Consider the following 288,358-nt stretch of genomic DNA (forward strand, 5'->3'; position numbering starts at 1 on the left):
TGGTTAGGCCATGATTCCCAGTATTGTGTGGTTGTCCTCCATTTTGTGATTGTAATTTTATGTTAAGAAGATTAGGGTGGGAATGTAACACACTTACTAAGGTGACATCCCTGATCCAATGTAAAGGGAGTTTCCCTGGGATGTGGCCTGTACCACCTTTTATCTCTAAAGAGGTATAAGGAAAGGGAAGCAAGCAGAGAGTTGGGGACCTCATACGACCAGGAAAGCAGCACCAGGAGCAGAGCACGTCCTTTGGACACGGGGTCCCTACGCCTGAGAAGCTCCTCGACCAGGGGAAGATTGAGGACAAAGACCTTCCTCCAGAGCAGACAGAGAGAGAAAGCCTTCCCCTGGAGCCAAAGCCCTGAATTTGGACTTGTAACCTACTAGACTGTGAGAAAATAAATTTTTCTTTGTTAAAGCCATCCACTTGTGGTATTTCTGTTATGGCAGCACTAGAAAACTAAGACATTCGCCCATAACCGGACCTCCTCTTGGGTCCCATATTTCAGTGAATGGCACCACTATGCAGTTGCTGAAGCCAGAACCCTAAAATAGGGTTTTGTCTTCTCCCTTCCCCTCACCCACCACAACAAATTCAACACCATGTCCTGTCAATACTAATTCCAAAATATCTCTTGAATCTATTCACCTTTCTATTCCCACAACCACTGTCCTTATAAAGATTCACCACTTCCTCCATGATGCTTCTGAACTGGGCTACCTGCCATCATACTTACCCTCCTCCCATCTATTCTCCACTTAACAACCAACAAAATCAAAAAGCAAATTGGACTAGGTTAGACTACCACTTACAGCACATTCAACTACTCTTCAATTTCTATAAGACAGGGTTCATGGTATACAAGGTACCTCATGATTTGTCTTCTGCTTAACTTCTTTACCTAGGATACCTTCACCTCTCAATAAAGTCATACTCAACAGTTTGCATTTCCAGAAATTGCTCTCCTACAATTGGAGGGAGCTTCCGGACCAAATAGGATGGAGGTTCCAGACCAAAGGAAATCAAGCATTATCTACCCATACCTTCCCATCCTAAGTTTTAGGATCTCATTTCGTCCCAATCAATGGCTTCACTTTAACTTCAAACACCATTCAAGGTTGGAAGTTCAATTGGTGGTGTAATTCATCCACTCTTATGATAAGACTCGGGGTTTGGTTTTTGGACAATATCAGCTTTGTTACTGCAAGAAATAAGGTGTTCTTTCAGGGTACAAGCAACAACTTTGAGGCCTTTTATGTGGCACTTGAGTTGTGAGCCTGAAGCCCTGGTTCAATCAATACAGTTTCTTTAACATTTCCCTAAGAGGCCACTCTTACACACTGGGGCCCGTCTTTTGCTTCTCTAGGTAAAAACCTTTCTTCAGGACTCTAGTAAGGTCTGCCTGGATTTAAGTTGTTCTTTCTATGTTTTGCACTCTAACCTTGGGATTTAGAATTTTGATGGAGTTTATAGAATCTGCTTCTTTCCTAAAATTTTTATCTCCCAGAATCATATTTAGCAATATTGCTCAGCTTTTCCAAAATACAGCTGCATTACCACAGTGTGAAAAAAATACAAATTAAAAAATTAAAAATTCTTGACTTCAACTACCAAAAGAAAAAAATGGCCATGTAGCTCTAGCTTTGTGGTATCCTGTTCAGAGGCCAAGAATTATTCAAGTGGTATTTCTCAGGAAACAAATGTTTAGACTCCTGGGAAGAAGCCAGAAAGCTAGAGTAATGATGAAGTTTTTGGCTTCCCAGTTCTTATGTCGCCAGAGAAATATTTTGGCTGAGTACTAGATGCTACTCCTCATCCCAGACCATTTCAGTTTGTGAGATTAGATTCTTTGGCAGGTTACACAGTGCATCCCAAGGTACATTTTTATAGTCTAATTATTAAGTCATATATTTGAAATGTGAATTTTTGGGATTTGTGAATGTATTGCCAATATAAAAGCTGTCTTCCTATGTATTGCACAATAGCATGAGAATTAATAATGCCTTTCTAAGGCTTCTGGCTTCCATCCCTGAATCAGACTCTCAGTAAGAGAAAGGAGTGGTGCCTTCTGAATTTAACCCTGATGTGGCTTACAATGGGGGCCAACTCTGTACACAGGCGGAATAGGCATCTCCTGAGGGGCCCTAGAAGATGAGTCTGCTTCAGGACTTGACTTACTCCTTTAGGTTCTCAAATGTCTCCTCAATAAGACCTATACTGTGACCACCCTATTTAAAATTACAACTTGTCCTCCTCCCCCTGACAGTACCTAAACCCCATTACTATTTCTGTTTTTTCTCTGAAACATGAATTACTTTCAACATACTACATAATTTGTTTAATTATGTTTGTTGTTTATTGTCTGTCTCCTCTAGACAAAACACCCTATGCATCAGGTATTTTTATTCACTGGTTAATCCCGATTACCTAAAACAGTGCCTGACATACATTAAGTGCTTAATAAATATATTCTAAACTGGTGAATGAGTTGAACAATCCCTATGGGGAATATCCATTGTGTCAGTTTGGCACTATATGATATACGAGCGAAGGGAACAATCATCAGTGAAATCATTGAGAACAGAAATAAAAAGAATTATTCATTCAATTACAAATTATTATTGGATGTTGCTTTCATTTGTTTATTTCAAAACGTGTATTCAGTGCTTACAAGTTTCACTTCATCATCATTTATATAGATATATCTATTTATATATGCAACCACATATATATTATTTATAAACATTTAGACAAATAAAGGCACACATGCAAGAAGCAAAAGGGTTTTATAGATGATAATAGTCAAAGGAATATGAAAAATAAAATGGAGATAGCCACAGGCTGGTCTGTGAAATGATAGGACAGCAAGTGGTGTGTGGGAAGCTGAAGAGAGTATAATTAAAAATGTTGAGGAGAAAGAGAGAGGGGGGAAGAAAGTGTATGTAAGAGCATAATAAGGAAATATCTCACCTGGGTCCCTCATGAACCTTAAATTTGATCAGGTAGGATAGGCCAGCTCACGGCATGTATACTCAAGTTCATTTTATTCTTGGTTCTGGGATCCCCACCTAGAGAACCTATGAGATTTTAACACCACCTCCTTTCTCACAAGGCCCCAGCTATCTCTGGCTTCTTTAAACTGCTGCTAAGTCCATTCCTGCCACCCAACAACACAAAGGTATAAAGTCACCTTAGTTAACAAAATAGAAATGAATTATGAAGTCTATCTTCTCATGTGACTGTAAGCCGTCACATCCTCAATGAGTTCCCAAACAGATCAGAAAACCTTCCCATTGGTTTCCCTTCAGTGCTTTCCACTTTTCTTTCTTTTCTCTGAGTTCTTTTTATGTAGAACTGACTGGCTCAAGAACAAAGAGAATGCTGACCGGCGCATGAACTACAGGAGGTATTGGGAAATGATAAGCAATGTCTACATCTCGCTCCCTTTCTTAAAAATCTTGTAACATTTACAAAATGTTTGTTGAAACAGTACATTTGTTTGAACAGTTGGAGAAAAGTTTCAGCGTTCCAAAGACTGAACACACCAAAAGTCATTTATTTTAATGTTCAGGACACAGGTAACATTTCTCTCCTCTGTAATTTCCTTTTCTTAGTTTTTCATTAGACTAAACTTCCACAGGAGTTTAAATTTGAAAAATAATATGAACACAACAGAGTTGTGCATGACTTCACAATTTATGTGTATTTTTTCAGGTGGGTTTCATAAGAAACTATTGGGATAGCTAGAACAGGAATTATTAACCTCATTTTCTAGATGAGGAAGCTAAAAGTGCATTTTTCAAGGTCACACAACCAAAAATTATCCGTTTGGTAATAGAAGTATTCTTACGCCACCTTATTCATTGCTGCATTTTAGCGTTGGTTATGTGCTTGTATTTCCGTTCAAAAAAAACCCGCTGCCGTCAAGTCAGCTCCAACTCATAGCAACCCTATAGGACACAGTAGAACTGTCCTATAGAGTTTCCAAGGAGTGCCTGGTGGATTTAAACTGCCAACCTTTCGGTTAGCGGCCGTAGCTTTTAACCACTATGCCACCAAGGTTTCCTATTTCCGTTCAGCAGATAGTAATTGAGCACCTACCACTGCAAAACCAAGAGCTACATACTCAAGATACAAACATGAATAAAACACAGACCCTTTCCCCTCACGGAAATCAGTGTTGAGTACAGAAAACTGACATGTAAGCGAATATTGCCAATACAGTAAGATAAGGGGCTCTATTAAGACAGTGAGCTCCTAATGTTTTAGATAATATACCTTGTTTTATGTGTTTCCTTTTTTAGAAAACATACCCTCAATAAGTGTACATTTATTTATAAGTTATATACATGCACTGTTATAATTAACTAGCATATCTAGGCAAACACATATTTAGGGTAAAGTTTACTGCTATTCTAGTGGATATAAATTCCTATTTCAATATCTTATTAATTTTGGACTTTATTTAAAAAAAAAAAAAAAACCAAACCCATTGCCATCAAGTCGATTCTGACTTATAGCCACCCTACAGGGAAAAGTAGAACTTGCCATAGCATTTCCAAGGACCACCTGGTCAGCAGTCATAGTGCTTAACCACTGCACCACCAGGGCTCCCTTTGAACTTTACTGGCTAACATTTTATCAGTTCTGACTAGATCATCCTGGTTTGGGGGTTTGTTTTCGTTTTGTTTTGTATTTAACCTAATAATGTGGCTGACAAAGAATGCTGCCAAATTCTTGTTCACTCATACTTGCACTAATAGTATCTTCAATATTTTTGCAGGAATCCTTTAGAACAATTTTATGAGGGATAGTTTATTTAGAACTGGATAATATGATTGGAGCGCTGGTAACACAGTGGTTAAGAGCTACGGCTGCTAACCAAAAGGTCAACAGTTTCAATTCACCAGCCACTCCTTGGACCTGTCCTACAGGGTCGCTATAAATCAGTAAACATAACTGGGAATGCGTAAACTGCAATATCTTGCAATGTGGAGAAAGTAAACTAATAAATAAGTGTGTCCCTGTCTACCACTCCACACTATTTCTCCAGGGTAACTCATAAATATTATATGACAAGGCATGTGATTCTCTGTTGTAAGACCAAGTGAAGTTACCATTGTAAAGCACAGATTCATTATTTTTGATAAAAACAAATATAAATAGGCATTCTTATATTTCTACCCACAATCCAATGGTCTATCTAAAACCCAATCCCTAGAATGTACTTGCCTAATTTTGGATACCACTGCCACAAGCCTATTCTATGGACAGAAAGTGAACTTCAGAATTTTGAAAGATTTTCCCCAAAAAATAAGAGCTAAAAAAAGAAGAAAACAAACTTTTTTTTTGATGTTTTTTGATCCTGAACCAGAAAATCATCTAGCTGTGAGTTCTCAAATTCAATCCCCAAGCTGTCTAACTGAGTTTTTATTACATTTAGTCTCTAATTTTAAAGATCACTTAAGAAGAAGGAGTGTGAGGAAAGGTCACAATTTGATGTGCCAGACTGATTAAATGGTTCTATTAATCCTCTAAAACCACATAATAACTTCAATGAGAGATGTGCTAAGCTCGAAGAGGTTATACTTTGCTCTGAGTTATATCTCAAGGCTACAAATCCAAACAATTAGAAAAGAAGAAAACTTTCAAGAATATTTCTAAAGTTAGATCAATAACTTAACCTTTTCATTTCACCATAAAATTCAGTTTCTCCAAGGCAGTGAACAACAAATAGGGTATACCGAAAAAAAAAAAAAACAAAAAAACCCAGTGCCGTCGAGTCGATTCCGACTCATAGCGACCCTATAGGACAGAGTAGAACTTCCCCATAGAGTTTCCAAGGAGCACCTGGTAGATTCGAACTGCCGATCTTTGGTTAGCAGCCATAGCACTTAACCACTATGCCACCAGGGTTTCCAGTAAATCAAAAAATCTTTAGGGAAGCATGATGTATTAGAAAGAGTCTTGAAGTCATATAGACTTGAATTTGAATCCTGGCTCAGATATTTAGGAGTTGTGTGGCCTTCGGAAAGTGGCTTAGTACTTTGAACCTCAGTTTCCTCATATGTTAAATGGAGGTGATATCTACTTCCTCATCAGGATTTTTGTGAGTAAAACAGTACCATATTTTTATGCAAATAATGCACGTGTCCTACGTTTGTTTCCAGTCTTGCCCTCCTCTCTGGAGGTATTTTTGTAAGCGTGCTATGCTGATTTTTCTCTACAGCAACATGTAAAAAAAATTGGCATAGTGCCCTTATGAAAAGATTTTGCAGGGGAGGAAGGGGGCACAGTTGGCCAAAAAAAAAGTAGAATGTGTGCATTATTTGCATAAAAATATGGTCATTATTGTAGCACATAGCATTCCATTGGTGTTCAATATCTGAATATCAATTATCCTTTAAAATAAATAAAATTACGGGGAAATTTGGCAGCTTAGCTTTCCATAAAAATTACATCTTCTGGGAGAACTTTCATGAATAGGCTAGCGTAGTGGCTCATTCAATGAACAATTATTTAGTGAGCACTACTCTATGTTGAGCCCTGTAATGCATACTGTGGGGGATACAGTGCTCTCAAAGAATATAGTGGTGTAGACTAAACTGCTGTAACCAAAAAGCTCAAACATGTAGTGCTTCAAACTCAATTGACCGACTAACCTGTTGCAGTCAAGTTGATTCTGACTCATGGAGACCCCACGTGTGCAGTGTAGAACTGTGCTCCATAGGGCTTTCAAGGCTGTGACCTTTCAGAAGCAGATTGCCAGGCCCTTCTTCTGAGGCTGCTCTTGGTAGGTTTGAACTACCCGTCTTTTGTTTAGTAGTTGTCTTAGTTATCTAGTGTCGTTATAGCAGAAATACCACAAGTGGATGGCTTTAATAAAGGCAAATTTATTCTCTCACAGTTTAGGAAGTTGGAAGTCCAAATTCAGGGCACCAGCACCAAGAGAAGGCTTTCTCTGTCAGCTCTGGGGGGAAGGCCCCTGTCATCAATCTTCCTCTGGGAACTAGGAGTTCCTCAGAGCAGGGAACCTGGGTCCAAAGGACACACTTCGCTCCTGGCTCTTCTTGCCTGGTGGTAATGACATCCCTTTTCTCTGCTTGCTTCTCTCTTTTATATCTCAAAAGAGTTTGACTCAAGATACAACCTAATCCTGTACATTGTGTCCTGCCTCATTAACATAACTGCCTCTAATCCTACCTCATTAACATCATAGAGGTTAGGATTTACAACACATAGGAAAATTACATCAGATACAAAATGGAGGGCAACTACACAATACTGGGAATCATGGCCTAGCCAAGTTGACACACATTTTGGGAGGCACAATTCAACCTATAACAGTGGTCAACCACTTAACCATTTGTGCCACCCAGGGTCTCCTGTTTCAAACACAACAGAGGGTTAATTCTTGTTTATGTAACAATCCAGAGTGGGGATTCAGATCAACAGAACACCTTTCTAAGACTTTACCACAGAATCTCCACACAGGCTCTTCCAAGCTTTTTTGTCTCCCCACAGGAAGCAGACAACTATAGCAACCTTGTGTGAAAAGGTTTATGGCAAAGTCTTGGAAGTGGCACATGTTAACTTCTGCTTCCATTCTGTTGGAGAGAACGTAATCAGATGGCTTAACCTAAACGCAAGAGAGGCTGGAAACGCAGTCTACAGTAATTGGTCTGCGGCGGATTTTTGGAGAAGAGACATAAGAGATTTAGACAACAATTGACATATGCTTAGGGAACCAGAGTTTTACATAAAGGCTAGAGTGATTTGAGTATGACAACACATGACACAGGAGAGCATATTCACACTCTTGCTATTGGAGAAAAGTATCACAGCACAGATCACTGTGTTTACATATCTTCTAGTTAATTATGGGTCTATCTGTACCTTTATTCATTCAAATTTTTCTTTTCCAAAGGGACTTTAGAAGAACCTCACTTTAAAACAGATGATTTCTTCATAGTCTGGCAAGGTTTATATATTTTCTTTTTTTCAGTCCATCTTTAACATCAGGGTGGCCTGGAAAATAATTCATCCTCAAAAGTATTCTCTCTCTCCTCCCATATTTCCCAAGGCCATTTAGGCGGCCTCCTATATAATTCCCTAGAGCAACAGAACCAAAGTATCTGCCCTGCAAATACTTTCTGTTTCCCTGAAAAGATGGACTCTGGAGAAAAGCTAATGCAAAGGGAACACACACACACTATTACTAAAGAGGCAGTTTCCATGCAACTAAAAAAGCTTATTTTCAAGCCTATGTTACAGATCTGATAATCATATGTCGATAATTATCAAACAATCAAGGAATGAGTTATAAACCAGTAGATCATAGATACAAAAAGATTTTTCTGAAATATATAGAAATTATCTTTTCCTGAATATAGTGGTCAGGCAGATGTTCCCAAGGAGAGGTTCTTTTGTTGTTGTTTGTGCCTGGAGAGATTGGAAGAGTCTTCATTCCTCTGACACTGGGAGTATAACTCTCGGTAAATTTTGAAAACGGTCCCCACATTTGTTTGTATCATTTAACTATTTCCCTCAACATCCCCCTCCACACACACACACACATATACACCACACACACACCACTTTACTTTGACTATCCTGGTGGGAGTACTAACATCTTTTGAAAACTGAACATGTACAAAGCTTAATCAGACTGGAGTAGCTGGCAGAGTGAGGTCAGGGAAGGAAACATATGGAAGTGAGAAGTATAGAAATAGGACATAAAGAATACCCTTATCCAAATGGTGAAGCATTCCATTAGACCATTAAGAATGCATTCCTTTGGGCCTAGAAAACATTCTAGTATATAATCATCTTTTAGTAAAATGCAAGTGCCTCCGAGAAAGATAATATTTTTAGATGTGTCCATTAATACCTTAGAAGAAACAGCTGACAAGATAGCAAAAAGTAGGGCTCTATAGGAAAGTAGGAAACCCTGGTGGCGTAGTGGTTAAGGGCTACCACTGCTAACCAAGAAGTTCAGCAGTTTGAATCCACCAGGCGCTCCTTGGAAACCCTATGGGGCAGTTCTACTCTGTCCTTTAGGGTCGCTATGAGTCGGAATCGACTCAACGGCACTGGGTTTTCTTTTTTTTTTTTTATAGGCTACTCTTCAGGATAGGCATGAAGAGTGGGAAAAAGCACAAGTAGTATGGTGGGAGGTGGGGAGAGAGGCTGAACAAGGAGATGGGAAGGCACCAAAAATAAAAGTTTGTCTACTTCATAAATTTGATTGTGTCCATCCCCAGCTCTTCTGGTTCCCTCTTGTTTTTTTTTTTTTTTCTCCCTGCAGCCTACTCATGCTGTTTTATACCTCATTTCCAATCACTCTTCTTAAGGCCTAAACCAGATAGGTTTGACCTAGCAGAAAGGAAGATACAGAATCAGCGTGAAATTTCTGGGTACGAATGGAAGAAGCATCCAAGGATAGAAAGCCAAGTTATAAGAAAGAAAAATATGAGGTACAGGCAAATAGGTATCATGGCTCTTTCTCTTTTTCCTATTACAGTGCTCAAACCTCAGTTTGTTTTCTCAAAATTACATTAGAAAATCAGACACTAGGGAGAACATTAGAGGGTTAAAAAAAAGTATCTGGGAAGACCAAGTTATAAAACCTGATTGCCACAAAATATGACCTAAATCAAACAAAGAGGAAACTGGCAATGGAATTTACAAAAGGGAACTTGTTTGAGATTAGAGGTTAAAAAAAAAAAACAAGCATCACCCTTTGAAATTCCTAAACATCCTAGGAAACATGAGGTTTTATTTAAAGTTTCATAAATGTATCACTTCCATTAAAATATTTTCAAAATGATCAACATCTTAAACTCAAATATTTCTTTTCTTACTTTCCCAGGAATATATGACAGGTACCTTTGTTTACGTGCATGACCTGAAAAACCCTAATGCAAATAGCAATCTTGTTACCCGTGTCTTCTCTACCCTTGCTAACATAAAAAAAAAAAAATTTTTTTTAACATACATCATATGTTATTCTTGGAAGGCACATATCATGACCAAAAAGAACCAAAATGTTCTTAAGAATTCAGAATCTTCTTGGATGTCGTTTATTAGCACATAGCCAACTGTGCATGCAACACCACGTCATATTGTTGGTTTATGTTCTTTGTTGATTATTTTTTCTCCCTTAGGGGATTTATTTTTAGAATCTATTAAAATCAGAGAGTTCAGTGGAATTGAGTATAATAAATAAAAACAGCTTTGACAGAAAAACAAAGAAATTCATGAAAAGGGAATAACTGATTTGTCTTTGTTGAAAGAAATATAACCCTTGGCACCTAAGGAAAGAAAATCTTTCATGTAATAAACCCTTGTAAATTCTTAAAAATTCAGTGTCGATCTGTGGATCGACTATTCCAACTTGACTAAGAAATTAAATGGCTTAAGTCATATCAGGGTAGTTACACAAATCTTTTGAAATCAGGTCTTCCTTAAAGATTTAACCCAAGTTTGATCAGATATGGCAAAGTCCAACTACCAATGTATAGAGTATAGCATAGTGAATTATTAATTTCGCATTATCTCTATGTCCAAGAACATACTTTGCTCTGTCACGCCCACCTGGAACTTGAGTTGTTTGTATCACTCCAGTTTACACTTTGTGATCGAAATACGAAAAAATCAAATAAGACAATAGAAAATTGTACCTTTTAAAAACCAGTTGCTGGAGCGGGGGCCAAGATGGCGGACTAGGTGGACGCTACCGCGGATCCCTCTTGCAACAAAGACTCGGATAAACAAGGGAATCGATCACATACATAACAATCTACGAACTCTGAACAACAAGCACAGACTTAGAGACGGAAAACAAACAAATACGGGCAGACAGCGACTGTTTTCAGAACTAGGAGCCAGCGCACCAGGCAGGTGACCTTCGGAACTCGATCGGGGGCAGAGCCCAGGGGGGCAGACGGCACAGAAAGGGGGCCAACCCCTTCCCCCCCGAACCCATCCCGGGAGGAAGCCTAGCAGGTTGGCGCGGGCGGCGTAGGGGTGAAACCATGCAGGCAAGAAGGGAATGGGACGACATATACAGAGCACTAAACGAGAAAAACTGCCAACCAAGGATCATATATCCAGCAAAACTCTCTCTGAAATATGAAGGAGAAATTAAGATATTTACAGATAAACACAAGTTTAGAGAATTTGCAAAAACTAAACCAAGACTGCAAGAAATGCTAAAGGAGATTGTTTGGCCGGATGACCAATAATATCAGGTACCAGCACAATACAAGGTCACAAAACAGAACGTCCTGATATCAACGCAACTCAAACAGGGAAAGCACAAAAACAAACAAATTAAGACTAATTCCAAAAAATAAATAAATAAACAAAATAATACACACAACAGGAAATCATGGAAATCAATAGATAAACGATCAAAATAATCAAAAAGAGGGACTAAATATAGGAGGCATTGAACTGCCAGATGGAGAGTGATACAAGGCGAAATAGAAGGATACAAGTTAGGTTTTTACTTAGAAAAATAGGGGTAAATAAAAAGGTAACCACAAAAAGGAATATCAATCCCATAACTCAAGAAAAAAGCCAAGAAAAACGTAATGACTCAATAAACACAAAGTTAAACATTATGAAAATGAGGATCTCACAAGCTACTAAGAAAAACGTCTCAGCACAAAAAAGCATGTGGAAAAATGAAATGGCCAACAACACACATGAAAAGGCATCAAAATGACAGCACTAAAAACTTACTTATCTATAATTACGCTAAATGTACATGGACCAAATGCACCAATAAAGAGACAGAGAGTCACGGACTGGATAAAAAAACACGATCCATCTATATGCTGCCTACAAGAGACACACCTTAGACTTAGAGACACAAACAAACTAAAACTCAAAGGATGGAAAAAAATATATCAAGCAAACAATAAGCAAAAAAGAAGAGGAGTAGCAATATTAATTTCTGACAAAATAGACTTTTTAGACTTAAATCCTCCACAAAGGATAAAGAAGGACACTATATAATGATAAAAGGGACAATTGATCAGGAAGACATAACCATATTAAATATTTACGCACCTAATGACAGGGCTGCAAGATACATAAATCAAATTTTAACAGAATTGAAAAGTGAGATAGACACCTCCACAATTATAGTAGGAGACTTCAACACACCACTTTCGGAGAAGGACAGGACATCCAGTAAGAAGCTCAATAGAGACACGGAAGACCTACTTACAACAATCAACCAACTTGACCTCATTGACTTATACAGAACTCTCCACCCAACTGCTGCAAAATATACTTTTTTTTCTGGCGCACATGGAACATTCTCTAGAATAGACCACATATTAGGGCATAAAACAAATCTTTCCAGAATCCAAAACATCGAAATATTACAAAGCATCTTCTCAGACCACAAGGCAATGAAGCTAGAAATCAATAACAGAAAAACTAGGGAAAAGAAATCAAATACTTGGAAAATGAACAATACCCTCCTGAAAAAAGACTGGGTTATAGAAGACATCAAGGAGGGAATAAGGAAATTCTTAGAAAGCAACGAGAATGAAAATACTTCCTATCAAAACCTCTGGGACACAGCAAAAGCAGTGCTCAGAGGCCAATTTATATCGATAAATGCACACATACAAAAAGAAGAAAGAGACAAAATCAGAGAACTGTCCCGACAACTTGAGCAAATAGAAAGTGAGCAACAAAAGAATCCATCAGGCACCAGAAGAAAACAAATAATAAAAATTAGAGCTGAACTAAATGAATTAGAGAACAGAAAAACAATTGAAAGAATTAACAAAGCCAAAAGCTGGTTCTTTGAAAAAATTAACAAAATTGATAAACCATTGGCTAGACTGACTAAAGAAAAACAGGAAAGGAAACAAATAACCCGAATAAGAAACGAGAAGGACCACATCACAACAGAACCAAATGAAATCAAAACAATCATATCAGATTACTACATAAAATTGTACTCTAACAAATTTGAAAACCTAGAAGAAATGGATAAATTCTTGGAACAATACTACTTACCTAAACTAACACATTCAGAAGTAGAACAACTAAATAGACCCATAACAAAAAAAGAGATTGAAACGGTAATCAAAAAACTCCCAACAAAAAAAAGTCCTGGCCCAGATGGCTTCACTGCAGAGTTCTACCAAACCTTCAGGGAAGACTTAACACCATTACTATTGAAGGTATTTCAAAGTATAGAAAAAGACGGAATACTACCCAACTCATTCTATGAAGCTACCATCTCCCTGATACCAAAACCAGGTAAAGACATTACAAAAAAAGAAAATTTTAGACCTATATCCCTCATGAACATAGATGCAAAAATCCTTAATAAAATTCTAGCCAATAGAATCCAACAACACATCAAAAAAATAATTCACCCTGATCAAGTGGGATTTATACCAGGTATGCAAGGCTGGTTTAATATCAGAAAAACCATTAATGTAATCCATCACATAAATAAAACAAAAGACAAAAACCACATGATCTTATCAATTGATGCAGAAAAGGCATTTGACAAAGTCCAACACCCATTTATGATAAAAACTCTCACCAAAATAGGAATTGAAGGAAAATTCCTCAACATAATAAAGGGCATATATGCAAAGCCGACGGCCAATATCACTCTAAATGGAGAGAACCTGAAAGCATTTCCCTTGAGAACGGGAACCAGACAAGGATGCCCTTTATCACCACTCTTATTCAACATCGTACTTGAAGTCCTAGCCAGAGCAATTAGGCTAGACAAAGAAATAAAGGGTATCCAGATTGGTAAGAGGAAGTAAAGCTATCACTATTTGCAGATGACATGATCGTATACACGGAAAACCCTAAGAAATCCTCCAGAAAACTACTGAAACTAATAGAAGAGTTTGGAAGAGTCTCAGGATATAAAATAAACATACAAAAATCACTTGGATTCCTCTACATCAACAAAAAGAACACCGAAGAGGAAATAACCAAATCAATACCATTCACAGTAGCCCCCAAGAAGATAAAATACTTAGGAATAAATCTTACCAAGGATGTAAAAGACCTATACAAAGAAAACTATAAAACTCTGCTACAAGAAATTCAAAAGGACACACTTAAATGGAAAAACATACCCTGCTCATGGATAGGAAGACTTAACATAGTAAAAATGTCTATTCTACCAAAAGCCATTTATACATACAACGCACTTCCAATCCAAATACCAATGTCATACTTTAAGGGAATAGAGAAACAAATCACTAAATTCATATGGAAAGGAAAGAACCCCCGGATAAGCAAAACATTACTGAAAAAGAAGAAGAAAGTGGGAGGCCTCACCCTACCTGATTTCAGAACCTATTATATAGCTACAGTAGTCAAAACAGCCTGGTACTGGTACAACAACAGGCACATAGACCAATGGAACAGAATTGAGAATCCAGATATAAATCCATCCATTTATGAGCAGCTGATATTTGACAAAGGACCAGTGTCAGTCAATTGGGGAAGTAATAGTCTTTTTAACAAATGGTGCTGGCATACCTGGATATCCATTTGCAAAAGAATGAAACAGGACCCATACCTCACACCATGCACAAAAACTAACTCCAAGTGGATCAAAGACCTAAACATAAAGACTAAAACGATAAAAATCATGGAAGAAAAAATAGGATCTACCCTAGGAGCCCTAATACAGGGCATAAACAGAATACAAAACATTGCCAAAAATGATGAAGAGAAACCAGATAACTGGGAGCTCCTAAAAATCAAACACCTATGCTCATCTAAAGACTTCACCAAAAGAGTAAAAAGACCACCTACAGACTGGGAAAGAATATTCAGCTATGACATCTCAGACCAGCGCCTGATCTCTAAAATCTACATGATTCTGTCAAAACTCAACCACAAAAAGACAAACAACCCAATCAAGAAGTGGGCAAAGGATATGAACACACATTTCACTAAGGAAGATATTCAGGCAGCCAACAGATACATGAGAAAATGCTCTCGATCATTAGTCATTAGAGAAATGCAAATTAAAACTACGATGAGATTCCATCTGACACCAACTAGACTGGCATTAATTCAAAAAACACAAAATAATAAATGTTGGAGAGGCTGCGGAGAGACTGGAACTCTCATACACTGCTGGTGGGGCTGTAAAATGGTACAACCACTTTGGAAATCCATCTGGCGTTATCTTAAACAGTTAGAAATAGAACTACCATACAACCCAGAAATCCCACTCCTCGGAATATACCCTAAAAATACAAGACCCTTCACACAAACAGATATATGCACACCCATGTTTATTGCAGCTCTGTTTACAATAGCAAAAAGCTGGAAGCAAACAAGATGTCCATCAACGGACGAATGGGTAAATAAATTGTAGTATATTCACACAATGGAATACTACGCATCGATAAAGAACAGTGACGAATCTCTGAAACACTTCATAACATGGACGAATCTGGAAGGCATTATGCTGAACGAAATGAGTCAGTTGCAAAAGGACAAATATTGTATAAGACCACTATTATAAGATCTTGAGAAATAGAAAAAACGGAAAAGAACACATACTTTTGTGGTTACAAAGGGGGGAGGGAGGGAGGGAGGGAGGGAGAGGGCTTTTTATTGATCAATCTGTAGATGGGAACTGCTTTGGGTGAAGGGAAAGACAACACTCAAAACATGGAAGGTCAGCCTAATTGGACAGGATTAAAAGTAAAGAGGTTTCCGAGATAAAATGAAAGCTTCAAAGGATAGCGAAGCAGGGGCTGGGGACTGGGGAACTTGGTTTGAGAGGACTTCTAAATCAATGGGCAAAACAATTCTATTATGAAAACACTCTGCATCCCACTTTGAATTGTGGCACCTGGGGTCCTAAATGCCAACAAGCAGCCATCTAAAATACATTAATTGGTCTCAACCCACCGGGAGCAAAGGCAAAGGAAGAACACCAAGGTCACACGACAACTAAGAACCCAAGAGACAGAAAGGGCCACTTGAACCAGAGACCTACAATATCCTGAGACCAGAAGAACTAGTTGGTGCCTGGCCACAATCGATGTCTGCCCTGTCAGGGAACACAACAGACAACTCCTGAGGGAGCAGGAGACCAATGGGATGCAGACCCCAAATTCTCATTAAAAGACCACACCTAATGGTATGATTGCGACTAGAGGAATCCCAGAGACAATGCTCCCCAGAACTTCTGATGGCACAGGACAGGAACCATCCCTGAAGACAAATCATCAGGCATGAAAAGGACTGGTCAGTGGCGGGGAGAGAGATACTGATGAAGAGTGAGCTAATTAAATCAGGTGGACACAGGAGAGTGTGTTGGCAACTCTTGACTGGAGGGGGGATGGGAAGATAGAGAGAGAGGGAAGAAGGTAAAATTGGCACGAAACGAGAGACTGTAAGGGCTGACTCAATAGGGGGAGAGCAAGTGGGAGAAGGGAGTAAGATGTATGTAAACCTACATGTGACAGACTGATTGGAATGGTAAATGTTCACTTGAAGCTTAATAAAAATTAAAAAAAAAAAAAAAAACCGGTTGCTGTGGAGTAAATTCTGACTCATGGAGACCTCACCTCTGCCAGAATAGAACTCTGCAACCACACGGTTTTCAATCACTGATTTTTTGGAAGTTGAGTGCCAGGCCTTTCTTCTGAGAGGCCTCTCATTGGACTCAAACTTCCAACCATATGGTTAGTTAGCAACCAAGTACATTAACCATTTGCACCACGCTGTTGTTGTTAGCTACTGTGGAGTCAGCCCCTGACTCTTGGCAACTCCATGCACAAAAGGATCAGACCGTTGTGATCCATAGGGTTTTCACTGACTGATTTTTCATAAATAGATTGCCAGGCCTTTCTTCCTAGTCTTAGTCTGGAAGCTCTACTGAAACCCATTCAGCATCACAGCGACACATAAGCCTTCACTGACAGACAGGTTGTGCCTGCAATTGAGGTGTGCTGGGTGAGAATCGAACCTCGGTCTCCTACATGGAAGGCGAGAATTCTACCATGGACCCACCACTGTCCCCTTGTACACTTTAGGCAATTCAAAATCAATCCATGTAGAACTTATCAACCTTATTCCAAATCTGCTTCTTCTACTACTTTCCTTATTTTGGTAAATGACATCGCCATTAACATGGTTCAAATCATAAAGCTTAGAATACACTTTTTTTTTGAGAGTTCCAAATTCTCCACATTCTCACCAACACTTATTATTTTCTCTTTTTTTATTGTGAGGAAAAATATAGACAACAAAATGCACAGTGATTAACAATTTTTACATGTCTAGTTCAATGAAACTGATTACATTCTTCAAGATGTGCAACCATTTGCGCTGTCCTTTTCTAAATTATTCCACCACCATTAAAATAAACTCACTATAAAGCTTAGAAAATTCTTGACTTCCCTTTCAGTGCTCACATGGAGTCACATCAAATCCTGTTGATTTTCACCTCTAAAAAAATTTCCTGTCAGTTCCTTCCTCTCCTGCCCTACTGCCAGTGGCCTAATCCAAGCCCTCACTGTTTCTCAGACTTCCTCTCTGCTAGTCTTCCCTATTTATCTGCCACACTGCCATCCACACATCTTTCTAAAAGCCCAGTCTGAATGTTGCCTTGCTTAGGAACCTTCATTAGAGCTCATTACTTACAAAATTGTGTCTAAAGTCGTGAGCATAAAATTCAGGGTTTTTCGTAACCCATCCTAGTCTATCGTTCCAGCCTCATCTCCACGCATCTAATATTCTAGTACCCAGAGCTTATTTTTCTCACAGCTGAACCATGCAGTTTCAGTTCTCATTTTAGTTTGTTTTCTTTTTTGTTCATGTTTTGTCTCTCCACCTGGCATACCCTCACCACTTTCAACCACTAATAAACTCTAACTCATCCTTAAAGATCCAACTCCCAAATATTACTTTTGCTGTACAGCGTTCTGCCTTAGTGATCTAGGGCTGCTGTAACAGAAATACCACAAGTGGGTGGCTTTTACAAACAGAAATTTATTTCCTCACAGTTTAGGAGGATCAAACCACCCACTGCCATCAAGTCGATTAGGAGGATAGAAGTCTAAATTCAGGGTGCCAGGTATACACGAAGATTTTCTCTCTCTGTTGGCTCTGGAGGAAGTCTTTGTCTGTTCTGAGCTTCTACTCCTGGGCAACCATCATGTGGCTTGGTCTGTGTCTTCCCCGTCTTTGCTTGCTTCTTTCTCCTTTTATCCCTTCTAAGATAAAAGATGTGATTCAAGCAAGGGTGATTCAACAATTTCTACATGTCTGTGGCTCAAAATATACCCCACAGAAGCCAAGATGGCGGAAGAGACAGACGCGTCCGGCAAGCCCTCTTTACAACAAAGACCCGAAAAAACAAGTGGAACGAGTATATTTGTGACAAGCTGGGAGCCCTGAGCATCAAAGGGAAGCTTAGACAATGAACTGAGAGGCAAGGGGAGGAAGAGACCGCTCAGAAGTGGAGAGGGGTTACCGGACCTGAATTGCATGGAGTCCTCAGGCACCATTCCTGGAGCGGTGGCGGCACCAGCAGGGGTGGGCTGCTACTAGCGTTCAGCCGCAGTTTCCTCAGGGAGAAGCAGCCAGCCACACAGCCTACTCACACCTCCGGAACCTGAGGAGAACGGCGCTCTCGGCAAAAGCTAAGTACTTGCATATATTTTACCGCACCCCCCCACCCCCAAACCGGCTTCAGTGGCTGAATCCCTGGGCCTGAGATACACCCTAGTGAGCACCTACAGCCATCCTCCAGGACTTGATAAAGGAAAAAATTTGCAATTGGAAGGAAAAGATAATTTGCCAGCTCCATTAACCAGGAGGGCTCAGGATAGAAATGGCTCCTGTCCAGGAATAAACTGACCATGGACCTTGAGCATCTTTCCCTTCTGCATGGACTTGTGTGGGCCTATTTTGGGAGACTAGGCCCTTGTTGTCAAACTCCAACCATTTCAGCTGTGCGGTGGAGAGGAGTGTGTTCGACATTGCTTTGCCTATTAAACAAGATCCTCACCTACCCACATCAGGGACCTAAGGACTGGTAGCTCCACTCGGGTCACCCAGCCACCCACGACAGGGGTCCAAAGATAACTGGTACCTCCCAGTCCTTACAACCAAAAACGTTAGGTGCCTATGGTCCCTCGGAAAAACCCACCCACCAGCATGCTGTAGGGAAAAGAGACACATTTTCCTCAGACACGTGGGGGTCAGTTCTCAGCCCCCTGCCTTGTTCAGAGCGTGACCCCCCTGCTGCAATTAGATACCGGTATATACGCCAATCACCCCTGCCCCTCTAAGACTGTAGGACAAAGCCTGTACCACACACTTGATGATCAGCTACCTGGAAACCTTACCTGAATTCATGCAAGAAAACTGAATGGACTCCTACACTGATATACCTGATAACAGTTCTAGCCAGCTGGGGACAGGACACCAGAGCTCCAAAGGTGAAAATAATCAAGCTGGCTCACTCAAGCAACCCATAGGGGTATACCAAAAACAAAACAAAGCAATCAGCTACAACACAGTAAGCAAGCATAAACTAATACGAAAACTTCTAGATGGCTCAGAGACAACAGTCAATATTAAGTCACATAAAGAAACAGACCATGAACACCTCAAAGGGCTCACAAAACAAAGAATCCAGGGATATTCTAGATGAAATTGCATTGCTGGAATTACCAGATGCAGTATACAAAAGTTTAATATATACAACCCTTAAAGACATCAGGAAGGAAATGAGGCAATACGCAGAACAAGCCAAGGAACACACAGATAAAGCAACTGAAGAAATTAGAAAGATTATTCAGGAACATAACAAAAAGTTTAATGAGCTGGAAAAATCCAAAGACAGAGCAATCAGAAATTCAGAAGATTAACAATAAAACTACACAATTAGACAACTCAGTAGAAAGTCAGAGGGGCAGAATTGAGCAAGTAGGAGCTAGAATTTCTGAACTCGAAGATAAATCACTTGGCACTAATATTTTTGAAGAAAAATCAGATAAAAGAATTTAAAAAAATGAAGAAACCTTACGAATCATGTGGGACTCTATCCAGAGAAATAACCTACGAGTGATTGGAGTACCAGAACAGGGAGGGATAACAAAAAAATACAGAGAAAATTGTTGAAGATTTGTTGGCAGAAAACTTCCCTGATATTGTGAATGATGAGAAGATATCTATCCAAGATGCTCATCGAACTCCACATAAGGTAGATGTTAAAAGAAACTCACCAAGGCATACTATAATCAAACTTGCCAAAACCAAAGATAAACAGAGAATTTTCAGAGCAGAGAGGGAATAAGAGAAAAGTCACCTACAAAGGAGAGCCAAAAAGAATAAGCTCAGACTACTTGGCGGAAACCATGAAGGCAAGAAGGCAATGGGATAACATATTTAAAAAATTGAAGGAAAAAAATTGCCTGCCAAGAATCATATATCCAGCAAAACTGTCTCTTAAACATGAACATGAAATTAAGACATTTTCAGATAAACACAAGTTTGGGAAATTCGTAAAAACCAAACCAAAACTACAAGAAATACTAAAGGGAGTTCTTTGTTGAGAAAATCAATAATATCAGGTATCGACCCAAGACTAGAACACTGGGCAGAGCAACCAGAAGTCAACCCAGACAGGGAAATCCAAAAAAAAAAAAAAAAAAAGCAAGATTATAAAAAAAAAAAATGCCCCAAACAGGGTAACAGTGATGTTATTATATAAAAAAAGACAATATTAAAATAATAAAGAGAGACAAAGAAATGTAAACATACACCTTCCATATGGAGAGGAAGATACAGCAATACAAAGAAATAAAAGTTAGGTTTTTTTTTTTAATTTAGAAAAATAGGGGTAAATAATAAGGTAATCACAAAGGAGACAAACTATCCTACTCATCAAAATAAAATACAAGGGAAAAATAGACACTCAGCAGAAACAAAATCAACAACAACGAATATGAGGAAAGGACAATATATAAAGAAAATCTACTCAGCACAAAATCAAGTGGGAAAAAGAAACTGTCAACAACATACACACAAAAAAAAACATCAAAATGAGAGCACTAAATTCATACCTATCCATAATTACCCTTAATGTAAATGGACTAAATGCACCAATAAAGAGACAGAGAGTGGCAGAATGGATGATATGCTACCTACAAGAGACAAACCGTAGACTTGGAGACACAAACAAACTAAAATGATGAAAAAAAATATCAAGCAAACAACAATCAAAAAAGCAGGAGTGGCAATATTAATTTCTGACAAAATAGACTTGAAGGTTAAATCCATCAGAAAGGATAAGGAAGGGCACTATATAATGATTAAAGAGACATTACACCAAGAAGATATAACCATATTAAACATTTATGCACCCAATGACAGGGCTGCAAGATACATAAAACAAACTCTATCGGCATTGAAAAGTGAGATAGATAGCTCCACAATAATAGTAGGAGACCACAACACACCACTTTTGGTGAAGGACAGGACATCCAGAAAGAAGCTCAATAAAGACACTGAAGTTCTAAATGCCACAATCAACCAACTTGACCTCATAGACATATACAAAACAGTCTACCCAACAGCAACCAAGTATACTTTCTTTTCTAGTGCACATGGAACATTCTCTAGAATACACCACATATTAGGTCATAAAGCAAGCCTTAGCAGAATCCAAAACATTGAAATATTACAAAGCATCTTCTCTGACCATAAGGCCATAAAAGTGGAAATCAATAACAGGAAAAGCAGGGAAAAGAAGTCAAACACTTGGAAACTGAAAAATACCCTGCTCAAAAAAGGCTGGATTATAGAAGACATTAAGGATGGAATAAAGAAATTCAGAGAATCCAATGAGAATGAAAACGCTTCTTATCAGAACCTTTGGCACACAGCAAAAGCGGTGCTCAGACACCAATTTATATCAATAAATTCACACATCCAAAAAGAAGAAAGGGCCAAAATCAAAGAATTATCCCTACAACTTGAACTAATAGAAAGAGAGCAACAAAAGAGACCCACAGGCACCGAAAGAAAACAAATAATAAAAATTAGAGCTAAACTAAAAAAAAAAAAAAAATGATATAGAAAACAGAAAAACAATTGAAAGAATTAACAAGACCAAAAGCTGGTTTTTTGAAAAAATCAACAAAATTCATAAACCACTGGCCAAACTGACAAAAGAAAAACAGGAGAGGAAGGAAATAACCCAAATAAGAAATGAGATGGGCACTATTACAACAGACCCAACAGAAATTAAAAGAATCATATCAGATTACTAGGAAAAATTGTACTCTAACACATTTGAAAACCTAGAAGAAATGGATGAATTCCTAGGAACATACTATCTACCTAAACTAACACAAACAGAGGTAGAACAACTAAACAGACCCAGAACAAAAGAAGAGATTGAAAAGGTAATCAAAAAACTCCCAACAAAAAAAAAACCCTGGTCCGGACGGCTTCACTGCAGAGTTCTACCAACCTTTCAGAGAGAAGTTAACACCGCTACTACTAAAGGTGTTTCAGAGCATAGAAAAGGATGGAATACTACCAAACTCATTCTATGAATCCACGATATCCCTGATACCAAAACCAGGTAAAGACACCACAAGAAAAGAAAATTACAGACCTATATCCATCATGAATGTAGATGCAAAAATTCTCAATGAAATTCTAGCCAACAGAATTCAACAACATATCAAAAAAATAATTCATCATTACCAAGTGGGATTCATACCAGGTATGCAGGGATGGTTCAACATTAGAAAAACAATTAATGTAATCCACCACATAAATAAAACAAAAGACAAGAATCACATGATTTTATCAATTGATGCAGAAAAGGCATTTGACAAAGTTCAAAACTCATTCATGATAAAAATTCTCAGCAAAATAGGAATAGAAGGAAAATTCCTCAACATAATAAAGGGCATTTATACAAAGCCAACAGCCAACATCACCCTAAATGGAGAGAGCCTGAAAATATTCCCACTGAGATGGGGAACCAGAAAAGGATGCCCTTTATCACCACTCTTATTCAACATTGTGCTGGAAGTCCTAGCCAGAGCAATTAGGCTAGATAAAGAAATAAAGGGCATCCAGATTGGCAAGGAAGAGGCAAAATTATCTCTATTTGCAGATGACATGATCCTATACACAGAAAACCCTAAGGAATCCTCCAGAAAACTACTGAAACTAATAGAAGAGTTCAGCAGAGTATCGGGATACAAGATAAACATACAAAAATCAGTTGGATTCCTCTACACCAACAAAAAGAACATCAAAGAGGAAATCAACAAATCAATGCCATTTACAGTAACCCTGAAGAAGATAAAATACTTAGGAATAAATCTTACCAGTGATGTAAAAGACTTATACAAAGAAAACTACAGTACACTTCTGCAAGAAACCAAACGAGACTTACGTAAATGAAAGAACATACCTTGCTCGTGGGTAGGAAGACTTAACATTATAAAAATGTCTATTCTACCAAAAGCAATCTATATATTTAATGCAATTCCGATCCAAATCCCAAAGACATTCTTTAAGGAGATGGAGAAACAAATCACCAACTTCATATGGAAGGGAAAGAGGCCCCGGAAAAATAAGGCGTTACTGAAAAAGAACAAAGTGGGAGGCCTCACTCTACCTGATTTTAGAACCTGTTATACTGCCACAGTAGTCAAAACAGCCTGGTACTGGTACCACAACAGATACATGGACCAATGGAACAGAATTGAGAATCCAGACATAAATCCATCCACATAGGAGCACTTGATATTTGACAAAGACCCCAAAACAGTTAAATGGGGTAAAAGACCGTCTTTTTAACAACTGGTGCTGGCATAACTGGATATCCATCTGCAAAAAAAATGAAACAAGACCCATACCTCACTCCATGCACAAAAACTAACTCAAAATGGACCAAAGACCTAAATATAAAATCTAAAACAATAAAGATCATGGAAGAAAAAGTAGGCACAATGTTAGGAGCCCTAATACATGGCATAAACAGTATACAAAACATTATAAGAAATGTAGAAGAAAAATGTAGAGGAATGTAGATAACTGGAAGCTCCTAAAAATCAAGCACCTATGCTCATCCAAAGACTTCACCAAAAGAGTAAAAGGATTACCTACAGACTGGGAAAAAGTTTTCAGCTATGACATTTCTGATCAGCACCTGATCTCTAAAATCTACATGATACTGCAAAAACTCAACTGCAAAAAGACAAATAACCCAATTAAAAAATGGGCAAAAGAAATGAATAGACACTTCACTAAAGAAGACATTCAGGTAGCTAACAGATATATGAGGAAATGTTCACGATCATTAGCCATTAGAGAAATGCAGATCAAAACTACAATGAGATTTCATCTCACTCCAAAAAGGCTGGCATTAATCCAAAAAACACCAAATAATAAATGTTGGAGAGGCTGTGGAGAGATTGGAACACTTCTACCTGCTGGTGGGGATGTCAAATGGTACAACCACTTTGGAAATCGATTTGGCCCTTCCTTAAAAAACTAGAAATAGAACTACCATATGATCCAGCAATCCCACTCCTTATTTCTCCTAGAGAAATAAGACCCTTTACAGGAACAGATATATGCACACCCACGTTTATTGCAGCTCTGTTTACAATAGCAAAAAGTTGGAAGCAACCAAGGTGCCCGTCAATGGATGAATGGATAAATAAATTATGGTATATTCACACGATGGAATACTACGCATCGATAAAGAACAGTGAGGAATCTGTGAAACATTTCATAACATGGAGGAACCTGGAAGCCAGTATGCTGAGTGAAATTAGTCAGTTGCAAAAGGACAAATATTGCATAATACTACTATTATAAGAACTTCAAAAATAGTTTAAACTGAGAAGAAAACATTCTTTGATGGTTACGAGAGGGGGGAAGGGAGGGAAGGTGGGAGAGGGGCATCCACTAATTAAATAGTAGATAAGAACTACTTTAGGTGAAGGGAAAGACAGCACACAATACAGGGGAGGTCAGCACAATTGGACTAAACCAAAAGCAAAGAAGCTTCCTGAATTAACTGAATGCTTTGAAGGCCAGTGTAGCAGGATCAGGGGTCTGGGGACCATGTTTTCAGGGGACATCTAAGTCAATTCGCATAATAAAATCTTAAGAAAACATTCTGCATCCCACATTGAAGAGTGGCGTCTAGGGTCTTAAACGCTAGCAAGCAGCCATGTAAGATGCATCAATTGGTCTCAACCCCCCTGGATCAAAGGAGAATGAAGAACACCAAGGACACAAGGTGATTACGAGCCCAAGAGACAGACAGGGCCACATGAACCAGAGACTCCACCATCCTGAGACCAGAAGAACTAGATGGTGCCCGGATACAACCCATGACTGCCCTGACAGGGAACACAACAGAGAACCCCTGAGGGAGCAGGAGAGCAGTGGGATCCAGACCCCAAATTCTCATAAGACCATACTTAATGGTCTGACTGAGACTAGAAGGACCCTGGTGGTCATGGCCCCCAGACCTTCTGTTGGCCCAGGACAGGAACCATTCCCAAAGCCAACTCTTTAGACATGGATTGAACTGGAAAATGGGTTGGAGAGGGATGCTGGTGAGGAGTGAGCTTCTTGGAGCAGGTAGACCCTTGAGACTATGTTGGCATCTCCTGCCTGGAGGGGAGATGAGAGGGTGGAGGGGGTTAGAAGCTGGTGAAATGGACACGAAAAGAGAGAGTGGAGGGAGAGCGGGCTGTCTCATTAGGGGAAGAGTAATTGGGAGTGTGTAGCAAGGTGTATATGGGTTTTTGTGTGAGAGACTGACTTGATTCATAAACTTTCATTTAAAGCAGAATAAAAATTACAAAAAATATATATATACCCCACATTGCTCATACCTCATTAACATATAGAAGTTAGAATTTGCCATACATCATAAAATGGAGGATAATTACATCTAAAAAAAATTACATCGGATTACAAAAATGGAGGACAACCACACAATACTGGGAATCATGACCTAGCCATGTTGACACATATTTTGGGGGGTCACAATTCAATACATGACACTTTTCCTTCATTTCTTCCATAATAAGCACACCCTAGGCATACCAAAATAATCGCCTCTTTGTGTATGTTCCTATAGAACACTTAAGTGAATGCTTCTCACAATGCTGATCAATTTACATCATATATGGATTATATGTGTATGTTACCAGTAACCACTTCCTGTTGAGTCCATTCCTACTCATGTTGATCCCACGTGTTGCAGAGTACAACTGCATTCCATAGAGTTTTCATGGCTGTGACCTCTCAGAAGCAGATTGCCAAGCACCTCTAGGGAGGTTCAAACTGTCAACTTTGTGATTAGTACCTGAGTGCTGAACTGTTTGTGCCACCCAGGAATGCTTGTGATGTGGGAAGTTATGCCACTGGTATTTCAAACACCAGTAGTGTCACCCATGGTGGACAGGTTTCAGCTGAGCTTCCAGACTAAAATACAAACTAGGAAGAAGGATCTGGAGGTCTAGCTCTGAAAAATTAGCAAGTGAAAACCTTATGAATGGCAGCAGAACACTGTCTGGTATAGTGCCAGAAGATGAGACCCTCGGGTTGGAAGGCACTCAAAAGGTTACTGGGGAAGAGCTGCCTCCTCAAAGTAGGGTCGATCCTAATGATATGGCGGAGTCAAGTTTTCAGGACCTTCATTTGCTGATGTGACATGACTCAGAATGAGAAGAAACAGCTGAAAACATCAATTAATAATTAGAACATGGACTGTACAAAGTATGAATCTAGGAAAATTGAAGGTTGCCAAAAATGAAATGGAGCACATAAAGATTGATATCCTAGGCATTAATGAGCTAAAATGGACTGCTACTGGCCATTTTGAATTTCACAGACTTATGGTCTACTATGCTGGGAATGACAAATTGAAGTGGAATGGTGTTGTAATCAACATCAAAAAAAAATTTCAAGACCTATCCTGAAGTACAACTCTGTCAGTGATAGGATAATATCATACACCTAAAAGGAAGACCAGTTAATGCAACTATCATTCATATTTACATACCAACCACTAAAGCCAAAGATGAGGAAATTGAAGATTTTTAACAATGTCTCCAACCTAAAATTGGTCAAACATGCAATCAATATGCATTCATGATTACTGGTGATCAGAATGAGAAAGTTGGAAACAAAAAGAAGGAAGAGTAGTTGGAAAATATGGCCTTGGTGATAGAAACAATGCTGGAAACTGCATGACAGAATTTTCCAAGACCAATGACTTCTTCATTGCAAGTACATTTTTTCACTAACAAAAATAGCAACTATACACATGGACCTCGCCAGATGGAATGCACAGGAATCAAATTGATTACATCTGTGGAAAGAGACAATAGAAAAGCTCAATATCATCATTCAGAAAAAGGCCAGGGGCCGACTGTGGAACAGACCACCAATTGCTCCTATGTAAATTCAAGTTGGAGCTGAAGAAAATAAGAACAAGTCTAGGAGAGACAAAGTACGACCTTGAGTATACACCTGAATTTAGAGACGATCTCAAGAATAGATTTAACTCATTAAACACTAGTGACAAAAGACCAGATGACTTGTGAAATGACATCAAAGATATTGTACATGAAGAAAGCAAGTGGTCATTAAAAAGACGGGAAACAAAGAAAAGACCAAAATGCATGTCAGAAGAGACTCTGAAACTTGCTCTTTAACACAGAGCAGCTAAAGTGAAAGGGAGAAATGATGAAGCAAAAGAGCTGAACAGAAGATTTCAAAGGGCAGCTCAAGAAGACAAAGTAAAGTAGTATAATGAAATGTGCAAAGACCTAGAGCTGGAAAACCAAAAGGGAAGAACACACTCTGCATTTCTCAACCTAAAAGAACTGAACAGAAAATCCAAGCCTCAAGTTGCAATATTGAAGGGTTCTATGGGCAAAATGTTGAGCAATGCAGGAAGCATCAAAAGGAGATGGAAGGAATACACAGAGTCACTATACCCAAAAGAATTGGTTGACATTCATCCTTTTCAAGAGGTAGTGTATGATCAAGAACCAGTGGTTCCAAAGGAAGAAGTCCAAGCTGCACTGAAGACATTGGCGAAAAATAAGGCTCCAGGAATGGATGGAATACAAATTGAAATGTTTCAACAAATGCATGCAGAGCTGGAAGTGCTCACTGGTCTATGCCAAGAAATTTGGAAGACAGCTACCTGGCCAACCTACTGGAAGAGATCCATATTTGGAGCCATTCCAAAGAACGGTGATCCAACAGAATGCACAAATTATCGAACAATATCATTATTATATACTACACACAAGTAAAATTTTGCTGAAGATGTTTCAAAAGTGGTTGTGTCAGTACATCGACAGGGAACTGCCAGAAATTCAAGCTGAATTCAGAAGAGAATGTAGAACGAGGGAGATCATTGCTGATGTCAGATGGATCTTGGCTGAAAGCAGAGAATACCAGAAAGATGTTTACCTGTGTTTTATTGACAATGCAAAGGCATTCGACTGTGTGGGTCATAAGAAATTATGGATAATATTGCAAAGAACGGGAATTCCAGAACACTTAATTGTGCTCATGAGGAAACTGTACATAGACCAAGAGGCAGTTGTTTGAACAGAACAAGGGGATACTGTGTGGTTTAAAATTAGGAAAGGTGTGCATCATGGTTGTTTCCTTTCACCATATTATACAGTCTGTACCTTAAGCAAATAATCAGAAAAGATGGACTGTATGAAAAGAAGGGCATCAAGATTGGAAGAAGACTCATAAATAATCTGTGATATGCAGATGACATAACCTTGCTTGCTGAAAGTAAAGATAACTTGAAGCACTTATTGATGAAGATCAATGACTACAGCCTTCAGTTTGGATTAAACCTTAACATAAAGAAAACAAAAATCCTCACAACTGGACCAATAATAAACATCATGCTAAATAGAGAAAAGACTGACGTTGTCAAGGATTTCATTTTACTTGGATCTGTAATCAACGCCCACAGAGGCAGCAGTAAAGAAATCAAATCACACATTGTTTTGGGTAAATCTGCTGCAAAATACTTCTTTTAAAGTGTTCAAAAGCAAAGAAGTCACTTTAAGGACTAAGTCTTGCCCAACCCAAGGCATTATGTTTTCAATCGCCTCATATGAATGCAAAAGCTGGACAATGAAAAAAGAAGACAGAAGAAGAATTGATGCCTTTGAATTATGCTGTTGGCACAGAATACTGAATGTAGCATGGACTGCCAGAAACAAACCTGTTTTGGAAGAAGTACAGCCAGAATGCTTCTTAGAAGCAAGGATGACAAAACTTTGACTCATGTATTTTGGACATGCTATCAAGAGGGACCAGTCCCTGGAGAAGGACATCATGCTTGATAAAATAGAGGGTCAGCAAAAACGAGGAGGAAGACCCTTAACAAGATAGACTGACACAGTGGCTGCAACAATGGGCTCAAGTATAACAACAATAGTGAGGATGGCGTGGTACCAGGCAATGTTTCATTCTGTTGTATATAGGATCGCTATCAGTTGGAACTGTCTCAATGGCACCTAACAACAACAACAGGGGCATTTACGTGTATACTGTTTTTGTTAGGTGCTGTCAAGTCAATTTCGACTCATAGCGGCCCTATGTGACAGAGTAGAACTTCCCCATAGGGTTTTCTAGGCTCTAATCTTTACAGGTGCAGATCACTAGGTCCTTCTCCTGTGGAGCCTTTGCATGGGTTTGAGCTGCCAAGCTTTCGGTTAGCAGCTAAATGCTTAACTATTGCACTACCAGGACTTCTGTGTGTATGCTAAAAAAAAAATGCTAGTTATGTCTTTTTGACTGCTTCTCATATCCCTGATGAGAATGTATCACCAGGGTCTATACCAAATGAACCTGTTCATGCATAGGCTATGGCGGACTGGAACACAGGGGGAAAAAGTACTTTACAACGGACTGATATGGTGGTCACCACACTAACCATGTGGTGAAGCTTGCTGTCACCCATATTGAAACAGTTTAATATGATGTTCCTCCTCATATGATGCTGTGGGAAGGGCGCACACCACCCACATAATCTTCTTGCTAGATATGCTTAACCTGAAGCCAGTCACAAGGAAGCATTCAAATAAATCCAAAATGTGGGACATTCTGCACAACATCTGGCCTGGACTCTTCAAATGTCAATAAAATGAAAACCAGAGGGCAACGATGGGAACTTCATATCTACTCTGAATCATTAGAGCTATGAGATGGAGCCCTTGAATTCAAGCCAGATAATAACTCACTCCCCTACGTCCACCAGACTGAAATTCTCTCAAAAGTGTAATTGACCTACAACTAACTGCTCGCTGCCATCCACAAGGGAAAGGCCAGGATTCTCTTGTAATTGTCAAGCAGATAAATCCATATATCCCTGTCGGACTTAATCACATCCCAAAACATAAGTTTATTCAGTTGTCTATTCTCTAACAATTGTTTCTTTTCCCCTAACTGAACTAAGCACTGATCTCTTTATTCCTTACCTCTCCATTGTGCCTTTTAAAACCTCTATTACATTTTAACAAACTGTCCTACAATTTAAGCTCCTTCACTATTACTTTCTTCTCTGTTCTGAATTTAAAAAGCTTTATCTCAAGAGCATTTCTTTTGCCTTACCATCAAGTAGAGACTGCTATTTCTCCCACATGCAATTTGACTCTGGGTCAGGCGATGATATCAGTATTCTAATTTCATACTACTACTACCAGATCATTACACATCTACTTGCCTGTGAAAACCTCAGTTTATGCCATCCAGCTCTAACCACACCTTCCTTGGTTGTAAAATCTATCAATTCTGATAATATTCCTTCATTCAATGAAGATTTCGACTAAAGAGATTAAGTTTCTTAATCTCTTTTCTCTCCCATGACTTCTACTTCACTTCAGCCACCCACATCCATAGCAACATTCTGGACCCAGAACAATTACCTCAGAAAAAATAAATTAGGCCACTATACCATTTGACAATATTTTCTGAATTCTCACTCAGCTAATCTCAAGACATCAGTTTTTCAAACACTAGCTCACAGATTCATCTACTTTACCCATATCAACCTTCTTCTTTCTTTGCTTTCTTTCCTACTGTCTTATTATTCTAAGGAGCACCTAGTGTATTTGAACTGCCGACCTTTTGGTTAGCAGCCATAGCACTTAACCACTACGCCACTAGGGTTTCCTTAGTTATCCAGTGCTGCTATAACAGAGATATCACAACTGGGTGGATTTAACAAACAGAAACTTATTTTCTCACAGTTTAGGAGGCTAGAAGTCCAAATTCAGGGTGCCAGCTCTAGGGGAAGGCTTTCTCTGTCAGCTCTGGAGAAATGTCCTTGTCTCTTCTGAGCTCCTGTTCCTGGACAATCCTCATGTGGCTTGACATCTATGTTCCCCCACCTTGGCTTGATTACTTAATCTGCTCTTTTATATCTCAAAAGAGATTGATTTAAGACACAGCCTAAGCTAATACTGCCTCATTAACATAACAAAGAAAACCCATTTCCAAATGGGATAATAACCACAGGTATAGGGGTTAGGATCCACAACACATAATTTTGGGGGAAACAATTCAATCCATAACACCTATCAGACTTAGATTTTGTATTCCAAACCTTCAACCCTCTGTTGCCCGTACCCTCAACTCCAATGTTTTTTGGACTAACAGTTGCTTGGTGAATTTTCTACATAAGTCTATTTAATCAGATGTGATAATCATGCTGTCAGAATCGTCTTTATCATTACTGATTTTTTTGATTGCTTGATGTATCAAACACTGAGAAAGATATGTTAAAATATATATTGATTTGTCAGTTTTTCCTTTCTATAAATTTTGCTGTATATATTTTAAGACTAAGACATTGGGTTCACACAAGTTTGGGCTTGTCCCTTCATGACGAATTAAAACTTTTGTTATGTGTTAACTTTATTTCTGGTTATGCTTCATACTTATTATATATTTGCCTCATACATAACAGTCTAAACTCTTCATTGTTAAAATTTGCCTGCTTTTAATGTAGAAATTGTTAAAGCGGTGTATGTTTCACTGTGTATATTTGCACCAAAAAAAAAAAAATTCCTGTTGTCTTAGGCTGGGTTCTCTAGAGAAGCAAAACCAGTAAAGTGTATATTTATAGAGATTTACATCAAGGAAATAGCTCACGCGGTTGTAGAGGCTGGAACATCCCAATTCCATGGGTCAGGATAAGGGCTTCTCCGCATTCATGTAGCCACAGGGGTTGGCGAACCCAAAATCAGCAGGTCACAGAGCAGGGCTGTTGCTCATAGGCTGCAAAAATTGACAAAATCCCAAGATCAGCAGGCAAGACCGCAGGTAAGCTGCTAGTTCAAGTACTAAGAGCCAGAAGTCAGATGAACAGGAGCCAGCTTCAAGATCCAGAGTGAGCAAAAGCACATGAGCCTTACCAGAATGTCCACTTATATTTGATGCAAGTCACACACCCAAGGAAACTCCCTTTCAAGGGATTGTCTACTTACAGCAGATCCCATCATGGAGGTGATCACATTATATAAAATCTCATCGTGGAAGTGTTCACAACATCATATGACTGACAAATCACTGAGAATCATGGCTCAGCCAAGTTGACACACAACCTTAACCAGAGTCCACCTCTTGTCAACTTGGCACCTGTACATATCTCCTTACACCATACATAATCTCTGAATAGACAATTATAAAGTCATAGTTGCACCTAATGTGATACCATGAACACATATACAACATCTTATATTTTATAAGTGAAGAAAACAAAAATATTTGATGCACACAAAAAAAAGCAAAAATAGGCATAACAATTACAGTCTTCATTTCTGCAACTGGTCACATGGCTGTAATTGGTATTTAGATCTACCTTCTTCCACCATCCATTCCATATTCCCTTTGCCTTCAGCAAGCGCCTCAGCTGGTGATGGTTCGTTGCCTGGTGGGGTGACTCAAACCTTCATTCCTGAAGGGTCTGAGTCATTAGTAGTCATGTCAGAATTGGGTTGCTGTAGCTTTCCATTGACTTTAATCACAGGGAATGGTAGTACTAAGAGATGCCCAAAGGGATCTCCTGCATTCCAGACATAATCCTCTTCACCTGTATTATGTAATATCAACCCGATTTCCTCTTAGTAATCAGGATCAGTCACAACAGTCAATATGGTAACTTCCTTCTTTGCCTGTTGATCCAGAGGCATAAGGAGCCCAAAGTGGCCAGGTAGCATTCTTAGCTTCCAATTCAATGGAATCAATGATGTGTCTCCAGGTGGGAGCATTCCTCCCTTTGGAACTAAGACCTTTAGACACATAGAGCATAAGGTCATGGGGACAGGAAGCAAAAATCTTTTGAGCAGGTCACTAGAGTTAATAGAGAGTGGTGTCACCCCCATTTGCACCCCTTGATTCCCAGAACCATGAATCCTGGCTATGGGAGAAAAAAGAGCACCATATATTGGGCACTGGTTCAGAGCATGTACAGCCCCCTGGAGCACATTGGCCCAATGCTGCAAGGTATTGCTGCCTCGCTGGCACCATAATTGTGCCTTTACAAGGCCATTCCATCGTTCTATCAAGCCAGCTGCTTCAGGATGATGGGGAACATGGTAAGACCAGTGAATTCCATGAGCAGGGGCCCATTGTCACACTTCATTTGCTGTAAAGTGAGTCCCTTGATCCAAGGTGATGCTGTGTGGGATGCCATGGTGGTGGATAAAGCATTCTGTAAGTCCACGGATGGTAGTATTGGCAGAAGCATTGCATTCAGGGAAGGCAAATCCATATCCAGCATAAGTGTCTGTTCCAGTAAGAATAAAACATTGCCCTTTCCATGACAGAAGTGGTTCAATGTAGTCAAATTGCCACTAGGTTTCTGGGTGATCACCACAAGGGATGGTGCTATACTGGGGACTCAGTGTTGTTCTCTGCTGCTGGCAAATTGGTCACTCAGCAGTGGCTGTAGCCAAGTCAGCATTGGTGGGTGGAAGTCCATATTGCTGAGCCTATGCATAACCTCCACCCGCCGCTACTCAGACTGGTAGGCCACAGTGACATTTTGGGTCTTCTTGAATTTGTGTAAATTCAGAACCAGTACCCAGTAATCCCTGAAAAGTCTGATTATTTTCTTTGCCCCAGTGAACAGTCATGCTCTTAAAAGGTTGAAGATCCCCTTGGGGAAGGCTGGGAGAAAGATTAACAGTATAAGTTTGGGGCAGTGTATTTGAGTCCTTCCTCCAAGGGACCCAGCCTCCCCTTCATTCAAGGGGTTGTGGGTCCTTAAACTTGCTCGTCTGGGAATTGATTAAGGGACCATGACTGTCTATTCTGGTGATTCAAGTTAGATTGCTGTTCACTTGTCCTAGAATTGATCTGCTTGTACAGATCAATATTCAGTAAGTTTCATACCTATTTCACTCCTAGGGACACCGTGACTAAGTAGCCAATGCCATAAGTGAGGCTATCTGATCACTGCTTTGACTCCTTTGTCCATAATGGTAACCATGCCCACCTTGTCTTTGTCGATTGAGTACTGACACTTGGCCCCTACCACCACGGGGTCCAGTCAACCCCATTGTAGTTAGGTATCTTAATCCAGTTGGGGCAGTTCCCACTGTCAAATCTGACTTACATAAAATAGCAATCACAGCAGTTTTCAAGGATGCTAGGGCTCTCTTCCCAAATTTGTTCCTCACTGTTGTGGTAAAACATGTGTCCTCTGGGTACTCCATGTGTGGGTCTGTGGGTCTAACCTGAAAAATCCACTCTAGCATGCCAATTTCCCTAAGCCTTTGGATACGTTCTTCTACAGTATACTAAGGAAGGTCTGGTACTTCACCTTTAGTGTAGGCCACCATGTACTCCCTGCTTCAGTGACCCAACCAAATAAACTATTAGATCCTTTCCTAACTTCTCCAGCTGAAACATTGAATGAAAAATCTGTGCTTAGTGGGCCCATATCAAAAAACTCAGAATGATCTATTTTTATCTTCCTTGCACCAATATTCCACACCCTTAATAGCCATTCCACACATATTCCCCAGGTTTCAGTTTGTACATATTAGAAAAGTCAAGCAGTTCTTTCAGAGTGCAGCATACCTCCTCCTGGGTCACACTTTGTACTTCAAATTTTGGGACTTGCTGGGACTTAAGCCTAGTCATAGGTCTAGAAGCCAAAATCGATGGTGGGGAAATGTTTGAAGAACATTCAGCATTGTCTTGTAAAGCATCTGCCTTAGGCGATACCCTAGGCAATGACTCACAGAAAGGCTTTTTAGAGGCAGCTGGGTTAATCTCATTAGATGGGGGAGGAGTAGTAATGGTTTTACTGGGGAGGGTGGTTTAGCAAACGAACATGGAGTAATCTCTTCAGATGGGAGTGAGAAGGCTGGTTCTGTTGGCAGGAGTGATTCAACGGAATTTAGGGGCTCAGTGTCTCCAGCTTCCTGATTATCTGCCCATATGTCCCTATCCCAAGTTTTGGGATCCTGTTTCTTCCCAATCAATGCCCTCACTTTAACTTCAGACACCTCTCAAGATTGGCAGTTGAGTTGGCATTGTAATTCAGTCACTCTTATGTTAAGAATCTGGATTTGGTTTTCTGCAACATCAGCTCCGTTACTACTGTTCTTTCAAGGCACAAGTGGAAATTTTGAGGTCGTTTATGTGGTACTTGAGCTTTGACTCTGAAGCCTGAGCTCATATCTTTCTTTCACCAGTTTGTCCAATGAAACTAGGACCAACCAACCAGTTTCCTTATACTTCTCATTATGACAAAACTGTAGAAAGCTATCACATGTGCAATCACCCAGAGCCTTACCTTTCACCAATACTTTATCTATTGGTGGTGATATTTTGCATATTTGTATTGTCACCTCACCCCATGGATTAGCAGTGTCCTCTTTACTACTGGAAGCAGAGTCATAAACATCTTTAAGACTGACCAGACTTGAGAACCAATTTAGGTAATTCATGTTTATAATTTTGTTTCTCCAGAACAACTCCTGGTACCAAATGTCTTAGGCTGGGTTCTCTGAAGGAGCAAAATTAGTAAAGTGTATAAGTATATATAGAGATTTATATCAAAGAAATGGCTCATGTGGTTGTAGAGGTTGAAATGTCCCAAGTCCATGCATCAGGATAGAGGCTTCTCCGGATTCACATAGCCACAGGGGCTGGTGAACCCAAGATCAGCAGGTCAGAGAGCAGGGCTCTTGCTCATAGGCTGCAAAGATTGATTAATTCCCAAGATCAGTGAGAAAGACCACAAGTAAGCTACTAGCTCAAGTACTGAGAACCAGATGTCTGAACAAGAGCCAGCTGCTGGATCCAGAGTGAGCAAAAATCCACAAGCCTTCCAGAATATCCACTTATATTTGATGCAGGCCACATGCTCAAGAAGAATCCCTTTCAACTAACTGGCTACTCACAGCAGATACAACATGGAGGTGATCACATTATATCAAATCTAGTCATGGAAGTGATCACAGTATCATACGACTGACAAATCACTGAGAATCATGGCCCAGCCAAGTTGACACACAACCTTAACCATTACACCTGTTAACTTTTCCATTTCACTTTCAACCTTTCAGTGTATCTTTCAAACAGCAATACTTGGATATTTTTGTCTCTTACATTTTTAATTCAGTCTGACAATCTAACCAGAACATTAAATCCTTTTACATTCATTGACTAAAGTTATTTTATATTTTTTGTGCATCTTTTTTCCAGATTTTATCACTTCTTAAATAACACCTTCATTAAGATTTAACTCATGCATCATAAATTCCACCCTTTTAAAGTGTACAATTCAGCAGTTTTTCAGTATGGAGTTTCAGTGATTAAGAGCTATGGCTGCTAACCAAAAGGAAGACAGTTCAAATTCACCAGCCACTCCTTGGAAACCTTATGGGACAGTTCTACTCTGTCTTATAGAGTCACTAGGAGTCAGAATCGACTCAACGGCAATGGGTTTGGGGTTTTTTGGTGTCATTTATTTTATTTTCTTAGTGGCTGCATTGGGAGTTAAAATTAACACTTTACCTTAAAACAATCTAATGTGGATGCATACCAACTTAATTTGAACAGTATAAAAAACTTTGCTCCAATATAGTTCTGTTCCTCTCTTAGTCATCTAGTGCTGCTGTAACAGAAATGCCACAAGTGGATGGCTTTAACAAACACAAGTTTATTCTCTCACAGTCTAGTAGGCTAGAAGTCCAAAATCAGGGCATCAGCTCCAGGGAAAGACTTTCTCTGTAGGCTCTGGAGGAAGGTCCTTGTCACCAATCTTCCCCTGGACTAGATGCTTCTCTGTGCAGGAACCCCGGGCCCAAAGGACGTGCTCTGCTCCCAGTGCTGCTTTTTTGGTGGTATGATGTCCATACATCTCTCTGCTCACTTCTCTTTTATATCTCAAAAGAGATTGGCTTAAGACACAATCTAATCTTGTAGATCCTATCAACTTAACTCTCCTTAATCCATCTCATTAACATCATAGTGATAGGATTTACAACACAAAGGAAAATAACACCAGATGACAAAACAGTGGATAATCACGCAATACTGGGAGTCATGACCTAGCCGGTTGACAGATATTTTGGAGGGACACAATTCAACCCATGACAGTTCCCTTTCTCATACTTTGCACTATTCCTGCCATACAAGCCTATCAGCATAGTTTTATGATTATTTCTTTATGCAGTTGTCTTTTAAATCAGACAGGATAAGAAGTTACAAAAATACAAATACACTGACCTTTATGTTTGCCTATGTAGTTACCTTCACCAGTGCTCTTTATTTACTCACATGGATTCAAATTGCTGTCTAGTGTCCCTTCATTTCAGGTTAAAGGACTCTTTATTATTTCTTGTAGGGCAGGTCTGCTCGTGATGAATTTTCAGTTTGCTTGCTTTAATCTGGGAATACTTTAATTTCTCATTCATTTTTGAAGAATAGTTTTACCAGTTATAGAATTCTTGGTTAACAGTATTTTCCCGTCAGAAATTTGAATATGCCATCTCACTGCCTTCTGGCATTCATGCTTTCTGATGAAAAATCATCTGTTAATCTTATTGAGGACCTCTTGTACATAATCATTTTTCTCTTATTGATTTCAAGATTCTTTGTCTTTTGACAGTTTGACTATGATTTATCTAGGTGTGGACCTCTTTGAGTTTATCCTACTTGGAGCTTAGAGGATCCTGGATTTGGAGATGGATGCTTTTTTATCAAATTTGGGGAGTTTTCTGCTAGTTTGTTCAAATATTGTATCTTTTCCTTCTTGGACACTCTTTATGTGTAAGTTGGTATCCCTGATGGTGTCCCACAGATCTCTGAGAGTCTGTTCATTTTTCTTTTTACTTTCTGTTCCTTAGGCTGGATACTCTCAATTGACCTGCCTTCCTTTTTACTAATTATTTCTTCTGCCAGCTCTAATCTGCTATTGAGACCCTCTAGCGGACTGCATTTTCAACTGAAATTCTTCTATTTGCTTCTTTTTAAAATAATTTTTCTTACGATAATCCCCTATTTGGTGAGACATCTTATGTTTTCCATTAATTCTTGAGACATCATTTCCTTTAGTTCTTTGCATATTATTTATAATTGCTTATTTAAAGTCTTTGTCCAGTATGGCAAACATCTGAGCTTCACCAGGGAGTTTCGATTCACTATTTTTTCCTGTGTATGGCCTGTATTTTGCAGTCTCTTTGTGTGTTATAATTTTCTTGTTGAAAACTGGGCTTTTGAATTAATATAATGTAATAACTCTGGAAATCAGGCCCCCCCGGGTATCTTGTTGTCACAGTTTGTATGTTGATGCTGCTTGTTTAGTGATTGTTTAGTAACTTCCCTGTATTAATTGGACCCAGTTCTTCCACATGGAAGGTGAGAATTCTATCACTGAACTGCCACTCCCCCTCAAAATACTTTAAAGAAAATAAAAATACAAAATACTATTAATCAGAGCATAAAGCACACTTCTTAAAACCATGAAGAAAATCCTCAATCCCTTAATAAAGCAGGACACTGAATCAATCTATATTTTGTATTAAGATCCCCAGGTGATACATATGCATATTAAAGTTTGAGAGTACTGTCCTAAGATATAATTTTAACTACTACTTTATAAATTATACAGCATTGCTTTTTATCTCTTTATATTATAAATGACTGAGATATTTGAACAAAGTTTCAGAAAATTTAATTTGCTCTCTGAAAAACCAATTTCTATTTATGTATTTACATATGTACATACCTAATATATTTCTCACCTTCAGGTAGATATTTGAACATTTCTAAAATACTTATTAATGGAGTAAACATGAATTTTTTTCCTAACCTGAATAAGGCAATCAAAATTACATATTTGAGAAACCAAGATAATATTAGGTAATTTTTTTTTTAATTTAAAAACTATCAGATTTTGAAGAATCTTTTCTCTCTTCATTCTAGTAACATTCAAAGGATTCAACCAGCAAATTTCCATCCTAAACAACTTATGTCAGAAATCTCCTAACTTCTAGTTTTCCAGTGCAGTAAGACTCTCAAATCTCTTTGGTTTGCCAAAACAGTTGCAGCCTTGCATTAAAACACGCATACACACACACAACTGGAGCTATTTAATCACTATAAGCATAGGGATATTTTCATGTTTTAAAATGCAGGAATAGGAAAGTTTATACATTAATAAGCAGATGGCTTTTAATGTTTCCCAATTCCAAAAGATATGGGAAAATTTCCAAATTATTCTAATACACTGTAGTTTATCAAAGGGAACCCAATACTTGGGAGTTTCAGGACTCTGGGATAGGTTCCTGAGTACTCTTAGACCATTTCAAGCAGAATATCAAACTTGTGGGTAATTACTAAAGTGGAGAACAAGCTTAGTACAATTACCAAAAGGCAGTTCAAAACTCTGTGATACAAAGTAGCTTTCAAACAATTCATGCCAAGTATTTTCCTTACTTAAGTATATCTTTAAATATGATACTTTAGGGTGATTAACTATCAAACAGGGAGCAATGTTATCTTATTAACATTTATCTAAATGACTTTGTACATTTAGGATGTATCACAGTCATGAATATATTAATAGCTATCTAAATAAAATATGTGGACTTTTAAAAAATTAGACTTGAAAATGAATGACCAAAATCTTTATCAAAAAGCTTGTCAATTCAATATCTTGCACTAAAATCTACAATAAAAAATACTCACCATTTGACTTATCCTACCCTGTATTTTGTGTAAGATTTAGCTTACATTTATATAGTTTGTATCATATACAAGTGACATCATTTCGTGACACCTAGGAAATTACTGGAGCCCTGGTGGCACAATGGTTAAGAGCTCGGCTGCTGACCAAAAGGTCAGCAGTTCGAATGCACCAGCTGCTCCTTGGAAAGAAATCCTATGGGGCAGTTCTAACCTCCTATAGGGTCTCTATGAGTCGGAACCGACTCAATGGCAATGGGTTTGGTTTAGTCTTGGGTTTAGGAAATTATTGGTTTTTAGGGGAAGCATTATCTACTGAAAATAACAGGGTATAAAGAGAACCGGATTCAAAACTACTTACTTTGAATATTCTCTGGCAATTTGACTATTTTTCCACACTAGGAAACCCTGGTGGCGTAGTGGTTAAGTGCTACAGCTGCTAACCAAAGGGTTGGCAGTTCAAATCCGCCAGGCACTCCATGGAAACTCTATGGGGAAGTTCTATTCTGTTTTATAGGGTCGCTATGAGTCGGAATCAACTCGACGGCACTGAGTTTGGTTTTTTTGTTTTGGTTTTAGGGAACAGATGGAAACCCTGATAGCATAGTGGTTAAGTGCTACGGCTGCTAACCAGAAGGTTGGCATTCGAATTCACCAGGTACTCCTTGAAAAGTCTATGGGGCAGATCTACTCTGTCCTATAGGGTTGCTATGAGTGGGAATCGACTTGATGGCAATGGGTTTGGGTTTGCTTTGGTATAGGGAATAGACACAGGCTATCACATACCAGTGGAAACCTTGGTGGTGTAGTGGTTAAGTGCTATAGCTCCTAACCAAGAGTTCAGCAGTTCAAATCTGCCAGGCACTCCTTGGAAACTCTATGGGGCAATTCTACTCTGTTCTCTAGGGTCGCTATGAGTCGGAATCGACTCGACGGCAGTGGGTTTGGTTTGGTTATCACATACCAGCAAAGAACCAATGGTGTGATGTTGAGAGAGGAAGAGGAGAGGAAGAAAAGAAACCCAACACTTTAATTTTTTTGTTCAATTTTATCCACAGTTTCCATCGGTAATATACATTTAGTGTTCCATTTCTTTTTAGATGCATCAGAAAATCAATTATGATAGATCTGTGACCAATACAAACATTTCTGAATTCTTAAAAAAATTCAGTTAGAAAAGTCATTAAACTAGCATTCTGTAAAGATAATTATTAAGCAAACAGTAATGCATTTTTACTCCTTATTTCAACTCGAACATATCCAGAATCACTTATTCTGTCTTGTGCCATACAGTGATAAAATTGAACAGAATTAGCTATTTACTGTATATTTTAGGGCCTAATAAAATATTTTAGTTCAATTATTCAACCCTCAATAAATCACAAATCCAATTCAAGTAATGATAATCATTCTTAATTCAATAATTGATGAAGTAAATATAAAATAACCAAAAAACACTTTATACTGAAAAACTACTAAAAGAAATACATCAGAGCCTTGGTATAACATTGTCATTGGGGACTAAGCTGTGAAACTGCCTTAGAGGTGATGTTGCACTATATAGTAAGTAAACAGCAACAGTATGCATCTCAGATGAACCCATCTTAAATGAAAATTTGTTTTGCAGTAAAGAATGCTACAAGTGAGGTTCTGGTGTATTTTCTCCTTAAAGTAATAATTAACTGACTATTAATTGAAATGCAATAAGGAAATGGCCTACAAATTCACCAATATTTCAATGACATAAAAGACTTGTAAAATATTTAACATCTAGATTGATTAACAAGAGGACTTTTATAGTATAACTATGAAAGCAGGATGAATGATTGCTATAGCTTTAATGGTCACTTTATTTGTAACACTGTCAAGTTTCTACATTAAAAACTAATTGAAGTATTTAGTTGCCATTTCTTACCTATATTACCCAAGTTTTCACAAGGAATATTGATTATGTCAATGAGGTTTTCTCAGATCCAACTTAAAAATAACCAATTAGTTAAAAATATTTAAATTAACAAATTTCTAAAAATTTAATTTTTAAACCTTACAATCATAAGAAGCTTTTATTCTTTAGAAACTCCAATTTGACCTTTGGGGAATATAAGGAACACTCCTGTATTCCAAAGCCAGAATTCAATTAGATGGCTTCATGCCAATTAACCAAAAAAAGTAAGAGTTGTTCCTAAACCAACCCTTACTATACCATTTGGCACACCAGTTTCTGCCTTTTATATATACCCTTTGAAATACTCAGGTCAACAATTTTAATAAGTTGCATTCATATTAAGAGGTAATAAGTGCAAATGATCACATATTTAAGATATGATACTTGTTTGGCTACAAAAGTATTAAGGTTCTTCTATAGGAAACTGAGTTATTCATTGTAGTAATGGTTTTGAAAAATTCCAGCACTACTACCAACTTAAATTTATCCATGTCTAAATTAAAACAAGGACTTTACCTAACATAATGTAGTTACGAATATACTTATAGAATGGTCTGTGTCTAATTCAACATTAAGTTAATTAAGGATCATGAAATTTACAGGATCCACAAATGGCCAAAATTGAAATAAACACATATTCCTCAATTGCTGCTCTCTGAATGTAGCTAAAAACAGGACTGTTGTGTCATTCCTGAAAGTCAACATATAAACCCAGACTTTGGCAGTTTTATCAAAATGTCCTTGATAATGAGTACCTAGTTCTCAAAAACCTTACTGCTTTCTGTAAGGTTCTCAATACAGAAATAAAATACTCTTCAAATAATACATTTTAAAAGAAGATTAAATTTTGCAAAATTAAATAGCATAAATAAAGCATATTAACATTGTTTTGTTGACAACATGAAATAACCAATTTAAGAAAAATTGCAATGGACTAAATTAAAACAAAACCATAAGTGTCACAATGTGAGACGTATTTAATTCCTCACATATTACTGACCTTATAAAATCTACTAAAGTATTTTAAAGTTACATTTAGAAAAAGAAATTGCAAAAATGCTTAAGACTATATAAGAGTCATCAGTTACACAGGCACTTCACATGTAAACAATCTACAGTACAACTGAAAAGATTTTGGCACCAACCTATAATACTAAAAGAATTTAATATAAAGCCAGAGTTCTGCTTTTTTTTTTCTAGAAAACTAAGACCAAAGATTGAAGAAACTGTGTCTAAACTAGCAGTGTATTAAAGAATTCAAACATAGAATTGATTTAAATCAGTAAAAAATGTATTTCCTTATCCAGATATTTACTGGTATGATGTAAAAAAAGAAAAAGTAAACCTAATATGATTATTAAATTGAAATCACTTTTTCAATTTAGTATCATTCTGCTTTTTAAAAAATAATCAATGTTATCAACTGATTCCAGAAAAAGAGAATTTGAATATATCAAAAACTCTTATTAAATTAATCCAGTTTCCCTCTCAAAAACAATTGGGGCAATTCAAAGTTTAATTTTGATGTTTTACATATAATTGTTTATACCCTATGGCTTGATTTTAAAATTATTTTTGATTGGACATTCTTATTCATGAAGTTGAGATATTTGAAATCACTTCAGATAAATGAAACTATACACTCTTGATTTTAAAATGTTATATCAAGCCGTAGATAGCTGAGATGCCTTGGTTGTAGGTAATTCAAGAAGAGCCTGAACTGTGACACCAACTTTCACCAGACCTCGTTCTTCCAAAATATGATGAGGTAAACAGAGTCTTTCCTGAAAAACAAAACATGATGCAGGAGCATTCATTTTTCAATTGCACAGTAAAAAACCTAAATGCAGCAAAAGTCCAGTATGAATAAATAGGTCAGAACCAGATTTTGAAAATATAGTTTTGGTAAAACTTCAAGTAAAAATGACATAATTCTGTATTTTCTCTGATAAATATTCTAATTTAAAATGTGTTTAGATTCTTAGTTTAAGTTAAGAAAAGGATTATAGAGATTGGCCTTGTCCGAAATGCTGCCGCTTCCATCCCCTCCTCACTTTACGTCTAACCATAGCAAATCTTGAGGATGTGGAGGATCTAGAACTTTCCTACACTGCTGGTGAGATGTACAATGGCACAATGGTTTGGAAACCACTTTTACACTGTCTTAAAAAAGTTAAACATACATCTACCGTAAATTCCAGCCATTCAGCTGCTAGTTATCTACCCAAGATTAACAAAAGCATATATAGCCATACAAAGACTTGCACACAAATGTTCACAGCAGCTTTATCTGAAGTAGTCCCCAGTAATGGAAACAGGTCAATGGACCAACTAACAGATTTATACATAAGAATAAACTATTTATACATGCAACAACATGGATGACTCTTGAAGTAACCACGCTGAGTGAAAGAAGCCACAAAAATTGTATATATTGTATGATTCTATTTATACAAAACTCTAGAAAATGCAAACTAATTCAGAATGACAGGAAACAGATTAGTGATTGCCTGGGGAGGAAAGGACTACAATGTGACAGGATGAAACTTTTAGGGATAATGGACATGTTCACTACCCTGACTGCTGTGATTATTTCACGGTGTATACGTATGTCCAAACATATCAAATTGTACACTTTATGTGCACTTTATTGTGTGTCAATTATAGCTCAATAAAGCTGTTAAAAAAAAGAAAAAAAAAATCCTAAAAGGAACAAAAAAAAAAATTAAATAAGAGAAAATTGACTAACTTTTACCAGTTCTGAATTCTGGAAAACACTGAATCTAAAAACAAAATTCTAAAAACAAAAATGGGAAAACATATAAAGTGGTAATAGCAAAAAAACCTTCCTCATTCTTCTATTTTCTAAGAGAGTAAGAGTATAAAAAAGAACATACGATTTTTAAGGATTAAACTTTTAAAACATCATATTGTCAAGCATGTTGTTGTGTGTCATGGAGCCGATTGTGACTCATGGTGACCCGCAGAGCAGCTGGTAGGTTCAAACTGCCAACCTTTTGATTAGCAGCCAAGCACTTAACCATTGCACCACCAGGGCTCTTCTTGTCAAGCACAGAGAAGAGAGAGAACAGCATGTAGTTTCCAAAATTACGCAGTAATTCATCAGATTCAAAATACAATAAATTATATGTAATCACTGAGGAAAGAGGTGAAAGTGGAATCTAGAGGCCATATTATTATACTCTTCAAAAGAGAGCCTAATAAGCACAACTTAACTGTAATCTGCTAACAGTTAAGTGTCCTCTCAATAGTCTGACATGTTGAGGTTAGGTTTATAGTGATTTCAAAAAGAGCAATATTTTGATTACACATGTTCATTATACATTTATCATATTGCTTGAATCCTTAATTTTATAGTACTGCAATTATTACATGAAACATAAGCCAATTCCTACAAATTTCTAACTTTGTCCCATGTAGATATTATAATATGTTACTAAAATTTCCACTTTGACATTGTAAGTAAAGTTTAAATCACTGTTTGAACTGAATACAAATCTTTCAATCGCAATCTCTTCATGCATTTACAGAAGAGTAGAAATATCATCCAGCAGGAAAAATGACAGTAACAATGGCATCAGAACCAAGTTGTAATATGGTCACTAAGCTATGTTTAATCAATGATGTGCATGATTAGAAAGAAATATAACTGTTTGATAAAAGCAGCTTAATATTACACAGCCACTGCAGTTAAAGCTAGAATTTAGTAGAAGGTACCAAGGGAAGGTATTCATTTCCATGTTCAGAAAACATTACCCATTCCTATTGTGAAAAAGAAGAATCCCAGTTTGCATGCATTAAGTTAATATTTTAATGACCATTTTATGAGATAAATCACAATTACCTGTGAGACGCCCAACTTTTTGCAAGCATCAAGGAAATTTTCTACATTTCTTCGACATTTTGCCATGCTCAGTTTAGGCTATAAAGTAAGGGAAAAAATATATTTTCAGGCATTTATATATAGATACCATTTGAAACTGAAAGTTGAATTTATTGAGTTTACTATTTAAAAACAGCTCTAAGAAGCTGTATCTTCCTTTAGAAAACTTATGAATTGTACAGAAAACTTACCACTGCTGGTGATGGTACATGAATACTAGCTACAGATCGTGGCCTTATATGATTGGCTAAATGGCAAAGAACAACCCCATCCATCAGTGCAGCTCCAATGTCATCAGGCAAAATTACTTTTAACCTGGACTCAAGATTCTATAAAGAAAATGGGCATAAATCACAGATTTTCTATCTAAACACGTATATTTATATTATTAACTAGGATATCATCCAAAAATATTAAAGAACATTGAAAATAAAACCCATACACCTTATTAATTTTCCAAGTTAAACTCATTTCTGGCAAAGCAAACAGGTAAGGTCAAACTGACTTACATTTCGAAGTTGTCGTATTTGCTCTCGTTCTTCCCGTAAATGCTCCATCTTTCTTCTCATTGTAAATCCAGGATCTGATGCCCCATATTCCTGGCGGGATGAGCGACTAAAAGCTATAAAAACAGACATTTCCTAACTTATTACAAAGCTACTCATGGAGCAACCATCAATGGGGAAAGAAGCACGATAAAAAGAAGCAGTAGAAACTACATAAAACACTATTACTTACTGAGGCATTCTAAAATATTTTTACAAGAATATATTTGAACTCATCTGAATAACTGAAAGCAATAGGGAAGAAAAGCCGTAACAGTTTCCACCACCTATATATGTTCTTAAACATATACTATTAGAAAATTATGACCTAGATTAAAAATGATTATTGAACATAACTCAGCCTTTTATTATCTTTAATGAAAAAGGAAATTATTCTTTTTTTATTGTGCTTTAAACGGAAGTTTACAAACCAAGTCAGTCTCTCATACAAAAATTTATATACACCTTGCTATATACTACTAATTGCTCTCTCCCTAATGAGACAGCACACTCCTTCCCTCCACTCTCTCTAAGAAAAAGGAAATTATTCTTGAAGGTCAATACAGTTATTCAGGAATAAAAACTATAATTCAATACTTTGCCAAGTAACATGGATCCATTTTCCTTTGGGCTCGCCGAATGCAAAAAGATCCCTTTTTAAAACCACAATATAATGGAGTGTTATAATTTCAAACAGTATTTGGTCTGCTGGCAGGGTGGTCACTCTAAGAGCAGTCACGATACAGTAGAAATAAGACTGCTGTAATATCTAAACAAAAACCTGAGGTTTCAGGAGCTTGAAGGTAAAGAGGAAGAAAGAAATGGGGAATGGGAATTGGAAAGACAAATCGGGTTAAGAGAAAATTATTTTTTTCGAGAGGGGAAAGAATCCTTGTGTACTTAAAACTATGAAATCAATCCCATTTAACTGGGAAACAGGTTTCATTACCTAAACAAAAAGTTTTATTTAGAGAATATATATTTACCTGATCTAGGCTTCAAGCCAAAGGGACCGTGTGAGAAACTGTCAGTTCTGTCATACTCCTAAAAACAGAAAATAAAATCTCTTTTTATTTTCAAATCAATCAAGGAAGTTATTCTTTATTCACTTCAATTTTGAGAAGTACTTATATTTCCATGATTAGGAGAAAAAGGTAGCTTGCATTTTGATTCAAGTTGACACATTTCTATCTTAAATAAAATAGTCAATAAATATTTGTTAATTCACTTGACTACAGGTCTCTCTTAGTATACCCACCCACTGCCATCGAGCATAGTATAAGGAACATGAAAAAGAAAGGACTACTGAAGTATATAAAATACGCTTTTCTGAAAGACAAACGGAAGTCTCCCAAAAAATTAAGTAAGCTTCAATGAAAAATGAATTCAGCAACATTTATGCGCCACTTAGTGGATAATTTGAGGCAAATCTACATATTCATAGTAGTAACACAGGCTGCAGAGTGACAGATGACAAATTATTCTCTTCTATTTGAATGCATTTTGCTTCGAAGTGTTTTCACACTGAATGATGGGCTGTGGCAAGAATGGTGATATATTAAAAAAAAAAACTGAACTTGGAGACAGAAAGTTTAGGTTTAAGTCTTGGGCAAAATATTTAATTTCTGTGTGACTGTTTTTTTCATCTTTAAAATGGGGTTGTTGCGAAGCTTAAAGAGAAAACTAAATGAAAGCACTTTGTAAACAGCAAGGCGGTAAAATGATGCAATCTCAGGAGCATCTTATTTAAACTGTGCAACAACTCAGTGAAATAGGTAGGGCCTGAAGGAGCTCTGGTGCCGCAGTGGTTAAGTGCTTAGCTGTTAACTGAAAGGTCAGAGGTTCAAAGCCACCAGCCGCTCCACAGAGAGAGATGTGGTAGTCTGTTTCCATCAAGATTACAGCCTTGGAAACCCTATGGGGCAGTTCTACTCTGTCCTATAGGGTCACTATGAATCGAAAATTGACTCGATGGCAATGGGTTTGGTTTTGGGTTTTGGTTAGGCTTCAGTCACTTCTCTGCTATTTCCTGACTAGGGTCTTTGGGAAAGTTAACAGTCTCTTTAGCTACAAAATGATGAGGAACTAGTTTTAGGTTCAAGTGTGCAGGCAAGCACTTTGTTAATTGCAAAGCACCATACTAATTGTTTTTACCAGTTTCCTCTTCCAGATGAAACTGAAGTAATCAAATTTCTGTTGATTTTCTGATTCTTCTGTTAATTAATATGTGATATGCAGTTCAAGTTGACCAGCTACCAAAACACATGCTCACTACCCTATCCAACTACACGATTCACAGTATGTCTTCATTATTTTGGTTCAAGTATTATCAGTTCCTAGACTAAAATTTCACTTATGCCAAATGCCAAGCAAAATGTATTATAAAACCAATATTTACTTAATAAAACTGGCATTAGTACTCTCAGCTGTGAGCATAATTAAATCATAAAGCAACTAGGCAAATAAATAATTGTTATAACTGAAAGTAAAATTAAGGATTTATAAAAGCATGTGACAGATTAATCTTTAATATCCTAATTTAAATTATTTTCTACAAGAACTTAAAAAGTTTTATTAATGACATTAACCAAAGCAATTCACCCAAAACAATATAAAATAATCCTGGCTTTTTAAAAAAGTAACAACCCCCAGATATAATCAAATACTATCTATTTAACCAAAGTTATAAAGCGAATTTTGATCAACCAAACATTTAAACAAAGACCTGAATTCACTAAATAAATGCATAATCATTTATTTACTAATGCCAAATACACTTCAGAATACTAAATAATCTAAAGTAGTAACAATACTGTTTAGAATATTTTAAATTTATCTCTTATTGTAAAGCAGTACGTTCGTTAACTAAATTAGAGCTACTAGCCATTCAAAGCACTGGACCTTTTGGTTGAGATGTCACAAAACGTAGCTTTCATATACTACCTTCTCCCCATGCTCCCCCCAAAGCCAAAAATCCATAAAATGTGTACCCTCTTGTCGATAGGAACAACCCACCACAGGGATGTTTCTCGTGGAAAAAGGAAATTTCTTTTGCATTGCTTTCATGCCGAATTGGTTACAAGAAAAACCAAAGGCCATTGCACAATGCTGAATTACATTTTTTGAATGAAAATTTAACAGTTGTTCTTAAAATCTATCATTTATTTCAAAATATGGATGAATCAGAAAACATGCATTTTATAAAGGGAACTCTCTTTTTCTGTGATCAATATGCATTTTCTAATGAGTAATTCCTAAAGAAACGAGTAGTATTTAATTTATTACGCATATTTGTACAAAAAGATTGTGTCCTTAGGATTTTTATAAACTAGAAGGTTTGTACAAACTAACATACCATGATTTTACAAATATGGGTAAATGAATTACATTGTCCAAAACAAAAACAAACCAAAAAAAAGATGAGGTTAGAGAGGAGACAAGGAAGAAGAAACCCACATACACGTACATATAAAAACAGAACTTGTACCTCAGATGATACTGGAGATTGTGGTGACATATTAGCATTATCACTGTCATGCTAAAATATAAAGATAAAAAGATGAAAGATGAAATTAAAATATGAATGATGATTTAAACATAGAAAATTGAAAATTGTTTTGATCAATTATTCAAGGAAGAATCTGAAATACACCACCACCACCTTGCTACTCAACCTGTGATCTGTGAACCATCGGTATCAGCACTTCCTGAGCACTTGTTAGGAATGCAGAATCTCAGGCCCCACCCAAGACCTACAGAATCAGAATCTGTGTTTCAAGAAGATCCCCATGTGGTTTAAGTACTTTAAAGTTTGAGAAGTGCTGATCTACTCACATCAAATATTTTCCCGTATATGTATTTCTTTTAAATATTACAAATGAAAAACTTTTTCAATTTTCTTTAAAAAGGATCCATGGGTTTAGATTAATCGTGATGAGAAATAGCAATGATGTGTCAAAATCTGAGACATGTTTATGGACGCATGCAAAAACTCCATCACCGCAGATAAGAAATTCACCTGGAAAATTCTGTGTATCTAATATAGGCTTCGATATAATTGCAAAGAATTTCATTGCATAAAACAATGCTACATGGTCCATGATTTTTAAATGACTGTTCTACTGACAGAAACCCTGGTGGCGCAGTGCTTAAGAGCTACGGCTGCTAACCAAAAGGTCGGCAGTTCCAATCCACCAGGTGCTCCTTGGAAACCCTATGGGGCAGTTCTACTCTGTCCTTTAGGATCACTTTGAGTCGCAATTGACTCGATGGCAATGGGTTTTTCAGTTTCGGGTTCTGACTACCAAATACAAACATCTTATCATTTAACCTTGCGTATACACACACCATTTTTTAATACACACACCATATGTGTGTATACGCAAGGTTAAATGTGAAAGATGGTATTTTCCATGTATAATGAATGGATTAAAAACAAATTATACACATAAGATGGTATGTATAATAAACAAGTGTTTATTGAATAGCTATTATATGTCAGGCACTGTGCTAGACATTCAAAGTACTGAAGTTTGGTAAAATATGCACCCCAGGATCTCTCAGTCTAGACGGAAAATAGATACATATATACAGGTAATATAACATTCTCAGTATGACATAGAGCTATGCATAGCATATCACAAGCACAGATAAGGGGCGCTTAGGGGAACGGGAGCTGGTGGTAGAGAAAGGCAATTAAGGATGATTTCCTGAGAAAGTAAAAACTGAGTCAACTAATAAAGGTTCAGTAAATGTTTACCAGAAGAAAAAGGAAAGGAATTACACTCCCAGATGAGAGTACAACAGGAACAAAGTCATAGAAACAATAAACAGAAGGATGAGTACAGAAAACCTTTGACCACTTCCGTAAAGGATGGTCAAGTTGTGAGATGAGGCTGATATGGTTACGCAGGGGCTTCATCAAGAAGAATCTAGGATTTACCCACTAAGTGATGGGGAGACACTGAGGGTTTCTAAACAAGGAAATGGCCTGATCTTATCTGTGTCCTCTGAAACAATCATTTCGGCTGCAATGAGAATAGACTGAAGACAGAGAGAGAAGCAAGGAAGCTACAGCAGTAGGTCAGGCAAGAAATGATCAGGGTCTGTGCCAGTCAGAAATAGTAGAAATGAAAGTGGGGAATGGATTTAAAATATTTCGGTACCTACCAGTAGATTTTGGTGACTTATTAGATTTTGAGTCCAACAGTAATAAAATGGGAATGGGGTGGGGGAGGGCAGAGAGGTCAAGCTGAACCTCTAGCTCAGAAGTTGGCAAAACTTTTCTGTAAAAGGCCAGACCGTAAATATTTTAAGCTTTGTGGGTGATAAAAGGTCACTGTGGCAACTACTCAATTCTGCCACTGCAGCACAAAAGCAGCCATAGACAAATGGGTGTGGCCGCTTTCCAATAAAACTTTACAAACCCAGGTGATGGATCACACTTGGCCCATGAACTGTAGTTTGTCAACCCCTGCTCTAGCTGAATGGTGGATGATGATACCACTAATTCAGTAGTTCTCAACCTTGGCTGCACATTAAACTTACATGGGAAACTTCTAAAAATTTCGCCGCCCAGGCCATTAAATTAGAATATCTGGGAGTGAGACCCAGGCAACACTATTTTTTAAAGCTCACCAGTTAATTTTAATGTGCAGGCAAGATTGAGAATCTGCACCAACCATTAGATACCAACAATGGATATATTCAGTAAGAGATTCTAAGCAGGTAGGAAAATGGATACAAGATTACAAGAGTCTGAAGCTCAGGGGAAAATTCTGGACTATACGCATTAATTTAAGAGGCATCGGCAAGTACAAAGGTGTTATTCTTTGAAGCCTGAAGAGCTGATACAGTCACCCGAGAAGCCATAAAATGGACCATGCCCTAGGGAACAACAATAAAAAAAAAAAAAAAAACACAATATTAAGGGATAAATTGAGATTTGGGAATTGATTATGTTCATTTACATGTGTAAATACTACCAAATGTACCCACACAAAACAATGGCATTCAGGCATAATCATAGATATTAACAGCGAATAGATAAGGTTAACTGTTGGCATAACTGCCTATTATTTATCCCAGTAAGTACTACTAGACAGGCCATGGAGAGAAGAATGGTCATCTAGGCTGGGGAAGAAATTGTTTGGCTCTATTCATTATTATTCCCTGTGTGATTCCACGTCCTAAAAATAAAGGAGTTTTCAGAAGCACTGCCTAATACGCAACATCAAATTAATACCCCCAACCAAATATACATAAATCTAATTATTCATGGTGAAAAGAATGTTATCATCTCAATAATGCTAGTATGCAGCATGAAATGGTGTGGTAGGAAAAGTTAGAAATCTAACTTTAAATTTTAAAATAGTACACAGAGTTTATGGAAAGAGATTAATAAATTCCTAGAAAAATTCTCACTGGCCACCAAGTTGCGTCAAGAAGATAAAAGATGGTCAAATAAAACAAATTCATATTAATGGATTACAGGACTAAGATGAATGATAATAAAATTCCAAAACTATTAAAAATTTTGCTCTTAAGGACATATTTAAGGGACATGATTAAATTGAAAATTATATGATGATGCTCAAAGTTTTTATTAGAGAAACCTCATGCATTAAACAAATGGCAAAGAAACTGAAATATGGATTGCATTTTCTACTGATTAATTCAGTTACACATGAAAAGGAAACATTTCAAGTAATTGCCATTACCCTCTTTTCTCACCTCATCATTTTCATTGCCACTTGAACTCTTCCTTGATGATTTATACTGAAAAATATTTCAAACACATGTTTAGTTTTCCTTGAACATATAAAATCTCTACTAGTAAAGTATAAAAAAATATGTGCTGTTTATTCATATTTTGATACTTTTATTAAATTGCTGGAAACAAAATTTAATCACCATTTTAACTAGAACTACTACTACTAACTATTAGTATAGTGCTATCTAGGTGCAAGATATTATTCTAAGTGTATGTATCAAGTAACATGTCTCCCCATTTCCCATTTATTGAGGTTAGAAATCTGCAGGCTGTCTTAAGCTTCTCCTTTTCTTTATTTCAGTATATCCATTATGTCATCAGGTCAATTCTTTTGCAATCTCTCTCACACTTCTTCTGAATTCCAGGGCTTTGAACTGGTTTCCTTCTGGCTCTGAGCCCCTGCTGAGAATGTGCTTTTCTAACAAGTTCCCAGGAAGTTATGTAAGAATCATCTGAGGATCTTGGTTAAAGTGTATATTCAGATTCAGTATATCTGGGGAGGAAATACAAAATCTCAGTAGGGAACTTTTTAGAAATGCATATTCTCAGCAGGGGGTTCGAACTGGACAAACAGGTTTGAACCCCTGCTGAATTCTCACAATTATCACACTATCTTAACCCAGTGCTGTCAAGTCAAACACTATCTTAGGCCCTCATTATCTCACACCTAGTCTATACTCTGGAGCATTGGTTGTGCAACAGTTAAGAACTCGGCTGCTAACCAAAAGGATAGCAGTTCAAATCCACCGGCTCTCCTTGGAAACCCTAGGGGGCTGCAGTTCCACCCTGTCCTATAGGGTCACTATGAGTCAGAACTGACTCAATGGCAGTGGGTTTGGTTTTTTTTTTTCCTGTCTATACTCTCATCATCTAAGATGTCAAAAACTATTCCAAGATTGTTATGAAACCTATTAATTTTAGGTGAAAAAAAGAAATACTGCATTAAATACTTATACTGACTGTACAATAATATTCATACTGATAATAGCTAACACTTATACCATTGTTGTTGTGTTAGGTGCCATCAAGTCAGTTGCGTCATAGTGATCCCATGCACAACAGAACAAAACACTGCCCAATCCTGAGCCATTCTCACAATTGTTGCCATGTCTGAGCCCACTGTCGCACCCACTGCGTCAATCCATATAGTGTTTACTATGTGTCAGGCACTGATTGAAGTACCTTACATATTTTAACTCATTTAATCTTTATAACAACCTTATGAAGTAAATACTATTATCATCCCTATTTTACACCGAGGCACAGAACATTAGTATCAAAAATGTTAATATCTGAGAAAAAAATTTCTTAGAATAAAGGAAATACGGTATGAAGCTGCTAGAGTTCTTTATTCTGATTTCTCCGCACTCTATGCAATCCTGCAAATCAGTGGCCAATTGAAACTCATGACTCTCCTATTGAAAAATCTATCTTTTAAAAATTATGTCCAAACTTCTCTGCCTGGCATTCAAGGTTCTATTTAATGGTCCCCTTAAAAAAAAAAAAATTTTTTTTTTTTTTTTTTTTTTACTATGTAGCTTTATCTTCTGTAAACCATGAAAATACATAACCTACTTGATATCTCAACCGCAAACTAAGGGTTGCCTTGCTGTTGTTGCTAAGTACTGTTGAGTCAGCTCCAACTCCTAGCAACTGCATGTACAACAGAACAAAACACTGCCCAGTCCTGCACCATCCTCACAATCGTTGCTATGTTTGAGCCCATTGTTGCAGCCACTGTGTCAATCCATCTCGTTGAAGGTCTTCCTCTTTTTTGCTGACCCTCTACTCTACTTTATTGAAGCTATGCCGGGGATCAGCTAGAAAGAGCTCCCTGGTAGATTAATGACAGTGGTCATCATTTGTAAGAGAGACAACAGAGGACTGTATTCCTTACATTTGCAACCCATAAGGGTTCCCTTGAAGAACCCCTGGTGGTGCAGTGGTTAAAACAATGGACCGTCAACCAAAAGGTCAGCAGTTTGAAACCACCAGTGGTTCCGCAGGAGAAAAATGTGGCAGTCTGCTTCTGTAGAGATTTACAGCCTTGGAAACCCTATGGGGTCGCTGTAAGTCAGAACTGACTTGACAGCAGTGAGTTTTTTGGGTAAGGGTTGCCTTGTTAGGAATTACAAATACAAGGAATACATTCCTCCATTGTCTCTCCTGTGAATTATAACGACTATCATTAATCTACCAAGGAACTCTTTTCCAGCTGATCCCAGACATAGCCTCAATATGCTTTGAACCCAGTGTTCCAGATAGCCACTGACTGGAGTTGGCATGTGAGAAGAAACCTATTTGCCATCCCTAGGCAAGATGCTCACCAAAGTCACATATTCTTAGTTCCATTCTATTTCAATCAAAGAGTGATATTTGAGTGAATAATAAACTACTATTTATTAAGCACTTACTTTGTGGCAAGCACTGTTCTAAGCACTTTATATTATTAAATAATTTAAAAATTGTAACAACTCTCTGAAGGAGTGTACTACTAGAATCATTTGTAGACAAAATAAAAAATAAGCTCAACAAGATTTAGCAACTTGCCAAAGTCACACAGTTAATAGGTATCCAAGTAAGGATTAGAACTCAAGTGGCTTGATTCTACAAGTCCATGCTCTTAACTACTATGCTATATATACTTCTATCTCTAAATCCTGAATGATTAATAGGAATTTGCTAGGAATAAAATGGCTAATGGGCATTCCCAGAGAGGAGAAGCACAAAGGATTAAAAAAGTATAGCCTGTGCAGAAAACAAAGTGAAGTTCAATGTGGCTAGCAGAGAGAGTGAATATGTGGCAGGCGACTAAACAAAAATAAGGGATGGCCCATGATGTTTTAATCATGAAAATACTGTCAGTTCTAAATAATAGCACTGACTTAATTTAGGGTGTAGTATCTTACTTTTATAATGTTTTTGAAATCTCAGGGAAAAATTGTTGACATATTTTGCAGTATCCTAACACTGACATCTTGTGACTACTGAGGAGAACTACATATCTCCTTGAAACATTTCCCACCCAAAAATATTCAACTTCAGTGACTGAAGCTTATCTTTGCAACTACTTTGTTAAATAAGGAAGAAATTATTATTTGTTGATGGTGGTTATATAATGGACACTTCAATTATCTCATTCTATCTCTTGGCAACTTCATAACCTAACCATCAATATACAAGGTGTGTTTAAGCCAGAAAAACAAAGCACTATTATCAAGGAATGACGCTATGCAACCAAGTAATTGTTTCTTTTAAAGGTTTGCCAAGATCTCTATTAAAACTTTTTTGAGCAATTCACTTGGGTGACTATAAATATTTAAAAAACAATAATACTGTATTTATTTGAAAGTTACTTTAATACGAGGCTAAAGAGGTAGCATATCACAAGTTCTAGGTCCAAATTTTGGATCTGCTGCTTATTAGCTATGTGACCTGAAGCACACTACTTAACCTCTCTGTGCCTTAATTTCCCCCATTTGTAAAACAGGAATAACAGTAACTGTGCTTATTTCATGAGGTCGTTATGAAGATTAAATGAGTTCATATCTGTAAAGCTCTAGGAAAGGTGCATGGCACTTAGTAAGTGCTATGCAAATATTTTTGATAGTCAGAATTTGTGTGGTTTTACTATACTATGATAAAGAAGATGAACAACAATATCAAATTTCTCGTATGACTTAAAAATACTAAAATTTCCTTCATATCATCAGGTATTCATCAAAAAATATCTATTAAAAATTCTTAGTGAGTGCCTTTAAGGTCTCACGCAGCAAAAAAGAAAGACTTTCACATTAAATGCTAGATTGTAAATATAACTGCAAATCTGTAAAGGATTTGGATAAACAGATTTTTACCATTACCGACTAGGGTTCTGCTTAGAATATCCTTCCCTTTTCCCCCATCTCTTACTTCTTCATTATCTCTCATATTGACCAGATAATACGAGGCTCATTAAAAGAATTCAGTAATTATTTGTTGAAGGATTAAAATTATCCTAAACCTACTAAGAGATACAATATTTTTGCTTTGGTCACATTATAGGCTACTTCCAAATACATGTTCCAATTTCATATATGGAAACAAATCAATGTGCACAGAAATCCACTTCTACGAAACAAACAGGACATATAATCCTATTTATTAGTAATTTAAACTTCGAATTACCTGAAATTCAGGTACACAAAATATTCTTTAAAACCCTAGAACTATGTATTTAGATAAATTTAGACTTTAGGAAACAGAAAAGGTACATAAAGACAACAGAATCTGGTATTCATGGAGCAAGGAGTCTTGTTCTGACTGCTCATTTCAGTCAGAAATACCAATAATGGGTTATGAAAAGTACTGAAGATCACACCAGGTTCTGATGATTGGACTCTGCAAATTTAGCAGACTACCAGACAACAACCTTAACCACAACAAATAAAAATACAATATTTAGGAAGGTATACACAGTAAAATTTCATTAAAACCCCACTAATTTCAGATGAGTCAGAAATTTTAGTTACGATAAAAGAGCTTTTTTTTTTTTTTTTTAGGATATCTACTAAGGTAGCAGGAAGAAAAGGAAACATTTGGACATAAGGAAAAAATCACTTTCAAGAATTTTTAGATTAACTTAAACAGTATTTACATAAAATGCAAATTGAAAATATGTGTCAACTATTTAAAAAGTCCAATAAAAGACATTTTCTGGGCAATTTTAAAACATTACTATATATCAGTACAACTGGCAGTGTACAATATATTCATCTCTCTTACAAAGTATTTAGTAACACAATTCAGATTGATCTACTCATTCTTAATTATTTTGATTTACTGCAATTCTGTACATTTAATTTGAATGTACATCTATACCACATAAGTGTAGAAAATCAAGATAAAATAACATATTTACCGTTTTAATCAGAAAGTTATATTCTATACCTTATTAACACAAAACTGATAAAATCAAAACCAGTAATCACAAAGTGCATATTTAAAATTTAATAAAATACCTTGAAATATTCTTTTCTAATCTGTTTGCTCCGCCTCCTTTCCTCACTCTGCCAGATTATAGGTTGAGATTCTGGCCATTGTTGCTCATCTATTTGATCCTTCTGATTTTCTAAGGGCTGTAATGAGACAATTTCTCTTAATTAAATAAATGAGAACAAAATAATAGATATAATAGTAAGTTAATTGCCTTTTTACCTGCCATGTGAGGGATGATAATGGTGAATTCACTTCATCTGCTGAGACACTAAAAAATTAAGATGCTTTAATAAGTTAAAATCTTTACAAATATCCTTAGGTATAGATTATGAACATTACAAAGTTATCAATTTTTACCAGGAATCTAAAGAATTTACCCAAGCCTATGTTTTGAACTAATAACATAAAACTTAAAGTTGACAAAGCATATTTAAGTTCCCAATAACTGATGCTCCTCAGAAAACATCAAAATGGCATCATGTAATATCAACTCTATATACAGAACTACTATAAGGACTTTGTAGAGGCCAAAAGAAATGTAATACTTAGACTCATATAATCATAGAAAAGACAGAATATTATATAAAAATCATTACCTACAAAAGAAAATCAAGTAATAATTTCTTTTGACTAAAGTACAAAGAGCTCAAGGGAGTAATTCTTTTTCACCAACTGAATTACTAATTATGATCCTCAACCCTTTCATTCTGACATAAGACGAGCTGAGAGAAAAAGTTTTTCTTTCTTTTTTTGTTGGGATGAGGCAGACTGCACCTATTGTGAGGTAGAAGATTTGAACAAAAAGATCACTTGGAAAAATATATAAACAAAATACCCACTAGAGCTGCTATTACTCAAGACTGTTGTGGAATGTCTCCATGATACAATAAGAAAAGAAAACAACAAAATTTAGAGAAAGAATATAAATTTTTCAAAATTTATAAAACACATGATTACCCAAGGGAGAAAAAAAAAAAACTAAAAACTCTATTATCATTATTAAGAAAGGTAATGTTAAAACCAACACCAAATTCATTGCCATCAAGTCGATTCCAGCTATAGCAACCCTATAGGGCAGAGAAGAACTGCCCCATAGGGTTTCCAAGGAGCGGATGGTGAATTCAAGCTGCGGACTCTCTAATTAGCAGCTGTAGCTCTTAACCACTGCACCACCAGAGCTCCAGAGTTAATGTTACCAGTTAAAAATATATAGAGAATAATTTATATATATATATATTACAAAATATATTAGGAAAAATCTCATTCATAAAAGGAAGGAAAAGTATATAATACCAAGGAAGTAATTTAACAAGACATGTACAAGACTTATATGAAAAACTAAAAATATCTAGTGAAGGATTTAAATAAATGGAAAGTTCTTGGAAAGAAAGACTAAATATTACCGGTATAATTTATCCTTCAAATTAATTCATAAGTGAAATAAACTAAAATATAAAAACCAAAAAAAGTATTTTTTGGCTTGTTTTAGAAATTTGATTTAAAAAGATTCAAAGTTAATTTGGAACAATGGATGATCAAGAAGAGAACATTTACATAATAAAGGGACTTCCCAACCAGGTAATAAAATATATTATATAAAATCAGAATAACGAAACAGTACTAGCTGCTGAAACTACAGATTTTCAAAACGAAGAGGAGTGCAGGATCAAAACTATGTTAATATATGATAAAAATGACATTTAAAAATCATTGTGAGAATGATGATGTATTTAACAAATAGTGTTGAAACAACTGGTTAGCCTCTTGTAAAATACAGAAAAAAAGAAAAAGAGAGGAAGGAACAAAGTGAGGGAGGAAAATAACTAGATTCTTTACCTCATACCAAATACAGAAATAAATGAAAGATTTAAATATAAAGAAAGATGAAATCACATAAGTACTAGAAAAATATAGGCAGTAATTTTAAAAATGTCGGGGTGGAAAGAGCCTAAGAAGGAAGAATCAAAACTCACAAATCTGGGTACATAAAAAGTGAAAATTGGACTTTGCTTCTGGCAAAGATAGAAAAACAGTGACCTGCTTTACCACCTGATTGAAATAAATAAAAGAACAGACAAAATACATAAAATGACAATTTTTAAGACATTGACTTTCAGGCAAAAAAGGACATTTATCCCTTATAAATGAGTAACAAACAAGATGAACCCTATGACTGAGCCAGTTTGCAGCATGGACAGAGTTTGCAGGCCTCAGCACAGGGAAGGAAAACCAAGGTAAGTCCAGCAGACTCCCTGAATTTAGGAGACAAAGCTGGGAGTCCAGGGAGCAAAATGTAGACAGAATTCATAAGGCAGAGTAACAAAAAAGAACACTGTACAGAGAAAAGGGATCCCTGGTGGTGCAGTTCTTAAGCACTCACCTGCTAATCAAAAGGTCAGCAGTTTGAAACCACCAGCAGCTCTGCAGGAGAAACATGTAGCAGTCTGCTTCCATAAAGATTACATCCATAGAAACCTTATGGAGCAGTTCTACTCTGTCCTATAGGGTCACTATGATTTGGAATTGACTTGATGGAAGTGGGGTGTTTTTGGTACACAGAAAGAACTTAAGAGATCTACAGAGGCACACATCCTGTGTGAGAACACTACCCTAGGTGAAGGAATGAATCACTGAAAAGATTAAAGGGAGCAATTACAATATTCACAGAGGACCAGGAATAACACCAGTTCCCAGTAGCCAGACTGGAAAACTTTATAAGTCACATGGCATCAGAGACGGTACTAACAATGGTCTTGCCTGAGTAGCAGGGAAATTTAGTTCTAGGCTAAATACTACTCTGGTCCCATGTAACAAATCAAAAAACTGAGTCCTGAAAATATCAAATTGTTCCCAATTAACATAACAACATCCCAGAACAAAGCTCAAGAATATCTATAGGAATACTAAAATATCCAGCACCCAAGAAGGTAAAATTCACAACGTTTGGCATTCAATCAAAAAGAACCAGGTAAGCAAACGTGCAGGAAAATTTGACCTATAATGAGGAGAAAAAAAAAATCTATCAATTGAAAATGAACCAAAAATAAAATTTATAGGCAAGGATATTAAAACATTTATTATAACTGTAATCCATATGCTGATGAAGCTAAAGAAAAAGACTAAACATATTTAGAGACATGATAGACATAAAAGATGAAAATCGAAGTTTAAGAGGTAAAAACTACATCTTAAAAATAAACTGAACTGTATAACTATAGATTATGTATTTCATAGAAATGATTAGTGAACTTAAAGACACAGCAAAATAACTAGCCAAAATCAAACACAGAAAGAAAAAAAATATTGAAGAATGAACAGAAGACATCCAGTATCTCTGGGATAACTCTGAGTGCCCAATATATGTATAATTGGAGTTCCACATGGAGAGAAATGGTCGGGAACAGGAAATATTTAAAGAAATAATGGTCCCAATATATCCAGTTTCATGAAAACAAAACCTCTACAAATCTAAGAAACTCAATGAGCTCTAAGCAAAAGAAACATGAAGCAAACTACACCAAGATACATCATAATCAAATTACTAAAAACCACTAATGAAAATTTTAAAAGCAGCTAGAGAAAAAAGACTCATTAAGTTAAATGAACAAAAACAAGGATGACAGCAGACATGTCACAGGAACCAATTCAATCCAGGGAACAGAGTAGAAACCTCTTTAAGGTACTAAAAGGAAAATAAGAAAAACAAAAAAAGATCAACCCAGAATTTTATACTACCAGAGGTATCTATCAAAGATGAAAGCAAAATAAAAATTTTTTCTGACATAAAAAAGCTGAAAGAATTCAACACCAGCAGATCTGCAGTAAAAGTAGTGTCAAAGTATATCTTTCAAGTAGTAGAAAAATTGTATATATGGGGAAATACGAAATTTTAATATAGTGTATCTGCAATCTATTAAGATTGGAAAGATTTCCCAGTAAAGATATTACCAAGGATTTTTTTTTTAATTTCATAATGACAAAGGTGTCAATTCACTAAGAAGACCAATCCCATTGCCACTGAATAGATTCTGACTCATAGCGACCATATAAGACACAGTATAACAGCCCCATAAGGCTTCCAAGGAGCAGCTGGTGGATTTGAACTGCCAGGTAAAGATATGCACACATTACTTTTGAGAATGTAAACTGATACAAACTTCTGGATGGAAAGTCTATCGATAAAGCTAAAATGTGTACTCATGTTTAACCCATCAATAACACACCTAAACATTTAAAGAAAAAATACAAATGCACAGAACACATAAGAAAGTTCACCCCAATGTACATTTATAATTAGTTACTGTTGTAAGGTGTCACTGAGTTGGTTCTGACTCATAGTGAAATTTTGTACAACCGAACGAAACACTGCCCAGTCCTGTGCCGGATACGTAAAAATCATCACAATATATTAAGTGAAAAAGTCAAGTTACTAAACAGTGTATCTAGTACGATCTCATTTTTGTTAAGAAAAAAGTGTGTGTGAGATTTTCCATGTGTGGATGTAGTCCACGCAACACTGGAAAAAAAAAATCAGAACTTATTTTGAAAACAGGTGTGTTTTCTGTGTTTGTAGTAAATACATATATAACAAAATATTTGCCAATTCAACAATTTTTACATGTACAATTCAGTGACACTGATTACATTCTTCAAGTTGTCCAACTATTACCACTACCATTTTCCAAATTACACCACCACCATTAAAAGAAACTCAAACCAAAAAAAAAAAAAAAAATCCATTGGCCATTGGCATTGAGTTGATTCCTACTCATAGTGATCCTCTAGGACAGAGTAGAACTGCCCCACAAGGTTTCCAAGGAGCAGCTGCTAGATTCAAACTGCTGACCTTTTGGTTAGCAGCCAAGCTCTTAACCACTGTGCCACCAAGGTTTCATACCTGTTGCCGTCAAGTTGATTCTATCTCATAGTGACCCTACAGGACAGACAGGAACTGCCCCACAGGGTTTCTGAGGAGCAGCTGGTGGATTCAAACTGCCAACCTTCTGGTTAGCAGCCCAGATCTTTAACCACTGAGCCCCCAGGGCCCCCAGGGCTCCATAAGTGCCCCCTAATCAATGACTTCCCTTTTTTCCCTCCCTCCTCCTGATAACCATTAATAAGCTTTGGTCTCTATACATTTGCCTGTTTCATGTAAGTGGGGTCATACAATATTTGTCCTTTTGTGAATGACTTATTTACTCAGCATAATGGTTTCGAGGTTCATCCATATCGTAGCATGTATCAGGACTTCATTTCCTTTATGGCTGAGTGATATTCCATAGTATATATATAGTCATTTTATTTATCTGTTCATCTGTTGATGGACACTCCAATTGTTTCCACCTTTTAGCTATTATGAACCACCCCCCCACCCTCACTGCTGTTGAGTCGATTTCAACTTATAGTGACCCTATAGGACAGAGCGGAAATGCCGCATAGGGTTTCCAGGCGGTGGCTGGTAGACTTGAACTGCCGACTTTTTGGTTAGCAGTTGTAGCTCTTAACGACTGTGCCACCAGGGCTCCACTATTACGAATAGTGCTGCAATTAACACTGGTGTACAGGTGTCTGTTTGTGCCCCTGCTTTCAATTCTCTTCAGTATACAGCTAGGATTAGGGTTGCAGGATCATACAGTAGTTTTATGTTTAACTTATTTTCTTAATTTTATCGTGTTTTAGGTGGAAGTTTACAGCACAAATTAGTTTTTCATTCAAAAATTTTATACACAAATTGTTTTGTGACATGAGTTGCAATCGCCGCAATGTGTCACCACTCTTCCCCTTTCCCTTTCCACCCTGGGGTTCTCAGCGTCCATTCATCCAGTTCTCCTGTCCCTTTCTGACTTCTTGCCTTTGCTTTTGGCTAAGTGTTGCCCATATGGTCTTGTATATTTGATTGAACTAAGAAGCAGTCCCTCACATGTGTTACTGTTTGTTTTACAGGCCCGTCTAATCTGGCTAAAAAGGTGGACTTCTGGAGTAGCTTCAGTTCTGAGTTAGCAGGGTATCCAGGGGCCACAGTCTCAAGGGTTCCTCCAGTCAACACCAGACCAATAAGTCTGGTCTTTTTTTGTGAATCTGAATTTTGCTCCACATTTTTCCCCTGCTCTGCCTAGGACCCACTATTGTGATCCCCATCAGAGCTGTTGGTGGTGGTAACCGGGTACCACCTAGTTCTGGGTTCAGGCTGGTGGAGGCTGTGGTTCATGTGGTTCTTTAGTCCTTTGGAACAATATTTTCCTTGTGTCTTTGGTTTTCTTCATTCTCCTTTGCTCCAGCTGGAACAGGACCACTAGGTGTATCATAGATGCCCACTCACTGGCTTTTAAGGCCCCAGTTGCTACTCACCACAGTCGCAGGTAGAACATTTCTCCACATCCTTGCTAATACAAACAAGTACTTTTTATATTATTATCTTCTCTATAATTTTCTGCATTGAAAATGTAGGAGACCATGTAACATTTTTTAATATGAAGAAAAAATACAGAACTATTTCTCTTTTGAATAAAAAAGATGAGAACTGGAAAATGTAGAATGATTAGTAACAGGTGTAACAAAAATTAAGAAAAAGAAAGTTAACAAAAATAATGCTTCAACAAATAATAACTGTGAAACAATTTTTATTTGCTAAGCATTGTTCTAAGCATATTATATATATTAGCCTGCTTAATCTTCACAGCAACCCTGAGGTAGGTACTGTTATTGTTCATGTTTTACAGATGGGATAAATGAGGCTCAACAGGAACTACTGAACTTTTTCAAGAGACAGCTCCAGGAGCCATACTGAGACAGTATGATCTCAAAAACCTATACTGTTAACCACTATGCTATTCTATCTCACTATAAGAAGAAAGACAAACTGAAAGAAATAATAAGATAACTAACATTTACTAAGCATTTAGGTGTCAGGCACTCTGGCTGATTTAAAAAGTCGTCCAAAAAGACCTATACAAAGAAAACTACAAAGTACTATTACAAGAAACTAAAAAGGACCCATTTAAGTGCAAAAACATACCTTGCTCATGGATAGGAAGACTTAACATAGTAAAAATGTCTATTCTATCAAAAGCCATCTATACATACAATGCACTTCCCATCAAAATTCCAATGTCATTTTTTAATGTGATGGAGAAACAAATCACCAACTTCATATGGAAGGGAAAGAAGCCTTGGATAAGCAAAGCATTACTGAAAAAGAAGAAGAAAGTGGGAGGCCTCACTCTACCTGATTTCAGAAGCTATTATACAGCCACAGTAGTCAAAACAGCCTGGTACTGGTACAACAACAGGCACATAGACCAGGGGAACAGAACTGAGAACCCAGATATAAATCCATCCACATATGAGCAGCTGATATTTGACAAAGGCCCAGTGTCAGTTAAATGGGGAAAAGATAGTCTTTTTAACAAATGGTGCTGGCATAACTGGATATCCATTTGGAAAAAAATGAAACAGGACCCATACCTCACACCATGCACAAAAACTAACTCCAAGTGGATCAAAGACCTAAACATAAAGACTAAAACGATAAAGATCATGGAAGAAAAAATAGGGACAACCCTAGGAGCCCTAATACAAGGCATAAACAGAATACAAAACATTACCAAAAATGATGAAGAGAAACCAGATAACTGGGAGCTCCTAAAAATCAAACACCTATGCTCATCTAAAGACTTCACCAAAAGAGTAAAAAGACCACCTACAGACTGGGAAAGGATTTTCAGCTATGACATCTCCGACCAGCGCCTGATCTCTAAAATCTGTATGATTCTGGCAAAACTCAACCACAAAAAGACAAACAACCCAATCAAGAAGTAGGCAAAGGATATGAACACACACTTCACTAAAGAAGATATTCAGGCAGCTAACAGATACATGAGAAAATGCTCTCGATCATTAGCCATTAGAGAAATGCAGATTAAGACCACGATGAGAGTCCATTTCACTCCGACAAGGCTGGCATTAATCCAAAAAACACAAAAGAATAAATGTTGGAGAGGCTGCAGAGAGATCGGAACTCTCATACACTGCTGGTGGGATTGTAAAATGGTACAACCACTTTGGAAATCCATCTGGCGTTATCTTAAACAGTTAGAAATAGAACTACCATACAACCCAGAAATCCCACTCCTCGGAATATACCCTAGAGAAATAAGAGCCTTCACACGAACAGATATATGCACACCCATGTTTATCGCAGCTCTGTTTAAAATAGCAAAAAGCTGGAAGCAACCAAGGTGTCCATCAACGGATGAATGGGTAAATAAATTGTGGTATATTCACACAATGGAATACGACGCATCGATAAAGAACAGTGACGAATCTGTGAAACATTTCATAACATGGAGGAATCTGGAAGGCATTATGCTGAGTGAAATTAGTCAGAGGCAAAAGGACAATATTGTATAAGACCACTATTATAAGATCTTGAGAAACAGTATAAACTGAGAAGAACACATACTTTTGTGGTTACGAGCGGGGGAGAGAGGGAGGGTGGGAGAGGAGTTTTTTACTGATTAGTTAGTAGATAATAACTACTTTAGGTGAAGGGAAGGACAATACTCAATACATGGAAGGTCAGCTCAACTGGACTGGACCAAAAGCAAAGAAGTTTCCAGGATAAACTGAATGCTTCAAAGGTCAGTGGAGCAAGGGCGGGGGTTTGGGGACTATGGTTTAAGGGGACTTCTAAGACAATTGGCAAAATAATTCTATTATGAAAACATTCTGCATCCCACTTTGAAATCTGGCGTCTGGGGTCTTAAATGCTACCAAGCAGCCATCTAAGATGCATCAATTGGTCTCAACCCACCTGGATCAAAGGAGAATAAAGAACATCAAGGTCACACGATAACTATGAGCCCAACAGACAGAAAGGGCCACATGAACCAGAGACTATGTCATTCTGAGACCAGAAGAACTAGCTGGTGCCCGGCCACAGCCGATGACTGCCCTGACAGGGAGCACAACAGAGAACCCCTGAGGGAGCTGGAGATCAGTGGGATGCAGACCCCAAATTCTCACAAGAAGACCAGACTTAATGGTCTGATTGAGACTAGAGGAATCCCGGCGGTCATGGTCCCCAAACCTTCTGTTGGCCCAGGACAGGAACCATTCCCAAAGACAACTCATCAGACATGGAAGGGCCTGGACAGTGGGTAGGAGAGAGATGCTGATGAAGAGCGAGCTACTTGCATCAGGTGGACACTTGAGACTGTGTTGGCATCTCCTGTCTGGAGGGGGGATGGGAGGATAGAGAGAGTTGGAAGCTGGCAAAATTGTCACGAAAGGAGAGACTGGAAGGGCTGACTCATTAGGGGGAGGGCAAGTGGGAGTATGGAGTAAGGTGTATATAAACTTATATGTGACAGACTGACTTGATTTGTAAACGTTCACTTGAAGCTCAATAAAAATAAAAAATAAAAAAAAAGTCGTCCATATCCTTATTGCTATTAAGTGCTAAAGGTGGGACTCTGACCCAAATCTGTCTGACTTCAAGGACCATGTTCTTTCAACTATGCCCTATCATGCCAAACAATTAATTTCTCAATTTCTCAGTATGTTTATCGCAACTGCTGATTGCTGGAGGTGGCTAGGTATCTTGGAGAGTAACTCACTGAGATCACTACTATTACAAAGTTGCCCAGACTTCTCAAGGAAGACTGCTTACTTACTTAAAACCTAAGTATCCAGAATCTTCAGGTGTCTCCTACAAGCCTATGTGCTACCTAATGCCCCAACAAAGAATCATTCATACTAGTTGTGGATTTACAGATTTCAAAATCGTATTTAAAAAAAAAAAAAAAGAAACACCTAAAACAGCAATATAATAAGACCACACCAATCATTAACTTCATCAGGGCTGGGTCCACGTCTGTCTTCATCACTGTTGTATCTCCCAGCACACAATACAGGTCCTGGCATTCATCACTTCAACCTATTTCCCCAACTCATTAACTTGACGGATATTTATTGAGGATCTACTATGTCCATGTATTGTGTCAGGTGGAAGGATACAGCAGAATACAAAATAAAGTTTTGATCTTATGAAATTTACATTGTAGTTTGTACAAGGGTGGTAGGATGGTGATGACAAAAAACAAGCAAATAAAGTAGTAAATATTCAGAATTTCAGATGATGCTAAGTTCTACAGAGAAAAATAGAGCCTCTACAGAGAAAAATAGAGCAGAGTATGGGAAACAGGGAGAAAGGCGTGGGAAAGGCATGCTTTTTTATATAAGTTGGTCAGGGAAAACCTTGCTAATTAAGCGACATTTGAGCAGCAACCTGAAGGCAAAGGAATATGTTATATGGTTATGTGGGTGAAAACCATTTCAGGCAGAGGCAAAAGCCTTGAAAACAGAAAGTGCCTGGTCTATTGAGATTCAGCAAAGAAGCCAGCATAGCTAAAGGAGAACTAATTAGGAAGAGAGAAGGAAGAAAGGATGACAACAAGAAGTCAGATAAAGACTTACAGGGCCTTAAAGGACTGTGGCTTTTTTCTAAATGAGATGGGAATTCATTAGAGAATTCTGAAAAGGAATAACATGATCTGACTTTTAAAAAAAATGATATTTAAAAAAAATACCAATCTGATGCTTTCTGAAAATAGACTAAAGGAAAATAAGGACAGAAAGGAGACCCATTAGGAAGTTGTGAAAGTAGTACAAGAAAAAGATGGCTAGGACTAGAATGGCAGGAGTGGAGGTGGTGATCAAATTCTGGATATATCTTAAAGGCAAACAAGATCTGCTAATGGATTAGATATGGAGTGTGAGAGAAAGTGACAAGGATAAACCAAAAAACCAAACCCAGTGCCGTTGAGTCGATTCTGACTCATAGCGATCCTATAGGACAGAGTAGAACTGCCCCACAGAGTTTTCAAGAGGAGCCTGGTGGATTCGAACTGCCGACCCTTTGGTTAGCAGCTGTAGCACTTAACCAGTACGCCACCAGGGTTTCCATAAGTTAAGGATGACTCTGAGTTTTTTGACCTGAGCAACTAGATGAAGGAGTTGACATTTTCTGAAATGACAAAGACTGTAGAAGGAACAGGTTGGAGGATGCAAGGAGGGAGATAAAAAGATTCATTTTGGAAAGTTAACTTTGATATGCCTATTATACACTCACGTGGAGGCGTTGAGTAGGCAATGAGTTATATATTTCTGGAGTGCATATGTATGTGCACACATACACATGCAAATTTTCATGCACAGAAAACATACCAAAAATCTATGACTCATCATCTCTGAAGAGTGGAATAATGGGTGATATTTGAATGTTTAGTTTCTTCTTTGTGTTTGCTAAATTTTCCAGTTGTTCAACAATAAAACTACATTGCTCTTTTAATCAGGAAAAAAATAAAACAATTTCTTTGTTTTGTTTTTAAAGAAGGAATTGGGTACATGTTTTGAAAATTAGTAATGTAGAAGACAGTTCTGGGAAGGAAAGGCCAGGACTGGGTATAAGAGTTTTGAAGTTTGGGTAGTTGTTGCTTTCTCAAGAGAATGTTAGGTACCCAGGGAGGATTCTTAAGAGGGAAATGAAAACAACTGAGAGGGAACGTAAATAACAGAAACAATAAAGAAAACAAATATGTAAGAGAACAGAATCATCATTCAAAAACAGAGACTGGGTTAAATCCAATTAAATAAAATTCCAGATAGATGAAAGTTCTTAGACTTGGATATGAAAAGGCCATCTCATGCTTGAACTGAATTCTGAAAAGACTAAGTAAAGAAAGGAAAAGGGAAGGGCAATCCCAGTAGGGAGGCCAGCATGTAGAACAGAGATGTAAAACCATGCTGAACTAAAGAAGTATTGTTCCTACCTACAAGGGGTGCCAAGAGGGGGAATGGCATGAGATGAGGCTCCTGAGGTAGACAGAAACTCACTTCAACTTTGCGTTAAGCTAAACATTTTAAGTTTTATCTAAAAGTTATAAAGAGCATCCAGAAGATAATAAACACCGTCAGATTTGCATTTTATAACAATCACTCTTAGAAAAAAAAAATCACTCTTAGAGAAGACATATTTGAAGGTAGGCAAAACTGAAGAAAGAAGACACGTTTGAGGACTACTGAATTAATCCAGGTGGAAAAATGTGGGACCCGAACCAAAACAACTGAAACAGGAATGAAGAGGCTGAAATAGATGCAATAAATGTTAAGATGCTATAATTTTTTGTAATTGACTGGATTGGGAGGGGTGCATGAGGGAGAGGAGATTCTAAAGTTGATGACTTGGGTGACTATATAAATAGTGGCACATTCACTCCAAGAATATATACGAAAACCAAAACCAAACCCATTGCCACTGAGTCTATTCCAACTCATAGTGACCCTATAGGACACAGCTGAACTGCCTGATAGGGTTTCCAAGGAAAAGAAATATGTTTGGGGAAAAAATAAGTTTACATTGGATTGTAGAATATCTAGGAGAAGATGCCCAGTGGGATATGTGGATCTAGAGGGTGCAAAGTGTAGTTGTTAGCATATGGTAAGACTTGGGGTTCTGGAGCCAGACAACCTGAGTTTGAATCCTGACTCTACCACTTTCAAGCTGTGTGGCCTTCAGCAAGTTATGGTAACTTGTGTGCCTCAGTTTTCTCATCTGTAAGCTGGAGATAACAACAGTAACAACTTCATAGGGTAATTGTGAGGATTACGTGAGTAAATACATTTAAAGAATTTAGAACAGTACACATACAAGCATTAAACAAAAATGTACTTCTGCATGGCCCTAAGCTCGGAGCTTTACACACCTCTAGAGGTGACTCAAGGGTTAAGCCTGATGCAAATTTTCAAATCACCAAAAAGAATAAAAAGAAAACTTCAGGGTCTTTTAGTTCAACTTTGGAATTCATATATGTGCACTTAGACCATGTATTCATATAGGAGAATTTAGTAAAACCCAATTGAAAAGAAATAAAAATGTGAACAATAGCACAGAGAAAGAACACATTCGATAATGAAGAAACACATTATTCCTGGAAAGCAATAAAGCAATAAATGTTTGCTGAATGAATGAATGGTCCTATTATCAGGGCAAAATGTAGGTATGCACAAAAAAAGATCAAATAAGCATTTTTAGTGTTGTTCATATCAAAAATAAATTTAACTTGTGCTGCAACACATTTCCTCTTTAAATTATAGCTGTATTAAATTTACATGATTTATAAAATAAAACCCTTATTTCATTATCAAGGATCAAGTCTTATCATATAAGACTAAATATAAGGACTAAGATACTTTTTATACCTCTTTTCGCCTTCCACAGTTTGTTTTGGCTTGCTTCTTGTGACAGAAGTTGAATGATTAAGAATCCTAGAAGTAAATCAACACATTAATTTTCAAATATATTAAAGAGAATAATGTCTACAACACATGAGATATAATAGCTCCAAAATAAACTGCATCTGGTCCATGAAGATCTTTGCTAGAAAACAATATTTAAATATTATTTAGATAAGATGCCCATAAGCACGCTGGCTCTTTAAAAGGAATGAAGCTCAACAGTCTTCCACACATCTTCTTTCATAAACCCTTTCTCAGAGTTTGGGTATTGTCTATTACCCTGTGCATATCTAACTTTTGGTTGAGACAGAAGATTAAAAAGATAAAGATTTTTTTACATACAACCATGACTGACGGAGTTTTCCCATTATAATAAATGATATGAGAGGTATACTGACATTTCAAGGAATTAATATGTAATCATTTCACCAAGAGCCAAATAATAAACCTGAATTCTAAATGCAAAACCAAATAATTAATATTTAATTATTAAAAAAAAAAACTCAAGCTTATCAAACTTTTAATGACCAAATGAAACCATATTTGAAGAAAACGAAAAAAAGAACTATGAACCACTGTAAGAGAGAGCTATTAGTTCATCATTTTATATGGTTCTAAATATTAACCTCAAAGTCAAAAGTAATGAATTATTAAGTATTTTTCTTTAACATAAGTAACTGACATATTTAAGAGTTCTTCATTTAGTATTAATATGGATTATAAATGTAGCCTGATTTTCAATTTTAAAGTTCAGTGTTATAAAGAGTATTCATTTTTATTTAAAATCTTCAGATGCCAACTACCAAAAGAATATACAGGATATGAGAACTTTAAATTAACACTACCAAACAACTAATAAATTTTAGCGTATGCCCATACAAAGAAGAATAACGGTGTCATCAATCCTGCAACTGTCTGGTGTAAAGTTACACTGATTTGTGTCTACATTGGATACCTGTCCTTTACACTTCACTGTACCTTCCCCTGGAGCCCTGGTGGTGCCGTGGTTAAGTGCTCAGCTGCTAACTGAAAGATCAGCAGATCAGCAGTTCAAACCTACCAGCTGCTCTTTGGGAGAAAGATGTGGCAGTCTACTTCCGTAAAGATTCACAGCCTTGGAAACCCTATGGGGCAGTTCTACTCTGCCCTACAGGGTCACTGTGACAGCAGTGGCTTGTTTTTTGTTTTTGTTTTTTCCCCTGGTGTCTCTAGGTGAGGTGCAAAGGACAACTATCCAATGCAGATGCAAATCAGTGTAGCTTTACATCAAACAGCTTCAGGATTAATGACGCCTTTATTCTTCTTTGTCTGTATACACTAAGACTGCACTGACTCTCCAAATGCAAAATAATTAAGATAATGAAATGCCTAAGATTATCGGGAAAAGAATGTTTTGTAAAGAGTAATTATTTTAAAAAAATGAGAAGCAGCAGTGAATACTTCCATAAGAGAGAATATCAGAATTATTGGGGGAGAGAGAAAGAGAATATCAAACTATACATGCTATTCCCTATAGTTACTTGATTCCCTCCCTCAACCACCACATTCAGACTACTGTTGATTACTGACGTGGATAGGTCATACTGGAGCAGAAAGAAAAAAAAAGGTTGAGACTAGCTTACCGATAAAATAATACATTTTATGTACGTGAAAATTCATCTATGTAAAATTTTGCTATGAATATTTATATTTATGAAGTTATATTTATATTATATTTTATGTTTTACTCTGAGATACTATTTTATCTAACAACTATTCTAGATTATGAACACATTTCCCAAATCAAGTTACCAGTATTATATTTTAAGTAAAAGACTACACAGTTCAGCTGCATCAACCTGACCCCTTAATTCTTAAGGCTTCCACAAACTCTAGATACCTTGATGCACGTCCTGCTGCTCTGGTCCTCTGGAACAGTTTTTCACTGAATGATGCTCTATAACATAAAGGCCTCCGTCTGTATTCACATGTCACGTACATCAACCAAACCAAAAGATGGGAGAAGTAAGAAAATGTTTTGGGAAAGGACAGGGAAGTCATTAGTAAAGCAAGCAGAAAAGAAAGAATGGATAGACTTCAAGGACTGAGAGAACTATCTAAATAGTTTTACCGAGCTAGAAGTCAACACGATGCTCCTCAAACTGAAATGCTCGTATAATCAGGTAAAAATCACAAGAAACAGGTACTGTATAAAATGTCTAATTCTAAATCAAAACAATAAACTTCTCAAAATCTGATTTTGCTTTCCATGGTCCATAATTATACCTCAATTATAACTTCTCATCATTACTTTTTCTTCTTGAGCTATATTACATAGTACCCAGTAGCACATCTTTCCATGATAAATAAAAACTTTCAGGGCACATGTAAAAGCAAGTAATTATTAAAAGGAAAGACAACAGAAAATACTACCAAGTTAGCAGGAATGAATATGCAATGCCAACCAGTCATTGAAGCTATTTATTGCAAAAGCCCACATGTAATCTTTTCTTTAAGACAGTCAAACAAATTTTAAGAAATCAGCTAAATACCTACTTATTAAGCTGCATAGTAAAAATACCAGTATAAGAAAAAGAGTGATAGCCCCTTCTCTGATACTAACATATATGAGTACAGTTGATGAAAATTTGAAGAATTGCCTAAGTAATGTATAGAGCAACATTATTTTTAAAATACTGATTTATAAGACTACTTTTTTAATTTCCCAAATTATAATGAAGATAAAATTAAGCCTTCCTGAATAACTATTTAATATAGTCAAAGTAACTGACTGAGGGACTTCGATACACTCAAACACAAGTAGAAACAGTAATCCAATTTTGAGCAGGAGTGATAAAGATTACTTTTTAAAAACTGTTAATATAAAGTAGCTTGATCTATGCATCTCAGTTAGAGGAGGGTCAGTCTTCTAAATAATTAGACTTCAGACTTTGAACACTAGTTATTTATGTGATGGTTTATTTTCTGGTCCCTTCTCACACCCTTTTGGTGTTTAATTCTTTGCCAATGTCCTCTTGTTAACTTCCTAGGATAGTTTCATCCATCAAGTATTAGTACTTCCTAAAAAATTAGAGATATTTCTAAAAAACAGTATGAACTAAACAAGTGGCAAAGCTGCTAGAAGGAAATCATCACTGAATTCAACAGAAGCTTTTTTTTTTTTAATTACCTCCAGTTTTAGAGTACACACATGGCTTCTTTGAGCAGAGAGTTGACTTTGTGTCTACCTTACACTAGTAGCTAGCTAAAGGACAGTTAAATAGTATACACTCAAAGTAGGAGGCCTAGATGGTACTCCCTGGTATACAAGAGTAATCTTAACCCAGATAAGTTATTTTTAATCAAGACTAACAACAACAACAAAATTTACATTGATTGTGTTGAAGCCTAAAAAAGAAATGTTACAATTTCTGATAGGCCTGTGATTTTAAATAACGTTTCAGATCCTTCATTAACAAAGTTGGAATCTAAACACACAATAATACAGTGTGAAATGGAAAATCTACAACCGTAGAAGGTACAAATTCCATCAAATCCTTTGTACGACATATCCTCTATAAGATTAACTGTAGATCCTTAAGGTTTCGTTCAAGTATTGTGACAGTAAACAAGAAAATTTAATTAATCTACATCTAAGAGATCTGAGCAAGAGTAACATAATTTAAAGGGGGAAAAATCATTTAATGGAAAGAATACTGGATTTGTCATAAAAAAAAAATATGAGATTCAATTTAAATTCAGCCATTAACAGAACTGGGTAGAGATTTAAGTTCTCTAAAGATAATAAAATTTAAAAGAATAACGTGCTCCTTACTTTATGACTAGGCTAATATAAGTCTCTTTCAACACTTTCAAAAATTAGACATAATTATTAAAACATTAATGTCACCACATCTTAATATTTAATCTAAAAAGATCTTATGTTCTTATCCACTAACATCTGAAAAGAGTCTCTGGGTAGCAGAAACAGTTAAGCACTAGGCTCCTAACCAAAACGTTGGCAGTTTGAGTCTACCCAGAGGCCCCTCAGAAGAAAGGCCTAGCAATCTACTTTCAAAAAATCAGCCACTGGAAACCCTATGGAGCATATTTCTACTCTGGCACACATGGGACTGCGCTGAGTCAGGACTGACTCCATGGCAGCTAACAGCAACAACATCTGAAAGGAGGATGAAGTAGAGAAATATCACAGAAAGACAGAAATTACTTTTCCAAATATAACAGATGTAATTTAGGGAAAACATAATTTTTAACTAAATTAATGGTTCAAAGAAATCAGTTAACCAATATCAGTATTACTGAGTGCCGATGGTGGCGTAGTGGTTAAGTGCTACTGCTGCTAACCAAGAAGTCGGCAGTTTGAATCCACCAGGCGCTCCTTGGAAACTCTATGGGGCAGTTCTACTCTGTCCTATAGGGTAGCTATGTGTCGGAATCGACTTGATGGCAGTGGGCGGGTTATCAGGGTATATACAAGGCACAGTGCTAGGTACTATTTTGTACTGATAACGAAACTGCCACAAAAACAAAACCTATAGAAAGATAACTATTCTTTGGATGTTGTACCTACGCTAAAAAGAATAGTTTAGGTCATAGGCATAGATAAAAAACTAATATGATAATAGGAGAAAATGGAAAAAACAAATTATATGTATACATATATATGTGTGTGTGTGTGTATATATATATATATAAAATAGGAAATCCTGGTGGTATAGTGGTAAAGTGCTACAGTTGCTAACCAAAAGTTCAGCAGTTCAAATCCACCAGGCACTCCTTGGAAATTCTATGGGGCAGTTCTACTCTGTCCTATGGGGTCACTATGAGTTGCAACTGACTCGATGGCAACAGGTTTGGTTTTGGTGTGTGTGTCTATGTGACAATGTTAAAATCTAAAAATATGTACTCAAATGCTATTTTTAGCACAATGAGACAAATGGATATTGTGTGGGTGTTACATACTTCTAATACATCCTTAAAGTTAGAAAATCTTGCCTCTTCTGTCACCCAAAGTTCTTATAAAATCAATATTCTCTGCTTGTAATGTTTAACACAATTCTTTTGCCTGCTAAGTAGAGGAAATAGAAACTCAACTAATTTTTAAGCTCCACAGGACAGGTGGTGGCTTGCTTCATCAAACCTCTGAAACCACGGGGACTAGCAACACTTTAATTATACTGCAGGGGTAAAAACACACAGCTTCTTAAGTAGTTTATTACAAAAGGTCCATCAGGAATGAATCATCAGAAAAGACTGGAAGACAAATAATAAAGAAAATGGTGACAGAAAGTTATGGCAGAAGGAAGATGTGAACTGGGGACAGGTATACATTAGATGTACAAGGAACGAAGATCAGTGATAATTCATAATGTGGTTTTTTAATGTTATTATCTAGAAGCAATGCAAAAAAATACCTAGTGGCTATTAAGTTTATTACAGTCCTAGCCATTATCCAGATTGTCCCTAAAAAAAAAAAAAGGTGGCCCCTAAAAACCACACACTTATCATTCATTAAATTTCAATAGTCATTATTTTTAAACGCATGATATTTAAACAAATACCAGTATACTTAAATTTTAAACTTTCCAAAACATGATCATATGACCAATTAACATCTAGAGTTTTGAATAAGTGAAATAAAATACTTACTAGGTACTCATATTAAATGTACCAAGGCTATTCTCTTAATGTTCTCAAAACAAAAAATATCTGACATATTTTTTATTAATTAAAAGCTATAAATCCAATACACACAATACATGAAGATGCCAATAACATCCCACCCTCAGCAGCACATGGAACTTTTCCTGTGTTAAACATGGATTTGCTTTGATTTAATACTCATTCACACAATGTCTTTCTCATTGTCAACAACATACATTTGGGGAAAGCCTAGCCAGAGACAGAAATGGTGTTTGACTAAGAAATAGAACAAGGCAAGCCTTTAACCTTCCAATCAATACATTGATTTAAACAGCCACGACATAATTCAAACAGGTTCTAAGATGTTCACAAATATCCCAAGTAATATGGAACTGATAAAAAGCACACTATACACATATGACAAGTACTTAGAAAAAATTGTTTAAAATGGATCTACTGCTATCAAACTAAAAAGAATTATCAGCAATCAGACACATAGTTAATACTTAAGAATAAAAAAGAGATACCTAAGGAATATTAAGTATGATGAGTATATGCTTATAAAATATCCTGTTAAGTGAATTTAATTTTGCATTTTCCTCCCAAGTATTTCTTATTGTCGGTTAATGGTCCCTTGAAACAGATCTTAAGAGGGTCCTGCTGCTTACTCGAAACGTCATATATTTGACAATCTTTAAATAACTGGATTTGACGATGATAAAATTTGCCTACGTAAATCTCATTACTGAAAAGAATACCTGTTCTTCTGCTCTTGCTGCAATAACTGAGCGGCTATTTTCCTCAAATCAGTTACTTCCTTCAAATCATCATCCTCTTCCTCTGCAAGAAGCTGTTCTTTCTCACGTCTGAAAGGCGACATAAATGTGGTTATCCAAAAATTAAGGCGGGCTATATTTTATGCCGGCTTCCAGAACTCGAAACCATTTTTTTTTTCACTTTGTTCCTTTTTATTTTTTAAGCAGTTAACTCCCCATTCTCCCCTCCTCCAAGCTTGATAACAACTAATCTACTTTTGTTTCTATGCACTTGCCTATTCTAGATATTTCATGTAAGTAGGGTTATACAATATTTGTCCCTTTGTGTCTGGCTTATTTCACTTAATATAATGTTTTCAAGGTTCAACCATGTTGTGTAGTTGTTGTTGTAGTTGTTTAGGTGCCGTCAAATCAGTTTTGATTCATAGCAATCCTGCAGGACAGAGTAGAACTGCCCCATAGGGTTTCCAAGGAGTGAGCAGCTGGTGGATTTGAACTGCCAACCTTTTGGTTAGCAGCCCAGCACTTAACCACTACGCCACCAGTGCTCCCATCCACGTTGTAGCATGTATTTCTCTTTTTGACTGAACAATATTCCATTGTATGGATATACCACATTTTGTTTAGCCATCCATCTGCTGATGGTGATTTAGGTTGTTTCTGCCTTTTGGCAAATGTGAATAGTGCAGCTATGAACGTTAGTGTCCAAGTATCTGTTTGAGTCCGTGCATTCGATTCTTTCAGGTGTATATCCAGGTGTGTAATTTGGCAAGTCATATGGTAATTCTATGTTTAACTTTTTAAGGAACAACTACAATTGTTTTCCACAGCAGTAGTATCATTTTGGAAACCCTGGTGGCGTAGTGGTTAAGTGCTACGGCTGCTAACCAAAAGGTCGGCAGTTCAAATCTGCCAGGCGCTCCTTGGAAACTCTATGGGGCAGTTCTACCCTGTCCTGTAGGGTCGCTATGAGTCGGAATCGACTCGACAGCAGTGGGTTAGTATCATTGTACATTCCCACCAGCAATGGATGATGATCCCATATTCTCCACATCCTTGCTAATACTTATTTCCATTTTTGTAATAAGGGAGTCCCTGGGAGGTAAAAACTTTTAATGTGCTTGACTGCTAACTGAAGGTTAGAGATCCAAGTCTACCCAGAGGTGCCTTAGAAGAAAGGTCTGGCAATCTACTTCTGAAAAATCAGCCATTAAAAACCCTATGGAGCACTACTCTCTGTTTATTCTGACACATGCAGGGCTCCCATTAGTTGGGACTGACTATGGAAGCTTTTAGTGGGTATGAAGTAGTATCTCATTGTGATTTTGATTTGCATTTCCCTTTTTAATGACAATGACTAGTGATATTAAGCATCCTTTCATGTGCTTGCTGGCCATTTGCATATCTTCTTTGGAGAACTGTTTATTCATACCCTTTGCTCATTTAATTGGGTTGCCTTTTTGCTGTTGAGTTGGAGTTCTTTATACACACGGTTTCCAAATATTTTCTACAATTCTGTAGGTTGCCTTTTCACTTTCCTAATAGTGCCCTTAGATACACAAAAGTTTTTAATTTTGATGAAGTCCAATTTATCTATTGTTTATTTTGTTGCTGGTGCCCTTAGTGTCATATCTAAGAATCCATTGCCAAAAGCAAGAACCTAAAGCTTTACCCCTATGTTTTTTGTCTAAGAGTGTTACTGTTTCAGCTCTTACACTTAGGCTATCAATCCATTTTGAGTTAATTTTCATACATGGTATCAGGTATGGGTCCAATTTCATTCTTTGGCATGTAAAGATTGACTTGTCCCAGCACCATTTGTTGAAGAGATTATTCTTTTCACATTGAACTGTCTTGGCATCCTTCATCAAAAATGAATTAGCGACACATGCACAAGTTTATTTCTAGACTCTCAAATCTATTCCACTGGCCAACTTGTCTATCCTTAATAGCCACAAAAACGGATTCAAACAGATCAACAATCAAGAAGATGACACAGGGCCAGGCAACATATTGTTCTGTTATACATAAAGGTTGTCATGAGTAGGAGCCAACTCAGCAGCAACTAACACATATATCTATCCTTACACTGCAACCACGCTGGTTTTGATTATCATAGCTCTATAGTAAGTTTTTAAAATAGGGAAGTGTGAATCCTCCTACTTTATTCTTCTTTTTCAAGATTCTTTTGGCTGTTTGGGGCTCCTTCGATAGAGATTGTGTTGAAAATGTAGACCACTTTGGGCAGTAAATGACATCTTAACAATATTAAATCTTCCAATCTATGAACACTGGATGTCTTTCAATTTATTTAGGTCTTATTTGATTTCTCTCAGCAATGATTTATAGTTTTCAGTGTACAAATCTTTCACCTTCCTGGTTAAGTTTATTCTTGTGTCATTCTTAGATGCTCTTGTAAATGGAACTGTTTTTCTTTATTACCTGTTCGTATCATTCATAGCTGGTGTTAGAAACACAACTAATTTTTTTAGCATATTTTTATAATTTATTTCACTTTTGTTGTTGTTGAGAATATACACAGCAGAACATACACGAATTCAACAATTTCAACAGGTAAAATTCAGTGGCACTGATTACATTCTTTGAGTTGTGTAACCATTCTCATCCTCCTTTTCTGAGTGGTTCCTCCCCAATTAACATAAACTCACTACCACCTAAGTTTCATATATAATCTTTCAAGTTGCTATTGTCAATTTGATCCCATATAGATAGATCATAAGAAAGAACAATGCTCAAGGCAGATATTCTTTACTAGTTAAGCTAAACAATTGTTTAGTTTTTTAAGAAGACTTCAGGGGATATTTTTGGTTTAAGGTTTAAAGATTATCTCAGGGCAACAGTTTCAGGGGTTCATCCAGCCTCCATGGCTCCAGAAAATCTAGATTCAAGGAGAATTTGAAATTCTGCTCTGAATACTCCCCCCTCTGATCAGTATTCTTCTATAGGATCTTTGATCAAAATGTTCGGTAGTGGTAGCCAGGCACCATCCAGTTCTTCTGGTTTAATGGCAAAAGGGGCAATTGTTCAAGGAGGTAATTAGTCACACATTCCATTTCCTCCTCCTATTCCTGAATCTGCTTCTTCCTCTGTTGCTCCAGGTGAATAGAGACAAACTGTTGTGCTTTAGATGGTCACTTGAAAGCCTTTAAGACTGCAGGTACTACAAAGTAGAAGGTAGAATAGAAGCACTGAACATGTTATTAGGCCAATTAACTGGGATGTCTCATGAAACTATGACCCTAAACCTCAAAACCAAGGAACCAAAACCCGTAAGTTGTTCGTTTGTATATAAGCAGCCTCAGCAGCTATCTATCTTATCCATCTATTTATTTATGTCATTGTTGTAAATATACCTAGAAACACAACTGATTTTTTGAGTGTTGATCTTGTACCCTGCGACTCAGTTAGTTTTTTTATTAGCTCTAGTAGCTTGTGGATTTTGGGGGGATTTTCTATATATAGGATGGATCTCTGGTGGCACAGTGGTTAAGAGGTTGGCTGCTAACTAAAAGGTGTACAGTTCGAATCTACCAGCCATTCCTTGGAAACCCTGTAGTGTCACTATGAGTTGGAACTGACTCGACAGCAATGGGTTTGGTTTTTATATAGATATATACACACATACACACACACACACACACACACATATATATATATATATATATATATATATATAAATAGTTTAACTTCTTCCTTTCCAATATGGATACTTTTTCTTTTTTTTTAACTAACTATTCCAGCTAGAATTTCCAGTAGAATGTTGAATAACAGTGGTAAATATGGGCATCTTTGTCTTATTACTGATCTTAGGGGGAAAATATTAGTCTTTCACCATTGAGTATGATGTTAGCTGTGTGTTTTTCATAAATTCCCTTTATTATGTTGAGGAGTTTCCATTCTATTCCTAGTTTTCCGAGTGTTTTCATCATGAAAGAGTGCTGGATTCTGTGAAAAGCTTTTTCTGCACCAATTGAGATGATCATGTGATTCTTTTTCATCATTCTATTAATGTGGTGTATTACACTAAATTTCTTATGCTGAACTACCCTTGCATTCCTGGTAAATCCCACTTGATCATGGTGTGTGATGATTTTAATATGCTATTGGATTCAGTTTTCTAGCATTTTGTTGAGAAATTCTGCATCTATATTCATACGGGATATTGGTCTCTAAGTCTTCTTTATCTAGCTTTAGTATCAAGGTAATACTGGCTTCACAGAATGAGTTAGGGAAATGTTCCCTCCTCTTGTATTTTTCAGAAGAGTTCAAGAAGGATTGGTGTTAATTCTCCTTTGAATGTTTTCTAGAATTCACCAGTGAAGCCATCTGGTCCTGGACTATTCTTTGTTGGGAGGTTTTTTAATTATTGAGTCAATCTCTTCACTTGTTATTTGTCTGCTGAGATTTTCTATTTCTTCCTGAATCAATTAGGTACTCTGCATGTTTCTAAGAACTTTCCTATTTTATCTAATTTGTTGGTGTACAACTGTTCCTAGTATTCTATTATAATCCTTTTTATCTCTGTGTGATCAGTAGTAATATCTCTACCTTCATTTCTAATTTTAGTTATTGCCTTCTCTCTCTCTCTTTTTTTTTTTTTTGGTCATTCTAGCTAAAGGTTTGTCAATTTTGTCAATCTTTTCAAATAACCAACTTTTGGTTTTGTTGATTCCACTGTTTTTCTATTCTAAATTTCATTTATCTTTAATCTTTATTATTTCCTTCCTTCTGGTAGCTTTGGGCTTCATTTTCTAGTTTCTCAAGGATCATATTCAATACCATGTGCAAGCTAAAATCCTATTAAGTTTTAAAACACTAAAATAATAAACAGGAAATTGTCCAATAATTAAAACGCATATCTATTTTTGGGTTATCCTCTCAATATGAAATGTGGCACACTAACAACATAGTTAACAGTTATCAAAGCAAAGCATATTACTAGTCTATAATTTCTGAAATGTGTAATGGTCATAGTAATTTAACAATACTTATCGCTGACTCTTGACTACCATAAGCATTGCAGAGCTCTATATGGCATCTCTTTGTAAATAAATTAAAAATGTTATGAAGCTTTGGTGAGCAACATTTGGGATCCTAAAAGCTTGTGAGTGGCCATCTAAAATACGCCACTGGTCCCACCCCGTAGGGAGCAAGGAAGAATGAAGAAAATCAAAGCTATAAGGGAAAGATTAGTCCAAAGGACTAATAGATCATAACTACCACAACCTCCATCAAACTGAGTTCAGCACAACTAGATGGTGCCCGGCTACTACCACTGACTACTCTGACAGGGATCACAATAGAGGGTCCTGGACAGAGTTGGAGAAAAATGTAGAACAAAATTTTAGCTCACAAAAAAAGACCAGACTTACTGGTCTGACAGAGACTGGAGAAACCCTGAGAATATGGCCCCTGGACACCCTTTTAACTCAGTACTGAAGTCACTCCTGAGGTTCACCCTTCAGCCAAAGATTAGACAGGCCCATAAAACAAAACGAGACTAAATGGGCAAACCAGCCCATGGGCAAGAATAAGAAGGCAGGAGGGGACAGGAAAGCTGGTACTGGGGAACCCAAGGTCGGGCAGGGGAGAATGTTGGCATGTTGTGGGGTTGGCAACCAATGTCACAAAACAATATATGTACTGTTTAATGAGAAACTAATTTGCCCTGTAAGCCTTAATCTAAAGCATTATATATATATATAAAAAAAAATTATAAAAAGTTCTCATTTTATTGACCCACCCTGACTTCATCGGTTTATCCATTTTGATTTTTAAAATATCTATTTAAAATATTTAAATAAATGAAATGCAAAATGAGCTCAAATAAGATTGTCAAATTGTCAGAAATGACTAAAATATCACTTTTGTCATTCAAAGAGAACAAAGAAATTTTAAAATAAGTTATTCTCCAAATTCAGTAATTTTATCCCTAAGCATTTCATTTAAAAACAAGACATTTATACCTTAGTATCAAACCACAAGTCTATCTATACTACATCTTACATACCACTTGTGACTTTCAAGTCTATGCAACAGTCTTCATGAGATGAGAAAGTAAGAGAAGAATAAAGTAGAAAGAATACAAGACAAAGCAATGTACCTTCTTATAGGGTACCAGAGGTTAATGAATGACTGCTTAAAAAGTTACCAATGAAATAATTTGGAGGAAACATAAAACCAACACCAGTTGTCGTCAAGGGTGATTCCGACTCATGGTGTAGAGAAAAGAGAAGAGTTTGAGGATCACAGAGAGCTATGTGGTTTTAGGCAAGAAACTTAAGAGTCTCTAAGCTTCATCTTCCTCATCTGTAAAAATGGAGACAGTATCTACCCTGCAGGGTTTTAAATGAGAAACACAGGAAAGTATTTAGCACAGATCTTGGTACATGGTAGGTATTCAGCAAATGTTCCTCCCTTCTTGCAGCTATGAAGCAACCTGAAGGAGTGACTGAAAAAATGAGGTAGATCACAGTTCAACATTTCCTAAGATGAATGATATAGAAAAGATCCAAAGTACAATAATTTTTAATAAATTATGAAAGTAAGTACACTAAAGATTATCATAACCAGAGTGGCATAACAGAACATGTATTAGACCAAGAATCAGAAGACCTGAGTTTCAGACATTTGAAAACCCGGTTCTCAGTTTCCTTATTGGCAAAAAGATGTCAATGCTATCTATTCATTAAAAAAATAGTAATGTGCATGAATGTACAGTCCTCCTCGATGTCTGTATAAATAGGAGATGTTACTGTTGCATTTCAAGGGAGGAAAATAGTGCATATTCCACACAACTTAAATGCTAACTATAATTTTCAATTTAACTGAGGAATACAGATGAAGTATTTACAAGTTAACTATCAAAAAAGGAGCAGTAAATGAACAAAATATTATTTTCTTTCAATACTTATTTAAGTAGAAATATCAAATAATTATTTCAAGTATATATAAGTCACATTTCAAATTGAGAATTCTTAAGTGCTTACCTTTTTTCATTTCCCAGTTCTTCATTTTGCTGAGATTTTTCAGGACATTTTTCTTTTCCCTTATAAAAGAGAAAGTTTTCATTTTAAATTGTATGATCCATTTTTGTGAGATCAAAGAGAACATATAATTATTTAAAGTTTTTTTGTTTTGTTTTGTTTTTACCTTAAAAAAAGATACAAATGATCCTATATGCGCATCTCCTTGTTCAGGAACTGCTACATCTTCTGTGTTGGGGTCAATAAAATCATACACCTCCTGGTCTAAGTATAGATTAATATTTATTAGAAAATAAATATAGTAATCTGTATGCTCTGACACTGTAATGGTCAGAATAAAAGTGTATTCTCTTGATACAAGTTGGCTAAAGATACAATAACTATAGGCCTTTTTCAAGGCCCATTTTTTAAAATTTAAAAACCCATTTCTAATGAGAGCTAGGTATATGAAATAGAAATCGAAGACACCATATGAATTACCTTTCTGAGAGTCAGGTTTACTTCCTATTGAATGACTGTCATGTCTTGATGTCTGCTCTCTATTTGATTCTGAGACTTGAGAGTGAAGGCTGATCGTGTCGTCATCTGATGGCTGAAAGGAACAATCATAAAGTACAAACAAGGCATTTTAAACATATGGTAAGGATGAAGTTGCTCTAATTTAACATGTGAAGTACAGAATATCTGTTTTACATCTTCAATTTCAAAACCAAAAATTAATGTCAAAGTTTACTGTTCTGCTTAAAAAGTCTGCATGTCCTTTACTCATTTGAAGTCATAAAATACACTGCTGCTATTTTTAAACAAAATAAAAACTCGAGTATGTGCATGTGTCTATCTCTTTATTTCAAAACCCGAATAAAATTTCACAAGGAAATGCATTGGCAATAGAAAAGACTCACTTCCGTGGTAGATAAACGTTTCTCTCCATTATCACTTCCAATTCCAGAGTCAGGACCATGATTTTTATTTGGATAAAAATCTTCCATACTATGGAAACAGAAATTCTAAGGGCAGTTACAATTTTTTCTTAAAGTAATAATACCCACGTGACCTAAAACTGCTTTAGATAATATAGAATATATAATTTTGGTGTCTAAGATACTTAAGAACAAAAAATAAATAAATATATAACCATTGAAGTTGGGCCGATTCTGACTCATGGCAACCCCATGCATTACAGAGTAGAACTGAACATCATAGTGTCTTCTTAGCTGTAATCTTTATGGAAGCAGATCATCAGGCCTTTTTCCTGTGGTGCCACTGGATGAGCTCAAACTGCCAACCTTCTGGTTAGTAGCCCAGTGTAAAGCATTTGTGCCACCCACTGCTAAGATCCGCAAGTACACGAAGGGGTAAATTTCACAAAACACTTTACATGTCCCTCACACAATTATTTTTTTTCCTCCATGTGCTCTGTTGTAAAGTGTCAATTATTAACAATAACCTATTATTTTTCCTGAAAGATTCAGAAAAGCAGACTGTTTGGAAATCATATTTTTTCTCACTTATTTGGCAAATTTCATCACAGCACTTTGGAATATTTTTTAACTTTAATTTATACAGTTTCTTTTTCATAACCTCTAAAAAGCTGCCTTAGTTTTATAAATAATGCCCATCTAATAATTAAGAAAACAAAGAATTAAAAAATAAAAAAGTCTGCCAAACATTGAATGCACAATTGTTTTGATGCGAGGAAAGAGCTATCCTTGCAAATTTCTGTATTATACAGTATGCCATCCAGAATGCAATGTATTTTTCACTTTAATTTACAAATTTACCATGTACTCTACATTACCTGCTTATTATGTGCCAGGAACTGGGCTATGTGCTTTAACGATAAATACCTTGTGTATTCCTTGTGAAAACTCTAAGAGGCCAGTGGCATTTTACTGATGAGTAAACTGAGGCTCAGAGGGGTTGAGCCATTGAGCTACTTATTCAAGAACACACAACTTAGAAATGGCAGTCTAAATCTGATCCCAAGGCTACTGAATACTAAAGTCCTTAATCTTATTCACTGCGCTGTATTTCCTCTCCCAAATGGTTTCATTATAAAAAATTTACCTTTTTTACTCTTGGGGATTGTATCAATAAACTTAGAGAAATGCCTACCATGGGTCAGGTGCTGTGGTAAACACTTGACATGAGATTAGATTAAAAAAAAAAATCCTTCAAAGTGCTCTCAGTCCAAAGGGGAAGCAAGTGTGTTTATATGTTTTCAAGATTATGACAAAGGTCTGTATAAAGTACTGTGAGAAAAGAGAGATAAACTAATTCTCCTTGGGAAGGTTAGTCAGGAAAGGCCTCATCCAAGAAAGCGGCATTTGAACTTAGTCTTGAAGGATGAAGAGAGGCAATAACTGCTAGCATTTGTTGAGCGTCTACACTGTGTTAGATGTGCTCTGTATTTTATTCAGATTCCTTACAGTCTGCAATGTATGCATTATTATTTCTTTTTACAAATGAAGGTGATAAAGTTTATAAAAGTTAACATTCCAAAGGGAAAGAGTACAACATTTGCTGAATAACATTCATTCAACTAGTTGCCTAAAACACAACAACATTATTCTCACAACAACCTGTGTTTAGGATATTGTTAATAACACTTCAGATAAAATGTAGGCTCAGAGATGTTAAATAATTTACACAAGGCCACAGAGGAATTTAGAGGTTAAATCACGATTAGAGCTGAAGTCCACCTGACTCCACTGAACAACAATACACCCATGTACTAAAATTTATCTGTGTACTTGTTATAGATGATAATGGTAATAATAAGGTATCTGAACAATCTGTATGGGTCAGGCATTGTTCTAAGTACTCTACATACATTATTTTCTTTAATCCTGACAGCATCCGTGTTATCTTACTTTTTATATACAAAAAACTGAAGGTCCAAGACATTAAGAATGAACAAAGACATACAGTTACTAAGAGGTAGAGAAGGGCATCAAAGTCATATCAAATCTGACTCCAAAAGCTGATATACTTAACTACTATAATGCCTATCTATATAGACTGAAGAATTTACAAAATAGACAAAGCACAGAAGTGTACTTTAGGCAGAACCATATAGCCAAGAGTCCCAGATGTCAAAGTAGAAAGCAATTACAAGCATTTTCTAAGTCATTCAATATGTGCTATGAGTGGGAGATTAGCACCCCCTACAGCTAACCCATGAGCTCTGTCCTATACAGTAGCCACTACCCATACGTGGCTATTAAGCACTTGAAATGTGCTCATCCAAACTGAGAAGTGCTGTAAGTGTAAAATATATAACGGAGTTCGAAGATTTAATGCAAAAAAGGTAATATATCTCATTAATATTTATATGAATTTCATGTTGAAATGCTATTTTAGGTATCTTGCTAAATAAAATATTAAAATTAATTTCACCTGCTTTTGACTTTTTTAAAGGTTACTGGAAAATTATAAATTACATATATGGCTTGCATTATATTTCTATTGGACAGCACTGTTATAAACCATTTCAAAAACACATCTCAATTCTATCCACTTCTTTTATCTCCATTGCAACCACCCTATTCAAGACCCCTTGATCTCTTGACAGTGCTACGGTAGCCTAACTAGTCCCTGTGTTTCTACTTTGCTTGCTCCCAATCTATTCTCCCTATTAGAGCCAAAACTGCTTTCTTAAACATAAATCATATCATGTCATTTTCCTGCTTAATACTTTCCAATGACTTCCCACTGCAATTTGAGTAAAATTCAAACTCCTTATCACAGCCTACAAAGCCCCATATGACTTGAGCCTTGACTATCTCTCCAAAATCAACTTGTACCACTCTCCCCCTCAGCTACTATACTTCAGCCGAGCTGGCCTCTTTTCAGTTCCTTGAACTTGCCAATTTCCTTCCTGCCTTAAGGCCTTTGCATAGGTCATTCTTTCTGCTTGAGTTGAACTTCCCCTGGGCTCTTCACATGGCTGGCTTTTCTACTTTAAGGTCTTGACTGAAGATTTCACCTTCCCTAAGAGACATTCCCTGAGCATCCTCTTGAAATGCATTCCTTCACTTCATAGCACTCAGCATGATCTGACATTACACATCTGCTTCCCTGCAGATGTATGTGCTATTCAATAAAGCATAAGAACTTATCACACTAGGCATTCAACTAATATTTGTAAAATAAATAAAAGAACAGTGAATGCCATTACTAAAGCAAATTAATTTCAATTAAATAATATAAAGCAGACTAATAGTAGAATACATAATAATTAGAATTTTTATAGAATTATTTAGCCTACTACTGCTCATAATACCAAACAAAATAAGCTTTATAAACTGAATTTAATGTTTAGATATTTAATTCTATGTAGGCAATACAAATATTCAAGGAAATGTCCTATTTGGAAATTCAACAACTTGCACTGTTAAAATAGTACTTACTATACTGCCGTTTCAAGTAATCTAAATTTAATCATATATGCAGTGACAAATCTTTAAATATTTAGAAAGTGGTATAGTCTCTCTGTCTCCTAAGTTATTTTCCATATTAAAACAAAACCAAAACCTAACCCGTTGCCATCGAGTCGATTTCAACTCATAGAGACCCTATAGGACAGAGTAGAACTGCCCCACAGGGTTTCCAAGAAGCACCTGGTGGATTCCAACTTCTCACCTTTTGGTTAGCAGTCAAGCTCTTAACTACTGCGATTATGTTTTCACAAAATCCTTCAGACCAATCTATATTTTTAAAAGATGAATTCAAAAGAGAATATTAAATCTACCTTGTTAAAATGTCATGAGGAAGAAAAATACCAAAATCAGTGATAAACCATCTCTGATCCCGACATAAAGAATATGAAGAAAGGTACCCACTAAATGTCTTGCCCTTTCACCAACCTCCTCAGTTCAAAGTGAAATTCCACTTGTTGCTACAAATGTACCATACATAGAGTGATGACAGGGGTAAGTTAACAGTTGTCAAGTGCAGAGAAATTGGTGTTTCTGTGCTACAATTTCAAATGTTCAAATTTTTTAGTACTAAAACTTTAATAATGATTAATTTTCTTAGGAAATTCTAAATTCATTCTCATATCCCAGAAGTCCATTCTGAGATGGTGATATTCAGCTTTAGTCAATTGTTGATTTTAACACAGGGCGAGTCAACCAAAATATATCCAGTGCACACAAAATCAATAAATACCGTTTGTATAGAGGGAGGATACCAAACATTGTCGAATGAAACTAGGAGAATATTATATTACCTGTCTGTGAGAGGCTGGGAGGGCATTCTTTTACTCAGTGATGGAAGATCCAGGGAATCTGGTTTCTTATCCATTCTGCAACATGCTTGGATATTTAAGTACTTAAATATGTGTACTTTACCCTTTAAACAGATCTGTTAACAAATAATGGAGAAAACAGACTTAATTACGTAGTTTCAATATAAATACCATCGACCAATTATTTATACATTTTAATAATCTGAAATTATGTTGCGACATCACAGTCTTGCTAGTTTGCATATTTAAATCGTTTATACATCTGACACTAGGTAAAAAAATATGAAAACACTGATACCAACTAAAATTCTATTGCCATCTCTGTTCTTATTAGAAAAAATAAGTTAAACAATTTTTCTATACTTCACTAAAGTTTCCTGGATAAAAGAAAACTGTACAAACTACTAAACAACATAAAATTTGACAATCAAGAAAGTTCCCTTTATTACAGAACACTGAAAGGAAAATACTCACTGTAGTGCTGAGAACAGAACAAATAATATATGAAATTCTTTAGTGTAATCTCATCAGAACCACTAAAGCATTTGGTATAAATATTAGAAGGGTAATGCAAAATATGTAAAAATAGGAAAAATGAATTTATTGGATGGTGTGAGCATAGGTCAGTTAGAATAAAATGATAAAAGAAAATATTGGTTGATTCAACTAGGACAATATGCTGACAAACTATTTTCACCGGTGAAGAAAAAAAGGAATAATGCGAGGTAAAACACTACATGAAAGAAAGTATTCCTCTGTATAAGAAAGATGGAAAATGACACATAAGGAAAAAGCAAGTCACCTTTATCAAGGTTAATTACAGTCATGTGAGTGATAATGAAATCAATCTTCCTCGAAATTTTTAATTAAAATGTTTTGTTTTATGGGCTCACAGTACAAACTTATAACATATGCAAAAATAATCAAATTCAAGAGAGTTTATTGATTACTATTAACAAAGAGAACAGTAAGACACAACTACACTAAAAAGCGATTATGATTCCAGGTGAAAAATAATGTTTCTTAGGTCTGATCTGACCACTGAAAAATTTCAGTTAAAAGGAAAAGAAGAACCTTCAAGCTACTAGAGTATAAATACATTAATTACCAATTAAAATGTGCTAAATGGTATCCTATCCAAACTAAATAAAACTTTGTCACAATAGTCCAATCTGCAAGCAATCATCGGGATGGTGCGTATCTTCTACTTATCTAGTGCTGCTATAACAGAAATACCACAAGTGGATGGCTTTAACAAACAGAATTTATTCCCTCACAGCCTATGAGGCTAGAAGTCTAAATTCAGGGTACCAGCTCCAGGGAAAGGCTTTTTCTCTCTCTCTGATCTTGGGGAAGGTCCTTGTCACCAGTCTTCCCCTGGGTCTAAGAGCTTCTCAGTGCAGGGACCCCATATACAAAAGATGCGCTATACTCCTGCTCTGCTTTCTTGGTAGTAGGAGGTCCCTATCCGCTCTGCTTGATTCTCTCTTTTATAACTCAAAAGAGACTGACTCAAGATACAGCTTAATCCTGTAGATTGAGTCCTTCCTCATTAATATAACTGCCTCCAATCCTGCCTCATTAACATCATAGAGGTTAGGATTTACTACACATAGGATAATCAATCACATCAGATCACAAAATGGTGGGCAACCACACAATACTGGGAATCATGGCCTAGCCAAGTTGACACATATTTTTTGGAAACATGATTCAATCCATAACATTCTACACTTTGGCCCCCAAAAATTCATGTCCTTGCCACATGTAAAATACATTCACCCCATCATATCATCCCAAAAGTCTTAAATCAACTCCAAGACCAAATTTCATCCTCGGGAAAAATTCCTCTTCCTCTGTGAAATCTAGAAGACAAGTTATCTACTTCCAAAGTACAATGGTACAAAGTACAACAGGAACAAGCTAAACTTTTCCATTAAAAGTGGGAGAAATTGGAGGGAAAGAAGAGATAACAGGCACCAAGCAAATCAGCAGAACATATTATATTAGCTCTCAAGTCTTGAAAAAATCCTCTGTTCTTTGAGACCATTTAGGCAATGGCCTGCCCTCCAGAGTCTGGGTATTGGCCTCACTCTCCGGATTTTAGGCACAGGACCATTGGCTCTGGGCTCCAGCTCCACCTTCCGGGCCCACTGGATCGCAACTCTGCTCCCTTGGCTTTGGGCTGCCCCGTATTTTATTATCCTAGTCCCGCTAAGTGGCAACCCTACCCCCTTGGCCCTGGCAGGTCCTGTTCTTCGGCCCCTTTGGCAAGGCAGTCCTACCCCCTCAGCTTTTGCAGTGGATACGGTCCCATCCTACTGGCACTCATGAAAGGCAATCCCACACTCTGGAACCGAGTTGGTGAAGATCTGACACTTTGAAACCTAGGAGGCTATGGTTCCACCTTTTGAGACCCAGCAGACCGCCATTTCAGCCTTTGAGACCCCAGAGGTTATGGCCCTACCCTTTGAGACCAAGGCAGCTCTGCCTCCTGTGCTCCTTGTCTGTTCAGCTTCTGCTTCCCAGTTTCTTGGCCTCTTGTCCCCTTGGGCCCCTTAGGCCAGCCCTTTGTCTGCCTTGCTTGGGCAAATATTCCAAAGCTCTTTAGCTCTACCAATAAGTGCCTGGGAACACCCTACTCTGCCACTAAACCTCGGCAAGAAGGCACTCTTGCTCCATGGGTCTGCAAGCCTAGCTCCATCAATAAGTGCTCCGAGGCATAACACTATGCCAGGAAGCCTCCTGCCTGAAAGCACTCAGCTCTCTTGCTCCATGAGGCAGCTCCTGCACCATCTCACGCCAGTCTCCTGGTTCTGCTGCTGCCTGGTTCTCTGTTGTTGCTTCTTGCTGTCTGGACTGTCTCTGGTGTTACAGCTCTCCCCACTTTCTTCTGAGCCTTCACCAGAATTGTCTTTGCTGTCCATAATTCCACCAACAGTCTCTTCAAAGTGATCTAAGCATTTACTATTAGGCACTTGAAAACTCTTCCAGCCTTTACCCATTACTCAATTCCAAAACACATCCACATAGGAGGTATCTGTTGGAGCTGTACACCACTCCCAGTACCAAATTCTACTTTAGTTATCTAGTGATGCTGTAACACAAATACCACAAGTGAATGGCTTTAACAAACAGAAATTTATTTTTTCACAATCGTGGAGGCTAGAAGTCGAAATTCAGGGTGCCAGGTCCAGGGGAAGGCTTTCTCTCTCTGTTAGCTTTGGGGGAAGGTCCTATTTATCAACCTTCCCCTGTGTCTAGGAGATTCTCAGCATGAGGACCCCAAGTCCAAAGGACATACTCCACTACTGGCTCCTCTTTCTTGGTGGTAGGAGGTCCCTCTCCTTTCTGCTTGATTCTCTCTTTTACAAGTCAAAAGAGATTGACTCAAGACACAGCTAATCCTGTAGATTGAGTCCTGCCTCATTAACATAACTGCCTGTAATCCTGCCTCATTAACATTGTAGAGGTTAAGATTTACAACACATAGGATATTCCATCAGATCACAAAATGGTGCACAACCACACAGTACTGGTAATCATGGCCCAGCCAAGATGACACATATTTTGGGGGGACACAATTCAATTCATTTTAGTGCAAGACCAGGCAACATTTCATTACATTGTGAATGGGGTCACCTTGAGTCGGGCGCCTAACAACAACCTAACAATATCAGCTGACAAAAATCACCACCAAATTAAATGCTGGTGAATTATTTTCTTTTGTAAATTTAATTTTTATTTACATCATAATAATAATTCATTTACATGGTTTTAAAAATCAAACAGGGTTACAAAACTAATGACAAAAAAACCTATAATTCCCCTTTTCATCCCTTTCAATCCCCAAGATCCAATCTCTACTTTCAACTCTTATAGCTGTTTGTTTTACTATTTCCAATATTTATAAATAACATGCTTTTTAATTTTTCAATTATAGATCTTATTTACTGAAATGTTATGAAGGGAGATGAGAACTTAGATTTCTTACATTACCACTACCACCACCACCATCATATACCACCACTGCTGCCACTATGACCCGTACCCCTACTACCCACCCACTCACATAAACACCACTTCTTTTCTCAGTATCATAGCATAGTGGTTAAAGAGCATGGACTCTGGATTCAGAATGCCTGCGTTGGAATCCTGACTCTACCACACAGTAGACATGTGAGTGACTTCGGACAAGTCATTTAACTTCTTTGTCTACTTCACCATACGTAATATGAGGATAACGATATTGTTAGCTGCCATAGTGTCTGCCTCCAACTCATGGTGACCTCATGCACAACGGAACAAAACGCTATCCGGCCCTGCATCATCCCCATGATCAGTTGCGGATCACATTACTGTCATTGGTAGAATTTTTATTGGCTGACTTTTGAGAGTAGATCTCCAGGCCTTTCTTCCTAATCCATCTTAGTCTGGAAGCGCTGCTGAAACGTATTCATTGTCATAGCAACACACAAGCCTCCGCTGACAGATAGGTGGTAGCTGTGCCTGAGATGTTCTGGCTGGGAATGGAACTGGGTTTCTCACATAGAAGGGCAAGAATTCTACCACTGAACCCCCAATGTCTCCAAGGATAATGACAGTACCTATCTTACAGGGTTGCTGTAAAGATTAAATGAGTTAATACATGCAAAGCGCTGTCAACAGTGCCTGGAGCACAGTAAGTATTATTATCGCTATGTCACAATTTCTCATTAAATCAAAATCCAGTATTTACATTATGACCAAGAAAATATTCACAGATGAGCCATATAGAATAGTAAGATTGTATTTCATTTCTTCTGTACTTTTGTTTTTACTAAGGTGATTAACTGCTCCCTTTTTTTCTTTCACATAATTTTCTATATGCTTATTATTAATTCATTCCCAAACTTTCTGAAAGAACTGTAAAACATCTCTCCATACATATTAAGTCATCTATCAGTTTCTTTCTTTCATTTTTAGAGAAACTCCCCTATTCCAAACCAACTAGTTGCTCTCTAATGCCCTCGACACCTATGTATATCTGTCAAACGCGGATATTAAGACTTTCTCTTAGTTTATTCCATTTTGATGTACTACATTCTCTGCTGCCTTCCTAAGACATGGTACATGGGATTTAATATTTCTGAGAACTTATATGTTTGAAACTGTCTTGTTTTCTACTTCACACTTAACAGATACTTTGAGTGTAGAAAGTTGGAAATATTCTCTCAGTCTTTAAAGGCATCATTTTAACATCTTCTAGCTTCCAGTGCTGCTGATAAGAAGTCATTCTGATTACCACAGCTATGAATGTGACTCATTTTGTTCCAACAGAAGCCTTTAAATGTTTTGGTCTTTGTGTTTCATATTAGAGATTATTCCTGCAATACCTAGTGATTCTTGGTTGTCTGCTCATTTTCAAGAGTGAGTCAATAAAAAGCCATCTGGAAGCTCTGTGTATGGGGGAAATTTACTGACAGTAGGCCTTACTGGTGATCAGACAAGGCCTAGTCATTTCCATAAAAAAAAAAAATTTTTTTTTTACCACTAAATACGTGTGTGTGTGTGTGTGTGTGTGTGTGTGTGCCTTTTCTCCTGGTTCAACTATTTTACCAAGAGAGAAATCCAACAATATCTTGCCTGAGATATATAAGACAGGCTGCAAGCCTTCCAGAAGCCAAGCAGGAAAAGTGGACTGGAAGGTATCAACATTCAGTATGCAGGCATTCACTATTTTCAGTATAGAGTTTCATTCCTGTCAATACCTGTGCATGAAGCCTCTCAAGTTCAGTATTTGTACAGATGCACTGTCCAATATGGTAGCCACTAGCTACATGAGGCTATTTAAACTTAAATTAACTAAACCTAAATAAAATAAAAAATCTAATTCTACTGTTATATTGCCCATTTTCAAGTGCTCAATAGCTCCTTGTGGCCGGCAAATTGGACAGTGCAGATATAGAATATTTCCATTATCCCCAGAAAGTTCTAATGGAGAGGGTTGCTGTAAAGAGTAAACTCCAGTATTCTGCTGAGACATGGAAGGACAGTAATTTGGCTACTGAGAGAGAATCGGAGGTTCTACGTATCCTTAATGTAAATTCCAGTCTTCTACTCAGCCAAGGGAGGGACAATCACTTGGCTGCGGGTAATGGCAAGGCTCTGAGGATATAAATGTTCCTCAGATCTGTGCTGTCCAATATGGTAGCCATTAGTCACATATTACCTATTTAAATTTAAATTAATCAAAGTAAAATAAAACAAAACAGTTACTCCCTCAGTTGCACTAGCCATATTTCAAGCACTCAATTGCCACATGTGGCAAGTGGCTACGATACTGGACAGCACAAATTAGAGAACATTTCCAGCACCACAAAAAGTTCTACTGGACAATACTTGAACATTTGACAATCTTCCTATTTTCAGCCCCTCAACCCTCTGTTCAGTGTTACCCGGTCCTTCCAATTCCCAAGCCATTTCCAGGTTTGACAGAGTAAACTGAATTGCTGATTGCTGCTTTCTCCCACAACAGATAAAAATGTCAACTTTCCTCATTCTGCTAAGGCAGCTATTACTAGGATCCGTGATGGTTAGATTTTTGTGTCAACTTGGCTAGGCTATGTTCCTAGTGGTACTGCCAAATACTAGACTAGTTGTATTTCTGTGATGTGGTGGGGTGAGGTGGCGTGGCATGACGTGGTGAGGCGTGATGTGGTATAATCAATCAATCAGCTGAAAAGGTAGTTTTCTTAGGCTATGTTCTGCCCCTAGACTATAAATAAATATTTTGGCAGAGCTTACTCTCTCCACTCAGCACACTTTCTGTCACCTGACCTATAAATTTTGGGACACAAGCTTGAAAAAGTCTCTAGCCTGCTGCTTGACCTACAGATTTTGGACTTATCAACCCTCACAATTGCATGAGCCAATCCCTTGAAGTAAATCAATGTCAATCTTAATCTCTCTCTTACCCTATGTGTGTGTGTGTGTGTGTGTGTGTGTCAGTCATTGGTTCTGCTTTTCTAGAGGACCCTAAGACAGGATCCCATTCAGCCTTTGTATGAATCAGAATAAGCACCTCTTTTAGAATGAGCAGGCTATAACTTTGCAGGAAGAAAAGGGTAACCTTTTCTTCTGGATATAAATAACCCCTGTGCCATGGCACATAGCTTAGAAGTAAAATGTAGGCTTAGATTTCGCTCTTGTGCATTGTAAGCAGATGGCCTGGTTACCACTATTCCATCTATCTTCCATTTTCCAAAATTCTGCTGACGTCTCTCCCATGTTATTCTCTTCTCTCTCATTCTTTTTTCCTTATGGGTTTGTATCTTAGTTTATTCTTTTACCATCACTTGAGTGGATTTTGCATGGATTTGCTGTTAGTTGCTGTCAATTCCTACTCATGGTGACACGGCGTGTGCAGAATAGAACTGCTCTACAGGGTTTTCAAGGCTGTGATCTTTTGAAAGCAGATCACCAGCCTTGCTTCCGAGGCACCTCTAGGTGGGTTTGAAGCACCAACTTTTCAGTTAGTAGTCCAGCGCTTAATTATTTGTGCCACCCAGAGACATGGATTTAACCTTCATTAAACCAAAAAAACTTATTTTTGTATCTTGTCCTTTCTGTTATAGTTCCATCTATCAGGACCAAGAATGTGCTCCAATCAACCACATAATAAATTCCACGCAGATAGATACATACTTGAGTGGGAGATGGGTAAAAAGTGAGACTTCCTTGCCTAGCCTAAAATAACACTGACAATCAGAATTATCAGTTCAGAAACAAAAAGCTAATATGTGTTTTCCAAATCCTATTATAGATCTTAAGCTAAAACTCCTACCAAAGGGAAAATTTCACTTCTAAGAAAAACTCCTTTAGACAATAGTACCTAAAAAACAAATTAACTCCTAGTCTTGGTGTTTTTTTTTTATTTACCAGTAACGAAGAGATATAATTATGAATGGAAATAAGAAGAAATAAGTATCATATTTTTATTACAAACCTGTGCCGGTGGTACCTGCAATGGATTGTTATCCAAAATTATTACTTGTAAATGATGCAACTTCCTGTAACAAACTGGAATCTCAGTCACTTTGTTACAAGAGAAATCCAGCTTGACTAGGGGAAGATCTCCTAATTCTGTTGAAAAAAGAAAAATAATTAAATTAAATTTCATACAGTCACTCTTATTCATGTCAGTAAAAACAGCAAACATCTTACCATCTGGCAACACGCGAAGATTATTTCTCCTTATATTTAGCTCTCTAAGTGAATGTAATTTCCCCATTTGTTGGGGAAGGACCTGAATCTCATTGCAGCTAATATCCTAAGGAAAACAAGAAAAAAAAAATTATAACAAACCAACTGAGAAATACGGATATATTCCAATGTTTAAATTAAAGCACATTGTTAATAGCTAGTAAAAGTTACCTACAGTGTCATTTCTCTAAAGATAGATTATCTGGCAGATTTCTATTTCTATTACATCATGAAGTAACCCAGCACCCAAAAAAAAAAAAACAAAACCCACTGCCATCGAGTTGATTCCAACTCCTAGTGACCCTATAAGACAGACCAGAACCGACCATAGAGTTTTCAGGGAGCGCCTGGTGGACTTGAACTGCTGACCTCTTGGTTAGTAGCTGTAGCACTTAACTACACCACCAGGATTTCCAACCCAGCACAGTCGACATAAATTTTTCTGTACAAAAGTTTGAGGTTATAACTTATTGACTACATAAGTCAGCCTCTCAAAAATCTCAACTAAAGGCCAACTCTCACCAACTAAAACCAGAAGTAGCGATGATCCAGGTGCTTTTCATGCAGAAGCTAAATAAAAGGCTAACAATTATCAATCACTGTGACAATCTGTCAATTACAATCATTATTTCGAGAGACCTGATTGGGCAGAAAGCTGAAAAATTCAAGAATTTACAGATGTGAGTTGGGGAACCAAAGACTATGATAGAGGTAGATTTAACTAAACTTCCTTCTCCAAAGTGATACAAAATATGAGGGATTACAAGCTCAAAGATCTGATTTGTGGCTTACATCAAAACCCAAAGACATTCTAAGATATCTGAACGGGAAATCCCTCTGGGTTAAGTTAAAATGCAAAGTCCTGCTTTAAAGGTAAACAATATCAAGCTTCCGTAATACCAGAATAAAGAATAGCTTGTGTTAACTATGTTCTCCTCCTACCCCCTTTCCTGTAACCACATCAACAAAAAGGGAAAAAAAATTTGCAACATGATCTCAGACAGCAGACATTCTAGACACGCTGCAAATGAAATTCTTATTCTACTGCAAAAGCCTCAATTTCCAGCTTTCACTGAAAATGATATTAGCTTGGAGACAGGGGAGTGGAGCATACATTCAGTTTTTATTGAAAGTAAAGAAAGGTGCCCGCTACCACTACCAAACATTCTAATCAGGGTCACAACAGATGGACCCTGATACAAAGGGATAAAAATGTGGAAAAGGACTTCAAATTCTCAAAATTTCCAGACTTAGTAGACCCACTGAGACTAGAGGAACCCCCAAGTCTATTGCCCTGAGATAGTCTTCAAATCTTGAACCAAAGCTATCCCCTGAAGTCACCTTTTAACTAGACAGCAGGTTAGCTCAAAAAGTACAGAATGTCACCCTTGAGTACTGCACTTTGTAAAAAAAATTACATGAGACCAAGCGGTCAACAAGTTAGTTACTCTAAAGCATGGATAAAAAAGTTGGTGGGCAGTGAGACTAAGTTAACAGGAATGGAGAAACTAAAACAAAAATAATGAGAATGTTGACACAATGTGAACAGTGTAACCAATATCACTGAACAATATGTGTAGAAACTGTTGAATGGAAACCTGTTTTGCTGTGTATATTTTCATCAAAAATACAACAAAATGTTAAACAATAAAAAAGGTTAAAGAAAACCAAGAAGGGTCTTGAATAGGAAAATTAATAACAGACATCTTACTTTGATTTTAAGGTTTTTCTTATTCATGAAACCAAATATTAACCATAAAAAGCCTGACCCAAACTGCAAATGCCTGCCATAAACTGTTCTACAGCAACGTATATTTGTCTTATCCTGTTAGAAAAGGATGGTTGTCAAACCATTACCTTCTAATTTAAATTTCAAAATGTCTCCTGGCTATAGGTGGGTCCATCAAAAAAAGGTCAAATTAGTAGCAGCCAGGCCAGAAATAACCTCCTATCAGTGTGGTCTCAGTAAAAAGGGGAAGGCAGGGTTCAATCAATCACGTTAAGATTTGCCAACAGTTGACTTTCTATATTTCTCTCTCCTTTTTTCTTTATAAGCCTCATTGTACCTATATTCTTGAAGCCATTTGCTTTTTCTGAAATCAAAATGGTCTCCCTATATGCATATACAGTAACAGTTCAGAATAAACCTTACGTTCAAATTTCCGTGAGTTTTTATTATTTTTAACAAGAGCAAATTCAAAAGAATATTAAAGCCATGTAAGAAAGAATTCAACAAAGCTACAAATGTGTAGAAAATGCATCCTACATATTTCTTTCAAAGGATATCTAACGTATCTTCATTCAACAAATATTTATCCTATTTGCTAGGCACTGTTCTTGGTACTGGGGATACATCAAGGAACAAAACAAAAATTCCTGTCCTCATCCCTCCTCATAGAGCTTACATTCTAGAAAAAGGAGTAGATTAAATAACATGCAAGAGGGTGATACGTGCTATGAAAAATAAAAACAGCAGGGTAAAGGAAAATGGCAGTGCTGTATGTAGTGGCAGCGGCGGCGGGGGGGACAGCAGCAGTTTCTATTGTCTGATGGAGGTGATATTTATCTTGGGGAGAAGGTGATATTTCAGCACAGTGTTGTGAGAGCTGAAGAGTGTGAGCCATGCTAATGTGTAAGAAAGGAGTATTCCAGACAGAAGGAACAATAAATGTAAAAGCCCTTAAGCAGTGCATGCCTGGTGTATACAGAAAACAGCAAGAAATCCAGTAAGAAAAGAGGGCCTAAGGGGAAAGAGTAGGATGACTGGCTTTTTTTTTTTTTTTGGAGACAAAGGCAGGAACCAGAGACTTCTGAACAGAGTAATGACATGCTATAACTTTTGTTTCAACAAAATCACATTAGCTGCTATGTTGAAAATAGACTATTATCCAAATAATCAATAATAAAACTATGAAAAAACGCTCTTTGAAGTAAATACTATTGCTTCTTCCCAAAGATGCCTAATACTAAAGATTTCCATAGAAATCTGATAATTAACTGCCATTTACTTTTTCCCAAAAGGTATCAAATGCAGTCATAGGAAACTGACCCACTCACCAATAGACACTCTACAAAATATTCTGCTAAGGATTGGAGGCCAGAGAGTTTTTCCTAGGTTTCTAATGACAGAACTGCATGGTAATTGGCTGCCACATTCTTGTTGAAGAGTGTCATGGGAAAATATCTCAATGACAGGGTATACCCACAAATTCATTATATGATTTATAGCTGTCAATTAGCCATCCTAATGGTACCTACCCATCCACTGTCACTAATTTCAAGAGCTTAAAGCATAATAATTTTATAGTGCATAGTAAAATAATGGTATTGAATGTTTTTTAATATTCTAGTTAAATAAAAACATTAGAATAAATTTTGAGACCCTAAATATTATGAACATTTCATTTATCCAAAAACTATCTCAATATAATTTAGAACATGGGGCCAAAAACTGAATTTAAAAAAAAAGAAAAGAAAAAGAAATCATAGAGCCACAAAATCTTAAGGTATAATATCTATAAAATCTTCAAAAACACTAAGCATCCAGGATAAAGAAGGTAATGGTTCCCCATTTATTATGAACTTTTTAGATCACATCTGGAATCTTCTGTTCAACTGCAAGTACAACGGTAAAAGAGACCTTAACAAAGGGCACATTTTTAGGATACCCATTGCCATCGACTCATAGCGACCCTATAGGACAGAGCAGAACTACCCCATAGGGTTTCCAAGGAGCACCTGGTAGATTTGAACTGCCAACCTTTTGGTTGGCAGCCAAGCTCTTAACCACTACGCCCCCAGGGTTTCCAATTTTTAGGATAGAAGCAACTAAATAAAAAGTCATAGAAATAAATTAAGGTAATAAGGATGTTTAAGCTGGGAAGAAAAAAAAAACAGGTTGTAGACGCATGGCAGATTACAAATATCTGAAGGGAAGAGAGGTTGTCATTATCTTTTTTTTCACATGGAAGGGCCAGGATCTTTGGATAGAAGTGAGGTATTTTGGTTCAAAGTAATAAAGATAACTAACAAACAGAGTTTTGCAAAAAAGAATTAGCGTTGCCTCTCACACACACACACAGAGTTGTCCGTGACTGAAAACATGCAGGTAGATGTGTTAGGGATTCCTATGTTAGGAAGGGGTTACATCCAATCACTTCTAAGATCTCTTGTGATCTCAAAATGCTATGGCAAAGTTCAAGGAAAGGTTCCTTATGTTATAACTGCACATATACAGATATTCCTTAATGATTACTAATGCATAACTGTACAAGCATTTGTTAACGAATAGAAAGTCATTCCTAAAATTTGTTCATTACATTTTATTTGCACATTAATTCCCCATTAGAAAATGATACATACATTCCTCAGGAAAACTTCTGGCTCTCAAGACAATAAAGTCATACTTAAGAATGCTTTTAAGCAGCAAAAGACAAAATAGATAAATGAAATCTTGTAAAAATTTAATATTTTTATCAAAAAAATGAAAAGAAAACCTACAGATAGGGAAAAAAAATTCAGGAACCATATATCCAATAAGGGTCTAATATCCTATATATATACACACACATATATATAAAAAAATACACACATATATATAAACTTCTACGACAACCCAATCAAAAAATGGGCAGATGATCTGAAGAGACATTTCGCAAAGAGAACCTTAACCACAGCGCCACCAGTTTCCTCATTAGCTATTAAACCCAAACCAAACCCGTTGCCGTCAAGTCAATTCCGACTAACAGAGACCCTATAGGACAAAGCAGAATTGCCCCACACATATTCCAAGGAGTGTATGGTGGATTCAAACTGCGAACTTTTTGGTTAGCAGCTGTAGCTCTTAACCACTGTGCACCAGGGCTCTCGTTAGCCTTTAAAAAAAAATGCTGTCAAGTGGATTCCAACCCATAGTGACCCTACAGGACACAGCAGAACTGCCCCACAGGGTTTCCAAGGAGCGGCTGGTGGATCTGAACTGCCGTTATTTCAAAGCCCCCAAGGGATACCATTGGCTGTATAGACCTTTTCAAAGTTGCCAGTGTTACTTTAACTGGGCTGCCTTCATAATTCATTGCTTCTGCTTCAATAACGTGTAATTCATTCTTTGTACCAGCACCTAAACTGATGGTTCTTAATGATAACTGGTGCTCATTTTCATCACTATCTACCTGAAAGTGATAATCTTTGTCGGCCTTTAGTTTACATCTGAAAAGATAGTTTTGGGGCTTCAGGGGGCTCATGTTCATGTCCATCAAATCTTCCATGAGGTGGTGGCATGCACTTAGGTGGGAGAAGAGGACAGAGAGAAACCACTACAGCTGCTGAAAATAGCTGCACAGGACGGAATCAAATGAGGGCTGAACTGCGGACCTTTTGGTTAGTACCCGAGCTCCTAATCACTATGCCACCAGGGCTCCATTAGCCATTAGAAGTTGCAAATCAAAACCACAATGCGTAAACCACCTCACTCCTATTAGAACGGCAATGATGTGGAGGGGGAAAATAGATGGTAGTGAATTTGTGGAGAAACTGGAACCCTCATCCATTGCTGGTGGGAATGTAAAATGGTACAGCCACTGTAGAAAACAACTTGGTGGTTCCTCAAAAAGTTGAACATAGAATTACCGTATGATCCAGGCATCCCACTCTTAGTACATATCTAGAAGAAGTGAAAGCAGGAACACAAACAGAAACCTGCAAGCAATGTTCACTGCAGCACTCTTCACAATAGCCAAAAGGTAGAAACAGCTGAAATGCCCATCAACAGATGAATGGATAAACACAATGAAATACTATTCAGCCATAAAGAGAAATGAAGTCCTGATGCATTCTACAACATGGATGAACCTTGAAAATATTAGGCTGAGTGAAAAAAGTCAGTCGCAAAAGGACAAATATATGATCTCACTTACATGAAATAAGCAAATATATAAAAACCAAAGATTATTAGTGATGGAAGGGAGGGGGCTATGCCATGCTCCCTAAGCAAAAACTCCCCCTCATCTCCTCCCTTGGAAGAATTTGGAGGATAGCAAGAATTGTTGCACAACCTGAAGAATGTAATCAATGTTACTGAATTGTACACATAGAAATTGCTGAGCTGTGTATGTTTTGTTATGAATATTTTCACTGTAATAAAAAAAATTTTAATATATTTTAAAGATACCTATTTATTGTGAAAGTATTATCCAAGATAAATCAGAAAATGAAAAATAAACAGTGTGGTATATTCCAACTCATAGTGACCCTACAGGACAGCGTAAAACTGCCCCATAGGGTTTTCAAGGAGTGGCTGGTGGATTCGAACTGCCGACTTTCTGATTAGCAGCTGAACGCTTAACCACTTCACCACCAGGGCTCCGATAGGTTGGATAAGTTGGTGATAACTCAAAGATGTGAAAATAGCTCAGTGCTTTGAGAATCCAGTTAACATCTCTCTCAGAGTTCGATGTCCTTTAATACCTCTAATGTTATGGTCAAGGTAATTAAATTATTCCTATATTTCTACAATCTACTGCCTATCAATCAACTGTCTCCATTTTTCTTGGTTTCAACATGTTACAAAATCCCATGAGGATATAGGGGAGTAAAGGTTATTTTGTTTATTATTTTTCCATGCTTCTACTCTTTTTTAATTCCCTTTATGTGTTTTCACTCCACTTTTATGTGAGGCTCTCACAATAGACCTGTAATTCCTTTAAATAAACAAACACTTTCTCCCTAAGACCTCTCCTGTCCACAAAATGGATAAACAAATGTTTATTAGTTTGAAAAGCATTTCTTACAGCTTGTAAGCAAGTCTTCTGACCTCACTAGGACTGAGGAACAACCAGGCTTTACTTGTGACCAAGAGAAAAAATGAGACATAATAATGGTATCTCGAAATTTTACTAATGTGAAATTAGACATATACCAAGTTATTATTACTTTTTTTAATTACAATGAAATTCCATAGAGGAGTAATATTCTTCATGTAAGGTAGTATAAAATGTAATATACAATTAATACAACCATTTTACTCACCAATTCCATTAAATCTTTTAACTTTCCAATTTCTTCTGGAATGGATACCAGTTTATTATTACTGACAACCAAAACTTTAAGGGGGAGATCAAACAGGTATTTTGGCAGTGTTGATAAAAGATTTCGACTGAAAAGAAGAAAAGTCTTATTATAAATATACATCTGAAACCTCACGTTATGTTGAAAAAAACCAAATCGTCTGGAAAGTAAATAATAGTTTTCACTAAATAACTATAATTTAATGAGTGCTTACTTTGTCTCAGATATGGTATTATATTCCTTACATGTGCTACCTCAATCCTCACATTCGTAGTATTATTATCTCCATTATACACATAAGAAAACAAAGGATAAAACTGGGTGATTTGCCCAGGCACAACAGAGATTTAAGTGTAAGTCTGACTGCAAAGCCTGTGCTATTACCTATGAGACTATCTGACACACCACCAGTTCTCAAAAATCCAGAGTGATTCTTCTGGGCTGGAAAACGACAGAGCCTTTCTCTCTGGTATAATTTCATTATATTCAATACTTCCATGTCACTTACTGGGAACAGTCTCCAAGGAAAAAACTGTATGTGCTACCTTGACGTTTATAAAAGAATAAATAAGATTATGTGCTCAGAAGCATGAGGTGACCATAATTCATTTGCTTTTGGTATGGTTTATGGTAGAAAAGCCTACTAGCACTTCTATCACTGCTCTAAGTTGATGCAACATTCCTATCTTCATGTTTACATTTAAAGATAATAGCTAACATTTATTGAGTACTTACCATGTGCCAGACCATATCCAGAGCATCTCACATGAATTAGTTCAACTAACCCTCACAACAAGGTCATTGGTGGTTCAGTGGTAGAATTCTCACCTTCCATACAGAGATTTCTCAACCCATACACAGCCACCACCTGTCCGACCGTTGACACTTGTAGTGTTGCTATGATGCTGAACAGGTTTCAGGGGAACTTTCACACTAAGACCAACTAGGAAGAAAGGCCTGGCAGTCTACTTCCAAAAATTAGCCAACGAAAACCCTAAGGATCATCACAACAGTCTGCCCATAACCAATCATGGGGATGGTGCAGGAATGGGCAGCATTTTGATCCATTGTACATGGGGTCATCATGATTTGGGGGCTTATTCAAGGGTGGCTAACAACAACAATCCTTTTTATGAAGATATACTAGTTGCCAATGAGCTGATCCCAACTCATGGCAACCCTATGTGTGTCAGAGAAGAACTGTGCTCCATAGGGTTTACAATGGCACCTCTGGACGGACTCAAACCTACAGCCTTTCGGTTAGCAGTCAAGCACATAAACCACTGCACCACCCGGGGACTCCTGTATGAAAATAGATACTATCATGACACCCCATTTTACAGATGAGGAAACAGCCACAGAAAGATTAAGTAACCTGCTCAAAGTCACACAGCTGATAAGCGGAGAGCCAGGATTCAAACCCAGGAAATCGGGCTCTAGGGCCCTTGCGCTCAACTACTACGGTCAAATTCATATGCCAATGCACAGACTGCCCCAAATGATCCCACTACTGTAAATACAAAGTGTTTTCATACCAACGAGCATTGATAAGCAATGAGCTATTATTATCTTTCCTGTTTTTCAAAGTGACACAGACCTGTGCCCATCATCTTGTGCAAAATGCACAGGAACAAAAGCCCAGTGTTTCTCCAAGAGGGGGAAGGCTTCAATGCCCTTCATTCCATTCTATCCCTGCAGAGAACATCCACAAATACCAGGCTGGCTCTACATGGCACAAACTGACTTCTTTTTTTTTTTTTTTTTTTTTTGTTAAAGCAATGCCTCTAGACTAGCAATCCTGGCCAAGCTGCTGGAATGTCAAATATGCTAGAGGCCTGTCACAACCCCTTGATACTTTCAGGGTGAAGTGGGCTCCTTAGGCAAGTGTCCTGCATAGGCCTGGAGGATTATTCTACTGAAAAAGGAAAGAGCATGCAGGAAGGGAGAAACGACTGAAAAGCATCTTACAGATTTATCAAGACGTTTTCACTAAAATAAAAATAATTAAATGGGAAAAATAATGGCACACACAAACTCATTCTAATCTGCCCTCAGCCCCCAAAAAGTAAAAAAGTGACTCATCGTCTTTCCTTAGTAAACAGGTTCACAGAGTAAGATGTCAGCTCTCTCTAGAATCTGGCTTCTTCATATATAGCTGATAACTCAATAATTTCCACTTTTTTTTCTACATGTTCAGAGACAGCCAAAAGAAGTCACTCACTAAAACAAATGTTATTTCAACATGATTTGTTAACAAAATGTTATGACTGAAATGAAAATCAGAAGTCCACTTTTAGAGATCAAAACAGGAAAGCTTCAAAGAAAGTTTTAGTAAAACTATTCTAAAAAATACCTTACATGTTAATATAGAAATGTAATTCAGTTTTTGACAAATCGGATTTTCCCATCTAACTTTTTCTATAAAACAACAAAATGTAACAAAAACAAAGACAAAATTAAAAATACCTCACTTGCCTCAATACTCTCCCGAGCCAGGCCAATGAGCCACATACCCATTTACAGGAAAGAGCAGCCCAAATGACTAACTCCTGCTGAAGGAAATTTCTCTCACATGTTTTAAGGTGTAAGGTGCTTTCAATTACAATAGTATATACTGCAGATGACACCACTGGGGGAGACATATCTAAGAATTAACATATCATAGTGAGAAAGGAGCATTATTATTTACGTATATTAATTACACTTATTACTTTCCTATATGGGAATTCGGACAAGCAATTTGGTTAATTAGGGGGAAGAAATTACTTCTTCCAACTCAAACATACAAACACACACACACACAAGAAAATAATTCTAAATTCAAGTTACAACCTATCAGTTTCCGTTTAATGTCCCTCATTTGGCAGGGCAATTTTGTTCTTATGCTTACTGAATATTCGTTCTGTTATAAATATAGGATAATAGTTAAGAACGAGAGCTCTAAAGCCAAACTGCTTGGATTTGAATCTTGGCTCCACCACTTCCTATATAAAAAACCAAAAAACCCACTGCCGTCGAGTCGATTCCGACTCACGGCGACCCTATAGGTCAGGGTAGAACTGCCCCATAGAGTTTCCAAGGAGTGCCTGGCGGATTTGAACTGCCAACCTCTTGGTTAGCAGCTGTAGCACTTAACCACTACGCCACCAGGGTTCCCACTTGCTATATATATATATATATATATATATATATACACACACACACATGTATATACATACATACTTATGTATATACACACATATATATGACTTTGGGCAAACTGCTTAATCTCTTGGTGCTTCAGTTTTCTCATCTATAATGCAGAGGTAATAATAGCAAAAAAAAAAAAAATAATAATAGTACCTACCACAAAATGTTGTGAATTCAATGAGATGGTATGTGTAAATCGTTTGGAACATTGCTTGGCACATGGTAATAAAAACAACTGTCATCCACTTCCTAACTCTTTAACATTCCCCTGTCAATCTACCCATTCTTGAAGTAGCAAAAGTACGAAAAATATAACTCAAGCACTGTTTCTTTATGTTTCACTTTAACTGAAGATGCATACAATTAAATCTGTATTGTGGTGCTATGATTTCAGGAAAATATTTATAGTTTAAAGGCTTGCTGCTCAAAGTGAGGTCTTAGGATCAACAAGCATGGGTATCACCCGGGGGCCTGTTAGAAAGGCAGGCTGCCCACTCCAGACCTATTGAATCAAAATCTACATTTTGACAAGATCCCCAGGTGATTTCAGGTGCACATAAAAGTTTGAGAAAAACTACTTTGAAGAACGAGACAAAAAACCCCATAAAGTTAATACGAACATATAAAAAATCCAAATAAGATACTGTTGAGATAAATGTCGGCTACCTAGCCAAAATGAACACATTTTTTATCTAGTTAAAATGATTAGAACTGTAATAAAAAAACAAAATTTTACCAAAGAAAACTGTTTCCTTACCTAATGTTAAGGTATGTTAACATCTGCAGGTTTTTAATAGCTTCAGGAATGATTTTGATACAATTATGATACAAATTTAATGTTTCAAGTGGTGCGAACGACCAGACATCAGAAGGAATTTCTGTAAAACGATTTCTTGAGAGATCTGAAAAATAAAAATAGTGTTTGAGTGTCAAACATAAACCTACGTCTATGTTAATTAACAGAATTATTTTTATACTTGCTGAATCTGAATCTAAGCAACTACATAATATTATGAAATATCATCCGCCTGAACCTTGAAAGAAAATAAATATTATTTGGAAACAAACTCATGGAAAGCATGTTTATTAGTAATTTTTACTTATGTGCTTCAATTATCTGTAAAATTCAAATATATTATTTTTTTAAATACCAATGAGGAATTCTCTCTGATCTTTATAAACACACACACACACACACACAACCTCCCAATACCACATCTTTCCCGATCACAGTCAAATTTACATAAGGAATTATCCACCGTACATCTAAATTTCTTATTTAGCATGAACTTCTCAACCCACTGCAATTTAGTTTCTATTCACTCTAATGCCCACCAAGGTCAATAGCCTGCATATCAATAACCACTCCTTCCATCTGGAAACATTCTCTTCCTTTGTCTTGGAAGACTACACTTCTGGATTTCGTCCTGTTACCTATCTGGCCACTTCTGTCTCCTTGGCTGGATTGTCCTCTACTTGTGTCTTTAATGTTGGTGTTTCAAATGCTGGTGTTCCTAAGGGCTGTGACATGACATAAGGTACTCCTTTCTTCTCAAGATATGCACTCTACTGGATGATTTCATCCACTCCCACGCCTGACAAATCTCAAATCCAGGATATTTCTAAACACCTATTTCTGGCCTTCAAGCCTTCCCCTTGATATCTCTCAAGCCTCTCCAACTCTACAAGTATAAAATCTTTACTGAACATCTTCTACACACCCATTTCTCTCGCCAGTGTTGTCTATCTTGGACAATGTCACCAACATTCTCCTAGTGAGCTGCTCAAACCAAAAACCTGGTGATCATCCTTGCTTCCTTCCAAGTACACAGGAATATACATCTATTCAAGTTTTCAGAAAATAAAAGCATGAGATTATTATGATTACTCCTCTGTAAAGCATCTTTGTAGTTGTTAAATGAATTTCTGAAAAATATTTAGAAAATCATGTGGCAGGATGACAAAAAAAAACATACCCTAAAAGAGAGTTTCTTAACCTCAGCATCATTTAGCTTTTAGACTAGATAATTCTTTATTGTATGGAGCTGTCCTGGCATTGTAAGATGTGTAGCAGCATCCCTGCCCTCTATCTGACAGACGCCAGTACCACTTCTTAATTGTGACAATCAAAAATGTCCCTTGGCCCACAAAATCTCTCTAACCCTGTTGAGAACCACTGCTTTAAACAATTATTAAATTGGCTACCTTATCATAGATATATACTTTGTTTATACTAATTCATTATACTTATTTGCTTAAAAACATAAGAATGTTAATCTGTCAGGGAAAACATCTATGATCTAGTTTTAGCCTACTATACTTTATACTCGTATCTTATTTAGCATCCAGTATTCCCTCCAGAACACCAGCAGGCTTAATAGAAGTCTCCCACTAATGCTCAACTTCCCACCCCATGGGATGCGGCCTTTGGTCAAATATATTGAATTCCCTAATCAAAACATTAAAATAAACGTGTGTGTGTATACACACACACGTGTATATATATGTATACATATACAGGTACACACACATATATATATAAATTCTCACCTAATGTAAAATTTTATAGTTGGTAAAAGAAAACATTAGCTATGATCATATAAGCTGGATTCTTCTTCCTCCCACCATAAGATTCTGGATGACTTAATAAAAGGATAGCCAGAATACTAGAAACTAAAACTGAACTTGGAATAAGATGTTTCTCACTATTCTGGCTCACCTCCTCTGGGCACCCAAGCATCATACAGTTCTACTGAGGGAAAACAAAATGAAGTCACTGTTTTAGTTCAGGATATGTTTCCTTCACATATAGGGTTTTATCTCTTATTCCTACAACTTCAAAATCCTGGGAGTTAAAAAATTACTGTTTACAATTAATTTGAAATCCTAAGAACAAAATTATGCCCAGTTTGTTATTCTGAATATTAAGTAACCATAAAAAATACAGTGGTCCCAGAGATATATTACGGTAGCCTGAATTAAGAGTGTGAGAATAGGAATAAGAGAAAGTGGATAGAATTTGAAATATATATTGGAATTAGTACTGGCAGAGCTTGACAAGGGACTGGCTATGCAGGATAAATAAGAGTTAAGAATCAAGGATGGTACGCAGGCATAAAATGGTGCTATTTAATGAAAGAACGGGGATGAACAGGGCTTTTTTGTTGATGGTAGGGCATTTATTTTTTTAAGCCAAAGTTTGAATCAAGCATTCGATTTTGTATTTGTACAAATTGAGACATCTGAAAGAGACCCAAGGGGATTGTTAAATGGGCAATTAGACGATTTGGGATTTCAGGAGTGAGGTCTGGGATGGATATGTAAATGTGGAATACAGTCCGTATTATAAAATCATAGAAATGGAGATCACCTAAGATTAGAGAATAAAGTTAAGAAAGAGGGTTCAAGTATGGGCTATAATGAAGGCCAAAATTTAAAAGCTGAGTAGAGAAAGAATAGTTAACAGAGAATTAAAATGGCCAGGAGAAAAAATAGTAACCAAATAAAGGGAGTGGTCAAAGAAGTGGCAGTTAGGAGAAAAAGGTTAAATATCAGTATTAACAACAACAACAACAAAAAACCCCAAAGTCATTGCCATCGAGTCAATTCTCACTCATACCAACCCTACAGGACAGAGTAGAACTGGCCCATAGGGTTTTCAAAGAGTGCCTGGTGGATTCAAACCGCTGAGCTCTTTGGTTAGCAGCCGTAGCTCTTAACCACTGTGCCACTGGTGCTCCAATAATAACAAGAATGACTTAATAAAGTCATTTATATAATAAGGAAACTATTTTAATAACTTACATATTTTAGTGTGATGCTTTGTTATTTCCTCTCCAGGAAAAAAAAAAAAAAAGATTTTTTTAGTCAAATTACCAAGTAATACTACAAGTTCTTTTAGGGAATTTAATTAAATTTGTATTCATAAACTATTTTCTGGATCAGTCATATTTATTTAGAAAACAGCACTTAAAATTTACAGTAATTATTATCCTAATTTAATGGAGTTAAATAAAGCATGATAAAGTCAAAATTAAAACTCAAGCTATTATAAAGCCTCTAAGGAAATCTAGTTCTAGTGTTTCAGATTTTAAATTTGTATAAGCATTCTCCGAATTGGGTAAACAGAATAACAATGCCAAAAGAAAAATACAACCATACATGGAAAGATGAGAAAGAACACAAAATGATTAGTATCTTTAAATTTATAAAAGTAACTCATGCTAACAACATCCCATATTTTCCGTCAAACAAAGTAAGATTAGGTTTCATATAGATATAATGAATAAAATTTAAACTCAGATTTTAAAAAACTGATCTTGTGATATACAATTAAATCATACTGGTAAACCAAACCCATTGTCATCAAGTCAATTTTGACTCATAGCGACCTTAGAGCACAGAGTAGAACTGCCCCATAGGATTTCCAGCAGCAGCTGGTGGATCTGAACTGCCAATGTTTCAGTTAGCAGCCAGGCTCTTAACCACTGTGCCACCAGGGCTCCAATTAAGTCATAAGGGAGCTTTTATTACATTAAAAATAATTTAGTTAACATCTGCAGTAGGACGAGAATACTATGACTAATAATACTTAACAAACATCCAAAATGGGTATTTTAATACAATTCTGCTAAGAAAATGTTTCCATCTAAAGAGGGGAAAACACTATAATTTATTCCTATTGGGAAATTCATTTCACAAAAGCTGCAAAGTCAACCTTCTTATGCAACAAGTAGGACTTAGGAAAAGACAATTACAAGGACGGTTCATCTTTCCTGCACACACAAAAAAACAGAAGATTAAAATGTGTTACTTTTCTTACTGGAGGGGGCTGAATGGTGGCCCTCAAAAATATCAAGTCCTAATCTCTTGAAGGAAACCCTGGTGGCATAGTGATGAAGCGCTATGGCTGCTAACCAAAAGGTCGGCAGTTCGAATCCACCAGGCACTCCTTGGAAACTCTATGGGGCAGTTCTACTCTGTCCTATAGGGTCGCTATCAGTCAGAACTGACTCGACGACAATGGGTTTTTTGTGTTTAATCTCTTGAACCTGTAAATATTACCTTACATGGTAAAATTTTTGCAGATACAATTAAGGATTTTGAGATGAAGAGATTATTTTGTAATATCCTGGTGTGCCCTAAATACCATCACATGTATTCTTTACGAAAGGAAGGCAGAGGGAGATCAGACAGACACACAAAGGAGGTGATATGAAGGTGGAGGCAAAGATGAGTGACTCAGACAAGGAATGCCAGCAGCCACCAGAAGCTCCAAGAGGCAAGGAAGAGCCCCCAGAGGGGGTGTAGCCCTGCGGACACCTTGATTTTAGCCTCGTAAAACTCATATCAGATTCCTGGCCGCCAGAATTGTAAGAGAATAAATTTCTGTTGTTCTAAGCCACCAAGGTTGTGGTGATTCATTTCAGCAACCACAGGAAACTAGTACACTTCCAAAAAATAGTTTATCAGAATTAATGACAGAATGACTACAAAACATTTTAAAAATTAAATGATTGTATTTTGTTTCTTGAGCAGTAAGGTGATACCTCAGTTAATTAGTATCTTTGGAGATAAACACCTTTATACCCACCAAACTGTTTTTCTTTAGTTTTGTCTTGTTTTTCATCACAAATCATATCAAGCGATATTGGCAGTAACTCAGCCACAAACAGGCTGCTGTGTACTGTTTCCTACCTTCCTTCAGGAAACTCCATGTAAACTTCTGGGGGGCATATTGGAGACATTAATAGATAATCTTGAATAATCTAATCTAAATTATATTCTGCATCATTCTTGAGCTTCAGAGGCCAAAGAAACTAGAGAAGAGAGGAGAAGAATCAGATAGATTGGAAATCTGTTTACTGCCTCCCAAGCTGCAGTCACAAGAGTCACAGACAGGCCCATCTGCTGCCCGGTGCAATTTCTGGCCCACTGATAAGCACTTGTGCCAAGCTGTAAGAAATGACTTTCAGAAATTATGCTATGGATATGTTGTTTCTATTTTATTCAATGTACAAAAGGGTGTGATTTTTTGCACAAATAGTTAAAACTTGAACCAAGACACATGAGTCTTCTTTTAAGTGGTTTTTAGTAATATAAGTTACCATGGTCTCTCTTATAAAAAGTTCCCAGATAATATTTGAAAGTCTGACACATTTTTACCTGTTGTAAAATTTCTAATAATGAATCATACTGTTAGAACGCACCCTCACTGGTAACAGAAATATCACCATAGAATTTTCTGCTTACAGGAACATGGCAGGGAGGAGTTTAAGAGGAGAAATAATTTGAAATCAGAACTTTAAATTCACATTAAGAATAACTTAAATGCACCTGAAGTGGCTATAATACATATATATACACACACACACCACCTGCTAAAGCAAGAGTGCCTGGCATTTTGCAAATTATTTTTAATCCTTCTAAGAACCTTGTGAGGTAGCTACTATTTCTCATTTTACATATGAAGTTAAACAGATTGAATGACATGCCCAATGTTACAAAACTAGCAATGACTAACAGCTCTGTGGTTCAAACTCAGATGTGACTTCAAAGCCCATGTTCTATGTGTGATTTTCCATCCTTCAACATGCTATTGTGACCTCCTGTCCCGGATCCAAATATTCTGCCCCACTGGAACTACAAAACAGGGTCAGGGAAATTCTGAATCTCCTAACCTCATACATAACCTAAATTGCTTCTTGCAATAGGAAGCAGAACAAATATCTTACTTCAAGTGCAATTTTCAATTCAGAAAAGAGTAAGAGCCATTAATGTCTTCTGTACCAACAGCTCCCATCTGGTCATCCGCGGCACCTGATTAAGGCCTTGCAAGAAGACCTCAGTTTCATGCATGAATAACTGAGAGAATAAGAGATATAATGTTCAATAGACTGTATAATGCCTTCCTCCCCCCTAAAAAATTCTACATATCATTTAACTTCACTTTCTCCATATAATTCATGAACTATCATTTGGAAAAAATGATATGATAAAACTTCCTAGTTACAATCAGACCCCTTTTAACCTAACTATATCTTTTTTTCTTACACCTATCTGATGACCTACCTGATAATGCTCCCCTTCACAACCCCTAGTCTATTCCAGCTAATACACAGCTATTCTTTACAATTAAAGATAAATTACCTTCTTACTCCTTTTGCAATTCATTCTAAGATCATAAGGCCCACAGGGGGCTTCAGTTCTCTCAGCCTTGTATCCATCATCTTTATACCCATCCGGAGACTTAAGTCTGCAACTTAAGCTTCCCTTCTCTTTCAGGAGGTATCTAAACTGACATTTAAAAGAGTTCATATGGTGGCTGTGATGGTTAAGATTGTGTGTCAATTTGGCTGGGCCATAATTCTCAGTGTTTTGGCAGCTGTACAATGTTGTGATCACTTTCCTGTCAAAATTTGATATGTGATCACCACCACGATGGAATCTGCTGAGTGGTACTGGCAGGGGTGGGGCCCATGGCAGCTCACCACCCCCTCAGCCTTCATCTCTCTGCCTTCCGCCACCTACTTCCTTCCTGCTTACCTTGCAAAAGTTGTCGGCTTGTTCTAGATCCAACAGCTGTCTCTTGTTCTCTGGTTTTTGGGACTTGAGCTAGCAGCTTACCTGTCCATCTTGAGATTCATGGCCTACGAGCAAGAGTCCTGCTCCCTGACCTGGCTACCTTGGGTTCGCCAGCCCCTGCAGCTAAGTGACTCAGGAGAAACCTTGCGGTCCTGCCTGCCGACCTCGGGGATTCCTCGACCATCACAAACTGTGAGCAGGATCCCTGCTCTCCAACCTGCTCATCTTGGGTTCACCAGCTTCTGCGCCTCCATGAATTGGGAAAGGACTCTATCCTGATCCAGGGACTTGGGATGTTCCATCCCCTACAACTGCATGAGCTGTTTCCTTGATATAAATCTCTCTACATACATTTATACGCATTACTGGTTTTGCTTCTCTAGAGAACCCAGCCTAAGATAGTGGCCATACAAACCAAAACAACAAACAAGATACATAGCCTGACAAAAGAAAACACTTTTTGAAATCAGGCCTGCCTAGCAAAATTCAAGAAGACAGACCCTTTAGGTATATACAATATATATAAGATACTTAAGTCCAGGTAAGAGCAGTGTTTAAAGCCCTCAGCTGTTCCTACTTTACTAATTCACAACTGTTTTATTTGATGCAACCAACACATAACTTTCTTGGCTCTTTAAAGATGTACCCTTACTAATTTTTAACATTTTTTAACTAATTCTAACAAGAATTACAGATAATTGATTGAAGAAGTTTCTTCAAAAGGATGATAACATCTAGTAGGCGAAGCCACTGCCACTGTGCTGAATATCTGTAAAGAACTGTTAAGGGCCTGAGATTTACCCTACTCATAAACTAACAAGTTAGCCTAACACAGTTGTATGGATGCTAGAAGAAAAAAAGAGACTCCTGGGTGAGAGACAAAGGACTTTATTACTCACCACAGCAAGCAGCAAAAGCCTCATATTTGAATTAATTTCTCTTGCCTAGAAAGTCCCACAGGGACAACGTACGGGCCCAGATGGATACCTAAATGCATCCATTACGGGAGAGAAACTCTGATCTTAGGGAACCAAAATCTTGTGTAATGGACAATAAGCACACTTGCCCTATGTTCTGGAGAGAGATATTATCTTTATTTCACTGGACAGTAAGCATGACTGCGTTCAAGAGAGAGAAACCATCTCTTTCAAGACTGCAAGCAAACCTGTACCTTTCTTTGAAGGGTGTTTCTCGCAAAGCTGTTCACTATACAACCAAACCCACTGCCATCCGGTCAATTCTGACTCATAGCAACCCAATAAACCAAACTAAACCTGTTGCCGTCGAGTCGATTCTGACTCATAGCGACCCTATAGGACAGAGTAGAATTGCCCCATAGGGTTTCCAAGGAGCACCCAGTGGATTTGAACTACCAACCTTTTGGATAGCTGCTGAACTCTTAACCACTACACCACATGCAACCCAACCTTTTGGATAGCTGCTGAACTCTTAACCACTACACCACATGCAACCCAATAGGATAGGGTAAAATTCCCCCATAGCAATTTCAAGGCTGTAACCTTTACTGAAGCAGACTGCCACATCTTTCTCTCAAGGAGTGGCTGGTGGGTTTGATCTGCCGACCTTTCGGTTATCAGCCGAGAGCCTTAACCACTATGCAACCAGGGTTCCACTCATTACACAAAGAACCTTGAAAAGATAGTGCCTCACTCACAAGGTGTGCAGAAACATGACAAAAAACCAAACCCATTGCCACTGAGTCGATTTAGACTTATATCGATTCTGTAGCCCAGGGGGAACTGCTTCCCAATACTACCATGTACATACCTTTTAAAACAAGACTTACAAGTTGCAGCCTAACCACAGAACAAACGCAAGGTGAAATATTTAAGTATCTTAAGTATCAAATTCTATGTGGTACTACACTTACACTGGAATAGAGGCAGGAAAATCTTGATCCTAGCCTTCTAGTCCTCATGCTCCTTATTTTCCAATGTGGCATCCTGACTTAATTCAAAGCCTTTCATCATTCAACAAAATAGCATTAAGTATTTACTATGAACAAGGAACTACATGATAGGATAGATTTTTTTAAAAAAGCCCACATTGCACCGTTGCTGCTGTTGTTAGGTACCGTTGAGTCGGTTCTGACTCATAGCTACCCTATGTACTACAGAACGAAACACTGCCTGGTCCTGCACCATGCTCACAATCATGTTATGCTTGAGCCCACTGTTGCAGCACTGTGTCAATCCATCTCGTTGAGGTTCTTCCTCTTCTTCACTGACCCTGTACTTTACCAAGCATGATGTCCTCCTCCAGGGACTGATCCCTCCTGAAAACACATCCAAAGTATGTAAGACATAGTAAATTTTACTTGCATGTGATATGAATGATATTGTTCAATAATTTCCACATTCGGTTGGGTCATCTTTCTTGGGAATAGGCATAAATACGGATCTCTTCCAGTCAGTTGGCCAGGAAGCTGTCTTCCAAATTTCTTGGCATAGACATTTGAGGATCTCCGGAGCTGCATCTGTTTGTTGAAACATCTCAATTGATATTCCATCAATTCCTGGAGCCTTGTTTTTCACCAATGCCTTCAGTGCAGCTAGGACTTCTTCCTTCAGTACCATCAGTTCCTGATCATATGCTACACCTCTTGAAATGGCTAGATGCCGACCAATTCCATTTTGGTATAATGACTGCGTATTCCTTCCATCTTCTTTTGATGCTTCCTGCATTGTTTAATATTTTCCCAATGGAATCCTTCACTATTGCAACTTGGGGCTTGAATTTTTTCTTCAGTTCTTTCTGCTGGAGAAATGCCGAGCACGTTCTTCACTTTTGGTTTTCTATCTCCAGCTCTTTGTGCATATCATTATAATACTTTGTTTTCTCAAGCCACCCTTTGAAATCTTCTGTTCACTTCATCATTTCTTCATTTTGCTTTAGCTAGTCGATGTTCAAGAGCAAGTTTCAGAGTCTCTTCTGACATCCATTTTGGTCTTTTCTTTCTTTCTTGCCTTTTTAATGACCTCTTGCTTTCTTCATGGATGATGTCCTTGATGTCATTCCACAACTCATCTGGTCTTCATTCATCAGTGTTCAATGCGTCAAATCTATTCTTTAGACGGTCTCTAAGTTCAGGTGGGATATACTCAAGGTCATACTTTGGCTCTCATGGACTTGTTCTAATTTTCTTCAGTTTCAACTTGAACTCACATATGAGCAATTGAGGGTCTGTTCTGCAGTCAGCCCCTGGCCTTGTTCTGACTGATAATATCGACCTTTTCCATCATCTCTTTCCACAGATGTAGTCAATTTGACTCCTGTGTATTCCATCTGACGAGGTCCATGTGTATAGTCGCCATTTATGTTGATGAAAAAAGGTATTTGCAATGAAGAAGTTGTTGGTTTTGCAAAATTCTATCATGCAATCTCCGGCATCGTTTCTATTCCCAAGGCTATATTTTCCAACTACTGATCCTTCTTCGTTTCCAACTTTCGCATTCCAATCACCAGTAATTATCAATGCATCCTAATTGAATGTTTGATCAATTTCAGAATGCAGTAGCTGGTAAAAATCTTCAATTTCTTCATCTGTGGCCTTAGTGGTTGGTGCGTAAATTTGACTAATGGTCTATTACCTGGTCTTCCTTGTAGGTGTATGGATATTATCCTATCATTGACACCATTGTACTTCAGGATGGATCTTGAAATGTTTTCCTTGATGATGAATGTAACACCATTCCTCTTCAAGTCGTTATTTCTGGCATAGTAGACCATATGACTGTCCGATTCAAAATGGCCAATGCCAGTCCATTTCAGCTCTCCTAGGAGATTGATCTTTATGCGTTGCATTTCATTTTTGGCAATTTCCAATTTTCCTAGATTCATATTTCATATATTCCATGTTCCAATTATTAATGGATATTTGCAGCTGTTTCCCCTCATTTTGAGCCATGCCACATCAGCAAATGAAGGTCCAAAAAGCTTGGCTACATCCACATTATTAAGGTTGATTCTACTTTGAGGAAGCAGCTCTTCCCCAGTCGTCTTTTGAGTACCTTCCAACCTGGGGGGCTCATCTTCCAGCACTATATCAGACAATATTCTGCTGCTATTCATAAGGTTTTCATTGGCTAATTCCTTTCAGAAGTAGACTGCCGGGTCCTTCTTCCTAGTCTGTCTTAGTCTGGAAGCTCGGCTGAAACCCACCCTCCATGGGCGACCCTGCTGGTGTCTGAATACTGGCGGCACTGCTTCCAGCATCACAGCAACACGCAAGCCCCCAGAGTACGACAAACTGACAGACAAGTAGGGGCAGACTATACCAACCCCTCAAAATTCACGTCCATCTAAAATCTGTGAATGTGACCTTATGTGGAAATAGGGTCTCTGCAGATATAACTAAGATATAAGTTAAGATGAGGTCATGCTGGATTAGGGTGGGACCTATATACAATTACTGATGTACTTATCAAAAGAGGACAGTCACACAGGGAAGATCACGTAATGATGGAGGTAGAGATTGGCGCAATGCAGGCACAAGCCAAGGAACCCCAACCACTGCTGTCAACCACCAGCAACTAGGAGTGAGGCATAGAATAAATTCTTCTTCAGTGCCTCCAGAAGGAACCAACCTTGCCAAGACCTTATTTCTGACTTCTAGCCTCCAGAATTATGAGAGAATTTTTTTAAGCCACCCAGTTTGTGGTGGAGCCCTGGGGGTGTAGTGCTTAAGAGCTCAGCTGCTAAACAAAAGGTCAGCAATTGAAATCCACCAGCCACTCCTTGGAAACCCTATGGGGCAGTTCTACTCTGTCCTATAGGGTCGCTATGAGTTGGAACCAACTCCACAGCACCTAAAAACAACAGCTTATAGTAATTTGTTACAGCATCCATTGGAAACTAATACAAGCACCAACCCTAAGTAGTCCTTTGTTCTACTCCAGTATCAAAAAATATCTGCTTAGATAACAGCCTGCGTTATGCAGATGACACGACCTTGCCTGCTGAAACTGAAGAGGACTTGAAGCACTTACTGTTGAAAATCAAAGACCACAGCCTTCAGTATGGATTATATCTCAACATCAAGAAAACAAAAATCCTCACAACTGGACCAGTAAGCAACATCATGATAAATGGAGAAAAAGAATGAAGTTGTCAAGATTTCTTTTACTTGGATTCACAATCGACACCCATGGAATCAGCAGTCAAGAAATCAAATGATGTATTGTACTGGGCAAATCTGCTGCAAAAGACCTCTTTAACATGTTAAAAAGGAAAGATGTCACTTGAGGACCAAAGTGCGCCTGGCCCAAGCCATGATGTTTTCAGTTGTCTCATATGCATACAAAAGCTGGACAATGAATAAGGAAGACCAAAGAAGAATTGATGCCTTTAAATTATGGTGTTGGTGAAGAATCTTGAATATGCCATGGATTGCCAAAAGAAAGAACAAATCTGTCTTGGAGGAAGTACAGCCAGAATGGTCCTTAGAAGCAAGGAGGACATGTTATCAGGAGGGAACAGTCCCTGGAGAAGGACATCATGCTTGGTAGAATAGAGGGTGAGCAAAAAAGAGGACAACCCTCAACAAGATGGATTGACACAGTGGCTGCAACAATGGGCTCAAGCATGTAACAACTATAGTTAGGATGGCGCAGGACCAGGCAGTGTTTCGTTCTGTTGTACATAGGGTTGCTATGAGTTGGAACTGACTCAGTGACACCTAACAGCAACAATGGATAATAATACTTCAGTGAAAGAACTATGTAAAAAGAATTATCCTACTTAATTCTACTAAAATTGTGATTTAAAAAAAAAACTGTTGTGGTTAAGCCAATAGTGCATCAGCCTTGGGGTATATCTCAAAGTTCACTGAAGTCTTACAGAGTAAAAAGGTGGGGTAACTGTTTTTTAACAGGTGGACACTAGTCTGGATCTGAACTGCATTTCTGATTCCACTGATCGCTACCCATGAAGCAATGCCAAAACGTCTTAATTACTATTCCTCACTATGTCCCAATCAATTAATACCTATCTCAGAGTTACTGGAAATGTGTCAATATTCTACAAGAACCTAAACTCCTGAAAAGAAATATGCCATAGAAATGGCAAAAAAAAAAAAGACACCTTGTACATAAAGATGCATAGTGTTCAAAAAGAACCAATAGGAAATTATGGAAATTTGACCATTATAATCAGTTCTTATGACACAGAATTATATGTCCTTTAGGAAAGTGCATAAAATCAGCCAACTTCCTTTCTAACAAGAAAATGGCAAAATTAAATTTTCTGTGCTCCTTAGTAATTGCCAATTTCTCAAATGTGAGCAGAGTCACTGTACTTAAAATCTGTAATAGGCCCTCAAATATTAATATTTCCCATATGAAAAGACTGTCAAGACTAGAAGACACAAGCACTAAGAAAACAGGAGGCACCACAGCTGTTCTGTCCATGCAAAAAAGTAGCGTGTCTTTGAAGTATTAGAGACTCTGATGTTGGAACCTGATGGGAAATGACAACCCCATGGCTGTGGCATCTGCTTGCAACAGATGCCTTCTGCAAAGACAGGTGATTTCTTGATTCGGTATTCCCTAGAAGGGTGTTGTGCTGTCATTCAGGACAAGATAATGAACGGTTAAGTCTGTATGTAACACTGAAGTCTTGTTGAATGAATAAGACATACAGGTCATAGAATTTCTAAGCTACTCCAAATAATTTAAAATATCAACCGTAAGAACAGTGGAGCCGAGGGGGGAAAAAAACGTGTAAAGTAGATATTACAGAAAAATACTTTAAAGCCAACAATTATGAGAAACAACAACAAGCAGACCTCACTGACCTGCAGCAACTAATAATCAAAGACTCGTTTTGAGCACAGGCACTTTGAGAAGCAAGGGTGCAAACAAAAACAGACACTGCAAGAAAAAAACCACAGCTGCTAACCAGAAGGCTGATTATATGTATGCTCAGTGAGAAAAGGACTGTGAGTCATGCAACTATTCAGCCATATGTAAGAACATGGCTTTATTAAAAACAAACAAACAAAAAGAGCTCTATTCATTGTTGTCTGCAGGAAATACTACAACGTTCTTCAGTTTCACCAAGAAATACTGACAAATCAGTGTGATTACATTCAAACATCAAAGTGACAGTTAAGAATGACACTACGTTTCAACCCCTATAAAATTTTAGCATTGCAAATTTGGCATTTCAAATCCATGTTGTATTATTTATTAAATGTTTCTTGAATAACTTTTTATTTGCAGAAGAATATGTTATATCCTCATCACCTTTACTAAAAAAAAATTCCAGATGGAGAAAAAAGATAAATATGAAAATGGGCCATAAAAACACTAGAAAAATATTTTAGCGAATAGGATTTTCAAAATATAAAAGTAAGAGAAGAACTGCCAAGTGAAAAGATTTCTATATTTAGCTATATTTAAAAAAAAGAACTTCAGTCTATCAAAACCAACAAATCATGGATAAAACCTGGACCAAGGACACAGATTAAAAAATGAGAATTATCAATTAGTAAAATGCTGCAGTTGTGAGGTGCCATCAAGTGGCTTCTGATTCACAGCAACCCTATGTACAACAACAGAAGGAAACATCACCGGGTCCTACACCACCCTCTCACAATTGTTATGCTTGAGGCTATCGTTGCAGCCACCGTGTCAATCCATCTCACTAAGGGTCTTCCTTTTTTTTTGCTGACCCTCTACTTTACCAAGCATGATGTCCTTCTCCAAAGACTGATCCCTCCTGACAACATGTCCAAAGTATGTGAAACATAGTCTCACCATCCTTGCTTCTAAGGAGCATTCTGGCTGTACTTCTTCCAAGACAGATTTGTTCATTCTTCTGGGGTTCCATGGTATATTCAATATTCTTCGCCAAGACCACAATTCAAAGGCGTCAACTCTTCTTCGGTCTTCCTTATTCATTGTCCGGCTTTCACATGCATATGATGCAATTGAAAATACCATGGCTTGGGTCAGGCCCACCTTAGTCTTCAAGGTGACATCTTTGCTCTTCAACACTTTAAAGAGGTCCTTTGCAGCAGATTTGCCCAATGCAATGTGTCTCTTGATTTCCTGACTGCTGCTTCCATGGCTGTTGATTGTAGATCCAAGTAAAATGAAATCCTTGACAACTTCAATCTTTTCTCCGTTCATCATGATGTTGCTCATTGGTCCAGTTGTGAGGATTTTTGTTTTCTTTATGTTTAGGTGCAATCGATACCAAAGGCTGTGTGGTCTTTGATTTTCATTAGTAAGTGCTTCAAGTCCTCTTCCATTTCAGCAAGCAAGGTTGTGTCATCTGCATAACACAGTTTGTTAATTAGTCTTCCTCCAATCCTGGCTTGATTGTGGATCCAAGTAAAATGAAATCCTTGACAACTTCAATATTTTCTCCATTTATCATAATGTTACTTATTGGCGCAGTTTTAAGGATTTTTTTTTTTTTTTAATAATAAGATATCATAATTCTCCCACTTAATTTAAAGCTTTTTAAAGATACTGAATCGACTCAATGGCAGTGGTGGACTCAGTGTTGGCAAGGCTGCTTTAAATTGAGCACTTCCATACACCACTGGTGGTAATGCAAAATGAGGTAACTTTTCTGCAGAGCAAATTGGCAATAGGAATCAAGGTCCTTAAAAATGTCCATACTCATTAATCCAAGGATTAACACCAGCCATTTTTCCAAACAAATAGAGATGCATACGAAGTTATTTACATTGATATTCAATGCAGGGCTATTTAAAATGGTAAAAAAGTAGAAACAACTTCAATGTTCAACAATAGGGTACAGGCTAACTAAAATATGATATATCCTTACAACAGAACATCTTGCAGCCTTTAGAAGTATTATAGACTTGATTCCTTAATTTGGAAACATGCTCAAATAACTAAAACCCTTAAAATATAAACCTATATACACAGTGTGAACCAACTTTGTGTTCTTTAAAAATACACATTTCATATACTCACACATAAACATATACACACCTATTAGGTATGTATGAAGGGATGAGTGTGGGAGTTGAAACAAATATACCAAAATGTTAACAATATTTATTCAGAGTTGGTGGAATGAGGGGTGATTTGTATTTTGTTTTCTATACTTTTATTTTCCAAATTTTCTACAATTAAGTAAGCAGTGCATTTGTTATGAGAAAAACACAATTAATATTGATTTAGGAAATAATATTGGAGTCATTATTCCCTGTCGTTGAGCATAGAGAATGTGACCCAGCTGGAGCTGGGCTCACAAGGACTCACAAGGACACATTACCTGGGCCCTGAGGTAAAAAGACAATAGCTAGAATAATCTTGGAAAATATCTCTTAGGGAAACTTTTACAGAAGCTAGAACACAAAAGACTTTCCACTCTTATCTTTTTCTACTAACATACAGTGAATAGAAATTTGTTGGACCAATGAAGTCCCTCCTGACTGTCGTTACTGAAACCTGTACCAATGATCATTAAGAAAGACAATTCAGGCTACAACCGATGACTGCCCTGGCAGGGAGCACAACAGAGAACCCCTGAGGGAGCAGGAGATCAGTGGGATGCAGACCCCAAATTCTCACAAAAAGACCAGACTTAATGGTCTGACTGAGACTAGAGGAATCCCAGCAGTCATGGTCCCCAAACCTTCTGTTGGCACAGGACAGGAACCATTCCCGAAGACAACTCATGAGACATGAAAGGGACTGGAGAGTGGGTAGGAGAGAGAAGCTGATGAAGAGCGAGCTATTTGTATCAGGTGGACACTTGAGACTGTGTTGGCATCTCCTGTCTGGAGGGGAGATGGGAGGGCAGAGGGGGTTAGAAACTGGCAAAATTGTCACGAAAAGAGAGACTGGAAGGGCTGACTCATTAGGGGGAGAGCAAGTGGGAGTATGGAGTAAGATGTATATAAACTTATATGTGACAGTCTGACTTGATTTGTAAACGGTCACTTGAAGCTCAATAAAAGTTAATTAAAAGAAAAGAAAAAGATGAGGAGAAAGTAGTGCCTACCCACAGTCTCTCTGCCAACTCTGATATTCACAATCTCCCTCCTATTATATACCATTTTCCTGCTTTGTAGTTCATATCAGGATTTTTGTTTTTTAATAAATACTAATCAGCATCTAAAAAAAAAATGTAATGGCTGTTCTTTCCTATAATATTAAAGCAGTTCATGAAAATTTGAAAAATTCAAAGTACATGCATTATAGGTCACATTATCTTAAATTATAAATCAAAAAGCTGAAATTATGTTAATTATATAAATAAAAAGTTCTTGCTTAAAAAAAAAAAAAAGAAAGAATTCAAAATTTAAGATGACGATTTCTAGCCAATCTGTGAAAAGGTGAAGCTTTCAAAGGTTTTGCCCATTTGTAATGTTAATATATACTGATGACTCTGTAACCCTCCTTGGACTTGGGCAGACAGGGCTGTGGCAGCAAGCTTGTCTGTTTTCCCACTTCTGTCTGTTCTGTAATATTTCTTTGGATTCGGGCAGACATGGCTCTAGCAGCATGCTTGTCCACTTCCCACTTTTGTCTGTTTGAATATATGCTGAATAAAACTTTCTTTTTGCTTTACTAATCTTTGTGATGTTTTTCCCCTACAACAATATTATACTATTTTATAGATATTATATTTCACAAGGTAAATTCAATTCTAACCATAAAACTCACATTTATAAAAATGATAATATGAAGGCAGTTATAGGCTAACTGTAAATTGGTGTTATATATAATCATTTTATTTTTGTGGGGGCACAACTTGGCCCACTACCAAACATCTATCCTGTGCTGTCAAGTTATATTGGCATTCTATTATATGTCCAATCAATGCCCATGGAAGCAGCAGCCAGGAAATCAAACAATATATTGTATTAGGCAAATCTGCAGCAAAAGAACTTTTTAAAATGTTAAAAAGGAAAGATCACTTTGAGTATTAAGGTGTGCCTGACCCAAGCCATGGTATTCTCAACCACCTCATATGCATATGAAAGCTGGATGATGAATAAGGAAGACCAAAGAATCGATGTATTTGAATTATGATGTTGGTTAAGAACATTGAATACACCATGGACTGCCAAAAGAAGGAAGAAATCTGTCTCGCGGAAAGTACAGCCAGAATGTTCCTTAGAAGCAAGGATGGCGAGACTGCGTCTCATATACTTTGGACATGTTATCAGGAGGGAACTGTCTCTGGAGAAGGACACCATGCTTGGTAAAACAGAGGGTCAGTGAAAAAGGGGAAGGCCCTCAATGAGATGGACTGACACAGTGGCTGCAACAATGGGCTCAAGCATAGCGCCAACTGTGAGGATGGCCCGGGACCAGGCGGTTTCGTTCTGCTGTATACAGGGTCGCTGTGAGTCAGACCCGACTCAATGGCCGGTAACAACAGCAACAACAGTACTTTAGTACCGCATGAAAAAAGGAAGTATGATGTAGTAGGGCAACCAGCTACATCAAACTGACCCCCTAGAATAACTCCAGTAGGCTTTGGATTCAAAACCAATAGTAGTCCTTCGGGAAGGCACCAAAATCCCAAGTGCATGCTGTGTTGCTCAATAAAACTATCTGCTCCGCCTTTGGTTTATCCAAATTAAGACTAATTTTACAGCCATCATATTGTGCCCCTAAAAAAAGGCTGTATTTAGAGAGCAGGGACCATCCTTACTTGACCTATTTTACAACAAAGCACTAAATACTGGATGCTGAAATTAAAAGCATTTTACAGTAAATTGACTAACTTCAAAGTAATGACAAATTTCATAAACCAGGCCAAAAAAATCCCGTTAGTTTATGTTCCGTGGTCAAGCAGTCCCTACACAACAGCAGCTGGTGGGTAGGCTTCCATCACTTTGGACAGTAAGGAGACAGCAGGACGAAACGGATTCAGTTCATCAACAATACACACAGAGAAAGCATGATCACATGGTATCACCTCCCCACGTATCTAGTCCCAGAGGACAAAATCAAACTGGAAGGACAAAATGACAGAAGCCACAAGCAGTAGGTCACTCTGTTGTTGAGGAACCAACTGTAGACCACAGCTACGGAATTTTATAATAGCAGCTGTACCCAAAGAAATGTCTCATGCCTCACCAGAACAGGGAAAGACATGAGAAATGGCCTTTAGGCAGCCCCCCCACAGAATGGGGAACCTCCTGCAAGATAAGGAGGTGGCCCTCCATAAACAACTGCCTCCTTTGCCATGAGACCAGAGGAACTGGAAGGTACCTGGCTAACACTACTGAGCATTTTAATCAAAGATTCAATAGAAGAATCCTGATCAAAAAGAGGGAAATGTAAAACAGAATTTCAAATTCTCATGGAATCCAGATTTTCTGGAACCACTGAGGCTGGATGAACCCCTGAAATTATTGCCCTGAGATAATCTTTAAACCTTAAACCAAAAATATCCCCTGAAGTGTTCTTAAAACCAAATAATAGCTTAACTAGCAAAGAATGCCTGCTTTGAGCAGATCTATCTGCGTGGGATCAAACTGACAACAGCAATTTGAAAGATTAGACAGGAAATTTAAGGGGCAGTGAGTTTATGTTAATGGGAGAGGAACAACTCGAAAAAGAGGGTACGAATCATTGCACAACTCGAAGAATATAATCAATGTTAACCAAACCATACATGTAGGAATTGTTGAATTGGTGTGTATGTTCTAATATGTATATTCTCAACAAGGACAACAATAACAAAAAAAGATAAGGAGGTGGATAAGAAATGGCCTTGTGACAGCTCCTCACAAAACTGCTTATCTTGCCATGTGCCAGGGAGTATCACAGTGTGTTCTGCCAAGGCTTGGAACAGACTGTGGTTGAGTCTATGTGGCCTATGTGGACAGTGCAAGGTCAAAAGGGAGCGATGGTGGAGCCATTTTTCTGCAGTTTATTTTAAAAAAAGCTGTTGCCCTCAAGTTAATTCCAACTCATGGTAACCCATGTGCTTCTGGGTAGAGCTGTGCTTCAAAGGGTTTAAAAGGCTGATTTTTCAGAAGCAGATCACCAAGTCTTGCTTTTGAGATGTCTCAATAGACTTGAACCTCCAACCTTTCAATCAGCAGTTGAGTGTGTTAACCGTACGCATGGCACAGGGGTAATCACATGAATAGTGTATATAAAAATGTCAGGTCCCTTCCATTTTAATATTCAAGTGGTTATAATTTTAAGTATACAAATTTGAAAAGCATTTACTATCAACTGTTACAAAGAGGCACAGCATTGAACCAAACACCATAGGGAATTTATAAACAAAATATATTATCTGCCTTCAAGGAGTTTCAATTCCTCTTGGGGGAAACAATGTGAAGTCAAAGCACAATTGCACATGGCTGGGTACTGACTTTAAAGAATAAATTAAACATCTAACAATAGGGGAATAGTTATGTAAATTATGGTATCATCTATAAAATAAACTGTTTAAAAAAAAAAAAAAAAACAAACGCTGCCATCCAGTCAATTCCGACTCATGGCGACCCAACTGTGTTATAGAGTAGAACTGAGCTCCACAGCTGTCTTGTCTGTAATCTTTACAGAAGCAGATCACCAGGCCACAATTTTAAAGATTAAAAATTTGACAAGCATTTTCTATCAACTGTTATTTAGAGGCACAGCACTGAATCAAACACCAAAAGGAATTTATAAATAGAATACATTAACTGCCCTCAAGGATTTTAAATTCCTCTTGGGGTAAACAATGTAAAGCCAAGCCACCATTGTCCACGGCTGTCTACTGACATTGCCCACGGCTGCCTACTGACATTGCCCAATAACTTAAGTATCTAACAATAGGGGAATGGTTAAATAGATTATCCACACAATGGGCTGTTAGGCAGCCATTAAAACCATGTTATAAAATGTTTTTCTTCGGTAGAATAGTGCCATAAGGAAAACTCAGGAAAAACTACGAAGCTGTTAACACTTAGATCTGTAGAACAGTTTGTGAGAGCCATTAAGCTCTCATCTTACTAAAGATGAAAAATTTTGCAAGCCCAAGGTACTAAATTAATGATCTTAACTTTGCCAGTGGCAAATGGAGGACAATATGCCAAAGTAAGAACAGAAAATCATAGCAAGACACTCTGAAACACAAATGTAAACAATTTAGAACCACACTACTGGAAAAACTGTTAAACCTAGTAACAAAATGTACATTTATCTCCCAATTATTCCTGGATTTCAGCTATAGATACATGACTTATGAGATAAAATTTGTTAAAATAAAATATATTAATCCCCCAAACATTTTTTTATTCCTGGATTTCAGCTATAGATACATGACTTATGAGATAAAATTTGTTAAAATAAAATATATTAATCCCCCAAACATTTTATAACTTAGTATTTTCAATGCCAAACTTATTATTTAATGTAATAAACATTACATAAAAAAAAATTTTTTTTTTAACGTTAATATTAAAAAGCAGCCACTGCTCTAAAACAAAAACATGCAATGGTGCAATATAATGATATATAAGAATTACAGCTAATTACCAAACTCTTAAAGTTTAATAATCATTATCTCTGCATATGAAGCAATGTTATCTTTCTTCTAATACTTTTTTCCATTTTTTAAAATAATATAACAAACAGTAATAAAAACAAAAATCAGGAAGATGATAAGAGGTTCAATTTGGCCAAAGAACAGGGTACACCTAAGAGAAGTAGTGGAAAACATAAAGGAAAAGGAAAGAGACAAATTGTGGAGGAACCTGAAAAGGCAGCCAGGGTAAGAAGCATGCTTAATTGAAGGAAATGTGCTCAACACCTGCTATATATCACACATTGTACTAGCTGCTGGAGTGGCAACAAAGTCACTACACTCAAGGAACTCTAAAAACAATAAAAAGAGAAATGTAAACAAATAACGTATTTCTTTTATTTTACGAAGCACATTTTCTTCTAATGCTAACAATTCTGAAAACCATGCATGCATTTATTTTAGCACTGTTTATTTTTTTTCCAGAAAAGTTATTAAATTGATGGCGCATGCTACAATGGAGGAAATACATTAAATGCAATAAAGGATCACAGCTGCTATCAGAGCATGAGGGGAAAGGGGGAAGATAATAAAGATTAAAAAAAAGCCTCATCTGGGACGTAAAGGATCAGTAGGGGTTCACAAGGTAGAAAAAAAAAGAGTGACGAGGACATTAACAACAGTGGAAAAAAACACAGACATGGAATAGCATATTATTTTTAAGGAACAGCATGTAGTCTGGTAGGCAGGCATGTGGAGGCTGGAGGCAGAATGAGACTGAATTGAAGAAGTAGGCAGACCAGGAAGGCAAGGTGGGTATATCATCCAAAGAACAATGTAATATACCAAATAAATACAATAAAGTACAAAAACCATACGATCATCTCAGTAGCCCTTTCGGACTGAATTATTTTATGTTTGTAATTTTTTGATGATTTCATATCTTTTTACTAATTGAATGCATGTTGAATCGTTGAGTGCTGGTAATTTTTTGTTATGAATGATGGATTTTTATAAATATTATGTAGGAAACATATCTCCCAGTGGACTCAGAGATCGGATAGGTGGAATGCGGCAGTACCTCAAGAACGATTTAATGCATGCATACACTGTAAATGGCACTTATCTGTACCAAAGGGCATGAAATATGTCAAGGACACAGGCTTCCACTGTTTCTGAGCCTGAAAATAACTTACGCACCTGAATATTACCTAATCCTGAAGAGTGCACCTTCCAACACACACACAGGAAACAGCAAATAAACTTACAAGCTTATCTCCCTGTTTAGAATGCTGAGACGCGAAAAGTGAAAAATGGCACTTATCTGTACCACTGGGCACAAAATATATCCAGAATGTGTGCTTACACTGTTTGCGCCTGGAAATAACTCATTCCCTTGAATGTTACCAAATTATAGAAACCGTACCTTCCCATTAGCACACAGGAGATAGGAAATGTACTTACAAGCCTTATCTCACTGTACAGAAGCCCAAAGTCACAAGTTTCACAAAATCACTCTTCTAGGATGCATCTCTTCATACGAATGGCTCTCAACACTTAAATGTGATGCCGACCAACTTCCTGATTTTTTATGTGGTTACGTAAGCCCCAGGCCCTATGCCAGCATGTACTGAGGAGGTACTAACACCTGCCAGGAAACCTCCAAAGATGGAAAATGTACATGGTATTGATATGTACCCTCAGTCATGAAAGAGAGAGAGAAAAAGCATTTGTCAAAATCCAACACCCTTTCATAATAAAACTATTCAACAACTAGGTATAAAAGGAAACTTCCGCAACCTGATAAAGGGCATCTATGAAAAACCCACAGCTAACAATACCAGCTGTCTCAGCCAACAAGCCACCACCCATCTGTCAGTGTACGGTACCGTGGGGGCTTATGTGTTGCTATGATGCTGGAAGCTATGCTACCAACACTTCAAATACCAGCAGGGTCACCCATGGTGGACAGGTTTCAGCAGAGCTTCCACACTAAGACAGGCTAGGAAGAAAGACCTGGTGATCCACTTTCAAAAATTAGCCAGTGAAAACCTATGGATCACGATACAATATTGTCCAATGTAGTGCTGGAAGATGAAGTCTGTAGGTTGGAAAAAAGGCACTCAAAATACACAGTGACTGCAACAATAGACTCGAGCTTATCAACTATCGTGAAGATGGCACAGGATCAGGCAACATTTCACCCTGCATTCTGTTGTACGTGGAGTCACCATGAGTTGGAGCTGACAACTAACAACATGAGTCAACAGCAACTAACAACTACAACATTATGTTTAATGCAAAAAGACTGAACACACCCCCCCCAAGTTTAGAAACAAGACAATGATGTCCACTCTTACCATTTCTATTCAACATTTTACTAGAGGTTCTAGCCAGGTGCATTAGGTAAGAAAAAAATAAACAAAAGGTATCTAGTTGGAAAGGAGGAAGTAAAAACTATATTCACAGATGACATGATCTTGTACACAGAAAATTGTAAGGAATCCCCTAAAGAACTATTAGAACTAAAAACGAGTTCAGCAAGGGTGCAGGATACAAGATCGACATTCAAAAATCAATTTTATTTCTATATCAGCTTTATGGACTGAATTGTGTCTCCCTAAAATATGTGTTGAATTCCTGGCCCTTGTACCTGTGGATGTGATCCTGTTTGAAAATAGGGTTTTTATTTTGTTATGTTAATTAGATCATGGCAGTGTAGGGTGGATTCTACACCTAGTCACTTCTGAGTTATAAAAAGACCTGAATAAACACAGAGACATACCCAGAGGGGAAGATAGACGCCATGCAAGGATCCTGCAGAAGCCAAGGAATGCCTGGGGCTACCCACAAGGAAGGAATCAACACGGCCAAGACATTTAACTATTAGCCCCTGGAACTGTAAGAAAATAAATTTCTGTTCTTTAAAGCCACCCACTTGTGCTATTTGTATTATATCAGCATTAGGTAACTAAGACAAACAGTAATGAAAAATCCAAAAATAAATTTTTTTTTAATTCCATTTATAATAACATTTAAAAAAAAACTTAGGAAAACTTCAAAATACTGTTGAAAGAAATTTAAAAACACCTAAATAAATAAAAATACAATCCATGTTCATGAATTTGGAAGATTTAATATTGCTAAGATGTCAATACTCTCCAAATTGACCTACAGATTCAACACAATTCCTATCAAAACCCAGCTTGCTTTTCTGCAAACACGGACATCGCTGGCTCATCCTAAAATTCATATGTAAATGCAATGGTCCCAGAATAACCAAAAACACTCTTAAAAGGAAGGCCAAAGTTAAAGGGCTCTCACTTTTCTCAATCTCAAAACTTACTAACGGTAAACAGTGTGGTAGTGGCATAGGGATAAATATATAGATCAATGAAAAGAACTGAGAGCCCAGAAATAAACCTTACATTTATGCAAAACTGATTTTCAACAAGGGTGCCAAGACAAATGAATGAGAGGAACAGTCTTTTCAGCAAATAGTACTGAGAAACTGGATCTTCGCATGCAAGAGAATGAAGCTGGATCCTGTCTCAGTTATCTAGTGTTGCTATAACAGAAATTCCACAGGTGGATGGCTTTAACAAACAGAAATTTATTCTCTCAGAGTTTATGAGGCTAGAAATCCGAATTCAGGGTGCCGGCTCTCGGGGAAGGCTTTCTTTCTTTATCAGCTCTGTAGGAAGTTCCTTGTCTCTTCTGAGCTTCTGCTCTTGGGAAATCTTCATGTGGCTTGGCATCTCTCTTCCTCCATCTCTGCTTCTTTTGCTTGCTTGTTTAATCTCTTTTACATCTCAGAAGAGATTAATTTAAGACACACCCTACACTAATCCACTAACATAACAAAGACATCCCATTCCCAAATGGGATTATAACAGGCATAGAAGTTAGGATTCACGTAACACATATTTTGGGGGGATACAATTCAATCCATAACAGACCCATACCTCACACATATACAAAAATTAATTCGAAATGGATCAATGACCTAAATATATGAGCAAAAACCATAAAATTCTTAGAAGAAAACATAGGGGTAAAACTTCAAGACCTAGTTTTTAAAAATGGATTGTTCGATATGACGCCAAAAGCTCACGCAACAAAAGACAAAATAGTAAATTGGATTTCATCAAATTTAAATATTTTGTGCATCTAAAGGACTTTATGAAGAAAGTAAGGAGACAACCTATAGAATGAGAGGAAATATTTGGTAACTATACATCTGATAAAGGTTTAATATCCAGAATATATAAAGGATTCCTGCAACTCAACAACAAAAAGAGAAACCACCCAATTTAAAAATGGGCAAAGGACTTAAATAGACATTTCTCCAAAGAAGATATAGAAGTTGCCAACTTCCACATGAAAAGATGCTCCACATTATTAACGATCAGAAAAATACAAATCAAAACCACAATGATACCACTCCACACCCACTAAAAACCCAAACCAAACCTGTTGCCGTCAAGTAGATTCTGACTCATAGCGACCCTATAGAACAGAGTAGAGCTGCCCCATGGAGTTTCCAAGGAGCACCTGGTAGATCTGAACTGCCGGCCTTTTGGTTAGCAGCCGTAGCTCTTAACCACTGGGCCACCAGGGTTTCCAACTGTATGGTTAAAATCAAAAAGGCAGTTAAAAACAAGTGTCAGAGAGGACACGGAGAAACTGGAACTCTAATTCACTGCCGGCAGGAATGTAAAACAGTACATCAACTGTAGAAAAGAGTTCGGTATTTCTGCAAAATGTTAAACACAGAGTTACCATATGACCAAGCAATTCCACTTTTATGTATATACCCAAGAGAAATGAAGACATATGTCTAAGCAAAACCTTGTACAAAAATGTTCATAGCAGTATTATTCAGAATAGCTAAAATGTGGGAAACAACAAAAATGTCCATCAACTGATGAATGGATATCAAAATGTATGATGGAATATTATTCAGAAATAAAAAGGAATAAAGTAGTTTTATATGTTACAGCACAGATAAACCTTGAAATCTTTATGGTCACAAAAGACCACATTTTGTATAGTTCCATTTATATGAAATGTCCTTAATAGGCCAATCTAGAGACAGAATCTGGATTAGCAACTGCCTAGAGCTAGATGGGAGCCCTGGTGGCGCAGTGGTTCAGAACTTGGCTGGTTGCTAACCAAAAGACCAGCAGTTCAAATCCATCAGCAGCTCCTTGGAAATCCTATGGGGCAGCTCTCCTCTGCCCTATAGGGTCACTATGAGTTGGAATCAACTTCAGGGCAATACTTCAGTTTTGTTTTTTGGTTTTTTGTTTGTTTTGGGGCTAGATGATGGTGGCGGAAAACAGTGAGTGGCTGCTAACGGGCATGGGATTTCTTTCTGGGGTGATGAAAATGTGCTAAAACTAGATTGTTATGAAGGCTGCACGACTAAAAACCAATGAACTCTACACTTTAAATGGGTAAATGGTATGTGGAGCGTCTCTCAGTAAACTGTTAAAAAAGTAGGCAGGATGGTTCCGGAAACAGATGATCCATATGTTAAAAGATGTAATTAGATTTGTTTCACCCTTTATATAAAAATAAATTCCAGATTTATTAAGAATTTCAGACATCAAAAACAAAATTTTAAGTCATAAAAAAAGTAAATGAATATATTTTACATATTGGAATAGGGCAATATCTTTTACATAAGACACAAAATGCATTAACTCTAAAATACTGATAAATACTACTGTATTAAAATTTAGAACATTTTAAAAGCAAACTGGTTGCCTTCGAGTCAATTCTAACTCACGGCTACCCCATGTGTGTCAGGGTTAAACTGTGCTCCATGCGGTTTTCAATGACTGATTTTTCAACAGTAGATCATCAAGCCTTTCCGCCAAGAACATTTTAAGGCCTTATATAAAGCTCAAAGAGAAATTATAAACTAGGAGAAGGTATCTGCAATATACAAAACTGACAAAGGATTAGTATAAGAAATATTTTTTTTAACTCATAGAATTTTATGAGTAGAAGAAAAAAAACCAATAGAAAAATGGGCAAAATACATGAAAAGTCTTCTCATAGCACAGGAAAACACATATAGCCAAAAGACCACTTGAAGAAATGTTAGTTAGCATCATTAGCAATCAGGGAAATGCAAATTAAGACATAACTGAAATTATTTTAAACTCAATTGGCAATTTTTTTTTTAATCTGATGATACTAAGTGTTGGAGAGAATATGGGTTCATAGGATCTCTTTACACATTATTGGTGGAAATGTAAACTGTATTACCAGTTAGGCATTATCTCCTTAGTTTGAACATTCATATACCGTATTGCCCAGCAATTCCACTCCCAAGAGAAATTTTTGCATGTATGTAAGAGACATGTATAACAATGTTTATAGCAGCAGTATTCACGAGAGCATAAATGCAGAAACAACCCACAATGTTGGCCACCAAATGGCCATCAGTGAGCAAGTGGATAAAGTATGGCATATTCACATAATGAAATATAATGCAGCCTTCAAAAAGAATAAACTACTGCTTCATATAATTTAGATAAATCTTATCAATATAATCTTAAGTAACATAAAGATTAACAAAACTACATAAAGCATGGTGTGTATATTATGTTTTTTACCTTTCTTAATTTTTAAAACAATCCTAAAAGGAAGTAGGACTTTGGAAATTTATTGTTAGGGAGCTAACTACTGACTTGAAGCATGCTTTAGCAGCAAGTGACAATCAGATTTGCGTGTTAGAAAGATTACGGACTACAGTGTGAAGGACTAACTGGAGTTGAAGCAAACTTGAGGCGGGAAGATCATTCAAGAAATTGTTGATGAGTCCAGTCAAAACGTGAGGAAAGAAGGTCCTTAACAATAACAATGGCAGTGAGAATGGAAAGGAAGGAATTAGATGTGAAAGCTATTCAAAGAGCTATGACCAACAGATATAGAGGGTGAGGAAAGTAGAAGAGTCAAGGATGACTCCCAAGATTCTGGTCTGGGTAACCAGGTGGCCTATGGTCAATAATAAGAGTTAATTTATTTGATATACTGAGTTTGAAGGGACTATGGCTTACTAGTATTTATGTAGGTTCCTCCTACTCATAACTATAAAATATAATCCATCCCTTTTCAAGGCTCATTCTCCTTCTTTACGAAGACCTTTCTGATGTTTCACCAACCAAATCAGATGTCACCTTTTCCTCTTTGAACCCACATAGTACTTTGTTATCACTTACAACATTTATCTTACTCTAGTTTCTAAACCTCAGTCTCATTAAGATTTTAGATCAGATAATTCTTTACCTGTCCTGTGCATTGTAGGATGCTTAGCAGTATCCCTGGTCTCTACCCACTAGATGTTAATAACAACCCACCTCCCAAAACTTGTGACAATCAAAAATGTGTCCAGACAGTACCAAATGTCCCCTGGGAGGAAGAAACTGTCCACTGATCTAGTCTATATAACAGGTACGTTAGTATTTATTTTATATAAATTCCTTGAAGGCAGAGGCTTTGCAACCTTGTCCATTTACATAAAATCAATGTGACAAATCCATTCTTACATATTCATTAAGGTAGATTAAGACACAGTTTTCTATTTTCAATTTACCATTTTTCATTCTACATATTTATTTTTACTAATTTTTACATCTTTAAATGTAATTGATTTTTCTTTGACATGGACACACATCCTGAACCAATTTTCTCAAAGTGTTGAGGGTTTACATATTGTAATTATTTTTGAATGAAGGAAACTTCTGGGCTGCTCATGCTAGAGTCTCTCGGGGATATGATCATTTAGCAAAGGCATTTTTTGTGTGAAATCCAAATTCACAAATGTTCTGGAATCAAACTAAAAAAGTTATTTTATTTCTGTCTCTTGTCATCTTGAATCCCTAATATTATACATAAAATTCTACTGAAAAAGACTGGAGCAATTAATATAAGAATAAAATCAAGACACTATGCAACCATAAAGACCGACGAGTCCATGAAACATAACATGGATGAACCTAGAGGACATAATGCTAAGTGAAATAAGTCAATCATGTAAGGACAAATATTGTATGAGCCTACTTTTATAAGAGGACAAGAACAGATATATATAGAGAGAGACTAATGTTCAGGAATGTTCAGTACTCACTGGAGCCCTGGTCATGCAGTGGTTAAGAAGTACAGCTGCTAACCAAAAGGTCAGCAGTTCGAATCCACCAGGCGCTCCTTGGAAACCTTCTTGGGGCAATTCTACGCTGTCCTACAGGGTCACTACAAGTCAGATTCAACTAAAAGGCAATGCATAATGTTCACTGTTGGTTACCAGGGAGGGGGGTAAAGGGAATAATGCTCTAGATCGCAGACACTTGTTATTTTTGGTAATGGGGAATGTAGCACCAAATGTGGGTGTAGCGAGCCACTAAGAAGCATTCAAGGTAAAAAGAATGTTTGTGCTAAAGAATTTGGCATATATCATTTGGCAGCAACACCAACAATAACCAAAAAAATGAGCGTGTGGTCACATATGTATGTGCATAATCATATATGTGTTTGGGTAGGTACAGGTATGTACATATGCGTGCACAGACAGAAGTATCTATATGTACAGATATGTGTGTGCAGGCACATATATTCATAGACTACACAGATACTTCTCAGACATAACCAAACACCTTGTGAGATTGGTTTTCTGGGTTTGAAGGCTTAGGACTTTAGTCTCAGGACAACTCAGTTAATTGGCATAATATAGTTCACAAAGTTCATGCTCTGCATCCTAGCGAGGTGAATAGCATCTGGGGTCTTAAAAGCTTACAAGCAGCCATCTAAGATACAACTACTAGTCTCCGCTCATCAGGAGCAAAAGAGGAAGAGGGAAACCAAAGTCTCAGAGAAGAAACTAGTCTACAGGGCTAATAGCCTACATAAGCCATGGCCTCATCTACCCTGAGGCCAGAAGAACTAGATGGTGCCTGGTTACCACTACCAGCCATTCTGATCAGGGACACAATATATGGACCCTGATAGAACGGGAGAAAAATGGTGGAGCAGAACTCAAAATCTTAAAAAGTCAGACTCACTAGAGGATCCCCGAGGCTATCACCCTGAGACACTCTTTAAACCTTGAACTGAAACTATCCTGAGGTCACCTTTTAGCAAAATAACAGTGGCACACAAAACAAAGGATATTACCTGTGAGTACAGTGCTCCATTAAAAAATCACCTACATGAGACCAAAAGGTCAACAATTACTCAAAAGCAAGGATGAGAAGATAAGGGGGCAGGGAATCCAGAGTAATGGAAACAGAATAATCAGAACGCAATTAAAGAGGATGTTAACACATTGCAAAAAATTGTAACTAATATCATTGAACAATTTGTATAGAAATTATCAAATGGGAATCTGATTTACTACGCAAAATTTCACCAGAAACACAATAAAGTATTATTTAAAAAAAAAAAGATAAAGTGAAAACAATTGCTGTCGCAAGTTATAAAAGAATACAAAGAATTAACAATGACTAATGAGTCAAAGGACTGATTTTTGTTCAAAAAAGCTTTCTTTAAAAGATTCCATATCAAAACATGAACTAGAAAATAGCCATCATTCCATTATATTTTACTGAAAGCTGATATTCTATAATTGGAATGCTATCAATTTATAATTTATTAGAAACAGAACAAACGTAAAGACTAAAAGTTAGTTTAACTTTTAGCAGATTATATGCACTAGTTTACCCTGAGACTAAACACAAACTTAAATTATGTATAAACCTGACTTCGTACAGTTTGCTCTTATTACACTAAGCAGTTCTCAGGAGTATATTTTTTCCCTACAAAATTAAAGTTGACAAACCTTTCTGAAGTTTTTCGGGGAACTGGTTATCGGAGTATTACAATGCTTCAAGAAGTACCTGAATACACCCACAGTATGGAGAAAAAGAGAAAACTAAAAGATTTTCCCTTCTAGGTCATGATGAGTTTAGCCAGCCTCTGTAATATGGAGGGTGGCGGACGTTCCAGGATTTAAGGATTCCTTAAAGTGGGCTGCAAGGCTGGGGAGAAAAACAATATGTCCTTTTGTAAAGTTCCACTGTGTGCCTTGGAATTTAAACAAATACCACCTCCCAGCAAATCAATATGCTGTAAGTCTTCAAATAGTTTTATTTGTGAAAAGTATCCCTAGCATCACCTCTAAGGTTGCCAATGAGGTTTTAAATCTTGTCCTCCTTTGTGCTTCTGATGCCCAATAAATGCTTCAGAGTTTCTATGAAAAATAATCTAAGTTTAAAATTTTACATTTCAAACTTGAAGCAAAGTGTGCCACTAACTCCAGTTCTAAAAGGTCCCAATTAATCATTTTGGTCCTTAGGCCAGTTGTGCAGTATATGAATTTTTTTTTAAAACATGATAAGCTCATATTTTCCAAAAGCAACTAATTTAGCTGCTACCACATAGTCCTACTTCTAAACTGTGGCTTATGCTCCATATTGATTCCTTAAAACTTTTTACTCTGTTGAGAATCTGGCTCCTATGCTCACCAACTTTCTTTTCTTGATGATACTGCCTCAGTTCATTAAGATCAAAATTTAAGACCGTAATTCCCCTAGACATCTACCTTCACAGTCACCCTAGCAAGTCCGGTTTCTCCTCCTTTACAAGGCTAAAAGCTGCCCCACCACCATCCTACCTGCCTTTCCCTCAAATGGAGGTACTCCCTAGTCCTCTTACTTAATTTTAACACTGAACTCTTCACAGGTTCCATCCTTTCAGCCTGTCAGCGTGTCTGAGAAAATACTGAGTAAACCTTCAGTTAACATCTGCCTCAAACACACACTGCTAATTCCCAACTCTTATTCATGTCATTTACTCTCGTGAAATTACGCAAATGTTCCTCCTGCCTAATCATAAGCTGAACCCACACCTCAAATTCAGCAAATACCTCATGTTCCAGGAAGTTTTCCCAAACTAACTTAAGCCATAAGAAAAGTAAAATTAAACTTTATGCCACAGTTCCATACCACTTATATATATATTTTATAGACGTATACTATTTAGAACATTGTTAATATATTATAACGTAATCATTTTCTACTTGTTACACATTATTACCATACATATTCAACTATTTTAGAAACCCTTCAAGGGCAAGAATCATTTCTCTTTTTTTTCTCTTAGCAACAATCATGTTTCCAAAGTTGAAGTACAATAAATGCTTGCTTAATGAATCTACTTTAAAACCATCAGAAAGAGTGCCATGAAAACAAGTTATGCAAATATAGGCTCACCATCAACAAAAAATATATAACCTCTTAAGTTAAATTGGCATTTTCAGAAAAACATAACCTATTTATAGTATAATGTTTATTTTAATAATAGCTTTGTAATAAACAGAAAATGTGTTACAGTGGAAATGACACTGGAATAGTACTAGAGTAGGAAAACCTAGGTTCTGACCCACACTTTGCCATACACTGGCCATTTAACTTTGGGCAAACCACTTAAGGTCTCTCAACCACAAAAATTACTATGTACTCTGCCAAACTCTCGGAGTCATTATTCAGATACAATAGGATAATATAGATGAAAGTAGTTAGAAATTCATAAAGAGCTGTATAAATGGTATTATTTAATGAGGAACATACCCTCCAATTTAAAAGAATATTTTATTTTAAAATTTGAACTTGCAAAAGAAAAAAATTCAGGGGCAACTATTTGTGTTATAGAAGAATGCCTCCTGAATAAATCACTGTGAGGTTCACCAATACAAATTCAACTACGACAATTAAAATGTGATTCAACTATCAAAAATTGCTTCACACTTAATTTTTCAGGAAGATATTTATTGCACAAAGTAAGGCTGATGTTTCAATCAGGCCACAAAATCACAATCAAATAGCTCATTCCACTGAATGCATTGAGAGGCTTTCCACTTATGTAACATAATCAGAAGTTGCCTTTATCTGGCTCTATTTTACAACCTGATACAACGTACCATGACCCAGGATTGAAGTGGTAAACCTGCACATGTAGGAAATACTAGAGTCAACTCCCTGTTTACAGGAAAATATGGGATTAACCAGGGCACAGCACAATCTGATGTATTTACAAATTCCTAAACCTGTTTCACAGACCTATTGCTTCTGGTCATGAAGAGATGTAAAGAAGCAAAGGCAACAGCTACAAGGAGGCTGAGAGACACATCCACATATTTGTAGCACTGGTCACAGATTCAGTTATGAAAAGGTTCAGAATTTATTTGGGTAACCACTAAATTCATTTTCAAGCCCTTTTAAGGTCAACAATTTATCAGCATATCCAGACAGAGTAAAAAGTTCTGGTCAATTTTCCTTTGTCCTGCCAAGTCTACCTACTTATCATCTCAAAACAATCCATTACAACAGAAGTCAGCTACCTTCCTGAAACAGGTTACCAACTTTCTGATCCCTGTTATGTCTTTATGTGGGTGAGAATTTTAGTCAAGGAGTATGTGAAAGCAGATGTACTCAAAGTTACTGAGCACATACTACCAACTAGAGGGTCACGAAAATTAACAAACACCCCTTTTAAATGTAAAATTTCTGGAAGGGCTGCCATAATCAGTTAGCTTTAAGCACCATTCTAGTGAAGGAATGTTAGTGTTGCTGAAGAAGGAAGGAGCTACCATGAGGGCAGCATGATGGGAACAGGAGGAAAAACAGACACCAGTAGCAAAACGAGAGGTAGAAAGGTGGCAAAGATAAACCTTGCCAACAGTTGCCTACTACCCATTTTCCCTCACAGCAAGGTGAGTAGCTAACAGAGAAAACAAGATTCAGCTGCACATATTTGGGAGGGAAGCACTATTGGTGGCGCTGTGGTTATAGGGCTCGGCTGCTAACCAAAAGGTCGGTGGTTCAAACCCACCAGCCACTCCGCGGGAGAAAGATCTGGCAGTGTGCTTCTGTAAAGTTCTACTCCATCCTTCAGGATCGCTATGAGTCGGAATTGACTCCACAGAAGTGAGTTATTAAGGCAAATTTGTCAAATACTATTAAATGTAAACCAGACTTATGCATGGGAACTGAAGACACTATAGCTTCCTAACAAATTTTTATTCATTGTAGACACAACATGATGAAAACAAAATGAGTCCCTGCTTCACACAAGTCAACTGAAAAGAACATTGAGCTAGAACTTGAACACTTAGTTCCTGGTTTTGGCTTTGACCCTCTTGACAAGTGACTCTGAATTAGTCACTAGATTTTTATCAATGTTCTCATTCCCTCAAACAAATATTTTTGAGTGCCTTAAAAAACAAACTATTCTAGGGTTTCTCAGCCCTAGCTGCATACTAGAATCACCTCGGAAGATTGTTTTTTAAGGTATCAAGTCTCCAGGCCTCAGAGATTCTGATTCAATTGGTCTTGGGTGAGGCCCAGTAATAGGTTTTTTAAAAAAAAAGAAAAATTCCATGCGTTTTTAATGTGCATCCAGGGTGGAGAACCATCAGTCTATTTCATCTTACGCATATGTGAGGGACAGCAAAATAATGCAAAAAGCCCTTTCTCCTTCTTTCGAAATTTATTTATTTTCCCTTTATTATCCAACCTTCTTTTGACTACCCTTGCCAAAACTCTCGTCACTTCTCATCTAGATTTTAACAGAATAAAGTCCTATGGAGCAGTTTTACTCTGTCCTATAGGATTACCATGAGTCAGTGGGTTTGGATTTGGTTTTTTTGGTATATATATGCATATGTATGCATACATATAATCTCAAACATGCTCTTTTTTTTTTTTAATTCTAGTGTATCTACATTCTGTTTATATGTAATGGATACTGGTATCTTTAGAAAACATCAACTCTAAACACTTCATGGTTGAATTTGGTCAAAAATGAATGGCCAAATAAGTCACCCAGAGAGTTCTCTTTTAAAGGGCAAAAAGAACAACACAACATTTGCTTTATGCTATTTGAGTCTGAAATGCTCCCACAAGGAACATACATTCAACTGAAAAAAATAAATGAGGTGGTGTTATTTCAATAAGTCCTGTGTTTTTATAGATACTGATAAAGGTTATGATGAATGTTTACCAAGAACAAAGATGGTTCTGGTTTGTACTGAAGCTTTCTTCAGAAAACCAACTAAAGGCTTAAAAGCCAAAGGTTATAACCACAATTCATCATATTCTTATTCATAAAAAATATTATCAAATACAATATAAACGATACATTATGAGGAGACTGAACAAGTATGTGACTTTATTCCCTGCCAGTAAGGGGCTCACCATCTTCTCAGAAACAGCAAGACACAAATACAAAAGGAAAATAAAGCCAGCACTGCTAAGTAAGTGGTAAAGACAATAAGTAACATGGGAATTCAAAGAAATAGGAGCCCGATGTACACTAAGCGTTGGGAGACAGCTTCTTGAAGAAGTAGGGGCTTGAACAAAATTAACAGGTGGAGAAAATAAGGAAATTCCAAACATGCAGATCACTTTGTACAAAGATGAGACAGAAATTCACAAAATATATTTGAGGGGCAGGGAGCTGACCTAGCTGGAACAGAGGGTTCCATGAAAGAGCATTTGGGGAGACAAGGCTGCAATAATAAACTGGAGCTGGACAGTGAAGGGACCTGGATGGCAAGCTAGGATACTTACACTTTGTTCTATAGAAAAAGTCTTTAAAGGTTATAAAGAACAATAAGCAAAACAATATATCCCTTTAATAAATGATGCCATCTAGGACCATTTTTCTTGAAACCCTTGAAGAAATTATCAAGTAGTATAATATGTTGCTGATACATTCATGAATATGTGAACATATTATTTAGGAAATCTGCTCAGAGTAAAGGAGTAGATACTCCAATACGCTTCTCAAAAAACAGAATTAGTGACCAATTGCACATTCATAGCTCTTAGAATAATCCCTAAGAGAATCACTGGGTAGAGGGGTTCAATTTAGGTTTTCCTCCTCCTCCACTGTCCTCCAACCCACACACCTTGATTTAATATCCAGAAACTGAATACACACAGAATCTCTTATTCTGAAAATAAGAGGTATTTTATTAGTTCCCATTATGGATGAATTCACGTACTATATTGTTTCGTAATTACTACATCTATTAAAATAATTTTCTCCACGATTTATTTCAGTAAAGCAGATGAAAACAGACACAGGAATTACAAATTAAAAATTGTGAACAGCATAAAACCCTTCCATCAAATCAAAAACACAGCTAAAATAATCGGCATTGGTTTATGAAGCAGAGGGGAAAGAGTGTGTGTTCATAACAACAAAAAACAAGGCAACCACAACAAAGACTAGCAGAGGGTATTTGAAGAACATTACAATAGCCAATTTCTCATTCAAAATGATGAGCCATTAATCCACAACTCTATAAAGAATGGAGTTTTTTTTTTCCAAAAATGCCCTTAAGTTTTTAGCTTTTTCTGTTATAAAAATTAAGATTATAACATAACTCAAAACAAGGATTATCTTTCCCCCAATAACCAGACCCGTAAGTGATTGATGATTTAATTTGCTAGTGCAGCAAATACCAATTTAACCACCACTACGGGAGTACCTTCTCAACACCAGGAAAATGAAAAATCTCAGTCTTCAAAGGCATACAGGACAATAAAGAAGCCAAGACTATTTTAGGACAATTTAAAAAACACACAGTGAAAGTAAGAACATAGAAAAATCCCGCTGCTGTACTATGAAAAGGGATATGCCATTCTTGTAGGCATGTACGCCTTTAAGGAATATGTATAGATTAGGATTTTATGTATCGTCTTTTGTTGTTGTTGTTGTTGTTGTTGTTCTGGTAAACAGGGGAATACCCAGGAGTTGGAAGAAGTGCCCGAAGGCAGGTATCAATATCTCCCTCCCCCTTACTGGGGAAACTCGCTTCAACAATAATGCTTTTCCACCCCTAACATCTCAGCCAGTTTCCAGGCATCCTGCAGTTAGCATTTTCCCTCTGCCCTATTCCCTTCCTCGCCCCTCACATTCAGGAGCAACTGGCAGCTCCGACTTTGTCAGTCTCGCCGCCCCCGCGCACCCGCCCAGACCGGCGGAGTCCAACGACGCAGCCACGCAGCCACCCACTCCCCCCACCTTTCTCTCCTTCGCCCGGCTTCCCCTCCCCCCGTCCTGTCACCTGCTTGGGTGGTGTCCGTCAGGTCGTAGCCGCTGCCCGGGAACTCTCGGAGTTTCCTGCCACTGAGGCTCAGGATGCCAGAGTTGCCCGCCTCCTCCAGGGCCCGGTCCAGGCTCCTCACGGTGTGTTGAGGCTGCAGGCCCCCCGGGTTCCACTGCGGCCCGTTGGGGAACGGCTGACCGAAAAGGGTCGCTACCGGGATGGGCACCGCCAGGGTCCCGCCGCCGCCGCCGCCGCCGCCGCCGCCGCCCCCTCCAGCCGCACCACCGCCACCGCTACTTCCACCTCCCCCACAACCGCCGCCCCCACTGTTACCACCACCTCCCTGACTCGCCGCCATGTTCCTGAGAGAGAGAATAGCCCCCGACAATACTCGCAGCCTGTGCCGCGAGTGTAGGGGCTGCTTAGGACGCATGCGCAGGCTGGGAGGGGGCGAGGTAGAGGGTGGGAAGGAACGAGGGAGCGAGAAGGGAGGAGGTGTTGGATCGAGAAGAGATGCTGTTCAGAAGTGTAGAACGCTGGCTTTAAGAAATGTATGATTAGAGGAGGGATGCGAAATCCCGAGTCCACTGCTTTGGGTACCAAAATCTTGCGAAGCAACACCAGCTTAACTATAGGTCACTTGGCGATATGTCTCCAAATCTGTAACTTGCTTCACCTTTCCCGTTCTGCAAAATAAATACAAATATATTGAGTGAGGATTAAAGAGATTCGTTTCAGAGAATATAGAAATATTATTTAAATGAACTATCAAGCTTACTGCAAATGCCTCACGAATCATTTACCAGTGTTAGCACGAGGATAAACGCTAGGGAGTCATTTGGGAAGGAAAATCGGTGCAGTATTGAGTTTTAGGCATATATGAATTTTGCCATAGCTTAGAATCCCAAAATGTGAGACTTCTAGAATGTTTTCCAAGGGCGCCTCACGTTCCAGTGTGTATGGGTCTCGGCCAAACTCCTGCCTTCCAACACTTGGAAGAGTTCTCTGTGTTCTGGTCTATCACTCTTTGAAGTGGTGCCAAGATCTCCCAAATATATCCTCCTTTTTCTCATCATTTCAGTATTGGCTGATGGAAAACTCTTTGATCATCTAACAGCCTTAAAGTTTATCTTTGAAATGCGGGTTTTCATTTTGGATAGAATTCGTAAGGTTTAACACTGGGGATATGAAGCTAATCAATCTTGCATTTTAGGAGTTTATACTTAGAACCCGAAGACGTTTTCAATATAGAGGACACAGAGAAGAAATTTCAAACTCCTTTATTGAGCATTTGAGGTCTCTATAGTCTGACCTCAACCTACCTATTCAGGTTTATCACCCAAGCATTAAGATTACGATCACCTCTCCCTTCCCTAACCTCCTCATCCCCACTTGGTGTTATTCAAATCTTTTTCACTAATATTCATTAATGTTATTGAAGAAACATATCAGAATGCTTGGGCATATGCTGTTATTAATTTGAATGTCCTATGTGTCTCTTTTACATCTATTTCAATTTGAGCAATATATCAACAGTCTCATTTTTGTTAGAGAAATCTCCACTTGACTAAAGTTTAACTGGCATTAGCTCTGCTTTGAAAAAAATACAGGAAAAAATTACAACTTATATAAATTGCTCGGGACGATAGAGGTTAATTTATTTTATTTTTGTAAAAATATATATAGCACAACATTTACCAATTAAACATTTCTCAGGTGTACAATTTAGTGATATCAATTGCATTACTCATGTTGTGCAACCATCATCCATAAGTGTTGCCAGATTTTCCATCACCATAAACAGAAAGTCACTGCGTCCCAAACAGTGCCTCCCTTTTCCCCCGTCCCTCCCACTCCTGGTAATCACTAATAAACTTCGGTCTCTATAATGTGCCTATTCTTGTTATTGTATATGAGTGAGATCATACAATATTTGTCCTTTTGTGATTGACTTATTTCGCTCAGCATAATGTTTTCAAGGTTCATCCATGTTATTGCATGTATCAGGACTTCATTTCTCTATATGGCAGAGTGATACTCCATTGTATTTATGTATCACAATTTGTTTATCCATTCCTCCACTGATGAACATTTCAGTAGTTTCCACCTTCTGGCTATTGTGAGTAGTGCTGCAATGAACATTCGTACACATGTGTCTCACAGAGGTTAATTTAAATGATTATGTTGTGAGAAATTACATTATCTATCTGCATGACCCACAGAGGGAACAGAACAGAGAATCTGGCTCTCTACAGTGAAGCAACAAGTGAAAATGAAATAAAATAAAAATTAAACTCACTGGTGCCAGAAAGGAATGTTGTACTTTATATATCATCCTTCTTATATCTCAAATCAAATCAAATATTCATTAAGAGCTTCCAAAATTAAGAAGGCCAAGAAGAGAAACTACATTCACTAGGAAAAAGACTGGGAAAGGAAATATTGTAATCATTAACAATGAGAAGTTTTTCAACTATTGAAAACAATGTGTTGATTGGACTACAGGAAAAAAAAAATATGTGCTGAGGACCACCATACCTACCAAGTGAAAAAGGCCATGTACAACCAAATCTAACAAAGGAAAAAAAAATCTTCCAAAGATTTAAAAGATAATCTAAGTAAGAAAAATGGGAAACCTACAAAGTGTCTAGATATACGTGACAATCAGGCAAAATAACATTTCGTAGAGCTCCTGGACAGAAACACCAAGTCCAAAGAAAGTAAAAGGTTTAAAATAAAGATCACAAAGTTTAGAAATTTGTTTCAATCCCTTAACTGACTGTGTAACACTTGAAAAAGTGAATTAACTGCTTTAGCTTCCTCACTGATAACACTGTAAAAATAATACTTAGTGGTTACTATTTGCCAAATACTGTTCCAGTTGCTTTGCATATATAAGTCATTCAATCATCGTAACGATCCTTTAAAATAGGAAAAATGCAGAAAAAATTCAAATTCTTATGGGATCTAGACTTTCTGGAGCCATTGAGGCTGGATGAACTCCCAAAACTATTGCCCTGAGATCATCTTTAAACCTTAAATCTTAACCAAAAATATTTCCTGCAGTCTTCTTTAAACTAAACAATAGTTTTGCTTAACTAGTAAAGAATGTTTGCCTTGAGAATTGTGTTTTTTTAGAGAATAATCTATCTAGGATCAAATTGACAGCACCAACTCAAAGGTCAGATAGTAATCTTAGGAGGCAGTGAGTTTATGTTCATGGGGGGGGCAATTCGGAGAAGGAGAGTGAGAATGGTTAAAGAATGTAATCAACGTCACTGAATTATACATGTAGAGATTGTTGAATTGGTGTATGTTTGGCTGTGTATTTTCAACAACAATTAAAAAATAGGTATTATTCTTCCTTTTTATAGATGAGGAAAAATAGTACACACCTCACATAGGATCGTTTAAGAATAAATAAGATCACATATGTAAAATGACAAGCAAAATATCTGGTATGCATGCATTCATTATGTGAATATTTACTGAGCAATTATTCTATTCCAGCAACTTCTCTCCATGCAGATAATACTACGGCATTACGTGCTCAACAAACCTTTATCTCTTCGCTATACCCCTAGCCTCAAAAAAGAAACACATAATTTTTTAAAAACACAAAGTGGAAGAAGCCAGGAGAAAATTCAGTAAATGAATTGGTAATGGGCAAAGAGATGTCTGACTTATTTGATGAATTTTTTGCTTTGGTTTATACTAGAGGATATTTTACAGTGATTACCACTTTGAAGTTATACCTGAAATGGTCATGTTGGTCATTGGTTAAATTATGGTCAATACTCATTATTATCTGAGCCAAATTTACAAAATGAATATTAGTAAATCACTAGGACTAAATAGCATATATTGGGAAGATTATAGAAAAAAACAAAGGGAAAGTAGGGGAGTTTAGACCAACACATGCAGCCTCTGTTAAAGCACAAGCAGGCTGCAAATGTAATTTCTGTTCAAAAGAACTCCAGAGGGGACTCCTGAAATCCCACAGCAGTTTATAGTCATCACCATTCCAAACAAAATGGTAGTTATCCAACATTTATAAATAATATACAATAGGAAAGGCACGGTGAAATTTCCAAAGCTCCAGATTCTTCTATAAAAGACCAAGATCAATGCGCTGGACTACATGGCCTTCTTACCAGTCTGTAAATAACCAAAAATGAGGTATCTTTTACCCCAGCATCCAGTACAAGGCATTACATTTGGGGACTGAATAGCTCAAACTATAATTTGAAATTTAAAAAATATTGGGGCCGAGGTAAGGACCATGAAGATCTTTGTAGTTTATTCACCAAAAACCTCAGCTCAATTAATTGTTAAATCCAGAAGAAAAAAGAAGACAATGTTGGGTATTATCAAGAAATGTATCAGAAACCCTACAGAGCGTATTATTTTACCCACACTGAACTATTTTCCAGAGGCAAAAGCGATGTAAAGTCCTGCCTACTCCAATCTCAACACAAGTTCCGAAGTGGAGAAGGCCCTGAGAAATACACTTAAAATGATTATGAACACGGGGGAGGGGGAAAATCACTAGGCCCTTCTCTGTCTAGTAGTTGGATATTTAGTCTCTTCCAAAATCCCTGTGCCTGCATGGGGCCTTCAGAGGACTGAACTGCACATTAATCTATTTTAGCACGATTTATAGGGTTTATGAGTTTGGAATCAACTCAACAGCAACGGGTTTTTGTGTAGTACATTTCTCCTTCACCTGTCTGTCTGTCCTTTGTTCTGCTGTTGCAAATAACCCTTTGCCACTGCTTTAACCAATCCTAACAAACTCATCAACACCAAAGTTAATATATATTAATTCGAAAGGGATTTAAACAAATGTATAAATGACTACTGTTACTTAAAAAAAGCTATTAACATACATACCTACTCTTCAATGTTGATGTCACCAAGCAATGTTATGGACTATCTTAGTAAGAGACCCTGCTCTAACACAAGATCTGAGAAGTTGGATAAATCCCTTGACCTCTTAAAGTCTCAGATTCCTCATCTATAAACCAGGGATCATAACATTAAGAGCTGTCTCATAAGTGTGTAGTTAGGATTAATGAGATAATAACATAAAGTACCTAGCATATCAAAATGATGATTCTTATTACCATTAGTATCATTTTGTCTAGGTTCTCTTTGCGAATAAAATACTGAGCTGGGTGATTCGTGAACTATCAGATGGCAATTATTAAATTCTTCTGTATTATAAGGAGCCCTGGTGGGGCACTGGTTAAGAGCTATGGCTGCTAACCAAAAAGTGGGCAATTCAAATCCACCAGGTGCTCCTTGGAAACCCTATGGGGCAGTTCTACTCTGTACTACAGGGTCACTATGAGTCAGAATCAACTAGATGGCAGTGGGTTTGGTTTTGGGTTATTGTATTGTCAGCACCAGTAGGCCCTTTGCTGCTGTTGGAGTTACATCCTTGTTAACTTACCCCAAGTTTCTGCCTCCCTTTTCACTACGAACCAGTAATCTGAATTCAATTCCTATTTACTGCCTCTAATTCAATCCCAGATTTTAACCTCTGTGTTTCTGGTACGTTAGCCTGATATCATGAAAGCCATTTAAGTAACTGTTCCAAATCCTTCTTTAAAATACACCTGTGTACGAAATGTATTTGTCAGAAAAAATATATATCTGAAGAGCATTCTCTTAAGAGTAGCATGTAAAAGATGCAGATTGCTACATTTTGCTAGTTTAGCTTGGCCAAGAGAATATAAATAAAATACCACATATTAATTCAAACATGTTATGTCCAATTAGAAAACATAAGGTTGAGGAAGATGTTCAGTCTTTTTTGGATTGTATTGGAAGGTTTCCTCTTTATATATAAACATGGAAACGCAGCATATGCCCTTTTGGGCAAGCTTGTTTTGCACAACTATCTTCCACTTACTGCAGTATATTAGAGAGTAAGAAGAAATAGGGTCTTTTCAAGCAAAATTCAAACTCCTATAAAGAAAACCAAGACAACTCTCTTGCTACCTATAAGCAGGATATACCTGTACGAGAGAAAAAGAGAAGTTAATGGCAGTTTAGTAAAGTGTATTAGAGGAATTATGAGATCAAGCTAGATTAAAACCCCAGAAGAAAATATAGGTCCCAGGATTTGGATTCTGCATTTACTTAAGCAGAATGAGTTATAAACATTTTGACCAAAATCTGTGTATAAAATGAAGTTTGGAATAAAATGATGATAAAATAAGTTGGACATCTACCAAAGTCTAATTATATTTCTTTACTTTTAACGTTGCTCCAAGCAGCCATCTAAGATGCATCAATTGGTCTCAACCCACCTGGAGCAAAGGAGAATGAAGAACACCAAGGACACAAGATGATTACGAGCCCAAGAGACAGAAAGGGCCACATGAACCAGAGACTCCATCATCCTGAGACCAGAAGAACTACATGGTGCCCGGCTACAGCCCATGACTGCCCTGACAGGGAACACAACAGAGAACCCATGAGGGAGCAGGAGAACAGTGGGATGCAGACCTCAAATTCTCATAAGACCAGACTTAATGGTCTGACTGAGACTGGAAGGACCCCGGTGGTCATGGCCTCGAGACCTTCTGTTGGCCCAGGACAGGAACCATTCCCGAGGCCAACTCTTCAGACATGGATTGGACTGGACAAGGGGTTGGAGAGGGATGCTAGTGAGGAGTGAGCTTCTTGGATCAGGTGGACACTTGAGACTAGGTTGGCATCTCCTGCCTGGAGAGGAGATGAGAGGGTGGAGGGGGTTAGAAGCTGGCGAAAAGGACACAAAAAGAGAGAGTGAAGGGAGAGAGCAGGCTGTCTCATTGGGGAGAGAGTAATTGGGAGTGTGTAGCAAGGTGTACATGGGTTTTTGTGAGAGAGACTGACTTGATTTGTAAACTTTTTTTTTACTTAAAGCACAATAAAAATTATTTAAGAAAAAAAAAGTTGCTCCAAATCTTCATCATTTTATATACAGCATTTATTTCATGTAAAGTGTAACTGGTTGTCATGGACTGAATTGTGTCCCCCAAAAAATGTGTGTATCAAGTTGGTTCGGCCGTGATTCCCAGTATTGTGCGGTTGTCCTCCATTTTGTGATTGTAATTTTATGTTGAGAGTATTAGGGTGGGATTGTAACACCACCCTTACTCAGGTCACCTCCCTGATCCAAGGTCAAGGGAGTTTCCCTGGGGTGGGACCTGTACCACCTTTTATCTCTCAAGAGATAAAAGGAAAGGGAAGCAAGCAGAGAGTTGGGGACCTCATACCACCAAGAAAGCAGCACTAGGAACAGAGCACGTCCTTTGGACCTGGGGTCCCTGCACCTGAGAAGCTCCTGGACTATGGGAAGATTGAGGGCAAAGACCTTCTTACAGAGCCGACAGAGAGAGAAAGCCTTCCTCTGGAGGTGACACCTTGAATTTAGACTTTCAGCCTACTTACAATGAGGAAATAAATTTCTCTTTGTTAAAGCCATCCGCTTGTGGTATTTCTGTTATGGCAGCACTAGATGACTAAGATACTGGTTTACAGGTTTAAGTTTTTTGGTTTATCTCTCTTAATCAAATAAACTTAACATATAAATCTCTGTGGGACTGTGACTGAGGCTTCACCTGATGGCGGTGTACCCAAATTACAAAGATTTTTGAGGAACATTTAAATTGTTTTAAAAGGCGGAATCTGCAAACCTAAAGCTCTAACATGATAAGAGAGTCATACACGACCCTGAAATCTAATCTTTCCATCTGTTTTGCAACAAGACTTGTTCGTTCTTGGCCATGGACAATAGCCTATCTATAGTTTGTCAGAAGGAAGGCTCAAAGCTCTGTCCCTTAACAATGAAAATATATGATCAAGTAATGCAGGATATTTTAGGTGTGTTTTGTTTTGGTTAAAAAAAAAAATTTCAACTTTCACTTACATTATAGGTTTAAGTTGGGAACGCTAGCCCTCAAGAGGGTATTTCTGCTTAAGGACTTTGTCTACAATTATGGTATGATTCCACAAAGTAGGAGAAAATATATTGGTTGTGGTGACCTCATATTGCACAGTGCCAGGCTCTAACGGGGTAGTTAGCATAGTGAACAAAGATATTTTCCCACTCTCTTGTGCTTTTAAAAGGACTCTCTATTTAAACACCTAATCATAGTCATTAAATAAAAAAAAATAGATGTAGATAATTCTAAGGTGCTAATTAGTAAACAAGGTTCTCCTTAATTACTTCTTCCGTTTTATATATCTTAACCAAAACAAACCCGTTGCCGCTGAGTCGATTCCAACTCATAGCAACCCTATAGGACAGAGTAAAACTGCCACAGAGGGTTTCCAAGGAGCAGCTGGTGGATTCGAACTGCCAACCTTTTGGTTAGCAGCGAAGCTCCTAACCACTGTGCCATCAGGGCTCCTTTGTATATCTTATTCTTTAATAAAACCTTTAGATTAAATACCTTTACTAGAGTAAATCCTTTTTTTTTTTTCCCTAGGACAAATAAATAAGATTCCTAAAAAAAAAAAGGAACGTAAAATCAAATATGCTTACAACTGGCTTTTCTTATCTGCCAATGGCCTCTGCTACTGGTCGTAAGCAATAGTCTTTTGATAGTTTGGCAAAACTAAAGACATAAAAGCACCATACTGTTGGACTACTAATATCCTCTCCATTGCTACAATCTTAATTCAAGTCACTATTTCCTCTGAACTACTACAATAAACAATAGCATCTATGAAAAATCTACAGCTAACAATGGTAAAAGACCAACTTCTTTCTCTCTAAGGTCTGGAACCAGACAAGAATGTCCACTCTCACCAGTTCACTTAACATTTTACTGGAGGTTCCAGACAGTGTAAGAAGGCAAAGGAAATGAGAGAGACAGAAGTGGAGGAGAAGGAAGAAAGGAAGGAAGAGAGGAAAGGAGAGAGAAATAAAGAGTATCCAGATTGGAAAGAAGGGGTAAAACTGTCTTTATTCACTGATGATTACACATGATCATCTATGCAGAAAATCCAGTGGAATGGACAAAAAAAAAAAGCTACAACACATAACTGAGTTTAGCCAAGTTGCAGCATACAAAATCAGTATACATAAATCAATTTTATATTATATACTAGCAGCAGGCAATTAGAAATTGAAATGAAAATAGCTATGTTTTACCATAGCATCAAAAAATATTAAATACTTGGGGATAAATCTGGCAAAGATGTGAAAGACTACCCGCATACTGAAAACTACAAACCACTGTGGAGAAAAATTAAATAAATGGAGAGATATCATCTTCATGGTTTGAAAGACTCAGTACTGTTATATGTCAGTTTTTCCCAAGTCAATCTACAGATGCAATGCAACTCCAATCAAAACCACAGAAGGCATTTTTAGAGAAATTGACAAAATAATTTTCAAATTCACAAGGAAATGCAAAGGCTCTAGACTAGGTAAAACAAGAACGAAGTTAGAAGATTAACACTACTTGAAATCAAGACTAGCTACAAAACTACTTGATATCGTTAATCTTTTTAATTTTAGCCATTCTAATAATAGGTGTGGGGTGATATCTCATTCTGGTTTTATTTTTCATATTTAATAACTAATGATGGTGAGCATCTTTTCATATGCTTAATGGCCATCCATATATATTCTTTGGTGAAGTTTTAAAATCTTTTGCTCATTTTTTAATAAGTTGTTTATTTTCTTGTTAGTATTGTTTATGACTGTTATTACCTTAGAGAATTCTTTGCAAGTCTAGATACAAGTCCTTATCAGATATAGGATTTGCAAATATTTTCTCAAATTCTATGGTTTGTCTTCTTATTCTCTTAACTGTGTCTTTCAAAGACCAGAGATTTATAATTTTGATGAAGTGTAATTTTTTTTTTTCTCTTAAGTGTCATGCTATTGGTGTCATGTTTAAGAAATTTTTCCCTAAATCAAGGTCACAAAGATTTTCTCCGATGTTTTAATTTAGGTTTTAGGTTTTACATTTAATCTATGATGCCTTAAATCTTACATGGTGTAAGATATAGATTGAGGTTCATCTTTTTATGCGTATGGATATCCAATTGCTCTAGCACCATTTCTTTAAACTATTATGTTTTCTCCACTGACTTGTCTTTGCACTTTTGTCCAAAATCAGTTATTCATATTTGTATGGGTCTATTTCTGGACTTTATTCTGTTCATCGATCTATTTATCTTTATACCAAAGGTTGAAGAGGATGTGGAGAGTCGGAACTCTTATATACCCCTATTGGGAATGTAAAATGGTAAAAATTACTTTGGAAAACAGTATGGCAGTTTCTTAAGTTGTTAAACATATACCCAGCATGTTATTCATTCGTTCCAGGAATTAAGAGTGTAAGTACATACAAAGACTTATACATGAATGGTCATAGCAACTTTATTTGGAATAGACAAAAACTGAAAACAACCTAAATACCCATCAACAAGTAAATGAATAAATAAATTGTGGTATATCCATACAATCGAAATACTTTCATCAATAAGAGGAATGACTATTGATATGTGTAACTATGTGGATGAATCTCAAAATAATTATGCTGAGTGAGAATGTATGAATTTTTTGCATAAAAAAGATTTTTTTTGCATAAAACTGTTAAATGCAAACTAATATATACTGACAGAAAGTAGATTAGTGGTTTCCTGGGGAACGTGTATTGATGAGAAGGCAGGGAGAGGGATTACAAAGAGGCAGGAGGAAATTTTGGGGGGGATGGGTATATTCAATGTCTTAATAATTGTGATGGTTTCATGGGTATACACATATGCCAAAACTCGTCAAACTGTACACTTTCAATATGTGCAGTTTATTGTATGTCAATCTACCTCAATAAAAATGTTAAAATTAATAAATATTGTGAAATTAACATGGAAGAGTGTTAAAGATTAAACATTCAGTAAAATGAAAAATATGGAAAATGTTAAAATGTTTACTATCACTTAATAGAAAATTAACCAAATAATTAAATTGGGTGAACTGAGTTCATTCCTAATATACTTTCTCAACAAAAATAGTGATATGCAATTCTGAATCAAATGTTTGTACTTATAAGCAAGAGGTCAAGGCGTCCTTAGGGTTCAAATATCATGGTCCAAATATCCATCAGACCAAAATGAGTCAAAATGTTAGACTTAAAATTGCCTAAAACCAAGTGGCATGATTGAGGTAACATTAAATTCTATCTCCTCAGTTGGTTTACAATGTAGTTCAAGAGGTTAGACTTGCGTGTATTAAATAGTTCAATCATTAAATGATAACAGCATGTGATTCAGTCTGTAAGTAGATTAAGAAACCAGAGAAGAAAAAGAATTAAGGAAGTCTTTTATGGAGAGGCTGGAACTTGATCCATCAGCCTTGATGGATGATGGAGCAAACAGAGCAGAAAGCACATGACACTTTAGGAAGGGACAAAGAAAAGAGCATCTAGACTTCAGGCCAACATGGTGCCATAGGCAGAAGCACTATGCCGTCTCTTCAAAAAAAAAAAATTTTTTTTTTTTTTGGACCCGAAAAACTAAGTAAAACAGAGACAAATGTCATTCCTGGAACGTGAAGTGTCAAATGAAGAGATAAAGAACTCAGTAAAGCACTGAATGGAATGAGAAACTGACAGAGGACAGAGGGCCAGGAGAGAGAACGTGCAGACAGCCCCTTCACCTAACGCAGCACGGATCCGCTATCTTGGACTCCTGTTGGGGATGGCAGACAGGGAACAAGGAAAGCACCTTTACGAAACTCCCAGCAGGAGACAGAGCACCCAGTAATGAGCGATACACGCTTTTCCACCACCACCACCTTCCCCCCTCCCCCCCATTCTCTCCCTACTGCTCTACCTCTGAGCTTCCTGACTGGCTGTGGTGACTTGGCCTGCCGGGAAGCGCAGCGTCCAGGCCGCTTGGATTCTAGGATTCGCCCCAACCACATCAGAGATCAGCTGACAGGGAGTAGGGAAAGCAGCTTCAGGAAGTTCCCAGCGGGAGACAGAGCACCAGGTAAGGAGGGATATACGCTTTCCTAACCCCCTCCTCCCCCCACCCCTTCAGCCTCCTCTGCTTCCCGCCAGCGGCCAGCCGCAGTCTCTTGGCCAGGAGGCAACTGCTTTGGCCTCAGGCTGCTTGGATTCGCCCTGCCCACACTGGCCGGGACCCTGAGCTGGTGTTGGTTCTTTCCATCTTCTGGGGTTTCTTCTGTGCCTCCTACAACCTCCCCCTCCGTTCTCCGGAACACCTGGCTCCGTGTCCCAACTTTGCTTCTTCTTGAAAGGCTGTGAAGCCACATTCAACTGCGGAAACACTTCCCCAACCCACTACACCACGCTGGTGGGATCCCTGGGGCTTTTTTCCCCCCCCTTGTCTGTTTAGCTGTTTTGTTTTGTTTGTTTTCTTTTTCTTTTTGCAGCTGAGGAGCCCCTTCTAGCTGGGCTTAGGAGCCACTCCCCCAATCTGCACAGCTGCGTAGATGGGATCCCTGGGGGCATTTTTTTCCTTTTCTTCTTTCTTTCTTTTCTCTTTTTCCCTTTCTGTCTTTCTTTATTTCTCAGTTCTCATCTCTCTACATTTATCTTCTTTTCCTGTCTCCTGAATACCTGGTGCTGTGTGACATCTATACCCCCTTAAGCCAGGCTATACTGTGCAGCCTGTGAACCACTTCCCTGGTCTTAGCAGCCCCACTGATGGGACGCTGGGACTCCTGGGGGCTTTTCTTTTCTTATTTTCTTTCCAAATTTTTATCTAGTTATTTTTTTCTTTCTTTTTTTCTTTGTGCTTTTCTCCATTTCTCAGTTTCCCATATCTCCACTCCAATGGTAAGCTCCCTTAGCACTCTTATTTATTTTTTTCTTCGTTTACGGCTCCTGTTTCTCTCTCCTCTTTCCCATACCCCTATTAGCTCCACACATCACAACTTCCCCCCTTTCCTGCCTACCTTCACCATGCACTGAACATCACACCCCCGAGCAGCACAGTCACAGCCTATTGGAACCTGCCCAACACTGATTCCTGCCCACCTTGTCGGCCCTAGTATGTGCCACAAACAACCCATCCCAGACCCTCCCCTTCATCTAGGTGTGCCCTGCTGCACCATAGCTGAATGACTGGCCATACCCATTAAACAAGGAGGTGAAAAGTATCATGACTATAGATGAGCAAAAAACAAAGAACGCACAGCCCGCCTGCTCAGACATAACCAAATAAAACAAAGAAGCAGGACAAAACAAACAAACCTACAATCAAGAAACAAAGAAAATAACTACTGAATGTCCTGAACACAGCAGACAATATCAAAACATATTTTTTTTTTAAAAAAAGGACAGGATGGTTCCAGTAAGTGTCCAGAATAAAACACCAGATGACTTTGTAGTAGAAGAAAAGGCACTAGAACAACCTGACAGGGAATCCACATCTCTAATACTCAGAGCAATCAAAGAGTTGAAGCAAAAAGCAAACAAAAACGAGGAAAAAATAGGCAAATTTATAGAAAAGGCAGACAAATTCCTGAAAAATACAAACAGAAAAATGGAACAATTTAGGAAAGTAATACAAGAACAAAATGCCAAAATAAATTGACAACTATAAATCATACAAAGACAACAATTAGAAATCCAAAAGATAAACAACAAGATTTCAGAAATGGACAGTGTCATGGAAGGGATGAGGAGCGGGTTTGAAATGATGGGAGACAGAATCAGGGAAATTGAAGACAAACGCGTGGCTGCAACTCTTAGGAAAAATCAGAAAAAAGAACAAGGAAAAATGAAGAAACCCTGAGAAATATGTGGGATACAATCAAAAGCAAAAATTTGAGCGTGATCGGAGCTCAAGAACAGGGAGAGAAAAAGGAAAACACAGAGAGGATCATTGAAGAGTTGCTGACAGAAAACCTTCCTAATATCATGAATGATGAAAAGCTGACCATCCAAGAAGCTCAATGAACCCAATATAGGCTAGACCCCAAAAGAAAGGCACCAAGGCATATCATAATCACACTCGCTAAAACCAAAGACAAAGAAAAAATCCTGCGAGCAACTCGATAAAAACAAAAAAGTCACACACAGAGGAGAAACCATGCAGGCAAAAGGCAAAGGGGTGACATATATAAAACCTTGAAAGAAAAAAATTGTCAACCAAGAATAATATATCCCACAAAACTTTCATTCAAATATGATAGTGAAATTAGGACATTTCCAGATAAACAGAAATTAAGGGAATATGTTAAAACCAAACCAAACGTACGAAAATTATTAAAGGGAGTCCTTCAGTCTGAGAACAAACATCAGACCACAGCCTGAATCTAGGATGCAAGACTGTACCAGCCAGATAACAGCCTAGGAAATGAACTCTCCAAAGACTATCCAAAACCAAAACAATTGCAACAGGGAACCAGAGAGGCTAATTTGTAAATAACATTAGTGTCAGAACAATGAAAGAAGGAATAAATGGTATAGGTATAGAACTTTCTAATGGAGAAGAAGGCAAGGTGATACCAAGTAATAATAGATTGGTTCAAACCTAGGAAGGTAAGAGTAGATTTCAAAGTAACCACAAAGAAAGTTAACACACCTACTCATCAAAATAAAGAAGAAAAACATAAAGTCTCAATAAAAACAAAATCTACAAAAACAAAAGAAATGAAAAAGAAATCCATAAACAAAAGGAACTACTCAGCACAGGAGAGCAAGAGGAACAAAGAAAATATCAGCATCACAAAAAAAGCACTACAAAATGACAGCAATAAACTCACACCTATCAATAATTACACTCAATGTAAATGGTCTAAATGCACCCATAAAGAGACACAGAGCGACAGAATGGATTAAAAAACAGGATCCATCAATATGCTGTCCACAAGAGACACACCTTAAAAACAAAGATGTAAGTTTATCAAAAATCAAAGGATGGAAAAAATATATCAAGCAAATAACTACCAAAAAAGAGTAGGAGTAGCAATACTAATCTCAGATAAGACAGACCTTAAAACAAAATCCACCTTAAAACCATCTGGAGAACATTATGCTGAGTGAAATAAGTCAATCACAAAAGGACAAATATTGTATAAGACCACTACTGTAAAAACTCATGAAAAGGTTTACAAACAAAAAGAAACAATCTTTGATGGTTAAGAGGGAGGGGACGGATGGGGATGGCAAAACACTTAATAGACAATAGAAAAGCAGTAACTTTGGTGAAGGGTAAGACAGTACATAATACTGGGGAAGCCAGCACAACCTGTACAAGGCAAGGCCATGGTAGCTCCATAAAACCAAAAAAAACAAACCCAATGCCATGGAGTTGATTCAGACTCATAGCGATCCTACAGGACAGAGTAGAACTGCCCCATAGAGTTTCCAAGGAGCACCTGGCGGATTCGAACTGCAGACCCTTTGGTTAGCATCTGAAGCACTTAACTACTACACCACCAGGGTTTCCGGTAGACACATCCAAACTCCCTGAGGGACCGAACTGCTGGGCAGAGGACTGTGGGGATCATGATCTTGGGGAATATTTAGCTCAACTGGCATAACATAGTTTATAAAGAAAATGTTCTACATTCTACTTTGGTGAGTAGCACCTGGGGCCTTAAAAGCCTGTGAGTGGCAATCTAAGATACTCCACTGGTCTCACCCCTTCGGGAGCAAGGAAGAACGAAGAAAACTAAAGATACAAGGGAAAGATTAGTCCAAAGGACTAATGGACCACATCTACCACGGCCTCCACCAGACTGATTCCAGTACAACGAGATGGTGCCCGGCTACAACCACTGACTGCTTTGACAGGGATCACAATAGAGGGTCCTGGACAGAGCTGGAGAAAAATGTAGAACAAAATTCTAATTAAAAAAGGAAGACCAGACCTGCTGACCTGACAGAGACTGGAGAAACCCTGAAAGTATGACCCCCCCCTTTCAGCTCAGTAATGAGGCCACTCCTGAGGGTCACCCTTCAGCCAAAGATTGAAAAGACCCATGGAAAAAAAAACAAGACTAAAGGGGCACACCAGCCCTGGGGCACGGACTGGAAGGCAGGAGAGAACAGGAGGGCCGGTAATAGGGAACCCAGGGTTGAGAAGGGCGAGTGTTGACATGTCATGGGGTTGTTAACCAATGCCATACAACAATGTGTGTACTAACTGATAAGAAACTAGTTTGTTCTGTGAACCTTCATCTAAAGTTCAATTAAAAAAAGAATTAAAAAAAATTTCGGATGGCAACATTCAGCATACTTAAATCCAATTGTTACAGCTATCACCCACAAAGAGCTGACATTAGGGTTAAGATGTCAAAAAAAATAATCCCCAATAGAAAAGAAAAAGAAATGAGCATCTAGAGTTTTGGGGACAGTATGCAGCATGGCCTGACTACAGCAAGAGTGGTAGTTGCGGAGAATGGAAAGTAAGTATGGATGGGTAGGGTGGAACTGAATTATGTAAAGTATTGATGTCACAAAGAGATTAGATAGGGTTCATTAGGCAAATTTTTCAAAGATGATCTGGCATCAGTACGTTCGATGTGTTAAACAGGAAAACTGGAGTGGGTGAGATTAACTTTTGTGGTAGACTAAAGTACTTGTACTGGAAATGTTTAGGAGAAAAATTTAAGAGATATTTTATGGGAGGAATCAACAGGACATGGAAACACACTGGACAATTATTTCCTTTATATCACTAGTTCTAGTTCTTGTTTCCTTGATATTTGATTGATATCTAATGCTAATTGAACATTTAACTTTTTTATATCTATATTTAAGAATATTCAATTAGCTGCATTTATGTAATGTAAGCCTGGAATTATTCTACTCTTACTCAAGCATAATATACCATGAAATTCTTCCTGATTTACTTACTCAGTATTAATAATTCTGAGTTCAGTTTCATTAATCTGCATGCTATGATTATATTCTATTATAATGTCATTTCATAATCTGATACACTGTTTATTCATGTTTTCTTTTTATACAAGATTTTTAAATGAATATATCAATCAGTAATTTTTAAACTTTTAGTATTTTAAACTGAATTCTCTGTGATCCTTTATCACACTCTAATAATTTAACACATTTATTCTAGTTATTTATTCTTATTGATATTAGATATTCTGAACTGAATATCATCATCAATTCCATATGGTCTTCTGGACTCTTCCTTTGAAAAATAATTGATTTCTGGCACAAAAAGCCTCTTCTTTTTTTGGAATTGCTTAGAGGGTATTATGCTTTTAGAGAGAGGAAAAAGAGACAGCTGGCATAGCTGTCTTCCCTCACTCCGGCCCTAACTTTCTTTATACCTATTGCATTATTTCCTAGAGCAGGCTAACCCACATGAGTTATTAACCCTCAACACACTAAGCAACCAATCTTCAGCAAATGGCTACTCTTGCATGTTGAGTTGAAAAGATAATTTTCAGACTTAACTTTCTGCAAATATGTAGAAAATTATCTGAAATAAACTTTTATCATGTTGTATCACACAATCCTATTACCCTCTTCATGCTGCTACCGCCACCACATCGACCATTTTGACCTCAAGGTCAAAGTAAGTTAAAGAATCAAAATAAAACAAAGCAAGGATAATAACAAAATTCTTCCTCAATAGTCTCAAACCAACCTCCTTCCTGCCATTCCCAATGCTACTACCTTTGTTCAGACCCTGGTCATCTCTCTCCTTAAATATTACAGCAGCCTCCTAACTACTCTCCCACCTTCTGGTCTTGCCTCTCTGGTCCTTTTCATTCTCCACATCACTGTCAGAGTGACTTATCAAAAGTGGTCAATTATCAGTTACCCTATTGTTTACAAAACAAAGCCCAGTTGTCTTACATGGCACACTGGGCCTTTTGTGATTTGGCCTCTGACTACTTCTTCAGTCACATCTCTCACCACTCACCTGTTTTGTGCTCTATACTTTAGTCTTAAAAAAAAAAAAAACTAAACCTTTTGCCGTCAAGTCGATTCTGACTCATAGCGACCCTATAGGTCAGAGTAGGACTGCCCCCATAGGGTTTCCAATGCTGTAAATCTTTACGTAAGCAGACTGCCACATCTTTTTCCTGCAGGGTGGCTGGTGGGCTGGAACCACCAGTCTTCTGGTCAGAGGTTAACCACTGTACCACCAAAGCTCCAATCTTATTTACATTTTCTCCCCCTCCTTCCACCTCCCCCCTGCCACCCCACCAAACACAGATATCATGCTGTTCCTTTGCCTGAAATGACCTCAAACTCTTCCCTCTGGGCAACACCTATGTATCCTCAGGATTCAGTTCAGATATCACTTCTTCAAAAAGCCTTTCTTCAACTTCTTGCCAGTCTATTTCCCTTCTGGTCAGGAGTGGTGCTCTTCCACTGTGCTCTCTATCATCATAGTTATTACAGTATATTTTTATCATCACCTTTCTATTTGTCTCATTTACTCTCACTTGGATGTGAACTTTTTAAAGTCAGAGACTATGTCATACTCATAGTTAATGTCATAAAAAATTTTTTTATGATGGACTGATATTAATGAGGGAGGATGGGTGGCAGTTGTGTTAGTGAGGCAGGACTCAATCTACAAGAAATGGCAATCTTTTGCTATATAAAAGAAAGAAGCTTTGAATTTGGACTTTTAGCCTACTTTACTATGCGGAAATAAATTTCTCTTCGTTAAAACCATCCACTTGTGGTATTTGTTACGTCTGCACTAGATGACTAAGACAGAATTTGGTACCGAGAGTGGGGTGCTGCTCTAACAGATACCTAAAATGTGGAAGCGGTTTTGAAACTGTGAATGGATAGAGTTGCGACAGTCGCAGAGGACCAGTGCAGCAGAGAACCTGCAGTGGCAGAGAAGAGGCAACGGCAGAGAAACAACAGCAGTAGAAACAGGAGACCAGCGTGAGATGGCGCTGGAGCCGACTCGCAGAGCTAGAGAGCTGAGTGCCTGTGTGCCTGAGGCTTCCTGGTGAAGTGGGGTGCCTGTGGGCACTTATCGGTGGAGCTAGGCTTACCGACCCATGGAGCCAGAGAGCTGAGTGCCTGTGTGCAGGAGGCTTTCTGGCAGAGTGGGGTGCCAACGGGCACTTATCAATAGAGCTACAGAGCTTCAGAACACTTGCCCCAGCAGGGCAGGTGCAGTTGTGAGGTCCGAGGAGCCTAGAGGGCCAAGAAACCAGGAAGCAGAGGCTGAAGAGGCAACACAAGAAGCCGAGCTGCATCAGTCTCAAAAGGTATGGTCATGACCTCGGGGGTTTGAAAGGGTAAAGCCTTAAAAAAAAAAAAAAAAAACCATGGCCTCTGATATTTCTAAGGGTGGGGTTGCCACTCAGATGGACAAAGAAAATGGTGCATCTAAAGCCAAGGGAGCAGAGCTACTGTCCCAGTGGGCCTGGAAGGCAGAGTTGAAGCCTGCGGCCTAGGAGCCTCCACTCAAAATCTGGAGAGTGTGGCCAACACCTAGAGTCTGGAGGTCAGGGATAGTGTGTAAACTGTCTCAGAAAACAAAGGATTATTTTCAAAGCTTTGAGGGCTAGTGTTATAAATTGAATTGTGTCCCCTCAAAATGTGTATCAACCTGGATAGGCCACGATCCCCATTATTATGTAGTTGTCCACCATTTTATGATCTGATGTGATTATCCTACGTGTTGTAAATCCTAACTTCAAGATGTTAATGAGGCAGGATTAGAGGCAGTTATGTTAATGAAGCAGGACTCAATATACAGGATTAGGTTGTCTCTTGAGTTAATCTCTTTTGAGGTATAAAAGAGGGACCTCTTTTATATCTCAAAAGCATAAAGGACAGGGACTTTCTACCACCAAGAGCAGAGCCAGCAGTGGAGCATGTCCTTTGGACTCAGGGCTCCTGTGCCACTGAGAAGCTCCTTGACCAGGGGAAGATTAATGACAAGAGCCTTCCCCCAGAGCCGACAGAGAGAGAAAGCCTTCCCCTGAAGCTGGCACCCTGAATTCAGACTTCTAGCCTCCTGTACTGTGAGAGAATAAATTTCTCTTGGTTAAAGGTATCCACTTGCAGTATTTCTATTATAGCAGCACTAGATAACTAAGACATCTAGTAATCTTTTTTTCTCAGGGTCATATTCTAAACTCTTCTTTTTCCAAATTATAGTCAGAATTGTCTATCCTTGCATTCAACATAAAGGTGGAATGTTTCAAATTTCTGTTATTTGCAGCCCTTTCTCCCTTCTGAGACTTACAGTTCCATCTGAAAGCACTAACGACTAATTTCACTCACTGTTCCCTCATTCACTGTGACTGACCCCCGATCCCTGGGAGCCTCAGACTCCAGCCTTGTGAGCAACCAAATTCCACTGCTTACTGCCCTAAGGCCAATCCAAGAAAGTTTTTCTGGCTCATAAATTTTTCCTGCTGTTTGGAGTAGAGGGTGCAGAGCCTGGGTGTCATAACAGAAAGTACTAATCTGTACACCGGGTGTACTGAGGCATGTAGAGCCAATTCATAACATTCCATGACACTTTTATGAGCTAAAAAGCATCTTGCCAGACCCAGTCAAATTGTATGCATGTGGGAGAATTTTGCTCATAGTTATTTTTAGAGTTTTAGATCATCTTCCACAAAAAATGCCAAGGTACCCTCAGTTGTCTGGTAGAGATCAAAAATGTTTTCTAAGCAATGTGTCAAAGTTCCAATTCCTTCTAATGTGGCAAGGGTTAGGGTGGAGAGGACTAGACGCCAAAAGCCGGCTCTCAGTTTGGACTAGGAGAATGGACAGCAGGTCCATCAGCTTCCTAACATGAGGTAAAGCATTTTGTTACTCTGCTGACTTCAGAGAGAGGATCAGTAGGTGATGGGGAGTAGCACTTCTTGCAAATGGTTGGCAGTGGAAAATCTCATGAGTTGTGAGAAAGGGACGCTGGAGTTATTGAGAAGTCTGTGTGTCACCTTTGGTGAAAATACTATATATATTGTTATCTTTCTTCAAGATAATCCTTCATCTGCTGTCATCTCATCCCATTTTCTCTTTCTTGCTTGCTTAACTGTAAGCTTTGGGTCATCCATTCCCTGTAACTCATTCTTGCCCTAACAGGTTTTAGATGACAACAAAATCACACAGTCAATAATGTGGCTCCTATACTAAAAACTCACAACGTCACTATAGGGTTGCTATGAGTCGGAATCGACTCGACGACACTGGGTTTGGTTTGGTTTTGGTATACTAAAAACTCGTGGCAGAACTGTGAACCATTTTAGTAGAAGTACATAAGTCTGGTTAAAGGAGATAATATCCTGACTATACTATTTATTAGTCAGAACACGCCTAAATATTTGGTTCCATTATGGAGACTACACTTGACGAGGACATAGATAAGTATATGCAGCAACTTTGAAGGTAAAATCATACAAAAATTATTTATTGAGGGAAATTTTAACATATTTGCCTAGACAGTATTTCTTTTTTTTTTTTGAAATGACATTTGTTTATTGTGCTTTAGACGAAGGTTTACAGAACAAATTAGTTTCTCATTAAACAATTAATACACATATTGTTTTGTGACATTGGTTGCCAACTTGACAACATGTCAACACTGTTTCTCAACTTTGATCCCCCATTACCGGCTTTCCTGTCCGCTCCTGCCCTCTCATCCTTGACCCTGGGCCCCATTTAGTCTTTTTTGTTTTATGGGCCTGTTTAATCTTGGGCTGAAGGGTGAACCTCAAGAGTGACTTCAGTGCTGAGTTAAAACGGTGTCCAGGGGGCATACTCTTGGGTTTTCTCCAATCTCTGTCAGACCAGTAAGTCTGATTTTTTTTTCTTTGTGAGTTAGTATTTTGCTCTTCCTTTTTCTCCAGCTCTGTCCAGGACCCTCTGTTGTGAACTCGGTCAGAGCAGTCAGTAGTGGTAGCCGAACACTGTCTAGTTGTGCTGGACTCAGTCAGTGTGGTGGAGGCTGTAGTAGTTGTGGTGCAGTAGTCCTTTGAACTAATCTTTCCCTTGTGTCTTTGGTTTTCTTCATTCTCCCTTGCTCTGGACAGGGTGGGACTCGTGGAGTATCTTAGATGGCCACTCACAAGCTTTTGAGATCACCCCTAGACAGTATTTCTTGATACGGACTACCTGCATCAGAATTATCTGGGGTGCTTTACATAATTGCAGATTCCTGGAATACACCACAGAGCAGTTGAATCAGAATCTCTAGGGTTGGGACCAGGAAATCTACTTTTTTAACATATTACCTAAGCAATTCTGTTACGCCTTAAAGCTTGAGGACTACTGATTTTGGAAGTACGCAATAATGGCCTTCAAATATTTTGAAAGAATCTTGTACAGAGAATGGAAAAGATTAGCTCTGTGTTGCTCAAGAAGGCAGAACTTGGAAAAATGAAGTTCCATTTAATAGGAAGGAGTTCAAATATGAAGATCTTTTTTTTTTTTTTAACAATTAGATCTAGCTATCAATAGGATGAATTGTCTTGCAAAATAGTGAACTCCCTACCCCTGGAAATGTACATATAGAGAAGATAGAGGGCTCAGTTTAAGAGATGGTTTAATAGGGAGTCTTGTATTTGGTGGGAGGTTGAATAAAATGATTTTTTGAGTCCCTTCTAGCTCCTACATTTGATGAGTTTATACAAGAAGCTTCACACAAGTAAGAGAGAAGGAAGAGCCTGAAAAGAATAGGAGAGTATCCAGACTTTTTATTCATTTGCTTGTATTGCCTTTTATATGTCATTTTCTGAGCCACTGAACTCTAAAAATCGTATGATTTGGTTTTCTGATGATTTTCTTAGCGCACGTCATAGTCTCTTGCTGTGACTTTCAGCAGCAATGTTCTGGAATCCTATTTGCCTACCTAGTGTCCAACTGGCTTTAATCTCCCGTACAAAATTTCTTGAGACTACCACCTCCTTCCTGGTTACTACCTTATAACCTTTATTAGTATAATGTAGAAGATAAATATGTGGACATGGATCCACAGACTGATCTTCAGGTAGGGATACAACTTTTCTAAGACTCATTGAGTGGCTCATCACCACTGGATTGTAAGCTCCATGAGGACAGAGTCTTATTCACTATGATATAGGACCGTGGCACATTGTTAGTACTCAGTTAATATTTGTTGATTGAACAAACGAATTCATAAAATGGCACATACCTACTCCCCTGTTGTTGTTAGTACTAAAATACATAATTAAGTGAAATGTCTAGTACAATGTCTGGAACATAGTAAGCATCTACAAATACTGATCACCACTATTATTGTATCATAGTGTCTTATTGCTCTTGGTTCTGGACCATCATTTTATCTCCCTACCCTGATGTAATTTACAGTCCTGGCTGGACACCACTGGCCTTGGCTTTTCTGTTCCTTTGTATAATGAGATTACCATTTACCTCCACACTTGGTAATGGTTTCAACATTTTATGTATTTCTACAACTATGATTCAGATTTTATCCAAACCAAGATTAATAAAAGTGTCTTTTTAAAAATTCTAAAATTTTATTGAGATTAAATGCTTAAAATGTATAATTCAGAATATTAGGAAATACATAATTTACAACTTTAATGATGATAATCTTTGAAACTGGAGTTCTAAGATAAAATTAAAAATAAAAGGAAGATCTATTTCAGACCCTACTTTCAACTATTTTGGGTATATACCCAGAAGAATTGAGAACAGAGACCTACAGATGCTTGCACACCAATGTTCATTGTAGTACTACTCACAATAGCAAAAAGGTGGAAACAACCCAAGAGTCCATCAACAGATGAATGGGTAAAGAAATGCAGTATATATGTTTAATGGCATATTATTCAGCCATAAAGAGAAATGAAGTTCTGATACATGCTATATTGCAGATGAACCTGGAAAACATTACACTGATGAAATAAGTCAGACACAAAAGACAAACATTATATGACCCCGCTTATATTAAATCTCTAGAACAGGCAAATGAATAGAGACAAAAGTAGATTAGTGGTTACCAGGAGGGGCTAGAGGGAACGGGGAGTGGGGAGTTATTGTTTAATGGATGCTGAATTTCTGTTTGGGGTAATGACAATATTTTGGAAACAGTAGTGATGGTTGCATAATACTGTGAATGGGATTAAAGTCACTAAATTATACATTGTATGTCATATATGTTTTACCACACAAAAAAATTATCTAACACAAAGCTACGTCAAAAAAAAAATAACAAGATATCAGTTGGAAAAACTAAATGAAAGGAAGATGAACCAATCAAAAACAAGAACTCATGCTACAGAGTTTAGTAAAAGAAAATCCTGTTAATTAATATCTAAACCAATGATGAGTCCTTCATGTAATGTACAAGTTTGGTTTTAGCTTCTTTTATATACCAAACATGCTCACATCCTTAGAAGCCAAAAGTAGAAAATTTGGAAATCTTGATGATGTGAAATTAAATAGGGAAAGATGGCTTTGGTGAATGCTTCGTATAGCCCCTAAGGCAGGCAATGAGTCTGTTTACCAGCTGTCTGCCTATTTTCCTAATGTAGCTGTTGGGCATTTGCTGTAGAGATGGAAACAAACGGTCTTGCCAATATAGGTGATATTCTGAACAAGTGGCCTAAATAAAGGTAACTGATGTCATAAGACAATAATGTTATAGAATGTTTTCTTAAGTTATGTATATTTAATGGGTTAATCCCTAAAAAGAGACATAGAGCAATTCATAGAAAGGGGATTTTAATTGGTGTAGGCCTAATAGTAACAAAAAGTTTAGTTTGTGCAAAGGTAAAAATAATTAAAAAACCACGATGAGGAAAAGACAAGTTTTTGACAGTACCTTGGTTAGTTCAGTATCATAGATCAGATTTAGAACACCATTACCCTCCCTCTACCATCAAGCCGATTCCAACTCATAGTGACCCTACAGGACAGGGTAGAACTGCCCCATAGGATTTCAAAGGAGTGCCTGGTAGATCTGAACTGCTGGCCTTTGGGTTAACAGCCATAGCTCTTAACCACTATGCAACCAGGGTTTCCAGCAACCCTATACAAATTCAAAATTGTAATGCATGAATATAAACTTATTTAAATATTTGAGAATGTATTTGCTAATACATGAAAATGTCTAATTATTGTATAATAAGTAGAGAGCCAATCCTGTTTCCCCTCTACTTAAAAACGGAATTTAATCCATAATCTTTAATTAGATAGAGATTTTGGAAGGCAAAAGGCATGCTATGGTAAAAACAATAGCATATTTATATTCCCTTAAGATATCAAACCTCTTCATCTAGGAAGAATAGGTTTCATAACTCTATCAACTAGATTATATAACAAGTCCCTAAAAAAGAAGATCCTCCCAAGAATATAAATAGGTTTTAAATTCACTATTTTAGAGTATGAATAGCAACAATCGCGATATACAAAAACAAGAATGCATGCAGAATTACACTTACCAAACGAAAGGGTGTAGGCAGAAATAGGCCTTTCCCCCCAAGATTTAATAGGTCTCCCTATGGAGGAGACACGTTGAGCAAATCTTCCCTTTCCTTATCTGCCAGTTCAATCCTGAATACAGACCTTATTGTCAGAGCTAACTAACATTTAGGAAATTATCATGTGTCTGCACTGTAAGGTCTTTCACAAAGATGAAATGTGGACTGAGGCAGAGTGCATAAGAGAATAAAACAAAAATGTGTAGCTAAAAAGCTGTCATAAAATCTTTGATAAATTAAGGCTAAGTCCCATTTATCTGTGACAGAACCAGTTCTGGAAATCTGCAGATACCTGAAATATATGAAAAGAACCATGTTTTTCATCCATCTGATTTGGCAGTGGAGTGCCTCTTAGTGTCCATGGTAACTCCCACGGAGTGCTTTGGAAATTCATCATTTAAAAGGTTGTACATTAAAATATAATGGTAGGCCAGTCACAGTACTTAGGTAATGTTGAGTTTCTGAAATTCAAAATGAGTTTAAATCATTCTACACCTTTAGGAACACCTCATCAGAGGAATCTACATATAAAAAGTAGCCAAAAATATTTTTTTAATCCACAGCAATATAATTTGCCAAGTAATTACAAAGTATAGCTAGCGGTTATGGTATAGAAAAGGTAATAACATGAAAGCATTTGGAAATCTAAGATAGTCTCACAAAATGTAAGTAGTATCTATGGTATTGCAATCACAGGAACAAATAAAGAAAATTGGGAAAGAATTTTTATTGGTGTCTGAAAACGGTAGTATTTTCATTCTTAATTTTAATGGAATATAATTATAGTTGCGTTTTTAACTTAAGAACTTCTAATTTCTCTGTTGTTGTTGTTATCTTCTCAGCATTGAGAAGCTAACTAAATTGAGGCAAAACAAGATTTACTATAGTGGGTTAAAACTAAGGAAATCTCTCCTGGCCCCCACTTATAATCCTTCCTTGGCAGGTTTCACATTACAGTTTGACAAATTAGTCAAATGCACGGAAATACCTCATTGGTCTGCTTGAAAGCAACTGACCTTTACTTAGACCGTTAATCAGTAAGTGAAGTCAGTGAGACGTGACTAATCCCAGAGGAACAGCTTTTGAATATACCTTAGCGTGGGTGAGACCTGGCAGAAACTCAGAATGCATTTAGCTAAAATTCAGAATATGAAAATCTTAATCCTTCAGTGGTTTGAAATGCATTACATACATTTTAAAAGAATAGATGTGTCCATGTGAATTGTGCTAAGTCAACAGAACTATAGGCCCCAAATACAATACACACCAGAATTTTTAGATAAGGTCAGGAAATATTACTGTCTGGACAGCTAAATTAAAAGAATCAAAATCAAATGAATAAAATTAACCACATGGGCAAGTATTCTTAAGAAAACAGTTCACGTAAGAGATAATTTCTGAGTATGTCGTCTGAACATGTTGTCAATCGGACTTCCTGTTGTGTGCCGTCCGGTCAATTTCGACTCAGTCTGACCCTATAAGACAGAGTATAACTACCCCATAGGTTTTCCAAGCTTGTAATCTTCACGGGAGCAGATTGCCAAGTCTCTTCTCCTGTGGAGCCACTGGTTGGGTTTGAATCGCCAGCCATTCTGTTAGCAGCCAAGCACCTGCCACAAGGGCTCCTTTCAGTTGGACTTAAGGCTCCCTAAGTCAAAATCACCTCTTTTAAAAGGTGTCAGTTTTAAACGTAAAAATAAATTATAATCAAGGCCATTTAAATATGTTTATCATGAGGAAGAACTGAAATGAAAAAAAAAAGTTTGATGACTGGTAAAAAGATGTGTTAAAGTAAGGAACTCAGAGGAAAACAATTAGTCAATTTCTCCAGTGCCATGCAAAAGAGGGGATTGAAGAAGGATTCCATTCTGCTTGGCAGATCCATGCCTATAATGGCAATGGGAGCATAGGATTATTATACAGTGAAATCTGTGAGAGCCGGAGCTTGATGGGACTACCTTATTTTTTTGGATCTTGCACGTTTTCTGCCTTTGACAGGATGCAGTCTTACCACTTTTCTATTGCTCAGTTTAGTGGAAAATATTTGAGTTTTCCTTCGGTGACAGGTTGCCACTTTACACAGTTTCCGGATTTCACAGGTTTCACTGTAGTTGGATTACACTAGCCCATTAAGATATGCCTCTTCATGCTGCCTCTATACCAAAACCAAACATATATATATATATATGCTGCTCTCCCTCTCTCTCTATATATATATATGCCCCTATACCAGATGAGGTTTTTATCTGGCAGTCATATTTTTCATTGTTAATGCTGCCTCTAAAATTCCTTAGAAATATATTCCGTATACATAATGATGCCCTCCAAAGTAGTCCTAAGCAGCCACGTAGGCTCTTTTTATGCTATGTAAAGCATGAATATACTTCAATTTCATACTATTCCGTTGAAGATAGACTTCTATAACTCTATTCAAGAAAAATGTTCCTGGTCTACAAGGGATAATTAAGAAATTAAAAGAAGTCTAAACATTTGACAAAGCTCAACACCCATTCATGATAAAAACTCTCAGCAAAATAGGAATAGAAGGAAAATTCCTCAACATAATAAAGGTGTTTGTACAAAGCCAACAGCCAACATCCTCCTAAATGGAGAGAGTCTGAAAGCATTCCCCTTTACATCAGGAACCAGACAACGATGCCCTTTATCACCGCTCTTATTCAACATTGTGCTGGAGGTCCTAGCCAGAGCAATTAGACTAGATAAAGAAATAAAGGGCATCCAGATTGGTAAGGAAGAAGTAAAAGCATCTCTATTTGCAGATGAACCCTCAAGAAAACTACTGAAACTAATAGAAGAGTTCAGCAAAGTATCGAGATACAAGATAAACATACAAATATTAGTTGAATTCCTCTACACCAACAAAAAGAACACTGAAGAGGGAATCACCAAATCAATACCATTTACAATAGCCCCCAAGAAGATAAAATACTTATGAATAAATCTTACAAGAGACATAAAAGACCTACACAAAGAAAACTACAAGACTCTACTGCAAAAAACCAAAAGAGACCTACAGAAGTGGAAAAACATACCTTGCTCATGGATAGGAAGACTTAACCTAGTAAAAATGTCTGTTCTACCAAAAGCCATCTATAGATGCAATTCCGATCCAAATTCCAAAGACATTTCCTAATGAGATGGAGAAACAAATCACCAACTTCATATCAAAAGGAAAGAGGCCCCAGATAAGGCACGCATTACTGAAAAAGAAGAACAAAGTGAGAGGCCTCGCTCTACCTGATTTTAGAACCTATTATACCACCACAGTAGTCAAAACAGCCTGGTGCTGGTACAACAACAGATACATAGACCAATGGAACAGAATTGAGAATCCAGACATAAATCCATCCATATATTAAAAAAAATAAGCAGCTGATATCTGACAAAGGTCCAAAGGCAGTTAAAAGGGGAAAAGACAGTCTTTTCAACAAATGGTGCTGGCATAACGGGATATCCATCTGCAAAAAAAAGAAACAAGACCCATACCTCACACCATGCACAAAAACGAACTCAAAATGGATCAAAGACCTACATATAAAATCTAAAACAATAAAAATCATGGAAGAAAAAATAGGGACAACACTAGGAGCCCTAATATATGGCATAAACAGTATACAAAACATTACTAACAATGCAAAAGAGAAACTAGATAACTGGGAGCTATCCTACAGACTGGGGAAAAAGTTTTTGGCTATGACATTTCCGACCAGCGTCTGATCTCTAAAATCTACGTGATACTACAAAAATTCAATTACAAAAAGACAAATAACTCAATTAAAAAATGGGCAAAGAACGTAAACAGGTAATTCAGTAAAGAAGACACTCAGGTAGCTAACAGATACATGAGGAAATGCTCACAGACATTAGCCATTACCCAACCCAAAAACAAAAATGCAAATCAAAACTACAGTGAGATTCCATCTCACTCCAACGAGGCTGGAATTAATCCAAAAAACACAAAGTAAATTTTGGAGAGGTCATGGAGAGACTGCAACAGTTATACACTGCTGGTGAGAATGTAATACGGTACAATCACTTTGGAAATAGATTTAGCACTTCCTTAAAAAGCTTCTTTTTAAAAAAAAAAACTAGAAATAGAACTACCATATGATCCAGTGATCCCACTCCTTGGAATATATCCTAGAGAAATAAGAGCCTTTACACAAACAGATACATGCACACCCATGTTTATCACAGCACTGTTTACAATAGCAAAAACATGGAAGCAACCAAGGTGCCCATCAACGGATGAATGGATAAATAAATTATGGTATATTCACACAATGGGATACTACGCATTGATAAAGAACAACAATGAATCTATGAAACATTTCATAACATGGAGAAATGTGGAAGACATTATGCTGAGTGAAATCAGTCAGCTGAAAAGGACACATATTGTAAAAGACCACTATTACAAGAACTGGAGAAATAGTTTAAACAGAGAAGAAAATATTCTTTGATGGTTAGTAGAGGGGGAAGGGAGGCAGGGAGGGAGAGGGGTTTTCACCAATTAGATAGTAGATAAGTTTTATTTTAGGTGAAGGGAAAGACAACACACAATACAGGAGAGGTCAGCACAACTGGACTAAACCAAAAGCCAAGAAGTTTCCTGAATAAACTGAACGCTTCGAAGGCCAGTGTAAAGCAGGGGTGGGGGTTTGGGGACCATGGTTTCAGGGGACATCTAAGTTAATTGGCATAATAGAATCTATCAAGAAAATATTCTGCAACCCACTTTGGAGAGTGGCATCTGGGGTCTAAAATGCTAGTGAGCGGCCATCTAAGATGCATCAATTAGTCTCAACCCACCTGGAGCAAAGGAGAATGAAGAACACCAAAAACACAAGGTAATTTTGAGCCCAAGAGACAGAAAGGGCCACATAAACCAGAGACTACATCAGCCTGAGACCAGAAGAGCTAGACGGTGCCCGGCTACAACTGATGACTGTCCTGACAGGGAACACAACAGAGAACCCCTGAGGGAGCAGGAGAGCAGTGGGATGCAGACCTCAAATTCTCGTAAATAGACCAGACGGAATGGTCTAACTGAGACTAGAAGGACCCTGGAGGTCATGGTCCCCAGACCTTCTTTTAGCCCAAGACAGGAACCATTCCCAAAGCCAACTCTTCAGACAGGGATTGGACTAGACTATGGGATAGAAAATGATACTGGTGAAGAGTGAGCTTCTTGGATCAAGTAGACACATGAGAATATGTGGGCATCTCCTGTCTGGATGGGAGATGAGAGGGCAGAGAGGGTCAGAAGCTGGCGGAACGGACATGAAAATAGAGAGTGGAAAGAAGGAATGTGCTGTCTCACTAGGGGAAGTGCAAGGTATATATAAATTTTTGTATGAGAGACTGACTTGGTTTTTAAACTTTCACTTAAAGCACAATAAAAATTAAAAAAAAGAAGAAGAAGCCTACATTTTATGGGAGGAGCCCTGATGCTGCAACAGTTAAGCTCTCAGCTGCTAACGTAAAGACTGGCTGTTTGGACCACCACCCCGCCACCAGCTGCTCTACAGGAGAAAGACCTAGCAATCTGCTCCGGTAAAGAATACAGCCAAGAAAATGCTATGAGCAGTTCTATTCTGACACATGGGGTCACTAATTCAGAATTGACTCAACAGCATACAATAGTGATGTTTTATATAAATTCAAGTATAACCAACTTTTAGAAAACTCAATAACATATATAAACAATGACACCAAAAACAGAACCCTTTTGTGCCTGGTGGTACATATAGCAACTGTGAACTTTTTCAGCCTCTGGGGTTTATTGGGAAGCTGCTGTACCACTGACAGTGCGTGCTGCCGAAAGGCAGGGGCCTTTATGACTGAAATTGAAGAAATGGGCATGTGTTTCAAATTACTGTTTTTACAGGGTATTGTATGAGGTGTCTGAATTTTTGGTAGAAAAAATAGACATTTTCAAAATTTTTATTTGTTACACATATGTATCAATAGACTTTGGTGGAGATTCTGGGTATAATTAGTGATACTTGTTATGTACCACTAAACACTTAGGGTAGGCTTGTAGCAGGGGGCAAGAAAAAAAAATCCATACTACCTGCCAAAAAGTCAGACATACTCAATGATTCAGCATGCTTCCATTAATAAAAACACATGGTATCAACAAAAAGTTCAAAGCAGAAAATAACTGGGTCACCAAAGGGTTAAGAAGTAGGTTAATATTGGAATTACTCAAAGATTCATTTTCATTTGGATTCACTGTGTGTTTCTCTTAAACAGTAAACTGCTCTGATAGGTGTCAAATGTGAATCAGTTATATACACAAACTCTTAAGAATGTTTCTAGTATTTATAGTGAGAATTACTTTAAAATACGTAAAACATTTGACAATTTTTAAAAGAATTTCGACACCTCTATTTCTCTCACAAATAAAATTGTGCCCCTTCAAAATACACTCCAAATCTGAAACTTCTGCACTGCTGTTGTTATTAGTTGCCATTGAGTCTATTCCAACTCATGGAGACCTTATGTACAACAGAACCAAATTTTGCCCAGTGCTGTGCCACTATTCTTGAATCATTGGTATGTTTGAGTCCGTTGTTGCAGCTATTGTGTCTAATCCATCTCCTTGAGGGTTTCCCTCATTTTTGCTGACACTCCAATTTACCAAGCATTATGTCCTTTTCTAGTTATTGGTCTTTCCTGATCCAAGCCACCATCATACCTTGACAGGATTATTGCAATAAATCCTAACTGGTCACCCTATTTCCTGATCGTCCTGTTGCTCCCTACAATCTATTCTCAATGCAGCAGCCAGAGTGATTCTTATTTGAAAAATAAGGCAAATCATGTCACTCCTCTGTTCAAAACCCTACAATGGCTTCCCATCTCAATCAGATTAAAATCTAAAAACTTTATGGTGGGTCCTTGCTCCCCTGACTAACCTCATCTCCCTCTACCTGCCCTTCTCTATCACTCTATTCAGGCTACTCTAAGGTTCCCCTAACACACCAGCCACTTCCACCCTCAGGGTATTTGCATTTGGATATTATGTCTGCCTGCAACACTGTTCCACCAGATTTCTCTAACATCCTTATCTCCTTCAGGCCTTTGCTCAAATGTTACTTCTCATCAAAGCCTTTCCTGATCGTCCTGTTTTAATATTGCAACCCCCAACACGCAACTCCCTATCCTTGTTTTCCGCTTTGTTTTGTTTTCACCATGGCACTTATAACTGCCTAATATACTATGTATTTTACTTATTTATTTAGTTTATAGTCTGTCTCCCCTTTCTAGAACATAAGCTCCACAAGGGCAAGGATTTTTGTATTTTATTCATTGTTGTATCCACAGGACCTAGAACCGGATCTGGCACAAAATAGGCATTCAATAAATATTTGCTGAATGAGTCGTATCAGCTGATGCTTCCGGCTGAGAGATCTCCTTTCCATATATATATATAAATACGGAGATAACATTCTCTAGATTCCTCTTTCCCTCTACCTCTAGACATTATTCTTAAATATATTCCTGATAATTATCCAAAATTTTCCCATATTACCTGGCATAGTAGCTTGATTGCTTTTAGGCATTGACCATGTGGAGCATTTAACAATGTACCCAGTTTACACATTTGCTTTTGCTGGCAATCCAAGGTGCAAACTCCTTATCTATATAGAACTAAAAACCAAACTGAACTCGTTGTCAAGTCGATGCTGACTCCTGTCACTAATTTTCTTTTTTCACTGAAAAACCCAGTATACATGTACTCGTTGCCGTTGAGTCAATTCCAACTCACAGCAACCCTAGAGGACAGAGTAGAACTGCCCCATAGGGTTTCCAAGGAGCACCTGGTGGATTCAACTGCTGACCTTTGGGTTAGGAGCTGAGCTCTCAACCACTGTGCAACCAGGGCTCCGTTGGTATGCATATAGTGACTATGTAAGTATATACAGGGTAGAGACTTTTCATCTGAATACAAAATGTTCAAATGAACACTTACAGTGAAACACATATATTTAAACAAGCATATGGTGCACAAAGAGGAATCAAACTCGTGTAGAGTCAAATATACTCCCACTTTCCCACGCGCATTCAACTAAGGTATTTGTAAAGAATCCACCAGTCTTTAAAGAAAAAGCAGAGCCTGTAGGAAACCTGTGCAGGTGGTAACAACTAGTAACCGTTTCCTGTGTCCTAGTGACAGTATCCTTACTTGCTAGGTAGCTGGTACTATTACTAAAGTACGTGCACAGATAGCGTTATACATGCTACCGCAGAAATTATTCGTCACGAAAGTAAAGCAATAGGAACATCAGAAAAGCAAGCATTGGTTTTTATCAGAACCAAATAATAAGAAGCCCAAGGGAGTTCAAAACTGAATTCAAAAGCTAAAGTCGAAGGTATTTATTTGATATCTTTTAAAGATGTTTTAGTACATTTGTTTTTTACTTGTTTCTGTGTTTTGAAATATGAAAATCAGCAGGTCCCTCACCCGTTTTAAAGCATCAGCTCAGTATAAAAAAAAAAAAAGAGTCTGCAATTATGGCAAATCCTTTTTGTATTAAGATCAGAACAAATGGCGAGTGTTCCTTAACCAAGGCACTTAAACGTGACTAGATTTTCAGTGGAATGTTTAATGAAAAAAGAAGATAACTGTTATTTTTATTGGCTATTTTGTATAATAGTAGAGAAACCGCAAAATGTCCCTTCTTAGTCCTTTCCAGAAAGCTCTGGAAAAGAGCTCATATGTTCCTAAGAAAATTTCGAACTCGCTGAATATGCTTAAATATACTGGTGGAAGTAGATAATGTATGTGAGTAACTGAATTCAGAAGAGCAACGGGCTGGATTCAGTCCAGAAAATGAAGCAGGCACATTAGCTCTCTTCCTGAACCATATATTTTTAATTGATAAACATATGATATTTGATATCGCAGTGAGAAACACGGCAGAACTAAAGAATATTTTTTAACATTTCAGAAAAATAGAAGTTTCCTTGAATTTTATAGGAATGAAGTTTTTAAGTACCATGTCTGTAATGTATCTTCAAGGACAAATACTAGATTATGAACCCTGGATCAAAACGCTCAGGGAGAAAGGTTTTGACCAGGTAGATTTTGACTAAATATAAGGCTGAGCTAAAGTCATTTGTGCTCAACTCTTAGTTAAATAAACATATTCAAAAAATATTGATTTTCTTTGTTGAATTAATATGTGCACCAAAGCATAAGCTTTTGTCTATGACTGAACATGTGGTACATTTTTGGATCATCATTTTGAACAGTAATAATCTCTCTCCAACAGTCTAGATATAGACAGTGAAAAAGAATTTGTGTTTTTTGGTGTGATTGCTTTTCAACAAATAGGAAAGAAAATGACAAAAGGTTTATTGTGATGTTTCACTTTCTCTTCCAAATGAGAGGGGGCAAAACACCTCAATTACCTGTTTGGAAATTCTAGTTAAAGGAATGATGTAAATAAGTTTTTCTACCTGTATATAAAAGAGGATTGACAGAAAGGAATCAGAATATTTGATACTTAGGGATTTTTATCCTTTTTCTCACTGTTCATCGAATTCAGCTTTGTGAGTTTTCTGCACCCAGCTGTGACAATCTATGTGCCTTGGGCCCAGCTCTGGGTGTTGGTGCAGGTCAGGCTACATGCCAAGTGCTAAACAATTCACCTGCTGTGTATCAGTGTACTAGCACAGAGAGATCTGCTGCTAACTGTTCTATTCATGGCTTGGAAAAGATGAGGGACCAAAAAAAGGAAACACATTATTTTCTGGGCTCTACTCTTTACGAAGGGCCTCAATTACATCTCTTTTCCTAGCTTAAATAATGGAACCCATGAACCTGGTAACCCTAATTAAAAAAAGGAGAGGGAGGGGAGGAGAGGCACCATGTGCGAAGAGAAAAGAAGCAAAGACAATAGCTGTAAACAGATGAGAACGGTATGAACCGTTAACGTCTAAAGTTACCCATGAAATACCTGCAAAGATTTGTGAACTCATTTAATAAATATAATTATGAAATGTATATGTCTAATACCATAGAATAAGATACAATGGATAATAAAAAGAACAAGCTTAGGTGATTGCTTACCCATTTTCCTGTTTTTTAATGCATTTCTTTTCACCTTCCATTTATTTGAGGGTAGATATTTCAAAACGGTAGCGAAATTGTTATCCCAAATTGAAACGTCTTAGCTACTAAACTGTCTAAATTTTAAGATAATTCAGGTATGTTTTGGTAATTAAAAATGAAGATAAAATATCTCAATCACTAACTATCCTACTCTCCCATAGTTGCCTTGATAAGCAATATAATGTGACTCAGTAAACATGTGCTTAGCCATTTTTGTATCTTTTTTGGAGCATTTTCTCCTCATCCTTTGTACATTTTTTAATTTGGGTTTTTTGTGTTTTGATTGATGCATTGTAAGGGTTGTTTACATATTCTGGACACTTGACACTTAACAGGTACTTGATTTTCAAATATTTTCTCCCATTCTGTGAGTTGTCTCTTTACTTCCTGAATGATGTCTTTTGAAGCACAAAAGTCTTTAAAGTCCAAATTACTTATTTTTTTCTTCTGTTTCTTGTGCATTCAGTGTCATATATAAGAAACCATGGCCACTCCCAAAAGCCCAAAGATTTGCCCCTATGTTTTCTTCTAAGCAATTTATAGTATTGGCTCTTACATTTAGGTCTTTGATCCATTTCTGTAGGGGTCTAATATTATTCTTTTGCATGTAGAAACCCAATTGTTCCAGCACCATTCCTTGAAAAGGCTATTCTTTTCTCAATGAATTGTCTTGACACCTTTGTTGAAAATCAATTGAACATAAATGTAACGGCTTACTTCTGGACTCTAAATCCAATTCCACTGATCTATGTCTGTCTTTATGCCAGTACCACATTGTTTTGATTGCCATCTCTTTGTACGAAATCAGGAAGTGTGAGTACTCCAACTCTGTTCATCTTTTTGTGTTTTTCGGCTGTTCTGGAGTCCTGTATTTCCATGTGAATTTCAGAATCAGATTGTCAATTTCTGCAACAGAGGCCACTGGGATTTTGATAGAGATTGCATTGAATCTATAGATCTGTTACAGTAGGATTTTGAACATTTTCTAAGTATTTTATTCTTTTTGATGCTGCTGTAAATAGAATTGTTTTCTTAATTTCATTTTTTAATTGTTCGTGTCTCGGGTATAGAAATACTATGGATTTTTTTAATAGCGATGTATCTTGTAAACCTTACTGAATGCATTTATTTGTTCTAATAGCTTTTAAATGGATTCCTTAGGATTTCCTGTATACAAGATCATGTCATCCGGGATTTTGATAAAAATTGCATGAAATCTGTATATTTATTTGGGGAGTAATTGCCATCTTAACAATATTAAGTTTTCCAATCCATGAACATGAAATGTCTTTCTATTTATATAAATCTTACTTAATTTCTTTCAACAATGTTTTGAAGTTTTCAGTGTACAAGTCTTTCACTTATTTTATTAATAAATTAATACTTATTGCCTTAATTTCACTTTCAGATTGTTCACTGCTAATGTATGGAATTCCAATTTGTTTTTATATAGTGATCTTGTACTCTGTAATTTTGCTGAATTCATTAGTCCTAGCAGTTTTTTTAGTGCATTCCTTAGAATTTTATATAGACAACATCATGAGATGGTTTTACTTCTTCCTTCCCACTTTTGGGTGTCTTTTATTTCTATTTATTGCCTAATCATCATGGCTGAAACCTCCAATACAATGTTAAATAAAAATGTTGAGAACAGACATCCTTGTCTTGTTTCTGATTTCCTGATCTTATGGGAAAAACATTCAATCTTTCAGCATTAAATGATTAAATTATGTTAACCGAGGGTTTCCATAAATGCGCTTATCAGGTTGGGGAAATTCCCTTCTGTTCCTAGTCCATTGAGTGTTTGTACCACGAAAGTGTGTTGGATTTTGTAAAATGGTTTTTCCGGGTCTATTGAAAAGATTCTGTGGTTTTTGTCCTTTAGTCTACTGATCTAGTACATTACATTAACTGACTTCATATGTGAAAACAACCTTACATTCCTGGGATAAGTCCTACTTGATATGTATCATACTTTTTAATATGTTGCTAGATTCAGTTTGCTAGTATTTTGTTCAAGTTTTTTGCATCTATAGCTATAGCCATAGATTTACAGGTCTGTAATTTTCTTTTCTTGTGATGTCTTGCCTGGTTTTAGTATCAGGGTAATAGTGACCCTGTAGAATGAATAGGGAAGTGTTATTTCTTTTATTTTTTGGAAGAGTTTGTGAGGAATTGTTTTAAGCCATTCTCTTTTTTTTGTGTGTGTGCAAGAGTCTCATTTATTTCTGATAACTTATGATTAAGGTGTTATCCTTTTCTGGTGATGGAGGAACTAAGGAATACAGATTGATTAACTTGCCAGGACCTCATAACCAATAAGTGCTGGAAACAGGCTTCCAACCTAGATCTGTCCGATGTCAGAGTCTGTACTCTGGCCAAGGCACTCCACTTGTCGGGGTCAGCCCAGACCCATTACTGGAAGAGCTGATGGAGATGTGTGTGGGCCTGGAAGCTTGTGGTGGTTCTGGACGCCCAGTCTGGGAGGCTGCAGAGGAGGAGGTTTCTGCTCTGGGAGAGACTAGGCCTGAGGACCTCTAAGTGGGCTGACCATATCCTTCAAACAGGAATTCTTTTGATACTAAAAAGGGGTGGTTGTTGTTGTCACATGCTGTCAAGTCAATTTTCAACTCAGAGTGACCCCACGTTACAGAGTAGAGCTGCACCATAGGGTTTTCAGACTGTAATCATTACAGGAGCTGATCACCAGCTCTTTCTCCTGTGGAGCTGCTGCATGGGCAGCTGGGCACTTAATCGTTGCCAGCAGAGCTCCTAAAAAGGGGGTACTTTCACTAATTAAGCTTAGACCAGAGCACTAAATTGGGGCTTTACCTCTGTCAAGTTTGGGAGTCTGGGAGGCAGGACTTCATGGGGGTCAGGATATTTTCTATACATAAACCCCCCCCAAAAAAAACAAAAACCCAAAGACCTTTTGCTGTCATGTCGATTCTGACTCATAGTGACCCTATAGGACAGAGTGGAACTGCCCCATAGGGTTTCCAAGGAGTGGCTGGTGGTTTTGAACTGCTGATCTTCTGGTTAGCAGCCGAGCTCTTAACCACTGTGCCACTAGGGCCCCCTTTCTATATTTGGCATCCATCAATCTCCCAATTCCTCACAAGCCATTCTCTTTTGTGATATGAAAGAGAGAAGTGAGCAGAGAGACAGGGGGACCTCATACTACCAAGAAAACAGTGCCAGGATCAGAGCGCATCCTTTGGGCCCAGAGTCCCTGTGCAGAGAAGCTCCTAGTGTGGGAGAAGATTGATGAGAAGGCTGACAGAGAAATACAGACTTTCCCTGGAGTTGACACCCTGAATTTGGACTTTTAGCCTACTTCACTGTGAGGAAATAAACTTCTCTTTGTTAAAGCCATCCGCTGGTGGTATTTCTGTTATAGCAGCACTAGATGACTAAGACAGAAGCCATCTGAGCCTGAGCTTGTTTTCATGATTAGTTTTTAAAATATGAATTCAGTTTTTTGGTTGAACCTAGATGCTGGAGTAGTAAGACACTTCCTGTCATCCCTCTTACACAAAGACCAGAAAAAACAAGTGAAATCAATTACATATGACAATCTAAGAGCCCTGATCATCAAAGTGAAAGCTGACAAGTCAGACTGAGCAGCAGGGGAAGGAGAGAAAGTCCAAAAGCAGCAAAGAAGGGCCCGTTGCAAGGTTACCGATGCCCTGCTGGCTGAAATGGCCAGTGCACTTGGGTTGAGGTGAGCAGTAGCATTTGGGATGCATCTCACCATGTCAGGGGAGGCCAGGTATTGGTGAGTCTGCACAAGCCTCTGGAGCTGGGTGTAAATGGCACTGGACCCTCAAAAGTTAGGTGCAAGTGTCTAACATACTGTTCAGGTCAAAAAACCACTCCTCCACAGAGTTTCACAGTGGATAAGTGCTTTCTTCTCCTGCTCACCCCTGACCCCACTCCACTCTGACACCAGTCTGGCAATATTCAACAACTGCCATGACCCCTAAGCCAGTGACTCAGGGTGGGTTGGGAGGCCCTACCCTTTTGTCCAGCCACTGGCAAAACGGGTTCACAGAATTGCAGCACCCTTCACCCCCGCCTAGACCTGTGTGGGCCGATTCAATACCGCATGCACTCATTAGCATAAAACACCTGGGTATACACCTGAAGCTCATCTTCAACTGCAGCAGCCAAGGCAAAGCTGCAGATTTATGACATTTGACACCACCATGCCCCTTAAGCAGGGGCCTCACCCACTCACATCAGGGGCCTGAGGGATGACGACACCACCCACTCCATCTGGAAGCCCATGACAGGGGGCAGAGAAGAAGTGGTGCCTGCCAGTCCCACAAGCCAATTGCATTGGGTGCCAAGGACCAGCTGTAATACCCCACCTCGCTATACTCTCTAGGAGATAGGGACATGCCTGCCACCTAGGCAACCGGGGGCAGCAGTCAGCCCCCTGCTTTGCTCTACACATAGCCCCATACTGCAGCCAGATACCTGTGCCTGCTCCAAACACGCCTACACAACCCTGTACATCTAGTACTGTAGGTGTCAGTTTGCACCGCACACTCATGAACAATGACCTGGGCACCTGTGCCGCACGTGCACAAGAAAAATGAACAGACTCTTGAGCTTACACACCTAGTAGCTGCTCTAACCACCTGAAGACAGGACATGAGAGCTTCAAAGATGTCAATAACCAAGAAGCTCACACTCCCAGCCTACTTGGGCACATCAAATCAAATCAAAACAAGAAGCTAGGACACAGTAAACAAACATACAATAAATAAATAACTTATTGACAGCTCAGAGACAACACTCAATATCAAATCACATAAAAAAGTGGTCAAGATGGCTCCAGCAAGTGGCCAAAATAAAGAACACGGATACCTTCTGGAGGAAGAAAAGCTCATAGAATTACCTGAGATAGAATTCAAACGTACAGAGCTCTCCAAGAGATCAGGAAGGAGACCAGGTAAAACTCAGACCAAGCCAAGGAACACACAAAGAAATAGCAGAATTCAGGAAAGCAATACAAGAAAAAAATGACAAATTTAATAGGCTACTGGAAACCATAGAGAGCAACTAGAAATCCAAAAGATTAACAATAAAATTTCACAACTAGAAAACTCAACATAAGGTCATAGGAGCGGAATTAAGGCAACAGAAGTCAGAATGAGTGAGATTAAGGATAAATCCCTTGACACCAATTTATTTGAGGAAAAACCAGATAAAATAATTTTTTAAAAATGAAGAAAGCCTAAGAATTGTGTGGGACACTGTCTTAGTCATCTAGTGCTGCCATAACAGAAATACCACAAGTGGATGGCTTTAACAAAGAGAAATTTATTTCCTCACAGTAAAGTAGGCTAAAAGTCCAAATTCAAGGTGTCAGCTCGAGGGGAAAGCTTTCTCACTGTGTCGGCTCTGGAAGAAGGTCCTTGCCCTCAATCTTCCCATGGTCGAGGAGCTTCTCAGGCACAGGGACCCCAGGTCCAAAGGACATGCTCTGCTCCTGGTGCTGCTCTCTTGGTGGTATGAGGTTCCCAGCTCTCTGCTTGCTTCTTTTTCCTTTTATCTCTTGAGAGATAAAAGATGGCGCAGGCCACACCCTGGGGAAACTCTCTTTACCTTGGATCAGGGAGGTGACCTGAGTAAGAGTGGTGTTACAGTCCCACCCTAATCCTCTCAACATAAAATTGCAATCACAAAATGGAGAAGAGCCACACACAGCCTAACCAAGTTGATACACACATTTTTGGGGAGACATAATTCAATCCATGAGAGACATTATCAGGATGAAAAACCTACGACTGACCAGAGTACAAGAACAGGGAGAGTAACAGAAAACACAGAGAGGATTGTTGAGGATTTACTGGCAGAAAACTTCCCTGATATGATGAAAATCGAGAAGATAATGATCCAAGAAGCTCAATGAACCCCACACAGGGTAGAGATCCCAAATGAAACTCACCAACATATGTCATAATGAAACTTGCCAAAACCAAGGACAAAGATAGAATCTTGAGAGTGGCTAGGGATAAATAAAAAGTCACCTACAAAGAAGAACCAATAAGTCTAAGCTCTGATTACTCAGCAGAAGCCGTGCAGGCAAAAAGGCAATGGGGTTACATATATAAAGGTTTGAAGGGGAAAAAAATGGCAGCCAAGAATTATATATCCTATAAAACTGCCTGTCAATACAATGGTGAAATTAGGTCATTTTCAGATAAACAGAAGTTAAGGGAATTTGTAAAAAGCAAACAAATTATAAGAAATATTAAAGGGAGTCCTGGGGTTAGAGAACCAACAATATCCAACAATCCAACACTAGAACAAAGTAGAGATCAACTGGTTATCAAACCATGTAGGGAAGTTGAAAAAAAAAAGGTCAAAGCTAAAAGACTGGAAATAGAGAACCACAGACGTCAATATTTAAATGATGATAATGTCAAAACGATGAAGAGAGAATAAACAGTGTAGTCATAAAAGTTCCATATGGAGAGGAAGTTAGGGTGATAGCAAGAAATACAAGGTCAGTTTAAACAGAAAATAAAGGTAAATTTCAAGGTAACCACAAAGGAAGCTAACCTACCCATCAAAATAAAAAAGAAGAAAAACATGAAGACTGAGCAAACACAAAATCAACAATAATAAAAAACATGAAATCAAAATAGATAAAGAAAAATGACTCAACACAGAAAATTAAGTGGAACAAAGAAATTGTTCACACCACAAAAAAAAAAAAATACCTCATATCTATCAACTATTACACTGAATGTAAATGGACTAAATGCATCAATAAAGAGACAGAGAGTGGCAGAATGGATTAAAAAAACAATCTGTCTATATACTGCTGTCTTGATCATCTAGTGCTGCTATAACAGAACTACCACAAATTGATGGCTTTAACAAAGAGAAGTTTATTCTCTCACAGTCCAGTAGGCTAGAAGTCTGAATTCAGGACACCAGCTCCAGGAGAAGGCTTTCTCGCTGTTGGCTCTGGAGTAAGGTCCTCATCATCAGTCTTCCCTTGATCTGGGAGCATCTCAGTGCAGAAACCTCAGGTTCAAAGGACGCACTCTGCTCTCGACACTGCTTTCTTGGTGGTATGAAGTCCCCAACTCTCTGTTCTCTTCTCTTTCCTTTTTATGTCTTGAGAGATAAAAGGTGGTGCAGGCCACACAACAGGGAAACTCCCTTTATCTTGGATCAAGGATGTGACCCGGGTAAGGGTGGTGTTACAATCCCACCCTAATCCTCTTTAACATAAAATTGCAATCACAAAATGGAGGACAACCATAGAGCCCTGGGAATCATGACCTAACCAAGTTGATATTCACATATTTGGGAGGACATAATTCAATCCATGACTGTTGCTTACAAGAGACACACCTCAGACTCAAAGACACAAACAAACTGAAACTCAAAGGATGGAAAAAATATGTCAAGCAAACAACAACCAAAAAAAAGAGTAGGACTGTCAATATTAATCTCTGACAAAAGAGACTTTAAAGCAAAATCCACCACAAAGGATAAAGAAGGGCACTATATAATGATTAAGGGGTCAGTATACCGGGAGGATATAACCACACTAAGTGTATACGCACCCAAAGACAGAGCTCCAGAATACATAAAACAAACTCTAACAGCACTGAAAAGAGAGATGGACAGCCCCACAATAATAGAAGAAGACTTCAACATACCACTTTTGGTGAAGTACAGAACATGTAGAAACTCGATAAAGATAAGAAAGATCACAATCAATCAACTTGACCTCATAGACATAAACAGAACACTCCACCCAACAGCAGCCAAGTATACATTCTTTTCCAACACACATTGAACATTCTCCGGAATAGAACACATATTAGTCCATACAACAAGCCTTAACAGAATCCAAAGCACAAAAATATTACAATGCATCTTTTCTGACCATAATGCCATAAAATAGAAATCAATAACAGAAACAGCAAGGAAAAAGAATCAAATACATGGAAACTGAACAAAATCTTGCACAAAAACTACTAGGTTATAGAAAAAAATCAAGAATGGAATAAAGAAATTCATAGTATCAAATGAGAATGAAAACACATCTTACCAGAACATTTGGGACACAGCAAAAGCAGCACTTAGAGGTCAATTTATAGCAATAAATGCACACATGCAAAAAAAAAAAGAAAGCACCAAAATCAATACATTAAACCTACAACTCGAACAACTAGAAAGAGAGCATCCAAAGTAGCCTCAGGCACCATAAGAAAGGAAATATTAAAGATTAGAGCAGAAGTAAATGAAATAGAGAATAGAAAAAATAATTGAAAGAGTCAACAAGACCAAAAGCTGGTTCTTTGAAAAGATCAACAAAATCGACAAACTATTGGCCAAACTAACAAAAGAAAAACAAGAGAAGAAGCAAATAATCCCAATTAGAAATGAGATGGGTACTATCACAGCAGACCCAACTGAAATTGAAAGAATCATAACTGAATACTAGGAAAAATTGTACTCCAACAAATTTGAACACCTAGAGGAAACGGACAAATTTCTAGAAACACACTACCTACGTAAACTAACACAAACCTAAGGGAGAAAAACTAAATAAACCCATAACAAAAGAAGAGATTGAAGAAGTAATTTTAAAAAACTCCCAACAAAAAAAGCCCTGGACCAGGCAGCTTCACTAGATAATTCTATCAAACTTTCAGAAAAGACTTAACACCAGAACTACTAAAGGTATTTTAGAGCATAGAAAAGGAAGGAATACTCCCAAAATAATTCTACGAAGCCAGCATAACCCTGATACCAAAGCCAGATAAGAAAACCAAACCAAAGCCATTGCTGTGACCACACAAAAAAAGAAAACTGCAGACCAATATCCCTCATGAACATAGATGCAAAACTTTTCACAAAATTCTAGCCAATAGAATTCAACAGCATAACAAAAAAATAATTCAGAAAATGGCTAACTAGTCAGAAGCTCCCGCTGAACCCTCTGGCAACAAAGACCTGAAAAAACAAGTGAATCAATTACATATATGACAATCTATGAACCCTGAGCATAAAACACAGAACTAAGGAATCGATGTGAGTGACAGGTGAGCCAGAGACAGTGCAGAAGCAGTGAAGAGTTGCCGAGCCCATACCGCACCTCAACTCCGATTCCTTGGTGCCATTCTTTAGCAAAAATACAGAAGGGCGGATGGTAGTTTCCTGAGGCATGGCAGATTCAACAAAAGAAGGCAAGCAAAGTGGCGCACCCCTGCCCCACTTGGCATGTCTACACCATGGCTGGCCCTGGAGTTCAGGAAGCAACTGCTTCAGTGAAAAATGCCAAAAGAAGTGATGGCCTCCCGACCCCCTGGTGTGATGGCCGCCGGTCTGGATGTGGGGTTTAGGACAAAGCTGCTTCAGCTAAAGAAAGCAATTATGGGACACAGCCCCAACCCCTTGGGGAAATCTCGGCAAGGACCCAACCAGCGCACACAGGCTACACATGCCCCTGGAACCTGAGATGAAACAGGGCTCTCCACACAAGAGAAGTGATTTGGTCTAACTTACCAAGCTGATCTAATAGTTCCTTCTTCTGAAAGTACTCTCTCCTATCTATCTGTTCTCTCTCCCCTCTACCCCAGCCACCTTCATTGTTATTGTTGTAGTTGTTGTTAGGTGCCATCCAGCCAGTTCCAACTCATAGAAACCCTATGCACAACAGAAGGAAACACTGCCCTGTCCTGAGCCATCCTTACAATCGTTGTCATGCATGAGCTCATCGTTGCAGCCACTGGGTCAATCCACCACATTGACAGTCTTCCTCTTTTCTGCTGACCCTGTACTCTGCCAAGCATGATGTCCCTCTCTAGGGACTGATCCCTCCTGACAAATGACCAAAGTATGCAAGACGCAGTCTCACCATCCTTGCTTCTAAGGAGCATTCTGGCTGCACTTCTTCTAAGACAAATTTGTTCGTTCTTTAGGCAGTCCATGGTATATTCAATATTCTTTGCCAACACCACAATTCAAAGGCATCAATTCTTCTTCGGTCTTCCTTATTCATTGTCCAGCTTTCACACGCATACGATGTGACTCGAAATATCATGGCTTGGGTCAGGCGCACCTTAGTCTTCAAGGTGACATCTTTGCTCCTCAACACTTTAAAGAGGTCCTTTGCAGCAAATTTGCCCAATGCAATGCGTCTTTTGATTTCTTGACTGCTGCTTCCATGGCTGTTGATTGTGGATCCAAGTAAAATGAAACCCTTGACAACTTCAATCTTTTCTCCGTTTATCATGATGTTGCCCATTGGTCCAGTTGTGAGGATTTTTGTTTTCTTTATGTTGAAGTGCAATCTATACTGAAGGCTGTGGTCTTTGATCTTCATCAGTAAGTGCTTCAAGTCCTCCACACTTTCAGCAAGCAAGGTTGTGTGATCTGCATAATGCAGGTTGTTAACGAGTCTTCCTCCAATCCCGATGCCCTGTTCTTCTTCGTATAGTCCAGCTTCTCAGATTATTTGCTCAGCATACAGATTGAATAGGTATGGTGAAAGAATCCAACCCTGACGCACACCTTTCCTGACTTTAAACCAATCAGTAACCCCTTGTTCTGTCCGAACAACTGCCTCTTGATCTATGTAAAGGTTCCTCATGAGCACAATTAAGAGTTCTGGAATTCCCACTTTTCACAACGTTATCCATAATTTGTTACGATCCACACAGTCGACTGCCTTTGCAGTCAAAAAAACACAGGTAAACATCCCTCTGGTATTCTCTGCTTTCAACCAGGGTCTACCTGACATCAGCAATGATATCCCTGATTCTACGTCCTCTTCTGAAACGGGACTGAATTTCTCGCAGTTCCCTCTCGATATACTGCTGCAACCATTTTTGAATGTTCTTCAGCAAAATTTTGCTTGCATGTGATATTAATGATACTGTTCTATAATTTCCACATTCGGTTGGATCACCTTTCTTGGAAATAGGCATAAAAATGGATCTCTTCCAGTCAGTTGGCCAGGAAGCTGACTTCCATATTTCTTGGCATAGAGGAGTGAGCACCTCCAGCGCTGCATCTGTTTATTGAAACATCTCAATTGATATTCCATCAATTCCTGGGGCCTTGTTTTTCACCAATGCCCTCAGAGCAGCTTGGACTTCCTCCTTCAGTACCATTGGTTCCTGATCATATGCCACCTCTTGAAATGGTTGAACATTGACTAATCCTTTTTGGTATAACGACTCTGTGTACTCCTTCCATCTTCTTTTGATGCTTCCTGCATCGCTTAATATTTTCCCTACAGAATCCTTCACTATTGCAACTTGGGGCTTGAAGTTTTTCTTCAGTTCTCTCAGTTTGAGAAACACCGAGCACGTTCTTCCCTTTTGGTTTTCCATCTCTAGCTCTTTGCACATGTCATTATAATACTTTACTTTGTCTTCTCGAGACGCCCTTTGAAATCTTCTGGTCAATTCTTTTACTTCATCAATTCTTCCTTTTGCTTTAGCTGCTCAATGTTCGAGAGCAAGTTTCAGAGTCTCCCCTGACATCCATCTTGGTCTTTTCATTCTTTCCTGTCTTTTCAATGACCTCTTGCTTTCTTCATGGATGATGTCCTGGATGTCATTCCACAACTCATCTGGTCTTCGGTCACTAGTGTTCAATGTGTGTCTGTCAGTTTGTCGTACTGTGGGGGCTTGCATGTTGCTGTGATGCTGGAAGCTATGCCACCGGTATTCTGATACCACCAGGGTCACCCATGGAGGACAGGTTTCAGCTGAACTTCTAGACTAAGACAGACTAGGAAGAAGGACCCGGCAGTCTACTTCTGAAAAGCGTTAGCCAATGAAAACCTTATGAATAACAATGGAATATTGTCTGATATAGTGTGGGAAGATGAGCTCCCCAGGTTGGAATGCACTCAAAAGATGACTGGGGAAGAGCTGCCTCCTCAAAGTAGAGTCAATCTTATTGGCCATTTTGAATCAGACAATCATATAGTCTACTATGCTGGGAATGACAACTTGAAGAGGAATGGTGTTGCATTCATTGTCAAAAAGAATGTTTCAAGATCTATCCTGAAGTACAACGCTGTCAGTGATAGGATGATATCCACACGCCTACAAGGAAGACCAGTTAATAGGACTATTATTCAAATTTACGCGCCAACCACTGGGGCCAAAGATGAAGATATAGAAGATTTTTATCAGCTGCTGCAGTCTGAAATTGATCGAACATGCAATCGAGATGCATTGATAATTACTGGCAATTGGAACGTGAAAGTTGGAAACAAAGAAGGATCAGTAATTGGAAAATATGGCCTTGGTGATGGAAACAATGCTGGAGATCGAATGATAGAATTTTGCAAGACCAACGACTTCCTCATTGCTAATACCTTCTTTCACCAACACAAACAGTGACTATACACATGGACCTTGCCAGATGGAACACACAGAAATCAAATTGACTACATCTGTGGAAAGAGACGAAGGAAAAGCTCAATATCATCAGTCAGAACATGGCCAGGGGCCGACTGTGGAACAGACCATCAATTGCTCACATGCAAGTTCAAGCTGAAACTGAAGAAAATCAGAGCAAGTCCACAGGAGCCAAAATATGACCTTGACTATATCCCACCTGAATTTAGAGACCAATTCAAGAATAGATTTGACGTCACCTTCATTAGCAGTTGAATTCCCTGGGCCTGAGATACAACATGCTGTACTTTCTCTAACCCATTCTCCTGGCCTGGGAGAAGGAGCAAACTAGTAAACGGGGGAAAATACTTTCCCAGCTCCCCTAAACTGGATGCACAGAGCAGAAATGGCTCCAGTGTAGGCATAAGTGATCCACAGACTTTAGCTTTCACCCCTACATGGAACCAGGTGGCTATTATAACGCAAGGGCAAATCTGTTAGATGTCTGACCGTAATTGTTTCAGCAGTGCAGTGGAGAGGAAGGTTTTGGAGGTCTGATACCACTCCGCCTGTTAAACAGAGCCCTCACCCACCCACAGCAAAGACCTGAGGGCTGAGGTTCCATCCACACCACTAGCCACCTGCAAAAGAGGTCTGAGGATAGTGATGCCTACCAGTCTTTACAGGTATAAGCATTGGGCCCCCAAGGTACAGCTACAGAGCCTACCCACCAGAGCACTCTAGAGAACAGAAATGCTCATTCCTTACTGACTCTTGGGGGAAGGCTGTCAGCAGCCTGACCTCCTCAGACTGTGACCCCCTTCCACTACCAGAAACCAGAGCATACAACCATCACCACTACTCCTCTGAGATAGCCGGTGAGAGCCTACACCCCAGAATAGGTAACCGGCTAACAGGACACCTGAGCTGAATCTATACAAGAATAGTGAATGGACTCATAGGCTTATATATCTGGTAACAGTTCTAACCATCTGGTAACAGGACATTAGTGCTTCAAAAAAAAAGGCTCCAATAATCAAGTTAGCACACTCTAGTAGCTTATTTGGCTACGTTGAAACAAAACTAAGCAAGAAGACAGGACACAGTGAGCAAACATAAAATAAATTATTACAATAAGTTATAGATGGCTTGGAGACAGCATGCGATAACAAATCACATAAAGAAGCAGACCATGTTTGCTTCAACACACTCCCAAAACAGAGACTCAAGGACTCTCCTGGATGAAGATGTATTCCTGGAATTTCCAGACACAGAATACAAAAGATTAATATACAGAAAGCTTCAAGACATCAGGAACGACAAGACCAGGCAATATACAGTAAAAGTCAAGGAACACACAGATAAAGCAGTTGAAGAAATTAAAAAGATCATTCAAGAGCATAATAAAAAATTTAATAAGCTGCAAGGATCCATAGATAGACAGCATTCAGAAATTCAAAAGATTAACAATAAAATTACAGAATTAGACAACTCAATAGGAAGTCAGAAGAGCAGAATTGAGGATCTGGAATGCAGAATGCAGCACTGTTTACAATAGCAAAAAGTTGGAAGCAACCAACGTGCCCATCAACAGACGAATGGATAAATAAATTATGCTATATTCACACATTGGAATACTACTCATCGATAAGGAACAATGATGAATCTGCGAAACATTTCATAACAGGGAGAAATGTGGAAGACATTATGCTGAGTGAAATTAGTCAGTTGAAAAGGACACATATTGTATAAGACCACTATTACAAGAACTGGAGAAATAGTTTAAACAGAGAAGAAAATATTCTTTGATGGTTAGTAGAGGGGAAAGGGAGGCAGGGAGGGAGAGGGGTTTTCACCAATTAGATAGTAGATAAGTTTTATTTTAGGTGAAGGGAAAGACACCACACAATACAGGAGACTTCAACACAACTGGACTAAACCAAAAGCCAAGAAGTTTCCTGAATAAACTGAATGCTTCAAAGACCAGCATAGCAAGAGTGGGGTTTGGGGACCATGTCTTCAGGGGACATCTAAGTGACATAATAAAATCTATTAAGAAAACATTCTGCATCCCACTTTGGGGAGTGGCATCTGGGGTCTTAAACACTAGCAAGTGGCCATCGAAGATGCATCAATGGGTCTCAACCCACCTGGAGCAAGGAAGAATGGAGAAAACCAAAGACACAAGATACTATGAGCCTAAGAGACAGAAAGGACCACATAAACCAGAGGCTACATCAGCCTGAGACCAGAGAACTAGATGGCGCCTGGCCACAACCAATGACTCTCCTGACAGGGAACACAACAGAGAACCCCCGAGGGAGCAGGAGAGCAGTAGGATGGAGACCCCAAATTCTCGTAAAAACACCAGACTTAATGGTCCGACTGAGACTAGAAGGACCCCAGAGGTCATGGTCCCCAGACCTTCTGTTAGCCCAAGATATGAACCATTCCCAAAGCCAACTCTTCAGACAGGGCTTGGACTTGGCTATAGGATAGAAAATGATACTGGTGAGGAGTAAGCTTCTTGAATCAAGTAGACACATGAGACTGTTTTGGCATCTCCTGTCTGGAGGGACATGAGAGGGCAGAGGGGGCCAGAAGCTGCCCAAATCAACATGAGGCAAGAGAGTGGAGGGAAGGAATGTACTGTCTCATTAGAGGGTGAGCAATTAGGAGTGTATAGCAAGGTGTGTATAAATTTTTGTATGAGAGACTAACTTGTAAACATTCACTTAAGGCACAATAAAAATTAATTTAAAAGAATAATAATGCATCATGACTAAGTGGGTTTCATACCACGTATGCAAGGATGGTTGAACATTAGAAAATAAGTCAATGTAATCCATCACATAAATAAAACAAAAGAACCACATCATCTTATCAATTGATGCATTTGACAAAGTCCAGCACCCATTCCTGATAAAAATTTTCAGCAAAATAGGAATAGAAGGGAAATTCCTTGACATAATAAAGGACATTTTTACAAAGCCAACAGGCAACATCATCCTAAATGGAGAGAGACTGAAAGCAATCCTCTTGAGAAGGGGAACCAGGCAAGGATGCCCTTTACCACCACTCTTATTCAACATTGTGCTGGAGGTCCTAGCAAGACAATTAGGCAGGAAAAAGGAATAAAGGGCATCCAGATTGGTAAGGTGGAAGTAAAAGTATCCCTATTCGAAGACGGTATGATCTCACACTCAGAAAATCCCAAATAATCCACAAGAAAACTAGTAGAATTAATAGAAGATTTTAGCAAAGTATCAGGATACAAGATAAAGATACAAAAATCAATTGGATTCCTCTACACCAACAAAGAGAACTTCGAAAAGGAAATCACCATCAATACTATTTACACCAGCCCCCAAGATAAAGTATATAGGAACCAATCCAACCAGAGACGTAAAAGACCTTTACAAAGAAATCTACAAGACACTACTGCAAGAGACCTACATAAGTAGAAAAACATACTGTGCTCATGGATAGGAAGACTCAACATAGTGAAATGTCAATTCTGCCCAAAGCGATCTACAGATACAATGCAATCCCGATCCAAATTCCAATGGCATTTTTCATGAGATGGAGAAACAAATCACCAACATTATATGGAAAGGGAAGAGATCCCAGGTAACTTAAGCATTACTGAAGAAGAAAAGTGGGAAGCCTCACACTACCTGATTTTACAACCTATTATACTGCCACAGTAGTCAAAACAGCCTCGTACTGGTACAACAACAGACACATAGACCAATGGAAGAGGATTGAGACCCCAGATGTAGATTCATCCACCTATGAGCACCTGATATTTGACAAAGGCCCAAAATCCATTAAATTGGGGAAAAGACAGTCTCTTTAACAAATGGTACCAGCATAACTGGATATCCGTCTGCAGAAAAATGAAACAGGACTCATACCTCACGCCATACACAAAAACTAACTCAAAATAGATGAAAGGCCTAAATATAAAATCGAAAATGATAAAGATCACGGAAAAAAATAGGGACAATGTTAGGAGCCGTAATATATGGCTATAAATTGTATACAAACCATAACTAACAATGCACAAACACCAGAAGAGAAGCTAGCTAACTGGAAGCTCCCCCAAATCAAACACTACTTCACCAAAGAGTGAAGGCATCAGTTCTTCTTCAATCTTCCTCATTTATTGTCCAGCTTCACATGCATATGAGAACCTACGGACTAAGAAAAAAAATTTTGGCAGGACATATCTGATATGGGTCTAATCTCTAAAACCTAAAAGACACTGAAACATCTCAACAGCAAAAAATCCAATAACCCGATTAAAAAATGGGCACAGGATATGAACAGCCACTTCCCCAAAGATATTCAGGCGGCCAACAGAAACATGAGGAAATGTTCACGATCATCAGCCATTAGAAAAATGCAAATCAAAACTACAAGACATACTGTCTCACCCCAACAAGTCTGCCACTAATCCAAAAAACACAAAATAATAAATGTTGGAGAGGTTGTGGAAAGATTGGAACACTTACGTACTGCTGGTGAAAATGTAAAATGGTACAACCACTTTGGAAAACAATTTGGTGCTTCCTTAAAAAGCTTGAAATAGACTACCATACTATCCAGCAATCCCACTTCTAGGAATATATCCTAGAGAATGTAAGAGTCTTACGAATAGACATATGCACACCCATGTTTGTTGCAGCACTGTTTACAATAGCGAATTTATGGAAACAACCTAGATACCCATCAACAGACGAATGGATAAACAAATGATGGTACATACACACAATAGGATACTAAGCAACGATAAAGAACAATGACTAATCCGCAAAACAACTCCCAATATGGACGAATCTGGAGGGCATTATGCTGAGTGAAATTAGTCAGTCACAAAAGGACAAATATTGTATGAGACCACTATTATAAGAACTGAAGAAAAGGTTTAAACACAGAAAAAGACATTTTTTTGATGGTTACAAGGGTGGGGAAGGAGGGAGAGAGAAAATCACAAGCTAGATAGTAGACAAGAAACAACTTCGGTGAAGGGAAGGACAACACACAATACAGGGGAAGTTAGCAAAACTGGACTGCAGCAAAAGCTAAGAAGTTTCCTGGACACGTCCAAACACTTTGAGGGGCAGAGTAGCTGGGGCTGGGTCTTGTGGACCATAGTTTCAGGGGACATCTAGGTCAATTGGCATAACAATGTTTATTAAGAAAATGTTGTGCATCCCACTTCGGTAAGTGGCATCTGGGTTCTTAAAAGCTTGCGAGCAGCCATCTAAGATGCACCGATTGGTCCCATCCCACTTGGAGCAAAGGAGAATCAAGAAAACCAAAGACACAATGAAAATGTTAGCGCAGAGACAGAAAGGGCCACATTAACCAGTGACTCCAACAACCTGAGACCAGAAGAACTAGATGCTTCCCAACTACCACCAATGACCACCCTGACAGGGAACAAGACAGTGTCGCGGACGGAGCAGGAGGCAAGTGTGGAGTACAACTCAAGTTCACGTAAAAAGACCAGACTTAGTGGTCTGAAAGAGACTGGAAAAAAATCCGAAACTGTGGTCCCTGGAGGCTTTGTTAACCCAGAAGTAAAACCATTCCTCAAGCCCACTCTTCAGATTAAGATTAAACAGGTCTATGAAACAAAAAATAATACATGTGAGGAGTGTGCTTCTTAGTTCAGTCAGATACACCAGACCAAATGAGCGACTCCTGTCCAGAGGCAGGATGAGAAGGCTGGAAGGAACAGGAACTGGTTGAATGGACACAGGGAACCCAGAGTGGAAAGGAGGAGGGTGCTGTTGCAATGTGGGGATGGCAAACAATGTCACAATACAATATGAGAATAAATTTTTGAATGAGAAATTAACTTGAGCTGTAACCTTTCACCTAAAGCACAATAAAAAGAAAAAAAAAAGTCTTCTAAATGTTTAGAGAAAAATTTCTAAGCTTTCTTTTTTCTCATAATTGTTGCTGTGCTTGAGCCCATCTTTGCAGCCATGTGTCAATCCATCTCATTGAGGGTCTTCCTCTCTTTCACAGACCCTCTACTTTACCAAGCATGATGCCCTTCTTCACGAACTGGTCCCTCCTGATAACATGTCCAAACTACATGAGACAATGTCTTCCCATCCTCGCTTCTAAGGAGCGTTCTGGCTGTACTTCTTCCAAGAGAGATTTGTTCCTTTGGCAGTCCATGGTATTCAGTATTCTTCATCAACACCATAATTCAAAGGCATCAGTTCTTCTTCAGTCTTCCTCATTTATTGTTCAGCTTTCACATGCATATGAGGTTACTGAAAATACCCTGGCTTGGGTCAGGCACACCTTAGTCTTCAAAGTGACATCCTTGCTTTTTAACACTTTAAAGAGGGCTTTACCAGCAGATTTGCCCAAAGCAATGGGTCCTTTGATTTCATGATGGCTGCTTCCATGGGCGTTGATTGTGAGTTCAAGTAAAATGAAATCCTCGAAAACTTCAATTTTTTTTCCACTTATCATGTAGCTTATTAGTCCAATTGTGAAGATTTTTGTTTTCTTTATGTTGCCATGTAATCCATACTGAGGGACGTAGTCTTTGATCTTCATTAGTAAGTGCTTTAAGTTATCTTTGGCTGTAGTGGTTGGTACATAAATTTGAATAACAGTTGTATTAACTGGTCTTCCTTTTAGGCATATGGATATTATCATACAACTGACAGTGTTGTACTTCAGGATAAATCTTGAAATGTCATTTTTGATGATGAAGTTGTGATGCCATTCCTCTTCAATTTGTCATTCTCGGCATAGTAGGCCATATGATTGTCCAATTCAAAATGATCAATACCAGTCCATTTCAGTTCACTAACGCCTAGGATATCGATGTCTATGTGTTCCATTTCATTTTTGATGATTTCCAATTTTCCTAGATTCATACTTGGCATATTTCACTTTCCGATTATTAATGGATGTTTGCAGCAGTTTCTTCTCATTTTGAGTCGTGCCACATCAGCAAATGAAGGTCCTGAAAGCTTGACTCCATCCACATCATTAAAGTGGACTCTACTTTGAGGAGGCAGATCTTCCCCAGTCATCTTTTGAGTGCCTTCCAACTTGGGGGGCTCATCTTCCAGCACTGTATCAGACAATGTTCCGCTGCTATTCATAAGGTTTTCACTGGCTAATTTTTTTTCAGAAGTAGACTGCCAGATCCTTCTTCCTAGTCTGTTTTAGTCTGGAAGCTCAGCTGAGACCTGTCCCCATGGGTGACCCTGCAGATATTTGAAATACTGGTGGCATAGCTTCCAGCATCACAGCAACAGGCAAGCCACCACAGTTCGACAAACTGACAGATGTGTGGAAAAACGGGGAGTAGGTGTATACAATTTATAAATTATAATAACAACTTAAAAACATGGGAAATGTTTCATGACATCTAGTAATTTCAAATTTTACTTAACAATAGAAAACCCAAATGTAGAGGCACATGTTAAAACTGGAGTTATTTAGCTGTAAACTAAGCCTATCAGCACCTCACATTTTGTTGTGGCTTTAGTCTTGGCTACAGTATTCTTCATCTGGGAAGCAACAACTCACTTTTTTTTTTTTCCTTTTCAGTCTGGTTAAAATTCCCTCCAAAAGAAAGGTCAACTGCTAGGGCTGTGGTAGTAATACAAAACTAAGGCAGTATTCCTTAAGTTAATTTTCTACAATATTAGAAAAAAAAAAGAGGCAGACATTTAAATCATGCATGTAAAGATTATTTTAGTTACACGAGCAAACACCTATAAATCTTACGGGAAAAAGCAGGGCACAAAACTATATTTGTATGTGTATATACATGTAAAACATATATTTGCATGTAAATTTGCATATTAATCATGTAAATTTTAAGTGTATAAAAAATTTTTTACACAGAACAAATGGCTGGAAAGGAATACACAAAATGTTTACAGTGATATTTGATCACTTGGTTGTTTTTTTTCCTCCTTTTTTTCCCCACATGTTTGTGTTTTCCAAATTGCCTACAAAATCATTAATCAAATTTGTAATTTAAAAATATTTTTTAAAAAAGAAATAGCAGCTTGCACTAAATATTGCTGGGACATATATTTATTTACTTGGAATCAACTAATTACCAACCAAACAATAAATTGTGCTTCTTTAAAGAAAAAAAAAATAATAATAACCTAGCAATAGAAAATACTTTATTCTTAAAATTATCCACTAGTAAAATACGGTAACAGAACGCTTTCCCTAAAGATCTTAATCTTTAAATCAAGATAATTTGTTAATGTACTCTGCAAGGGAGATCTGCCTAAGGAAGGATAGCTAAGTGTTATATAAATTTACATATAATTCTTTACTGAAATATCATAGTGCTTAATCTCCTTTCTGTTGTTATTGTTGTTGAGTGCTGTCAAGTCAGTTCCAACTCCTAGTGACCCTACAAGACAGAGAGCTTTCCCATAGGGTTTCCAAGGATCGGTTGGTGAACAGCGGAGCTCTTAACTACTACACCAGCAGGGCTCCATCTCCATCCTAGGTACATATAATCTTTTATGTTGCTATCACTGCTATAGATAGCAATGATTACCTATTTATTCCTTTATTGCCATGTCTACTTGCTATTTTAAAAACCTGAGAGACTAGGAATGATCTTTAGGCCAGTTGATTGAAATAATTGGCCTAATAAGTCATGACGTCTGTTTTTACTTTAAAAAAAAATTTTTTTTTAAGTAAATTAATACCCAAATTGTTTTGTGGCATTGGTTACCGACCCCATGACATGACAACACTCTCTCCTTCTTGACCTTGGGTTTCCCATTACCAGCTTTCCTGTCCCCTCCTGCCTTCTTCCTTGCTCCGGGGCTGGTGTGCCCATTTAGTCTCGTTTTGTTTTATAGGCTTGTCTAATCTTTGGCTGAAAGGTGAACCTCAGGAGTCACTTTATTACTGAGCTATAAGGGTGTCTAGGGCCCATACTCCTGGGGTTTTGTTTATACTTTTCGACCACCTGAGCCAAAGAAGATCCTACACTCTTTCTTTATGAAGCAGTTCTTTTTCTTTCTTTTTATTTATTTATTTTTATTGTTCTTTAAGGGAAAATTTACAATTAAAGTCAGTTTCTCCTACAAAAACTTACACACACATTGTTATGTGACCCTAGATGCTCTCCCTGTAACGTGACAGCACACTCCTCCTCTCCACCCTGTATTTCCCGTGTCCATTCAACCAGCTCCTGTCCTCCTCTGTCCTCTCATCTCACCTCCGGACAGGAGCTGCCCACTTAGTCTCATGTTTCTACTGGAGCCAAGGAGCTCACTCCTCACCAGTATCATTTTCTGTCATATAGTCCAGTCTAATCTCTGTCTGAGGAGTTGGCTTCAGGAACAGTTTTAGTTTTGGGCTAACAGAGAGTCTGGGGGCCATGACCTCTGGGGTCCCTCCAGTCTGTCAGACCATTAAGTCTGGTTTTTTACTAGAATTTGAGTTCTGCACCCCTTTTTTCTCCTGCTCCATCAGGACTCTCTGCTGTGTTCCTTGTCTGAGCAGTCATTGGTGGAATATGTTTGTTTTTCATACAATCTCAGATTCAGAAGGAACAACAAAAAAAAAAAAGGTCGGTGAATCTAACCCCTTGAAGATATTCATATTTTCTCCAGCAGCAGTCTGCTTGAATAATTCCATTGTCAAGTATTTTGGATTCTAATAAGGCAGCCTATTCCACTGTTGTAGTTTTCATTGTTAGAAAGTTTGTCTCTTTCTGGCGCTGAAATCTGCTTTCCTGTAACTTTCACCCATTTGAGCTAGTGCTGCCCTCTAGTGTTATATCGAATAATAAACTTGAATCGCGTTTGATAGGTGGCACTCCCTAGAGATTTACAGCCTCAGAAACCCTATGGGGTTGCAATGAGTCAGAATTGACTCTGCAGCACTGGGTTTGGTTTTTGGTTTTAATTGTTGTTAGGTGCCATCGAGTAGGTTCCAACTCACACCAACACTACGTACATCAGGAGGAATCATGGCCTGGTCCTGCGCTATCCTCCCAATCATTGCTATGTTTGAGCCCATTGATAACAGCCACTGTGTCAATCCATTTCATTGGGAGTTTTCCTCTTTTTGCTGACTCTCTACTTTGTCAAACATAGTGTCTTTCTCCAGGGACTGGTCCCTCCTGATAACATGTCCCAAGTACGTGAGACGAAGTCTTACCATTCTCCCTTCTAAGGGGCATTCTTTGAAGACAGTTATTATGGTCCCCGAAATTTCTGTTCTCCAAGCTAAACATTCAGCTTCTTCAATGGTGCTTCACATACATGATTTAAATCTCCTCACCAATCTAGTTGCTTTTTCCCTAGTTTCAATCTATTTTGTCAGTTAAAATGTGGTGCCTAGCACTGAAACAACTCAATGTATTTTCTCCCTTATACTGGATATTTTTACTGATGCCAATAGGAATAGGGTTCCTAGCTGACTGTAACATCCTTCTAGTTCTTTAATCAAAGAAAAAAATTATTGAGAACCTAGCGGGTAGTTCAAGGAATAGCCAGGAAGCCTAGAAAACCAGGCTCAGGAAAATGGGTAGGAGCCAAGAGAGGAGAGAAATTCAGAATTGCAGATAAAATCACACCTTAAAACCAATCTGATGAGACCACCACTGCCAAACACGAGACACTGTCATTTGCACTACTATCAGATCTTTGGCTGTTGCAGTTGCTGCTGTTGTGGCCAGAAAGAATTCTACACTGCCCCTCCTTCTTTGTTTTGCTAACACCAGATTTCCATGTAAGGCATGTCTGATTGGCTAAGTCTAAGTCACATTTTTTTTTGTTTTTTTAGAAAAATGAAAGCTGATTTTTATTTTATCATCAACGACCATTCTTTAAACATGAACATGCATGGGTAATATTCTTCACACAGTTTTAAACATTAGTTAATAAAGTTTAAACACGTGACATACATTCTTACCAAAAAAAAAAGTCAAAATGCAAACTTAAAACTTTAAACAAAAGGGTTAACTAATTAAAAAAAAAGTTTGTGTTGTACAACACAGTTAATTTAAACATTTTCATTTTGGCTGAACATGAAAAAAGCAGCAGTAGAAAATAAAGTCATTGAAGGTTTTTAAATAGCAGAATAGGCAGTTTTGCCATGCAGGAGAAGCAATATTAAATATTAGGTCTTTTTTTCATCCACATTTAAAAACATTTAGTTCAAGTCACAGAAGCTTTCTTAGTAGAGATTCCAATGCAATGCATAATTAGCTGCCTTAAATGACCTGTTTGAAAGGACACTATTCCTTCAGAGTACAACTTTACTGATTTTGGTACAGAAAAGAAGTCTTAAAAACAAAAACACAATTAAAAAAGAGGGAAGAGGAACAGGGGAAAGAAATAAAAAGCACGAATAAATGAGAGAGTAATTGTACTCACTAAAAACCTGTGCATTCTCCAGGTGCTTATTCCAGAACTGTTATTGCAGCATGGATTTCATTTGCTTGGAGGTAGTCTCATCATTCAAATGTGTTGTTGTGTACTTGAGAGCATTTAGAAGACTTTCTACACTATTTGGAGGTTGGTCCTTAAGAACTTTGACACAACCTTTCAAAGCAATTTTTTTAAGTTTTGGCAAATGCTCCCCCTGGATGTACATGGTCATAGAATATTATGATGCCCACAATTACCCTCAAGCTGAACGACACTGTCTCTTCATTTGTAAATCTGCTTCTATATGCCGGTGTTTCAAGCATGACTCTGCACACATGAGCCATGGTGCTTAAACAATCTGTGGTATTTTCTATTGGTATTTCTAATGGTAAATTTTTACTCCCTGAGACAAATTTTGGCATCACTTAAGGTTTTCGGCATTGGGGTTGCTTCAGCATAAAACAAAGACATTCTATTTGCCAATCAATTTTTACTTCATTTTCTCCTTCTGCTGGAACATTGTTAATCCTCATACCACCCAATGTTCTATAATAGCTGAAATCATTCTGTATGGCAGGATTTTTCATCTGAGTTCGTCAAACTGGAGTGTGAAATGGAGAATTTCTCCAAACTGTTTGCCATGAGCCCGCTCTTGCTCCAGGTGCTGGGTGGGAGAATATGGGGTGCTTGTCAAGGCTCCCAGAAGACCTTGTAGTGCAGCTTCTAACCGCTGAGAAAATTCATACAATTCCTTTAATTTGCCTACTAGTGGAACAGCTGCACCCCAGGCCTTCTCTTGCGACTTCTCATCTGCTGGATGCTGGATTGCCATCTGGTATTTCATGGCTAGCGCCTCTATATGATTGCAAGTCCTGCAAGATCCTTTCTGCATCTTTTAATACTACATTCACCTGATTATAACTTTCCCTCTCAGATTCTGAAGGCTGGGCATCTTCAGGCAGTGCTGGTTATTCTGTCTTTGTGCCAGCGCCTCTATATGATTGCAAGTCCTCCAAGATCCTTTCTGCATCTTTTAATACTACATTCACCTGATTATAACTTTCCCTCTCAGATTCTGAAGGCTGGGCATCTTCAGCCAGTGCTGGTTATTCTGTCTTTGTCCCTCTATCTTGCCCTCTTTTGGCCGGGCTCTACCGCCCTCCACGAGCAGCCATGGCGGCTCCTCAGCGGCCCGCTAGGGGGAGACCCCGGCCCGGAGCGGGGAGAGGCGGCGGCGGCGGGACCCGAAGCCCCTCCGCACTTGCCCCTGCGGTGAAGCCGCGATGAGCCAGGCAGAGGCGGCAACTGCTGCTCAAGGTCACATGTTTTTGCTCTAGTTTCGCAGGACTTAACTAGGTCTGTAATGGAAGACAAAAAGGAGCCCTGGTGGCGCAGTGTTTAGGCTTGAACCCACCAGCCGCTCTGCGGAAGAAAGACGTGGCAGTCAGCTTCCCTAAAGATTTACAGCCTTGGAGTCCCAATGGGGCAGTTCTACTCTGTCCCATAGGGTCGCTATGAGTTGGAATCTTCTCCACGGCAACAGGCCCTGCCTCCTAATAAGACTGTAATGGGGGGATTTCCACAAATAGGAAGGGACGTTATTTGATGAGCAGCCAAAGTAAAGACAAATGTCCATTCCAAAAACTAAAATGTTATTTTTTTTAACAACCACATCCCACTGTTGACTCCTATGAATAACCAGCCATCAAAATCACCTATTTTTTCTTCACATGCACTATGCTTAAGCCAGGTTGTCCATGTAGTTGTTACTTCTTGAGACATTTGTGGAACCCACAACCTCCTCTTCTGCAAACTTCCCTTTACACACACACACACACACACACACACACACACACACGCACACACACAGAAATGGGCCCCTGAAGCAATGTTTTTATGTACGATGCTAGCCACATTGGATTGGCCAAAAAGTAGACATCCCAATCTCGGCGGGGATAATCAGATTCTGGACCACTCAGTTGTCAGTGTTTGAACAAAGATTATATAAGGTTGGGGAGGAATGGCCATCCTAAGGCTCTCTACCCAAACAGACAAAGAGAGCTAGTCTTTAGAAACAGAGAGGAGAAAAAAAAAGAGAGAGAGAAAGAAACGCTGCTACCCACCGCCCCATGGATTCTGACTCATAGCAACCCTAAAGGACAGAGTAGAACTGCCCCGTAGGGTTTCCAAGGTTGTAAATCTTTATGGAAACAGGCTGCCACATCTTTTTCCCAAGGAGCAGCTGGTGGGTTCCAACCTCCGACCTTTCGGTTAGCGGTCAAGCACTTAACCACTGTGCTACCATGCTTCCTAGAATACACACAGAGAGAAAACGTTAAGTGTTTAGCCCCGATGGCTTTCCATTCATTCCTTCATTCAGAAAATATATATCAAGCACCCATTATGTGCAGGGGCCCTGGTGGCGCAGTGGTTAAGAGCTTGGCTGCTAGCCAAAAGGTTAGCAGTTCAAATCCAGCAGCAGCTCCTTGGAAACCCTATAGGGCAGTTCTACCCTGCCCTATAGGATTGCTATGAGTCGGAATCTACTTGATGGCAATGTTTTTTTTTTAATGTGTCAGGCACTGTTATAGATGCTGGAAATATATCAGTGAACAAACCAGCACCTACACAGCATCTAAATTAATATTTTGCATGTATTTATCATCTTCATCAGACTGTATGTGCCCTGAAAGATTTATTATTCTTTATGTTCCTAGTACTAATTACTTTAATACAAAGAATATTTAAATAATTTACGTTTTAAAAATCTCTTCAGACATTTATGTTGTGATTTCTGTAACAACTTGAACAAGTTTTGAGGCTTGAAAGTTTATTAATTTATTTTTATTTCCTCTGAAGAACCAGTGGCAACCATGAGATTCCTCTAACATTTTAAAATAGCACATATTGAGCAGTATTGAGGTGATAACAGAAACAAGTACATTTTTCTTAAGAAATGTCATGGGCACACCTTTAAAGAGATCATCGAAAAACAGGCAGCATGCCAAGCTTATGAATGGACCCTAACTGTTAGATTTGTGGTAGCTGTTGGAATTTGAGAGAAGCAGTCCATCAAGTCAAGAGCATAGGTTTTATGCCCTGCAAGTGGCAAAAGCAAAGAGAAAAAAATGGATCCTCCTAAAAAATATAAAAGTCAAGGGTCAACAACTATGTTGACATTTTCACTCATGGTACAAAACCAGTGGTATGTAAAACTGCAGAGCCCTGGCATGCCTCAAGGCAGTGCCACCTAACTGTACTAGGAGTGGTTGTATTTTTTCTTTGAGAATACACACAGCAAAACATACACCAATTCAACAGTTTTTACATGCACGATTCAGTGACATTGATTACATTCTTCAAGTTGTGCAAACATTCTTACCCTCCTTTTTGAGTTGCTCCTCCCCCATTAACGTAAACTCACTGCCCCCTAAATTTCTTATCTAATCTTTCCAGTTGCTGTTGTCGATTTGCTCCCATAGAGATAGATGGAACACAATGCTCAAGGCAGACATTTTTTACTAGTTAAGCTAAACTATTGTTCGGTTTTAAGAAGACTTCAGGCAATATTTTTGGTAGAAGTTGTATTCTTTACTACCATGCACTTCCAGCTAAAAAAGAAAGTCGGTTTCTTTTAATAATATCCTTGATGAAGCAGTGAAAATATTTAAGTCCCCACCCTAGAATACATGGCTATTTAATATTATGTGTGATGAAATGAGAGGAACCCTGGTGGTGCAGGGGTTAAGCCCTCGACTGCTAACTGAAAAGTTGGCAGTTAGAACACACTAGCCGCTCTGTGGGAGAAAGATGTGGCAGTCTGCTCCAGTGAAGATTACAGCCTTGGAAACCCTACGGGGCAGTTCTGTATGTCCTTTAGGGTCCCTGTGAGTTGGAATCAACTCGACGGCAATGGGCTTCATTTTTTGGTGACAAAATGAGAAGCATTTAAAACAATTCTGCTGCATATTGAATGAATTATAATGGTCGTCTTGAGGAAAAGCACTTATGTGACTGACTTATGAGCTGAACTAGCTACTTTTTTCATGGAGCACCTATTTTTACTTGAAAGAATGAAGGACAGAAAAATTATGGTTATTCACACTTGGTTATTGGGCATATATTTAAAAAAAAAAAAGAAGTAAGCCTATCACTTCAAAGAAAACTTCTAACAGTATTTATTGCCAATGATGAAATTTGAGCTTTCAAGTAAAAACTGGAATTTTTGAAAACTTGTATCCACCACTCTAAGACTGATAGCTTCCCAAAACTTGAAGTTTTTTGGTCAAATTGGTGTCGATGTTAACAACTGTGATTTTTGGACATTGTCTGGTGAAACGTGAGCTATTATTTCCAAATGACCAATGCATGATGCTACAAAATTAAAGTACAAGATGGACCAATGGAGAGTACAAAAAGTTCACTGATTCGGTTTTAGATTCCATGTGGTAATCAACCTTTTAGAAACTTCCATTTCCCCTTCTGAGTTTTCGTGTAGTATTGAAGAATAGCCACAATTATCTGAAAAACCCACTGCCATCGAGTCGATTCCGACTTTTTTTCTTGTATCTGAAAAAGCTATTAAAATTCTCCATTTTCCAACTATATATATATATGTGTGTGTGTGTGTGTGTGTGTGCGTGAGGGTGGATTTTCTTCGTATATTTCAACCTAAACAACATATTGCAACCGAGTGAATGCAGAAGCCAATACGGGAATCCAGCTATCTTCTATTGTCAGACATTAAAGGGAATTGCAAAACGTAAAACAATGTGAATCTTCTCACTACTTTTGTTTTGGGAAATATAATTCTCCTAAAACCGCCATTTATATTAACATGTAACAAGTTGTTATTTTAAATGAATTTTTTGGTTAAAAAAAAACTGTGGCCGACTGGCTGGTTGGTACACAGAAGAGTACTTCTAATAAGAAGTGGAGAGGGGTAGTCAAGTTTTTCGTTTTTCTTTTTTCCGGTCAGCCAACTTCCGGTTAGATTGGTGAGGGGTATTTGCCAAGCTCCGCCCCTCAGAACCTTAAGCTTATAGCGAAGGGCGAAGACGCTGATTGGCTGACGAGATTGGTTAGGCCCCTACCGAGAGCGTAGGGGGCGCCACACGCGCCCTAGCTCAGGGTGAGGTGCAGTCAAACTGAGGAGATGGCTTCGCTTTCAACCCTAAAACTTTCTAGCAAGGTGCTGACTGACCCCAAAATGGGGAAAAAGATGGCCTTTCTAGATATGTCTCTAGGTAAGCATATCTCAAATCCCCGGCTCCGCTCGTCTGGGTTCATTGGCCTTGGGTTCATTGGCCTTGAGCGGGAGACCGCGGTGTAAGGCAGGGGCGGGCTGGAAGTGGCACTGCGGGAGACTGGCAGAGAGGCTCCGGCACGGTCCCCAGCCCCCAGCCGCTCCTTTCCGCTCCCATTTTCCCGCGCTTCCAGCTACCTCCCCTTATGTGAGAAACTCTGACTGAAAACTGATGAGAACTGACAGAAATCCTGTGAGGAATAAGGTTTTCGGAGAGTGGCCAGGTGTAGGGAATAAAAAGACGGTTATTTCGATATATTTTACTCTCCTGAAAATTAATACTAAGCTACCCGCCCCCTTAATACACGCGGGGCCCCGCGCTAATCTGTCACACAGGCTTTAGGCAATCCCAAGCGTATGTCAAATGACTAGGCTAGGAATAGAAGGAGCAAGCCTGAGGCTATTTTGCTCGATACTTCAGGGGTCCTCAGAGTGGTAACCCACGAAAAGACTACTGGGAGAAGTGATGGGTGGTTGGTTGGTTGGATGAATGGTTAGATGGTTGGTTGGTTGTTATTTGCTTGAAGCCACCTTTTACCTCAGCTGGAACCGTCTAGTTTCTTACCTCAGATTCTACGTGGAAAGTGGAATTTTAGGGAGAAAAACCCTTTACCAAGGCACCACAAGCAGAAAAACTGATTTTGTGCTAATTTCTCTGCTCCCTCATGCTGCCTTAGAAATGGGATGAGAGCAGGAAAGGGGAAAAATTAGAAGTGACAGAGCAGGGAGGCCTACTTTCAAAATGAGGGGACAGCTAAGCAAGGAGGGTGAATCCTAGAAGCAGGGAGAGAAGAGCAAGCAGAGCAAACCTTAGAAACGGAGGCAAAGAGAAGCAAGGGCTATGAAGTGAAGGAATAGAGCAGGGAGGGAAGATTTCAGAAACGAGGGGAGAGGGCAAACCAGGGAGGAAGTCCTTAGAAATGGAAGAGCATGGAGGGATGACCTTATAAGTGGTAGGGAGAGGGCTGGCCGACTTCAAAAATGAGGCGGCAGCCCCTGGAAAACACTAATCTATATTCTGTCTCTGTGGATTTGCCTATTCTGGACATTTCGCATAAATGGCATCATACAATACCTGGCCTTTTGTGTCTGGCTTTATTCACCTAGCATGTTTTCCAGGTACATCCAGATTGTAGCATATATCACTACTTCATTACTTTTTATGGCTGAATAATATTTCATTGTGTAGATAGACAACATTTTGTTGATTTGTGACTTAGGAAACCCCATGTATTACAGAGTAAAATGATGTCATAGGGTTTTCTTGGTTGTGAACTCTGTGAGAAGCAGATCACTGGGCCTGTTTCTTCCGTGGTGCTGCTCGGTGGGTTCGAACTGCCAACCTTTTGGTTACCAGCCTGGCACAAACCGTTTGCGTGCCTCCTAGGGACCTTTGAATATACTACATTTTAGCTATCCGTTTATCAGTTGATGGACGTTAGGGTTGTTCCCACCATTTGGCTGTTATGAATAATGCTGCTACGAACATTTGTGTACAAGTTTTTGTGAGAACATATGTTTTCATTTCCTACCTAAGAGCAGACACTGGGTCATATAATAACCCTATGTTTAACTGTTGGAGGAACTGCCACGTTCTTTTCCAAAGTGGCAGAAACAGTTTATATTCCCACCAGAAATTTATGAGGGTTCCAATTTCTTCACAACCTCAACAACACTTGGTATATTTTTTGTTTCTCGTTATTATATTTTATTTATTATTAGTATTAATTTTATTAATAATATTGTTATTATCCCAGTGTGTATGAAGTAGTATACCTTTGCGGTTTTGATTTGCGTTTCCCTAATGATAAATGTTGGAGCCCTGGTGGCCCAGTGCTTAAGTGCTATGGCTGCTAACCAAACGATCTGCAGTTTCAATCCACCAGCTGTTCCTTGGAAATCCTATGGGGCAGTTCTACTCTGTCCTATAGGGTCTTTTGCTGGTTTTTATTTTTATTTTTTGGTAATGACAAATGTGGAGCCCTGGTGGCGCAATGGTTAAGAGCTACGCCTGCAAACCAAAAGGTCTGTAGTTCAAATCCACCAGGGGTTCCATGGAAACCCTATGGGGCAGTTCTACTCTGTCCTATAGGGTCACTCTGAGCTGAATTTGATGGCAACGAGTTTTTGTTTGTTTTTCTTAATGACAAATGTGCTTGTTGCCATTTGTATATCTTACTTGGAAGAATGCCTATGCAAGTCCGTTGCCTGTTCTTTAATTGGATTATTTGTCTTTTTATTTTTCAATTATAAGTAAATTGGAAACCCTGGTGGCGTAGTGGTTAAGTGCTACGGCTGCTAACCAAAGTGTCGGCAGCTTGAATCCACCAGGCGCTCCTTGGAAACCCTGTGGGGCAGCTCTGCTCTGTCCTAAGGGATCGCTATCGGTCGGAATCGACTCGATGGCAATGGGTTTGGGTTTTTTTTTTTTTTAGATACTAGATCCTTATCAGGTATATGATTTTCAAATCTTTTTCTCCTATTTCTGGGTTGTCTTTTTTTTTTTTTCTTGATAGTGTCCTTTGTGTTTTTTTCTTTGCTTGTGCTTTTGGTATCATATCTAAGAAGCTGTTGTTACCTAATCCAAAATTATGAAGATATGCGCCTCTGTTTACTTCTAAGAGTTTCCTCGTTTAAACTCTTACATTTATGTCTTTGGTTAATTCTGAGTTAATATTTGTATATGATGTGTAAAGTAGGGATCAAATTCATTCTTTTGCATGTGGATATATACAGTTGTCCAGCACCATTTGTTGAAAAGAATATTCTTTCCGCATACATGGTCTTGATGGAATTGCTTTCTTAATTTTGTTTTTGGATTGTTCATTCCTAATGTATAAAATAGAATCGATTTTTGTATATTGATCTCATATCCTGAAACTTTACTGAACTTTGCTATTAGCTCTAATTTTCTTTGTGTGGATTCTTGTTCTTCTTGTGAGGTGCCATCCAGTCAGTTCTGACTCATAGCGACCCTATAGGACAGCCCTTTTGTGACTGACTTATTTCACTCAGCATAATGTCCTCCACAGCAGTTTGAATCCGCCAGGTGCTCCTTGGAAACTCTATGGGGCAGTTCTACTCTGTCCTATAGGGTCGCTATGAGTCGGAATCGACTCGATGGCAGAGGGTTTTAAAAATTTTTTTTTAATGTCCTCCAGATTCTTCTATGTTATGTTTCTTGAACTCGTCAATATTCTTTATCATTGCATAGTATTCCATTGTATATGTACCACATTTTGCCTCACTTGCCTCACCCCAGTCCCTTTCCAGTCACTGGGATACTGAAAGGGAAAAAACTGAAACTAAGGGAAATTTATAGCACTGAGGTGAAACCTCATGCTTCCTGAACTTTTCTTTGTGTTGATTTCACTTGCTGGTGTTTTAGCAGTTGCTTATAGAGGCAGAAGGTATAAACTGATAGTCAAAGCAGTAGAATTTTCTCAAAATTCAGAGAAATAGGGACCGCAGTTGCAATGTGGCCTGTTGCCAAAAGCTTAGTGATTGTGTGACCTTGTGCCAGTTGCTTAGTTGCTTTGTCTCTTGGAGCCTCAGTTTCCTCATCCGAATAATATCTACATCATAGGGTTGTTGAAGATTAAATGAGATAATACGTGCAGTGTACACAATGTACGGTGCCTGACATGTGGAAGAAATTGAGTAAATGTTTGTTACATGTGCTTTAAGTGGGCCTAAAGCCTAACTTTCAAGTAAGCTAGCAATTTGGCAAGTTGGAGTAGTTACCTCTTTGCTGTCTGGATTTGGATACCAGACTTTAGAGATGTGATAGATTTGAAGAGATGAAAAACTATCCAGGTGAAAGATGGGGTTTGTGCAGCAGGTAATGCCAGACTCTGGGAGAATGAGGAAGGTGGCTGTTGGGTGGAACTTGGAAAATAGCAGATTCAAGGGACTTATGAGGTGCTCGCATTTAAGTGGAGTCCCTGGGTGGTGCAAATGGTTAATGTGCTCGGCTGCTAACCAAAAGGTTAGACGTTTGAGTCAACCCAGCGGTGCTTCAGAAGAAAGGCCTGGTGATCTACTTCCAAAAAATCAGCCACTGAAAATCCCATGCAACACAGTTCTACTCTGACACATACGGGGTCGCCTTGAGTCAAAATTAACTTGATGACAATTGATTTTCTGGATATTTAAGTAGATGATTACAGTTAGAAGGATTTCAGAAAATCTGGTTTGAGAAAAATTCGTTCAAATCATAGTTGAAAGGCTAGGGAATAATGTTTAATTGAATCCAGTAGGTTAGTTGGAGTTTGAGAATGTGAGTAAAACCTCATAATCAGGGGTTTGTAAAAAATATTAAGAGATCACTGTTTGATTCGTTTAAACTTGGTTCTCTATATTTATACCATCTGAGACAGATGAGAATCCAGGTTTTGGTCCTGTGAGGGGGAACAAGCAAAACTTCTGACTAGTCATTACCAAACCAGAAACAAAACCTGTTGCTGTTGAGTCGATTTCGACTCCTAGCGACCCTATAGGACAGTAGAACTGCCCCAGAGGGTTTCCAAGGAAGTTGTTTTATCTAATCTAGATCCTTTGCATTTCATTGTGAATTTGAGAGTTATTTTGTTGATTTCTATAAAAATGCCTGCTGTGGTTTTGATTGGATTTGGATTGAATCTATGGAGCAACTTAGGGAGACCTGATATCATAACAATAGTGAGTCTTTCAAACCGTGAAGCTGATATATCTCTCCATTTATTTAAATTCTCTCCGCAACATTTTATAGTTTTCAGTGTACAGGTAGTCTTTCACATCCAAGGAAGCAGATTGCCAGGCCTTTCTTCTGTGGTACCACACTGGGTATGTTTGAACCACCAATCTTTAGGTTAATAATAGAGCACAAACAGTGTGTGCCACCTAGAGACCTTCCTGTCCCTAGTAAACATACCATAATGCCTTTTGGGTGTGTTTATCTGTCCCTAGTAAAAATACCCATAAGGCATTATGGTCCTTTATTAAGAGTCAAAAATAAGACCAAAATTGGAACTGCCAACAGCAAGAACTTAATGGGAACTCTGTTTCCTTGCTGAGTACTTCTATTTACTGGAGCCCAAGACAAAAATAGTTAGAAAGGGATCCTTTCTGCCTACTGGATGCATTGTATTATGGATCCACAAATATTTATGAGTATCCACTGTGTACGAAGGCACTGTGCTAGGCTCTTAGTACACTGATGAGTAAAGAGTGGCCCCTTCTCAAGTAGCTCATATGTTCTGAAGCCTCTGTTGTAGGTTGGTTCTGACGTAAGTCAAATACTTCATTTTTTTTTTTTTTTTAGTTTTCAATATTATTGCCTTTTATTATCAGTATCTTTATAAATCCCATCTTTATTTGTCTTTGGGGGTTGGAAACATTTTTTAATACAACGTACATAAATAAAAAATAAACAAATCATAAAAATTTACTCCAATGATGAAGAAGAGTTGTATGACTGGCATTTTGTCAGTTTTGGTAATAACTCCACTTGTGGAAGGTTCTGGATCATCTGGATTACCCCTGGGAATGGGGATGGTGGTTCTACTCATAAAATTAGTGAGAATTGTTTGTATGGTCCTTTTCCTTTTTTCTTCATATATTTCATGGTAAAATCTCGCAGCTGCCCAAATCTGCCTATCGACTTTAACAAAGCGATCAACATTTTGGTCTATGTTTTCAAGCAACTGGAGCCCCTAAGTTAGTTTAGAAAAAACTCCAGCCAATTCTTTCACTGGAAAAAAATTTGACAACTTCTTTTCTTCCTCTTCCTCACTCTTTCTTTCTTCTTCAGCATTACTTTCCTCTTCAAAATCCTTTAAGCCCTGATCTGTGAATCCATTTCTTTGTGATCTATGAGCTGTTGTTCCACATCAGCAATATCAAGTTCTAAATTCAGTGTTTTTGCCATAAGGATGATTTTCTGCCGACCTTTTCTGTCATATTATCCTGATCGGATGCTTGGAGTGTGTTCATATAGCTCAGCAATTTTTTCCATACCCTCTGCATACATTTTCCTGTAACTTCCTCCCAGGAAGATGCTATGTTTCAGGTACACTAACGATCGTAAGCGCAGTTCCTCCTAACTCGAATACGTTGTAAGTCAAGAACTTCCTGTAATCTAGCTGGAGAGGCAGCTAAGTAAATACATGTTGTTTTAAGAGTTCTGGAAGTATGTATAGTCAAAGACTTTTAGAAATTGAGAAGAGCCTGTCACAGTTTCTGAGGTTTCTAGTATTTTAAACATTAAAAAAATGCCAAAACAGTGTTTTTAAAAAATTGTTGGGTATTTTAAATGTTTATAAATAATAAAATAGTTCTTTTAACCCATTGTAAAATAAAATGCAAGAGAATTATGCTTTTCACAAGACAATTAATTACATGATTTATATAAAAATTTGACTATTCGTAAAGCACCTCAAGCAGTGTGATCTGTAAACTGTATGAAGAATGCTGTCTTTCTTCAATCCTGACAGAATATGTCTGAGACTAAGTATATCATACTTAGGTCAGGAGTTGAAGTTTTTGGCTCTTTGGTGAGGCTTGACCAAATGGTTTTCCTTGAGAGATAGGCTAAGTGTTGTGTAGGTGGAGTTATTGGAGAATATCATTACAGAGAGTAGCATGAACAAAACTCTGTAACTGTAATGATATATCCTGAGAACAAAGGCAAAGGATGTGAGAATCTGGAAAAAAGTTGATTGCTGTGTTAAGAACACCTTCTTGCTATCATAACCTCATAGATTATGTTGGAAATTTCCTTAGACATTTTACCTTGGTTCAAAGCACTTGCTTTCTCTGGAGAGGTTGATCAGCAATTGGATTTCATCTCTAAATCACAGATGACAAGGTCTATGTTTTCTAGTACTGTATATATCATATCTATATTCCATTACATTTTACATGCATAGTCCATTGTTACACAACAAATTAAATGATGGTCTGTGGAATTACAAAGACCATAGGTTAAAATTATGTATTAATCCCCCCCCCCCAAAAAAACCCATTGCCATCAAGTGGATTATTTCACTTAAAAAAACAAAACCTGCAACATATTTCAAGGGGGTAGATAATTAGGAAACTTTTTAAAAAGTAGGGCTTTTTTTTTTTTTTCCTTTTTGTTGTTTGTTTTTGTTTAGGCAATCTTTTAAATTTTATTTTTGGCAAAAATATACACAGCAGAACATACATCTATTCAACAATTTCTACATGTACAGGTCAGTGACATTGGTTACATTCTTCACATTGTATAACCAGTCTCACTGACTCAACCCAAATTATTACACCACCATTGCCTTAGATTTACTATCCTCTAAACTTCTCATTGGGAAACCCTGGTGGTGTAGTGGTTAAGTACTACAGCTTCTAACCAAGAGGTCGGCAGTTCGAATCCACCAGGCACTCCTTGTAAACTCTATGGGGCAGTTCTACTCTGTCCTATAGGGTCGCTATGAGTCAGAAATCGACTCAACAGCAGCGGGTTTGGTTTTTGGTCTTGGTTTAGACTTCTCATCAGAGCCCTGGTGGCGAAGTGGTTAAAGAGCTTGTCTGCCAACCAAAAGGTCAGCAGTTTGAATCCACCGATCATTCTTTGGAGACCGTATGAGGCAATTAGACTCTGTCCTATAGGGTAGTCATGAGTCGGAATCGACTCAACAGCAGTGGATTTGGTTTTTGGCTTTTTAAACTTCTCATCTATATTCTTGGGTTACTGTTGTCAAATTGGTCTCATATTAAAAGTAAGTTTTTAAATAAGTTTGTAAATAGATCAGTGGAACAGAGTAGAGTGTTTGTAAATAACCTGTTGCTGTTGAGTCAATTTTGACTCATAGCAACCCTGTAGGACACAGGAAAACTGCTCCATAGGGTTCCTAAGTCTGTAAATCTTTACAGAAGCAGATTGCTAAATATTTCTTTTGTGGAGTGGCTGCTGGGTTTGAATTGCCGACCTTTCGGTTAGCAGCTGAGTGCTTTAACCACTGTGCCACCAAGGCTCCTGAGTCCATAAATTAAAAAAAAATAATATACCCATTGCCGTCAAGTCAATTCCGACCTTACAGTATAGAGTAGAGCTGCCCCATAGGGTTTCCAAGGAGCAGCTGATGAATTCAAACTGCCGACCCTTTTGGTTAGCAGCCGAGCTCTTAACTGCGCCACCAGCGCTCTGAGTCCATAAATAAACCTGTTGCTGTTGAGTTGACTGCAACTCATAGTGACCCTATAGGACAGAGTAGAACTGCCCCATAGGGTTTCCAAGGAGCAGCTGGTGGATTCAAACTGCCGACCTTTTGGTTAACAGCTGTAGTTCTTAACTGCTATAGAATGAGGGCCCCCAGTCTGTAAACAGACCCACACAAATATGGTCAACTGATCTTTGAAAAAGGAGCAAAGGCAATTCAATGGAGAAAATACAGTCTTTTCAACAGATGGTGCTAGGACAACTGGGCATCCACATGCAAAAAAATAAATCTAGACACAAAGCTGACATCTTTCACAGAAAAAAATTACTCAAAAGGGATCATGGACTTAAATGTAAGATGCAAAACTGTACACCTTCTAGAAGATAACATAAGCAAAAATCTAGTGACTTTGAGTTTGATGATGGCTTTTCAGATACAACACCATCCACAATCCGTAAGAAAAAAATCAGTAAGTTAGCATTCATTAAAATTAAAACTTTTGCTCTGCAAAAGAGACTGTTAAGAGAATGAAAAGACAAGTCACAGAGTGGGAGAAAATATTTGCAAAACACATCTGATAAAGGACTTACAGCCAAGATATAAAAAGAACTCTTAAAACTCAACAATAACAAACAACCCAATTACAAAATGGGCAAAAGATCTGAACAGAAACCTCACTGAAAAGGAGACACAGATGACAAATAAACATAAGAAAAAGTGTTCAACGTCATATGCCATTTGCTGTTGTTTTAGTTAATTGCCACCTAGTCAGCTCCGACTCATAACATAGTGAAAGGTTGCCCTGTACCACACTGTCGTCATGATCACTGACATGTTTGAGTCTACTGTAGCTGCTGTGTAGTGTCTTCCAACCTGGAGGGCTCATCTTCCGGCACTGTACGGGGCAATATTGTGTTGTGATCCATAGGGTTTTCATTGGCTAATTTTTTGAGTAGATCACCAAGCCTTACTTCTTAGACTGTCTTAGTCTGGAAACTCCACTGAAACTTGTCCACCCCGCTGATATTTAAAATAGTGGCGGCACTATTTGGTTAGCATCATAGCAAAGTTTCCAGCATCATAGCAACACACAAGACACTACAGGATGATAAACTGACAGATGGGTGGTGGCATATGTCATTAAGGAATTGCAAATCGAAGCAACAATGAGATACCACTACTCACATCATTCACATTTTCTTTGATTGTCTTCATTTTGTGGTCTAGGCACCTTTACAGTTTTTGCTAAAACCAGTTTCCTTTAAAATGTGGGCTTAGTTTAAAAAGACAGTTGATAATAAAATACAAATTGCTAGATAACAGAAAGGATGGTAGTTCCTTTCAAATGTGTAGTGATAATGCAAATTAGCTCTATTATTTTAAAACGTTCAATTTTCTGATTTCATGTGATATCTGTCATATCGCTGAGCACATAGAATGCTCTCAGTAAGTACCTGTTATTGGGTAGATTGGCATGGCACTGTGCTAGAGATTGTATGAGAATCTCCCTCTCCCCACTCCTGGCCATAACCCTCACGATTTGTGCCTTAGTTCCTATCTCTTGCTGTTTACTGAGATACCAGCACTCGAGGAATTTTTTTTTTTTTATCTACCTTATCTGTCTAACCTTTTCCCCCTTAACTCTCTGGCACTAATCTTCCATTCTGGCCAAACTGATCTTTTCCTTGAACATGTTGTTGTTAGGTGCTATCGAGACGATTCCAACTCATAGCAACCCTATGTACAACAGAGGGAAACACTGCCTGGTCCTGTGCCATCCTCATGGTCATTGTTATGCTTGAACTCATTGTTGCAGCCATTTGTTGAGGGTCTCCCTCTTTTTGGCTAACCCTCTGCTTTACCAAGCATGATGTACTTCTCCAAGGACTGGTCCCTCCTAATAACATGTCCAAAGTACATGAGATGAAGCCTTGCCATCCTTCATTCTATGGGGCTTCCTGGCTATACCTCTTCCAAGAGAAATTTGTTTATTCTTCTGGCAGTCCATGGTACAGTAAAACCTGTGAAAGTCAAAACCTGTGTAAGGTGGAAACCTGTCAGAGAAGGAAAACTCAAGTATTTTCCATGAATAGAGAGCAATGGAAAAGTGGTAAGACTGCACCCTGCCAAAGGCGGAAAACTTTCGAGACGTGGAAAAGCAAGGCAGTTTGGCTCTCACAGGTTTCACTGTATATTCAGTACCCTTCACTAACACCATAATTTAAATGCATCAGTTCTTCACTCTTTTTCATTGTCCAGCTTTTGCATGCATATGAGGCAATTGAAAGCACTGAACACAGTATATTAATTCCTGGATGGAAGCCGTTTCTTGTGTTGTTTCTCTTTCCTGGAGTGCCCAGATCTTCTCCCTTATTCAAATCCTACCCACCTCTCCCACAAGGATTTTGCAGCTGTTCCAGTGCACAGTGGTCTCTTTCTCTGCACTCCCGGAGCACTTATTATCTATGTCATTCAGTTGGTACGTACTCATATCCAGGCAGTTCTCAGCTGGCAAATGTGTTATGTTCTAAGACCTCATTTGTATGCCAGCTGTTGGAAATGCATACAGAATTTTCCCCCAAAGAAATAATATTATAAAGGACGAGTAGGTTTCCAGGGCAGTGCACAAAAACCTATTTGATGCACATATAGCAAAGCTGTAATACTAGTATTCAAACTAAAATAACCATTTATAATAATGTTTTATGCAATAATGTATTTCCGGGTCAAACTAAGAATTCCAAAAGGCATCTCCTCTGGCCATAGTTCTAAGGACAAGAGCTACGCTGCTCACCTCTCTGTGGGTTCCCCCTTCTTCCCAATTTGACCCCATTCCCTTGGTGACTTGGGAGGTCTCTGATAACTGGTGGTCCAGTGAGAATACCATAAGCTATGGAGAAAGAGCTTTCTGCTTGCATGGGAATGGGCAGAAGAGGGTGGGGCTGTGAACACCTCTACGCTCAATGTTTCCGTTGGGTCTGAGGTGGACAGAGAGGAGACATCTTGTTTTTCTTTTACATTTCCCCTGATACCACCCTGGTATAAGCTTTTATCTGTTCACATTTGGCTACTCCAAAAACCTTGCCTCCCCCACAAAATAACTAGGCTTTCTTTTTATAGTCTCACTCTGTTCTGCAATTTACTGCCAATCACAGATTGATATTTTCACAAACCATCAGTTTCATAATCTTATTCCTATGCTCTTTGATGGTTCTCCATTGCTCACAGCAGTTGTTTGCAATTGTGTCTGAACATCAGAATTACATGGAGGAATTTTTAAATAATACACATAACTTGAATCCCACTCCAGTCACACAGAGTCATGATCTCTGGATATAGGACCCTGCAATTAAAAAAATCTCTTCAGATGATTCCGATGCACAGCCGGGGTAAAGAACTACTGACCTATGGGATAACATTTAAAAATATTAGCATGACATTTAAAGTCCTCCATATTTTGGTTCCAACCCATCTTTTGTAACCTCTACCTCTCCTGTGCGTGGCTTCTACACTAGGCAAATTAGTTTGTTCACTGTCTCACAACTCACAACTCTGTTGTTTCCATTTCTGTATTGTTGCTGAGACTGGTGTTACTCACAAGAGGTGCCTGGCCCCTTTTCTCCACATCAACCGAATCCTACCCAGTAGGTCTAAATCCACCTGCTGGATGTAGCCTACCCTGGCCACTATCTCTCTCTATTCTGGAATTACTCAACATTTACCTTAATCAACTATTTACCACTTATACTGGTTTATATTCTAATTAAAGTGAAGGCCCATGTCTTATACTTCTTCCCGCTCTTATTGTGCCTAGCAGAGTGCCCCTACCCCACTGAGTTACTTCTAGTTAGGTCTTATGAATGCCATCGTATAAAAGGGTGTTGCTATATTTGGTGTAGTGGAAAGTATATTGAACCAAAACTCAAGAGACTTCGGTTCTAATTCCAGTTCTGCTCATATCTAAAGGAGCCCTGGTGACGCAGTGGATTAAGTGCTCATCTGCTACCTGAAAGGTTGGCGGTTCGAACCCGTCAGCAGCTCTGTGGGAGAAAAACCTGGCAACCTGTTCCTGTAAAGATTACAGCCTTGGAAACCCTATGGGACAGTTCTACTCTGTCCTGTAGGGTCACTGTGACTTGGAATCCACTCAACGGCACACAGCAACAAGCTAGTATCTAACTTTACCCAAGTCACTTTCCCTCTTTGGGTCTCAGTTTTCCCATCTGTAAAATGAGAGATTGATGCTTTCTCGATTAATATTGCATTCCATTTTCAGGATGATTCTTAGTCTATATTTTAGTCTTATTTCACAAAAGCTGATTTAGGAGGTAGTTTAAATGAAACAAATGTGTGGTTGGTTATTTTCAGATCTAACCATGACATCCTTCTCATCTTTCAAAGAGAGTTTCATTTACCTGTGTTACAGACTGTCAGGGCAAATTGCTGCTGTCTATTGTGCAGCTTGTTTCCCTGCACTCTACTTTGGTGTGCTTATCTTCCCTTGCACAAATAACTCCTTTGATGTGAAATTCAGTTGTGGAATAAAATAACAAAAATGGAAAAATACCGAAGAGAAAATTGAATTTCTTACCCAGTTAAATGATTTTATGTAATAGTTGTAGGCGTAGTCATTACAGTGCTGCTGCTTTTTTAAAGAGAAGCCAGTACACTCACTTCTGAGTCTAAACTGGGGGAAAGCTGTGACCGTTTTTGAGAGAACCTAAACCCCAACACTATAAAAAAAAAATCCTTTATAGTACAGGGTGATGAACAGCCAGCCTTAGAATAAGGCTAAGAAAGTGAAAAACAATGTATTACTGACACAGAGATTCTCCTTATTGAAATTTTAGATGGGTACCCGAGAATATTTTTGCCTTGTGTCTTCTGGCACAGTGGTTAAGAGCTCAGCTGCTAACCAAAAGGTGGGCAGTTCAAATCCACCAGCCACTCCTTGGAAACTCTATGGGGCAATTCCACTATAGGGTCACTATGAGTCAGAATCGATTCCACAGCAATGGGTTTTTAACAGGTCTACCTTCCAGAACAATTACTGTGAGTTTTAAAATATCCTGATGTTGTTGGCCAGAGAGCGGATATGAAACTTATACGTGTTTCTTGAATGTGAACTGTGATAGTTAATAATATCTGTAAAGTGTGCTCATGAATGATTTTTCCACATGCTTTTATCAAAGCCCATCATATAAACATTTTGCTTCATAGAATACTGTTGCTATTTGCTACTCTTTTACTGATGTTTATTCATTCATAGTAGTAGGGAGTTATATGTTATTTGGACTGGTTCAGACTGAAGTGGGAAATGCACCCATACAGTATTCAGAAGGAAAAGGTCATGATTTTCCTGTGGGATTAATGTGACACTGCCAGGATAACACTAAGACTGGAGTCTATAATGTTGCGTGTAAGCTGAAAAGAAAACTGGGAGGATTTGATTATGGGGGAAGAGGATTGTAGGTATTTCTGGAGCTGTATAATGTATTTTGCTTATGAATTAAAAAGGGTAATGTGAGTTGCAGGGTGGTTTGGTTGAAACTTCAAATGACTTAAGTTCTTTTGGGCAAATGAGTCTACTGACAGGTTTTAGAGTCACGCTGTAGCTTTCCTGTATAGCACTATATGGTTCGGAACAAGCCTGATAATGCTTTCATATCAAATCGTAGGGTGAAGAAATCAAGGGGACAAGGTGAATTGGGTGCTCGAATACTGGATTGGAGGTTGCTGTTGTACAACTTGAATACTGTCCCCACCCTGGGACCTGTTACCTAGGCGGTGTACAATTAATTTCAAGTAGAATTAAGAGGAAAATGGTATTTTTTAAATAGATTTTATTTTTAAGAGCAGTTTTAGGTTTGCAGAAAAATTGTAAAGAAAGGACAGTTCCCATACACCTCCCTCACTCCCTGCACACTGTTTCTCCTGTTAATATCTTACATTCCTGTGATATATTTGTTATAATTACTGAGTCAATGTTGACTCACTATTATTAAGCAAAGTCCATGGTTTACATTAGCGTTCACTCTTGTACAGTCCTGTGGGTTTTGGCAAATGCACAGTGTCAAAACATATATCTACCATTACAGTACCATACAAAACAGTTTCATTGCCTTAAAAATGCCCTGTGCTTCGTGTATTCACTCCTCCTCCCTGCCGCTAGCCCCCTGGCAACCACTTATCTTTTCACTGTCTCTATAGTTTTGCCTTTTCCAGAATATCATACAGTTGGAATCATATAGTATATAGCTATTTTTGACTTGCATCTTTCACTTAGCAGTATGCATTTAAGGTTCCTCCATGTCTTTTCATGGCTTGATACCTCATTTCTTTTTATCAGTGAATAACAGTCCATTGTATGAATGTACCACAGTTTGTTTATCCATTCACTTATTGAAAGACATCTTGGTTGCTTCCAATTTGGGGCAGTTACAAATAGAGCTGCTATAAACATTTGTGTCAAGGATTTTTGTGGACAAACATTTTCATTTCATTTGGGTAAATACCAAAGAGCGCGATTGCTGGATTAACGGTAAGCCTATGTTTAGCTTTGTAAGAAACTTTAAGACCGTCTTCAAAAGTGACTGAACCATTTTGCATTTCCACAAACAATAAGTGAGAATTCCTGTTGCTCCACATTTTTGCCAGCATTTGGTATTGTCAGTGCTTTGGATTTCAGCCATTTTAATAGGTGTATAAACCCGGCAACAGGTTTGGTTTGGCGGGTGAGGCGCAAACAGTTAAACGCTCAGTTGCTAAGCCAAAGGTTGGCATTTTGCATCCACCAAGATGTGCTTTGGAAGAAAGGCCTGGTTATCTACTTACCAAACCAAAACCAAACCCACTGCCATCGAGTCGATTCCGACTTATAGCGACCCTACAGGACAGGGTAGAACTGCCCTATAGAGTTTCCAAGAAGCACCTGATGGACTCGAACCACCAAACTCTTGGTTAGCAGCCATAGTACATAACCACTACACCACCAGGGTTTCTACTTATGTAAGGTTAAAAAAATTCATGCTATAGCAACCCTATAGGACAGGGTAGAACTGCCCCGTAGAGATTCCAAGGAGTGCCTGGTGGATTTGAACTGCTGACCTTTTGGTTAGCAGCCATATCTCTTAACCACTATGCCACCAGGGTTTCCTGTGTAAGGTTATAGCCACTGAAAACCATATGGAGCATAGATCGACTCTAAGACGTATGGGGTCACCATGAGTCGGAATTGAGTTGACAGCAGTTTGTTTTTTTAAATGACATATAATGTTGAGCATTTTTTCATTTGCTTATTTGCCACCTGTATATCTTGTTTGGTGAGGTTTCTGTTCAGATCTTTTGCCCATTTTGTAACTGGGTTGTTTGTTTTCTAATTGTTAATTTTTAAGAGTTCTTTTTATATCCTGAAGAGATATAAAATATCTTCAGTATTGTGTTGGTTATCCTGGGTCACTTGCCTCTCTGTATAAACTCTAGAATCAGTTTGTTAATATCCAGAAAATAACTTTCTGGGATTTTGATTGGAGTTGCATTGAATCTATAGATCAAGTTGGGAAGTCCTTTGTCAGATATGTGTTTTGCAGATATTTTTATCAGTCTGTGGCTTGTCTTTTCATTCTCTTAACAGTGTCATTCACAGGGCAAAGGTTTTTAATTTTAATGAAGTCCAGCATATCAATTTTTTCTCTTATGGGTCATGCTTTTGATCTTGTATCTGAAAAGTCATTGCCAAACCCAAGGTTACCTAGATTTTCTATTATGTTATCTTCTAGAAGTTGTATAGTTTTGTACCTTACATTTTAGTCTATGAATTGAGTTATTTTCTGTGAAAGATCTAAGCTCTGTGTCTAGATTTTTTTTTTGCATGTGGATGCCCAGTTGTTCCAGCAACATTTGTTGAAAAGACTATCCTTTCTGCAATGAATTGCCTTTGCTCTTTTGTCAAAACTCAGTTGACTGTATTTGTGTGGGCATATTCCTGGACTTTATTCTGTTCCACTGATCCATCTGTCTATTCCTTTACTAATACCACACTGTCTTGATCACTGTAGCTTCGTAGTAAGTCTTGAAGTCAGGTAGTGTCAGTCTTCAACTCTTCTGGGTCTCCTGCCTTTCCATATAAACTGTAGAATCAGTTTGTCAATATCCAGAAATAATTTGTTGAAATTTTGATTGGGATTGCATTGAATCTATAGATCAAGTTGGGAAGAATAGACATCTTAAGAATATTAATTCTTCCTATCCATGAACATGCGGTATCAATCTGTTTATTTAGATCTTCTTTGATTTCTTTCATCAGAGTTTTATAGTTTTCCAAATATAGATTAGAAAATAATATTTTAATAGGAATGCGATGTTCAAATCAATGGCCACTAGCCTGGGTGCTGTTGTACTCATCCTTGGGACACAAGAGCTTCTTCACCAAAAGTGGTGTGTCGAAGTCTCCTACTATTATTGTGGAGCTGTCTATCTCTCTTTTCAGTGCCATTAGAGTTTGTTTTATGTATTTTGGACCCTTGTCTTTGAGTGTGTAAATATTATGTTTGTGTCCTCCTGGTGTATTGACCCTTTAATCATTATTTAGTGCCCTTCTTTATCCTTTGTGGTGGATTTTACTTAAAAGCCTATTTTGTCAGAGATTAATATTGCCACTCCTGCTCTTTTTTGCTTGTTGTTTGCTTGATATATATTTTTTCCATCCGTTTAGTTTTAGTTTGTGTCTTTAAGTCTAAGATGTGTCTCTTGTAGGCAGCATATAGACGGATCGTGTTTTATTGTCCATTCTGCTACTTCCTGTCTCTTTATTGGTGCATTTAGTCCATTTACATTCATCGTAATTATTGATAAGCATGAGTGCCGTCATTTTAATATCTGTTTTTTGTGTGTTGTCAACAGTTTCTTTGATCCACTTAATTTTTTGGGCTGAGTCGTTTTTCTTTATGTGCTTTCTTTTCTTCTTTTTCATTGTTGATTTTCTATTTGCGGAGTCTTTATGTTTTTCTTGTTTTTTATTTTGATGTGTAGGATTGTTAGTTTCCTTTGTGATTACTTTAATATTTACCCCTATTTTTCTAAGTTTAAACCAATCTTTTATTTCTTTATATTGCCTTGACTTCCTCTCCATATGCAAGATCTATGACTCCATTTTTCAGTCCCTCTTTATTGTTTTAATGTTGTTATCTTTTATTGACCTCTCTGTTTCCCTGTTTTCAGCGTTTTAGGTTTGATTTATTTTTGTGACTTCCCTGTCTGGGTTGGTATGTGGTTGCTCTGTGCTATATTTGAGTCTTTGGTGGTTATCTGACGTTACTGATTTTCTAACCAGTGTACTCCCTTTAGTATTTCTTGTAGTTTTGATTTGGTTTTTGCAAATTCCCTAAACTTCTGTTTTCCTGGGAATAGCATAATTTCACCATTGTATTTGAGAGACAGTTTTGCTGGATGTATAATTGTTGGCTGGGATTTTTTTTTTCCTTCAAGGCTTCATATATGTCATTCCATTGCCTTCTTTCCTGCTTGATTTCTGCTGAGTAGCCCGTGCTTAGTCTTATTGACTCTCCTCTTAGGTGACCTTTTGTATATCCCTAGCCACTCTTAAAGTTCTCTTTATCTTTGGTTTTGTCAAGTTTGATTATAATATGTCTTGGTGACTTTCTTTTGGGGTGTACCTTGTGTGGGGTTTGATGAGCATCTTGGATAGATATCTTCTCATCTTTTACGATATCAGGGAAGTTTTCTGCCAACAAATCTTCAACGATTCTCTCTGTATTTTCCGTTATCCCTCACCCTGTTCTGGTACTCCAGTCACTAGTAGGTTATTCTTCTTAATAAAGCCCCATGTGTTTCTTAGGGTTTCTTCATTTTTTTTAATTCTTTTATCTGATTTTTCCTCAAATGAGCTGGTGTCAAGTGCGTTATCTTCAATCTCACTAATTCAGACTTCCATTGGCTAAATTCTGCTCTTATGGCTTTCTATTGAGTTGTCTAATTCTGAAATTTAATTGTTAATCTTCTGGATTTCTGTTTGCTGTCTCTCTGTGGATTCTTGCAGCCTGTTAAATTTGTCATTATGCTCTTCTGTAATCTTCTTAAATTCCTCTTTTCCTTTGTGCATGCCTTGGAATCGACTCGACGGCATTGGATGTGTATGCCTTGTTCTGCATTTTGCCTGATCTCCTAAACAGTTCTGTAGATTAATCTTTTGTATTCTGCCTCTGGTAATTCCAAGAAGTTTTCTTCCTCTGGAAGATTTCTTGATTCATTGTTTGGGTAGCTTGCTGAAGCCGTCATGGTTTGCCTCTTTATGTGATTTGACAGTGACTGTTGTCTCTGAGCCATCAGTAAGTTATTTTATTTATTTTATGTTTGCTTACTGCATCCTAGCTTCTTGTTTTGTTTTGTTTTGATATGCCCAAATAGGTTGCTCTTGTGAGCTAGTTTGATTATTTGATTTGATTTTTGGTGATTATTGGTGCCTTTGAAGCTGTAATGTCCTGTCATCAGGTGGTTAGATCTGTTACTAGGTGTGTGAGCCCAGGAGTCTGTTTGCTTTTCTTGTATGGATTCAACTCAAGTGTTCAGGTAGTCACCAAGTGTGTGGTGCAGTCTCTCACCTACAGTCCTAGTCGGGCAGGAGTGATTGGGGTAGGCACAGGTATCTAGCTGCAGTAGGGGTCACGTGCTGAGCAAGGAAGGGGGCTGTCCCTGAGTGTCTGGGAGAAAAGCATGTCCCTGTTCCCTAGAGCACATAAGTGGGTGGGTTTTGCAGCCGGACTGAGGGCTTCCAGTGCTCTTGGCTATAAGGACTAAGAAAAACCACCACTTATTCTTGGACCCCTGTTACAGGTGGCTAGGTGGCATGGATGGAACCACCAGTCCTCAGGCACCTGATGTGGGTAGGTGAGGACCCTGCTTAATGGGCAGAGTGATATCCAATGTCATGAACCTGTCACTCCACCACATAGCTGATACAGTGAAGTTAGGCTTCAGGTATATACTCTGTGTTTTCTGTGCTCACACAGGTCTCTGCAGGCGTGAAAGGCATTCGAAGTCCATGCACCCCTTATGCCTGCGCCTCGGCGAAGGTGCTGTGCCTGCTTTGAGTTCCCGGCTTAGGGGAGCTGGCAGATAATTTTTTTTCCTGTTTGTTAATTTGTTCCCTCTCCAAGGCCGGGAGAATGGCTCAGGTTGTGTGATGTGTCCTACTTACAGCCCAGGGGACGCAGCGATCTCTGAAGCTGGCCCGGACCTGCTAGAGTGAGGAGGGAGTAGGTAAATAGGAGAGAGGTTCTTCCCAAATGGGGTGTTTTTTGATCTGCATGGTAGGCTAGATGCATGTACTCTTGCCAATTGAGTGCCGCTTTTCTCTCGTTCTGGAGGCTTGAGTAGACTCTCCTCCGCTCGGTCTCTCCCGATGTAGAAAACGCGTCCTGAACCCCACTGGTTGCCTCGCCACACACACCAGCCGATCTGGCCTGAAGGGTGTCAGTTCCCACCAGGTGAGGTCTGACAACTCCTCGCTGCTTCTGAACTGTCTCTCCCTCCTTCTGCCACTCAGTCCAATTCTTCAACTTTGCCTTTGATGTTCATTGCTCCTAGGTTGTCATATATAATCAATTCACTTGTTTTTTGGGTCTTTGTTGTAAGAGGTACCACCAGAAGCATCTCAGCCATCTTGGCCCCACCAACTTCCTGCCTCTCCTTTTATTGCCCTGTTCAGCTCCCTCCCTTTCTTCTAGTATCCCTAAAACCAAAACGGAACCCTTTGCCGTCGAGTCGATTCCAACTCATAGCGATCCTATAGGACAGAGTAGAACTGCCCCATAAGGTTTCCAAGGAGTGGTAGGTGGATTCTAATGCCTATCCTCTATCCTTTGCTTATTTCTAAAGATAGTTTGACCTAAGTAAGCTTTCATCCACTGATAGACTGTCCTACCTTCAAACCTTTCCATCTCTGGTGTTAGGTGAGATATTTTAGAATAGGTTGTACCTGTCTCTCATCCTTCAAATCATGCCCATATAAATGCTCTCTACCTTATGTAAGACATGCCTGATGACAAAGTAAAATGCCTTATTGCTTCCTGCTTGGTGGCGCAGTGGTTAAGTGTTTGACTGCTAATCCAAAGGTCAGCAGTTCAGATCCACCAAGTGTTTCTTAGAAACTCTATGGGGCAGTTCTACTCTGTCCTATAGGGTCGTTATGAGTCACTCAACAGCAATGGATACGACAATAAGCTTTGTACTTCACCTCTGTGGTATCTCCCATTAATGTCTATTATATCTGTTTATTTTCTTACTTTTCAAGAAAGTAAATGCAACCAATTTTCTAACATTCACATTTAGTCAGGGATGACACCATTGCACTCTATTTCTCTGAAACTGAAATAGCATTCAGTTAAATCATTTACTTAAATCGTCTCTCATTTAACTATTTTTTTAAATAACATTTTATGGTTTTTTGGTAAAGATTTACACAGCAGTTTAGGTAGCCATTCAACAATTTCTACACAAATTGTTCAGTGACTTTGCTTACATTCTTCACAATGCGTGAACATTCTCACTATTTCCGTTCTGGCTGTTTGGTTTCCATTAATCTAGATTCCCTGACCCCTTACATTCTCGTCTCTTTTTTAAAGCAATTGTTGACCCTTTTGGTCTCATATAGGTTCTCCTTGAACTATCTTAATCTGAACGTATTTTATTTTTGCCTGAATGAAGTTACCATAAATCTGTTTAATGGGATTTTTTTCTCTTTTTTGTTTCAGGAAACTAATCCTAAATTGTTGGTATTATTTGATCTTTGTTATAGTTTTACAAGTTCAGTATCAAAATAGTGTTATCATTTTTCAGGGCTATAAGTTCTTTTAAACGTTCTGACATATGATGAGTTAGAATATAGATTATTCATTTGAAACACGTTGTTGTTTGACTTTTTTCCATTCATTATGTGTTTTCTAATACAGATGACATAATAATCCTTAGAAAGATAAAAGACACAAGCACTGAAGAGAGAAAGACTAGGACACAGACCCGTAGAACAAGAAGCTCTGCTTCAAAGAGATCAAATACTCGTGGTCGTCGTCGATGGAGAGGTAAAACCAAACCAAAACAAAAAACTCATTGCCGATTCTGACTCATAGTGACCCTACAGGAAAGAGTAGAACTGCCCCATAGCATTTCCAAGGAGCAACTGGTGGATTCGACCTGCTGACCTTTTGGTTAACAGCCAAGTTCTTAACCACTGCGCCACCAGGGCTCTGTACTAAAAATCACACATGGTTAAAAAAAGAGTCTGAAAAATTTTAAATATGTGTGCAAATTGAAGAGCTGGCAATGTTGTCTTAAAGTTGCATTTAGTTGCTTGGTTTATTTTTTTTCGAAATAGATTTATACAGCGTGGGTAACAATATAGAAAAAAAAACAACATAGGCCATATTAAATGAAAAAAAATCCTTTTAGACTATTTATGAGTTATTTCCCTACAGGAGGAGGACAGGTTGAGTAAAGTAACCATATAGGCTGAGAAATGTTTTGTATTTGTTTACAAGCGTGGCTCATTGTTCCAATTCCACTTCTAGGAGACAAAGCAGGAAACTTAAGAACATGATCAATAACATTTTGAAAAAAGAATGTTGAAGGGCAAAGGGAGAGGGGGAGAACGAAAATGTCCTTTGTATTCCTAAGCACATTGGTCAGTTGGGTATGCATATTTTAATATGAATGTACTTTGGATTGCCACAATAGAGAAGTCTTTTTAACAATTAAGGATCTCTATAATTTTTTTTTTTATGGTCTAGCCAACAGGTTGGAACCATATTGAAATTGTGTATACTCTAAGCCCCTGCCAGTTGCCTACCCAGCTTCATTATATAGTTAAATCCTTGCTTGAATCCTACAGTGGCTCAGTTTGCTCTGAGGAAAGGGAAGATGGTTATTGTTATGGAGGCAAAGCAGCTAAGAATGGTGTGGTGAACCATTCTCATGTTCTTAACCAAGCATAAAATTGATGTGTTTGTCATTACAAAAAAAGAAAATTGCAGACCTATATCCCTCATGCACATAGATGCAAAAATCCTCAACAAAATTCTAGCCAATAGAATTCAACAACATATCAAAAAAATAATTCACCATGACCAAGCGGGATTTATACCAGGTATGCAAGGCTGGTTTAATATTAGAAAAACCATTAATGTAATCCACCATATAAATAAAACAAAAGACAAAAACCACACAATCTTATCAATTGATGCAGAAAAGGCATTTGACAAAGTCCAACACCCATTTATGATAAAAACTCTCACCAAAATAGGAATTGAAGGAAAATTCCTCAACATAATAAAGGGCATCTACGCAAAGCCAATAGCCAACATCACTCTAAATGGAGAGAACCTGAAAGCATTTCCCTTGAGAACGGGAACCAGACAAGGATGCCCTTTATCACCACTCATATTCAACATTGTGCTAGAAGTCCTAGCCAGAGCAATTAGGCTAGACAAAGAAATAAAGGGCATCCAGATTGGCAAAGAGGAAGTAAAATTATCTCTATTTGCAGATGACATGATCTTACACACAGAAAACCCTAAGGAATCCTCCAGAAAACTACTGAAACTAATAGAAGAGTTTAGCAGAGTCTCAGGTTATAAGATAAACATACAAAAATCACTTGGATTCCTTTACATCAACAAAAAGAACGTCGAAGAGGAAATAACCAAATCAATACCATTCACAGTAGCCCCAAGAAGATAAAATACTTAGGAATAAATCTTACCAAGGGTGTAAAAGACCTATACACAGAAAACTACAAAGCTCTACTACAAGAAATTCAAAAGGACATACTTAAGTGGAAAAACATACCTTGCTCATGGATAGGAAGACTTAACATAGTAAAAATGTCTATTCTACCAAAAGCCATCTATACATACAATGCACTTCCGATCCAAATTCCAATGTCATATTTTAAGGGGATAGAGAAACAAATCACCAACTTCATATGGAAGGGAAAGAAGCCTCGGATAAGCAAAGCATTACTGAAAAAGAAGAAGAAAGTGGGAGGCCTCACTCTACCTGATTTCAGAACCTATTATACAGCCACAGTTGTCAAAACAGTCTGGTATTGGTACAACAACAAGCACATAGACCAGTGGAACAGAATTGAGAACCCAGATATAAATCCATCCACATATGAGCAGCTGATATTTGACAAAGGCCCAGTGTCAGTTAATTGGGGAAAAGATAGTCTTTTTAACAAATGGTGCTGGCATAACTGGATATCCATTTGCAAAAAAATGAAACAGGACCCATACCTCACACCAAGCACAAAAACTAACTCCAAGTGGATCAAAGACCTAAACATAAAGACTAAAACTATAAAGATCATGGAAGAAAAAATAGGGACAACCCTAGGAGCCCTAATACAAGGCATAAACAGAATACAAAACATTACCAAAAATGACGAAGAGAAACCAGATAACTGGGAGCTCCTAAAAATCAAACACCTATGCTTATCTAAAGACTTCACCAAAACAGTAAAAAGACCACCTACAGACTGGGAAAGAATTTTCAGCTATGACATCTCCGACCAGCGCCTGATCTCTAAAATCTATATGATTCTGTCAAAACTCAACCACAAAAAGACAAACAACCCAATCAAGAAGTGGGCAAAGGATAGGAACACACACTTCACTCAAGAAGATATTCAGGCAGCTAACAGATACATGAGAAAATGCTCTCGATCATTAGCCATTAGAGAAATGCAAATTAAAACCACGATGAGATTCCATCTCACGCCAACAAGGCTGGCATTAATCCAAAAAACACAATAAATGTTGGAGAGGCTGCGGAGAGATTGGAACTCTTATATACTGCTGGTGGGAATGTAAAATGGTTCAACCACTTTGGAAATCTATCTGACGTTATCTTAAACAGTTAGAAATAGAACTACCATACAAGCCAGAAATCCCACTCCTCGGAATATACCCTAGAGAAACAAGAGCCTTCACACAAACAGATGTATGCACACCTATGTTTATTGCAACTCTGTTTACAATAGCAAAAAGCTGGAAGCAACCAAGGTGTCCATCAACGGATGAATGGTTAAATAAATTGTGGTATATTCACACAATGGAATACGATGCATCGATAAAGAACAGTGACGAATCTGTGACACATTTCATAACATGGAGGAACCTGGAAGGCATTATGCTGAGCGAAATCAGTCAGAGGCAAAAGGACAAATATTGTATAAGACCACTATTATAAGATCTTGAGAAATAGTATAAACTGAGAAGAACACATACTTTTGTGGTTACGAGGCGGGGAGGGAGGGAGGGTGGGAGAGGGTTTTTTACTGATTAATTAGTAGATAAGAACTGCTTTAGGTCAAGGGAAGGACAATACTCAATACATGGAAGGTCAGCTCAACTGGACTGGACCAAAAGGAAAGAAGTTTCCGGGTTAAAATGAATGCTTCAAAGGTCAGCAGAGCAAGGGCGGGGGTTTGGGGACCACGGTTTAAGGGGACTTCTAAGTCAATTGGCAAAATAATTCTATTAGGAAAACATTGTGCATCCCACTTTGAAATGTGGCGTCTGGGGTCTTAAATGCTAACAAGCGGCCATCTAAGATGCATCAATTGGTCTCAACCCACCTGGAGCAAAGGAGAATGAAGAACACCAAGGTCACACGACAACTAAGAGCCCAAGAGACAGAAAGGGCCACATGAACCACAGACCTGCATCATCCTGAGACCAGAAGAACTAGATGGTGCCCGGCCACAATCGATGACTGCCCTGACAGGGAGCACAACAGAGAACCCCTGAGGGAGCAGGAGATCAGTGGGATGCAGACCCCAAATTCTCATAAAAAGACCATACTTAATGGTCTGACTGAGACTAGAGGAATCCCGGCGGTCATGGTCCCCAAACCTTCTGTTGGCACAGGACAGGAACCATCCCCGAAGACAACTCATTGGACATGAAAGGGACTGGACAGTGGGTAGGAGAGAGATGCTGATGAAGAGTGAGCTAATTATATCAGGTGGACACTTGAGACTGTGTTGGCATCTCCTGTCTGGAGGGGGGATGGGAGGATAGAGAGAGTGGGAAGCTGACAAAATTGTCACAAAAGGAGAGACTGAAAGGGCTGACTCATTTGGGGGAGAGCAGGTGGGAGTATGGAGTAAGATGTATATAAACTTATATGTGACAGTCTGACTTGATTTGTAAACGTTCACTTGAAGCTCAATAAAAGTTAATAAAAAAAAAATTGATCTGTGTTTACACCTGAAGAAAACAGACAATTGAGGCAAATACTTGATTAATACAAAGCAGTTTCTCCCCATCACACCTTTTTCTATTCCAGCATTCTTTCAGTTAATTTCAGATTTGTCCCAACTTTACTGGCATATGAAACCAAATCTGAGGTATACAGAGAAGACTACTGTATTAAGGTATGCAATGAGAAATAGTATGGCAGAGACCGTTCTAGAATTCAGTGACACTCCCAGCTGATAGCAGAGTAATGAAATAAAAAAATTTTACAAAACCTAACGCATGGCTTAAAAAGAATGACAGCATAGATAATACTTCTGAAAGATATGTTGAAATTAGTAACTGAAAATAATTATTTTTCAAAGGAAATGCAAGATTCAGAAGCAACTTTGAGGAAAGAAATTGTGATCAAAAACCACTCCAAAATTCTTCTCAATTCAAGTCTGGACAGAGCCCTTTAAACAAACAACGTTTAATTAAACAGGTAAATAAATACCAATAATTAACTAGCATAAAATGTCCTGAATTTAATATATTTCTTAATATTAAGGATTCTTTTAAGTTCTGTTGAGAGCAGCAATTGTTTCCTAATATTCCTCTATGGTGCCTTGGACATAATTTAGATTCAAAATTTGTTAGTTGATTTTTTTCCCCTGTAACTGTTTTTATAAACATTCGCTTTTTGCCACTGTCAATCACCACTAGAAACTTTGAATTTATAAAATGCCAAAAGAGGTGATTGACTCCTGTGATTAGTCCTATATAACCATTCTCATTTTTGTCCTAATAGAGTTTTTATAATATAAAAAGTTTTAGTAGCCTCGTGAATGAATTGTTAAAGTCAGAAGTCAGATGATATAAGATATGAAATACACTCCGGAACCAACAGATGGGACAGACTGTAGTTTTACAAATCCATCACGTCTAAATTGGCATAGGTGAGCCAGTCCCTGACAGAAATTTGAGAGGTGCCGATATCCAGATTCACAAGCTGACACTGTAGCTACTGTTTCAGCTTGGCCTATGAACTGATTCATCTGAAGATGTGTAAGAGAACACGGCCACCATGCCTGTTACTCGCAGGTAGTCCCCATTTTCTAGATAGCCAGGAAGCCGTTAGAAAAAAGACAGCAATAACTGATATGGATTGCTCTGTAAACATCAGATCCTGAACACATGTTAGCACATAAACCCAGAAAAAACCCAGTGCCCTCGAGTCGATTCCGACTCATGGCGACCCTATAGTACATAGCACATAGAAGGTAGCTTTTTTTAATTTACAAAAGAAATGCATATAGTATACAATAAGACAAATTCCGTGGTGAGCCGTACCCCTGGCTCAAAAACTGTCTGGGCAGAGATGATGACTCTTCCACACACACCGTATTTTGAGTCATGGGTGAGGGACTTAAATGGGGCAGTTATATGACAGGCTGGTCCCTCCTGGCTTCTGGAAGCTGGCCCAGTAGCTATAAAGAAGTCTTCCACACATGCCCTCAACCTGGCATCGTGGCTGAGGGACACAATGGGGGCTTACCTTCTGCTGGTCTTCCCTTGGCCGGGTAGATCCACTAAGGTGAACTGTAAGCTTAATGCTACGCGTGCTCCACTAGCACCATAGCTGAAGAGACCACCAAGCCCCCAATTCGGCCATTTTATACTCCAAAGCTACTTGGGCAAGCCTCAGATGAGGAGGGGTGGGGGCCCCATCAAACCCTCTCCCTTCCTGAGACTCGTTGCCAAGGAGATGAATGGGGTGCTCCCAATCATTTACATATGTTTAAGTATGGCCTGGCTGTTTTTGAAAGACAAAAGTTAACCTTAATTGCTCGGGCTATTTTCCAGAAAGTCAAGCTTTTTTATCCCGTATTTGACCCCCTTGGCTTTTGGATTTGGGTAATCTAACATTTAGAAAATTACTTCTTTTCCCCCTTAATACAATCAGTATTAGTCTAGTGGGGGCAGAAAAGGGGAAGACATGGCCCCAGGACCGGTTTGAAGGACTGCCTCCTCACAAGGTGCTATTTAGTGGTCATTTAGTAAAAAATGATGGTTTTAGAGGTTAAAGCTTTCTCAACAGATTATCTAAATGCAAATCGTGAATTTTAATTGATTCAGCAAATATTTAGCAAAGGTTTCAGAACACTATTGCTTGACATATTATCTGTGGTGATGGGAGAGAAAGAAATTTAATGCAAAGCAGGATACAATAAGTGTTCTAACAGAGCTTAAGTTGTATAATGTGAAGATACAGTAATTGATTCTGACTGAGGGGATTTAGGAAAGCTTGATGGAGAAGATGGCATTTCATCTGGGCCTTGTAGGATGAGGAGGTTTTTAATAAAGATTGCAAAGGACATGACCTTCTGTTACATTCTGAGATGGATAAATGAACTGAGACTATTGAAAAACAGTATTTTCAAATTGAAAGCATCCTACTTCTTATACTTTTGAGACTGCCATTATATCAAAACTTACCAGAAAAAAGTACCCTGTGTTGAAGAAATTTAAGTGTAATTATTTCACCAGTAAATTGAATAACAATTAGTTTTCAACCATACTTTTGAAATTCTAATTAGCTAGCTTTGTTGTTCCCAAGATTTAATCTCTCAATATCAGTAGAACGCAATTGTATTTATTCAATATAATTCTTTTCTAGAGAGGTTTTTTTTTTTTTTTTTTTGCTTTTTTATAAAGAAACTAATGTGCACTTCATTTTCTAAAGGTAGGAAATCTGTAGTATTTAAGGTGATGAAAATATTTCTTATATAGACACTTTTAAAAGGACTACAAGCTCTTTTGGAAATGAATTGGGTCTTTAGGAGATGGCTCTCAATATTGTCTTTCCTGCTGACACACTGTGCTCCCAAACCAGTCACTTAAGAGAAAAAGTACATGTGCATTCCACTCATTCTCCTTCTTTATATTTTTCAGTAGATAAGCTGGGCAGTTGGCAGTGGCTAGGGCATTATTCTTTAGCAAAGCAACTTCATGTTTTTACTTTATTAAAGTTTTATGCACATAACTTTCTTTATGCCAGTAACTCCCCTGCTTTTTATCAGCTACTTCCAGCTTCTGGTAGTATTCTGGCAGTAAGTCACAATGCCAGATCTGGGGCATGTTTTGTTTGCCAAGCAACATTTACTAGAAGCTGGATTTCTCAGCGTGGTCCATATGACCTTATCTAATTACATTTATGTAGCATCATAAGGAATTATCAAAGGTGCCATTATTTCCATTTGGCTGATTGACTCCATTGCCCTTTTGGTTTAAAAATTGAAAAGGTAGAAAGGCTTAGTTGTTGCCAGGCCAGTTTACTTGAACAGCATTGAGCCAATTTTCTGCTTCCTTTATAGCTCACTTTCCCCTCACCTAATTTGTCTTTCTCTCTAGAATTAATTTCAATTTATATTGAAGAGAGAGAGCTTTTTTTTTTTTTTAGTAACCAAAACAATCTTTATTAGAGGATTTTCAAATAAAGAATTTCAAATAAAAATTTACTTTATTATCTGCTAATATTACTGAGTGCCTCAAAAAGCCAAGAGCATATGGGGCCCTATATTGGAATTCGTGTTGATAAGTTGGTAAGAATGCACCTTCAGGTATAGCTTTCCTTTATGTTCCAATACACTTAATACTTAATTTTTTTTTAACTTTTATTGAGCTTCAAGTGAATGTTTACAAATCAAGTCAGACTGTCACATATACGTTTATATATACCTTACTCCGTAGTCCCACTTGCTCTCCCCCTAATGAGTCAACCCTTCCAGTCTCTCCTTTCGTGACAATTTTGCCAGCTTCCAACTCTAGAGAGAGCTTTTTTAATGAGAACTGAGCAGATGAAGAATAAAACAGTATGATTTTTAATTCTTTCCTTTCATCTTAAGGATTTTGTGCGACAAAATATTACTGACTATTTTGTCTCTTCTCAACTATAAAGTCATGGAGTCTGTTGTTTCTTTGGGTAAAACATACACCCAGAATCTGGTAGGTAGAAGAAGACCTTGGAATATATTCAAGTTAGCAAAGCAACTGGGTTTCCTTATTTTTTATTTTATTGAAGTTTGAGGTGCATAATATTCTTTGTGCCAAGGACATGGGACATCAGAACTATTCTGCAAATTAGTTCTGAAAACTATTTAGTATATAAAACTAGGGCTATGGAATTCTAAAAGAAACAGTTGCCTATAGAAACAGTTTTGAGCAAATATTATTATGATTTAATGAAATTATAGAGTATATGTTTAAGTTGTTTTGCAAAATGGGGGTTTTTTGCAGGAGGCTTGCAGTGATGATTGTAAGGCCCAACCAGAGAAGAACAAAGGCCGCTCAGAGGGGAACCAGCATCAGTCAGAAGGCAAATCAGAAGGATCTCAAGGCCAATTTGCAGAAAATCAACACCACTTAGAGAGATCTAACGGCCAGTCTGAGAGATCTCATGGCAAATCACAGAGATCTCGTGGCAAGTTGGAGAGATTTCGTGGCGAATCGGAGAGCTCTTCTGGTGAATCGGAGAGCTCTCATGGCGAATCGGAGAGCTCTCATAGCGAATCAGAGAGATCTCATGGCAAATCGTGGAGATCCCATGGCAAATCAAGGAGATCTCGTGGTGAATCGAGTAGATCTTGTGGCGAATCAGAGAGATCTCATGGCGAATCAGAGAGATCTAGTGGTGAATTGAGATCGCGTGGTGAATTGGAGAGACTTCGTAGAGAATCGGAGAGTTCGAGTGGTGAATCAGAGAGATCTCGTGGCGAATTGTGGGGATCTCATGGTGAATCGAGTAGCTCTCGTGGTGAATCGAGTAGATTTTGTGGCAAATCAGAGAGATCTCGTGGCAAATCAGAGAGATCTAGTGGTGAATCGAGATCTCGGGGTGAATCAGAGAGATCTCGTGGCGAATCGAGTAGCTCTCATGGTGAATCGAGTAGATTTTGTGGTGAATCAGAAAGATCGCATGGCAAATCAGAGCGATCTCATGGTGAATCAGAGAGATCTAGTGGTGAATTGAGATCTCGGGGCGAATCGGAGAGATCTTGTGGTGAATCGAGGAGATCGCGTGGTGAATCAGAGAGATTTCATGGTGAATCGGAGAGATCTCATGGCGAATCAAAGAGATCTCGTGGTGAATCGGAGCAACCTCGTGGCAAATTGGAGCGATCTTGTGGCGAATCAGAGAGATCTAGTGGTGAACTGAGATCTCATGGCGAATCAGAGAGATCTCGTGGGGAGTCGAGGAGATCTTGTGGTGAATCAGAGCGATCTCGTGGCAAATCGGAGCGATATAGTGGTGAATTGAGATCTCGTAGCAAATCAGAGAGATTTAGTGGTGAATTGAGATCTCATGGCGAATCGGAGAGCTCTCGTGGCGAATCAGAGAGCACTCGTGGTGAATCGGAAAGCTCTCTTGGCGAATTGGAGAGCTCTCGTGATGAATCGGAGAGCTCTGGTGGTGAATCAGAGACACCTCGTGGTGAATTGTGGAGATCTCGTGGCAAATCGAGGAGATCTTGTGGCGAATCGAGATCTCGTGGCAAATCAGAGAGATCTCGTGGTGAATCAGGGAGATCTTGTGGTGAATTGGAGAGATCTCATAGCAAATCAGAGAGATATCATAGTCATTCAGGGAGATCTCATGGCGAATCGAGGAGATCTCGTGGCAAAGTGGAGAGATACCGTAGTCATTCAGAGAGATCTCATAGCTACTCAGAGAGATCTCATGGTGAATCGAGGAGATCTCATGGTGAATCGGAGAGATATGATGGTCATTCAGAGAGATCTCATGGCTACTCAGTGAGATCTTATGGCAAATCGAGGAAATCTCATGGCGAATCAAGGAGATCTCGTAGTGAATCGGAGAGATATCATGTTCATTCAGAGAGGTCTAATGGTCATTCAGAGAGATCTCATGGTGAATCAGAGAGATCTCGTGGTTACTTAGAGAGATATCGTGGCCACTCAGAGAGATCTCGTGGCGAATCTGAGAGATCTCAAAGCAAATTGGAGAGATCTCGTGGGCAGTCGGAGAGATACCGTGATCATTCAGAGAGATCATATGACCACTCAGAGAGATCTTATGACCACTCAGAGAGATCTCATGGCCAGTCAGGAAGATATCGAAGATACTCACCAGTAGGAAGATTCAAAACATCACTCAGAGTTGTGTCCAAAGTTGACAGGTAAAAATATAATAAATCATTAGTACATTATGCTAGCGATGTGTTTTAATGGGTAAACATGTGTTTGTTGTAACAGAAATTGCATGGTGACAAATATATTAATAGAATGAGGGTTATATGTAAATGACATCAGTGTTTTGTCAACTTGCTGATGTCCTCTACCATCCAGTCCCAAGGTGCCCCATTAAGTTGTTCCACCTAGACCTGACTTACCTGGCAGAGCCCAGGCTTTTCTACTGAGCCTTCCTCATAATCAAAATATTTTGATTCAGTGCCCCATTACCTTTGGACCTTCCAAACGGCTAGGCTAGTTACCCTAACAACCAAACCAAACCAGTTACCCTAGAGTCAGCTTGGAATCATAGTGACCCCATGTGTATCCAAGTAGAACCGTGCTCCATAGGGTTTTCAGCAGCTGTGATAATTCAGATGTAGATCACCAGGCCTTTCTTCTGAGGCACCTCTGGGTGAATTTGAACTGCCAGCCTTTCAGTTAGTAGCTAACCACTTAAATCTAAAAATAAGCTGTGCTAAATTGATAATATATAATTGCTGATAATGAATTTTCTGTGTTTCCCTCTTCTGTCTTCTTCAAAAGAGGCCATCAGAGAGTCCTTAGCAGGTAGGTGTATCATGCAGCTGCACTTTTCTGCTTTCCTCAAATCAGACCTTCGCAGATGATGCCCATTCTGCCCATTTTATGCATACATGCAACCCTAACCTTCTGAAAATATTTGTAATATATTGTATATATTCACTGTTGCCTTATAAAACTGTTAAGCTAGTTCTGTCTGCTCTAGCAAATGAAGGCATAGAAATCAAAATAGTTTTGCAAGTTGAGTTTTTAAAAACCAAAAATCATTTTACTGCATTTGGTTAGATAATTGAATAAAAATTTACTTTTACTTTGAATTTCTCAGTGACTGCCTTCAGTTTGCACTGCTTATAAATGGCTAGTCAAATATTTTAGTTCTTTTTAACAACTGCACTGAATTACTGACTTCAGCTCCACAAAAAATCACTTCTAAAATATGTGTGGATTATCATGTACATAAACAATGTCTGATGTAGACACCATTTTAATGAAAAAGACTCCAACCACTTATTTTAGTGAAGTCCTGAGGTGGAGCAAAAGGTGATAACACACTTGACTGCCTCAGAAGAAAGGCCTGGTGATCCACATCCACAAAATCAGCCATTGAAAACACTATGGAGTATAATTCTACTCTGAAATACACACAGGGTCACCTTGAGTCAGAACTGACTTGATGGCAACTGGCTTTTAGTTATAGCAGCGTTGTAGTTTTTGTTAGGTGCCTTTGAGTCAGTTCAGACTCATAGCAACCCTATGTACAACAGGACAAAACACCGCCAGTCCTGCGCCATCCTCAAAATATTTGCTGTGTTTGAGCCTATTGTTGCAGCCACTGTGTCAGTCCACCTCATTGAGGGTCTTCCTCTTTTTTGCTGACCCTGTACTTTATCAGGCATGATGTATATTAAACCCATTGCTGTCACGTTGATTCTGACTCAGAGCAACCCTATGGGACAGAGTAGAATTGCCCCATAGGGTTTCCAAGGAGCAGCTGGTAGATTGGAACTACAGACCTTTTGGTTGGCAGCTGTAACTCTTAACCACTGTACCACCAGGGCTCCATTATGCACGGATATTAGCAGTGTACAAATAATTTGCTACAAAATATTGGTGATAAGCAATTCATATTTCTGCATTTATTAGGGATTTTCATGTGTTTTACTTCATTTTACACATCAATTTTTGTTTGTCAAGTAGTGTAACACTTTCACTAAGGCACTGAAAAGTCCATTTACATTATTTGTCCAATGACATAATCCTATATTTTTGTGTAAACATTTTCATAAAAAACAATTTTGTTAGATTTTATCTTCTTTACTCAGCACAAATAAATAGCATTTGTTTGGTTAAGGTCAAAGTTTTCAGATGTAGAACTGTTACTAAAGAGCACATAAGGTACAGAGTACAAATGTATTTTTATAATTGATCTTTGGAAATTAATTATTCTATTACATAACTTTCCATTCTAATATACGTAAGTTGACCAGTTAGATTTAATAATATCCATCAGAACTGGAGTTTGTTTCTGTGCCAAATATAAAATGAGGACTTCACTAGATTCATGCTCCCACACAAAATTTTCCCCTCAGGCCAGCTTCACCAGACAGTAAAGACAAACCAGAAGTGCCAAGTACATTTCTGCCTTAGACAAACAAGTCATCAATCTAAGAAGCCCAGTGTAGTCTGAATGAAAGCCAGGTAGCTGGGCAAACACCTCAAAAAATTTTATAGCATATATAGAATATTGTTTATTTATGATTTTTTTTCATTTTTTATAAACCAATATGACTCCCAATAAAAACTCTAAAACAGAATGTATTGCAAACAAGGTGTGAATTTGGATTTTAATGCCTCCAAAATAACTGATGACAATTTCAGTTTTTTCTCCACTTTCCTGATGTGGAAATAATATCCACTGTCAGATGCTTTCCTTGGGCTAGAGTGATATGTAAGCAGAGAGGGATAGTAGAACGAAAACTGTCTTTTGTACCACCACTAAGTAGCTTACATAAAATGAATGGTAGAATCTGCATGTCTTTGCATTAGCTGGGCCATCCCCCTTGTGAAAGCTTTTCTGAAATATAGACAAATACTTTCAGAGGAAATGAGGTACTTAGTTTTGGAGTGCTTGCTATTTAAACGTCAACTATGAAGTGGCAACTAACATCATATTACCTCTCCAGCATCTCTTTGGATATTAACAGTAGGCTGTATTCCAAGTATTTCTTGAAATAGATTCAGGCCTGATTTTGATTGCTAGATCAGATCTCTGAGATACAAATTCCTAATATGCTATGCATCACTCTGAAGACAGATGTCTTTTTAGACTGATTGTTTGAATTCCATATTTTTATTCCCAAATTCTTCACTTTTCCTCAGCCCCATTTTTTTACTAGGTACCCTACACTTACTTTTCTTGTTTCTCGGAAAAAGATGCCAGCAAGAATCTGTTCTACATTTTTCTAAGGAATTGACCACTAGTAGCATATAAATAAATAGCATGAGTTAATTGAAGCAACATAAGAATGAGGCTCCATCACTAACTAGGTATATGACATTGGACAAATTACATCTCTGGGTCTCAATTTCTTAATATGTGAAAGGAGAAATTTGGACATGACTTTGGAGTGCTATACCAACTAAAAACATCTTATGAGCTCCTGAAAAGTAAATTTCTAAACAAAAATATTTAACTATATCCATATGCTTGGTTAACTTCTGATCTTTGTTGGGCATGCAGTAAGTAATTACACCTAAGCTGAGAATCACTTTTGCAGGAATAATGAAAAGGATTTATAAAAACACTATTCTGGATTTTAATTGCATCTAGTGTTTAGCCTTAAATTAGATGTTTAAATATGTATAATGAAAGACATATCTTAAATAACTTTCTTTCAAAGTAAAGCATTACTTTTTAAATTGTCACCTTTTATGATTAACAATAGGTCATTTGTAATGAAAAACAGGAATGAGTATTTCAAGAAACAGATGGAGCATAGAAATAATCAAATGAACATGAACCGAAGGGTAAGTGTCAGCACTTTCAACTTTATAGCACAGAATCTACGTGGTCTTATATATCACTTTCATTTGAATAGCCTTTTCCTTTGCAGCCTTTGTTTCCTCTAGTAGTTAGTTTTGGCATCTCCTTATATTGATGGTTACTTTAGTATGTTTTAAAACCTGTTTACCAATATCAGTGTATGAAGAAGCTATATATAGTCATACATGTCTACATGAGTCAAGTGCTTCTAACCTTATAGTACAATTGCTTGCAAAAGAGTCCCTCTTCCCCTCCATTACTCCCCATCCTACATATATTAGACAATATCCCCTTAAAATATTAGACAAACGTGAGAAAGAATTATGCAAATAAAACTAATCAGAAACGTACTTTTTAAAAATATTTTATTGCATGTACTATTTTAAACAATCTGTTTTACAACTTCATAACCCTAGAATGTTGCCTTTTATTTTTTATTTACTGAAGATCTATGAACAGCCAATTGCAAGGAATGAAGTGAATGGCATATTAATTAAGCCAATTAAATCTATTTTGCTAGAAACTTTTATCTTTAACACAGGACATGTATTTGACATAAGCATTTAGATGAAATCCTTTATTGAGTGGATGTAGCTCCTACATGAAACACCTAACACTTCATCCTACACGAAACACCTAACACTTCATCCTACACATAGCATTCTGGTGTTTTTTGTGATGCCTGTTTACTTAGAGGAAAAGACAGGCTTCTTAAATGGGAATATGATGTGTAAAGAGTACTAATCTGTGTCTCAGAAACCTGGCTGCCTTTCTTGACTCCTCCATTTACTAGCTGTATGTATGACCTTGAGCAAGTTGCCCCCATTTTCTGAATCTTATTTTTAACTTGTAAAGTGAGGGGATTAGAGTGAAGGACATCTATTGGCTGTCTAAGGATGTCTATGGTGTATTGATTAATGACAAGTTCTTTGGATTCACACTTGGATGGAATCATATTTCTACCACTTAATACCATATTTCATTAATTCTAAGGCACACATGTTTATTTCATATTTTAACATCTCCGAAGTCAATATGTGGCTTACATTCAATGGTATATCATCGTTTAATTGACAGCTTTTGAAATCTTTTTGATGGTACATAAAATAGCAGTGCGTTTTGTAATCATGGAGTCTTAGAGTTGATGAAACACATAACTATTGAATCTTGGGCAGTCTCTTTGAGCCTGTTTTCACAAAAAATGGGAACATTTACCTCATAGGTTCTTGTGGTGATTAAATGAAACATATGTAAGCATTTTAGGACTGAGACTGGATTATAATAATAATAATAAAAACCAAGCCCATTGCCGTTGAATCAATTTCGACTTATAGCACCTGTATATGACAGAGTATAACTGCCCCATAGGGTTTCCTAGGCTGTAATCTTCACAGGAGCAGATCATCAGGTCTTTTCTTCCTTGGAGCCACTGGATAGGTTTGAACTGCCGACCTTTAGGTTAGCAGCTGATCACTTAACCATTGCACCACCAGAGATCCTTAGGTAGATAGACAGACAGATAGATAGATTGTTGTTGTTAGTTGCCAACAAGTCAGTTTCAACTCATGGTAACCCCATGTGTGCAGACTAGAACTGCTCCTTAGGGTTTTCAAGGCTGTGACATTTTGGAAGCAGATTGCAGACCTATCTCCCAAAGTGCATCTGAGTGAGTTTCAACAGCTAAAATTCGAGGCCTTAACCCTTTGTGCCACCCAGGGACTCCTAGACAGATAGATAGATACATAGATGGTGGGTGGATTGGATTGGATTGGATTGGATTGGATTGGATTGGATTGGATTGGATTGGATTGGATTGGATTGGATTGGATTGGATTGGATTGGATTGGATTGGATTGGATTGGATTGGATTGGATTGGATTGGACTGGATTGATAGATGATAGATCAAGTGATTTTTATTCTAAGTGAGAAATCCCTATGGGAATATAGGGCAAATATGAGTGTTCTTTTTTTTAATTATTTATTTACTGTGCATTAAGTGAAAGTTTACAAATCAAGTCAGTCTCATACAAAAAGTTATACGTACCTTGCTATGTACTCCTAGCTGCTCTCCTCCTAGTGAAAGAGCACATTCCTCCTCTCTACCCTGTATTCCCTGTGTCCATTCAGCCAGCTCCTGTCCCCCTCCTCCTTCTCATCTTGCCACCAGACAGGAGTTGCTCACATAGTCTCATGTGTCTACTTGAGCCAAGAAGCTCACTCCTCACCAGTATCATTATCTATCTTATACTCCAGTCCAATCCCTGTCTGGAGAGCTGGCTTCAGGAATGGTTCCAATCTGGGGCTCACAAAGGCTCTGGGGACCATGACCTCCGGGTTCCCTCCAGTCTGAGTCAGACCATTAAGCCTGGCCTTTTTACAAGAATTTGAGATCTGCATCCCACTCTTCTCCTGCTCCATCAGGGATTCTCTCTTGTGTTCCCTGTCAGGGCAGTGATCAGTGGTAGCCGGGCACCATCTAGTTCTTCCAGTCTCAGGCTAATGTAGTCTCTTGTTTATATGACCTTTTCTGTCTCTGGGGCTCATAATTACCTTGTGTCTTTGGTGGTCTTAATTCTTCTTTGCCCCAGGTGAGTTGACACCAATTGATGCATCTTAGTTGGCTGCTTGCTAGCTTTTAAGACCCCAGACACCACTCACCAAAGTGGGATGCAGAATGTTTTCTTAATAAAGGTTGTTGTGCCAGTTGACCTAGATGTCCCCTGAAACCATGGTCCCCCGACCCCCGGCCCTCCTACTCTGTCCCTCGAAGCATTTCGTTGTATTCAGGAAACGTCTTTGCTTTTAGTTTAGTCCAGTTATGCTGACTTCCCCTGTATTGTGTGTTGTCCTTCCCTTCACCTAAAATAATTCCTTTCTACTATAACCAAGGTACAGAGAGGAAAACTATTTATCAAAGGTCTCATGGCTAGAAAGCAGCATCAGTTCCATCTCAAATGGCCTTCTAAAAGAATCTTTAGAAAGCTAGCATATTTTTAAACTTTGCATGTCTGGAATGATATATGTCAAACTGTATTATTTATTTTTGTTACAAAAATAAACAAACCGGTTACTGTCAAGTTGATTCTGACTCATGGTAATCTCACGTGTTACAAAGTAGAACTGTGCTCTGTAGAGTTTCTTGGCTGTAATCTTTATGGAAACAGATTTATTTGTTATCTAGTTAGTGAATACCCCTCTCCCTCCCTCCCTACCCTTGTAACCATCAAAGAATATTTTATTCTGTGTTTAAACTTTTTCTATAGTTCTTATAATAGTAGTCTCATACAATATTTGTCCTTTTGCAACTGACTAATTTCACTCAGCATAATGCTGTCCAGATTCCTCCATGTTATGAGATGTTTCACAGATTCATCATTGTTCTTAATCCTTGCGTAGCATTCCATTATGTGAATATACCATAATTTATTTATCCATTCATTCATCAATGGGCACCTTGGTCGCTTCCGTCTTTTTTGCTATTGTAAACAGTGCTGTAACGAACTTGGGTGTGCATGTATCTGTTCCCATGAAGGCTCTTATTTCTCTAGGACATATTCCAAGGAGTGGGATTGCTCGATCATATGGCAGTTCTATTTCTAGTTTTTTAAGGAAGCACCAAATCGATCTCCAAAGTGGTTGTACCATTTCACATTCCCACCAGCAGTGTATAAGTGTTCCAGTCTTTCCAAAACCTCTCCGACATTTATTAGTGTTTTTTGGATTCATGCCGACTTTTTGGGAGTGAACTGTAATTTCGTTGTAGTTTTCATTTGCATTTCTCTAATGGCTAATGATCATAAGCATTTCCTCATGTATCTGTTAGCTGCCTGAATTTCTTCTTTGGTGAAGTGCCTGTTCATATCCTTTGCCCACTTTTTTTTTTTAAATAATTTTTATTGTGCTTTAAGTGAAAGTTTACACATCAAGTCAGTCTCTCACATATAAACTTATATACAGCTTACTACATACTCCCACTTACTCTCCCCCTAATGAGTCAGCCTGGTCCCTCCTTCCAGTCTGTCCTTTCGTGACCGTTTTGTCAGTTTCTAACCCCCTCTACTCTCCCATCTCCCCTCCAGACAGGAGATGCCAACATAGTCCCAAGTGTCCACTTGATGCAAGTAGCTCACTCCTCATCAGCATCTCTCTCCAACCCATTGTCCAGCCCAATCCATGTCTGATGAGTTGTCTTCGGGAATGGTTCCTGTCCTGGGCCAACAGAAGGTTTGGGGACCATGACCGCCAGGGTCCTTCTAGTCTCAGTCAGACCATTAAGTCTGGTCTTTTTATGAGAATTTGGGGTCTGCATCCCACTGTTCTCTAGCTCCCTCAGGGGTTCTCTGTTGTATTGCCCACTTTTTAATTCTGTTATTTGTCTTTTTGTTTTTGAGTTTTTGCAATATCATGTAGATTTTAGAGATCAGACACTGATCGAAAATGTCACAGTTAAAAACTTTTTCCCAGCCTGTGGGTAATCTTTTTACTCTTTTGATGAAGTCTTTGGATAAGCATAGGTGTTTGATTTTTTAGGAGCTCCCAGTTATCTAGTTTCTCTTCTGGTGTTTGTGCATCGCTAGTAATGTTCTGTATAGTCGTTATGCCATGTATTAGGGCTCTTAGCGTTGTCCCTGTTTTTTTTCCATGATCTTTATCGTTGTAGATTTAATAATTAGGCCTTTGATCCATTTTCAGTTAGTTTTTCTGCATGGTGTGAGGTATGGGTCTTGTTTTACTTTTTTTGCAGATGAATATCCTGTTATGCCAGCACCATTTGTTAAAGAGACTCTCTTTTCCTCCATTTAACTGACTTTGGGCCTTTGTCAAATATCAGCTGCTTATAGGTGGATGGATTTATGTCTGGATTCTCAATTCTGTTCCATTGGTCTATGTATCTGTTGTTGTACCAATACCAGGCTGTTTTGACTACTGTGGCAGTATATGTTTAAAATCAGGTAGTGTGAGGCCTCCCACTTTATTCTTCTTTTCCAGTAATGCTTTACTTATCCTGGGCCTCTTTCCCTTCCATATGAAGTTGGTGGTTTGTTTCTCCATCTCATTAAAAAATGTCATTGGTATTTGGATCAGGATTGCATTGTATCTATAGACAGCTTTAGGTAGAATAGACATTTTTACAATGTTGAGTCTTCCTATCCACGAGCAAGATATGTTTTTCCACTTATGAAGTTCTCTTTTGGTTTCTTGCAGTAGCGTCTTGTAGTTGTTTTTTTGTTTTTGTTTTTGTTTTTAGGTCTTTCATGTCTCTGGTTAAATTAATTCCTAAATAACCTTATCTTCTTGGGGGCTATTGTAAATGGTACTGATTTCTGATTATCTTTTCGAAGTTCTCTTTGTTGGTATAGAGGAATCCAACTGATTTTTGTATGTTTATCTTGTATCCTGATGCTCTGCTAAACTCTTCCATTAACTTCAGTAGTTTTCTTGAGGATTCTTTAGGGTTTTCTATGTATAAGATCATGTCATCTGCAAACAGACACTTTTACTTCTTTGCCAATCTGGATGCCCTTTATTTATATATCTAGCCTAATTGCTCTGGCTAGGATCTCAAGCACAATGTTAAATAAGAGTGGTGATAAAGAGCATCCTTGTCTGGTTCCCATTCTCAAGGTGAGTACTTTCAGACTCTCTCCATTTAGGATGATGTTGGCTGTTGGCTTTGTATAAATGCCCTTTATTATGTTGAGGAATTTTCCTTCTCTTATTTTGCTGAGAGTTTTTATCGTGAATCGGTGTTGGACTTTGTCAAACACCTTTTCTGCACCAATTGATAAGATCATGTGATTCTTGTCTTTTGTTTTATTTATGTGATGGATTACATTGACTGTTTTTCTAATGTTGACCCAACCCTGCATACCACATACGAATCCCACTTGGTCATGGTGAATTTTTTTTTTTTTTTGGTATGTTGTTTAATTCTCTTGGCTAGGATTTTGTTGAGGATTTTTGCATCTAAGTTCATGAGGGGTATTGGTCTTTAATTTTCTTTTTTGTGATGTCTTTACCTGGTTTTGATATCAGGGTTATGCTGGCTTCATAGAATGAGTTTGGGAGTATTCAATCCTCTTCTATGCTCTGAAATACCTTTAGCAGTAGTGGTGTTAACTCTTCTCTGAATGTTTAGTAGAATTCTCCAGTAAAGACATCAGGGCCACAGATTTTCTTTGTTGGGAGGCTTTTAATTACTTTTTCAATCTCTTCTTTTGTTACGGGTTTATTTAGTCGTTCCTCCTCTTTTTGTGTTCGTTTAGTTTTCAAGAAATTTGTTCATTTCCTCTAGGTTTTCAAAGTTGTTAGAGTACAATTTTTCATAGTATTCTGTTATGATTCTTTTAATTTCAGCTGGGTATGTTGTGATATCACCCATTTCATTTCTTATTCGGGTTATTTGCTTCCTCTGCTGTTTTTCTTTTGTCAGTTTGGCCAGTGGTTTATCGATTTTGTTAATCTTTTTGACGAAGCAGCTTTTGGTCTTGTTAACTCTTTCAAATGATTTTCCATTCTCTATTTCATTTTATTCTGCTCTAATTTTTATTATTTGCTTTCTTCTGGTGCCTGAGGGTTTCCTTTGTTTCTTCCTGTTTGTTCAAGTTGTAGGGATAATTCTTTGATTTTGGCCCTTTCTTTTTTGTATGTGTTCATTTATTGCTATAAATTGACCTCTGAGCACTGCTTTCACTGTGTCCCAAAGATTCTCATAAGAAGTGATTTCATTCTCGTTGGATTCTATGAACTTCTTTATTCAGTCCTTAATTTCATCTATAATCCGATGGTTTTTGAGCAAAGTGTTTTTCAGTTTCCATGTGTTTGATTTCTTTTCCCTGTTTTTTCTGTTCCTGATTTCTAGTTTTATGGCTTATGGTCAGAGAAGATGCTTTGTAATATTTCAAGGTTTTGGAATTTGATGAGACTTGCTTTATGGCCCAATATGTGGTCTATTCTATAGAATGCTCTATGTGCGTTGAAAAAGAAAGTATACTTGTCTGCTGTTCGGTGGAGTGTTCTGTGTATGTCTATGAGGTCAAGTAGGTTGATTGTGGCATTTAGCTCTTCCGTGTCTTTATTGAGCTTCTTTCTGGATGTTCTGTCCATCCCTGAAACTGGTGTCTTGATATCTCCTACTGTTATTGTGGATCTCTCTATCTCTCTTCTACAATGCTGTTAGATTTTGTTTCATGTATCTTGAAGCCCTGACATTGGGTGCATAAATATTTAATATGGTTATATCTTCTTGGTATATTGTCCCTTTAATCATTATATAGTGTCCTTCTTTATCCTTTATGATGTATTTCACTTTAAAGTCTGTTTTGTCAGAAATTAATATTGCCATTCCTGCTCTTTTTTGATTGTTGTTTGCTTGATATATTTTTTTCCATCCTCTGAGTTTTAGTTCGTTTTTGTCCCTAAGTCTAAGGTGTGTCTCTTGTAGGCAGCATGTAGACGGATCGTGTTTTTTAACCCTTTTTGCCACGCTCTGTCTCTTTATTGGTGCATTTAGTCCATTTACATTCAGGGTAGTTATGGATAGGTATGAGTTTAGTACTGTCATTTTGATGTCTTTTTTGTGTTGTTGACAGTTCTTTTTCCTACATAATTTTATGTGCTGAGTAGGTTATGTTTATATATTGTCCTTTCCTTATATTCCTTGTTATTCATTTTGTTTTTGCTAAGTCTCTATTCTTTTCTTGTATTTCATTTTGATGTGTAGGATAGTTTGTCTCCTTTGTGGTTACCTTATTATTTACCCCTATTTTTCTAAATTTATTCTTAACTTTTATTTCTTTGTATCACCTTGTCTTCCTCTCCATATGGAAGATCTATGACTACATTTCTTGGTCGCTCTTTATTGTTTTAATGTTGTCTTCTTTTACATAATGACATCACTGTTACCCTGTATTGAGCGTTTTTTTTAATCTTGCTTTTTTTTTTTTTTTTTGATTTCCCTGTCTGGGTTGACTTCTGATTGCTTTGCTCAGTGTTCTAGTCTTGGGTGGATATCTGATGTTATTGATTTTCTAACCAAAGAACTCCCTTTAGTATTTCTTGTAGTTTTGGTTTGGTTTTTACAAAGTCCCTAAAATTCTGTTTATCTGAAAATGTCCTAATTTCACCTTCATATTTGAGAGACAGTTTTGTTGGATATATGATTTTTGGCTGGCAATTTTTTTCCTTCATTTTTTTATATGTCATCCCATTGCCTTCTCGCCTGCATGGTTTCTGCCAAGTAGTCCGAGCTTATTCTTATTGACTGTCCTTTGTAGATGAATTTTCGTTTATCCCTAGCTGCCCTTAAAATTCTCTCTTAAAGTTTGGTTTTGGCAAATATGATTATAATATGTGTTGGTGACTTTGTTTTATAATCTACCTTATGTGGAGTTCGATGGGCATCTTGGATAGATATCTTCTCATCTTTCACAATATCAGGGAAGTTCTCTGCCAACAAATCTTCAACAGTTCTCTCTCTATTTTCTGTTATCCCTCCCTGTTCTGGTACTCCAATCACTTGTAGGTTATTTCTCTTGATTGAGTTCCACATGATTCTTAAGTTTTCTTCTTTCTTTTTAAAATTATTTTATCTGACTTTTTTCAAATATATTAGTGCCAAGTGCTTTATCTTCAAGTTCAGAAATTCTGCCTTCTCCTTGCTCTATTCTGTTCCTCTGACTTTCTATTGAGTTGTCTATTTCTGTAATTTTATTGTTAATCTTCTGAATTTCTGATTGCTCTAGGGTTAGGGTTAGGGTTTTTTTTTTTTTTCTCTGTCTATGGATTTTTCCAGCTTATTAAACTTTTCATTATGTTCCTGAATAATCTTTCTGCGTTCTTCAGTTGCTTAACCTTTGTGTTCCTTGACTTGTTCTGCATATTGCCTCATTTCCTTCCTGATGTCTTGAAGGTTTCTGAATGTTAATCTTTTGTAACCTGCTTCTGGTAATTCCAGGACAGCAGTTTCATCTAGAAGATCCCTGGATTCTTTGTTTTGAGAGCTTGTTGAGGCGATCGTAGTCTGTTTCTTTATGCGACTTGATACTGACTGTTTTCTCTGAGCCATCTGCAAGTTATCATATTAGTTTATTTTGTGTTTGCTTACTGTGTCATAGCTTCTTGCTTTATTTTGTTTTGATATGCCCAAATGGGTTGCTTAAGTGAGCTAGCTTGATTGTTTTTGCCTTTGGAGCTCTAGCGTCCTGTCCCCAGATGGCTAGAGATGTTATCAGGTATATCAGTCTAGGAGTCTGTTCACTTTTCTTGTACAAATTCAGCTCAGGTGTCCAGGTAGCTGATCATCAAGTGTGTGGTAAAAGCTCTGTCCTGCAGTCTTAGAGGGGCAGGGGTGATTGGTGTAGGTACCGGTATCCAGTTGCAGCAGGGGGTCACACTCTGAATAAGGCAGAGGCCTGAGAATCATCTTCCATGTGTTTCTGAGGTAAGCGTGTCCCTGTTCCCTAGAGTATACAGGTGGGTGGGTTCTGCAGACAGACCATGGGCACCCAATGTTTTTGATTTTAAGGACTGGGAGGTACCAGTTATCCTTGGACCCCTGTCGTGGGTGGCTGGGTGACCTGAGTGGAGCCACCAGTCCTTAGTCCCCTGATGGGGGTAGGTGCAGACCCTGTTTAATAGGCAAAGCAATGTCAGACATCAAACACCCACCTCTCTGCTGTACAACTGATGTGGTTGAAGTCTGCCAACAAAGGCATATTTTCCTGAAATAGGCCCACACAGATCCATGCAGAGGGGAAAGACACTCAAAGTCCACAGAGCATTTATGCTTGGACAGGAGCTGCTTCTGTCCTGAGCTCCTCCAGTTAGTGGAGCTGGCAAATTATCTTTTCCCCCAATTGCAAATTTATTCCTTCTTCAAAGCTGGGATGATGGCTCTAGGGACTATCTCAGGCCCAGAGAAATCAGCCACTGAAGCCAACACTGGGGGGGGGGGCGCGGTAAAATATGCGCAAGTACTCAGCTTTTGCCAAGAGCGCCATTTTTCTCTGGTTCCAGAGGTGTGAGTAGGCTGTGTGGCTGGCTGCTTCTCCCTGAGGAAACTGTGATCGATCGCTAGTACAAGCCCACCGCCTCCACTCCCTGGAATGGTGCCTGAGGGCTCCCTGCAATTCAGGTCCGGTAACTCCTCCTGCTTCTGAACCATCTCTTCCTCCCCCTGCCCCTCAGTTCATTTTCTAAGCTTGCCTTTAATGTGCAGGGCACCTAGCTTGTCATAAATATACTCGTTTCACTTTTTTATTTGGGTCTTTGTTGTAAGAGGGCTCACGGGAAGCGTCTGTCTATTCTGCCATCTTGGCTCTGCCTCCAGTCTTCTGAATTTCTGATTGGGGTCTCTCTGTGGATTCTTGCAGCTTATTAAATTTTTTCTGGGTTTTTCTCCCTGAATAATCTTTTTAATTTCTTCAGTTGCTTAACCTTTGTGTTCCTTGCCTTGTTCTGCTTATTGCCTGATCTCCCTGCTAATCTCTTGAAGAGTTCTGTATATTAATCTTTTGTATTCTACATCTGGTAATTCCAGGAATACATCTTCATCTGGAGGATTCCTTGAGTCTTTGTTTTGGGAGTTTGTTGAAGCGATCGTAGTCTGCTTCTCTATGTGATTTGATATCAACTGTTGTCTCCAAGCCATGTATAAGTTATCATATTAATTAATTTATTTTGTGTTTTCACACTGTATTACAGCTTCTTGCTTTTTTTTGATATGCCCAAATAGGCTATTTGAGTGAGCTAACTTGATTTTTGGAGCCTTTGAAGCACTAATGTCCTGTCATCAGTTGGCTAGAGCCCTTATCAGGCATATGAGACAAGGAGTCCATTCACTACTCTTGTATAGATTCAGCTCAGGTGTCCAGGTAGTCGAGTGGTCACCAAGTGTGTGGTACAGGCTCTCACCTATGATCTTAGAAGAGCAGTGGTGGTTGGTGCATGCACAGGTTTCTGGTTGCAGCAAGGGGTCATGCTGAGCAAGGCAGGGGGCTGACAACCTCCTCTTGAGTGTCTGGGAGGAAGGTGCGTCCCTGTTCTCCAGAGAGCTCTGGTGGGTGGGCTCTGCAGCTGTACCATAGGCACCCAGTGCTTTTAACTGTAAGGACTGGGAGGAACCACTTATCCTTGGAAGCTTGTTGTGGGTGACTACGTGGCATGGACAGAGCCACTGGTCCTCAGGCCCCTGATGTGGGTAGTTAAGGACCCTCTTTAATACGCAGAGCACTATCAAACGTCAAAAATCCGTCTCTCCACCACACAACTGAAACAGTTAAAGTCACACCCCAGGCACATTCACCCTTGAAACCTAACAAGATCCTAGCTGTTAAAATGGGGCCACCTGGATCCATGCAGGGGTGAAAGAAATTCAAAATCTGTGTACTGTTTGTTCCTGGACAGGAGCACTTCTGTTATAAATTCCCAGATTAGGGGAGCTGGCAGATTTTTTCCCCTGTTTGTTAATTTGTTCCTTCTCCAAGGCCAGGAGAATGTCTCAGGCAGTGCAGCAGGACCTATCTCAGGCCCAGGGAATTCCACTGTCTCTGAAGCCAGCTCGGGGCAGAGGGAGGAGGAATCAGATAGATGGGAGAGAGTTCTTTCAAAAGGAGGAGCTAAGACGGCGGAATAGACAGACGCTTCCGTCGAGCCCTCTTTACAACAAAGACCCGAAAAAACAAGTGAAACGAGTATACCTGTGACAAGCTGGGAGCCCTGAGCATCAAAGGCAAGCTTAGAAAATGAAGTGAGGGGCAGGGGAAGGAAGAGACCATTCAGAAGCGGAGAGGAGATGCTGGACCTGAATCGCAGGGAGCCCTCAGGCACCATTCCCAGATCGGCTGTGTCAGTGGCAGTGGTGGCAGCGGGCTGGTCCTAGCGTTTGGCCATAGTTTCCTCAGGGAGGAGCAGCCAGCCACACAGCCCACTCATACCTCTGGAACCTGAGCAGGAGGGCGGTCTCAGCAAAAGCTATGTACTTGCGTATATTTTACCGTGCCCCCCCCCCCCAACCAGCTTCAGTGGCTCAATCCCTAGGCCTGACATAGACCCTGGTGAGCACCTGGAGGTGCCCTCCCGGCCTTGGGGAAGTAAAAAATTTGCAACTGGGTGGAAAAGATAATTTGCTAGCTCCATTAACTAGGGGAGTGCAGGACAGAAGCGGCTCCTGTCCAGGCATAAACCGTCCGTGGACCTTGAGCATGGACCTGTGTGGGCCTATTTCGGGAGAATAGGCCCTTGTTGGCAAACTCCAACCATTTCAGCGGTGAGGTGGAGAGGTCAGTGTTTGACATTTGACATTGCTTTCCCTATTAAACAAAGTCCTCACCTACCCACAACAGGGACCTAAGGACTGGTGGCTCCACAGGGGTCACCCGGCTACCCGTGAGAGGGTTCCAGGGATAACTGGTACCTCCCAGTCCCTACAACAAAATCGTTGGGTGCCCATGGTCCTTCTGCAGAGCCCACCCACCAGCACGCTCTAGGGACAGAGATGCGTTTTCCTCAGAGACACTGAGGGGCCGGTTCTCAGCCCCCTGCCTTGTTCAGAGCGTGACCCCCTGCTGCAAGCAGATACGGGTATAAACAATCATCCCTGCCCCTCTAAGACTGTAGGATGGAGCCTGTACCACACACTTGATATCAGCTACCTGGAAACCTGAGCTGAATTCATACAATAAAACTGAATGGATAAACCTGATAACAGCTAGACTGATATACCTGATAACAGCCCTAGCCAGCTGGGTACAGGACACCAGAGCTCCAAAGGCGAAAGTAATCAAGCTAGCTCACTTAAGCAACCCATAGGGGTATACCAAAACAAAACAAAGCAAGCAGCTACAACACAGTAAGCAAGCATAAACTAATACAATAACTTATAGATGGCTCGGACACAACAGTCAATATCAAGTCACATAAAGAAACAGGCCATGATCACCTCAACAGGCTCTCAAAACAAAGAATCCAGGGATCTTTTACATGAAAGTGCATTCCTGGAATTACCAGATGCAGAATACAAAAGTTTAATATACAGAACCCTTCAAGACATCAGGAAGGAAATGAGACAATACGCAGAACAAGCCAGGGAACACACAGATAAAGCAACTGAAGAACGCAGAAAGATTATTCAGGAACATAATGAAAAGTTTAATGAGCTGGAAAAATCCATAGACAGAGCAATCAGAAATTCAGAAGATTAACAATAAAATTATAGAATTAGATAACTCAATAGAAAGTCAGAGGAGCAGAATTGAGCAAGGAGAAGCTAGAATTTCTGAACTTGAAGATAAATCACTTGGCAGTAATATATTTGAAGAAAAATCAGATAAAAGAATTTTAAAAAATGAAGAAACCTTAAGAATCATGTGGGACTCTATCAAGAGAAATAACCTATAAGTGATTGGAGTATCAGAAAAGGGCGGAATAACAGAAAATACAGAGAAAACTGTTGAGGATTTGTTGGCAGAAAACTTCCCTGATATTGTGAAAGATGAGAAGATATCTATCCAAGATGCTCATCGAACTCCACATAAGGTAGATCTTAAAAGAAAGTCACCAAGACATATTCTAATCAAAGTTGCCGAACCAAAGATAAAGAGAGAATTATAAAAGCAGCAAGGGATAAAAGAAAAGTCACCTACAAGGAAGAGCCAGTAGGAATAAGCTCGGACTACTCGGCAGAAACCATGCAGGCAAGAAGGCAATGGGATAACATATTTAAAAAATTGAAGGAAAAAAGTTGCCTGCCAAGAATCATATATCCATCAAAACTGTCTCTTAAATATGAAGGTGAAATTAAGACATTTCCAGATAAACACAAGTTGAAGGAATTTGTAAACACCAAACCAAAACTACAAGAAATACTAAAGGGAGTTCTTTGGTTAGGAAATCAATAATATCAGGTATCAACCCAAGACTAGAACACTGGGCAGAGCAACCGGAAGTCAACCCAGAAAGGGCAATCTAAAAAAAAAAAAAAGCAAGATTAAAAAAAAAAAAAAGCCCAACACAGGGTAACGGCTATGTTATTATATAAAAGAAGACAACATTAAAATAATAAAGGGGGACTAAGAAGTGTAATCATACACCTTCCACATAAAGAGGAAGATACAGTGATACAAAGAAATAAAAGTTAGTTATAAATTTAGAAAAATAAGGGTAAATAATAAGGTAACCACAAAGGAGACAAACTATCCTACTCATCAAAATAAAATACAGGGGAAAAATACAGATCCAGCAGAAACAAAATCAACAGCAACAAATATGAGGAAAGGACAATATATGAAGAAAATCTACTCAGCACATAAAATCAAGTGGGAAAAAGAAGCTGTCAACACACAGAAAAAGACATAAAAATGATAGCACTAAATTCATACCTATCCATAATTACCCTGAATGTAAATGGACTAAATGCACCAATAAAGAGACAGAGAGTGGCACAATGGATTAAAAAACAAGATCCGTCCATATGCTGCCTACGAGAGACACACCTTAGACTTAGAGACACAAACTAAAACTCAAAGGATGGAAAAAAATATATCAAGCAAACAACAATAGAAAAAGAACAGGAGTCCCAATATTAATTTCTGACCAAATAGACTTTAAAGTTAAATCCACCACAAAGGATAAGGAAGGACACTATATAATGATTAAAGGGACAATATACCAAGAAGATATAACCATATTAACTATTTATGCACCCAATGACAGGGCTGCAAGATACATAAAACAAATTCTATCAGCATTGAAAAGTGAGATAGACAGCTCCACAATAATAGTAGGAGACTTCAACACAACACTTTCAGTGAAGGACAGGACATCCAGAAAGAAGCTCAGTAAAGACACGGAAGATCTAAATGCCACAATCAACCAACTTGACCTCGTAGACATATACAGAACCCTCCACCCAACAGCAACTAACTATACTTTCTTTTCTAGTGCACATGGAACATTCTCTACAATAGACCACATATTAGGTCATAAACCAAGACTTAGCAGAATCTAAGACACTGAAAATATTACAAAGCATCTTCTCTGACCATAAGGCCATAAAAGTGGAAATCAATAACAGGAAAAGCAGGGAATAGAAATCAAACACTTGGAAACTGAACAATACCCTGCTCAAAAAAGACTGGATTATAGAAGACCTTAAGGATGGAATAAAGAAATTCATGGAATCCAATGAGAAGGAAAATACTTCCTATCAGAACCTTTGGGACACAACAAAAGCGGTGCTCAGAGGCCAATTTATATCAATAAATGCACACATCCAAAAAGATGAAAGGGCCAAAATCAAAGAACTATCCCTACAACTTGAACAAATAGAAAGAGAGCAACAAAAGAAACCCACAGGCACTGGAAGAAAACAAATAATAAAAATTAGAGCTGAAATAAGTGAAATACAAAACAGAAAAACAATTGAAAGAATTAACAAGACCAAGAGCTGGTTTTTTGAAAAACTCAAAAAATTGATAAACCATTGGCCAAACTGACAAAAGAAAAGCAGGAGAGGAAGCAAATAACCCGAATAAGAAATGAGATGGGCGATATTACAACAAACCCAACTGAAATTAAAAGAATCATATCAGATTACTATGAAAAACTGTACTCAAACAAATTTGAAAACCTAGAAGAAATGGTTGAATTCCTAGAAACACACTACCTACCTAAACTAACACAAACAGAGGTAGAACAACTAAATAGACCCATAACAAAAGAAGAGATTGAAAAGGTAATCAAAAAACTCCCAACAAAAAAAAGCCCTGGTCCAGACGGCTTCACTGCAGACTTCTACCAAACTTTCAGAGAAGAGTTAACACCACTACTAGTAAAGGTATTTCAGAACCTAGAAAAGGATGGAACACTACCAAATTCATTCTATGAAGCCAGCATATCCCTGATACCAAAACCAGGTAAAGACAGCAGAAGAAAAGAAAATTATAGACCTATATCCCTCATGAATGTAGATGCAAAAATCCTCAACAAAATTCTAGCCAATAGAATTCAACAACATATCAAAAAAATAATTCAGCATGACCAAGTGGGATTCATACCAGGTATGCAGGGATGGTTCAACGTTAGAAAAACAATTAATGTAATCCACTGCATAAATAGAACAAACGACAAGAACCACATGATTTTATCAATTGATGCAAAAAAGGCTTTTGACAAAGTTCAACACTCATTCATGATAAAAACTCTCAGCAAAATAGGAATAGAAGGAAAATTTCTCAACATAATAAAGGGCATTTATACAAAGCCAACAGCCAACATCACCCTAAATGGAGAGAGCCTGAAACCATTCCCATTAAGATCGGGAACCAGACAAGGATGCCCTTTATCACCGCTCTTATTCAACATTGTGCTGGAAGTCCTAGCCAGAGCAATTAGGCTAGATAAAGAAATAAAGGGCATCCAGATTGGCAAGGAAGAAGTAAAAGTATCTCTATTTGCAGATGACATGATGTTATACACAGAAAACCCTAAGGAATCCTCCAGAAAACTACTGAAACTAATAGAAGAGTTCAGCAGAGTATCGGGATACAAGATAAACATACAAAAATTAGTTGGATTCCTCTACACCAATAAAAAGAACATCGAAGAGGAAATCACCAAATCAATGCTATTTACAGTAGCCCCCAAGAAGATAAAATACTTAGGAATAAATCTTACCAGAGATGTAAAAGACTTATACAAAGAAAACTACAGTACATTTCTGCAAGAAACCAAAAGAGACTTACATTAGTGGAAGAACATACCTTGCTCATGGATAGGAAGACTTAACATTATAAAAATGGCTATTCTACCAAAAGCGGTCCTTGTATTTAATGCAATTCCGATCCAAATCCCAACGACATTCTTTAATGACATAGAGAAACAAATCACGAATTTCATATGGAAGGGAAAGAGGCCCCAGGTAAATAAGGCATTACTGAAAAAGAAGAACAAAGTAGGAGGCCTTACTTTACCTGATTTTAGAACCTATTATACGGCCACAGTAGTCAAAAAAACCTCATAGTGGTACAACGGATACATGGACCAATGGATCAGAATTGAGAATCCAGATATAAATCCATCCACATATGAGGAGCTGATATTTGACAAAGGCCCCAAAACAGTTAAATGGGGAAAAGACAGTCTATTTAACAAATGGTGCTGGCATAACTGGATATCCATCTGCAAGAAAAATGAAACAAGACCCATACCTCACTCCATGCACAAAAACTAACTCAAAATGGATCAAAGACCTAAATATAAAATCTAAAACGATAAAGATCATGGAAGAAAAAATAGGGACAACGTTAGAAGCCCTAATACATGGCATAAACAGTATAGAAAACATTGTAAAGAACGTAGAAAGAAAACTAGATAACTGGGAGCTCCTAAAAATCAAACACTTATGCTCATCCAAAGACTTCACCAAAAGAGTAAAAAGACTGCCTACAGACTGGGAAAAAGTTTTTAGCTATGACATTTCTGATCAGCACCTGATCTCTAAAATCTACATAATACTGCAAAAACTCAACTGCAAAAAGACAACTAACCCAATTAAAAAATGGGCAAAAGATATGAATAGACACTTCAGTAAAGAAGACATTCAGGTAGCTAACAGATATATGAGGAAATGTTCACCATCGTTAGCCATTAGAGAAATGCAGATCAAAACTACAATGAGATTTCATGTCACTCCAACAAGGCTGGCATTAATCCAAAAAACACAAAAGAATATATGTTGGAGAGGCTGTGGAGAGTTTGGAACACTTCTACACTGCTGGTGGGAATGTCAAATGGTACAACCACTTTGGAAATCAATTTGACACTTCCTGAAAAAGCTAGAAATAGAATTGCCATACGATCCAGCAATCCCACTCCTTGGAATATATCCTAGAGAAATAAGAGCCTTTACACGAACAGATATATGCACACCCATGTTTATTGCAGCACTGTTTACAATAGCAAAATGATGGAAGCAAGCAAGGTGCCCATCAACGGATGAATGGATAAATAAATTATGGTATATTCACACAATGGAATACTACACATGGATAAAGAACAGTGAAGAATCTGTGAAACATTTCATAACATGGAGTAACCTGAAAGGCATTATGCTGAGTGAAATTAGTCAGTTGCAAAAGGACAAATACTGTATAAGACCACTATTATAAGGCCTTGAGAAATAGTTTAAACTGAGAAGAAAACATTCTTTTGTGGTTACAAGAGGGGGGAGGGAGGTAGGGTGGGAGAGGGGTATTCACTAATTAGATAGTAGATAAGAACTACTTTAGGTGAAGGGAAAGACAGCACACAGTACAGGGGAGGTCAGCACAATTGGACTAAACCAAAAGCAAAGAAGTTTCCTGAATAAACTTAATGCTTCGAAGGCCAGCATAGGAGGGGCAGAGGTCTGAGGACCATGTTTTCAGGGGACATCTAAGTCAAGTGGCATAATAAAATCAATTAAGAAAACATTCTACATCCCACTTTAAAGAGTGGCGTCTGGTGTCTTAAACACTAGCATGCAGCCATCTAAAAACCCAGAAAAATCAACTGGTCTCAACCCACCTGGATCAAAGGAGAATGAAGAACACTAAGGACATAAGGTGATTACGAGCCCAAGAGACAGAAAGGGCCACATGAACCAGTAATTACATCATCCTGAGACCAGAAGATCTAGATGGTGCCTGGCTACAACCGATGACTGTCCTGACAGGGAACAAAACAGAGAACCCCTGAGGGAGCAGGAAAGCAGTGGGATGCAGACCCCAAATTCTCATAAGAGCAGACTTAATGGTCTGAATGAGACTGGAAGGACCCTGGTGGTCATGGCCCTCAGACCTTTTTTGGCTCAGGACCGGAACCATTCCCAAAGCCAACTCTTCAGACATGGATTGGACTGGGCAATGGATTGGAGAGGAATGCTGGTGAGGAGTGAGCTTCTTGGATCAGGTGGACACTTGAGACTACTTTGTCATCTCCTGTCTGGAGGGGAGATGAGAGGGTGGAGTGGTTAGAAGCTGGCGAAAAGTACAGGAAGAGAGACAGTGGAGGGAGAGAGCAGGCTGTCTCATTAGGGGGAGAGTAATTGGGAGTGTGTAGCAAGGCGTATGTGGGTTTTTGTGTGACAGTCTGACTTGATTTGTAAACCTTCACTTAAAGCATAATAAAAATTATTGTTAAAAAAAGGAGCAACTGTTAGATCTGCACAGTAAATTAGACGAAATCACTCATCTTGTGCTGAGAGCGCTGTTTTTTTGCTGACTCCGGAGGTGTGTGTAAATTCTGTACGGTGGCTCAGCCCCATCGCAGTTACTCCAGGGTATCAGGACTGAGCCACTTCACTTGCCTTCTTTTGCTGATGGAACCGCGTCCTGAATGCTACTGCCAGCCCCACTGTGGTTGCACCAGGGCTGAGGAGCACCGGTTCCTGCCGAGTCAGGTCCAGGAACTCCTCTCTGCTTCTGCACCATCTCTCCCACCCCCTGTCACTTAGTCCGATTTCTTAACTTTGCCTTTGATGTTCAGGATTCCTAGCTTTTCATATATGTTATCTATTTACTTGTTTTTTGGGGTCTTTATTATAAGAGGGAACACTGGAAGCGTCTGACTACTTCACCATCTTGGACCTGCCCCCTGAATATTCTTTAAATAAGAACAAAATCTCTACTAGGCTTCCAAATGAAGTAAAAACCTCATAGGCATTTTTTAATCTGCCCATTTGTTTTTTGAATCTAGCCTCACTTTCTACCATTCTAGTAAACTTTGCTATCCAACTTTTTTTTATTACTTTCATCTTGACAAAGTCAATGACCTTTTCTTTGTCTCCTTCCTACTCTTCTTTGTAATATTTCGTTTATTCATTTCACACTTATTGAGCTCTTATTAGACTTCAGAAATGTGCGTTGTACTTTGAGAAATAGTTCCTACTCCTGGTAATAAGCAGATAAAAACTTAAAACATAGCTTGATTACTCACTCTCAAAGATGTATGACGAAGGTACCCTGGCAGCATAGGGGAGGGGATCCCGAACAATCTAGGGAGGGTCAGGGAAGACTTCCTAGAAGACAACGTGTTTGAGCTGAGTCCTGAAAGCTGCCTAGGAATAACCAAAGCAGAAAAGGTGGAAATAGTATACCAGTTAGGGGAAACACTATGTGTAAAAGGCACAGAAGTGAAATAAAGTATGGTATATTTGGTTACTGAAATTAGCTTTTAAGAATACTTTCATGTGCTATTGTGCTTTTACTGTCCACTGGCTTTATGGACTTCTTGGTTGCTAATATAATATTTTTTTAATATAATATTTGTAGGCCCCAATACCAAATCCACCTGCGAGCTATAACCATGGTTAGGACTTTACTTAAAAACAGCTAAGCCACCGAACATCAGCTACCTATATCTGGTTGCACTGCAAACAATTCATTTATGGAGTGATCTGGGGCAATCAACATTTGAATGGATTATTTTGGTTATACCCAGCTGGTTTCCAAGACCACATATAGGTGTAAACTCTGTCATCACTTGCAAAGTAATTATAGGAGTAAGGAATTTAATTTAATTTAATTCTTGAAATAAATCCTAATTTTCACCTGAATGTCTGACTGGGATACAAGACTTTCTAAAATTAAGTTACTGGGATAATACCGTTCTTCACCTCACATAGTTGTCTTGAATACAGTCACAGGCCTATTATGTAAAGATTATGAAGATACTCTTTGTGGATTTTATCTACAATTATTTTTCTGCTTGATCTTGAGAGCTTTTCTTTGGGTCACTGCTAGCTGTAAGGCATTGGATCGGGGAAGTCATTTGAGCTTCTGAATCTCAGTTTCCTTATCTGTAATGTGAGGGCACTGGAATGCTGATTTCTGAAGATGCACTGGCTTTGACATTCTTGCATCTGTAAATAGGAAGAAAAATCTGGAATTGAATATTAGACCAGGGATCAAGGAAAGAAAATATTGTCACTGAAAATGTTGAGTCAATTTTAAATATAGAAAATAAACACTTTGTGCTGAGTAAGGAAGGATTTTGCATGATTTGTTTCAACCTTTTCCATTTAGATAACACCAGAAAATTATCAAAACACCAACGAAAAGGATGGAAGACGTAAAAGGTAATTGCAGGACAGACATCTATACAACTGAATTTAATTGATTTGGGGGGAGAAAAATGAAACAAAAATGAATAAATATAACTTCCAGTTAGAGGGCCTCTAGAGTCTAACTGAAAAATCCATAATAATTTCTGTAAGCAGTCCTAATGCCAAACCACAAAATTAATAAGTAAAACTACCTGGCTTAATTTTATTTTTGCTTTTGGGTTTTCCATGCATCATTTTCCTGTGGTGAGTATAAATGTCTTGATGTTGTATTCGTTCTGCTTAAAGCATGAAGAATTGTCACCCTAAAGAATTCAGTGCCATGAAGACTTTCCCTCATTATCATTGTTAACGTTAAAATACTCCGCTCTTTAATAATAACATGTATTACATTTTCATTAAGTAAATTTCAGCATTCCAAATGATCTTAGGTCTAATCGTGGGAACTCTACTCAGGTGAAGAATACAGGAACATCTGTGTATCTTTCAGATCTATAGCCGTGAAAGGGAAAAATGCCTTTGAAATGAGACTAATGAGAGGCATCTGCCAAAGGTTGAAAGAGCTGTGGACATAGAACCAGATTAATAATAATAACTAACATTTAGTGAGTGCAGATTATATGCAAACTATGCTAGTCACTTTTATATTTGTGATATAATTTAAGCACAGCAATCCCGTGAAGGAGGTATTAAAACTTCCATTTTACAGATGTATAAACTAAGCCTCAATGGAGTGTATTAACTTCCCCCAAAGTCATACAACTAATAATAAGTGGTAGAAGCTATATTCAAATTTGGTTTGTGTGGCTACAAACCTGTGAGCTTTCTACTCTACCATGTTGTATTTCTACAAGTACAAGTAAGGAAGTGAAATTCTTTAAAAACTTTGTTTTCTATTGCTGCTGTAACAAATTACCACAAACAGCAGCTTAAAACAACATCCATGTATTATCTTACAGCTCTGTACACAGAAGTCCAGGTTCATTCAGCTGGGTTCTCTATCTAGGGTCTCACAGGGCCGCCCAGGCTGCTCTCTTACGTGAAGGCTCTAGGGAAAGAATCTACTTGCAAGCTCATTCTAGTTGTTGGCAGAATGAAGCTTCCTTGTTGGCTGTTAGCCAGGGGACACTGCTCCTAGAGACTGCTCACATTCCTTCTTATGTAATCTTCAAACCAGCAACAGCATGGCATGTCTTTCTTGCTCTTTGAATCTCTTTGACGACTACTTCCTCTTTTACTTCTTTTATGAGGGCTCTTGTGATTAGATTATGCCAACCCAGGTAATCCAGTATAATCTCCCTATTTTAAAGTCAGTTGATTACTAACTTTAATTAGGTCTGCAAAGGCCCTTTTGCCAGGTAAGGTAATATATTCATGAGCATGATATCTCATCATATTGGCAGTCCTTGGTGTTAGAGTGGGAAATCTTGGAGGGCCATTTTTAGAATTCTAACTGCCACACCTAGAATGTTATACTTATTTGCTTTTACAACTAAAAATTAATATATTGTGTTCAATAAGTAAAAAACACATACTGTGGTCCTACAGTATGTTGTTGTAGAAAAGGAAAGAGATTACATCTAAAAGTTAATTGGGAAACAAACATTTAATTACTGAAAGCACCCTCTCCTTTTTTTCCTAAATCAAACACAGTTTTTGGTCCAATTAGATTTTAGTTGGAACAACATTTACAACCAAAAAAAAAAAGTGAAAAAATACCTGACTTATTTATTTAAAACCACTGACCACAGCAAGTCAACTAACAATATCAGGATAACTGTACAGCATCTGGGCTTTTGTCATTCTCTACCTCTGAGCTATTGAGCTGCTCATTCTTACCTTTTGTACTGTTTATTTACATGAGAAGCTATTATAATAAGACAAAGTGAGAGCCTGACCCACTAGCAGACATTCAAGAGGCCCTATATGTAGCATTCCCCTGCAAAATGGCAAAATGGAAATTTTGGATAGCCAGGCTGCTTTTTGTATTAATCCCTACACACCTTTGTGCTCTGGCTACATTTTTTTTGTAACAGTTTCATTAAGATACAATTTTCAAAAAAAAATGAGTATATGGTCACATATGTATGTGTACAGGCATGTATGTGTATGGGTTGGTACAGGTAAATACATATGTGTGCACAGATAGAAGTATCTCTAAGTATGTGTATGTAAAGATATGTGTTATAGCATATATAGCATAGAGGGCACAGTTACAGATACTTCTCAGACATAGCTAAACACCTTGTGAAATTGGTTTTCTGGGTTTGAAGGTTTAGGACCTTAGTCTCATGGGACAACTCAGTCAATTGGCATAATATAGTTCGAAAAGCTCATGTTCTGCATCCTAGCAAGGTAAGTAGCTTCTGGGGTCTTAAAAGCTTCTGAGGAGCCATCTAAGAGACAACCACTAGTCTCTACTCATCAGGAGCAAAAGAGAAAGAAGGAAACCAATGTCTCACAGAAGGAACTAGTCTGCAGCGCTAGTAGCTTACACGAGCCACAGCCTCATCTACCCTGCGACCGGAAGGACTAGATGGTGCCTGGCTACCACTACCATCCGTTCTGCTGAGGGCCACAATAGATGGACCCTGATAGAACAGGAGAAAAACGTGGATCAGAACTCAAAATCTTAAACTGTCCATACTTCCTGGACCAGTCGAGACTAGAAGATCCCTGAGACTATTACCCTGAGATATTTTTTAAACCTCGAACTGAAACTATCCCTTGAGGTCACCTTTTAGCGAACAACAGATTGGCACACAAAACAAAGTATATACCTGTGAATATGGCGCCCCATTAAAAAACTCTCAATATGAGACCAAAATGTCAACAACTACTGTAAAGCAAAGATGAGAAACTAAGGGGGGGGGGGGAAGTAGAGCACTGGAAATGGAACAACCAGAACGCAATTAAAGAGAATATTGATACATTTTGAAAAATGTAACTAATGTCACTGAACAATTTGTATAGAAATTGTCAAACGAGAACCTACTTTGTTGTGTAAACTTTCACCAAAAATGCAATAAAATATATATTTTTAAAAAATGTAGCTGCTGAGGCTGCTTATGTACAGCCATACACCCCATGGGATTTGGTTCCTTGGTTTGGAGGATTAAGGTCATGGCTTCATGGGACATCCCAGTTCTGTTCTATCTCCTGGCTTGTTGCATAGTACCTGGGGTCCTTGCAAGCTGCCATCTAAGCCACAACGATTAGTCTGTATTTGCCTGGAGCAACAGAAGAAGGAGAATCAGGAATAGGAGGAGAAAATGGAAGGTGTGGCTAATTGCCTCCAGGAACAACTGCCTCCTTTACCACGAGACCAGAACTGGATGGTGCCTGGCTACCATAAATGAACATTTTGATTGAAGAATCTGCAGAAGAATCCTGATCAAAAGGAGGAAAATGCAGAACAGAATTTCAAATTCTTATGGCCTCCAGAATTCCTGGAGCCGTGGAGGCTGGATGAACCCCTGAAACTATTGCCCTGAGATGATCTTTAAACCTTAAACTAAAAATATCCCTTGAAATTTATGTATGACATCAAGGGAAATGGGAAACTGACCTGAACTGCTATTCTTAAGCTGATGTTTTAAAAATTAGGTTGTAAGTTGGCAGGACCTTAATGAAAAGAAAATAATAAAGCAAAAGGTCTGAGGTACCCTGAGATAATCTTTAAACCTTACACCAAAAATACCCCTGAAGTCTTCTTAAAACCAAACAATACTTAGCTTAACTAGCAAAGAATGTCTGCCTTGAGCTTTGTGCTCTTGTAAGAACTATCTATATGGAACCAAATTGACAACAGCAACTTGAAAGATTAGATAGGAACCTTCGGGGACAGTGAGTTTACGTTAATGGGGGAGGAACAAATCAGAAAAGGAGGGTGAGAATGGTTGCACAACTTGAAGAATGTAACCAATGTCACTGAATTATACATGTAGAAACTACTGAATTGGTCTATGTTTTGCTGTGTATAGTCTCAACAAAAACAATAAAATGAATAAAATTAAAAAAATATTATTTAAAAAAGATACAATTTTCATGCCATGAAGTTCGCCCATTTAAAGTGTACAATTCAGTGGTTTTTAGTATATTCACAAAGTTATGCAACCATCACCACAGTCTAAATCTAGAGCATTTTTTAGCATCCCAGAAACCTCATACCCATTAGCAGTCACTCCCCACATTCTCCCCTACTTCTCCTCCCCTGAGCCCAAGGCAACCACTAATCCATTTTCAATCTCTATAGATAGAGTTGGCTCTGGCTCATTTTGTCCTAAAATGCTTATAGGCATACCCACTAAAACCATTGCTGTCAATTCAATTCTGACTCAAAATGACCATATAGGGACCCTGTAAGATGGAGTAGAACTGTCCCATAGGGTTTCCAAGGCTGTAAATCTTTACAGAAACAGACTGCCACATCTTTTCCCCTGAGCAGCTGGTGGGTTCTAACCACTGACCTTTTGGGTAGCAGCTGAGCACTTAATCACCACACCAACAGGGCTTCTTTCTTACAGGGATGGCCATACTTAAATAATAGTAATATTGCTTTGGCATTTAAACAGTAGCAAAACTCATCTAGGGGTTTTGGAGTAACAGCGTAAAAAAAGCTAGATTAATGAATGCATGTGATCCTCTTGAATGCTACACAAATCCTCCCAGACTCGGTATTTAGAATCTGAATACTACTAAATGAAACCTTGAAGATTCCTGTATATCTCTCCTTCATTTTATAGCTGGTGAAAATGAGCTCCAAAGAGGTTAAATTGAATGGCCCAAAGTCGCTCATCTCAGTAGTACCTGTCAAATAGATTTTCATTAACTATTATGCTTAACTGATAGATACTTAAGACGTGGAGTTAAAGCTTTACTCTTAACAACTAAGCATACTACAACCAAGAGTTTTCAGACTCAGCCTAGAGGAATATACCTGAAATTCAACTTTGAAGCAATGGGTAATCAGGTAACTGTAATAGAATTGCACAGTAAGGTTGGTCATGAGACGTTAAAGAATTCATGTCTATTTCATAGGCCTACTTGGTATATACAAGGGCATTTTTATGTACAGGCAGTACCAGGATTGCAAAAAAGTTCCATTCCTAAAACTGTCTTTAAGTTGAATTTGTATGTAAGTTGAAACAGTTAGGTACGGTTAGTATCTAACCTTAGTCAAATGTTTGTCTTAGTGTGTGTATATAGTGTACCTTTCTATGCATAAAAAACATTAAAGAAACACTTCCAGATACACTAAACATCTTTAACATAGTAACAGTAATAATAATAATGTTTTGATGCAAGTCAAAAAGTATGACTCGTTTGTTATTTGAACCATTGTATGTACTTTGAATTTTTAATATAATAGGCTTTACGACGGTTGGTTCGTAACTATGGGTTGCACATAAGTCAAACATTCATAACCCAGGGACTGCCTCTATAGGAAGAAATGTGGTGAACTAGAGCCTATCTCGAGCCCTTAATTAACGAGAATATTGTTCTATGTACTCTACCTTTGTGAAAGACAGAAAGCTCAATAAAATAAGCTGACCTCAATTATTTTTTAAATGAATTTAAAACCAAACATTGATTTAGCCCAATACTTTTACATCTGTGGTGACCTTAAGGCTCAACGTGATTCTTGCTTGCCAAAGAAAATAAAAGACCAAGAGTCCAAAAAATTTTCTGCCAGCCTTCAGTTAATTTAGCAGGCTAAACTAACCAGAGCACACTATCTATCCACATTCTGGTTAATTGTGGTTGTGTTCTGCATAAAAGTATATGTTCCCCATGAATTGGAAGACTTAACATTGTGAAAATATCAATACTACCCAAAGTGACCCATAGATACTGATCCAAATTCCAACATTCTTTACTGAAATGGAAAAATGAATCACCAACTTTATATGGAAAGGAAAGACTCCCTGAATAGCCAAAGCAATATTGAAGAAGAACAAAGTAGGAGGCCTCACACTTCTTGATCTCAGAACATATGATACAGCCACAGTAATCAAAATGGCCTGGAACTGGTTCAATGACAGACATATAGACCAATGGAATAGAATTGAGAACCCAGAAATAAATCCACCCATCTATGGGCAGCTGATTTTCAACAGGGGTCAAAGTCATTCAAGGGGGAAGAAACAGTCTCTTCAACAAATGGTGGTGGAAAAACTGGATATTGATTTACAGAAAAGTGAAAACAGAATCCATACCTCACGCCATATGCAGAAATTAACACAAAATGGATCAAAGACCTAAATGTTAAAGCTAAACTATAAAGTTCCTGGAAGATAACATAAGGACAAAACTCTGGGACCTAATTTTTTTGCAATAGATTATCAAACACAATTACAAATCTATGAACAACAGAAGACAGATAACTGGGACCTCCTAAAAATTAAATATTTATGCTCATCAAAATACTTCATCAAAAAAAGTCTTCCAGAACAACATATCCAATAAGGGTCTGATCTCTAAAATGTATAGAAAACTTCAACAACCCAACAACAAAAAGACGATTCAATAAAAAAATGGGCAAAGGACATGAACAGACACATCACCAAAGAGGGCATTCAAGCGGCCAACAAACACATGAAAAGATGCTTACATTCATTAACCATTAAAAAAAATTTTTTTGAGAGATGCAAATCAAAACTATGATGAGATACCATCTCACCCCTGCAAAATGGCATTGATTTAAAAACAGAAAACAGTAAAATGCTGGTGAGGTCGTGGTATGATTGGAACCCTTATCCACTGCTGGTGGGATTGTAAAATGGTACACCAGTATGGAAAATGGTAAAGCACCTCCTCAAAAAGCTGGAAATAGAAATACTTTATAATCCAGCAATCCGATTCCTAGATATATACTCTAAACCCACTAAAAACCCACGGCCATCGAGTCGATTCCGACTCATAGTGACCCTATAGGACAGAGTAGAGCTGCCCCATAGAGTTTCCGAGAAGCACCTGGTGGATTCGAACTGCCGACCTCTTGGTTATCAGCCGTAGCACTTAACCACTGTGCCACCAGGGTTTCCAGGTACTCTAGACATCTAATAAAGAATAATGATGAATCCATGAAACATCTTATAACGTGGATGAATCTGAAAGACATTATGCTGAGTGAAGTAAGTCAATCACAGAAGGACAAATATTTTATGATCCACTCCTATAAGAAGATAAGAATATATATATACACAGAAACCAACATTCATTGCTGATTACCAGTGATGGGGGAGGGGGAGAGGGGAAAGCACTCTTGAGATAGTAGATGCATGTTATTTTTGGTGATGGAAAAGGTAACATCAAATGTGGTCAAGCACACAGCTTGACCAAGGTAAATGATGTCAATAAGAAGTGCACAAGAGAAAAGAACGTTTTTGTTAAAGGATATGACAAATATAATTTTGCAACAACACACCAGCAATAACCAAAAAATATGTGTGTGGTTTCACAAATATGTATTTAGGCATATATTTGTATGGGAATGAATATGTGAAAGATCTGCAGTTTGAACCCACCAGCCGCTCCATGGGAAAAAGATATGGCAGTTTGCTTCCATAAAGATTTACAGCCTTGGAAACCCTATGGGCAGTTCTACCCTGTCCTGTAGGGTCATTATGAATCAGAATCAACTTGACAGCAATGGGTTATATGGGCAGAGATAGATGTATCTATAGGCATATGTACAGGCAGGTGTGTCTGTGTGCATGCATGTAAACGATATGGGGGCACGGTTACGGATACTTCTTAGACATAACCAAATACCTTGCAAGATATTGTTTTCTGGGTTTGAAGGCTTAGGACCATAGTCTCATGGGACAGCTCAGTTAATTGGCATAATAGAGTTCATAAACTCTATGTTCTACATCCCAGTGTGGTGAGTAGTGTCTGAGGTATTAAAAGCTTATCAACGGCCGTCTAAGATATATCTATTGTTTCTTTTCTCTTCTGAAACAAAAGAAGGAAACCAAAAACTCAGAGACGAAAGTAGTCTGCAGAACTATTTTTCTACAAGAACCACGGTCTCATCTACCCTGAGACCCGAAGAGCTAGATGGTGCCCGGCTACCACTACCAACCATACTGATCAAGGCCACACAATAGACGAATCCTGATAGAAGGGGAGAAAAATGAGGAAAAGAACTCACATTCTTAGAAAGTCCAGACTTACTGGACCAGTTGAGACTAGAAGGCTCCCCGAGACTATCGCTCTAAGATACACTTTAAACCTTAAGCTGAAATTATCCCTTGAGGTCACCTTTTAGCTAAATAATAGATTGGCTCAAAATAAAGAGTATCACCCATGAGTAATGAACTCTTTTTAAAAATCATCTATATGAGACCAAACGATCAAAAATTACTCTAAAGCAAAGATGAGAAGGTAAGCGGGCAGGGAAACTAGAGTGCTGGAAATGGCACAAGCAGAACAAAATGAATGAGAATGATGACATTGTGAAAAATGTAACCAATATCATTGAATAATTTGTGTAGAAATTGTTAAACGGGAACCTAATTTGCTGTGTAAACTTTCACTTTAAACACAATAAAATGTTACTAAAAAGAAAAAAAAGTCTTAGAGGCAAGGGACAGTGCAAGGCCATTAATTTCTATTGTACTGAGGGCTACGTAGTACTATCCTGCTAAGTGAATTAATATTATGTAAATTTCATATTCGTAAACAAAAAAAAGTATATAGGTGATAGATATAAACTACCTGTGCCTCAGAGAAGTACCAAGCTGGTTTGTGATTTGAGTTTTAGGGTGATGCTGAAAAAATATGTCTTGAAGATGAGGATGGAAGCAGGCTCAGTGGCCATCTGTCCAAGGACGAAACTGAAAATAAAATCTTGGAATATCTGTGAGATATTTCGGTTGGTTGTAGACTGATAACATCAATTTCAAGTCATTTGGCCTTAGGGTTGTCTTCACAGGCAGATCCCCAAATCCCTGGCATAGTGGAGGCATTTGATCTCCATAAGCCTGACCTTCATCCCACTGTAGAAACTTGCCCACTTACTCAGTGGGATAGTAGTATGCTTTGTTTCCTGCCACTTCAATTGAAGACCTTGGATGCCACTATTTAGCCATTAAGAACTAGGAGGTGGTCTCAGTGATAAACCATAGGTCAGGCAAACTACTTTGTGCTGTGTGTAATCCCTTCAAACTCACAGTGCTCTTGAGTCTTCCTCTTCTCACTCACAATCTTCTCTAGTCACCTCCTGTCTATTTTTAGTAACCAAGTGTCAGGAGTATTTTGTAAGATTGCTAACTTCCTAAGGTTATAGCATTTTTTCTCCTTCACAGACTAAGCTTTCACTCAATGAGAGATTCTTGAAGCTGAAAATGAAGACAAGACCAGGATCAGCCTTCAAATTTGAAGACAAAACAGTTCTTTCCCCTTAGAGGTTTGCAGTTAACAGGAATATTGTAGTGAATTATATTGAAGAACATATTCTTTCAATATATTAACCTTTTATTGCTCTCTTCAAAGTATTTTTCCTTATATAAGCTTTAATGTGAGTAATCTTTCAAAACTAAACGTTCACATGAAAGAAAAAAATGTTCAGGTTGGTTTGCATAAGAAACACAGGAAGGTGGGCAAGAAGGAAGGTGGTTTAGAATGAGAGACTTTAGGAAAACAGCTGTGTTTTCAGAGTTACACTTCTTTTCAATACTGGAAAATTTGCTCCCTTGGCTTAATCTGTTTCTTGAGTTCTAGAACCCACGTATGAATCTAACTAAACTCCATTTCATATGTAAAGTAGTTGATAAATATCTTTTATGGCTACATATTCTGTGCCTCAAAAATCAGTAAGATTGAATTCTACTATATGATTTATCAAAATGCTAAATTTGTAACCAAGCATTTACATCTTTTCTGTGAATTTATGCTTTTACTTATAACATGAAATTATAGGAATTCTAAGTTGTTCTACTGTAATTTTCTTGAACATACTAAAAAAATAAAGTTTAAATATAAATGTCACTCTTTTCTTGTCTATTGATACTTGGAGTCCAAAGTAATAGTGATCCTGATACAGACAGATTATCAAACTGCAATTTTTACCTCAACTGTATCCAGGTAAGCTTGTTGCTACGGTATACTGAAAATGATAAATTTATCATTATTTGGAATGGCTTTGTAAAACTGGTGTTTCTTAGTCTAATTTATCGAATTCTATCATCACATTTAATAGTTATTTGTGCAAGGAAAATGGAATACAGTACACAGATATAGGAAAAGTTAGTTTCTAGTCTGTCTCATTGATACCATTGTTTTCTGAACCAAATTAACACACAACAATGACTCCCTTACTAATAACATTTTGTTGAGGAGCAAAATGATCATTTTGATTTAAGGTCTGTAGACTCTGCTGTAGCTTTTCTGCAAAGTTCTAAACTTGAATATAGAGAAAGACAATGTACATGAAGTTTCCTAATATAATTTGCATCAAGTAATTTGGAGAGGTGTTTATTCTGATCACAAGAACAATACACATGCATTGCAACAATTTTAGAAAATGCAACAAACTAAAAAATATTACTCACATACATACAATATCTGTAATATCTACTTTCATATTTATTTTCTTGTCACTAAGATTTCTTCCACTGCAAAGCATTCCACTGCATTTATCCAATTTCCCATTGCTGAACATTCAGGCAGTTTCCAGCTTGAGTTTTATAAATTATACTTGTGATGAACATCCATATACCTCAGTTTTGCAGTGCATCTCCAATTCATTCCACATGGTAAATTCTAGAAGTAGCATTGCTTAATCATATAGTACTTTTTTAGAATGTTACCCATGTTGATCAACTGTTGTACAGAAAGATTGTATCATTTGACATCCCTGCTCCCAGAATAGGAAAGGGTTGTTTTCTCATATCCCTATCAACAGAGGATATGGGATGGATATACTCTTCCTTATATTAAATAAGCCATATAACTCACAAGTCTCTCCCTGTCAACCTTGAATAACACCGGAAATACGGAGGCACAAACAGCCATTTTGGTCAGTGCCAAGAGATAAACATTTAGCCATTTGGCAGGATGTGGACAAAGAAACAGGCTGACTGAATTTTTCATTTTTGCCTCATGTGGCAGCAGTCATAGCCTTGGTTTTCAGTGTGGTGCCCGGATTAGCATCGACGGCAGCACCTTGGAACGTGCAAATTCCCAGGCCTCACCGGAGACCTACTGAACCAGAAACTGAAGTGGGCTCCAGCAATCTGTGTTTTAGCAAGCCCTTCAGGGAATACTGAAGCATACTAAAGTTTGAGATCCACTATTCTGCAGTATACTACTCCTTTGGTGGCAACTAAAGTTTCTACCCAAGACTAGGTGAAATTGTAGACCCTACCCCTGTCTCCCTCTCTCCATCTCTCAGTCTTTCTGCTTCTTACTTTTTTAACGTGTCAAATTCTCTCCCTCTCTCCCCTCTACTACATTTCCACTCTACTACTGTGTCCAATATATAATACTGGATGTTGGGTGACCCTCTCCTTGGTTGAGTCTGCAGCCACCCTCATCTGATCTTAAGTTTTCTAGAGGTAGGGCCTATGATGTACCAGCTGCTTAAATTCTACTTATTGGTTGGAGAAGGAGGCAATGGTGCAGCTAGAAGTGGTAGAACTGGGATTTGAGCAGAGATTCTCTCAAGTCCCACAACTCATACTGTTAACCCCTACAGCATTCATGCCTTTGCTTCAATATTGTTCTCCTTTTGAGATGCTATTTCCCTTCATTGCTGACTGTCGATCCTGCCCATCCTTCAAAGTGCTGGTCTGTTATGTTAAATGTGCTAAATGGGAAAAGTGCTATGATGTTGTATGCACATGATTTGATCTCTTTGTGATTTGGTCCCTGGCTTTGCTCTTCTTATTTCCTTATAGTTTTCTTCTTGCATTCTCCTTTCCAGCAACACTAGCTTCCTTGCCATGGCCTCTAACACAGTCAGCATGCTCTTGCCTCAGAGCCTTTGCTTTCAACTTAGAAGACCCTTTCCCCAGACATTTGCATGACTCCCTTCCTCTGTTGATTCAGGTTTCTACTCAAAAGTCACTTCCTCCACCACCTCAGACGGACCTTCCCAGACCACCCTATCTAAAGTAGCACTGCAATCACTCTTTATCCCCTTGTCATGCTTTCCTTTTCTTCACAGCATTTATCATTATTTAACATTTAATTATATCTTCATTTGCCTATTTCCTTATTGTCTCCTCCACCCTTAAATGCAAACTCTGTGAGGGCAGGGACTCTCTCAAATTCTCGTTCGCAATTTTATTCCCAGTGTCTAACACAGTGCCTGGTATACAGAGGGTGTTCAATAAATATTTGTAGCATGAAAGTCAGAGTCATGAAAAAAGTTGCATTTTGAATGAAAGTTAGAGTAATGCAAAAAATGCCCTTAACAACGTAGAAAAATGTTTTAAGATTTGGGAACGGTCAGAGATTGGATTTTTTGCCACACTCACTTTTTCATATTTAATAAATGTCCCAAAATAACCGTATTTTACTTATATCAGAAAAAAATACATCCGTGGTTTAATAATAAGCCAAAAATTGCTTAAGTTGTGTTTTAATTTGTGTATCTCATGCCTTTGGAGCCCTGGTGGCACGGTGGTTAAGAGCTATCGTTTATCACAAGGTCAGCAGTTCATATCCACCAACCGCTCCTTGGAAACCCTATGAGGCAGTTCTGTCCTGTAGGGTCATTATGAGTCGGAATCGACTCGAAGACAATGGGTTTTTGAGTTTTATGCCTTTAGTTTTTTTGTTTTTGTTTTGCTTTGTTTTTCTGCTGTGGGTCTGGCAGATTTTCCTGTTCCAGCTGAGTGCTGCCACATACCCAGCAGATGGCAGCATTCAGCTAAAAGAGCGACAGAGAGAGCGAGATGCCTCCTTATTTTTAAGCAAGTTGTGCAGTGTTTGGATATTTAAGAAAATGGACATTTGTTTGAAACTAGAAAACATTTTATTCCTACAGCACAGTTTCCCAATATAATCCAGACAGATGATTTCCGGACTATTTAAACAGCTAATTTTGAAAGTCCAGTAGTAAAGAGGAATGATATCATAATTCAGCATTTTTTTCAGAACCACACTTGGCAGTTGTGATAGTCAAAAACAGCCTTCTATGGAAATGGTTTGGCAGCTTCCTTCAAAGAATAACTCCAAGACCTTTGAACGATCCCTCCCTCACCCCTACAGCTCTAACTAATGCTCCCCCAAACCACTTTCCATTGCCAGAGAGAGCAGGGATGGTAAACATTTGTCCCATTTGAAAATTCAAATATTCCTAGAAGAAATTGAATAGCTATAGAATTTTAATGTTGTAAAGTCATAAAATTCAGATTTGTTTCCTTTTTAAGGAAAGAAGCCTGAGACTAAGTGCTTAAATGTTGCCATGATCATGTGGCTAATTAGTGGCAGAGCTAAATAAGACAAGGCCTAAGTGTCTTACCTTCAGCCCATGGTAGCATTTATGTTTGTTTGTTTGTGTTTTGCTATATATCACACTGTTTTACTTTAAGGACATATATTTGCAATGATATGTTACATGGCATTTGCTTTAAAGCATTCCAGCAATAAATACTGTAAGTATATGTAAATTATATATATAATGACTTCTATAATAAAGTGTTTATATATGTATACCTTAAAAGTATATACCTTGGTTTGAAGAGGTATATTAGACCCTTCCCTATTAAAGTATATACAGATTAGAGAATTGAGGGAGGGGCAGAAGAAAAGGAAGAGTGGGACATGGAGAGGTTGAGGATGAGTACAAATGTCTTCCAGTTATATCCTCATCTAGTCCTAGTTCTTGACTGAACCAGCAGTAGTTTTACAGAAAAGCAAAATCTTGTACATTTTATATGACGGGCTTTGATAAAAATGTCTGATATTAGGTAGACCAGAAATTGACTATCATAGTTCACGTTCAGCAAACATGTATCTGGCAACAGCATCGGAATATTTTGAGACTCACAATAAATGTAGGAGAGAGTAGGTAGAGAGGTAGACAGAGAGGTGCTGGCATTATACTTGAGATATTACTAGATTTTTGCCTTTCAGGGATTCACCCACTTCACATTCAAATTACTAGTCATTTCTGTACTCATTGCCTCAGTGATGTCACGTAACATCATAAAGCATAAACAATGGGGTCTTCCTGACTTTGGTTTCCATTCCCCTAGTGGAGGGACAAGATCTTTAGGCAGTGATGTGCTAGAGACCACTCCAACTGGGTCTTTTTTAAAAATAATAACTTTATTTTTAAGATATTGGCATATGTATGAATTTTTCTATATCAGCATGTGATAGTTGCTCAAACCAGAAGTCTGGGAAATATCAGTTAATCCTTTTCTTTAACAGCTTTATTGAGATATAGTTCACATACCATATACTTCACAATTTTGAAGTGTACAATCCAGTAAGTTTTAGCATATTCACAAGGCTGTGCAACCTTCACCTCTATCTAATTCCAGAATATTTTAATCATCTCAAAAAGAAACTCCATACCCATTTTCATTCATTTCCTTTCTCCCCTTCTCCCATGACAACCACTAATCTACTTTCTTTATGACTTCGCCTATTTTTGGTATTTCATGTAAGTGGAATCATACAACATGTGCCCTTTTGTGTCTGGCTTAAAAAAATTTTTTTTTCTTTCATTTAGCATCATGTTTTCAAGCTTTATCCATGTAGTACACGTCATTCCTTTCTGTGGTTGAATAATATTGTATAGATATACAGTAGTCCTCCCTTATCCATGGGAGATATGTTCCAAGGCCTGAAATAGCAGATAGTACCAAACCCTATATATACTATGATTTGTGCTATACATACATACCTATGATAAAATTTATTTTATGAATTAGGCACAGTAAGAGATTAACAACAATAATAAAATAGAACAATTATAACAATATAGTGTAATAAAAGATATGTGAGTGATGGAGCGAGACAGTGTGAGATTTGATCATGCTACATACTCATTTAACATTTTCGAACCTCAGTTGACTGTGGGTAACTGAAATCGCAAAGTCAAAACTGCAGATAAGGGGGGACTGCCATATCACATTTTGTTCATTAGTTGATGAACATTTGGGTTGTTTCTGTTATTTAGCTATTATGAATAATGTTGCTGTGACTACTTGTGTGCAAGTTTTTGGGTATATACCTAGGAGTGGAATTACGGGGTCAAATGGTAATTGTACCTCTGACATTTTCAGGAACTGCCAGACTGTTTTCCACAGCAGGTGCACCATTTTACATTACCACCAGCAGTGTGTGAGGATTCCAGTTTCTTCACACCTTCAGTGACACTTGTTATTTTTCATTTTGTTTATAATAGCCATCCTAGTGGGTGTGAAGTGCTATCTCACTGTGGCCTTCATTTGCATTTCCCTTGATGCCTAGTGATGTTGAGCATCTTTTCACCTGCTTGTTTCCAACAGGCTCTTAAGAGCTGATTATGCACATTTCTTCCCAACTCACAGATTCAGTCACGTTGGTAGCATGAAATTGGTCATGGTGGGGGTATTTACATCATGGAAATTCAGCAAATGCTACAAAGCAGGGCTTTTTTGTTCAGAAGATCTGGTTGTTAAACATTTGCCAGCACACCACTGACTTTAGGCTTTGAGACTGTGTGCAATAGATTTGGTCTTTCTTTGACCTCCCTTACCAATTCTACCCCCAAATAGAAAAGATTCCCCAGGTTGCAGGAGGATGGGTGAGGGGAATGACAAAATGGGTCTAATATGAAGGCCTTCTACCCCTGCTGCCACACTAATAAGGAATAAAGGAGGTTGCAGCAGATGGCCAATGTGAGTCCCATGGGAACTAAGTATCATCAGAATACTCCTAGCCTTGAATGGAAAGATCCAAAGAAGTTAATTGCCTGTGCCCAGAAGCTATGCTCTATGTCTTTCCTTCTGCTCAGTGTTTCTGAAAAATTTTAGGTCTCCAGCAGCTCACTCAGTGACCATGCCAACCAGTTCATCCACCAGCTGAGTCCTACTAAGCTGCCTCAGTCAGTGCTACAAGGAGAAGAATTGTCCAGCAAAGCCCTGCCCAAATTCCTGGCTCACAGAATCATGGGGGTATAATAAAATGGTTGTTGTTTTATGCCACTAAACTCAGAGGGTAGTATTTTTTATGCAAGCATAGATAACAAGAACAATTGGCACAAGGCGATAATTATTGAAGCTGGGTAGTGAATGCATGGAAGTTCATTATACCATTCTCTCTACTTTTTTACAAGTTTGAATTTTTGCATAACAAACAGTTAAAAAATAAGGAAAATGTATGTGCTCAGCTCAAAGTTATTGTTGTTAGGTGCTGTCAAGTCAGTTCTGACTCACAGCGACCCTGTCTACAAAAGAACAAAACACTGCCTGGTCCTGCACCATCCTCACAATCGTTGTTATGCTTGAGCCAGTTGTAGCCACTGTGTCAATCCATGTCACTAAGGGTCTTCCGCTTTTTCGATGACTCTGCTTTACCAAGCATGATGCCCTTCTCCAGGGACTGATCCCCACTGATAACATGTTCAAAGTACGCAAGACGAAGTTGCGCTATCCTCACTTCCAAGGAACACTCTGTACTTCCTCCAAGACAGACTTGTTCGTTCTTCTGGCAGTCCATGGTATATTCAATAATCCTCACCAACACCATAATTCAGAGACAGCAATTCTTCTTTGGTCTTCCTTATTCATTGTTTAGCTTTCGCATGCATATGAGGCAATTGAAAATACCATGGCTTGGATCAGGTGCACTTTAGTCCTCAAAGTTAGCAGTCAATAAATAGTAGCTATTATTATTATTATTGTGGGAAACCCTGGTGGCATAGTGGTTAAGTGCTAGGGCTGCTAACCAAAGGGTCGGCAGTTCAAATCCGCCAGGCCCTCCTTGGAAAGGGCAGTTCTACTCTGTCCTATAGGGTCACTATGAGTCGGAATCGACTCGATGGCACTGGGTTTCGTTTTGGTTTTATTATTATTGTGAGTGAAATGAAGTTCAAATTCAGTAGCATAGCATTCAAGGTCCTCCTGCTGACCTAGCTCCTGCTTACTTCAAGCTCATATCTCACCACCTCACACCCTTTACTTCACTTTCACGTGCTTCAGAAATTTCCAAAATACTTGCAGTTCCTACAGTATGACATACTGTTTTATGCCTCCAAGCTACTGTCTGTGTTGCTCCCTCTTTTTGGGAGTATTTACTTTTTTTTTTTTACCCATATTTGTCCCCATACATCTTTAGAGATTCAGCACAAAAGTATTACTCCATCAGGAAAGTTTTTTCTGATACATAGAAATAGAATTAGTTCCTCCTGCTGTTAGGCCCCTACTCTAAACAAACTTCTTCCAAGGAATCAACAATAGTTGATTATGCTTATGTGGGTACTTGTTTATTTCCCTTTACCAGACTGTGAACTCCTCCCTACTGTGCTATGTGGGGCATGGGGATGTTTCAGTGGGGAACAAGACAAAGTCTCCACCCTCTTCAAAGTTACAGTAGTCCAGATGGGGAAGCCAGGCAATAAACAAATCTATAATTAAATTGTAATAAGTCATATGAAGGTTGCAAGCAGGATATGATGAGAGAAAAAAAGAGAAGTCTTCTCTGAAAAAGTGGCATTTGTGTTGAGACTGGAAGAATGAGTAGAAATTGACCTTATTCATATGTTTAACTCAATGCCTACCACAAGACCCAGCACATAGTAGGTTACGTTAAATGCTTATTGAATGCAGTCTGCCTAACTCACTGTTTTCACGTGAGGATCGCATGTAATATCATCTGCAAAATTTCTTTGGAGAATAAAAAGTACGACACAAATACAACTTATTACAAAATATATCCTGAAAGACTAGGAAGCAGAATTCACTTTTCCCTCCAGAGGGAGCCTCAGAAAACTTCTGCAGACGGGCAAGTCTGCCGTAGCCAAGTATATCCAGGCTTATAGTCTTCTCCCCAAACATAATTTTCCCATTCTGTTTGGATCATCAGCATGGCCTATAATGAAGTACAGGAGGGAGTACACACATGGCTTGTGTGGGTGTAGCTTTGGATGAAGTCCTATGGTAGGAAGGCAGCCAACTCTAGTGCATTGACTTGAACATCAAATTGGATGACTTTCAAGGGTGGAGGGGGGATGCTAAGAAGAGTGAGAAGTGAGGAAGGTGATTAAGAATAGGAATATTAAGTCCATGTTTGCCTTTCAGTATGATCTGATTCTGTGTCTGAGTATTTGAGCTCCTCCTCTCTACTTTCTTTACCTCCCTAACTTATGGTTGTCCAAATATTTCCTGTTTCCAGTAAGACCAGAAGAGAACTGACACATATTGATCATCTACCATGTGAAAGACACTATGGTATGCACTTTTAAAACATGTTGCTTATGGCATAGTGATTAAGAGCACATCTCTGGAGTCAGACTGTTTGGACTTGTACCTCACCTCCATCACGTTACACTAACTGTATTACCTTGGGCAAGTTATGTTCTTTCTCTGGGTGGCAGTTTTCCCACTAGTGATTTCAGTAATAATAGTCCCTATCTATAGGGTCACTATGAGTCAGAATCAACTCGATGGCAATGGGTTTTGGATCTCACAGGGTTGCTGAGAGGACTCAATAACATATAAAGTGCTTATTCCAGATCCTGGATGTGCTGCGTTAGATACCCACTAAACAAGTGTTGTTATGGCAGCTATTAATTGTTGATTGATTAGTGGGTTGAATCAAGGTTAGTTCAGGATCTATCTCCACACACAGTTTACTTTTTCTATCCTTAGAGGGTAGCTGCACAAAAAACCCATTGCTGTCAAGTGGATTCTGACTCATAGTGACCCTATTGGACAGACTAGAACTCACACATAGGGTTTGCAAGACTAAGCGCTCCGCTACTAACTGAAAGGTGGGTGGTTCAAACTCACCAGCTGCTCCGTGGGAGAAAGATGTGGCAGTCTGCTTCTGTAAAGATTTACAGCCTTGGAAACCCTATGGAGCAATTCTCCTCTGTCCTACAGGGTCGCTCAGAATCCAAATCGACTTGAGAGGAATGGGTAGGTAGGTAATCTTTACAAAAGCAGACTGCCACATCTTTCTCCCTCGGAGAGGCTGGTGGGTTCATACTGCTGATGTTTCGGTTAGTAGCTGAGTGCTTAACAACTGCGCCGCCAGGGCTCCTTGTAGTTGCCTAAAACCCAAAAAAAACCTAACCTGTTGCCATTGAGTCAATTCTGACTCATAACGATCCTGTAGGACAGAGTAGACTAGAACTGCCCCATAGGGTTTCCAAGGCTAGCTTGGAAACCCTGGTGGTCTAGTGGTTAAGTGCTACGGTTGCTAACCAAAGGGTGGGCAGTTCGAATCTGCCAGGCGCTCCTTGGAAACTCTATGGGGCAGTTCTACTCTCTCCTATAGGGTCGCTATGATTCGGAATCAACTCGACGGCACTGGGTTTGATTTGGTTTTAGATTTTAAGCTTTTATAGGAGCAGGCTGCCACATCTTTCTCCCACCAAGCAGGTGGTGGGTTCAAAACGCCAAACTTTCTGTTATCAGCCGAGTGCTTTAACCACTGGGCCACCAGGGCTCCTGTAGTTGTGTTGTTGTTAGGTGCCGTCGAATCAGTTCCAACTCATTGCGACCCTGTGTACAACAGAACAAAACCCTACCTGGTCCAATGCCATCCTCACAATCATTGTTATGCTTGAGCCCATTGTTGCAGACACTGTGTCAATCCATCTCATTGAGGGTCTTCCTCTTTTTCTCTGACCCTCTACTTTACCAAGCATGATGTCCTTCTCCAGGGACTGGTCCCTGCTAATAACATGTCCAAAGTACGTGAGACTAAGTCTCGTCATCCTCACTTCCAAGGAGCATTCCAGCTGTACATCTTCCAAGACAGATTTGTTCATTCCTCTGGTAGTCCATAAAACCAAAAATAAATAAATAAATAAACCCGTTGCCCTCGAGTCAATTCCAACTCATAGCGACCCTTTAGGACAGTGTAGAACTGTCCCATACAGTTTCCAAGGAGCACCTGGTAGATTTGAACTGCCAACCTTTTGGTTAGCAGCCATAACTGTTAACCACTACTCCACCAGGGTTTCCCATACTGTATTCAATATTCTTTGCCAACACCGTAATTCAAAGGCATCAATTCTTCGGTCT

At 38.2% G+C, this 288,358-nt stretch overlaps 2 protein-coding genes, 1 non-coding gene and 1 pseudogene across 4 annotated transcripts; 1 reads left to right on the forward strand and 3 right to left on the reverse strand.

Moving 5' to 3' along the window:
• Positions 1-43,812: 43,812 nt before the first annotated feature.
• Positions 43,813-147,463, reverse strand: LRCH2 (leucine rich repeats and calponin homology domain containing 2). 2 transcript variants are annotated; one of them, XM_003414853.3, is made up of 21 exons: positions 147,124-147,463; positions 109,669-109,813; positions 105,684-105,810; positions 98,619-98,724; positions 98,401-98,537; positions 90,396-90,529; positions 86,065-86,152; positions 85,643-85,754; positions 85,329-85,426; positions 85,166-85,224; positions 78,138-78,245; positions 71,701-71,766; positions 58,660-58,708; positions 58,464-58,580; positions 53,424-53,468; positions 50,179-50,229; positions 47,678-47,735; positions 46,656-46,768; positions 46,338-46,475; positions 46,108-46,185; positions 43,813-44,026 (listed from the first exon to the last, which is right to left on the reverse strand). In XM_003414853.3, exons 1-21 carry the CDS (start codon positions 147,461-147,463, stop codon positions 43,907-43,909), a joined length of 2,289 nt encoding a protein of 762 aa, XP_003414901.2. In that variant the 3' UTR covers positions 43,813-43,906. The 2 variants fall into 2 exon arrangements, with proteins under 2 accessions (XP_003414901.2, XP_010592981.2); XM_010594679.2 differs by lacking the exon at positions 50,179-50,229.
• Positions 49,674-49,802, reverse strand: LOC111751895 (small nucleolar RNA SNORA35). The gene has a single exon (XR_002786969.1). It is a non-coding gene; the product is annotated as a small nucleolar RNA SNORA35 (small nucleolar RNA).
• Positions 147,464-206,088: 58,625 nt separating the features above from the next.
• LOC100663345 (CYFIP-related Rac1 interactor B-like) lies at positions 206,089-207,071 on the reverse strand (annotated as a pseudogene).
• A 91-nt stretch (positions 207,072-207,162) lies between these two features.
• Positions 207,163-243,904, forward strand: LUZP4 (leucine zipper protein 4). The gene is given in 5 exon segments (XM_064278470.1): positions 207,163-207,319; positions 207,557-207,756; positions 241,518-243,107; positions 243,160-243,313; positions 243,316-243,904. Coding segments are annotated over 5 exon segments (2,208 nt in total). The 3' UTR covers positions 243,423-243,904.
• Positions 243,905-288,358: the final 44,454 nt, after the last annotated feature.

Source organism: Loxodonta africana, chromosome X (assembly GCF_030014295.1).
Source record: "Loxodonta africana isolate mLoxAfr1 chromosome X, mLoxAfr1.hap2, whole genome shotgun sequence".
In the NCBI taxonomy this organism is placed as follows: Eukaryota; Metazoa; Chordata; class Mammalia; order Proboscidea; family Elephantidae; genus Loxodonta; species Loxodonta africana.

Coding starts and splice junctions, on each gene's coding strand:
- LRCH2 (XM_003414853.3), bottom strand. CDS start 147,463: ATGGCGGCGAGTCAGGGAGGTGGTGGTAACAGTGGGGGCGGCGGTTGT. Junction 98,725..105,683: donor TAAAAGATTTAATGGAATTG/GTGAGTAAAATG, acceptor TGTTTTCCTTAG/GATATTAGCTGCAATGAGAT. Junction 90,530..98,400: donor TGCAGGTACCACCGGCACAG/GTTTGTAATAAA, acceptor ATTTGTTAACAG/ATCTGTTTAAAGGGTAAAGT.